The sequence below is a fragment of the Schistocerca nitens genome, chromosome 8 (assembly GCF_023898315.1).
Source record: "Schistocerca nitens isolate TAMUIC-IGC-003100 chromosome 8, iqSchNite1.1, whole genome shotgun sequence".
NCBI classification, from domain to species: Eukaryota; Metazoa; Arthropoda; class Insecta; order Orthoptera; family Acrididae; genus Schistocerca; species Schistocerca nitens.
In genome coordinates, this window is record NC_064621.1 from 262,937,346 (window position 1) to 263,225,703 (window position 288,358).

The 288,358-nt window shown below is 43.5% G+C and overlaps 1 protein-coding gene across 2 annotated transcripts; it reads right to left on the reverse strand.

Moving 5' to 3' along the window:
- Nucleotides 1-8,215: 8,215 nt before the first annotated feature.
- On the reverse strand, nt 8,216-230,856 carry LOC126198489 (protein kibra). 2 transcript variants are annotated; one of them, XM_049934862.1, is made up of 19 exons: nt 230,232-230,856; nt 120,330-120,439; nt 92,920-93,014; nt 31,321-31,429; nt 29,694-29,853; nt 25,427-25,685; nt 24,971-25,119; nt 24,312-24,476; nt 20,860-21,613; nt 19,692-19,882; nt 19,507-19,593; nt 19,228-19,420; nt 18,707-18,974; nt 15,958-16,133; nt 15,616-15,813; nt 13,661-13,821; nt 13,357-13,549; nt 10,390-10,523; nt 8,216-10,182 (listed from the first exon to the last, which is right to left on the reverse strand). In XM_049934862.1, exons 1-19 carry the CDS (start codon nt 230,357-230,359, stop codon nt 9,930-9,932), a joined length of 3,783 nt encoding a protein of 1,260 aa, XP_049790819.1. In that variant the 5' UTR covers nt 230,360-230,856; the 3' UTR covers nt 8,216-9,929. The 2 variants fall into 2 exon arrangements, with proteins under 2 accessions (XP_049790819.1, XP_049790820.1); XM_049934863.1 differs by lacking the exons at nt 92,920-93,014; nt 120,330-120,439; nt 230,232-230,856 and adding an exon at nt 31,533-31,664.
- Nucleotides 230,857-288,358: the final 57,502 nt, after the last annotated feature.

The window sequence follows — 288,358 nt, forward strand, 5'->3', positions numbered from 1 at the left end:
CCAAAGTGGAAAGCTCTGTAGTATTTAGCAAGGCATGGAATTTATATCAAAAAGACAGATCAGATGCCATAGGAGGGGAAGTGTTTATTGCAGTTGACAAAAATATTATGTCTATTGAGGTGGAAACTGAGTCTCACTGTGAAGTTATCTGGACACATTAATGGTTCTAACTAAACTGAAGCTAATTATTAGATATTTTTACTAGTAATCCAGTTCTGCTGTGACAGTTTTCGAATCATTTTAAGAAAGTATATCCTCAGTAGCACAGAAATACCCAGATCATGAAATATTAGTTGGAGGTGACCTTAGCCCACTAATTATGGGCTGGGACACCTATGAATTCATTGTGGTTGCTACAGACAGGCAATCTTTGTAAAGTACTTTTGAACATGCTTTCCAAAAACTGTTTTGAGCAGCTAGTTCAACAACCCACATGCAGTGAACTTTGAAGCAACAAGCAGGCCTGACCTTATCGACAGTCTCAGTATAGAGACAGGAATTAGAGATCATGATGTCATCACAGCGATGATGGTTACTAAAGTTATTAAATGAATGAAGAAGGCTAGGAGGGTAACGTTGCTACAAAGAGTTGATTAGCAGTTCTTAGCATCCCACTTAGACAAGACATCCTTTAGTTCTAATATGATGTCTGTAGAGGACTTATGGGCAAAGTTTAAATGGGTTGTAAATCATATTCTAGAGAAGCATTGCCGAGTAAGAGGATTAAGGATAGAGAGACCCACCATGATTTAATAACAAAATATGGAAAATGATAGGGAAGCAGAGACAGTTGCACTCTAAGCTGAAAAACATAATGCATAAATGACGGGAGGCAAAAGTTAGTAGGAATTAAAGTGTCTGTGAAAAGATTGATGTGCAAAGCATACAACTACCACCATTGTACCTTATCAAAAGATCTTGCTGAGAATCCAAGAAAATTCTGGACCTACATAAAAATCACTAAATGGGTCAAAAACTTCGATCCAATCCTTGTTGACCAGTCTGGTGTGGCAATAGAATATAGAAAAAGGAAAGCTGAAATGTTAAATTTTGATTTTAAGAAATCATTCACACAGGAAGGTCATGCAAACATACTGTCATTTGACCATCAGTCAGCATCCCGAATGAAGGAAATAGTAATATGCATCCCTGACAGAAAGAAGCAACTGAGAAAGTTGAAAACAGGTCTGTATGGAGTCCCAATTCAGTTTAGAAAGAGTACTCTATAGCATTGGCCCCGTACTTAGCTTACATTTACCATGAATTTCTCATCCAGTGCAAAGTCCCACATGACTGGAAAAAAAGCTCCTGTATGTAAGAAGGGTAAAAGAACAGGCCCACAAAATTACAGACCTATATTCTTAACATCAGTTTGCTGCAGAATTCTTGAAAATATTCTCAGTTCAAAGATGATAAATTTCCTTAAGACAGGGAAGCTTCTGACAATAAATCAGCATGGATTTAGAAAGCTTCACTCAAGTGAAACTCAACATGTCCTTTTTTCACACAATATTGTGTGAATAATGGATGAAAGGCAACAGACAGATTCCATACTCAGATTTTTTGAAATAATTTGATAGTGCCCCAATGCAGACTGTTAATGAAGCTACCAGCATATGGAATAGGTTCCCAGATGTGAGAGTGACTCAAAGACTTTTTAAGTAATAGAACTTACTGTGTGGTCCTCGATGGTGAGTGCCCTTTAAAGACAAGGGTATTGTCAGGAGTTCCCCAGGGAAGTGTGATAGGACTGCTCTTATTCTCTGTGTACATAAATCATCTTGACAGACAGGGTGAGCAGCAGTTTATGGCCATTTGCTGATGATGCTGCAGTGTAAGGTAAGGCGTTGTCATTGAGTGGCTGTAGGAGCATACAAGATGACTTAGACAATATTTGTAGTTGGTGTGATGAATGACAATTTGCTTTAAAAGTAGAAAAGTGTATGTTAATGTAAATGAGTTGGAAAAATGAACCCTTTATGTTCAGATACAGCATTATTAGTGTTCTGCTTGACACAAAAGAAACCCCAACTGCATCCAGTCCCTCCCTCCCCCTTTCAGAGTAAAGAACGCCTTCTAATTGAGAGTTTGTAATAGTAAAAGCGAAAAGGCTAAAAATACTATGGGCATCAGTTGGACCAACAATAATAAAATAAGGTGAGAGAAATAATCATGTCAGTAGGTGGGTGGGACCAAGTGAGTGTAAATCGAGATTCTGCATTCAACGGGGTCTGTCCTGCCCAAAGCTGTCTCACCCGTCATCCATTATACTCAAAGTGTTAAAGATGGAAACAGCAACCACTATTCAAAAGAGTGCTACCCTTAAAACAGAAAATAGGGTGCAGTAAAAAATGGGCTAACCACAGCTAAAAGCAACTGAAACAGAGTAAAAGAGAGATCATCAAAGCAGCTGGCGAAGATGGTAAGGTTGAGGGTCCGTCACACCGAGTATACAAATGCACAGACAGATTCACAGACATGACCAGAAAATGCTGACTAATGTTCTATGGAGGAAAAATTAGCTTAAAGAAATAGAAGTAGATCTTAAACAAGGAGGAATCAGTAGGGAAAGGATAAACGAACAAGCTAATTCAGAAACAAAACTATAAGCACAAAATTTTGATCAAAAGAAAGAAAACAGGGAAAACAAGGGCAGAAAAAAGGAAACAGGAACACAGTCAAAGAACGAAGTGATTTTGACAAGATAGAAAGATGTAGGAAACACAAAATAATTGAATAATCATCTAACATTCAAGTTTAGACACTGTCTTAAGGGCAGAAAAGTATAATAATAATCATTAATAACAATGGAAAATCTAATCCAGCAGTGTCAAGTTTAAAAAAAAAAAAAAATGTTGGTACCAGTCTTTCATTTCACTTTAGACAGTACTTGCATAACCAGAAGGAAATAAATGTGATCTTGAAGCCACAAGGCTTTAATAATCAACTTCCAGTATTAAATCACATTTTTTTATTAAAAAACAAAATCATATTATATGCAATTTGCACACATTTGGCATTTTAGATTGTCCATTCAGGTACTCAACCACTAGAAATATTCTCTGTTTCTGAGTATTTTTGATTGTTAGATTTCAGTCTTGTTTGTGTGCCTTTCAATGACAACAATTCTACCATTCAATGAATGATTACCTTTACTCCTAAATTATTTACAGGTTGGGAGTTATAACTGTGGTTGAGGATAAACAATTTAAAATCATCCTTTGGAAAATGTGTGTCAGTTTTAATTATGTAAGTCATGTTTCTAATCAGCAAAAATTGTGACTGCAGGGACACCATCTCAGTTTTGAAGAACTAGTGAAATTCTGGACTTCATCTTTGATGAAAATCTGATCTGTACACTACTCTTGAAAAACCTGTACACAAAGAGCCCTTAAAAGCTCTAAACATGTTAACAAAATGTTGCTTAGGTCAGACAGGTCCCACTTGTAACTATTCTGTGGAACCTTTCCTCAGCCCAACTAGACAATGTTTGTACTGTGTGTGGTACTACTTGTCTGCTATAAGACCTTGGAATACATCCTCCATGATGCCATAAACTGACATCAATGATCTGCAGAACAGCTCCCAAACCTCCATTAGCACCCCAGTGAAAATTTTTCATGACTAACATGCTTCTCTGGTCTACTTAACCCCACAGTGTCCAGCCTTTAGTCTCATTGGTCCTCTGTAAAGAGATTGTATTTCCATACCACAACAGAGCAATAAGACCATTTGTAATTTGAGAGAAAGATCCAAGTATCTGATGTGACAGATCTCATTGTTTCAGCACAGAGTTAATGTAAATATTTTCTTCACTTCTATTAAAGCCTAGGCTTTTTCTAAGTTTCAAAAAGCAACCTTGAACACCACTTTTAATTTTTAGATAATCTTTTTAAGCATTTACAGATTAGCATTGAACCTTTACAGTTATTTGCATTGATGGTCCATGAATGATGCTATCAGCTTTTCCCCAGGTAGTACTTAAGTTCTTTTTCTCTCCCACAGAAGTTATTGTAGACATAGGCAACCTTCAAGACACTGAAACTGCTGAGTTGCGAGTGATGGTCAGACTCACCTTCACACAATTTATTAAATGTACTGACTGCACAATATGTCACAAAACATATAGAATACATATCATTTACCACAATGGAAATCAAAGGGTCACTAAGTAACATGAGTATCCAGAGAAATGAATTAATTGATATGAAAACAAGAGTCACTTACAATAAACATTCTTCCCCTGAGCACTAGAATCTTCCTTGTGAAGAGAAAGGTGATGTTTAGGTGGGAGAATAAGTAGCTAGAGGTACAAAATAAGTTAAGGCAGGTTAAGCCAAGAGTTCTGACATGTTAGGCATCATAGAATCAACCAAATAGGAAAAAGTGAGCTTCACACTATTAAAAATAGGACACATGCACACCTCCACCAATGGAAGAATACAGAAGTGTAAGGTGCTATTGCATCAGTTTTTGCTGGCCATCTCATAACTTACTGCATTTTACATTCTGACAAATGAGCAGCCTTGGTGTAGCTATATTATTGGCCTCTATTTTTGGTAATGAAGAGAAGAGAGTGCAAAAGATTTTGGTTTTGTCTCTCTTTTCTTGTCTCTTACTAAATTTATTCTGGGAAATATTATAAATCTGATGGAGTTCTTTTTAGATCTTCAAACTACTATTATCTTTTGCTCCTTAAAATGCTATTTATTTTTATCATTTTTTGTTCTGTTTTAACAAAATGGTGAGAATCAGTTTACCTGCTGTTCAGATGCACTTGCAAGAACCATAACATTAATGTCACTCATTCATTCATTTGCATATAATGTTCTGTAATTCCCATTATGAAGAAGAGCCTTCAGAAATGTGGAATGAGTCAAGTTATAAATTAAAAGGAAGCAGCCACTAGACTTGAATTGTATATATTGCATTTAAAAAAGTATCACCAGTGCTGATGTAGTTCATCTTCTGTGCATAAGTGTAAGAATACTAAGGTCTCTTCCTGAAAAAGCTTCCGTAAGATGTTGGTTATCAACTTACTACATGACTCTGTAGAACTAATTTCTCTTTAACCTTAGCTGCATTACCTCACAAGATTATGTTATGTAACAGCACTTAAAGAATGTATGCAAAGTGTGCAGTTCTCTCCTGTTTAAAAATCTATTTACTGGGCTTTTTGTTCAATTTACCCATGTGACACTTCAGTTTATTGTCCATCTGGATGTGTAGAAACTTCATCTGTGGAGACTCATCCAGTTTTTCCCACTGATCTCTTACTTTTGGTACCTATAAGTCATTTTTATTTGTTCGGAACTGCACAACATCAGACTTTGTAAGATTATGGGTTAAGGTGTTTGCTGTGAACCAGACCTAAGCCTGTTCCCTTGTTCTCCTGACTGTATCTGGTATTGATATGTTTTAGCCCTTTATTAGTATACTTGTGTCATCAGTAACTTTTGTATTTCTTACTGTACTCCTTGCAGTAAACCCAGTGCACCACTTAACGGAACTAGAACACAATTTGGAACACAAATTTATTATCAATCAAACTGATCAGGATAAAACACAAGAGTCAGAAATATGCATTGATGAGCCTGCTTAACAGTGTGTTGGTCCACTTTTGGAACGTAATATAGCAACAATTCTGCATGCCATAGATTCGGCAAGTCCCTGGTAGGTTTCTAGAGATACGTAGCATCAGATGCCTATACACAGGTCAAACAATTTCCATAAATTAACGACCAGCGCATTTTGGGTGCAGAGCTGGTGTTCGATAGTAACCCAGATATGTTCAGATCAAATTTATTTGGTAACCAAGATATTAATATCATGCCCTTCAAACCACTGTTGCACAATTCTGGCCTTGTGAAAAGGCCTGAACGGTTGCAGGCAATCTGAAATAATGTTTACTTAGACTGCAGCTTCAATTCCTATCACAGATCCCATGAAAGCTCAAGTGAATCTCCTGCATAGCATAACACTGACCCCACCGGCATGTGTCCGGAGCACAGTGCATGTTTTGAGCAGTCGTTCATCTGGATGATGGTGTATCTGGACATGACCATTGACCTTGTGCAACTAAAAACATGATTCATTTGACGGGCTACATACTTCCAGCGATCTACAGTCAATCTCAATGATCCTGTTCCCACTGCAATCCTAACAGATGATTTCTTGGGCCAATAAGGGAACACATAGCAATTGAATCTCCATTTCAGAAACAGTCATAGAGCTCGTACCAACCTTTGAGTTAGCACAATATCAAATATAACAGTTTTGAAGAGTTGTCCAATGTCCTTGATAAATCTTTGATGTGTACCATGAACACTTCTTTATTCTGAATTTAGTTATATTCAGTGATATCATCTGTTAGTGAAATCCTCCACTTTCTATTGTTCAGATAACACTCCATCCATGGGGAATGCATTTAATGCCATAGTATTTCAATTTTCATAGTAGAATTGTATGACCTAACGTTTGAAGACCATGCCAAGATAACAGAAAATGCCAACAGCTTCTAGAGCAGAATTTGTGAGATCACGGGTTGCTTCCACAGTGGAAGAACCTTTACAGAAGCCAAACTGAGTTGTTGTTGGAATATTATTCTCAATATTCTATTGCAAATTACCTTCTCAAAAGGCTTTGAGAACATAGATAGCAAGCAGATGGACCTAGTATGTCTCTATTTTTTATAAATAAGTCTTACAACTGAATACTTCTTTGAGAAAATATATTTCAGCTGGTTACAGAGGTAACTCGAGGAGGGGAGAGAGGGCATTACCAATTCAGCATAAAATTTTAGCACTTCAGCTGAAATACTACCACAGCAACAAAATGTTTTTTATGAGCTCTTTAATATTTGATTTGGCAAGCAAAACTGATGTCTGTTGGTGGTGCCTACCCAATTAAGCATAATGGATGAGTTTTTGATGATCCGTTATGTTTTCAGTTACTGTTAGGAAGAATTCATTGAATTTAGAGTTCAAGAATTTGAATTTATTACCATTTGTCATATTACTACTGCGCAGCAGGGAACTGACTATCATTTGCCTTGCTGAGTTTGTAATAATACTTTAAATTTCCTTTACTTCGTTCTTTGAATTTTGTGCATAATACTAGTTTTTGCCTTTTAAGTCTTGATTAAAACTAATCCTCTGCATTAAAAAAATTCTCTTGCTGGCACCAAATATTTTGCTACCAAATGTTAGCCACCCTTTCTCTTGGTTTTCAGCATAACTGTTGCTGACTCACTTCAAACAGAAAACTAGATTCATGGAGCTGTAAGAATAATTTTGGAAAGAATTAAATTCCTCATCTACTCTGCATTCTTGGTAATATTCTTCTCATTTTACATCCTGCAAATTCTCGCTAGATAGTGTGACTTGATTCAGCAGCTATGAGTCTGTGAATTTGTGTTCATTTCCCTCCTTATTTAAACTGTACTGATGGGGACACTTTATTACTATTTGACCACTATGGTCATATAAACTATTTATTATGGGGCCCGCATCTGTGCCATGTCAGTTTGTTTCAGACACAAATTGTCACTCGCTGTTGAACTATATCAGTCTTGATAATCTTGTTAGGTGTGATACCGGGGGAACAAACCAAAGCTGGATGTCAGTAACCACCTGAGTTGAAATCAACATTGAAATCTCCACATACAATCACATCCCAGTTATTTCTAATAATTGTTATTTCCATTCTCTCCAACTGCTTAATGAAGTTTAAGACATTTGTTGTTACATGTCAGTACACTGTTGGGAAAGCTATCTTGTATGTTTCTAAGTCTTATTACAGAAGTACTGCACAGAGCTATTCAGTGCAGTACTTCTTTTTAAGCCCATCAGACTTTATTGCACTTTTTATTTATATAGTCACTGTCACTTTCTTAATATTATTCCTACAGCAATGTGATACTAAATTGTATCCATGTAGGTATATTTGTTCAGTTCCTACTAATTTCCAAATTTTTTTCTGTTTCACATGAGACATCAGTAGCAGTGCCTTTCCAGTTGTGATATGACAAGCTCATCTTTCCTGTTTAACAAACTTGATGGGTGTTTCATATCTTTATGATTTGGTGCAATGTTTTTACCAAGCAGTATTTCAATAATTGTCAATATGCATCAACATACTGAACAGTTAGACACTACAGAAAAAATGGATGCATATCAGGAAAAAGTTGGGAAAAAATTTAATAACATAAATAATGTTTCTATTTACTTTATCATTTGTCTCTGTTCAAATACTGTACAAGGGCAGTCAATATGAAAGCTTTGTTACATGTAAATAAAAATATTCTACAATGACTTCAGCTTTGTATATTAACAACAGATTTTTTTAAAAAAATTCATACACATATGTACATATTCTACAAGTGAAGACATTTTTTTACAGTCTTCTGTGGAAACATGTTATTACTGACAGACCCGAAACTGCCACCACACGAGCCATTGAAACTTAATTGTTCCAATTCTATTAAAATAAATATTTTGGTCATCTCTTTAAACTCTGCACAAAATACACAGAGGATGCATAATTTAAGAATCAATAGTCTAAACATATTATCATATTTCACTGGAATCAGCAACTGAAAAAAATCAAGTTACATTATTTTCTCCCCGAAGATCTAAAATTTTAAATAATAAACCATCTGAGATACATTTTTACCGCACAGTCAGACTAGTAATCGATTAATAATCAACATAATCAATGTAATGGAACAGGCAGAATTCTTGCAGTTGTATGGGACCAAGAAAACTACATGTGGTCTGAAGCCAAGATCAAATGAATGGCAGAAAACTTTCAACTGTATGTAGTGCAGTTCATGTGACCATGCCACTATGGAAACATTATATCCATAATAGATTCTATTATATATATTGAGCAATATAGGACCTTCATTAATAAAGCCCTTTAACAGAAGTATATATGCTTACAAAATTTAATACACTGGTTCGATACATATACCTTTTTATATATAAATGTATATAACATATCTGTATATATTTAACATTTGGCGAATTATCCATCACAATGTTGGAAATGAGAATACAAGCTCAGATCATAAGGAATTAAAATGAGAATTTCATTGAAGATTTGAAGATTCAAGAAAACAAGTTTAATTCCTTTCTCCCATCACACGCACACGCACATGCACACACACACACACACACACACACACACAAACACAAATTACATGCAATCTATCTGCTGCTCCCCGCCCCCACCCGTTCTGGCCACTGGCTTGTAATCAGTGTATTAGCCAAGAACCGGTACATGAGCATTTTTGTTTTGTTTTGTTTTATTGTGTTCTTATTCTTGGTGGCATAAAGTAAAATTACATTATTTCCATTGGATGGACTACCTCACTGAGGGGTACAGCCCAACATTTTCACATTAACTCCACCTCCTAATAGCACCAGACTTTGCAGGGAAAAAAAAAAAAAAAAAACAGTATAAATACTTAGATGGTACAATGCTTCTATACAGAGTTATTATAAAATCTGTGACTTTCTTTGCTGCAAAAACATGCTTGCACAAGCATCAGTCAGCAAATGACCTAATATACTGAAAACCTAAAGAACAGGAATGAAACTACATCATACATATTTAATATGATGAGTAAGAGTTCATTTTATGGGAGCTTAGCCCTGATGAAGTTTTGAAGACATGAGAATTTTATGAAATTCAATATATTTTGTGATATGAAATGGCCACTAGTTTAGAAATTCGGTGGGTTTTTTAAAAAATCCACATAAGAGCCTTGTGCAATAAATATTTCAGCAACTTTTAAGTTGCATCAGTTCACTGTACATTTGTTATTTTACATGTTTACAAGTTCAGAACAATAATAATAATAATAAAAAATAACAACACACTGCACCACTCATGGCACTATAACCAATGCTCTCACAGCACTTATGTCACACTTCAACACCTAGCACTCTGTCAACAACATAATGAAACCTTTGTGTTTCACTGTTCTCTTCTGTGCATTCCCTTCCCTCCACCTGGCGCTTATCCTCAGACTGTTTTGATTCTGGTGGATGCTGTGTAGGAGGCTGTTCATGAAGGCTTTCTCCATGCTTCAAGGTACTGCATTCTGAACTTGTGCCATCATCCGTAGGCAACACAGGCAAAGGAACAGTGGCTCGCGTGAAGAAAGCCATCTTTTCCCTAAAATCATTAATTCCACATGAAATTTTCAATATATATAAGTTGTCTTGCTCAAAAGTAAAGTAATTTCACATACTATACTTATGTCTCACTGCTGTAAGGAAGTAAAAACTAATGTTTGCTCTTCTGCAAGTCAAAGTGTGTCTATGGATAATTTTGTTAAACATGCATTGTTACAAATGTTGAACTGAAAGAAAAGTAGCTTACTTGAAAGATATGATGTCTGGTTTTCCTTTCCCAGCTTTGCTTTTGCGCAGTTTGTAAATTTCTCTGGAGGTTTTTTTAAGCATTTTCTCTATTTTCCGTTCCTCTGCACTTTTTCCATTTTTGCTGCTTTCCGCCTGGAAAGAAACAAAATTCTCAGTGTTGAGACAAACTATGTACAACATTTTAAGAAACCGGCAAGAAATAAATCTCAACCATTAATAATGCCTTCATGAAGCAACACTTACTCCAGGAGAAGCACTGCAAAACTATGCTCATTGGGCAAGATAGTAAGAAATTTTTAATGTGAGAGGCTATGGTTCTTTTTGGGACACACAGATGTAGAAAATGTAAGAAAAATGTGCTGAAATTTGTGAAAATGACACAAAAAGGTAAAAATCACACAGAAATAAGTAACTGCCTTGGTCATGTGCACTAGGTGATAAATTCCATCAATGCATCTTTCACTATTTCATATGTCTGTTCTTCATTTATTGTCTTCATTCAAAGAGATATCAATCACAAAAATGCAAAATTTCTTCAATTTGTTTAAATTGCTTTTTGGAAGTATTCTACATGTTTCTTGCGAGCTGCTTATTCCTATAACATATCGTCGATATTCTAACTACAGTTTTTCCATTTTGAAGTATCGTTATATGGCTCACAATGGTCAGAATAAATTTGGAATTTAAAGGGGTCATTATTCGTATCTACAGAGAATGTGCTCTCTCTCTCACACACACGGACACACACACACACGCACACACAAAATGAAGTAAACACCTGCTGCGATGAAGGCATAATAAATTATACCCGCCCAATACAATATATACTACTGTTACTACTAAATAAAAGGATTTTACGGTGCAGCACCTTTCCAAAAATACAGCTGTTTTCACACAGACAGGTCAATATATGTATTTGGGGATGTGAAATGAGGCAAGATAAGCACAGTTTGTTGCGCCTCTTTGTGAGATTACTACATTTTCCACCATTTCCCTTCTGTTCTATGCTTAAGCATCTTTCCCCCATTTTTATCCGTGTTCTTAATAGATTAGACAGAATTTTTTTCTCCTCTTGAACTGTACCTTAATTTTTTTTTAAATTTGAAGTCAACAATGGTCAATAAATATTAAAAATATAATTTATGGAAAGCATCGTCTACCAGCAACATTGGCCAAACTCAGCAACAATAGTCAACCTCAGTAATAATGGTCACACTGCAGCTTTGAAATCAAATAAAATTTTAAAAATGATGCTGCAACAGTTGAAACCTAAATTAAGTCAGTGCTGGCATGGCTTTAACGGTCTAGTTGGCTGTGTGAGTGTTTTCCCAGAGTGGATTTTTCACAACAAAATCATGCCAAAGATTAAGAAGGAGAAGTTGTGTGCACTGTTACAAGAATTCAAGACTCAATTCATCGAAACTCATGGCGTTATTCTGCAATGTGCTATCTGTGAAGTAAATACTGCAATCAATGACAAGCATCAAAGAAACAGAATGAACCAGAACCTGTAGAAGAACAAATACTTAAAGAACACTGAACTTTGCAAGACAAAACCTAAGTAAACTACTCTGACACACACCTTTACTTCAGGGTCTGAAAAGCAGTGGTCATTGAATGAGTTTAGTGTGGATATTGTCATATCATTAATCCAGTCAGGAATTCCAATCCACAAGGACATTATCCTGCATTCAAATAATTTCTTGAGAAGTACACACAAATATCAGTACCGGAAAAGAGCACTCTCAGAAAAATTTACATACAGACAATTTCTGAGAACGTTCTAGAAAATATAAAAGAGGCAGCCGGCAGACATGAAGTGGGATTCGTTTTAGATGAAACTAGTGATGAGCTGCACAGGTATATTTTGAGTGTGTTGGTTTTTCTATTATCTGGTGAATGGGTAAAACCTATGCTTTTTAAAATGTACCAATTCGAAAAGACAAATGCCTGCATGATAATGCAATCATTCAACAATTCATATATGAACTTGTGCCCAAGGGGCATACAATACAAAAAATTCAGGCCTGTGGTGACTGATCAAGCATACTACATGCTTTCGGCTTTCCAACAATTACTTGTACCCCACCCTCAGCCATTTGACATGTACTGCACATGGTCTACACTTTGTATGTGGAAGCATTGGGAACAATTACAGCAGGTCAAATTACTTCATTGCTTCATTACTTCATTCTAGTAAAGGCTTCCAGTTGTCAAGTTTTGTATCCTGTCATCAGAAGGTAGGGTACTTGGATAAGATGCACAGTTTTCTTATGCGAAAACTTTGAAAAAGTCAAACACTTTATAACTGAACTAAACTCAATGGACACAGCAGCCCTCAAGCAGGCGCAACAATTAGTCAACAACAAAGACTTTGGGTTGGAACTTTTTGCAGTGTAAGGCTATAAGTACTTGCCTGATGTGATTCAGTGTTAGGAAGAAGAAGGTATTGAGGAGGACGAACAGTGGAAGAAGCTGATGTGTGTTAGGTACATCTTTCATGGATTTGCTAAAGACATATTTGAGTTAAATTTGAAGAGCAATCCAGATGTGGAAATATTTGCAATTCTGACTGAACTTCCTTTAAGGGGGAGTTCCAAGGGCATGTTCCACCGCTTTCTGTTTGCAAAGTTTCTCCATATGTAAGGACCTATAGAGATCAAAGCACCAGTGACTTAAATGTGAAAAACATTGAAATGATGTATGTGATCCACTGCAACAGAAACCTGTAAATGGGACAAAGAAAGTTAATGGAACTGGTTTAAACCCAAACACAGTAATTTCATCTGCATCTTTTTTGCAACTTAAAATCCTTTCACTAAGAACTACTAGTGATGCCAGCAACAGCAACATCATCATCATAAATATGTGGACACCATCTAACATCATGTTTAAATCTGTATCTTTCTTTCACCGAAAATAAAAATTAAAATACCTTATGTATATTAAGATATCAAATGCTGACCTGTGCAATGAGATTCTGGAAGGCAGTGTCCTCTATAACCCAGGCTGCCATTTCTGGATCACCCTCAGCACGTGCTGTTTCCAAACGATCCTTGAGGACACGTAAACGACTCAGTTCATCTTGTAACATCTGCAGCCTACAGTGCTGTGCTCGTAAATCTAATTCAAGATCCAGTGATGTACGGGCAGTTGCACTGCAAAACATAAGTTTCATTAGTTTTTTTATAATTTATTTTTTTTATTTCTCTCTCTCTCTTTGTGTGTGTGTGTGTGTGTGTGTAATACTTCAGTGACTCTTTATGTACCTGCTGCTGACTCCGCTACTTGAACTGCGGCCATGCTTTGTTACTACTACAGTTCCTGGTGGTCTTCTCCACCTTAGTGAACGCCTTTCAACTGAATTGCGTTGAAATGGGCCACCTTTCCGATATAAAGGCATTGAACTATCACTGTCACTGCGATTCAACTGCAAAAGCAAAGGACACACATAATTAAAATGTTGTTTATATGTTTAAAATATCATCAAAAATTGTGTTGTGACATTGTAGACAGGTGCAGAATAAGAAAATCTTCATTTGTTTGTGAATCATGTAAGATACATTGAACAGAGTTTGATGGATTTTTGACTGTTGGATTATTTGAGTCTTGTAGCTTTTGTTTCAATCAATTCACATTAAAGAAGTTGCAACTTTCATAAGTTCATGCAAAAGGAGTAATTTGAATTTTAAAAGCTATAAACACACTCTAGAGACTAGAGAACATAAAAGGACCATCTACAAAGGCTAGGATCATCTATATTGGCTGATTTGATAGTGTAATTTGCACATGAATACATAGTACTGTATGTTTAATAAACAAACAAAAACAAGTGCCAAATAAAATGATTTACTGAACACATTTTATTTGCAGAATACATTCAGTTACATACATCTGTTCCATTTTGACTTAATAAGTAATGTCTATTGCACAATTCTTATCACAATTTTGGTATACTGATATTTGAGAGATTTGTCTTGTGATTCGGTCACACATTTTTGAAACTTTGGTTTTACTTTTGTTTACAGTGGCTTCTTGAGTGTTTCTCACTACTCACAAAATAGCAAAACAATGCGTGAGATTCAGTCAAATTTGAATGATTTGGAAGCCTGGAACTGGTTGAAACCCTCCTAAGTAGAATATTGAGCTTGACAGAGAACGAGCACATATTGTTCACGTATGTGTGACATAGTAGCCATGGTCATTTTAAATAAATGCTTTTACTGAAAGCACCCCATGTCATGTAGTATGATAATAATTGCTGTGCCATCATTGAAACTAGCAGCCACTCTGTTGCATGACTGCAAAACTGTGCACTTCACTGTTAAGATGCATTTGATTGCGATTCAGGATGTAACAACAGTGTGTGAAAAATTCTCCAATTTACTTTTAAAATTTGGTACAGGAACATGCTATAAAAAATTAATCTGTTGGATAATTTGTCCCAAATATCTGCTTTAAGACTTCATCTGTTATGTGGCTGGAGAATAAACACAAATAAGAACATATTCATGAGAGAGAAAAATACCAATACCACAAAATAACCAGCCACAGCCACCGATACACAAATATCCGTGCCTACCAGTGGGGAAAAACTGCAACTCAGTTAATAGGAGTATGCAGCAGGGCACAACTATCAATTACCTGATTACATATTTAAATTTATTAGCCAGCCATGGAGTACAATATCAAAAAACAGCTTTTAGAGACAGCAAGCCAGTTTTTTGCTTCAAATAATTTATTCATACAACATGTTCCTTAAACTCTGAATCCTCAAACTATACATTGACACTCAATATAAAGTTACGCGTTTGCAATTTAACACAGTAGAGACATAAATATTTTTTTCAGGTGGCACAAGTGTTCAAATTTTTAATGTATAAACATCACTGAGCCCCAAAAACTTTGCGTCCCATTTTAAACCCATTCTGTTTATGGCGCAAGGGTGTTTTTCCATGACATTTAATAGAACACATAGGTAGTATGTGCATGAAACTCAACATTAGTTTCTCAGTGAGGCTCTCTCCTGTGTTTACAAAGTTATTCATCCATGCCAAAGGTGGTACTGTTCCAAACATTCAGTATGAAGAATTTTTGAAGTAATCTGCATTGCAATTTTAAAGCTTTGATACATTCAATAGCACTATTAAATAGTTTCTTGTTTTCAGTATTCATCACATTGTTATGCAGAACAATTGAGAGAAGCCATATGAATAGCACTCACCCTGCAAATATACTGATTTCTGCCAATAGCTGCACTAGGGCTAAATGTCTGAGACCGTTTAATGACTATTGTTCGAGCTGACTCCTCTGGTCGTTTCCTAACACCCTTCTCGGGGATAAACACACATTCTGTGTTTGTCTCCTTATCAGAAGTATCTACAGAGAAATCATTTGAGTCCTCCGGTACAGCTGTGTCCTCCTAAAACAAAGTAAGTAAATTAGAGTTTCACAAACAAGTTATAGATTTCTTCTATTGAATGTTCACTGTCTATTATATACAGCATGTTCCAGAAAATTAAATCAGACTTATAAAATCCTGCAATGGAAGAAGTTCTTGACTTACAGCATGCTCAAGTACAGCTTCTAGGAGGTCTTCTTGACAAAATTCAACAATAATTCCATCTTCTTCTTCATCTTCATCATCGTCATCATCATCATCATCATCATCCTCTTCATCTTCTTCCTCTTCCTCCTGGCTATCAAGTTCTTCTAATCTTGTGCTTACAGTGGAATGGAGACCTATAACAGAAGGTAAATAGCACTTCAGAGAAATATATTTGAGACATTATTAGGATCAAAGTAAAATTAAATATACAGGATGAACATTAATAAAACCAACAAACTGCAGGGGCGGATTGCTGACTGGAAATTGAGGGGAAAAGGTCCTAATGAAAATGCATTGTTGCCACTGTAGATGGCACTGACAAATGATAGTTTCTGCGACCATGTGCCAAGTGTTCCTTGTGTGTTGAAGGCTGTGTGATTGACGCAGCCTACTGTAAGCAGCAGAATGGTCTGGTGTTCATGTTGGGAACAAGCTAAGATGATGTTTGTGTACAGCCAAGCAGGTGGAAATGGCTGAGAGCCAGCATGGCTATACCAAAACAAAAACCCTCACAGATACCGACCACATCACACAACATTTCACGCCCTCTTGAGCATTTGTGTGATCAAGGGCCCTTTTAGAGAGACAAACGTGCAGGGAAGGGGCAGACTGCAGATCTGAAGGTTTAGCTTCTACATGAGACATACCCTAGTACAAGCTCTAAACAAGTGGCCCGCCAACATGGTGTAAGCGAAAGTACGATTATGTGTACCCTGCATGACAACTGCTACTATCCCTATCAACTGCTTTACCATGGAGGCCAATTTAAACATCTGTTGTGACATGAATGCAATGCAATTCTGTACTGTGTTCCAGGATGATTTGTTGGCATGGCCAGAAACATGTTCATAGGACCCTTTTTCCTTCATTTTCAGTCAGGAATCTATTCCTGCAATTTGTCGGTCTTATTAATGTTCACCCCGTATTTCAGCATCAACACTACTTGTTATAAACTACTGATTCTTTTATGACGTGTTCAGCTGGAGAAGAACTGAGGCACCAAATAAAACTATCAACTGGTAATGTTAGAATGTCGATTCTCCAGAATAAAGAAAGGAAAAGTTGTACGAGAATGGTAAGTCAGTGTTCTCAGTGTCTTTCACTGTGGCATGCTTCAATAAAGTCTTTTCAGTTTACAAGCCACATCACCTCTTCTAAGTTTTGGCTCAATCATCATTATACTGGGATTATGTTACAAAAGAAGTGGCTGAAATTAGAATAAACAGCAACAATTTTAACAGAGACCAGGAGTACACACTTGGTAGGAAATGGAGGCAGGCGTTGGGCATTGAGTGAAAGTAAAGACAGAGGCTCGATGCTTGTAGTGATGCTGGACCAGCAGTTTCAAATGTGGCACTGGTCTCTCGTGCCACATGACATCACTTGGTCCCATGGCAGGACAGACCTGCTAGGAGATGCCCAACTTGCCTCAAGCACATGTGTCACTCTGGCCTTCTCTAAAATGTTCCAGATGCTGCCATTTCAACTATACAAGCAGTTAGTGATTTTAACTCTTGAGGATGATGGAGAAGAGAGCTATCAAACACTTGAGTGTTTTAGTGACATGGATTGTAAACTGGGAAGAGTTTATTGAATAATAAATCTTATAATGGTGTGTTCAACTTAGTGACAAGCCATTGGAGGACTGCTGTCCCTCCCAATCATACAAGTTCAGTAACCAGTACTGGGCTTTCGGGGAGTTCCTGTGCACTGCACCTTCTTCTACCATCAACAAACTGAGATCGAAGTCTCAACTCGATGACATTAAGAATTTTATGAGCCAGCTCCGACTGGAAATTCTGGTAGTGGTTGGTTTACCCTAGCCATCGTTCGTTATGAAAACACCTCCCTTCCTGGGCTAGAATCTTTCGCCGATCGAGATGTCATCGCCTATAAGACGTGGCATTCTGGCATTGACCCGAAGACTCAAAGTAGACCTAGCTATGTTTATAGTAATATGCCATTTACATTGTATACATGCTCTTGTAGAAAAGTTACTAATGATAAAAAAAATTCTTTCCAGTATTATCCCAGAGCAGTAAGGGGAGAAAACCATCCAACATTGAGCTGGGAATTATATAACTGAGACTGAACAAGGATCAAATCTCAAATGTACATAGTTTCCCTAAACCACTCCAGGAGAATGACAGAATGATTTCTTAAGTACTATAACAAGAGATTTTTTTGGTATTATGAATTATTAAATAGATTAATAATTAATTAAATTATTAAATAGAAAAAAGCTAGATTGCTGTTAAAGAACTACCCTTTGAACCAATTACGAGTGATAGCAGAAGCTTTGATTTGAAATCACAAGTAACTGAAACCTTTCTGCTATTTGTTTCTACTGAAGTATTTTGTGATAGCCAGTCTTCTCACCAATGTAAATTATCGATACTAGGTTTTTGTTTCTGATGCCATGACAGTACATGGCAGTGTCTATAAAATAGTGCAATCCTGTCAACTGAAATCTCTGTCTCTCACACTCACTCACTCACTCACTCACTCAAAACACACACAAACACACACACACACACACACACACACACACACACACACACACACACACACACACACAATACTTGGTTTTATTTGACATATTTAATTCCTTCCTCGTCAAACATATGAAAGAACTACACTGTTTTATAAACGTTATCATATGCAGTTTTGTGCTTGAACTGATGTGTTGTACACTTGAAAGACTTACCTTGACTGCGTGTCAGCGTCGATGTCTGAGATGATATTATTGTAGATTCATCAGAGCTCTCTTCCTTAAGAACTGCAATCTGCTTATTAAATACTGACACATCACTCTCCTGCTTGTCATGATTTTTTGTCAAAGCTGTACTTCCACGTTCCACAACTTGATTTGATGTATTAGTCTCTGGATGCATCAAACGGAAGGCAAGTATATTATACCACTTAATGGACACTGCTTCAGGGCTGAAGTCCGCTAGGCTCACCTGTGCACTGCCCTGAAATTATATGAACATTATTAGAGGATATGTGTCTGGGTGCATTTATCACTATAGTAATACTTGGATTGTTTTAGTGTAGTAATTGTTGAATTGTGTTAGATGTAGAACTTCATTTAATTTAAAAGGTTTTCTGAATGTTAACTTTTCACTCAGTAACAAATTAAGTAACAGAGAATGATGTTATTTAATGGTTAATATTGCAATTTATAACTAATAATAACAGCTCCTCTGTGTTACAGAAGATACTAACCAAACATTCTTCGTGGTTTGCCGAATCAATGTTCCACACATTGACTTGCAGAGTTTTGGTAAGGAGTTTATTCAGTGGAACAGGAAGTGGGAAATTATCTCCAAATGTTGGTTTTCGAAGATCATCAATTGTTTTCGTGCAACAGGCACTCGTCAGTGGAGGAGAATTGGGAAGCAAAGTTGCCTTGATGTATCTGTTTACAAATAAAAGCACACTGTAATTCACTATACGCCAGACACAAAGAAAATAATTTTCAGACAAAATCTATTTTCCACTCACACTCTGCTCCCATCAGGAATAAATAAGGCTGCTAGGTTACGTGCTCTCTCAATTCCAACATGAAGTAATCCATCACTTATGGAATACCTGTAAAGGGTCGAAATGTCAGTTTAAAAGAAATCACTTTTTATGCATAAGATTTAAAATGGACTGCTTTCTATATTCCAAATATATGTAGTATTTACCTCAGTTTGATTTGTACTTGAGCAGTTTCCAAGCTCATTTCATCAGACACTGTATGATCAACACCAAAAAATGAGTGCCTTTTATTTGAAGCTTCAAAAACGCCTGAATCTCCTGCAACTGATTCATCACTAACAGCAGCTGACACTGATCGAGTATTTGTGCCAGAAGATGGATTTGATAACCCTGCAACCTGCAATGTGAGCACAATTTTTTAATGAGATGACTTTTTGTATGCTGAAGTAAACTTCATTTAAGGGAACTACCCATATTTGTTGAATAATAAAATGGACTTCAACAGATAACAGATAAATGTTCTGGGAAGACCCAAAATACATAGCACTTATTATACTTTACAGTAGTAGCAATTGCAGTTTGCCAAGATGTGTTACATCGATAAAATATTTTAACTTTCAAAAATAGCTACAGTAAATCACACGGCAGAGCAATGTGTTACCAGTTAGTCCACTGGACGAATGAATATTGGTTTTTGGAGCTCCTCATAGCTGTTCTTCCATTGTAGTTAGAAATTTTTGAGAAATGTAATGTTATTGAGGACAGAACAGTGGCTACAGCATTGGACTCCCCTTTGGGCCAGTAAGTTTTCATGGGGTTTCAGGTCATTATAAGTCAGACTTTCTTTAGTTTCCCTAGCTTGTCTAGTTTCCTTAACTCGTCTATGGCAAATGTTAGGAGGAGTCGACCAAAACTAATTTGTTATATTATCCTCTCCAAAACTAAGCTAGTGTTCCATCTGCAGTAACTTTAACAACAATGGTGCACCGAACATGAATTTGACATGTGACTCAGAAATAATAATAATAATAAAATAATATAAAAATAAGAAAAAAACACTGTTTATTTTTCCATGTCTACATTTCAGCTCCCCAGTTTAGCCAATTACTAACTCCTAGGAAATGACTGTTTTTGACTTGCTAATTGCCTGTAAAATTTTCAGTCCGCCGTTTATAATTTTATCCAAAGTACCTCTTCTTCTTTCATACATCTAAAGCTTTACACGACAACCTACAGTTCTCCCTCACTACGGAATTACAAATTTTTCTACAGCATTTTGTAATTAACTTGCTTTGCCCATTAATGTATTTCCTTACTTAGCTCTGTGCTAGCATAAACTGAAATGCCACAGCACTTTACATGAAAATAACTCACTTGTAAGAGTTCTTGTGATGATCCCACAAGAGGAGGTGGAGTCTCCGAAATTGGAGAAAGTGGTGGTTCAGGTGTAGGCTCAAACTGACACCTTCCAGGCCTCCCTAGGCCAGAACCCTGCGACATATTGCTTCCGTGAACAGTGAGTTCCTGCAGGTCAGGTCTCGTGGAGCCAGCTGCTGCCGCAATCAGATCTCGATGACGTATCCTCAGTTCTGCTAGCCTGTCCTCCAGCTGTGCACGATCCAAACAGTGGCTTACTGCACCAGGGCGACCAGGAACAAAACGAATCCATCCTGCATTAGGAGGTGGAAGAGCAGGGCTGCCTGCTGTTGAGGCAATAGAGGGCTCATGCAATGGTGACACAGGAGGAGATGCAGATGATGGGGACGATCGTGGTGATAATGATGGTTGTGAACGTCCAGGGGAAGGAGAGGGAGTCGCAGGATCACCACGGAGCAATCGTTCCACACGCCTGTGAAGGTCCGCCATATCAACACTTCCTACACCTGAAGAATCAATGGGTGTTGCAGTTGCTTGATACTGTGGTCCTCCGTATATGTCAGTGAAGCTTAACCCAGAGCTGAGAGAACCTTTACTGCTAGTTGTTGACAGGGATCCCAAACTTGAACTGCTGCTCACTGACAAAGTGCTCGCTGACATTGTTTTGAGCTGCGATTCCAACTGGGTCATAGCACGAAGCGCATCACGTAACTGTTGCAGAAGGAGCTGCTTCTCTTCATGAAGCCGCAACCTGATAAATAACAACCCAAAAACAATAGGTTACTGAACATAATTTAACAAATATGAGGCCACATTTACAGGTCCTACAGTTTATAGGATCATCCTCATTAAGAAAGTGACATTTTGTTTTATAAGTGGTCTAATTACAGATATTTTATGGGGGAAAAATCAATGAGCAGATTCGCCATATGCTTTACATAAAAAATAACATGAACTATTCCTTCATAATTGTGCCTGTTTCCACCTGCAATTGTGAGTAAACACTAACCACAATAAATCTTCCAGACAAAATATTCAAATTACTGATAATTTGGTAAACAGCCATTTGCACTACACTGATGTATGGTAATTTGAATTCCATAACAAAAAGGAAACTAGTGGAATATTTGGGACAGTGGCAGCTGAACACTTAAAAAGCTAATCAAAATATCCACGGGTGTACTGCCGGTCTACAGTGTCCAACGGGCACAATATTTCGGCGATCATACATGTCGCCATCATCAGGTGAACTGACGGACTGAGCTCCTGTGAACGTGCCGGCACGGAGATCCGTACACTATGGCTGCTCAGGGGGAACTGGGTTCGGTCGCGGTGGCGGCCGATTTAAATACCCTCCACCCGCGGCGTGCTCACTCCGCCGTCCGCGCCCCGCACCACGGCCGGGCGGTGAAACAGATTGCAACGGCATCTGAGATGACATCGGTGTGATGGCTCTGTCCGCCATGGTCGTCACAACTATACATTTGCTCGATTTACTCTTGATTAACCCAATCGCTGGTTCCCAAGACTTGCTAAGATTATAGCCACAGTCACGGTTTATGAGGTCGTCATTGGTGCGAATTTCGATGGCCTCTCTAACAACGCTGTCCCAGTATCTTGACGTCTGTACCAGAATCCTTGTGCGTTCATACTCCATAGCGTGATTTTCCGACAAACAATGTTCAGCGACCGCCGACTTGCTCGGATACATCAGTCGAGTGTGCCTCTGGTGTTCACGGCATCGATCCTCGACGGTACGCATCGTCTGACCAATATACGACTTGCCACATTGACACGGAATCTGGTACACGCCGGCCTTCCTCAAACCGAGGTCATCTTTGGCGCTCCCCACCAGTGCACGAGTTTTATTCGGAGGACAAAACACAGTTCCGACCCAGTGTTTCTTTAAAATGCGGGAGATTTTCCCCGAGAGTGCGCCTGTATATGGGATAAACGCAGTGCCTATCTCCCCCCTCGTGATTTCATCCATCTCCACAGGTTGTGCTGTAGTGGGTGGGCAGAGAGCACGTTGAATCTGCCACTCTAACCTAACCTAACCTAACCTAACGAGTACCCATTTTTTCGAAATACAGTTCTCAGATGTTCCAATTCCTGGGGTAGCCTCTCTGCGTCAGAGATAGTGCGCGCCCTACGTACTAGAGTTTTAAGCACCCCATTCCTCTGTGAAGAGTGGTGGCAGCTGTCTGCGTGCAAAAACAGATCAGTGTGTGTTGTCTTCCGATACACCCCATGGCCTAGGGTGCCGTCAGGCCTTCTCTTGACCAAGACGTCAAGGAAAGGTAGTTTACCCTCCGTTTCAGTCTCCATAGTGAATTTGATGTTGGGGTGTATGGAGTTTAGATGTGTAAGGAAATCAAGGAGTTTATCCATACCATGTGGCCAGATGACGAACGTGTCGTCCACGTAACGGAAAAAGCAAGTAGGTTTCCATTCAGATGACGACAGGGCTTCCTCCTCGAAGTTCTCCATGTACAAATTCGCTACCACCGGTGAGAGTGGGCTACCCATGGCAACTCCCTCCGTTTGTTCGTAGTATCCTCCATTAAAAAGAAAATACGTGGAAGTCAAGACATGCCTAAAAAGTTCAGTGGTCTTCTCGTCAAACTTCTGACTAATCAATTCTAGTGACTCTCGCAGGGGTACCCTCGTGAACAAGGAAACGACGTCAAAACTCACCATGATATTTGACTCACCCAACGTGAAGCTATCAAGGCGTTTAACAAAATCCACTGTAGACCGGCAGTACACCCGTGGATATTTTGATTATCAAATACGCTGGCAGAAACTCAAGAATCACACTTAAAAAGCTAATATATATAGTTTTCTGCTATGACAATGGTCTGTTTGTTTCAGAATTTGTATGTTTCTTACAGTGCAGCAACAAATTTGTCTACAAAAATAATGTTTAACAATGAATCCTGTGATTCCAAAAACCACCCTCCAATATCGGTATTTTGTCAACAGACCTCTCAAAATAATTTGTTACCGCAAACTGTGTGCCCTTTTTCCTGGAAAGCTAACAAAACTATGTGGATTTTATTATCTATAACATTATCAGTTATATAATTGAGCTATACCCTATAGATACTGTTTGACATCACACACTTTTTCTTTTCTCCATTAACTGCCGTGAAAATACAAAATATGACAGATTCGCAGAAATATTTAATAGAAATACCCCTCAGTTTTCACAAATTGCATATGATGAATAAATATTTAAATTATTGTTAGCAAGTTACTGCAATTACTAAATCTTTACACATAAAAATTGTTCACTCACTTGTAAACACTGATTATTACGGAAAAAAAAACACACACACACACAACAACACATTATGAAAAACAGTCAGGCTAATAATCCTCTTAGTGTGCATTATGTGTTTGAACATTAAATCAAGGGTTCTATTCTGAAAGACAGTTTTTCTCACCTGTCAGCAATAGCACGATTGGACATTTCAAGTGCTTGATTTAGATCTTGTTCCAGTCGCCTGATCTCTTGTTGAATATCTTGCATCTCTTGCTGACTTCGAGAGCGAGGTGTTATACTTCGCAATTCACGCAACAACTGCTCTTTTTCTTGGAACAGGAGCAACCTGGCCGAAACATTAATCATCAGTTGTATGCAGAAACAGAGTAGTAAAAAACGCATGGTAACTAAAACATACATCTTATGGCTACCCTTTGAGTCTGTTCACAAACTGGATGAAAGCAATATCACACTCACATCCATGTGGTCCATTTTTAGCTTACATTCTGTGTGGTATAAATTTAAATAAATACTAATGTACTCATAACTTGACCAAAACATTTCTACAGAGAAAATTTGTTCAAAGCATCACAGTTGGATACACCTTGTCCAAATGTTTCATACTTTCCTTATACTCTACTCGAAACAGTACAGTCTAGGAGTAGAAAATGACAAGGAAAGTGTAACAACTTTGTTGGTGGTTCACTACATCAACTTAACGGAGCAGCAATAGCATCCAACAAGCCTTGCTTAAAATTCCAAAATCTGAATGAATTATAAAGAAATAAATGAAACATGCTTAGAAATGATGTGTAAATGGGTATAAAATTTGCTACCTACCTGTCCTTATCAGATTCTGCTTGTCCTGGTTGCACTTTTTCTTCCAGATCTGCTAGCTGATGCTGAATATGCTGCACCCTTTTCCTAGCTTCATCGTACTGCAGCCTCATACGAGCCATTTCTGCGAGTCTTGTACCAATTGGCATCAGCTATCACGTAAAATAACAATGTTAACAAATTAAATTCATGTATTGTACCTAATCAATGAAATAGTTGTACTTTTTTAGCACTATCAATACTAAAATTATATTTCAGCACGGGTATTGTCATTAATTTTTATAAAAGCATTTAGCTGTCTAAGTCCCAAACGTATTCCTAACACTCAACTAGTAAATCTAAGGAAATAATTAAAAATCAAGTATCACACAAAGCAACGACCCTAAAACCATGAACACTGCTAAATGATATAAAATTAATGCATGTTATTGAAGGTATCTAAAGAATGTTCTTGTGTACCTCTCCTGACAGATCGGTCTGTGAAGCAGTACTGAGTTTTTCTTGTGGCAAACTTAGCGTAGAAGCATCTGGTGAGCTCTCACACAACTGAAGCCGAGTTAGGTCATCCTTCAGTTTTGCAAGTGACTGCATCAGCTCTGCCTTTTCCTTCTCACCCAAAGAGAGAGACTTCTGGATATTTCTTAGTTCAGTCATAATTGCTTGAGCCTCTGTAATGTTATAGCAGCCTCCTTCATGTGAGCTCAGTTTCTGCTCAACACTGCAATGAAGAGACAGACAAATTTTAGATTGTTCAAATTCATAGCATATCAAAAATACATAATAAGATGTGCAAATCTATAATACAGACATTTCACTGAAAGGCCTTAGTAGTGTGGTCCTTCATAATACACATGGCATTTCTATTATTAAAATTTCGTATTTGTGGGGATCCACAGCCTCCAGATACTTAATAATAAACTTAAACATGGTCCGTTGTAGGCTGTAATGCAATGTTTATTTAATCATGTGATTAACTAATTTCAACTACCTGTCATTGTCAAGCACCCGTAAAACCAACATCGAAAAGCACTACATTGTCTGCATACATCGCCATATATAAATTACACTTTACACACCTCACATTAAGATAAAACAAAACCTAATGTTTTATTAATGTGAGGTGTGTAAAGTGATATTTATACATGGTGATGTATGCAGACAATGTAATGCATTTCCATGATCGTTTTACAGGTGCTTGACAATGACATTACCATCTACTATGGACCATGCTTACATTTATTAATTTCTGTTATTATGGTAAGTTTATAACATCAACACATTTCACTTAATTTAGCTTTTAAACTTATCAACATTGTATTTTAATGAAATGAAAGAAATGGATATTAAAAAAACTAACAAACAGGTGAGTAAGGAAATTCAAATATTTGATAATATAAACCAAATTTTGAGAAAAGACAAATGCATTTAAGAATACTGATAATACTACATCCCAAACAGCCATTTTCTGGCAGAACTCTGCCACACAGTTCACATGTGAAACTTAGGTCATCAACATAATCTAATGTGATGGAAGAGATGCCAGTTTTGAAGATGAAAGAAATTATCATGACTGGTATTTGGTCATCAAGGAGAGAAGAGGTTGCAGCATAAAGTTCCTAATCACCACACTGTGTGACTGTGTCCTGAATCACACTTCTAATTACCTTTCTGTGACATCTTATGGAATAAGGCCATTTGACACTTCGTGGTCCATGTGTCAGGTGGAGAAATTAAGCTTTGTGGCCCTCTTGATGCCATTCCTTAGTAGGGTATGTGCCGGCAACACCTTATTCTCTTCACCATTAAAATGCAAATACAGGGCTATTACAAATGATTGAAGTGATTTCATAAATTCACTGTAGCTCCATTCATTGACATATAGTCACGACACACTACAGATACGTAGAAAAACTCATAAAGTTTTGTTCGGCTGAAGCCACACTTCAGGTTTCTGCCGCCAGAGCGCTCGAGAGCGCAGTGAGACAAAATGGCGACAGGAGACGAGAAAGCGTATGTCGTGCTTGAAATGCACTCACATCAGTCAGTCATAACAGTGCAACGACACTTCAGGACGAAGTTCAACAAAGATCCACCAACTGCTAACTGCATTCGGCGATGGTATGCGCAGTTTAAAGCTTCTGGATGCCTCTGTAAGGGGAAATCAACGGGTCGGCCTGCAGTGAGCGAAGAAACGGTTGAACGCGTGCGGACAAGTTTCACGCGTAGCCCGCGAAGTCGACGAATAAAGCAACCAGGGAGCTAAACGTACCACAGCCGACGGTTTGGAAAATCTTACGGAAAAGGCTAAAGCAGAAGCCTTAACGTTTCGAACTCATTGATGGGGACATGCTGCGCCGAGTGTGGGAGGAACTTGATTATCGGCTTGATGTCTGCCGAATCACTAAAGGGGCACATATCGAACATTTGTGAATGCCTAAAAAAACTTTTTGAGTTTTTGTATGTGTGTGCAAAGCATTGTGAAAATATCTCAAATAATAAAGTTATTGTAGAGCTGTGAAATCGCTTCAATCATTTGTAATAACCCTGTACTTCTCTGCACCCAGTTATTGGTAATCATTCAAAACAAATATCCTTAAAGATTCAACTTCTGTCATCATGATGTGAAGGGATACCACTTGGTGTGAAGAAAAAGAAAATGTTTCCAAGGTAATCAAACAAGGCTTCTGCATTTCCCAGTTACCAATGCCATACAACTCTTTATTTACTATTACACAAATTTTGCTGAAAATTTGGGAGATTAGCTCATGCAACAAGAAATGAGGGTTGTTAGAGCTGATCGGTCTCCTCCTATTTTTATAAGAGTGATGTGTGACTCTCAACAGACGGCACTCCAGCAGCTTCTTCTCTTGTGTACCTGCCTTTCAGCAGGTATCAACTGGACGCACTGCGCTTTCCTCCGACCTGTGCCTTTTCCTTAACCTGCTGGTGACTTTGTCCACTTTTAATGTCATCCGGCAGTCTGTGTCATATTATTCTTCTGCCTCTCTTTCCTGTACTTTAATGACTCTTCCTTGCAGGATATTGTGGAGACATGGTTTAGCCAAAGCCTGAGGGATGATTTCAGAATGAAATTTTCACTCTGCATCAGACTGTGTGTTGATATGAAACTTCCTGGTGGACTAAAACTGTGTGCTGAACCACGACGCAAACTTGGGACCTTTGGCTTACAGGCAAGTGCTCTGCCAACTGAGCTATCCCAGCAAGACCCACGACCCATCCTCACAGCTTTACTTCTGCCAATACTTTATCTGTTACCTACTACCTAATTACTTTTCCTCTTTCTTTTTGACAGCTCATGTTCACTGTCATATGATACTACATTCCCGACAAAACATCTGGCATCTCTTTCTTAATTAACAGCATAAAATCTTAAAACTTGAAATTAGTTCATGGCCATAACTGTTTACTAGATCTACCTCTCTTCTTCCAAATAAAAGATGTTTTCTGTATTAGATACACCGGTAACAACAGTGTACTCATATTTTGATGACCTCACTGCAAAACCTTGAAGAGCAGAATGAATGTAGATTTAAGTTCAAGGGCTTTGTTTTGAATATAAAGGACAATTTTGGGGAATAGTGTGAATACAGTACAGTTTCAGCCACTGTCGTTTTATGTACACACTGCCAAAGTAAATTTCCAAATTTTTGCTACCTGAAAGAAAGAGGAAACACTAAACTGGCACACAAAACATTGCACTGATTGAATGATGTCAGACTTATTTTCTCCTCATTCATGCCATAAACAAATTATATAGTGATTATACAGGGTGCGACAGCATTCATAGTAGGATACTAAAAACACACCATCAGACAGTAACTGTAATTTATTTATTACCTCTTATGTCAATCAATAGTTAAAGGTATGCCATTTACTAATGTGTAAGTCATTGTCCATTGCGTGGATTAATTTTTGAATATGACTCCTGCACAACACATTCATCTAGGCGGCATTGGAAGCTTTCCATAACTTGGCATAACGTATTCCCTGGGACATTGCTGACAGCAGTTCTGATGCGATCCTTCAACTCAGGAATGGTGGCACAATGTGTTTGGAACACTTCTTGCTTCAGGTAGCCCAAAGGAAAAAGTCTGCACATGAAAGGTCAGGTGAGTGAGGCAGCCAGGAAATGTCACCAAAACGGGAAATTACTCTACCGGGAAATGTCTGTCGCAAGAAATCCATGCAAAATTCTGGCCACCATTCCTGAGTTGAGGGATCACATCAGAACTGCTGTCGACAGTGTCCCATGGAATACGTTACGCCGAGTTATGGAAAGCTTCCAATGCCGCCTAGATGACTGTATTGTGCAGAAAGGGCATCATTTGACAGGAGCAATACTCAAAAAGTAATCCACGCAATGGACAATGATTTACACATTAGTAAATGGCATACCTTTAACTATTAATAGACATAAGAGGTAATATATAAATTACAGTTACTGCCTGGTTGTGTGTTTGTGTGTTTTTAATATCCCACTATGAACACTGGCACTACTAACTAATAAGCCATACGAGCAAATTTAATAATGTAGATAACAATAATACCAGAATGAAAGTACCACTGACAATCAACAGAGTACAATATCACAAAATTATATTGACATAAAAAAGTTTATGAAGCAATAATGGTACTACGTACAGCCAGTGTTGACAATATTATGTCTCAAAAAGTGCTGACTAAGCTACGATTATTAGGTACTTACGAAGAGAGTGTTTCCACTCCTCTCTGGGTGCAGTGCATCTCTGCACGTATTTGTTCCAGCTCTCGTTTCAATCTGGAAACCCTGTTCCGAGCTAGTGCCACATCCGACTTCAGGAGGTCCGGATCATACTTTGTGCTTAAACTGCTGGAGCTGGAGCACACTGTGAAAACAAGGAGTTCCAGGTTATGCTAAACACAGTGTAAGCAATAAACTACATAAAGAATAAAATAAATGAAACAGAAAGAAAGGCACTACTAAATATGCAATGACAAATGTCAATCGTTTGGAAATGAAAACTTATTTCTCAGAAAGACCCACTGGGAAGGAAAAATTAACATACACAGTAAAGTAACAGACAAAACTTTAAAGAAAATGTAGCTATTTGCAATAGGACATTAAGCACTATATCTAGCTGTAGAAATGAAAATTAAATAAACACACATGCAAAGACAACAGTAAGAGATTTTAAACACACTAAAGGTATATGATATAGTGACAGAGAAATTAAATTTAAGAGATGAAAGATAGATGAATGTACTGTGTGTGTGTGTGCGTGTGTGTGTGTGTGTGTGTGTGTGTTTTCTGACGAGATGAGTGGGGAGAAAAAAATGAGCAAAGGCATATCTGAGTGTCAACAGACAAAATCTGTGAAATGGGTTTTCAATGGGTTGTTACTGTGCAGGGAATGGAATTCTGATCATACCACATTCCTTCTAGGGCACTCAGCTGGTATGTTGGAGTCATAATTTATTCTGGTCTTGAAATTTATATCCCAATTTCTGACTGTATCAAAACTTGTGAGCCTGCTCATTCAGGGCAAGCGCCTGCTCACCACGGTTTAAGTGAAAATAAAGATTTCTGTGTTACTGAATGAGCTATCTGTCTTTGAGTCTGTCAGAGGTGTAAAATTTGGTGTCCAACTCTAGCTCCAATGATACTTGCAATTTGGGAGGGAGTGAAAGGGGCGGGGGATGGGGGGGGGGTCAAATGTGGGTTAGAGAGACGATCGGGTATGCACTATTACAATAATGTCGTGAACAATTTGTACCACTAATAGCACCCTTGGAAGTCTGCACTAGATACAATGGCAGTTGTGTGTTGCCTGTGGACCACGATTGTTACATCTCGAGTACACAAGACCACAAAATAACATCGAATTCGTAAAATGAAAACATTACTTCTAGTAGCATCCTTAACTGTATCGTCCCACAAATGATCATATTTGCAAAGTTAAAAGAAGTAGTGATGAGTGAAAGAAATGTGCCCAGTATTACGTCAGTAATCGAATCTCGAAAAAATTAGATACCTCAAAAGCATTGTTGATAAAGTTGGAACACACCTGTTTTGGCATGCAGTTATGCCTAACGCAGGGAGAATGGTGGGGAGGGGAGGGGAGGGTCAGTAATCCCTCCCAATGTTCACTGAAGGCCACGTGTCTAAACTGAGGAATGTGCGTCGGCCTTCTGACGCAGCGCTCCATTCAGCTGGCCGGATGGACACTTCGAACACCGTTCGGTGTGTCGTAAACACAGAAGAATGTCACGTCGCCCTTGGTTCGCTCACTTGCACTCAAAGCAACTCACTGTTTGAGACGTCGCGACACGAAGAGAAAGTTTTGAGTACTTACAGCTCGTCCGCGACGTGTTCAATGTGGTGAGGACATTGTGCAGGTGGTTGTACTCGTCCTGCGCCAGGTACAGCCTCTGCTGTTTGACGTCGTAGATCTCCTTCTTCGCCTGAAAAAGAATGCGAACAGCGCATTAGTGATGACAACACGGAAAACTGCAAAAATAAGCAAACAGGCTGCTAGAATGTCGAACAATGGTGGGCAAAACTGACAGCGGGATCGTCCTCGTCGTAGAGGAGGAGGTCCCCGCGGCAGCAGTACGGGTAAGGCGGCGTGGGCCACACGAACAGCATGTCTGCGCGGCTGGCGGTGTCGCCGCTGCGCTTCCCCTGCGGCTACTGCCGGGGCCCGGCCCGCGTGCTTGCGCTGGCCGCTGCGAAGGCCAGGGGTGGCGGAGGAGGGGGGGGGGGCATGGATCGCTCGCTCTACAGGCGGGGGCCGGGTGGGGCGGCCCTGGTACCGTCCGTTCCAAATCCTGCAAGGAATGCACTCCGCATTCCAACGACGCGTCGGGGAGGGGGGGGGGGGGGGGCGGCTCTTCTTCCTCAGGCAGCGGAAACTCGCGCGCTCACCCCGTCCCCCGGCCGCTTCATACCAAACAACTCGTCACGAATACAACGCGAGGGGCTCTCGTCGTAAACTATAAAAAACTATGCTGAGCTTGATACATCATTGTTGTGAGACGATCTCACCAACAAGTAAATATAAAATATTACCGTATTTTATCGTAGCTCGTAGACTATTATCAAGAGTCAGTTCAGTCACTTGGCGATGAGCCCTCTTTGAGTTGGTGTGCAACGTAAGAATGCTGCAGTTTTTTTCCAGTTCTGTACATCTGGAGCTTCCCGTTGCCAACGGAATCCAGCTGTCATTCGCTAGTCTCCGTCCCTTCTGTTCGAAGGTATTCCATTCGGTGTTTTTTGATAAATTGGACCAAAAACGTCCGAGGGAGAGGTCATCAGACAGATGGGGCAGAGACTTGCCAAAGACAGCCTGGATTCAATTAGAAAGAGTGGAAGTGGAAAACGTTCTAAGTGTCAGTATTTTTCAAAAACGTGTAGCAGTGCTACTGTGTTGTCGGTACTCTGTTGCATATCCCTGGACTAGTTCCGAGCGTCAAATCGCGGAGAAAAATGTTTCAAAAAGGTTGTTAGTGGAAGGCATATGGTATCTGTAACAAGCAATGCTTCCCTCAGAATTCCAACTGTCGATCCAATACATACAACTGTTGCTGAATAGAAGATGTCAGTGCATTCAAGACCAGCCGTGTTTATATATTGCAAAACAGAAGAATTGAGTTGTGTGAGAAATAGAAGGCATATCGAGAATTTTTTTCATGAATTTAATTTAATTATTTGCTTACCAAAGAATGTAAAAGAAATGAGAAATGATTTTCTACTAGTAACAAAATATTTTTGCTCCATTTATGTACTTGTATTGTAATAAATAAATTTCAGTGTCTCTGTATTAATGGCACCTGGAACAAAAACTTTCTTATTGGCACTTAGAACGAGTCAGTTTCCCAGTGTGGAACTTAGAACGTTCTTAATAAATTATTTATTTTCTAATTTGCCCCATTACTTTTTGCAGTGTTGCGATGGGCAGCATAATTCTGTCGGGCCAATCATTGGGCGTCCCAGTAGTTTTTCCGGGAGGAGGGAGTAACATTCTAAAATTGCCAAACAAATACAAGGTATACAATGGATTCTAAAGCCATTGTACTGTCCCACTGCGGCCAGTCAAGCAATGCTAAAATTGGCTAAACGGAAGGTGTAGCGGGTAGCGGAATCAATGGAAATCACTTCTAGAAGTATATGAGAATTTCGTTAATTCAGCCTATGATAAGAGTAGACATTTCCTTTTGAGCTCCATTTTGAGGAAAAATTTAGAATGTCATTTAGATGCGGCCTATTTAAATTGTCGGTATTACGTACTACAAATAACGGACTTGTATTAGAGTTCACCTCAATTACTGCATAACATTTGATCAGAAAATTTATTAATCGTAATTATACATATCACTTTTCATTGCTGTTAAAGTCAGACCGAATAGACTTGCTCTGTTTTCTTGTAATCGTGCCGCCACATCGATAGAGCATCAAACGTGCAGCAACAGCAAGTCAGTTCAACGAGTCGTTCGCGTAAACGTTTTGAATCAGCGTCCGAAATTTGCGTCATTTAAATTAATTGGCGTCAAATGTAATCCAAGACTGTCTTTTTATGTGCACCATGGTGCCATCTGACGATAAAATCCGAGGCTTACATTTCTACTACCTTTGAACGCGGTAGTCTACCGCGGAGTTTTGCGGAGAGAGTAAAACTATCCGCGAATGGGAAGGAGAAAGCAACACCTACTAATAATCGTAAAAAAAGCAAACGCTGTTCCTCATGAAACTGCACTACATATATAGAAAGGATATATGTTTAGGGCATCCCTCTCAACATGCGGTAAACAATACTGATATGTTTGATTTTACAATTATTACCTGAGACCGGTGTCTCATCGGGTGCACACCAAATTAAAAATCTAATAATAATTATTAAGCATAATAATAGTAAGTATACGCTCTATGACCAGTGAATAATGATCGTGCATGATCTGATTGCGTCTTCTACGCTGCGTTGGTGGTAGAGTTGTACTGAGATGTTGCTAGACGTCTTGCACTCCCTGCGACGAGGTTGAGTGCAATAAAGAGTACGATGTCGATATGGAAGTGCTGGTGATACTACGAAAGGCCGAAAATAAATTGCCCTTATGGTGCTTTTTGAACAATTTATGCACAAGTCTATTGTTTTTGAGTGTCAATACTGGCCTACGGTATAATTTTCAACATACGTTTATATTGTTAAAGGTGACTACTATAACCAGTCTAATGTAAATTGTATCATAATGAAATTCCGCTCACTCAATCCGGTTTCTGTTACTCAATCCGGTTTCTGTTTCCCGCATATTTTCATATGTAACCTCGGGTGGTAGGGCAATAAAAAGTAACTCTTTCTGTTTTTAAGGCCTGATGCCAAAGCTGACCAAGAACCGTGCTGCTGAGTGTCGAGGGTAGTGGTCCGAATCTGCGTTGCGTCAAGCGATGTAGCGTGTTTTGGAAGGCTCAGTGATCGAAAGGACTGCTGGTGATTGTCAATGTTCCTAGAACTATAATGCAAAAGAGACTAATATCATTGTAGGGCATCAGCAGTCATCTATGACAACTCAGATAGTGTTTTTTAAATCAACGTTTAAAGAAAATTACGAAGAAATGTTTGTAACGCACATGAGAAATTTGGTTTCCAGGTTAAAGCCGCTAGCTAAGATTGAGTTTCAAAACCTGGCTTACGATTTGGCAGAAAATTTCGAACTGCTTACAGATAACCTCGGTCCACAGGTTGAAAGGTTTCTTAAGCAGCTGTTTTTTTTTATCATATTGTACATTTTCTATACAAACAGATTAATTTGTTTGTGTACCACAAAAACACTTTTTTATTGATAAACCTGTATTTTGCTGTAAGACCAGTACTACACGACGCTTTTCTTAACATCTAGAATTTTAAGTCTTAGAAAATATTTTCTTGCTGTGTGCAGTTTTGGTTAGAATGTTTTTTACACCAAAACAAATGTTCAAGTGGAGGATTTATACAGTTATACCTTATTTAAAAACAGCAACAAAAGTATTATACCAGTCCTGGAGTAAGTAGCCCATACTAGACGCCGTTTCCCTAAATATATGTCTTACAAAAACTAGTTAACAATTCCGGAGTTATACCCATACATATTATAAAAATGTATGTGCGTATGCATGTGTGTGTGAGTGTGTTTTCCATATCACCTCCTAAACTACTGGAGCGACTTCAACCAAACTTCCAAACCTGGCGGACATATCCTTTACTGTGTTCCATCAATCACTGTGGGGGTAAGGATCACCTGGCTAACATAGTTCAGGAGACACGACGCCATAAAAAAAATATGTGCGTGAAAAACTGCTGCATGAAGCATGATGTTTTATCACATTTATTCTGTACTACTAAGACATTCGTACAGTCGAGGAAATCCTTGACATCTGACAGAGATTTTGATAGCTTTCAACCGCGAAGCGCAAATGTCTTGTCAGCGAAGAGTAGCCGTTACAGAGGTATGACGACACGTCACTCATAGAGGCGTTTATAAAGTCGCATTGTAGCCTCGCGAAGTAGCTGCGCCCAGCTTACAGGAACTGTACGGGATCATGTTTCTTGATTTGGATGTTGTACTTATACATTTGTACAGTATGCATATTTCTTTGTACGACTGTTTCATAATTTCAAATGCGTTTTCACGAATACATGGGAAGTAATTTTTACGATACTTCACACAGTTGCTTTTTTTTCGTGTCTAATAGAAAATTGGCGAAATGAATATCCGTGCAATGCCAAGTTTGTCTGTTGCAAACTTCTACGTCTTTTAGAGGGGAGTGAGTACATAAAATGAATAGGAACGCATGTCCGTAAACGTCTCCAATGACGCTACACAGCGTCAAAGTTACAGGCGCCGGTGCCCGTAAATGTATGTGTGTACAGGGTGAGGATGTCATCAACTTTCAAGGATGATGGAGGAGGATAAATGTATCAGTTCGAGGTAAGGATCCCTGTACCGGAACGAACGAATCGAAAGTTAAAACCGTTCTGATACCTCTGACAGTGGAACATATGTACCGGTACTGTTGTTGCTAAGATTGTAGGGTAGGAGATATGGACCAAGACAAGAAAAGAGGTATAGTAAAAACGAGCTCTGAAATGCATATCTTAAGAGCTATCAGGACTTGTTCGATAGAGGAGATGTGTTTCACACTAGCGAGGATGAACAAGTGCTCCCAGCTCCTCAGGTACACAGTTTAGAGCCCATATGTAATGGACATTTTTCCTTGTTTGTCCATACTACCACCTCTGAAAGTTGCCTACTCTACATACTTGGCAACAACACTACCGGTACATCTACTCCACTGTCAGAGATACGATTTTCGATTGGAACTTTCGACTCGTTTGTTTCAGAACCAGCGACCATTACCTCAAACTGATACATTTATCCGTCTTCATCATACTTAAAAGTTTGTAACATGATCGCGGAATCACGTTGCTAATTATTCATAGATTTACAGGAGCCTCTGCCTAGAACTATGTCGCTCTGTAGCATCATTGGAGGACATTTCCGGACATGGGTTCCTGTTGAAAATTTGATGTATTCGCCCTCCTCTACAAGCCCTAAAAATTGTAACGGAAATTTCCGAAACCCTGTATACCTCTGTAGTGTGTCTAAAATTATCAAAAATCTGTTCTTAATTTTTAACTGGGGTCAAGTTATGTTTTTTTTTCCTGAAACAGGCGAAATTTTCGCGCCTAGAATGTTTGATGCCGGAAAACTGACGAGTACACCTGTTTGCGCAGCGGAAATGATTAACACAGTGGCAGACGACAGCGCTAGGATTCCACTGGTGTACTGGTGGTGGGAGGAGTAAAGTCCACTAACTGTCAAATATTGACTGTCAAATGTCGACGATCTTGAATCGGACTGTAACTACGGTACTTTTCAGACTGCCTCCAGTGTATGTGGTGACAACAACATGCATCAGCCATCCCATAGGCCTTCACATACAAAACGTCGACAAGACGTTTCATCACGCTTGGTCGCCGACCACTTCCATATCTACATCCATACGCTGCAAACCACCGCGAATTGCATGGCAGAGTGTACGTCCCCTTGCACCAATTATTAGTATTTCTTCTCGTTCTATTGACGTATGAAGCGCAGGACGAATGATTGTTTGAATGCCCATGTGCGTGCTGTAGTTATTGTAATCTTGTCCTCAGGATCCCTATGTGAGCGATGAATAGTGGGTTATAGTACATTCCTAGAGTTCTCATTTAAAGCCGGTTCTTGAAACTTTGTTAGTAGACTTTCTCGGGATAGTTTACGTCTATTTTCAAGAGTCTGTATGTTAAGTTTCTTCAGCAACACTGTAGCACTCCCACGGGTCAAACAAAACTGTTTTCTTGGTATCCTTCTCCGTAAACGTTCAATATTCCCCGATAGTCCAGTCTGGTTCGAGTCACACGCACTTGAGCAGTATTCTAGGATACGGCGCACGAGTGATTTGTAAGTAGTCTCCTTTGCGGACTGCACTTCACCAGTAATCTACCAGTAAACCGAAGTCTATCACCTGCTTTACCCACGTCTGTGCCTATGTGATCATTCCATTTCATATCCCTACAAAGATTCCAACTTTGACTCATTGATATTATAGTCACAGAATATTACGTTTTTCGTTTTGTGAAGTGCACAATGTTACATTTCTGAACATTTAAAGCTAGTTGCCAATCTTTGCACCACTTTGAAATCCTATCAAGATCTGAGTATTCTTCTTTCAGACAGTACGTTATTACAGATAACTACATCACTTGCAAAAAGTTTCAGGTTGGTATTAATATTGTCCGTAAGGTTATTAATATACAACATAAACAGCAAGGGTCCCAACACACTTCCCTGGGGCACAACTGAAGTCACTTCTACATCTGATGATGACCATCCAAGACAACAAGCTGCATCCTCCCTATCAAAAAATACTCAATCCAGTTACAAATTCTGCTTGATATCCAGTATGACGGTAACTTTGACAATAAGCGTTGATGTGGTACTGAGTCAAATGCTTTTCAGACATCAAGAAATACTGCATCTATCTGACTGCCTTGTTCCAAAGCTTTCAATATGCCATGTGAGAAAAGTGCGAGTTGGGTTTCACATGATCGATGTTTCGACTAGCTGTCTAATTCCGCCACAGTGCGTGCGGGATTCCCCAATGGTTTCTCAGAAGTGTCACGTGACCATGCAGCTGAGGAGGTCGGGGCAATGATTAGCTGGCATGAACCGAAGGTGTCTGTGGTGGTCCCAGCGGTGAAAGGACGTCAAACGGGGAAGATAAGGCGCAACAACAGTTGCGTGAATCCGAAGCCAGGCGCCCGCCGGGCAGCCGCCCGGAGCTGGATGCTCGTAAAAAAGCTGGCACGCCCATCGAGGCCCCGCTTTTTGCGTCCTTCCGTTTTCACTGAGGAACTCGGGATGACCTGCGAGCGCGCCACGCCGTGCCCCGGGCGGAGACCCAGGCGCGGAGAAATTTATGCCGAGCTGCCGGCTAAAAGAAAACCGCCGCTTATACCTGCGCCGCCGCCACCGGCGTCGAACGGAAGCTGGCGGCCAATTACCGTGGCCGGTGCTACCGTTTACGAGCCTTCTGCCAGCGCCTGCACTTGCGCCCGCGGCGCGGCGCGGCGCGGTGCAGGACCCAACAATTAGGCAGCCGCCCAGGCCTTCCGCTGGCTACGTCCGCTCTTCAACAATTACGTCTACGGAAGCCGTGTAAGCCAGTACCTTGGAAATATCGTCTTTTACAAGAACAATAAATCTCTCGGGTACGACCGAATGTTCTACATCTACATGGATACTCTGCAAATCACATTCAAGTGCCTGGCAGAGGGTTCATCGAACCACCTTCACAATTCTCTATTATTCCAATATCGTATAGCGCACGGAAAGAATGAACACCTATATCTTTCCGTACGAGCTCTGATTTCCCTTATTTTATCGTGGTGATCGTTCCTCCCTATGTAAGTCGGTGTCAAAATATTTTCGCATTCGGAGGAGAAAGTTGGTGATTGGAATTTTCTTGAGAAGATTCCGTCGCAACGAAAAACGCCTTTCTTGTAATGATTTCCAGCCCAAATCCTGTATCATTTCTCTGACACTCTCTCCCATATTTCGCGATAATACAAAACGTGCTGCCTTTCTTTGAACTTTTTCGATGTACTCCGTCAGTCCTATCTGGTAAGGATCCCACAGCGCGCAACAGTATTCTCAAAGAGGATGGACAACCGTAGTGTAGTCATTCTCCTTAGTAGGTCTGTTACATTTTCTAAGTGTCCTGCCAATAAAACGCAGTCTTTGGTTAGCCTTCCCCACAACATTTTCTGTGTGTTCCTTCCAATTTAAGTTGTTCGTAATTGTAATACCTAGGTATTTAGTTGAATTTACGGCTTTTAGATTAGACTGATTTATCGTATAACCGAAGTTTAACTAATTCCTTTCAGCACTCATGTGAATGACCTCACACTTTTCGATATTTAGGGTCAAACTGCCACTTTTCGCACCTTCCAGATGTTGTGTTGTGGTCTTCAGTCCTGAGACTGGTTTGATGCAGCTCTCCATGCTACTCTATCCTGTGCAAGCTTCTTCATCTCCCAGTACCTACTGCAACCTACATCCTTCTGACTCTGCTTAGTGTATGCATCTCTTGGTCTCCCCCTACGATTTTTACCCTCCACGCTGCCCTCCAATACTAAATTGGTGATCCCTTGATGCCTCAGAACATGTCCTACCAACCGATCCCTTCTTCTGGTCAAGTTGTGCCACAAACTCCTCTTCTCCCCAATCCTGTTCAGTACCTCCTCATTAGTTATGTGATCTACCCATCTAATCTTCAGCATTCTTCTGTAGCACCACATTTCGAAAGCTTCTATTCTCTTCTTGTCCAAACTATTTATCGTCCATGTTTCACTTCCATACATGGCTACACTCCATACAAATACTTTCAGAAAAGACTTCCTGACACTTAAATCTATACTCGATGTTAACAAATTTCTCTTCTTCAGAAACGCTTTCCTTGCCATTGCCAGTCTACATTTTATATCCTCTCTACTTCGACCATCATCAGTTATTTTGCTCCCTAAATAGCAAAACTCCTTTACTACTTTAAGTGTCTCATTTCCTAATCTAATACCCTCAACATCACCCGACTTAATTCGACTACATTCCATTATCCTTGTTTTGCTTTTGTTGATGTTCATCTTATATCCTCCCTTCAAGACACCATCCATTCCATTCAACTGCTCTTCCAAGTCCTTTGCTGTCTCTGACAGAATTACAATGTCATCGGCGAACCTCAAAGTTTTTATTTCTTCTCCATGGATTTTAATACCTACTCCGAATTTTTCTTTTGTTTCCTTTACTGCTTGCTCAATATACAGATTGAATAACATCGGGGAGAGGCTACAACCCTGTCTTACTCCCTTCCCAACCACTGCTTCCCTTTCATGTCCCTCGACTCTTATAACTGCCATCTGGTTTCTGTACAAATTGTAAATAGCCTTTCGCTCCCTGTATTTTACCCCTGCCACCTTTAGAATTTGAAAGAGATTATTCCAGTCAACATTGTCAAAAGCTTTCTCTAAGTCTACAAATGCTAGAAACGTAGGTTTGCCTTTCCTTAATCTTTCTTCTAAGATAAGTCGTAAGGTCAGTATTGCCTCACGTGTTCCAGTATTTCTACGGAATCCAAACTGATCTTCCCCGAGGTCGGCTTCTACTAGTTTCTCCATTCGTCTGTAAAGAATTCGTGTTAGTATTTTGCAGCTGTGGCTTATTAAACTGATTGTTCGGTAATTCTCACATCTGTCAACACCTGCTTTCTTTGGGATTGGAATTATTATATTCTTCTTGAAGTCTGAGGGTATTTCGCCTGTTTCATACATCTTGCTCACCAGATGGTAGAGTTTTGTCAGGACTGGCTCTCCCAAGGCCGTCAGTAGTTCCAGTGGAATGTTGTCTACTCCGGGGGCCTTGTTTCGACTCAGGTCTTTCAGTGCTCTGTCAAACTCTTCACGTAGTATCGTATCTCCCATTTCATCTTCATCTACATCCTCTTCCATTTCCATAATATTGTCCTCAAGTTCATCGCCCTTGTACAGACCCTCTATATACTCCTTCCACCTTTCTGCTTTCCCTTCTTTGCTTAGAACTGGGTTTCCATCTGAGCTCTTGATGTTCATACAAGTGGTTCTCTTATCTCCAAAGGTCTCTTTAATTTTCCTGTAGGCAGTATCTATCTTACCCCTAGTGAGATAAGCCTCTACATCCTTACATTTGTCCTCTAGCCATCCCTGCTTAGCCATTTTGCACTTCCTGTCGATCTCATTTTTGAGACGTTTGTATTCCTTTTTGCCTGCTTCATTTACTGCATTTTTATATTTTCTCCTTTCATCAATTAAATTCAATATTTCTTCTGTTACCCAAGGATTTCTACTAGCCCTCGTCTTTTTACCTACTTGATCCTCTGCTGCCTTCACTACTTCATCCCTCAAAGCTACCCATTCTTCTTCTACTGTATTTCTTTCCCCCATTCCTGTCAATTGTTCCCTTATGCTCTCCCTGAAACTCTGTACAACCTCTGGTTCTTTCAGTTTATCCAGGTCCCATCTCCTTAAATTCCCACCTTTTTGCAGTTTCTTCAATTTTAATCTACAGGTCATAACCAATAGATTGTGGTCAGAGTCCACATCTGCCCCTGGAAATGTCTTACAATTTAAAACCTGGTTCCTAAATCTCTGTCTTACCATTATATAATCAATCTGATACCTTTTAGTATCTCCAGGGTTCTTCCATGTATACAACCTTCTATCATGATTCTTAAACCAAGTGTTAGCTATGATTAAATTGTGCTCTGTGCAAAATTCTACCAGGCGGCTTCCTCTTTCATTTCTTAGCCCCAATCCATATTCACCTACTACGTTTCCTTCTCTCTCTTTTCCTACACTCGAATTCCAGTCACCCATGACTATTAAATTTTCGTCTCCCTTCACAATCTGAATAATTTCTTTTATTTCATCATACATTTCTTCAATTTCTTCGTCATCTGCAGAGCTAGTTGGCATATAAACTTGTACTACTGTAGTAGGTGTGGGCTTCGTATCTATCTTGGCCACAATAATGCGTTCACTAAGCTGTTTGTAGTAGCTTACCCGCGTTCCTATTTTCCTATTCATTATTAAACCTACTCCTGCATTACCCCTATTTGACTTTGTGTTTATAACCCTGTAGTCACCTGAGCAGAAGTCTTGTTCCTCCTGCCACCGAACTTCACTAATTCCCACTATATCTAACTTTAACCTATCCATTTCCCTTTTCAAATTTTCTAACCTACCTGCCCGATTAAGGGACCTGACATTCCACGCTCCGATCCGTAGAACGCCAGTTTTCTTTCTCCTGATAACGACATCCTCTTGAGTAGTCCCCGCCCGGAGATCCGAATGGGGGACTATTTTACCTCCGGAATATTTTACCCAAGAGGACGCCATCATCATTTAATCATACAGTAAGGCTGCATGCCCTCGGGAAAAATTACGGCCGTAGTTTCCCCTTGCTTTCAGCCGTTCGCAGTACCAGCACAGCAAGGCCGTTTTGGTTATTGTTACAAGGCCAGATCAGTCAATCATCCAGACTGTTGCCCTTGCAACTACTGAAAAGGCTGCTGCCCCTCTTCAGGAACCACACGTTTGTCTGGCCTCTCAACAGATACCCCTCCGTTGTGGTTGTGCCTACGGTACGGCTATCTGTATCGATGAGGCACGCAAGCCTCCCCACCAACGGCAAGGTCCATGGTTCATGGGGGGAGACCTTCCAGATATCTTTTCTAAATCGTTTTACAGTTTGTTTTGATCTTCTGATGACTTTATTAGTCGATAAACGACAGCGTCATCTGCAAACATCCGAAGACGGCTGCTCAGATTGTCTCCAAAAACGTTTATATAGATAAGGAACAGCAAAGGGCCTATAACACTACCTTGGTGAACGCCAGAAATCACTTCTGTTTTACTCGATGACTTTCCGTCAATTACTACGAACTGTGACCTCTCTCACGGGAAATCACAAATCCAGTCACATAACTGAGACGATATTCCATAAGCACACAATTTCACTACGAGCCACTTGTGTGGTACAAAAGCCTTCCGGAAATCCAGAAATACGGAATCGATCTGAAATCCGTTGTCAATAGCACTCAACACTTCATGTGAATAAAGAGCTAGTTGTGTTTCACAGGAACGATGTTTTCTAAACCCATGCTGACTGTGTGTCAATAGACCGTTTTCTTCGAGGTAATTCATAATGTTCGAACACAATATATGTTCCAAAACCCTGCTGTATATCGACGTTAACGATATGGGCCTGTAATTTAGTGGATTACTCCTACTACCTTTCTTGAATATTGGTGTGACCTGTGCAACTTTTCAGTCTTTGGGTACGGATCTTTCGTCGAGCGAACGGTTGTATATGATTTTAAGTATGGAGCTAAGATCAGCATACTCCGAAAGGAACCAAATTGGTATACAGTCTGGACCAGAAGACTTGCTTTTATTAAGTGATTAAGTTGCTTCACTACTCCGAGGATATTTACTTCTACGTTACTCATGTTGGCAGCTGTTCTCCATTCGAGTTCTGGAATATTTACGTCGTCTTCTTTTTTTTGTGTGAAGGCGTTTCGGAAGGCTGTGTTTAGTAACTCTGCTTTGGCAGCACTGTCTTCGATAGTATCTCCATTGCTATCGCTCAGAGAAACATACTTCCCATACGACCAGAATCTCTTTGGATGTTACGCGAATGAAGGTTTTCACGAGGCGTCAGTGCAATAAAATCTTCTCGGGTTTCTAGCAGCGTCAACGCTCAATGTGTCCGTGACATTTCGGAAGGCATGTCCGAACATGGAAACAGAGAGGCATTTCTTCCGAAACGTCACGAACACACTGCCGATTGATGTGGGTAGAAACGGAGCTCATTAATTTAGCTCTAGCTTACATTTCTATCTGGGATTGTGTTTCGGAAGTGCACCTCACAAAGCAGAGAAACAGTTTACTTTGTCTAGGTTCTGGAGTTTAACGAAAATGAAAATACCACTACGAGAACATGTATACGTACAATGAGATGACAAAAGCCACGGGACAGCGATACGCACATATACACATGGCGACGGTATCACGTACTCAAGGTATAAAAGGGCAGTGCATTGGCGCAACTGTCATTTGTACTCAGATGATTCATATGAAAAGGTTTCCCATGTGATTATGGCCGCAAGACTGGAATTAACAGACTTTGAATGGGGAATGGTAGTTGGAACTAGAGTCATGGGACATTCCATTTCGGAAATCGTTAGGGAGTTCAAATAGTCCTAGACACACAGTTTCAAGAGTGTGCCGACAATATTAAATTTCACGCATAAACTCTCACCACGGACAACGCGGTGGCCGACGACTATCACTTAAGGACCGACAGCAGCGGCATTTGCGTAGAGTTGACAGTGCCGAAACACAAGCAACACTGCGTGAAATAACCGCTGAAATCAAAGTAGGGCGTACGACGAACGCATCCGTTAAGGCAATGCGTCACAAATTTGGTGTTTATGGGCTGTGGCAGCAGACGATGGATGCATTTGCTAACAGCACGACATCGACCGCAGTGCTTCTCCTGGGTTCGTTACCATGTTGATTGGACCCTAGACGATTGGAAAACAGTGGCCTACTCAGGAGTCCCTACCTCAGCTGGCAACAGCTAATGGTAGCGTACGAAATGTGTTGCAGACCCCACGAAGCCATGGAGCCAACCTGTCAAACAAGTCAGTGTGCCAGCTCCACAATAGTGTGAACTTTGTTTACATGGAATGACTGGCTCCTCTGGTCCAAATGAACCGATCAATGACTGGAAATGTTTATGTTCGGCTACTTGGCGACCATGTACAGACATTCATGGACTTCATGTTCCCAAACAACGATGGAATTTTATGGATGACAATGCGCGATGTCACCGGACTACAATTGTTCCTGATTGGTCTGAAGAACATTCTGGACAGTTCAAGCAAATGATCTGACCATCTATCGAACATTTATGGGGCACAATCGAGAGGTCAATACGTACACAAAATCTTGTACCGGCAACGCTTTCGCAATTATGGGCGGCTATAGAGTCTTCATGGCATGGGACTTCCAATGACTTGTTGAGTCCTTGCCACGTCGAGTTGCTGCAGTAAGCCGGGCAAACGAAGGTCCCAAACAATAATAGGAGCTATCCCCTGACTATTGTCACCTCTGTGTAACTGATGCATTCCACGAAAGTAAGTGAATCGTTAAACCACACTGTCTCAAAGTGAGTCCATTTTATTGATCAGCAGCAGCTTTTAATTTTTTTTGCTTCGGGTAAAACTAACTTTTACACTGTTATCTCAAATCTGCTGCTAATATACTAAATCAAATTAATGATTAACGAAGCGTTCATTTCTGGAAAAGAATTGGGTAACTTTCAGACTATGAATCCAAAGTCCGTGGTTCAGTCCCAAGTCTGTCTTAGGATTTTTTAATCGCTTCTTTCATATTTTTCAATGATCTGCTAAGGTGGATAAAGCTAAGTTGCACCGTGGTTCGGAGTCTACTTTAGACTGTAGATATCCTCCACAGTGACTGGATAAGCCAGTTCAAAGGTTGTAGAAAGAGAAGGACGAGCCACTCACATAAGGCCATGCCTCGTAAACTAAAGTGGTGTTCAACGAGTTGAACACAGACCTACATTTTTCTTATTGAAGTAAACACTAAGTGAAAAGTTGTACCTATAGGCGAAATTTTTTCTGCGATCATTAAAAAATTATTCTCAAAGTGGACAATTTTATAAATTAAGATTCAAAATTAAAAAATTACTGCAAAATTTGCATTTTTTGAGAAGGACGACCGAGTAAGTGCAAAGGAATTTCTTTCCATTCTTAAATGCTACGTTATATACGTCTACACTATACACGTTTGAGTATTATTCCGCATTTTATGGATTCTGGTGCAATCTCTAATGTTAGAATTTAAGCGACTTTGCACTAATAACACATTTGCAGACGTCCAAGTAGATGCGGATCTACGGTACTTGAGAATCGAATACTTTCCCGAAATGTCTCTCGCACAAAAAACAATACAACTACCATAATCTTTTTCTTTTCAGTTAATGCACGCCTGTAATGTTCTAATGCTCAGTGTACGTAACAATCGTTCTCCCCGAGCGTTTATCCGTGTTTTCATTGAGATTGTATCGTGTGGAGGTATTTTCCTATTTTCGCGTATGAAATGTGTAAATCTATTTAGGAACCGGAAACTAGCCATTTCCGTGGTAGTCTGGGTTCAATGTGGGAGTGACGCGACTTTTTTCTGTTACAGTCTTTTTTTTTCGATTAATAAAATCTGTCTCCGAAACTGGCTATTCCATGTAATCTAATCGCATTCTCCTATTCCCTTCGGTGGTCTTTCATTTTAATCACGAATGTCAATAAAAAAAATTAAAATCACTTTTCTCTTTATTTCCTTTTTTTATTATTTGTGACGTAATTATAGCTGTGAGAAAGCGTATTATGAGAAATGCTTTCAGTTGAAAACAAGATGGTTCGCCCTGTAGCTTCCTCTACGAACAATGACATGTGATTTTACTAACATTACATGACTGTTGTTTCCATTAGGTCCCGGCAAATGTTATACATTGCATAATTACAATTCGTTTTAACGAGGATTAATGCAAAACTGGAACGTAGGAAGCAGCGAATGGATAAACGTGAGAGTAAGATTCAAAGAGAAAACTGTTATGTAGATTTCGCAAGGGTATTCATACTGTCATGTCATCTACGATTTTAACTGAATAGTCGAACATTTTAACCAATATGTTGTATCAGCTAATTTCAAAAAAATATTACGTATGTAGGTGTTGCGAATATCTACACAACTTTCGAAGAAATCGTATCGTGTGACGCTAGGATAGGGGTCCATTTCATTTTTATCAAAAAAGAAGCATTTTAAAAAGTTTAAAAGAAAACCTTCGACAGTTACTGAAAAACGGAACACAAAATATTCTGACAAAATTTTTAACGGACACAAAAGTTTGTCGTTCATGAACTCAGATGAACCCAAAAGAATTTTTACAATTATTCCGCTGTACTGTCACCGTATTTTTCGGTTTTATGTACTTAATCAAGAAGTACATTTTCTTTTGAGATTTTGACGTAAAAGTAAGGAAATAATACCCCGTTAAAGTGTGTTTGACAGCGAGCAAAGTCTTCACCGTTTCCATCCACTGTATTAGTCTTCAGGCTGCTTATCACAACGGAACCAATCGAAAACAAATATTAATATGAATCGGTATCACCATCAGTGCAAAACATTAACAGTAAATAAACAAAGCCTGTAGAGCAAGTTGTACAAGTGACGCTTCCCACCGTATATATTTGCGCAGTAACTGCTAGCGTAAAATACCTTGGCCAAGCGGAATCACAACAAATCGGGATGTTTGAGCGTCCCAAAAAACCTTCAGAACAGCGGGACTTTTTTTTGTTCCAAAAAATGGGTCTGCCCCTAGGAAAACGGGACGAATGGACATACAGCGCTAGGAGTGATATAAAACCCGCCTCTCGTCTCTGCCCAACGCAGTCGATGAGAAGCCGCGCCTGCGCAGTGCACACACAACCTACAAGTGTTTGGCCTTCCGCGGCCACAGGAATTTCTGGCACTCCTCCAGGAAATTCCCTTACAAAATCGCCGAGCGACGGCATGTCCACAATGGAATGCAGCCGGTCATTCAAGTTCTCGCCGCAGTGTGCGCGTCTAAATCGGTCTCCTCGTCTTCGCTGTCTCACCGACTCCTTTACTACGTCGAGTTGATTTCGGAACCGTCTCGAACACGAAGGCAAACAACTGAATTATTCGCACTTGTTTCAAAACATCTGCATTTCCCTCAATTTGTATGTACAGCGCCGAAACAATGTGGTTACCACCAATAATGTGCTTACTACCTTCATGAGTCGGTGAAACGGTGATAAACTCTCTCTCTCTCTCTCTCTCTCTCTTTCTCTCTGCTATTCAGACCGCATAAAATGTGAATTAATCGTTCTATTTTTCCTGTACATGTGTTCTTCACAATGGAAAATTGTGTTTTTCAAAAGTCGTTTCATGAAATGCGATGCTATATTACACTATTGCTTCTTTTTCTTTTGTTGGGTTCGGTACCAAACTCGGTAAATACTGAACCTCTGTAGGACTGCTTTGTTGTCAGTCAGTCAGTCAGTCTGCCTGTCCGTCTGTTAAGAACAAAAAAATGGTTCAAATGGCTCTGAGCACTATGGGACTTAACTTCTGAGGTCATCAGTCCCCTAGAAAGTCGACAGGAATTCTCCAGAATTGAATGAATAGTACACGAAGAGAAAACAAAAATTGGATTAGACCCACAAGCTGCCCTCTGTTCGTGTTAGGTGAACAAGTTGTGGGCAGCTGAGGCACTTTACAGGTTGTGTACCGTCATCAGTGTCTTGCAGAATGTTCAGCAAGAGTGCTGGCACTCCATCTGCGACAGAATACGCCACACGGTTAATTTCTTAACAGTTATAACTGGAGCGAACGGGTGGTCCCCATGCAGTAGGACTTGCATACAGTGACACCACTGTCAAAATATATCGAATTCCGCATGCGGAAACAGTGGAACGACGGGAACCGGACAAGTGGTAATTCCAATAATGGGTACAAAATGTTCCAATGACAATATCCTATATCTATTGCAGTGACTTTGTCTGGAGTTCCTGCTCGAGTAGTTGAATATGTGACAACGCTATGCGTATACTCAGCGAATAGCATCACGAATCACACCTTCTATTAGTTACAGCTATTAATCGAACAAAATCACTATATGAGGGAAGTTAAGGAATCCGCAGACGATACCAATCAATTAGGGAAGATAAGAACTCCTAAATCACCCTACCGTTAATAGACCAAAGTCTATATTTCTACAAATCAACGTATACCGTTCAGCACTCTTCGAAGCAAAGCGGACATTGCTTCAACACTGGGCTACCATTTTGCAGTCGTGTCATCGTTTGGGCATGCACCTATTTGGTCTACGCTTAACAGCAGTCTGATTAACAGGGGACAGGCATCGCGGAACATCCCAAAAATTATAATCCAACACCTCTTTCACTCAAAGTCATAATGTATGATTTCCTTTATGCAACTCGCAATGGAAAAAAATTAGTATTACTCTACAAATTAATTGCAAGAACTGTTTTTTCCAGTAAGTGGGTATTAAAACGAGAAAAACAACTTGAACTTTGATAACATACACCGCCATTGCAATTTTTTGCCATTTCTTTATACGTCTGCAGTGCAGTGACCGAGCGAGGTGGCGCAGTGGTTAGCACGAAATCGCTCTAGGTAAATACCGGGATGGTTCCTTTGAAAGGGGCACGGCCGATTTCCTTCTCCATGCTTGACAGAATCCGAGCTTTTGCCCCATCTCTAATTACCTCCATGTCGACGGGACGTTAAACTCATTCTTCCTTCCTTCTAACATTGCACTGTTTTCAAGCTCTTTTGAGCCATCCTCCTTGGTATACACATTTAATGCGGAAACATACACTATGTGATCAAAAGTATCCGGACACCTGGTTGAAAATGACTTACAAGTTCGTGGCACCCTCCTTCGGTAATGCTGGAATTCAATATGGTGTTAACCCACCCTTAGCCTCGATGATAGCTTCCACTCTCGCAGGGATACGTTCAATCAGGTGCTGGAAGGTTTCTTGGAGAACGGCAGCCCATTCTTCACAGAGCGCTGCACTGGGGAGCGGTATCGATGTCGGTCGGTGAGGCCTGGCACGAAGTCGGCGTTCCAAAACATCCCAAAGGTGTTCTATAGGATTCAGATTAGGACTCTGTGCAGGTCAGTGCATTACAGGAATGTTATTGTGTAACCACTCCGCCACAGACCGTATATTATGAACAGGTGCTCGATCGTGTTGAATGATGCAATCGCCATCCCCGAATTGCTCTTCAACAGTGGAAAGCAAGAAGGTGCTTAAAACATCAATGTAGGCTTGTGCTGTGATAGTGCCACGCAAAACAACAAGGGATGCAAGCCCCCACCATGAAAAACACGACCACAACATAACACCAACGCTTCCGAATTTTACGCTTTGGTGCTGTACGTGTCTTTTCACGTTTCCACTTCACTATCACTTCGGAAACAGTGGACCTGGGGGTGTTTAGGAGTGTGGAAATCTCGCGTACTGACGTATGACATAAGTGACACCGAATCACCTGACCACGTTCGAAGTCCGTGAGTTCCGCGGAGCACCCCATTCTGCTCTCTCACGATGGCTAATGACTACTGAGGTCGCTGATATTGAGTACCTGGCAGTACGTAGCAGCACAATGCACGTAATACGAAAAATGTATGTTTTTTTTTTTTGGGGGGGGGGGGGGGGGGTCCGGATACTTTTGATCAGATAGTGTATGTATATGTTAAGTGGGAATGAGCAGAAGGAGCCTGGAAACTATTGTGTTAATGAACGCATAAATAAACAGAAACATGTGACGTAGAGGACAGTTCAGTTCCTTATCAATTTGGCGGCCTTTCAGTCGTTTACTGAGGCGCCAGTCAAAAACTATACCGTTTTTCAGAATCGTTCAGTATCCATTTCCGGTTCCTGATACGTGCAGAAATTCAGATGAATTTGCAAAACATAAATATATAAACAAAAACAAAATTTATGACATTGCAATTGTAGATCAGATTGCGAAGCATGCAAAGGAACATAAAGAACACACTTGCTGTCACACATATCCTTTCTTTAAGTACACATTGCACATTGAGTCCTAGTTGTCCTTCGTTAGACCTACTTCTTTTTTTCTCATGTATAACTGAACCAAAGTTCACATACGAATGTAACCCCGCGGTCCGAAATTCACCGTGTATTGCCATAAATTGCAGCTTTCCGCCTACTCCAGACGTTTGTGTCTCTAACAGAGAGTACGCATAGTAGGCAAAGCCTACTGTATTAGTGAATGGTTTTGATCTTATGTTTGCGGTATAAGAGTTACTTAGCTTATACAATTACGTAGTTCATCGCAACCTCCAATTTCAACAATCGGAGCACAGTTATGGTTACAAAGTGAGTGCTTCTTGGGGCTTCTTTAGATAAAAAGTTACAATGTAACGTATTTAAGTACGCTATTCGATCAAAAGTATCCGGACACGTTTTAGCGGACATTAATATGGAGTGTGGCCACCCTTCGCCTTTATGACTACTTGTACTCTGCTGGGGACACTTTCAGTCGAGCGTCTGAAGGTCCGTGGAGGAACTGCAGTCCATTCTTCCTAAAGGTCCGAAACCAGAGAAGGTGCTGTTGGATAGCTGAGGTCTGGAGCGAAGCTGACGTTGTAACTCGCCCCAAAGCTGATCCATTGAGCTCACGTCAGTACTCTGGGTAGGTCAGTCCATTTCAGGAATGTTAATGTCCACAAAGAACTGCCTCATAGACGCTGCTTATGACAGGATGCACAATCCTCCTGATACAAACATTCATGCTCTCCGAACTGTTCCGTACTGTACGAAGTACTGAGTGACGTAAAATGTGTTCACATCCTTCCGAATTTAGCGTTTTCTTAAAGGCGATAAGGGGGCCACATCGTAACCACGAAAACCACCCAGATACCGTAACACCACCTCCTTCGTGTTGCATTGTTGGCGCTGCACACGATGGCAGGTAACGTTCTTCGGGCATTCGGTGAACCCAAAACCTTCCATCGAATTGCATCAGGATATAGCCTCACCCATCACTCCAAATCACTCGTTTCCTGTGTTCAACTGTCTAGTGGCGTTGTTCTTTACACCCCTTAAGAATCGCTTAGCACTGACTACACAAATGTGTGACTTATAAGGAGCTGCTCTCGATCACTAATCCCGTTCTTTTTTATCTTCTGTTCACAGTATTTGTGATAGCTGGCCTGCTGGTAGCACACTGGAACTCACGACTGATCCCTTCCGCTGATTTCATGCGACTTTTTACAACCACATTCCGCAGTGCTCGACGGTCCCTGTCCAACAGTACGTGGGCTCTGAGCTGGTCTTGGTTTAGTTGTAGTTCTTCCTTCGCATTTCCACTCCACAAACACATCACCAACAATCGCCTTGGGCAGCTTTATATGGGTTGAAATATCTCTGATGTATTTGTTTCTCAGGTGACATCTAATGACTAGTCAACGTTCGAAGTCACTGACCTCTCATGACCGACCCATTCTGCTGTTACTGCACGTTCACTGACAATACTCCCCGCCACCTTTTATACTGGCATCCCGCCTCTCGTGGCATCTAATGGTCAATACTGTATCAGTCATAGGTTTCCGGATACTTATGTTCAGATAGTGTACATATACTATGAGGTGACAAAGGGCATGGGATAGCGACAAGCACATATACAGATGTCGATATTATCGCATACACAAGGTACAGACGGGCAGTGCATTGGCAGAACTGTCATTTGTACTCAGGTGATTCATGAAAAAGGTTTCCGACGTGCTTACGGCCGCACGGCTGGAATTAAGAGACTGTTGCGGAATGAGCTAGATATACGGGACATTCCACTTGTGGCTGTGCGACCGGAATTGACAGACTTTGAACACGGAACGGTGTTTGCAGCTCGACGTATGGGACATTCCATTTCGGAAGTCGTTAGAGAATTCAGTATCCCGCGATCCACAGTGTCAAGAGTCTGCCGAAAATACCATGTTTCAGGCATTACCTCTCACCATTGATAACGCAGTGACCGACGGCCTTCACCTAACGACCGAGAGCATAGGCGTTTGCGTAGAGTTGTCAGTGCTAACAGACAAGCAATACTGCGTGAATAAACCAGTATGACGAATGTATCCGTTACGACAATGCAGTGAAATTTGGCGTTCGTGGATTATTGCAGCACACGACCGACGGGAGTGCCTGTGCTAACAGTACGAAGTCGCCTGCAGCGCCTCTCCTGGGCTCGTGGCCACATCGTTTGGACCCCAGACGAATGGAAAACCGCGGCCTGGTCAGATGAGTCCCGATTTCAGTTGGTTAGAGTTGATGGTACGGTTCAAGTGTGGCGCAGACCCCACGAAGCCATGGACACAGGTTGTCAACAAGGCACTGTGCAAGCTGGTGGTGGCCCCATAATGGTTTGGACTGTGTTTACATGGAATGGACTATGTCACTGACTGGATATGGTTATGTTTGGCTACTTGGAGACAATTTCAGCTATTCACAACGATGATATTTTTATGGATGACAATACGCCATGTCACCGTGTCACAGTTGTTCGCGACTGGTTTGAATAGCATTCTGGACCATTCTAGCGAATGATTTGGCCATCCAGATAGCCCGAAATGAATCCCATCGAACATTTTTGGGATGTAATAGAGAGGTCAGTTCGTGCACAAAATCCTGCACCAGCAACGCTTTCGCGCTGCGGACGGCTATACAGGCAGCATGGCTCAATATTTCTGCTGGGGACCTCCAGCGACTTGAGTCCATGCCATGACGAGCTGCTACACTACGCTGGACGAAAGGAGGTCCGACACAATTTTAGGAGGTACCCCATGACTTTTGTCACCTCATTCTTTTGTACATAGAATGACGGCCGAAGAGCGGATGGCTTCAGTGAAGACTGAACAGTCTGTCAGCCCGCTCCACGAAATGAAAAAAAAAGAAATGTTTGATTTGTAAATTAGTTTCCTAATATTTCACGATCCATTCCCCTTTTTATTTTCTTTCAAACAGTTGATCTGATGATCTCTCTCTCTCTCTCTCTCTCTCTCTCTCTCTCTCTCTATAGTAAACCACATCAAATACTGACGAACCGATTCCACAGACCGAACGTGAGGAGAGGGGCTAGTGTAATTGTTTAATACAAACCATACAAAAATGCACGGAAGTATGTTTTTTAACACAAACCTACGTTTTCTTAAATGGAACCACGTTAGTTTTGTTAGCACATCTGAACATATAAACAAATGCGTAATCAGTGCCGTCACAGTGTCCGCATGTAGCGCTTGCTGCTATTGTTATTCTGCATTCGTCTCCGCACGCAGACCAACTTTAGTACACCGTGTTACCAGGCGCCTGTAATAGTGTAATGTTGTAGGAACTGTGACCATGGTGTATTCGAATTCTGAAAAGGCGGAGATGATACTCATCTATGGCGAGTGTCGACGAAATGCAGCTGAAGCCTGCAGGGTGTATGCAGAACGGTACCCGGACAGAGAGCATCCAACGTGCCGCACATTGCAAAACATCTACCGCCAACTGTATGCAACAGGTATGGTCGTAGCACGCAAACTGGTCCGTAACAGGCCCGTCACAGGAGAAGCGGGTGCAGTTGGTGTGTTAGCTGGTTGCCATGAACCCACACATGAGTACACGGGACATTGCGAGAGCCGGTGGACTGAGTGAAAGTAGTGTCATGCGCATACTGCATCGTCACCGCTTTCACCCGTTTCATGTGTCGCTACATCAGCAATTACATGGTGATGACTTTAATCATCGAGTGCAATTCTGTCAATGGGCATTAACAGAGAATGCGTTGCAGTTCTACCTGTTTACCGATGAAGCGGGTTTCACAAACCACGGGGCAGTGAATCTACGAAACATGCATTACTGGTCCGTGGACAATCCTCGCTGGCTCAGACAGGTAGAGCGACAGCGACCGTGGACTGTAAATGTATGGTGCGGAATCATTGGCGACCACCTCATTGGTCCTCACTTCATTGCAGGGGCCCAAACAGCTGCAACATACATCGCGTTTCTACAGAATGATCTGCCAACGTTGCTCGAAAATGTCCCACTGGAAACGCGTCGACGTATGTGGTATCAGCATGATGGTGCACCTGCACATTCCGCAATTAACACTAGGCTGACCCTTGACAGGATGTTCGACGGGCGTTTCATAGGACGTGGAGGATGCAAAAATTGGCCAGCCCGTTCTCCTGATCTTACACCTCTGTATTTCTTTCTGTGGGGTACGTTAAAGGAGAATGTGTACCGTGATGTGCCTACAACCCCAGAGGATATGAAACAACGTATTGTGGCAGCCTGCGGCGACATTACACCAGATGTACTGCGGCGTGTACGACATTCATTACGCCAGAGATTGTAATTGTGTGCAGCAAATGATGGCCACCACATTGAACATCTATTGGCCTGACATGTCGGGACACACTCTATTCCACTCCGTAATTGAAAACGGAAACCACGTGTGTACTTGTACCTCACCCCACATGGTAATGAACATGTGCGTCAGTGAAAAAGACCAATAAAAAGGTGTTAGTATGTGGACGTAATGTGCTGTTCCAGTCTCTTCTGTATCTAAGGTCCATCACCGTTCCCTTTGGATCCCTACGTAATTCGGTGCTCTCCGATACACACGATCGAACAGCGGAGGAATGGTACTCAAGCGTCAACTTTAGGTTACAGTATCTCCGGATGTAATTAACATTTTACAATGCAGCAAACGGCACTGATTACGTATTTGTTTATATGTTCAGATGTGCTAACAAAACTAACGGGGTTCCATTTAAAAAAAAACGAAGGTTCGTGTTAAAAAACATACTTCGGTGCATTTTTTAATGGTTTGTATTAACGAATTACACTAGCCCCTCTCCTCACGTTCGGTCTGTGGAATCGATTCGTCAGTATTTGATGTGGTTTACGAAATATATCCAGCGGTAATGTTAGGTGACTCACCCTATATATATATGACATCAATCTTTCCCTAAGATAGTACTCGCATTCCTCTTTCGTTGTTTTGGTATGCAGACTTGGCTATCAAGTACTACTATCTCACCGTTTGGGAAATGACATCTACAGGAGCCTCGAGGTGTATCAGAGATATCGCCAGTCGGCAGAGCGTATCTCCACCTCATACGGGGCAATAAGATACAACAAGTACTCCCCCTTGGAGCTCCGCCTTCTTTTTGTGATGTACACGCGGCGATGGGATAGACCGCGTAGCCGGCGGCCGCACGTAACCTTGATAGCCGGCCGGGTCCGGCTGCGGCGCGCCGCGCAGCGCCGGACCGGCTCGGGCGGGCTCGCCCGTTTCCGTGTGGTCGCTATGCGCCCTGCGTAACACAGGTAGCGTCGGCGCCGGCAGGCGGGCGCAGGTGGCGGGGAGGGGAGGGGGAGCGCGTGGCGCGTGGTGGGGGCCGCTAGCTCGGCCGCGCCGCGCCAGGATATAAAGCTATGCTATGCCAGAACTGTGGCCCCGTTGCCAAACGCTTCCTCGCGCGCGGTACAGTCGCGTCTCTGCGCCAACGGACCGTGAATCCGCGCTGGCGGTGGAATACCTCACAAACAGAGCGTACTTTTGAAGATTCCATGCGGCAGTCGTCATCAGTCACAGGCAACTTTCGATTTAGAATTGGAAAATACTCCTAAAAATTTGATAAAACAGTGTAAACGTGCACAGTATTGTCTCCGTATATTAGCGATGCCTTTTAGATTTTTTTATTTTTTTAATGGGAGTCAGAAATTTCCTTGAATAAAAATTTTAAGTCCGCTATGAAATGTGTGTTTGATGTAACGTTGATAGGTCTAAAAGTGTATCGTTAGATACAGCATGGGCGCTGAACACGAATTTTTGTATTTTGGTGGAAATCCATGAATCGAACGACGTTGTCGCACGTTAAATGCAGTAAGCTGTTCGTCTGGAGTAATTTCAAGAAATCTCAAGAAGCGAAATTAAAACTGCAATCTGTGTACGTCATTAAGAAGTGCCTTTCTTGCCAAGAGATCACAACAATGCATCGTAGAAGTCCAACAATTCTTAATTTGAAACAATAACAAACACTAACCGAGGCGTGGGAATAGTCAACAAGTCAGACCCGGCGTTTAGGACTGTTTAGCTGGTGTCCGCAGATTTGTGGACAGGCAGTGTCACCTACGAATATGTAACACGGTAGCGATTGCAAGTAGTATTGTTTAAGCTACGTACAGCAGTAGTGACTTCCGCGCTCACTACCGCGTGATTAATACTGACGTGCGACCCGAGAAAGGCAAACTGTTCAAGTAATAGTATACGTTTTCTAGTCTATAAACAAGCACAAATTGTTGTCTGGCTTCAGAATACACCTGAAACTGCACTATGTGCGTCCATGCAGGTCTTCGGGCAAACACATTTCAAAGAATGCAATCTGAAGAACTAGGTTTTTGGCTTGTTTTAATAGTATTTTAGTATAAAATTCTTAAACAGCTTAAGTCTACGCAATAATAACTACATTTAACATTCGGAATGTGGTTAATAAATGACTCTCTCGGACGTTACTTCCACTTTAAATATTAAAATATCGTTTTAGCTTGTCGAATTAAAAAGGAATGTACCACACTGCAACTGCGCGACAACTGCTTCCATTTCGAACAAAAACAGGTAGTACGTACAATGCACGTCAGTCTCATGAAATTATCACAAATTATTAGGGAATCTGGACATCGTCTGCAGCAGTGCTTAGTGCCGATCGAACTCTAAATCTGAATTTAATCCCCAATTGTTCAAACAGGGTACGGCATAAACAAACAGTGACCTGTTTTAAATCATTTAAAACTATTGCGCGCCATTGTTGAAGACGGCCGCAACCTGACGAGGGTGGTGTCCGCGAGTCTCTGACAAACCCGGGTGTCCGTATATCTCCGTGTCCGCGTGTAAGCGGTTACAGTATTTTAGTTTCATACGTAAACACAGACTCACCCGACGGAAAATTCATTTTGAATGGCAGAAACTTCTTTGACTATATTACGTTGTAGAACAAGGTGTTTCAGTAAGTCCCCGTACCCCTTAAGGAAATGCGAGAGCAAACGTGTAACACCATCGCTCAACCTGCTGAATAGTCTCCAATGAAATCCATTCGCGAAAGAGCAGCTGAATTTCAGATATCGCAGTCGACAAGGCATGATCACATTAAAAAAAGGTTTATCTGACGACATGGAACAGCGGGTTGCAAGCTGCGATGCTTTCTTGGCACAATATCCGTGTGCCGATTGCCGGTTAAGTGTGTTAATGTTTGATCTGACGAGTGCACAATACATCGAAAGTCTTACAGGACAAACGTAGTTTTCCCAGGACCTTACCACGCCAGTCAATTCATTACGGAGAATGGTTAACTCCTATGTGACTCAAAGTCCGTATGCGACTGGTGAAGAATTCTGCAAAAGTGTTGAGGAAGGCTTGCAACATATATCTCTGTGTAAAACATTCTTTCGAACTACGGGTACCGGGATGTCTGTGACACACTGTAGAAGAATTTGATACATCAGGCCCTCATCGTAGTAACCGCTTACCTGGACAGAGAATAAAGAACTGGTAGTAGAACTCTCGACTTGATTTTCTGCTTTTCCCAAGCAGTCGTCTACTATTAGGCTATCCAGGCTATGGCGAAATCCCATAGACCCGTCACAAATTCTCAAAGTCATTCGATGTTTGCTCCTATATGCCGAATACATGAGGGCTTGACTCCCAATTATCGATACAGCGTAATTTCCCAGATAACGGGATAGTGATCACCAGGCTTAATAGGAGCGAGACCCAGAATTTAATCCAGGGCTATCCAGTTATCAGGAAGTGCACTTCTCTCCAAAAAGAAAAAAAAAAAGAAAGAGCATCGGCACGTTACCATAATGTCATAACGTCGGCGCCGAGACGATACCTTTCCATCACAGTCCAAACACTGAACCAAATCCAGCGAAGGAGGCAGAATGTAGGTAAGAAACGAAGTCCAAAGTGTCAGCGAATAATTTAATAAAGAAGTAACACCCAGCAGTATTAGTATTTCACTGTGCAGCGTGCGTCTGACTGCTGTTCTAGCAGCACAGTACGACCCTAGCATAAGTCGAGCTTCCTTAGGAAGTTATTACCAAGATCAGTCAAGTGGCATGTGACAGAGGGTGTTTACTGAATGTTCCCACACTGCGACAGCATTTATTAAGGCAGCGCTTGTGTGCAGTAGTATACGTGAATGATACCAGAAGAAAGCAAAATTACATCTTTTAAGAGATAAGAGCGATCGCGATTTTGTGTGTGTGTGTGTGTGTGTGTGTTTGGGACAGTTTGTGACGACATTATATTCGACAGTGAAGCGGTGAGAGGAAGTTCTCGAAGAATTCTCGTTCACCAGTAGTTTTCTTCGAACTGAGCTCCACAACGGAGTTATTAATGGAGGTAATTTACCCTTTATTTGGCAGAAATAATTACTCGAAAATCTGCACGCTTGTGCAATAATCTGATTTCGCCTGAAAAGTAACTTTCGAGTGATCAGTTCTTCATCATCTAATTGTTCATCGTCCAATCGATTGTGAAAGGCGTATAGACTTCTTTCTGCTTATTACTGCCAAATAGAGGAAAAATGACTTAACTTAATAAGACTCAAGGCATTTAGCGAGTGAAAATTGAAACCGCCTGCTGATTCGTTTCACTTATCGTAACTTCTTCGACTTGAATTCTCGGCAGATGGTGGAGAATGAAAGGCACGTCTTGCGAACCTTCTGAGTAAGTCATTTCAGGAGGCTTGAGGAATGCGCTTCCCATGAACAGTGAATGAAAACCGATGTGATGAGACAAAAACGAGCTGTCTGTAAGGCACAAGACACGGCTGGGACTCTCGTAGCCCTGCGGGCTGCTCCTAACAACCGGCGCTTGTTCTTCGAAATTATCTTCCCGATCGCTTGACCTGGGGTATAATTAACGTCAGGCTTCTTTCAGGAGGCCACAGCTCTCGTGTTGTTTCTTTGGAATGTCTGTAACAGTCTAAGAGAACATTATTCCCGATTCTGAGATGAGGAAGCAGAGATCAACGTCAAGAGGATGTGTACTAGTAACTGGAACAGTCCATCAGCCAGGAGCAATAAGTTTTTCCGTCGCTGCAAAGAGGACCTAGTACCACATGCGAGCTCAAGGTCAGCAGTTATGATCTTGTCTTGTCCGACAGGATTCACTTCGCCTAATCAAAAGCGTAGTACAAACTGCCGATAACCATGTTGCAAATCGTCTGCCGCTATGAAAATATGTGTTGTAGCTCGCAGTTTCGCCTGATACTCATCATCATCAGACACAAGAAGTATCCATAAACTAGCTGTGCAGATACAAGCTGTAATTGAAAAGAATCTTGTGCCTGATGAAGAGTAATAAAAAAACAAACTGGTTTTCATAGCAGCTGAGGGTGTGCAACATGATTTTCGACCGATACCTGAAAGCTACGGCTCGCTAACTAGCCTACTGAAAATATTTCGCACTACAAATATAACGTAGTATAAGTGTAGGCTATCCTAACCTATACATCACATGGTCAACCGATGTTTAGTTTGTTGGATGTGCGGTTGCATAAAAAGGTTCGAAGAATTTGCCGTAGAGGCATGTACCGGAAATGCTTCATACATTTTGTAATGTGTATAACACTGAAACTCACTCCTTCCACAACAATGAAACTCATTTCTTCCACAGGACTTACGTGCCGAGAAAATTACCCTGATGTTTTCTTACATCTATAGAAGCAATTCTGGGCTACAGAGGCTCTGTGGGTGGACCAGACCGAAAACATGATTCGAAGTCGCGGACACTGTACTTCTTCAAACCACGAGCTTTCGAAAGCCACAGCAAGTAGACGTTTCGGACAACACAGGTAGAAACCTTTCCTGAGCACATCAAATATTCTTAAAATACCAACTCCATGAAAGAAAACAGCACAACGCTGAGACGACACTCTGCAGAGTTTACATTCTATTTCCGAACGGCATTACAACTGATATGTGACCTTTTTATTATTCATTGCACCCAGTCGCTGGATAATCTGTGTGAATTAGCTTATCGAGAAAGCTAGACAGTCCCTTGCCGTTTGCGGGACTAAGAAAGACGTCTCTCACCGCGGGTTTGACACAATGTTGACAGCTGCATAGTATGCATGGCACTAATACGCAGGAAAATTTACTCTACCGTGCGATTAACTTGAAAGTAACGTCTTTATCATCAGGGTTTCAGGAAAAAGGCGTTCCTGATTCAACGATTAACAATCGTACTCCATTCGTAACTGGCTTATCTTGATCATAGAAAAAGTAGACAAACATTCAACGAGGTTGTTAATTCAACGAAACTTTCACTTTACACTTTCCATACTTCAGCACTATTCTTCTTTGTAATAGGCCTCTGGTGGTTTACACAATTTTCACATCTCTGACGAGTTCTTAAACTCGCTAGAGTGACTGTTGCACGCAGAAGAAAGAAACATTAGTGTTTGTGTTCCGGAGATGTCGAGACCATTCGGGAGGGATCACGAGGTCAAATCGGTGTAGGTGTGGCCTCATTCCGTCGTCCTCCTGAAGTGACTTAGCGAAACCACAAACGCAACCTAGATCTGTATGTCCACATGCAAAAAACAGTAACCTGCTCTTCCCGTGGGCGAATCTAGTGCTTTAACTACCGCGCCATCACCCTTGGCTTGTGCGAGTAATATGACACTCTCGTGGCAGAGTGGATGAGCCATTATGAAAGGCAGAAACCTAGCGCAGAAACTTTCCTGAGCAGCTTTGTGGAAAACCTCTGGCCGCGAATGTTTTTAACAAACTATAATACAAGCAGACCAGATGCTCCTAAACTGCCGTCGTTTGGCTAGCTACAGCAATATGTTTACCTAGGAACTTAGTCAAATTAATTGGCGGTTTTTTTAACGCAATCGGTTCACACAGCGAGGACTACAGTTCATTAAAGACGGAACACAAAATTTCTATGAGAGCTGTCCAAAATCACTTTACAGTGTCATCCCAATAATTGAAAGCTGATTTTAATAGACTAAAATTAACCAAAGGCATGGTTAGCAAACGTCATTTGCTGGCAATGACGATACAAGCTACAAAAACTTGGGTGGCAAAGGCATTTTCTTTTTTTTTATAAATATCAAACAACCAACGAGGATGATGTGCGATATTGTTTGCTTACTTTCAGCCAGTTTTCTTCAGGAACGCTACCGATCCAATCAGTACCTCAAGTTATTAAGTCTCCGCGAAATGATGGCGTTGAGTTACGTTCGGCTCAAAACATCAATAGTCATTCGAATCGCGCTCACACAAATGGCTGTAATATTTTTGTGTTTCCTCACAGCTGCTTGGGGTAGCTTCATCGAATACATGCAGAACGAAGGCGATAAGATACGCAGACAACTGACCCACTTATCGTTCTCATCGTTATATATTCATATAACGCACATTTCTGTGCTATAGATTTTACAAATCTGAGTCAAATAGGAGAAATGAACAAGCAAAGGTAACTTGTTTCCAAACAGACGATGTGGCAGCAAATACACGAGTGATACAAGAACCACGGACGAGTGATAAAAGAGCCAACGGCTTGGCTTGTTGACTTACGGAACTGCGATGATTTCTGTGTGAGAAATAATACTTGCCCTCTCAAGTAGCAATGTCGTAGCCCTAGCTCCTCTCCCAGAACTGCTGCTTTGGCACAGTGAGCAAACTGGGGCGCTTCGAGAGCAACGAACCGTCCCCAAGGTGTCAACCAGTTAGTTGTGGCCTTCTGCATCCTGTTGCCACCGAAAATGTTAGCCAGCTCCATTGCCTGCTGCTACTTCTTTGGCTACGACTTACGAACACCCTCTGCCGTCATGGAGTGCACTAGAGTGGCTATCGGGAATGATTCAGAATGTAACATCCAAGGGCTACACAAAAATTATATTAGGTCTAACTGCTCTTCAGGCTGCAGGGAAAGTCTGCCCAACGACTTCGAAATTTAATGTGGACGTAAGAAACCGCTTATAAATTTCCAAACCGCACCAAATCTACGGTGAAGCCCTTCAGCACCGTAAGATTTACGGTCTTAACACAAAGTAAACTAGGAACCGTCATCAAGTCTCGAAGTGCCCTCCAGCAAAAAGATTACATCGTGAACTACTGTTGCCCTCGAAACTTGGCTCTGCATCGGGTAGATTATAAATTACAAAGACGTAACACCTGTCTTTCTGAGTATGAGCTACACTGTTGCAGTAGTCTTTACTTCATGCCGTCATCTTAATTCTTACAGCACTCCCACGTCACGCACATTAAATAACAATGCAACATAACGTCTTCCATGCCATTTTTACATTTTATTTTGACAGATTTTCCTATTTAACGATCCTTCCAAACTTTTTCTTATATTTTACTTTAAGAACGGTGTGAGCCGAACCTAATGAACATCAAGAAGAAACACGAAATGCCAGTCAAATTGACAGAAAACCTCTGAATAATAAAGCGTTGCCGCAAAAGTGAAAAGTCAGATTTCCTTTTACGTGCAGGCAGTCACACAGAACGGTGCCAAAGAGGTAGAAGATGTGTGCTAGGGGCTGTCTAGATTAATGGAAGAATTACACCATAGAGTTCTAAAGGTGTAGCCTGGTGAAACTGGGAATATTCGAAAACAACTGCCTTCCTGAGAGAGTGAGCCGTACGTGGAACGTGTCAATTGAAGGAAATCTGAACAAATTTCTTGAAATTATATATTTGTGTAGCTACATGGTGCCCCTTACAAATTTTGGAAATTTGTGCTAAGGTCTTGTGGGACCAAACTGCTGAGGTCATCGGTCCCTAAGCCTACACACTACTTAATCGTACTTAAACTAACTTACGCTAAACACAACACACACCCATTCCCGAGGGAGGACTCGAACCTCCGACAGGGGGAGCCGCACCCACCGTGACAAGGCGCCTTAGACCGCGCGACCACCCCGCGCGGCTGCCCCTTACAGATTAGTACTTGTTTACTTATTTATGTTCGAGAATCTATGGTATAGAATAAGTTGTCAAGGACAAACAATTTTTATCGGCATTTTAACACCAATCGTATCTGATTCTAGTATTTGTGCATGTCTCAATTACTCGAACCTTGTGAGGCTTGTTGACAACATCTTAAATCCATTAATCAATGTTCTACGAAGGAACTTCATCAGGACAGGTTCAGACAACCTGTCGGGCATCTAGAGATGGCCGGCCGCGGTGGTCTCGCGGTTCTAGGCGCGCAGTCCGGAACAGTGCGACTGCTACGGTCGCAAGTTCGAATCCTGCCTCGGGCATGGATGTGTGTGATGTCCTTAGGTTAGTTAGGTTTAAGTAGTTCTAAGTTCTAGGGGACTTATGACCACAGCAGTTGAGTCCCATAGTGCTCAGAGCCATCTAGAGATGACAAATCCTATCCCCTGGATTTTTCTGTTGCATGGTATAAGGAAATCTTTCTTAATACGACGTCATCTGTGTAAGACTTTGGAGTGGACCATCGATCAAGTCCAAGGGCATACAGAATGTGCTGGTACCATCAGCGATCGTTCTCTTCGGTCTTTCTTAGAACATTAAACGGGTTTTTGTCGGCAGTGGGGTCTGGTGGGCACCCGCATAGACTTTCGTCTTCAAGGTAAATTCCCTTGCAACAATACAAGACGGTGACAGTGGAGGGAGGAAACTCCTCAGATTGCCAAATACAGTGGCAGTGATTCGTCTTCAAACAGTTCTTTGAAACAGTACTGCACATCACGGAATTACTCCTGTTTAAACGCTGTGGTTAACAACGATTGGATGTCAAGAGGAACAACACAGTGGAATACTTTCGACTGCTTGGAACAGCCGCACATAGTTGAAACTTGCAACAATATGTTAGATTGAACGCTAATGTCGCTTATATTTCTTTGATTTGTGACACTGGGCCAATATTCGGTTATTCCTTTAAACTGTCAGGCCAAGCACATGCTCCTACGATTATTACTTTTGCGTTTTCAGTCTCTTCACTGGAACTGTGCAGATCGTAATAATGGCCATGTCAGGGACAACTTCCACTGCAATCACGTGTCTGCACGCTTTCATGCGAGCTGTTATTAGCCTGACGTTATCGTCACAGTCTCTACGCGGCGATAAGTTTAATATTTGTTGTTGTTAAATTGGGACACTCAGTGTCAAAGTTATTAGCGCATGGGAGCAACATGCAGGATGCTAAGGAATTTTCGGGATCCAACTTGAACATCGTTTCTTGAAGTTTTCTGCGCAGCGTTTAGTGAGATATTAAGCATCTTTCTTCAGGTGTCTGCTATTGCAAATGTTGCACTATTTCTGTTACTCTCTCCCTCGGACTCATTCAAGCCTGTGATCACTCACGTTACTCTTCTTCTAGACGCACGATGCTCTCTGTTACTAAAAGATGGATCACCCATCACTCATAGTAAAGCACAAATCTTCTTTAGGCAATCTTCTTCGCATACAAACTACAGTTTGTTTGGATTCTTCTTTCTGCAACACCAGTAAACCCCCGATTCTGTAAAGAATCGAACTAGCATACATAAAATAGCTTCAAACGTCTGATTACTTTACAAATGAGTTAATGTGTTAAATATTTGCTGTTAGCGAGAAAATGTTTGGAAATGGCATGAAAATGTGTTTAAAGCTTATCGCAAGTTACTAAAGTGCTCTCTTTATCAAACTGGGAGAGTATAGTCCGAGTAATTTGCAATTTGCGCTCCGTTTTAAGCAACAGCCAGTTTTTCACACATCTCAAATGTTTATGACGTCACGTCTCCTTAACAAGGTATCGTACAATTGTATAACTTTACAGATACAATCAATGGTATACGTGGATACCATTTACAAAACGTGTTGTGAATAGAGTTAGTAGTAAAGAAGTAATAACTTAAAACCTCAACGCCTGCTGCTGAAGTTTTGCTGGATAAACCGCGATAATGCAGTAAGCGATGAACTTTTTTCCTTTCATCACATTTTAGGGGATGTGAAAGGGGGGGGCGGGGGGGGGAGGGTCAGCTACAGAAAGTTCCGTTAAAGTTTGAAATTAAGTGTAAAGCTTATTGGAAGTTGCTAAGCGCTCTCATTTTAAAATACTGGATGAATAAAGTCTGGGTAATTTGTGCAGCCCCAAGATATATACATAGTTGCTAACTGTAGTACTTGTCTTACTGTGTTAAACCTATAACATAATATTGTAGCTCTTAATAAGCTAATTATGACACCATTTTAGATTTTTACATTTGGTCAATAATTACATGAAATATTGAAAATAAAAGTTTGTTGCCTCTGCAAGCCATTACATAGACAACCTGCAACTGGGGCCCGTAACCCGGGTTAGCCATTTAAAATACAGATAGCCTCCGTTACTGTTAGTTATACGCATATGACTGTGAGTCAGTAATCGTATAGTAAGAGGAATCAGACAGGAGGGCTACTGAGGTACTTTTAATTGGCCGCAAAAAGAATGCTAGAACAATGAGAGTCTTTCGCCAAGTGTGAAGTACGTGCTATCATTTCGATTTCTTCATGGTGAGGGATTCCGCCTGATTTTATGCAGTCAACATAACGTAACTGTCGTGTGTGACAGCGAAGTGCGGCAGTGCCGCACGAACTTCGGAGCAGGACGTAGGGACGTTCATGATACAGGTGGTCACGGAAGGAAGCGGGTGTCAACCGCTGATCTTGTTCGGCAAGTAGATCAGGCGATTCGAGAAAGTCGTCTACGGAGGACAATTCAGAACAAGCGAGGATGAATGTTGTCATCTGGCATTGTCCTTCTTCATGACAATGCTAGGCTGCACACTGCAGCTGGAACAAAGACGCTCCTACAAAGTTTTCGATAGCAAGTGTTTGATCACAGTTACCGCCCAGCATTTTGGCACAGACAACGAGCCGCAGACCAGCGCAGAGAATCAGCGTAAAGCATTGGCGGCTGGTGTCTATGGAAAACTGCCAAGCAGCGACTGATGTCTACCGTCGGAATGGCGACTATATAGACAACTAGCTGGAAGATGTAGTTAAATGTTGCACATAAAAAATTTTTTGTTTTTCTCTGTAGTTTCTACACTCCTGGAAATGGAAAAAAGAACACATTGACACCGGTGTGTCAGACCCACCATACTTGCTCCGGACACTGCGAGAGGGCTGTACAAGCAATGATCACACGCACGGCACAGCGGACACACCAGGAACCGCGGTGTTGGCCGTCGAATGGCGCTAGCTGCGCAGCATTTGTGCACCGCCGCCGTCAGTGTCAGCCCGTTTGCCGTGGCATACGGAGCTCCATCGCAGTCTTTAACACTGGTAGCATGCCGCGACAGCGTGGACGTGAACCGCATGTGCAGTTGACGGACTTTGAGCGAGGGCGTATAGTGGGCATGCGGGAGGCCGGGTGGACGTACCGCCGAATTGCTCAACACGTGGGGCGTGAGGTCTCCACAGTACATCGATGTTGTCGCCAGTGGTCGGCGGAAGGTGCACGTGCCCGTCGACCTGGGACCGGACCGCAGCGACGCACGGATGCACGCCAAGACCGTAGGATCCTACGCAGTGCCGTAGGGGACCGCACCGCCACTTCCCAGCAAATTAGGGACACTGTTGCTCCTGGGGTATCGGCGAGGACCATTCGCAACCGTCTCCATGAAGCTGGGCTACGGTCCCGCACACCGTTAGGCCGTCTTCCGCTCACGCCCCAACATCGTGCAGCCCGCCTCCAGTGGTGTCGCGACAGGCGTGAATGGAGGGACGAATGGAGACGTATCGTCTTCAGCGATGAGAGTCGCTTCTGCCTTGGTGCCAATGATGGTCGTATGCGTGTTTAGCGCCGTGCAGGTGAGCGCCACAATCAGGACTGCATACGACCGAGGCACACAGGGCCAACACCCGGCATCATGGTGTGGGGAGCGATCTCCTACACTGGCCGTACACCACTGGTGATCGTCGAGGGGACACTGAATAGTGCACGGTACATCCAAACCGTCATCGAACCCATCGTTCTACCATTCCTAGACCGGCAAGGGAACTTGCTGTTCCAACAGGACAATGCACGTCCGCATGTATCCCGTGCCACCCAACGTGCTCTAGAAGGTGTAAGTCAACTACCCTGGCCAGCAAGATCTCCGGATGTGTCCCCCATTGAGCATGTTTGGGACTGGATGAAGCGTCGTCTCACGCGGTCTGCACGTCCAGCACGAACGCTGGTCCAACTGAGGCGCCAGGTGGAAATGGCATGGCAAGCCGTTCCACAGGACTACATCCAGCATCTCTACGATCGTCTCCATGGGAGAATAGCAGCCTGCATTGCTGCGAAAGGTGGATATACACTGTACTAGTGCCGACATTGTGCATGCTCTGTTGCCTGTGTCTATGTGCCTGTGGTTCTGTCAGTGTGATCATGTGATGTATCTGACCCCAGGAATGTGTCAATAAAGTTTCCCCTTCCTGGGACATTGAATTCACGGTGTTCTTATTTCAATTTCCAGGAGTGTATTTTGCGACCGATTGGATCTTGAAGGAAAAAAAATAATAACACTCACAGTTTTAGTGTCTCTAGACTTCTGGAACGCTATCATGCCTTTATCTAGCGCTTGCGTTTATTAAGAAAATATGTGAAGTAGGATATTTCAGCAGAAATGAGATTGCATGTGATAGAGCCATTAATGCAAACCAATTACAACCGCGTTGCGTAGTTTGTGTGTCTGTATGTGTTTTTAATTGAAACTCTCTTTCTCGATACTCTTTCTACCGGAGAAATCGCTTTGTACAGCCGTCCGCGTTATGGAGGTAAATGCAAACCTGTTACCTCAGTGGAGTTCAGCAAAAAGCGCCGTTTCTCCAATCGTGAACGGGACATTGCGTTGTTCAGTTTGTTAACATGCCTCGAAGGGTCATCTCAAGCTTACACCGTGCACCCATTGTCGCTTTACGATAAGGACTGTCAGCACGAGAAGGTGCTCTCCGAATTGTTGACCGTGTGAAGAGGCGCAGTGGTTAGCACACTGGACGCGCATTCAGCAGGACGACGGTTCAAACCCGCGTCAGGCCATCCACATTAAGGTTTCCCATGATGTCCATGAATCGTTACAGGCAGATGCCGGAATGGTTCTTTTGAAAGGGCACGGCCGATTTCCCTCTCCATCCCTGACACAGTCCGCTCCGTCTCTAATGATCTCGATGTCGATGGGCCGTTAAACCCAATCTTCGTTCCTTCCGAATTGTTGAGGATTTAATATGTACTCAAATTGAAAGGCAAGGCAGCCAAAATTGGCTGCTACTGAGCAAATAGCGCCGAGTAAAACTCTCATGCCAGGTTTCGTCTTTGTTTCAAGCCTTTCGACTGTCTACTTGTTCCCATCAAAGCTCCTCACTTAATAATGAAACTTTAAGCTCATTTTAAATAGTTTTTCTAGGCCGCTTCTGATACGCTAGAAGTTATCATAGTTGCGTTTACACAATTCGTAGCTGACCTTGTATCTGTGTCGTATAATGTAAGGCCGAGAGGAATTATGTTTAATCTTAGTGGCACAGGCCTGTCTTCTTGATGCATACGACTATATCGACGAATCTCGGCCCCACTTGATCGAGTTAACACCGCAGCAGCCGGTTCCGGCTGACTTCTAATTTTAGCACATTTCTCGATTATTTCTGCGAAAATTGTGAAAGCCAACATTAAAAAGCCTTATATCACTATACTCGTCTTTTCAAGAGCTTTCAAATACTGTTAAAAATTACTTCCCTGTATTAAAAAAAAAAAAAAAAAAAAAAAAAAACATACAGTTTGTCCGGTCCTCACAGATGCGGATAGCAGTAACTGTAAAGTATTTGATAATCAGGATGCTAACAGTGGCACAATCGATGGCGACAATCATTAAATTTAAATTCATCCAATCGCCATACATCAGTGTACAATACTGCTCCGTATACTGCGAATTTAAAATGACGTCAAAGAGAAAGAAGGTGGTAGTGTCGATGGGCATAAAGTTACATGTACTGCATATAATGCATAAATGTGAATTGTTGAAACAAAATATTGCTGTCTTTGAGAGCTGAAACTTCAACGGTGTCAGACTGCAAGAGTAAACGGAAGCCAACTGAAAGACATTTGTTTCAAATTGACAATCCCTGTTGATAAAATTATGGATGTGTGTTACTGTGAAAACAATAACGATACATATTGTTGACGGATTAGGTGACAAAGTTGGCGCTCATTATGAAGACTTTATGATACCGACAGAGGTAAGAACGCAGCTGGACAATATACGGTTTATTTGGAACGTCAGGCGGAAACAACTTTGTCTGAACTAATGCTGGTAAAAGACAAGCGAGTCCGTGATGCACGTAAACGAGATACGGATGTGGCTCAAAAGAAACTTAATGATTATACCATAGCATGAAACACACTGTGTTTTCTTCCAGTATGTTGTCAAAATTTATGTGAAAAGAATGCATAATCTGTTTATGCGAAAAATAATTTAACTCGCGTGTATATAAGATGTGAAGACAATGCACAATCTATCCGAAAAATAGTTCGCGTGCTTTAACATTTAACCAAAGTCATTCAATTCTTTTCGCAAATTTCCAGATTATCCGGGTTTTCGATAATCCGGTTGATCAACGGTCCCACCTAATCCGGGTATTACTCATACAAACGAAGTACGTGCCCCTCTGCCTACGATCATTTATTTGCTGTAATACCTGTGCAGGTATTGGCGATGTACCATTACGCTGTCTCATTATCAAAAGTATCCGGATGCCCCTATGTAATCCGGAACTGACCAGTAGATGTCACGAGAGGTGGACTCGCCAGTATAACAGGATGCGGGGAATACTTGGGTGTCAGTAAAGAGAAACAGTAACAGCAGAATAGGTCGGTCAGGAGAGCTCGGTAACTTCGAACGCGGTCTAATGATTGGGTGTCACTAGAGCAACAAATCCATCAGGGACCCTTCTAAAGCTGCCCAAGTCGACCGTTGGTGACTGAGAAATGGAAACGCGAAGGGAAGGAACTAAATGGTTCAAATGGTTCTGAGCACTATGGGACTCAACTGCTGAGGTCATCAGTCCCCTAGAACTTAGAACTACTTAAACCTAACTAACCTAAGGACAACACACACATCCATGCCCGAGGCAGGATTCGAACCTGCGACCGTAGCGGTCGCGCGGTTCCAGACTGTAGCGCCAGAACCGCTCGGCCACCAGCGGCCGGCAAGGGAAGGAACTGCCACAGCTAAACCAAGACAAAGCAGACCTCATGTACTGGCGGACAGACACCGTCGAGCTTTGCGGACGGCGGTCGTCAAGAATCGAACGAAATCTGTGGAAGGAATCAGTCGTGAGTTCCAATATGCTACCAACAGTCTAAGTCTAGGGGACTGGTGTTAAGTCCCATTTGTATTTATTCCAGTCTTCTATTATCCATCTCCTCTCCCCTCTCTCTATGCTCATCCTCTTCCTCTCTCTGTCCGTCTCCTCTTTTCCCCTCTCTCTGTTGACATCCTCCTCTTTTGTTTCTCTGTCCATCTCCTCCTCTCCCCTCTCTCTGTCCACCTCGCCCTCTTCCCTTTCTCTGGCTATTTACTGCTCCCCTGTGCCTGTTCATCTCGTCCTCCCCCCTCTCTTTTCCCGTCCCTCCCGCCACCCTTTCCCTGACCATCTTCTCCTCTGCCTTTTGTGTTCATTTACTCCTCACCCTCTGTCGATCTCCTGTTGCCCCCGCTCCGTTTGTCCATCACCTACCCAACACTCTCTTCGCGTTTCACTCCTATCCCAATAAGACATTGGTGGTTTTCACCCGCACAGTATTTCGTTCCACATAGAAAGCAGAATGTGTACGAAGTTTGGTTGAGGAGCAGCCTTTTACGTGTGACTTTTCCAGCGTACGCACATATCACATACATGTCACATATATTTAGATATTTCACACATATTTGTACTCAGAATTCCCCTATATCTCTATTGAATTTCTCTCTGCAACTTTCCGAGCGGTCTGAGACGCTGCAGTCATGGACTGTGCGGCTGGTCCCGGCGGAGGTTCGAGTCCTCCCTCGGGCATGGGTGTGTGTGTGTGTGTGTGTGTGTTTGTCCTTAGGATAATTTAGGTTAAGTAATGTGTAAGCTTAGGGACTGATAACCTTAGCAGTTATGTCCCATAAGATTTCACACACATTTGAACATTTTTTGAACTCTTTGTTTACGATGCCATCTCGTAAACTATGTGCAGGCACATTCAATGGTATTCGTAAATACTGCCTGCAAAATGTGTAGCGAAACACTTAGTAGTAAAGAAGTAATAAATTAAAACATAAATCTCGATGGTTCAAATGGCACTGAGCACTATGCGACTTAACTTCTCAGGTCATCAGTCGCCTAGAACTTAGAACTAATTAAACCTAACTAACCTAAGGACATCACACACATCCATGCCCGAGGCAGGATTCGAACCTGCAACCGTAGCGGTCGCTCGGCTCCAGACTGTAGCACCTAGAACCGCACGGCCACTCCGGCCGGCTAAATCTCGATGTTGCAGTTTTTCCCGTACGAACAGAGGAAATGTAGTAAGCGATAAACTTTTTACCGTTCATCATTTTGTGGATGCTGTCAGCGAGAATAAGTTTCGTGAAGGTCTGATGTTAGCTGTAAAATTAGTTGTTAGTCAGTAATGTGCTGTCATTGCCAAATACTAGATAAATGAAGATCCGGTATTTGCACGCCGTGAGCTACAGTTCTTTTTCACCCTCACTCCCCGCCCCCCTTTGACAGGTAGATGATTCTCACGCGGACAGCGATTCTTTGCAAACAGTAAGTATGTATAATGAATTTGGCTGAAATCGATCCAGTGATTTAGGAGGACGTGTGGAACGCACATCCATTTTTATAATACGTATATATTCGCCCCTGATGGAACTGATGGGTACTGGAGTGGTGTCACAGAGTTATCCGGCCGCGGTGCGCGTTGGGACACGCGCGGAGCGGCGCGGCGCGGGCCACGGCGCGTCCGCGAGCCAGCGAGCGAGCGCGCGCTGAAATTTGTGGCGGGGTCAGAGTGGGCGCGCGCGCGCCTCGCCTCGCCTCGCCTCGGCTCGGCGCCGTGGCCGCGCGTCGCGTGCCCCGACTGTACGGCCTTCAGCATTCCTGCGCGCGCCTGCACCGCCCGCCTGCCGCGGCCGCGCAGGCTAGAGAGCCGCGCCGAGCCAGCCAGCCCGCAGCTGCCGCCGCCGCCGCGGAAAACACCCCGCTCTTGTTTATCTTCTTTCCGGAGCGACTGCCCAGGGGGCTCCGGCCATGCCGCATCGGCCAAAGGTCAAATGAGACTGACGCTCTCGCTGCCGCATATCGCCGCCCACGCACGGGCGCTGCCCTCGCGGAGAAGACTGCTCCCACAGATGCACAGTAGCCGCTACTGTCGTGTGCTCTCTCTACCGGACAGACTTCTTCCGTTATAGTTTTCCTGAAGCACAGCACGCGTACTTGCCCCGCTTGCGTATGCTGCTACGGCAGAACAATGACGCGTCGCCAACTTTTAGACTTGATTAAAAGACACCATGCATGCTCTACGCAATGAGCTGCATGTACAAATATTTATTTGTAACTAGCGAACCCGGCAGCGCTTCGCAATTACTACATGTATGTGGGAATTGCGCACACATCCTGAATTCCTTCCTCCCCTCCTCTATCTGCCCATCTTCTCGTCCTCCCTCTCTTTCCATACGCTTCCTTCTACCCCATTTCTATGTGCATAACCCTCTTCCCCATCTGTCTGTCCATTTCCTCCTCCCCTCTCTTTATCTCCATTTCCTTGTGAATGTTCAGTAGAGAATGATGAAGAAATTCGAAGTAAATCCTTCGAGTTCTTTTCGAAATATTTGGTAACAACGTTCCCCCTTTACACATCACATGCATATTTATGTCAGTTATTGTTGTTGTTGTTGTTGTGGAGTTCAGTCCTGAGACTGGTTTGATGCAGCTCTCCATGCTACTCTATCCTGTGCAAGCTTCTTCATCTCCCAGTACCTACTGCAGTCTACATCCTTCTGAATCTGCTTAGTGTATTCATCTCTTGGTCTCCCTCTACGATTTTTACCCTCCACGCTGCCCTCCAGTACTAAATTGGTGATCCCTTGATGCCTCAGAACATGCCCTACCAACCGATCCCTTCTTCTAGTCAAGTTGTGCCACAAACTCCTCTTCTCCCCAATTCTATTCAATATCTCCTCATTAGTTATGTGATCTACCCATTTAATCTTCAGCATTCTTCTGTAGCACCACATTTCGAAAGCTTCTATTCTCTTCTTGTCCAAACTACTTATTGTCCATGTTTCACTTCCATACATGGCTACACTCCATACAAACACTTTCAGAAATGACTTCCTGACACTTAAATCTATACTTGATGTTCCCAAATTTCTCTTCTTCAGAAACGCTTTCCTTGCCATTGTCAGTCTACATTTCATATCCTCTCTATTTCGACCATCATCAGTTATTTTGCTCCCCAAATAGCAAAACTCCTTATGTAAGTATATATTACAAAAATATGTAGCCCATGTCCATCCGAATGTTCATTAGAGTATACTGTACAAATTAGAAGTAAATCGCTGAACAACTTTTCGAGATTTGTGGTAACAATGCTTTCCTCTTTATATTTTACATATATATGTATATATTACACATGTTAAAAAGTATGTAGCCTAGCTGCCTATGTCCGCCCGAGCGTTAGTTACAGCATCGCGTAAAAATTTGAAGTAAATCGGTCAAGAACATTCCGAGATTTTCAGTAACGACGTTTCCCGTTCATATATTACATATGTATTTATATATTACATATGTAACTGTGAAACAGACTTTTTTTGTTATGAAAACATGTGACAGCAGAAAGGTCAAACTGAACGCAATTTTTTTTATTTTCTCTCCATACGAAAAATACCATTACCATACACAGTTAGCAACACACACAAAAAAAAATAATTACCCAAATCGATCCAACCATTCTCAGGTGATGATCTTTCACAACTGATTTTAATTTCCAACTTTTCCGGTGGATTTTCAGAAAATTTTCTTTCATACAAACCTTGTCCTGACAATAAAGAACACAACACAAAAAATCAACCAAATCGGTCAAGCTGTTCTCAGGTGATGATATTTCATACACGCTTTTATTTATATAGGCGTCTGATACGGTTTGGTGTAGGAGGTACAGCGAGATGCCCTTGACTGTCCTTTGCTGTCCAGTATGGGATCCTTACAAGATAGGACTACGAAAAAGTTCCAAGAACGGCAGCTCGTTTGTATAATCGAGAAATAGGGGAGAGAGTATCGCGGATATGAAACGGAACTTGATGTCGCGATTATTAAAACAAAAATGCTTTTCACTGCAGCGAGTTCTTTTCGCGAAATTTCCATCTCTAACGTTCTCCTCCGAATCCAAAACATTTTGTTAACACCCACAGACATTGGGAGAAATGATCATCGTAATAAAACAAGAGAAACCAGAGCTCACACGGAAAGATTTAAGTTTCAGTTTTTCCCGTGTGCTGCTAGAGAACGGGCCGGCGTATGAATCATGTGAAAGTGTACCATGAACTCTCTGCCAGGCACTTGAATGCGAACTGCACAGTAATCATGTATATGTATTAAAAGTTTAATGAAAACGTTTAATGAAAAATCGAACTACAACTTGCTCATTACCGGTTTCGCTTGACTAACAAACATCTTCAGGTCGTGCTTCGTAAAGAATCAATGTCTGCGTGCAATGTTGGCCACAGCACTGTCGTTACTACGAATAACTCAGATTATTGTGAGTTACATTTAGTAAAGATGGTGTTATAGTCAACACCGTACTTACGTACTGCAGACATGACCTGAGGATAAATCTGAGCTCATACACAGGTTTACCGCCAGTCATTCTTCCCACGCACTGCTCGCCAATGGAAGGTTCAAACGGTTCAAATGACTCTGTGAACTATGGGACTTAACATCTGTCGTCATCAGTCGCCTAGAACTTAGAACTACTTAAACCTAACTAACCTAAGGACATCACACACATCCATGCCCGAGGCAGGATTCGAACCTGCGACCGTAGTGGTCACGCGGTTCCAGACTGAAGCCGATCTACAGATGTAGATATACTGAAAACAGTTTTCGATAGTTTTGAGTTTTGCAAAGGCAAGCTGAAAAGAAGTCTCTGAATTTTTTATTTGAAAACTCTTGAAGCTTTTTAAACGCAACAAACTTTATTAAAATTCCACGTCTTTATTCTTCATACCTACATATATATTTCTCAACATAGTCACTCTGACGATGAACACATTACTCCCAACGAGAGACCAATTTATTGACACCATCACTGTAGAATGCTTGACTTTGTTGATGGAGCCACAACTTCATTTCTGCTTGCACCGATTCATTATTATCCTGAAACCCGCGATGGAATTCTTTAAGTTTCGGAAACAGATGAAAATCGGATGGAGCTAAGTCGGGACTGTATGGAGGACGACAGATGACGGTGAAATCCGCGGCGTCGGACTGTTGCAGATCTCGCAGCGCTCGTGCGTGTACTGGCATTGTCATGGTGAAGGAGAGGGTGCGCAACATATGGACGAACTCTTCCAATTTGGAACTTGATTATAGTACGTTGTTTCTCACGTGATACACGCTACAATTTGGAGCCCTCTAGCGGCAGCGGGCTGCAAATACGTAGACACGAATAAAGACGTACCATGTTAAAACGTTTGTTTTATTGAAAAAGCTTTAAGAGTTATCGCATAAAAAATTCGGATGCATTACTTTTCAGCGCGCTCTCGTATTTTGTAAAGAATGATAGTTTGCTTACTGCCCCTACAATAAAATTATCTTTAATTTTAGTAGGGTCTCCATCCATCCTCTGAGGGTCGAACTCATCTCTCTCCGTTGATGCTTTTTGGCGGAAAGCTTTACTATATGCGAGTTTCATTCACAAACTGTTTCGGCGGTCACACCGTTATCGTCAGGTAGTTGATGTCCTTTTTGCATAACTGCCGTTGATGACACGCAACGGCGATTTCTTTCAGCATTTCGCGAGGCAGCCGTAATGGGTAAGGTTGCGTCCTCCATGTGCACGAAGTGCTTCTGGTAATTACGCCGTGTCGGTCGAAACGTGCCGTGATTATACATATAAAACTTGTGACTGACGCAGATACTGTACTATTCTCACTAGTAGCGCTTCTATAACCGCGTGGAACGTGAGACAGACAGCTGTGACGAGCAGCGAGCACGCACACACATTCCGACGCCTTCGCCCGCGCCGCGCCGCGATCTGCCGCAGCCACCACACGCGCTCCTCGCTGCCTCCGCCTCGGCGCCCACGGGCCTTTCCCACAGCTGTTAATGGCCCACACGGCTGTTACGGCTCTTTAAACGCATCACGGCCAAAGCGCTACGAGCTAATAGTCCTGAGAGTCTGTGTGTGGGACACATGCGCTTAGTGCTGCTGGCTCACGCAAATATTCGCACACTCACTTGCACGCCCACACCGGCCCAGCAAGTGGCGAGGGCAAACGCAGTGACCGTCTACGGCAGCGTTTCTTACTTATTCTCTTCGATAAACGAGACCATCGCTTTTTATGTACACTTTTAATGTGGGAGTACCTTGTTTGTTTCTGTAGTATGCTTTTAATGCGGCATTACGCAAACGTTTATTTGGAACAAAAATTACACTGTTATGCAGATGTTTTTTTTCTGATTTTCAGTTCCACAAAATTTCATCGGGTTAGGAATAAAAGTGCAGATTTCTACAGGGAGTCTGACAATTATAAGTACAAAGCAAAGGGGAGAGTAGAGAACATTGAAACAAGTAAATAACCCCAACCAACATCGGTCCGGAAGCCAATGGTTTCCCCGATATGACAGATTACGATTAAATACAAGAATCTTGTAATAGAGTCACCTACAATCCAAATCCCAGATAAGAAATTGAGGAGAAAATACATTACAACAAATGTTCCACGCAGCCAGCATCCAAAGAGGACAAATAGACTGTTGTGTTATAAACACGATGATGGCAATGGTTTAATACTCAGCTAACTTGATGTCGTAATTCAGCTAGCTGTTGGCGACAGCACTCCCTCTACTTATTTACGAGTATTCGTGGAGGGAATAAGATCGGAGTTACCTTTGCGAGACTTTTTTTTAATTGGTCACAATGAATAATCCCTGGAAATGAGAACGTTAACCACTTTGATTACCTGATCTCGTGGTTTACATTATTAAATTTTTAACAAGAGATTTAAAATGTGTAGCAAACTGGATACTGATTCTGGATTTGCGGCATCGGCTGCTGCATTTCAGCTATAGGATGTCCCTCTGCATACCTCACAGCTTGAAAACATCGGATCCCTATAACAAGCGGTCATCGTTCTCAAACACTCCATTGTTGAGTGAAAGTTATCAGGGACACATGGTCTTAAAGTATACGAAGCCACAATAATGTCTTCTCTTATTAAGCTGTAGTGTTACAGGGTTTGCGACACAGCATCTGGAAAGATTATAAGACTAAAAAGAAATCATGACAGAAAGCGAGACTTGGTGCCACTTGTTTGGAAACTGGCTTATCATCATGATCGTGGGTGGGCTTTGACACTATAGTGTAGAAAACACTTTCAGAACAGTGTTGCCCCCGCCTCGTCCACATTAGTCACACTGACAGCAGAAGTTGTGCAGTTACGTTTAACGCAGGAGAAATAACTACATTACGGAAAGTATCAAGTTTCCTACGACTGCGTGCGTGGACCACTTCGATGACGAGTTTCATTGCTTACCGAATTCAGGATGCGGTACTTCTTTCTGCTGTCCTGATAACAGGGTCTACAGTGTCTGCTGTTTGTTACGTATTCTCTATCGATTTTCCTCTTATGAGCAAAATTACTTTCCGCTGAGCGTAAGGAGAATTTTGCCGGATTAGTTTTCTACTGTTTCGCCGAGGTATCTGACCAAAGCAGATTAAAATGCTGAATAAAAAATAGCTGAATACTCTGTGAAGTACAAGACAACTGAAGACGAACATTTCACACATTTCACAAATGGCGGGGAGCGAGTCGGATTTGGTTTTATGTAAGTAAACTCTCTTACATTGAAAGGGAGCGTTGGAACGCTGTACAAAGGTAGATGATGGCGGTCAATGCGGGATCTGAACCGCGAACATCCTAATGACCAATTCCAGCGCTTGTCTCCTGCAACACCTCGCTCGCACATTACAGAAAGTCACTTACATACAGTATTTACGAATTGCCTCATTCGCAACGAACTATTAACCTGAGCACTAACGGCTTCCATATCGCTCGTTGGCTGCTTCGGTGTCAACGTACCCTGTAACAACTCAATTGCCATCCACGCGCCACAAAAAGAAGGCAGTATCCATTAGCTTTCGAGGGACGACATTCGCAGCAAAATTTATTATTCAATCAGCAATCGTTAGATGCGCAACCACATACGCGAGCATTAGCTAGAAATACAGGGCGGTCAAGTGCAGAAACGCAATAAAAATTAAAGGAACGCCGCAACGGCAGGTCCTAGCGATAAGCGGCGCTGATTGGCCCATAAAGAAACGATGCACTTCTTTATGGCGGTGCTCCGTTAAACACAGTAATACTGTTTTTTTAATACGTTAAATGATCCAACCGCGACTATAATTACAAATCTGACGATAACTGCTAATAATAGAAATGGTATGCGATTAAGTCTTGCGCAACGGTCGCTTATAAGCGGGAGGTCAAAATTAAACATTGGACGCCGGACTGCGCCACCATAATCAGCAGCGGTGAAGTGCTGTTTATTACCAAGTTATTACTGGCCACCAAGGAATAGAACTGATGAATCAATTAGCGGTCGCAAATGAGAAATCGATCCCCCGCTTTTCGGTTAGACACTCCTCCCGATATTATGGTTAAGAAGACCTCTGGAAATAATGGCAAGTATAACGAATATGTGACAAAAACTAAAAACATATAAAAAGCCGCAGAACACATACTCAGAGAGGGGCTTTCAAACAGTGTATTGCAGCTTCCTAGAGCGTCGCAGCCTCACACCAGGGGAATTTGCTTTACTTGCTTTCTGAGTAGAGGGACAACGTGTGCATTAGTAGTGGTATCTATCGGCCCGGCAAGTAATTGTTATTAGTGTGTGGCAGCACGGTAAATGACAGTCGAATCGCACTACGTGACTCATCTGTTTTTTTACAGTAACAGACAGTCTAAAGGTTCGTTTTATCGAACGCAGATGGTTTTTTATTGTTATTTGTCTTCTGTGGTTTTTCTCTGTCACCAACGACAAATTTTTACATGTAAGTACAAAACCTGACATTTCAGATGTATCATGCAGTTCTAAAGGCAGGAAAAGAAGAAAATGTAGGAACTATGACAACAGGCACTTGAAATTCGGTATTACGTGTACTATTCTTGAAAATGAAGAACGACCACAAACTATCATTTGTTTCAATGTCCGAGCTACTAAAAGAATGCTTCTGAATAAAATAAGATGACACTTGGTGTCAAATCACGGTAGCTTGGTAAACAACGAGAATAATTTTCCCATATGTTAAAAGAAATTACGGGAAGTCCTACCACCTACTCCTCATCTCCTTCTAGAAGATGTTAAAACGCTGCAAGTGATAAAGAGTGTAGGTCGTGCACACTAAATATCCACCATAGTCTTTTACGTGAACGCCGATATGTGTAGAAATTCTGTGTATAGCCTACTTGTGGAAGGACTAGGTTCTGCCAACTGAATAATGTCTTCTACTTTAACCACACGCTGTTGGTTCTCAAGTTCAGGTGAAACATGTCTGCTGGGCACTGAACTACTCTCATACAGTGTCGTGAAAACACGAGTAAGCACTCTCGAAGTAGGTACTCTGCTGTTCGGAAATTGTCTCCTGTATTCTCTACAAGCAGCAGCAGAGCTTCCATTACGAAACTCTCACACATATATCATATCAGCATACTCGGCATGCGGCACACTTAAACGGTTCAGTTTAAGTGATCACCAAATCACAATTACAGTTGAAAAGTTCAGATATGTAAACACAAACACATCTTAACAACTTGAGCTTCAAAACAATTATGACAAACGGTAAATAAACCCATAGCAAGTGGAATACCAACACGTGAAATGAAATCTCTGTAAACAATAAAAAGTGGGCGCATCTTATACGGAATGTTTGATTCGAACTAGTCTATACTATAAGTTTCTGAAATATCTGCTATTCCTCCTGAAACACCCCGTATATTTCTATACAGCAACGTCGGACTGGAAACTTACCTGCCTGCGAATTGCGTCGGATTCCAAAGTGCAGGGAATGTGCAATCAGCTAAGAATAAAATGTGCAAAAATCTGTGTGCGTGGGAATCCTGTTCTGACTTGTCCAGTAATTGATGTTTCTCTTGGATTGGGAGCACGATAGTTTTTAGGGTTTTTCTATTTCAGCAAGTACTGAGGAAATGCTGCAGTCGAAGTCGGCTAGTCATAAAGAAAGTATGAAATTGGTTCACGAAATGCTGTGTACGGAGTAGTTAGAATATTCTGCGCCTTCATATCATGAATCGCGTAGGGGTTCCATTTCGAAGTTTCGAATATTGCTGTAAGGGTGGAAGAAATTAATCGCCATCTTGTCCGTATTCCTCGCATAAATGTAACGAGAAGAACACGCTAAGGGAAAACTACTCGTGGTATCTACTGTGTCCGTTAGACTGTCTTGTAAACCTTCAGGAGTAAGCGCAGAAGATGTGCATTGTGCAATGGATACCTGTTTCATTAGTAAAGGATCTCCACTTTTATCGAACGTGGTTTAGTGGCTTCATTTTTCTATGCTGAATAATCTTCAGTGTGCTGTTTGATTGTAGGTGTGTAGTGTGTATCTTATTTCATTATCAGACCGTTCTTTTAAGTAATTATTTAGATTCATGAAGTATTGTGCATTTTAGTTGGGATGTGCTATCTGTCTGCAGTGTGTATAGTGTATTTACCTATCTACATATAATTTTTTTCATATGCTATCTGGTTTATTATGATTCGTGTTTTTACTTTGTGATTATTATTGTCTTCGCCATGTCATACATTATTCAGATGGTATATGAGAAAAAATATCAATCAGGTAGGAAAATACACTATATGCACTACAAACAGATAGCACATCTGAAATGAAAAGCACAAAACATCATGAATCTACAGACTACGAATGATTCTTCTTTATCCGAATTGAACCGAAAGGACGCAAGAGTCGGACGGAGAGAGTAGCTAATTTTTTCAAAAAGCACTCATTCAAGAAACGTCGCAGATTTGTTTCTCGTGAAACTGGTAGTGAACCAACTTCTGTGGTTTTCGAAGCCTCGTTTGTTTCAATCACCCCACCGACAAACAATGTAATAAATACGGCTTCAACAAGGAAAGCACGAAATCATGGTTAATATTGCTGTCACTCTGGAATGCATTCTCTAGTCGGAAGCATTTCATTATTAGCCATTCTTACATCAATACGGTGAAAAAATCAAAAAGCAACTATAAAATGAAAAATATTAGAGACAGATATAGATTACAAGCTGGCTAAGTGTGTGCGTTACTTTCTAATAATAATCCCCAAAAAATTACTGCTAAGAACATCAAGATGAAGATTACTGAAGAGAATGACTGCACACGAAATATAAATTTAAAAAACATGTAGCTTACATAAAACCTGCTGAATGTAAATGAAAATCAGCATAATATTCAATCATTTCGCTGTGATGTACCCTTTAGCCCCAAAGCAGTTGAAGCATAGACTACACTCCCACTTTTTAAATTTTGAAATCGCATTAACATGTGAGCACGCGAATACAGGAAAGAATACCCAAAGTGCACGGAGGAAATGGATGGTATCAAATGCAAGCAAAAAGACTGAAACGGATCCACTTGTACTGTGATAGTAACAGCTCTTGCAGTCTTCATTCCGGTACCGCGCCTGTTCTATTGACAAGATATCAAGAGGCTTTTTACTGCAGCATCGGCCTCACCGAAGGTCTGGCCGCCGGGCGCAAGGGAGTTCCCGCGCAACGCACGTGACACGCGTGTTGCCTACTTGCCGCTCCCGAAGGAGCCTTCCGAGATGACAGGCAGCGTGAAAAAATTTCATTGATCAACGCTTGCAGCCCATGTTCGACGACACGCTCAGTGATATACTGCGTATACATGTCGCCACTAATCACTATTCCACATTCGCATACTAAGACTTATTTTTGCTGCATTCGATTACGAAGTAAAGTTATGTACATCCGCGCAAAATGTGCTAATGTAACAGCATCTTCGCAGACTTACGAAATCAGAATTATTTATAACGTATAAATTGAAGCCTATTCTTAATTTATAACCGACTGCAAGATATTTTTAGATTCCTTACACGAAACTGGAACCTGAATTTTATAAACTTACACATAAGAGGAAAATATTTGTTTCCTCTGTCTAGCAATTTACAGTTTTTAACACTTCCATAACAGTCAGTCTCCCTAAAGTCAAACTTGCGAAGACCCGCAATGCTCTAATTCGAATACAACTTGTATTCCTATTAACCTCCCCTGATATGTTCGCTACATATTATAGCAACATTTCATCAAACGTCGTTCAAATTATTTACGAGTAATATCTCTTGTAGGCAAACCAAAATTACGCGAAGTCCTGCAAATGGACCGAAGATTTTCTTTTGCTTTATACATAAAAGACCCTACGTGATTTTCATTCTTAACTAAACTGTTGCACCAGCATACAATTTACCAGTTCACTTTACGGAAACGCGAGTAATAAGCCTACAACTCTGTACTCCGACGCATCTGCATTTACATGCAAGAAGTGCAACCGTTCGTGATATAGCCTTATCTTCAGAATTTAGTTGTTTGTAAATATTCAGACATTACTTCCGGATGGGGTAATGATTAGTTTGTAATTGAAATGCATAGCATTTGGTCTTGTAGTTTCACCAACTACGTAACTTAGTAGCAAAGGCAGAATATTGACGTGACCGGATGGTGTGCAACGTTACAAGCGTATACCTAGGAGCAGAATAATGAAGTGACGGATAGCTAGTTGTATACAGTAACACCTTCTGTCCTGAGCATAGTTGTCATATCGCTCTGCTTCCTCAGCCGACGGTCACCTGTTAGTTGCGGACAATTGCCGCTCGTAACGTAATTGTTGTTCCTACATACTCTTTTTTTTTTGTATGTGCCGTATCTTTCTTTTTCGCTTTAGTAACTGCTTCTGGGATTCGGGACCGGGTCGAATCGACTTAGCGTATTAACAACGAGAGCCGATGTGCTGACGACCTGAGTGTAGGATTTAGGATGTTCCCACATCCAACTATGAGAATATCAGCCTCGTATTCGCAAATTTTGAAAAAAATAAAAAAATGAAAAGTGATATTTCTGAAATGCTTAGAGAATATCGAAGTCTATACCATATGTGAATCTCAGAATTATTACGTGATTTTTGTATGTGACACAGCCTTTACACTTCATACTTGTTACGAGGAAAATGTTGAGAAAATTTGAAAGGAAAAAACCGCTATTTTTCCATGCTTATACAGAGCTAACTGAATGCTACACAAAACTTTGGAAAGACACATTACCGGGTGAGCTATTTTGGAAAGCAACGAAAAAACGGTATTTCGGCGAGTTCAACAGTTTTAGAGGTATGATGCGATAAAATTGACCCTATTTCTCTGACGGGAAGTCGTCACCCGCATCAAAAATAATAATAAAATAATTCAAGGCTTAAGAAACAGTCTAGAGATCCATGCCGAACGTGAAGTCCTGGTTTTTCATAAGATTTTTGTAGGGAAGAGAGACTTAGAAGTGATATTCTATTGCTCCGTAGCAAGGAGCAATGTGGCGGCTGCTTGCAAACAGTTCAATGGCAACTTCGTCACTTTTGACCTGAAACGAAAGATGCCAACTAATTTAAATCACACTATAATTAGCACGCTTCGTCGGGTCTCTTCTAATGACAGGCAGACACGGTCGCGTACATGGGTAATCTCCATATAGAATCGTAAAATTCAAATAATTGTTACGATACAGTATCGCCATCATTAGGTGGATAAATTAAAAGAGGACTACCTAACAGTGTTGTTGTGGTCTGCAGTAAGAAGACTAGTTTGATGCGACTCTCCACGCTAGTTTAAATAAACACAAGAAGCTACATCCATTTGCACTTGCTTTCCATATTCAAGCCTTGGTCTCTCTCTATAGATTGTTATTTTCAGTATTCTTCTGCATCACTACATTTCAAAAGCTTCTATTCTCTTCTTACCTTAACTTTTACGCTCCACCTCCACGCAAGACTACAAAGACGCAACTGACAAATTATCCATTCCGTTCAACTGCTCTTCCAAGTCCCGTACTGTTTCTGATATATCCACAATGTCATCAGCAAACACCAGTGCTTTTATTACTTCTCCTTGAACTTTAACTTTAATTCTGTTTCCAAATGTCTCCTTGGTTTCCCTCACTGCTTTCTCAATGAACAAATTTAATAACACAGGGCAGAGGCTTCAAATCCTAAAGCGTACCATTCTGGAACTGCTGCAGCTCTTTCATATCCTTTGACCCTTATAACTGAATGTGGTTACTGCACAAGTTCGGAATTACCTTTCACTCTCTTTATTTTATATCTGCTACCTTCAGAATTTTAAAGAGTGTAGTCCAGTCAACACTGCCAAAGGCTCACTCTAAATCTGCAAACGCTGTAAAAGTACTGGTTGATTTTTGCAGAGAAGAGAACAGCGACCAGCCACTTTTAATAACATTAATTATTCACATAAATAGTGCCGTTACAAGTTTCGGACCGACAGGTTCAACACATTTATTGCTGTTTACGTTAGTTTTCACTTTTTATTCCTCTTTACGGCGAAAATTCCTCGGCGTGCCCTACCACCAAAACATGATGTGAGAAGTGTCCTGTTTGACTGTAAATGTACCTAATAACAATTCAAAACAATGTAAATAAATCATTAAAGCGAAACTGTTTTAGTTTTACATTACATACGTCTAAAATTCCGAGCAATTACATTGCAATGCTCGCTGCTCGTGTTTATGCAGTAGATTCATAAATCCGCTTGAAGAGGTTGAAATATATGTATACAAAAGTAAATCTCCAAAAGAACCCTCAATGAACAGACTGAGTTAGTCAATGCAATGTTTCTTCAAATTTCATTCACCTGTTTTCCTTTTTGAAACATATTTTAAGCATTTATTCCTTCGACAGTAACAACACGCAGACACTACCTCAACTTGAAACAGTACATAAAATATAACAGCTTGCTTAGTCGTGCATTATTAGAACAGTCTAACTGATTTAAACCTTCAACTAGCAATCGCATTTTAATATGATGTCCGCTGTCATAATATTTATTTACGTACTACTGTCTCTCATCATTTACTTTCTTTCCGCCGGCCGGTGTGGCCGTGCGGTTAAAGGCGCTTCAGTCTAGAACCGCGTGACCGCTACGGTCGCAGGTTCGAATCCTGCCTCGGGCATGGATGTGTGTGATGTCCTTAGGTTAGTTAGGTTTAAGTAGTTCTAAGTTCTAGGGGACTGATGACCACAGCAGTTAAGTCCCATAGTGCTCAGAGCCATTTGAGCCAACTTTCTTTCCAGTGTACACCGTAATATTTACGTAATGCCATTTCAGTAACATTTTTTTACAAATTAGCTTTTCTTTGTTTATCTTAATTATAATAAATGACCACTCACTGAATGCAAATTGCATGAAATGAAACTTTTATATTAGGTTCATTTCTAGTGTCACATCAATGTATCTGTGATATCGCCATCTTTGTAAGCATATTCCTATGTTACGAAAATGTGTGTGAGTGGTGCATTACACCATGTGCGTGTATATATATATATATATATATATATATATATATATATATATATATATATATATATATGCTTTGATAATCTTTTCTATTCTTCTACTGTAGGTGGTTCCGACGGTGGATTTTCATGTTGTGGTTTTTGAAATTGTAACCTGTCATTAGGCTCCTCACAATTTAATAGATTTTCAAAGTATTCAGAATAACAAAGCACCAGGTGAGGATGGGATAGTGGCAGAAATGTGGAAACTAGGGGGCTTATCCGCATGTCAGAAAATTCACAAAGTAATTAAAGACATTGGACAAAAGGAATCATACCCAGTGACTGGAAACACGCATTGATCCACCCTCTCCATAAAAAAGGAGATAAAACAGACACCAACAACTACAGGGGCATATCCTTGTTGCCAGTGACATACAAAATACTTTCTAAAGCACTTTTAAATAGAATAGAGGAACAAGCAGCACCTAATATAGGAGATTATCAAGCAGGATTTAGAAAAGGTAGATCATGTGCAGAACAGATTCTTAATTTAAAAACAATTTTGAGAGTGAGAGCTATACAAAATAAAAATACAGTAGTTATTTCGTAGACTTCAAGAAGGCCTACGACTCAATTGACAAACACTATTCCAGATACTTTATGAATCAGGGATAGATGAAAACACCAGAAGACTTGTTGAACAAACGCTCTCAGATACAACATCAAGAATTAAGTTTCAAGGCGAAATTTCTGAACCATTCAAAATCAAAACAGGAGTTCGACAAGGTGACGGACTGTCCCCAATTCTCTTTAACTTGGTTTTAGATAAAGTAGTACAAATACGGGAAAACACATTAAAAAACAGAGGCACAAAGGGTATAAATAAGCATGGGCCAAAGAAAGAACAAATTTGAAGTAAAATGTTTAGCCTTTGCGGATGATATGGCATTGATAACTGAAAACCGAACAGACTCAACAGTTATGCTTGATATGTTACACGAGATTGCTAAAAAGACTGGGCGAAAAATATCCTACGAAAAAACCGAGTATATAGAACACAAACATAATACAGAAAAGTTTATGAAAACAAAGTATGGAAAAATTAAAAGAGTTGATAGATTCAAATACCTGGGGGAGTGGATCCAAGCCAATGGACTGGATAACACAACAAATAAAGAAAGAATAAAAAAAGTTGGAATTTGCATATAAATTAACACAAAACTACTACAATAAGAAATCAATATCCATACAAGCAAAGATTAAACATTATAATTCAGTTATTAGGACACAAGCAACATATGGATCAGAGTGCCTAACACTGAATAAGAAAGGTGAATTAAGAGAACTAGAAAGAAGAGAGAGAGAAATATTAAGAAAAATTCTAGGTCCTGAGAAAAACAAGGAAAATAGGCGGATTAAAAGGAGAAATGAAGACCTATACAAAAATACAGAAAAGATCACAGATACAATGAGGAAAAGACGGCTAAAATTTTATGGACATTTAAAAAGAATGGAAGAAACACGGATTACAAAGAAAATTTTTAATTACGTTAGTAAGCAGAAAAAAACTATAGGATGGATAGAAGCAGTAAAGAAAGACGCAAACAAAATAGGTGTTACAGAAGAAATAATACGTGACAGGAATAACTTTAGGCTACTTATAGAAAACGCAAACTATGAAGAAGATGCGCCAAAACCTCGACCCAAGAGAGTGTGGACAGATGAGCAGAGACGAGCAGTTGGCGAGAAAATGAAGAAGTACTGGGAAGAACGGAAGAAAAAGAAACACCATAAGTCTTAAGTTGTATGCGGTCCATAGCTGGCCAAATTCATAATAAAAAAAATAAAATAAAATAAAAGTGCTTCATACGGTCTTTGCTACTGCATGAACACAAGCAATATTCATCGCCATGTAATGACGCGGGATTTTCCACGCAAGTAACGTAAAACTAAAACAGTTTCTAATAATTTATTAACATTGTTTTCAATCGTTATTAGGTACAATTACGTCCCAATGTCTTCGTTGTATGGCATCCCAACCCTTAGAAATTTTCACCACAAGGGGGAATAGAAAGTGAAAACTAATGTAAACAACAAGAAATATGTATCTTAACGAGGAAAGACGCCTGATGATGAACCTGTCGCTTTGAAACCGGTGTATGTGAATAAATAGCATTATTACAAGTGTCTGGTTACTGTTTTCTCCTTTACAAGAATCAACCAGTATTTTGTACACAGTCACGGTCTCACCATGTCAGTTTCCAACAAAATACCTATAGGTTTGCCTTTCTTCAGGCCATGTTTTAAGATAAGTTGAGATTGCCTCGCGCGCTCCTTCTACATTTCTCCGGATCAAAAACTGATTTTCCCAATGTCGGCCTCTATCAGTTTTTCCACTCTTGTCATTGTTTCGTGTACGATCAACATCCCCTGTTATAATAGTATTTGGTACTGTAACGAGGTAGGCAGAGTTAGCGGTCGAAGTACGAGGCGAGCTCGGCCGCACCTCGGGAGAGCAGGCATGAGCGGGATGTGGAGGCGGCGCGGACAGCGGAGCTCGGGCGCTCGCCTGATTGCAGTCGGATTTACGGCCGGAAGCGGGCGCAGCGCGGGGCGCGTGGCCGTGGGAAAGCGCTTTCCCCCCCTGCTCCCCTTTCTGGGTCGCCGCGCCGCTGCTGCTTCCTGCGCCCATCTGTCTGGCGGGCGGTGATGCAGGCGGCGGCGACTCGCGTCTGCGGCTCGTCTTGCTCCAGCTGACTCGGGACTTCCGCTGCGGGCGCATCTCGCTGCATTCTCGCTTACGACCAGCGCACCGGGATCACCCCTATCCGACCGTACCAATTGCTCTAATCCACTATCTGATCAAATATACCCGGACAGCCCTACGTAATGTGGAACTGACCACTAGACGTCACGAGAGGCGGACTCGCCAGTATAAAAGGAAGGGAGTGGGGGGAGTATTGCATTGTCAATAGAGAAATAGCAAAATGGGTCGGTAAGGAGAGCTCGATTTCGACTGTGGGCTGGTCACTGGACATCACCAGAGTATCATCAGCGGCATTTCAACCCTTCTAAAGCTGCCCATGTCGACTGATGGTGCTGTGGTTGTGAAACACAGAAACACGAAGGAACAACCATAACTAAATCAACGCCAGGCAGACCACACGTACTGACGCACAGGGATTGTCGAGCGCTGCGGAGTGCGGTTGTAAGAAATCCCGCGGTATCAGCGGGAGGAGTCACTCGTATGAGTTCCAAAGTGCTACTAACAGTCCAGCTAGCACAATTACGGTGCGTATGGAGTTAAAAGGAAAGGAGTGCAATGGTCGTGCAACTCTCCATCAGCGAGACATTGCAGATATATCTCGCTAACGCAGAGCTGCAAGCTGCAAAGGACGCTTGAGCTGATGCAAAGGACGACGGAACTGGACAGTGGATGACAGGAAACTAGCAGAGGAGACAATTGTAGTGCGAGAGAAAGAGAGGGAATAAAAAGTGAAACATAGTCGACAGTAATAGAACAGTGCTAGGAAAAGAGGAAAGGGGGCGGAGGGGGGGGGGGGGTGGAGCAATAAAGAAAAAGAGAAAGTGGAAAAGGGTGAGAGCTGGTGATAGTGAAAGACAGAGTATATGACAATGAGACAGACAGTAACTGTGAGAAAAGACAGCAGCAGCAGTAGGAACGAAGGAATAAGGTATCAGCAGTAAGAGAGAGCAAGAGGGGGACAGTGTCAGTAACAGGAGACTATAGTAGTAGGACAGAACGAAGGGGACTGTAGCTGTGACAATTACAGACACAGAGAGTTAGTGGCAATGAATTCGGCTAAATAAGTAGTGAGAAAAGTCAAATAGGAGTGGACGGGTATGAGCGACTTAGAGCGATGGACTAGGGTGTGTGAATGAATTACAGTTTGGGGAGCTTGTGGGAGTTTGAGGTTAGCTGCACGTTAAAAAAGGCACGAATATATTCGCGTGCCAAAATACTTGGGAAAATTTTTAAAGGAGCTGAGGAAGGTAGAATGAGGCAGCCGTTACCCTAGTTTTCACTCAGAGACTTTTAAATAATCAGGAACAGTTTTGCATTTTTTGTGCTCACCTACGAGCATTTTCCCGCTGGTAATTTTTGAATCAGTTGTTAGACGATACTCTGATTATACATACGTTTAAATATTGGCACTGAGCGTCGTTTCCAAAGTTCACACTTTTTGGTGAGTGAAACTTCTAAGAATATTTCTTAACATTTTAATTTGTTGTGGCCCGATGTTGTGTCAAAAATGCACCCCACTCTTTATGTTCCTTTAATCTGAATTACAGATATCTGATTATGGTAGTAGCCAAAACGGCGCAATAATAAGGAAATTCATTTAACGATCTACATAGGTCGTTCTTTAATATACATTGGGTATCTGCAGCTTAGTAAGCAGAAGCATGTTCTAATGATCGCGCGAAGCGGAACGGAGAGTTGGTAGAATGAGGCAGCCGTTACCCTAGTTTTCACTCAGAGACTTTTAAATAATCAGGAACAGTTTCGCATTTTTTGTGCTCACCTACGAGCATTTTCCCGCTGGTAATTTTTGAATCAGTTGTTAGCTGATACTCTGATTATACATACGTTTAAATATTGGCACTGAGCGTCGTTTCCAAAGTTCACACTTTTTGGTGAGTGAAACTTCTAAGAATATTTCTTAACATTTTAATTTGTTGTGGCCCGATGTTGTGTCAAAAATGCACCCCACTCTTTATGTTCCTTTAATCTGAATTACAGATATCTGATTATGGTAGTAGCCAAAACGGCGCAATAATAAGGAAATTCATTTAACGATCTACATAGGTCGTTCTTTAATATACATTGGGTATCTGCAGCTTAGTAAGCAGAAGCATGTTCTAATGATCGCGCGAAGCGGAACGGAGAGTTGGTAGAATGAGGCAGCCGTTACCCTAGTTTTCACTCAGAGACTTTTAAATAATCAGGAACAGTTTCGCATTTTTTGTGCTCACCTACGAGCATTTTCCCGCTGGTAATTTTTGAATCAGTTGTTAGCTGATACTCTGATTATACATACGTTTAAATATTGGCACTGAGCGTCGTTTCCAAAGTTCACACTTTTTGGTGAGTGAAACTTCTAAGAATATTTCTTAACATTTTAATTTTCTGTGGCCCGATGTTGTGTCAAAAATGCACCCCACTCTTTATGTTCCTTTAATCTGAATTACAGATATCTGATTATGGTAGTAGCCAAAACGGCGCAATAATAAGGAAATTCATTTAACGATCTACATAGGTCGTTCTTTAATATACATTGGGTATCTGCAGCTTAGTAAGCAGAAGCATGTTCTAATGATCGCGCGAAGCGGAACGGAGAGTTGGTAGAATGAGGCAGCCGTTACCCTAGTTTTCACTCAGAGACTTTTAAATAATCAGGAACAGTTTCGCATTTTTTGTGCTCACCTACGAGCATTTTCCCGCTGGTAATTTTTGAATCAGTTGTTAGCTGATACTCTGATTATACATACGTTTAAATATTGGCACTGAGCGTCGTTTCCAAAGTTCACACTTTTTGGTGAGTGAAACTTCTAAGAATATTTCTTAACATTTTAATTTGTTGTGGCCCGATGTTGTGTCAAAAATGCACCCCACTCTTTATGTTCCTTTAATCTGAATTACAGATATCTGATTATGGTAGTAGCCAAAACGGCGCAATAATAAGGAAATTCATTTAACGATCTACATAGGTCGTTCTTTAATATACATTGGGTATCTGCAGCTTAGTAAGCAGAAGCATGTTCTAATGATCGCGCGAAGCGGAACGGAGAGTTGGTAGAATGAGGCAGCCGTTACCCTAGTTTTCACTCAGAGACTTTTAAATAATCAGGAACAGTTTCGCATTTTTTGTGCTCACCTACGAGCATTTTCCCGCTGGTAATTTTTGAATCAGTTGTTAGCTGATACTCTGATTATACATACGTTTAAATATTGGCACTGAGCGTCGTTTCCAAAGTTCACACTTTTTGGTGAGTGAAACTTCTAAGAATATTTCTTAACATTTTAATTTGTTGTGGCCCGATGTTGTGTCAAAAATGCACCCCACTCTTTATGTTCCTTTAATCTGAATTACAGATATCTGATTATGGTAGTAGCCAAAACGGCGCAATAATAAGGAAATTCATTTAACGATCTACATAGGTCGTTCTTTAATATACATTGGGTATCTGCAGCTTAGTAAGCAGAAGCATGTTCTAATGATCGCGCGAAGCGGAACGGAGAGTTGAAGTAGTCGGTACTCACCTCGAGGACGTCTTGCGCCGTCTGCAAGTAGTCCCGTAGCATCGCCTCCTGGATAGCTCGCCACTCGAGGCGGGGGTCCTCCAGCTGCGTGCATTCTGTAACCACGGATACACATTATAGCGGGCAAGTGCTCAGGAACAGAAACAAGCAGATAGCGGTACAATTGAATCAGCGGATTCCCTCTTAGATAAAGTATCTCTTGAGGTCCACTGTGATACGATGTTACTTAGTACACTATCGATGTATTCCGTATCCTCTAGAAAGAACTGACAAACTTGTAGTGAGAGGTGTGTACACTAAATTACAAGTATATAATAATAACATATAATAATAATTTCGCACCACTTTTCTCCCCAGGGAAAAGTGACCTACAGTTTTACGTGGAAATTGAACCACAAGTCGTTTCTGACATATCTCCACATCGATGAGAGGTGAATGCTAAGTTAAAAAGTAGAGTGAAAAATCCGAGCCGCGGGCGAGATTCGATCCTGCGATCTTTCACCCTCTAGGCACGCACATCACCGCTACACCTCAATGCCCGACACTGCGAGCGAACAAAACTGTATGATAGTTACTTTTCACACATGGTGTTTTACCGGTAACTGCCATTTGCTTTATTTTTCACAACATGTCGTCTGGACTACCTGTTTAGTCTAATGTTGTCAGAAGTTGGCGTAAAAAGCCGAGAGTCCGCTCAAGTGAAATATAAAATAAATATTATTGTGGACCATCAATACTGTATTATTCAGTTTTAAATTATTTACAAAATTACAACAAAACGCATTGTATTTCGTATCATTTTCACTCAATTCGATTTTGGAAAATAATCGTCCTTTTAGTTCTGTTTCAGTTTTTCATTTACTTTTTCCCCGACGACGAGTATCGTTTTCCACAGAGTAAAAACATCGCTACAGTCAAACGAATTTTGTGCCGCATAATCCACTAACTAATCAACGCACTCCAGTAACTTGGTGTGCATGATAACGGTTTCCTCACTCGCCTAGTTTTCGCTCTTGCTCTACCGAACGCACTTTACTCACTGTATCCGCGTCAATTAGCTGCTCAAATCTCCGCTCATATTTAACCATTCAAGTTTCGTTATGAGGGCGTTGCTGTAGCGTATATGCACCGTAGCGCAACTCCGATGCGGGTATATAAGCACCGACACGTAGGCAAGGGATTAGTGTGGGATTAGTGTCTTTCCGACGTGCGTGTGGTAAATGCGGAAAGGTGATCTATGGTGACGTTAATAGCAAAGGCGTCCAAACAGGACCAACGTGCTGTTACTCTTTTCTTGGCAAACAATGGGAAAAAATGTATATGCGGCAACACGTGTGTCGAAAGACATCGTTGTGGAGCGGTGCACCCCGCCAAGTTCCATGCTGGTCGCTATTCGACACAGAACACCGGTCAATGTAGAAGGCCAGCCTCAACCATTATCAGAAGTTACGCCAACAAATGTGGGAGACACTCGTTTACCCGTCCTACAGTCTTGGTATCTTCCCATGCGATTGTCACGCCTTCGGTCCCTTAAAAAAAGCCTTGAAAGGTCGACGATTCCTGTCGGACGACAATGTGCAGTAGGCAATTACTGAATACTTCACACAAAAGGGTGCCGTGTTTTACCAAAGGGGTTTGTTCAAACTGTTGCATCGTTTGGGGTGACTGCCTCAGTGTTCACGGCGACATTGCCTGAACAGAAACATTTTGATCGCCACTTATAACAACACTTCAGGTTTTGGTCTTTTTTTAAATCGCCGAGCTGTGCACGGACATTTCTCAAGCTGGACAATTACATTTGGATAACAGGGACGTTGCTGATTATCATACCTCCCTAATAGAGTGGCTGTAATGCGGCAAAGATCCTCAGATACGGTGCGACAAATTTTAAATTCGGTTTTTATGCGTGAACATGCTGAATCCTGCAAGTGCAAATAGTGGCGCGGATGTTCGCTTACGTGAACCACGCGTACAGGATCTTCGCCATGTTCGTTCAGGGCATGGTCTCGGAAATAAGGTTTCAAGAATGTGCGTGAAGAGTAGTTTATAGTAGTGACTTAAGATACTAGAGGTGGCTGGTACGGGTTTATCTGTTTTGGTGATCCATGCCGGTATTTCAATCGATTATCAACCTTTGATTTCAAAGGCAGGAACCTGTTAGTTACGAAACGATGCGGTTAAAAAACACAGTGGGTAACGTCATGATGCGTCGATTTCCTCTGGTAGGCTACCACAGAAGACAGAGAATTTGAAGATTTTTGCGACCATCCTGCAACAGGAGGACGGTGAGAGATACGGACCCACTGGCCAGCATCCACCATCCGGCATCCCTTTTTTCGGTGTGCTGTCGCAGACAAGTGTGGGCCCTTCTAACGCTACATCAGACGCGCCGCCGTCGGGTATTTTTACGGCCGGCACTTTTGAGGAATTTAAAGCCAGCAGGCGGTGTGGCGTGGCTTGGAGTGGCGGCTCGTCTGTGTCGCTCACCTTTCTCGCCCGTCGGAACACGAGCCGCTCCCGGCCTCGCGATGAGTTTCCCCAGCACCCCGTCAATGTGTACAGCTACTGCTGGACTGAATGACAGTAATCGTTGGAGGTTTACATAAAGCTAAGTCTTCTCCAACGCTAATGCACCATCACTACTCGGGAGAAATATCTTGTGGGCGTTTCATCGAATACTGGAAACGAGCATATCACTGTTTTTGAAAATCCCGCGTTATAAATCAGTCCTTGCTGTTGAATGCATGAATGACAGAGCGTAGTTTCGATGCAGATGTAGCACTGAGACGACAGAATTCACGGGATACCTACTAACATCGTATCGGACCTCCTTCAGCCCGGCGTAGTGCAGCAATTCTACGTGTCAAGAACTCAACAAGTCGTCGGAGGTCCACTGCAGAAATATTGAGCCATATTGTGTCCTTAGCCGTCTGTAATTGCGAAAGTATTGCCGGTGCAGGATTTTGTGCACGAACTGACCTCTCGATTGTGTCCCGTAAATAATCGATAGTATTCATGTCGGGCCAATTGGGTGGCCAATTCATTCACTCGGGTTGTCCAGAATGTTCTTCTAATCAATCGCGAACAACCGTGGCCCGGTGACATGACGCGTTGACTTCTATAAAAATTCCATCGTTGTTTGGGAATATGAAGTTCAGGAATGGGGGCAAATGGTGTCCACGTAGCCGTACTTCACCATTTACAGACAATGATCGGCTCAGCTGGACCAGAGGACTCAGTCCGTTCTATGTAAACACAACCCACACCACTATGGAGCCAACACCGGCTTGCGCAGTGTCTAGTTGACAACTTGAGTCCAAGGCTTCGTGAAGTTTGCGCACTCGAACCCGCCATGAACTCTTACCAACTGAAATCGGGATTCATTTCACCAGGCCACGCGTTTTCCAGTCGGCTAGGGCACAACCGATATGGTCACGAGCTCAGGACAGGCGCCGCTGGCGACGTCGTGCTGTTAGCAAACCACTCGCTTCGGTCATTTGCTGCTATAGCCCATTAACGCCACATTTCACCGCACTGTCCTGAGGGATACGTTCATTGTACGTCCCACAATGATTACTGCGGTTATTTCATACTGTGTTGGTTGCCTGTTAGCACTGACAACTCTACGCAAACATCGTTGCTCTCGGTCGTTAAGTGAAGGCCGTCGGCCACTGTGTTGTCTGTGGTGAGAGGCAATGCCTAAAATTTGGTATTTCGAAATACGTCCACTGGGGAGCAATCTAACGGCTGTGTTGCCTGGTCGGTTAATAAAAGGGCAGTTAATGCTGTCTGTGGGTGACGCTGGAGTTGCCATCCGATGATGTCCCGCATATGCTGGACTGGAGGCAGATCTGGCGTTCGAGCAGTCAAGGCAAGATGTCGACACACTGTAGAGCATGTTGGGTTATAACAACGGTATGTGGGCGAGCGGCGGCATTCGCCGGCCAAGTGATCCCATTCCACAGGAGTAGACTAAGTGACAACCCGGAAAGTTCATACTGTCTATTCTTTCAGCAACAGGTCAACATTACGGCACGTTTTCTACAAACGCAAGCACAACCGGAGAGTCGAAAGGACGCGCGCACCCAGGTGCCGGGGCACCGTAGTGTTGGGACGGCCCGCGAGCAGCAGAGCACGCGACGCGTGCCGAATAAAGCGACGCAGGAATGCCCCTTATCGAGCGCCCGTGATAACCGTAATAGCCGGACGACGGGCATTCCGGCGCTATCGCCTGTTCGCTGTCTCGTCTTTTGTTCTGGACGGGGCGCCCAAACACAAAGGCAGTCTGTTAGCGCGGCCGCAACAGGCGAACGCGTTGACCGTTCTCTCTGGAGGACGACGTTTTGACGAGGTCGATGGCAGCTTTCCTAAACAAAAGGAGCGCACCCGTCCCACTCGACACAACCTCTTCTTCCCGAGAAAATCGCAGGAAAATCTTATGCATATATTCGAACCCGTGTGGATCTCCTATTCTTTGTTTCAAACGATAGCCAACGTGGGCAAAATGGCTCTGAGCACTATGGGACTTAACAGCTATGGTCATCAGTCCCATAGAACTTAGAACTACTTAAACCTAACTAACCTAAGGACATCACACAACACCCAGCCATCACGAGGCAGAGAAAATCCCTGACCCCGCCGGGAATCGAACCCGGGAACCCGGGCGTGGGAAGCGAGAACGCTACCGCACGACCACGAGATGCGGGCCAACGTGGGCAAATTGAACATTGGTTGACTGATGTTTCTAAATATACGACTATATTTGCTGCTGAATGACAGAACTCTACGAATTGTGGGGAGAATCGCCCACACAATGGACACCACAGGAAAATAAAAAATCGAGAAACGGCAAGCAATGGGCCAGTCAGGACCGACCCATCGCCGTGTCACTCCGCCCATGGCGCACTGGATGTGTTATCTACATCTACAAGTAAATGATTACTCTACAATTCACAATTAAGTGCCTAGCAGACGAGTCAATGAACAAGGTTCAAGTTATTTCTCTACCGTTCCACTGTCGAACAGCACGTTGGAAAACGAGCACTTAAATCTTTCCGTGCGAGCTCTGATTTCATATATATATAATTCGATTTTCTCACTCTGAGGAGAAAGTTGGTGACTGAAATTTCTTGAAAAGGTACTGCCGCAACGAAAATCGCCATTGTTTTCGTGATTATCGCCTCAATTCGTGTATCATATCCGTTTGGAGCAACCATTTCTCAATCAAGTAACTCTTCAACCGGTATCACGACGCTGAGTGCACCCCGTACCAGCTCTCCCACCAAGGAAAAGTCCTTGGCAGTAGCGGGAATCGAACTCTGGTCCTCCAGATAACAGCCAGACTGAGTGACCACTGAGCTACAGAAGCTAAAGCAATATAATAAAAACGCCTCAAACTTTAAGTTTCAACATCAATCTCTGACATGTATACACATTTTTATTTGTATGCAGCACTTTTCCTTTAAGTGGTGTATGCTTTCTAATACCAGTTATTTTTTGAGAGTCGTATGGTCGTCCCGAACAAAAGAAATGCTACAGCCACTACAACCCTCGTTATAAGCGCATTAACATCATCGCCGGAATATCAGTGACCGACTGCGGAAATTCTCGTGCTTGTCTCTTGTAGACTTGGCCTTCCTCCATTGTCAGGACTGGAGACGCCCATCAGCTGTGCTTCAGAGTGCACCACAAAGAAAGAGCGCGTCGCTCGGTTGGCGGCACAGCACAGCGTCAGTCGACACGTGCGAGTTCCGCTGTTCTAGCGTGCACGTGTGTCGGCGTGACAGTGATTCACTGCAGCGCTGCTGAACCGAGGGCACGAACGGCTTCCTCATATCAACAGACTCTTGGAACATCGTCGGTCCAAAGTGCCAGAAACAGATAATAGCTACAAATGATGAACTTCAGCAGGCGCCGAATACAATTATTGTTATATTTTATTACAGCTTCTCGAACAGAGGAGAGGATAAAGGTGGTATTGACTGGTAGTGGTAGTAGAATAAGGGCAGAAGAAATAAAAACCATTTGTGATGCTGACCATGCAGTTCTGCTACCATAGATTAAAAATAATCTACAGAAACCTTGACATACATTTGACATGGCAGCCAAAAACCTAAATATGGACATATCTGCTCGAGAAACCAAATGTATGACAATGTCTGCGGAACCAATTAGTTGCAAATCGAAGTTAGATAGAAAATTATTTAACAGGTAATGACATTTAAATACCTTGGTATTGAATTGTCCAGCAGTGAAAATGCCGCAAAGGAGTTAGCGAAGGAACAGAAAAAGCAAACAAAGTAGCAGTGTATTTAAATGATATAATTTGGGAAAAAACAAACACCTTGGAAAAGATGTAAAGGCAAGAATATACAAAACAATAATGAGACCAATTATAAAGTACACAGCTGATACAAAATCAAAAACATCAAAAATTAGAAGACTTTTTGAAACCGCGGAAATGAAAATTTTGCGGAGGATTGCGGGGGAAACTGCGGGAGATAGAGATAGATTGAGAGAGAGAGAGAGAGAGAGAGAGAGAGGAGTGAAAGTATTAGAAAAGAATTCAAACTGGCTCCATTAATGAGTGGGCACATTAGAAAATGCAATAACGTAGCGAATACATAGACAATGTGGATGAACGAAAGATTGTGAAAATCGCAACAAATAAATCACCATCCGGCCGTCCACGGGAAAGATGGAGGAGCGACAACCTAAACGTAGACTGAAGCATACTGTTATCAGACTTCAGACTAGGAAGAAAGGAGGAGGAAGAAGAAGAACAAGAACGAACAAAAACAAGGGGAGGAGGACGAAGCTGACAATACACGACAATCTCTACTTTGCATACATACAGTAACTCACTGGCTTAAGAGTACATACTTTGTCGTTATTCTATTTAAGAGTATTTGTCAAAGTACAGATGTTAGGTTCGGGGTGAACAGAGGCGAAGAGACTTGCATATTTCTGTATTATTCGGAACCTTTGATCGCTACTTAATGGACCCCAAGCTATATAGAGTTACTCTGTATGGAAAAAGATTGTAACTTCAAGTGCCCGTACTCGCTACTGTGTTACGGGTATGATACAAGGGTCAAACACAAGCAACTATTACTATTGTCTTTGAATATCTACCCACTGCGCTTGTCTATTTTCAAATTTGTGTATTCTTCCGCTTCCTCGCAGATACCGAGACGCAACGAAGAAATAGCTCACCCAGACAGCAGACATCTGTCTCTGAATGATTTCGTGAACATTGCGTGAACGTACCAAGCGGAACGTTGAATCATTTGGAGAGCTCGCACTCTGAGACCGATCGTGAGCACGTAGTAACGAATTGCGCCACAAAGATTGTGTTATTACTCTTCGTCTTACTTTACTCGACAGATTTTTCAAAACAGAGGCTATCTGTGCGCGCCTTCAGTATTTTTTTATTTTTTTATTTTATTTATTTATTTTTGCTATAAACAAATAGTTTTTGCAGTGTCACACATCTGTCACAATCGTCTTCGGCCGTGGTTTATGAAACAGTCCTCAATTTTGTTGCATCAGGATTGTGATAGGACCGCCGCAAGGTTTACCCTTAAAGCTGAACGTAAATTAACTACTCACGAGGCAACATGATATCTTTGTATGAAAAACAAATTTGAGGGTATACTACTATTAGATAGGCCATAAGTAATATTGAGTAGTGTTGAAGTAACTTACGGGAATGCAGCCGGGTGACGTCGTCGACAACCGCCGAAGCCGGCCGGTGTGGCACGTGCGGTTCTAGGCGCTTCAGTTTGGAACCGCGTGACCGCTACGGTCGCAGTTTCGAATCCTGCCTCGGGCATGGATGTGTGTGATGTACTTAGGTTAGTTAGGTTTAATTAGTTCTAAGTTCTAGGAGACTGATGACCTCAGAAGTTAAGTCGCATAGTGCTCAGAGCCATTTGAACCAATTTGAACAACCGCCGATATTTCAACAGTGGCACACCCTGTCACCGCTGTGTGAAGGTCCTCATCGTCGGAAAATATCCCCAACCTCCGATGTTTTGCCTCTATTGGCTGGACATTGTCATTTGTGGCCGATGTAAACGGCCTTCTTTCCCTATCTGCGTCATCTGCGTCTGCGCTGCTTTGGTCAAATTGTTGGGACCATTTCACAATTGTCGGACGCTACTTTGCATTTGGTTCTTAATAGTGCCAGAATTTCACGGTGAATTTGTGTCCAGAATTAGACGTTTTGCCCACAGGAATCATACTGTACCACGTAATTCAACGTTGGAGAGCACAACCAGTTGTCGCGTCATTTTACTCGGACGCTGTGATGCGCCTGTTTTAGTTATCACCCGCAAACATTTTCACGCTACTTTGACAAATAACAGAAAGAAATTAGAGTTCCGGCGCCAGGGACTCAACAGTTAGCAATTCACCTGCTGCAGGTTCCCAGTGACCTTGGTCGAGCAAGCCATCAAAGCAGGTGGCACGAGGATGGGTGGAGTTCGCAGTCACCGCCTCTCGCACGAGCGGGAACAACGTGACTGCAACTACACGAAGTAAACGAGATTAGTTCCACGCTAAAATCATAACATGCGGTCGCACTGTGAACATTAACTATCCAGGACTCATTACTTCGAGGAGCTAATTCTCCACAGGAGAAGTTCTCTATCTCGTGACAAAGATTAGGTTTATGTGATCGCTGTTGCTTTTATTATTGCACTACTGCAGTACAGATACACCGAAAGTGTTGTACACTGTTCACAGGTTACCCTCGTCACGTGTGTTTTAACCACTTGCGTTTGCACTTAGATGCCAAGTAGTGAAAGAACGTACGCGAACACAACTGATGTTTTGAGAAACATGACAATGTCAGCATTGCATATGTTCACTTATATATATAATTGACAACTCTCTCCCTTCAACTTAAGCCGGCCATTGTGGCCGAGCGGTTCAAGGCCCTTTAGTCCGGAACCGCGCTGCTGCTACAGTCGCAGGTTCGAATCCTGCCTCGGGCATGGATGTGTGTGATGTCCTTAGGTTAGTTAGGTTTAAGTAGTTCTAAGTTCTAGGAGACTGATGACCTCAGATGTTAAGTCCCATAGTGCTCAGAGCCATTTGAACCATTTTTTTGATGGTCATAACAGTTTGTCACAGGGTGCTTCTGTTCTTTTAAATTCGTTAAACATCAAACATCGACTGTACGTAAGTGCAGACCTTTACAGCTGAAGGACGTCGATGGTTAATAGAGCAGACACATCTCCGTATTTTAAAATACTTACACTGTAAGAGCTATATTCTTTATCTTGACGGTGCTCCTCTACGAAACTGGAGAACTTGGGAATTTTCCACTCCCGTATAACAGAAATGTCGTCTCATATATATAATTTTGTCGTCTCATATATAATTATTAAATAGAGAAAATAGCGCCTTAAATATTTCTACAAAGACCTGGCCTACTCAACAACACGATTTTGTTGGACATAAGTTGATGCAGTTAACCTTCCTACGACAACGTAGATATCGGCAAAATGTTGAGTAAGAAAATCGGACAGTGCGGAAGAAATGAGCGGCGACGCTTGTAGGACTATTTCTTCTTGTCTTTTTCGCTGGACATCAGGATATGCGGTGTAAAAATAGCCCCGAGAAGAAGAACCTCGCAACGCATCGGAGACAGACCGCAGAACTTGTGGACGGCTGCCTTCCATCACACAGAAAGAGCGTTCTGTGAGATGATACATCCAACCGCGCTGCTGTGCTTTCTCGACAGAGCGTCGAACTGTTTATGTTCCCCCTACAGGTTCGACGCAAATAATTGGACGACATAGCTCGTTCTGCAATAGGGAGTATAAAAGAAGAAATCGAATTTTGAAGTGTGTTTCGCAACACTCATCACCTGCATCCATTTTCGAATTAGTAGTTTATCTGTTTGACGATAAATATGTTCAACCCCTTCCCACTACCCCCTCCTCGATCAAATCAGGGCGAAAATTACTGCACAGCATGAGCTACATAAAGCGTAAGGCCAAATAGTTGGGGGGGGGGGGGGGGGACTAGAGTTATGTGAAAACTGCAAAGAGTGATCTATTTCGTTGAAGAGAGAGAGAGATGTTACAGATAATATAAATTCACATCTACATCTACATATATACTACGCAAGCCATCGTCCGGTGCGTGGCGGAAGGTACGTTGTACCACTAATAGTCATTTTCTTTCTTCTTCCACTCGCGAACAGGGCGAGGGGAAAACGACTGTCTATGTATTCTCATACCTTATTTCCTTATCTCCGTGGTCCTTCGGCGAAATGTATGTTGGCGGTAGTAGAATCGTTCTGCAGACAGTTTCACACGCCGGTTCTCTAAAGTTTCTCACTACTGTTCTCGAAAAGAACGTGACCTTCCCTCCAGGGATTCCCATTTGAGTTCCCGAAGCATCTCTCTAGTGCTTGTGTACTGATCCAACCAATCGAAAGCAAATCTAGCAGCCCGCTTTTGAATTTCCGCGGTGTCTTTCATTAATCCGACTTGGTGGGGATCCAAATACCAGCGCGACACCCAAGAATGTGCTGCTCTAGTGTTCTATATGTGGTCTCCTTTATAGATGAGCTACACTTTACTGAAATTTTCGCAATAAACCGAAGTCGATGTCTTTCATTAATCCGACCTGGTGGGGATTCAAATACCAGAGCAACGCCCAAGAATGTGCTGCTCTAGTATTCTATATGTGGTCTCCTTTATGAATGAGCTACACTTCCCTGAAATTTTTGCAATAAACCGAACTCGACCATTCGCCTTCCCTATTACGATCCTGATGTGCTCGTTCCATTTCATATCGCTTTGCAACGTCAGGCAAAGGTGATTAATCGACTTGACTGTGTCAAGCAGCAGACTGCTAACGCTGTATTGGAACATTACGGGATCCTTTTTCCTACTCATCTGCAGTAATTTATATTTTTCTACATTCACCGCACCAACTGTTATTCATCACACCAACTGAAAATTTTGTTTAAGTCCTTTACAGCAAAGTCCATTGTTTAAGACTAACACCAATCTCAAAAATACTTCACCATTTAAGAACTAATGACGTCAAGAAGAGGTTATCACAGAACAACGGTACTCAGTTGTTATGAACACCAAAGCGCGTTAGTACGTATGGTCCTACAGAAGCTGGAATGCCGACCTTAGAGCTGGCTTAGCCAGCCAACCTACAATTTAACGTGGCCTCAGAGTCGCGTTGCAAGTCAGAGTACATCCGTCATTAATTTCAGACACCTACATATCAGCATAGCTCCGTGCCCTGAGAGATTTAATACAAAAATAGTTTTTGCGCACACTCTAACATCACAACCACGTAGTGGACACTTCTTGCGTATACTATTATTAGTCATCAGGCGGTACCGGCTGTAGTTGCTATTACAAGTTGCTACCGTGTACCTACTTTGAAAAACTACTGCAGTAAAAACATTTGAGTTATAAACAAAGTGTATACAAACGAGTCCCAATCGCCCGGGGCGCAGACGAGCTGCATCGACGAGGTAATTCGTGCCCGCATTCCAAAATAAGAAATAATGAAGCACGTAACAGACATTAGACACGCGAGAGCCTCGGTTTCCAAGAGGGACGGTAATAAGAACAAGATGGTAACTATGGTACACATTATGGCTCCCAAAAAAGTCTCGGCAGAGCCTCTCTGAGAGAGGTAACAGCCCATCACGAAGCGCTGCGGCAGACGCCTGAGGAACGCCAACAAAAATATTGTGTTACTGCTCGAGGCATCTGGGGCGAATAACGTCAACGAGGAAGCCCGTACCCTATAGGTACTGTCATTAGCAGACGACTCGTCACCAGAGTCGATATTTTTAAACAAATTTCTCAAAGCATCCTGAATTATATTAGCATTTAGTAGTAAAGTGCGTAAAACTCCATCCATCTGAAGAAAATCACAAGATTATATCGAAATGGTATCAACGTTAACTACACCGGCAGTATAATAAATTTCACAAATTTCGTGTTGTTTGTGAGAAACTGGGTAACAGCGATCACAGCAATTTTATGACCCAGGTAGAACAATTACAGGAATTATTGACTTCGAACAAACAGTGCTTCTCCGGTGACCGACAACCATCAATAGGAACTTTATCAGTGGTACATGAAATACAAATAGCCAACAGAACAGAAGTACTGAGAGATAATTCGCTGTGCTTCTAGAATCTACACTCTACACAGTTTGTCTCTCGCATACTGTTTAGTCGATGGTTACCGCAGTAATGAGACAACACCAGTTCTATTTCGATCTGATCTGCAGTAATATAGGGCGGCTGAAGTTGAACGCCTCACTGATAGCGAGGTCACCAGGAACGAAACATACAAATGGGGAACCATACGCGAAGGAAATAGCCACCGCCGTATCGGTGAATCGTCCCTGTATGAGATTGAATTCATTTAGGAATCTACTTTTGGGCTGACGACAAAAAACTGCTATTAACATGAGGGCGGATTTAGTGAATGATTACTCAATATCAATTAATTGGATCAGTGTGGACTGTGTGGGGCGAACTGCAAAGGAACTTGTTGCTCTCTAATTGTTTGTTGACAAATGTGTGTTCACTTTGTTGACAAGTAAGTTCACCATAACTGGGCAGCGACTCATTTTGTACACGGTTCTCGTGAGCCTCACAACAGGAAAAGAAGTTCTATTCCTTCGTCAGTACTTTCACCTAATCTGATCCTGCTAGTTTTCTATTCTTATCGTCACACAAGCTTTCGCAGGAAACTTGCAGCGAGCACAGATGAATTCTTGCCAAGAATCGTTACCACGGCTGTTCTTGCCCTAACTACTTCAGGACCGTATGAATGGATGCACCGTACTTACTCCGCAGTATCCCTCCGTATACCAGATACGTCCAAACTTCCCTAAAGTAGAGGAAATTATATTCCGTGAAAATTTTCACGGAACAAACATCGGCGCTGCAGAACCAGCTGTGGGAAAATTTTAAACAGAACTTCTATGGAACAGTCTACAGTTTGTAACCACTGCACATTGTCCTTTATGTCCAAACAAGGATAATAAACGCACGGACACGGAAAATTGAGCGTCTATCCTCCGCTTCCTTCGGATTTGACTTGTCCCCCTTCGTTTAGGAAACCTATCGCTAAACGATTCTTCGGGATCTATCTCAGCATACAGAAAAACAGGAGTGAATGAAGGTTTTGTTCCATGTTCATTGTCGCTTACTAACAGCTTTAAATGTCGCTCGCTCTCTACCATTTCACAAGTCTCAATAGCTAACACTAGGCTAACTGATTCTATCAGTACGATTCTCTTGAATGTAATAGCAAGGAACTCAATTAAATGTTTCCGGAAGAGATGTTTGAATGGCAATGGCAAGTTTTCTCAATGATGCACGCAGAAAATATCCAATGGTGGAAATAAATTACTCGACCTAAATTCATTGTTACAATTATTTTGAATTGAATTTTCGTACAAAAATATTTTCTTATTTATGCCAAGAGAGAAAATGAAACAGATAAACGACCAAATCGAGCTATAGAAGATGAGAATGTTGTTTTTACTCGGAAGGATGTGGAAATAGCAAAGAAATATAAATAAATAGTGATGTCGTGTTCCTTTGCAGGATGTCCGACGAGTCACCAGTTCCGTCTTGACTTTGTAAAACTGGGGAAGTAGCCATCGCTACTTTGAAGCTGATAATGCACGATCACTTTACAAAATATTAGAAAATAAAATGATTTAGTCCGATATTTGTGACTGAACTATCTGACGAGGTATAGCAGTGAGCTGCAGCCTATCGTGCTTTGTTCGTACCGTTTTTAAATTCTGTGCATCGCTCTAGTTGTTATTTTCTGCTGAATGTGAGATATTTCGCAGTTCACACAGTGGCGCGGTGCTCTTCTGCTCTAAAGAAATAATCATGCTATAATTGGAAAGGTACTCGCCTTCTCATGCTATGATATGTGCCTGGATGTCGTCGCGAGATATGCGTACGAAGCAATTTTTTTTTAAAAGCGTACTTGAATAGAAATTCTTTTTGGACAAGTCGCACACGTGGTTAATATCTCAGCTAAAAGACACCACGAACGGCAATGCATGCTCTACAACGAGCTCCCTCGCTGGCCGCAGGACTGTAAGAAGTTCTTGCGGTAGGGCGTTCCATTCCTCAACCAGCCTGGCTGTCAGCTACTGGATGCAAGTGCCGGTCTGCAATACGAGTCCCCAACGTATCCCACACGTGCTCGATGGGATTTAAATAGGGGGCATTACCAGATTAGACAATTCGCTGAATATCCTCTCGTTCCATCAGCTCCTCTGCATGCGCTGTGCGATGCGGTTGCGCATTGTCATCCACAAAAATGAAGTCAGGGGCGGATACAACCCTTAAAAGACGTACATGGCGAAGGTGTACAGTGCCACAATAACATTGACGGGCGAGCGTACAGTGCTCGCACATTTAGAGGTCAGTATGACCATGAAACTTTTTGCCTCCCTAAACAACAAGACATGGGGTGCATTATGGTACCTCCAGAAACAGTCCTCAGGCTGCGTCTGCTCTCTTCCGAGAACAGCACGTGAGTCCACTCATCGATGGTCGCGTCCATGTGCTCTTGGCACCATCGCAGACAGTTCCGGCGATGTGCGGGTGTCAACGAAATAGGACGTACATGTCGGATGGCAAAGAGACTACCCCCATGCAGTCGCCGTGGCTCAGCGGAGCCTGCGAATTGCATGCCTTGCAGTCATGTTAAATGTGGTTGCTACTGCCCCCGTTGTCTGACGCGGGTCACTTCTTGCCCGCGGCGCAATGTAGCGGTCACCTGTTGATTTAGTTGGATTCCTCTCCTTCGGGCCAGCAGTTGCTGCGGTTCGGAACGCTCCCAGTGCCACGTGAAACAACGCTCTGAGCTATGTCAAACTTCTGGGCTACCTCCGCCACACTTCGTCCTACTTCCAGTTCCCCGATGCGTCTTCCCTGAATGAAGACATCCAACTGTTGTCTCTGGCTATGTTGTAATGAATAACAGCATCACAGTGCTCCGTAACTGCTCGCTGATTGCCACACATTGTCTTTTCACGTTCTTTCAACTACCACGACTTACCAGGCCAGCTCTATTTGACGCTACAGGCACACTCACCTCACGCCATGTGGCGTCCAGCTTTCTGTGCACGACTGAAACAGCTCTTGCAACATGCTTCAGCACTTTCATTCAATTCCACTGAGTTGTCAATATAGTACGTTAGTTTATCCATCTCGTTCTTATTTTGCAGTGCAATGTGCCATATACTATTTTGATCCAGGAGTACGGGAACTTCTTGTAGACCATACACAACGTTTGAACCTTGAAATATGGATACATCACTCGCTTAAGAGAATCCTCATACGAGTCTTTGTTAACAATCGACTAGATAAATGTCAACTTAATTCTACTTAATACTAAGCACGAATGGGCTTACAAAGTTCAGAAGTAAGTTGCTGCGTTGATATATACATGTTCATTTCTCTTTAAGCTACAGCTAGAATCAAATGTCAGCAATATTTAGCTTGAGTCCGGTGCTGTTACGTATTGCCGCCAAGAGCAGAGACCTCTGCGGGCTGGGCTTAACTGATGGGCAGCGCCACATTTTGGCGTTCCCAGCTCTGAGCGGCTTGTTTTACTGGCCTGCACAGCAGCTCCACCGTCGCACCGTAAAACTGTAGCTTCACCGCCACAGTGCGAAACAAATTACCGACCCCAGCCATCTCTCAGATAGGAAAATGCCGACAAGAAACTAAAACAATTACCTGCACTTAACACTTCGCATCGGTAACTGAACGTTAGGCGCAAACTTTTGTTTTCCGTACGCTTCCTCCAATAGGCTCGCAAATGGATTAAAGCTGCAACTCTTTTGAAAGTTCAAAAAAACGCAAATGATGCACTTTTAGTTTCACAAAATCACTTGCATATTTTCACGTAGTCGGAATTTACGCAATGCTTCGCTTCTCTGACATTAGTTTTCAGTGCATAAACTTAATATCCTTCGGAAAAGATGGGAGACCCACAATATCTGACGTAAGAGCAGTTATCGCTAACAGTAAGATGTCCTGGCTATTTCGATTCTGCTTCCGATTCGCTATGCTGTTTACACGAATTATTTCTTCTTTCAGACATGCAATTTGTCAAAAACAAATGACTGCGAGCACTATGGGACTTAACTTCTGAGGTCATCAGTCCCCTAGAACTTAGAACTACTTAAACCTAACTAACCTAACGACATCACACACATCCATGCCCGAGGTAGGATTCGAACCTGCGACGGTAGCGGTCGCGCGGTTCCAGACTGTAGCGCCTAGAACCGCTCGGCCACTCCGGTCGGCTGTCAAAAACAGACCCATATGATCCAAGTATGTTACCCGTGAGGCTCTTCAAACTAATGCGACAATACTTTGTAATGTGGAACGTAAGTCTTCCTAGATATTGTTTTTAGTGTTCCTAGATTTTTTTGTGCATCTGATGTGGAAATTTAAAAAACAGCATCGTTGTAAGCCTCCACTGTTTAATGTAAATGGTTCAAATGCCTCTGAGCACTATGGGACTTAACTTCTGAGATCATCAGTCCTGTGGAACTTAGAACGACTTAAACCTAACTAATTTAAGGACATCACACACATCCATGCCCGAGACAGGATTCGAACCTGCGACCGTAGCGGTCGCGCGGTTCCGGACTGTAGCGCCTAGAACCGCTCGGCCACCCCGGCCGGCTCACGTCAATGGATTGGTTCTCAACAACGCTGTTCATTAGCTGCTGTTATAAATGTTTTCATACGCAGCACGACCTCGTGTTGTCCGCTTTTGTGAGAAGAGACAGTGCTAAAAACGTGTCAGGGGGTATAAATACATAATAAAAATTTTATCTCTTGTTGACTCAACATATCCTTCCACAGTCCAGTACAAAGAGCACTGTGAACAGCGTACAAGTCCCGCAGAGTTGCCAAAAATTGTCAGTATCAGTTTGAATAATGCCAAAACATGTAGTTTGTAATGGATACTGACAAGCAGCTAGTGCACTCACAGCCGTTTGTCGTGAAACCTGAAAATTATTTCGTCGTCCGCCGCGATTCTCCTTGTAACTAACATTCCAGATGACCCTGGGTTCGAAAGGCTTCCAGCAGTGTTGTACCTTCCATTAGTGATGTTCTTTCTTTTTCGTGTAGCCAGCCAACGTTAAACTATACTAAAATGTGAATTTAGAAAGTATTCTCGTGTATCTGAACATTATTATGTACCCGAGACCAAATTAATACGTACAAAGGTCACACTGTTAAGTACAGGGAGGCTATTTTAAAATGGTAGCATTAGTTCGTTTGGTGATTAATAACCACAGTATATCATCTGTTCTGAGTTCCATTTTGTAAGAAATTGTGTTTTCTTCACCCCTCCCCACTCCATGAAACACACACACACACTCTTGTTGTCGACAGTTTTTGTTTGTGTCTGTTCGTGTATAAAGTGACCACTAACTATGACAATAGCGCACAGGAATATAATTACGAAAGATAATGCAGTTAAAACAGATATTAAGTGAAATTCAGTCATAGAAGATTACTTATTCGAATTTATTAACTCGCTTTATTTCCGCCTTTTGTCGCGCACGAGAAACTTCGAAATCGTCGCAGGTGAGGCAAAATCTTCGGCAGCGCACATCAAGAAATATACACTGTTGCAGCAGTACGCTGGAAGTAGAATCAGTTGAGGTATATTGCTACGTCTGTACTGTAGATACGACGCCATCACGATTGCCCCAGATATGAATCTCAACTTTCTCTCGTGCGCGTATGATACTGAAGAAGAGGAAAAACTTATAAACACTTAAAAGCGGAGAGTCTCTTTGAGATTTGTTCTTGCTTATGCTACGATAACTCAAGAAGTACGCGACGTATTGTTGAACAACACCCCCCCCCCCTCCCAACCACCATCACACCCAGACACCAATTAATTCGTTTCGTTCGATACGAAATACAGAGAGACTCTGAATTATGATGTCCATCATACATATATGTTCTTAATTATGAGCGGAACTATTCTGAAGGAAGGCTACGGCTATATTTAGCTTCCGCTATTAGGCTCGTAACAGTTCCGGTCATAACGGGGACTAAATCGATATCTGATAGGTCGTGGCACTTTGACTCCATCACTCACCACCGCGTACTTATTTGGGTGTAATGTGACACGTGGTGGACAAGGACTGTTTACCACGAGTATAATTCATGAGGGCTTTCCGTAAATTACACTTTTCAATGTTTTATTCATACACGTTCGTTGGCATGGGTGTAGTTACAAGAGTCCTGTAAAAGAAGCACCGACACCAGTTATGTATCGCGTCTCCAAAATGCTTTCTACCAACTATATCAGTCGAAAGATTTCTTCCACAGATACACTTATGAAATGTGATCCCCGTTGTCTCTACATTCTACATTTCAAGTGATTCCTCTCACAGACAGTAACTGAAAATAATGAAGTAATCAGCTCAGTGCAGTGATGACGCGTGCCGTTAATCTGCGTGCTCGAAGATAACAAGTATATTATTTCGAGCGTCGTGTTACTTATCGTGAGTAGCTATTTCAAACTACTGCAGAATAAGACCAACATGAGTAGCCTCACACCTAGCCTCAACAATACCTCAAAATCAATTTCACGCTGGGAATGGCACGAATCCATTCCAACGTATTACTAACTTTCTGAGGCCCCATGAGTAATTTTACATTATCCATAGTTGCCTTTGGCGGTTTTTACATACCGTTCTAGACAAAAGCAGAGCAGTCAAGAAAGGCACATACATAAGTGCTGTGACACTCACTAGCGATAAATGAAGAGAATAGAAGCTTTTTACAGATGCAGAAGAAACATAGTTATTACTGCTTTCGTTATTAACTCACAGACGAGAGGCCTGTAGTGCGATCTAACAAACTCCAACCCTACTGAGCACGCTTGCGCGCACTCGCGCTTGTGTGTGTGTGTGTGTGTGTGTGTGTGTGTGTGTATGTGGTGTGTGTGTGTGTGTGTGTGTGTGTGTGTCTGTGAGCGGGGGGGGGGGGGAGGGGGGGAGAGAGAGAGGGTGGCTGCGTGTTTGCGTACGTGCGTGTGTTCTTTCCACACAATCGACTTCTCATCGTCGAGCTACGAAAGTTAATGTACTTTTGGAATAAAATGAAATGTTCTGAAATTGTGGGCTCTGGATGATTTGGCTTGTAATCTGTTCCGAACGCGTCAGTCTGAGTGCACTTGACTAGTGCATCCAAAAGTCCCTCGTGCATACAAATGTCAGTTTCTGCCTAGTGTACGTCGGGTTGACTATTTTTCGGCAACGATGTTGAAAGTTCGTCAGGTGGGTGCAGGGGAGCTAAGAGAACTGAACCACCAGTTTCGTTCACTTGAATTTATTCTTAGAAACGATTTCGGAACGGCAAACATTTCTGTAACCGCGGAAGGCGGCCTGATTTCAGACGCTTCCAACTGCTCGGAAGCCTAGGAAATATGATCTACAACTTAACTAAAGCAATTATAGCTGTTTGTGCACCAGTTTTTTGACAAAAACGTAAAGTAGAACCCTGTCTCCGCAATGAAATTCTGTTCTACCCAGGACAAAATCATCAAGGTAAGGAAACATCTAGACTGTACGGTACGCTGTCTTCTCGCAGAATAGAATGATTGATTATGAGTACGTTCCACAAGCGCAGGCGTCAGCAATGGTATTGCATCTTTTTTCCTTGTATCGAAGAGATGAAATACTCGTAGTTGGCAAATGGTCAAAACTGGATGGGGAGCGACGCATGGTAGTTTTACCATTGCAATGTGACTGCGCAACCACCGCGCCATTCGCAAGGCTCTGTTAAGCACCGCACTACATTCCACTGTCCGACAGTCACGATAAATCTACTAGATTGAAACTTTCAAGGTAAATCTTACTCCCTCACCCACTGCCCCGCAATAAAAATTCTCACAAAGGAAAAATATATACTGGTATATTCAAATGTCAAGACGACAGTTATGTGCGTTTTCTGAAGACATTTTGAAAATAAAACTACTATGTATGAACGGTCGCATCGCTGCCGTATTCTGCCATGAATTTAGTGATTTTAACGAATTGAAAACGGTTTCCTTTCGTTCAGTTTTTTCGGCATAGTGGTCCATGTTAACTCTCCTTAGCGTACTGAACGGTTACGAGCCAAGGCCCGATGTGGCCACGTTTACGAGTGCAAGAGGATACAGTAGTTTGGGTCTAAAATCTAATTAGTAAATATTTGTGATTACAAGAGCAATTACATCTTAGTGTACACATCGTCTTGTGTACGATGCAGTGCTTGTCGTTTTCGGAACAAAGAAAGGCAACGGCGATCTCAGTTATTAGAGCTTTCGTCCAGAAGTTTTCGCTCAGACTATTCAATCGAGTATAATGTCAAAGACGCACCCTTCTGGAGTTTCTCCTGTTGCAACATAGTTTCCCTTGTTGCAACATCCGATACGACGAACATCTAAGCACTTTCCGTCGAGATCATTCGAAGTGCCGACCAAAAAGGCAAAAATTTCATTTATTTTTTTATTAATAAAGCGCTTACGTTCAGATACAGCCAACGTCGAAAGGCAATACTAGAACGGAGGAACTGAAACGACTATAGTTCTATCTAAGACGCTCAGCAGTAACATGAGTGACATTCACAAGACCTGTCTGGTATTAATAATTGTCCCTCCTCATTCTTCGAGCAATGTTGCATTTAACAGCACTTGAAATATTCGAAGAAATTTTGCAAAGTTTTTATTTGATGATTTTATAAATTTTTTAGTTCAAACATATTCTTCTTATGCGCGCGTCCCGCATCGGCGCCGGGTCGGCATGGTTATTAACAGATTTTGCACGGTTAATGTAGTGGGTGACAGGATGCTCCCCCCCCCCTCCCCCCCGAGTCACATGTCTATCGTGTATCCCAACTATTTGCGAGTAGCGTTATTCATATGAAAGTGTGCGGAAAATTCCTAAATGTCTGCGAAACTGAGGCGGGACCTGGGTTCCAGCCCGGTATTCAGTTGGTGGGATGTGGGAAGCCGCCTAAAAGCGTCATCCAGGGTCGCCGACACACTAACCCTCGTCGTTAATCCGCCGGATGCATTCCATCAGGAGCCGGCGCAGCTCCCCGTCCCCGGAAGCGGCGCTTTAACACACACGGCGATAAGGGAACGACTTTTTTATATTTTTTAAAGTTCACATATATTGAAGTGAAATTTACACGTGTCTTTTGTCTCCGTTCCTCTGACGAATGTCTCGAGAAGAGAGTTCTAATCACCAGTACTGACACACCCCTCAGGAGCCTTCTACCGCCAAAATTTGACTAGCGAAGCCTTCGTTGTCGAGGCAGTACTTTTTATGTTAACACCGGTAACAATGTAGAAATGAAGGAGCCGGCTTAACAGGTGCCCGATATGAGATGGTACGATTGGAAATCAAGATAGCGATGCTCTTGAATGAGACTTTCTGATAGCGAAGACAATTACTCTTCAAAGGCACTCGAGCACGTCGTGGAGAGATTAGCCGCATTCCACAGCCAAAGTATTAAGACGGCACAGCGATCACCGCAAGAAATAGTGCCACAGATGAGGTCAAGCTACGATAGAATTAAATCAGTATGCTCTTATGGAAGTAAAAGTAGTTGTGATAGATAGGCATCATCAGGTGATCCCTATCTTTTGCTGTTGCTAACTATCACTTGCTTGTACGTTATCACTTTCCGTTAGGGTTTCTTTCGTAATTGCGAGTGGTACCATTTTAAACTGTTTGTGCTTGCTACAACCATCTCTAATATTTAAATATTCTGCCTAGATTCTTGCAATTACACTAAGAATACTGCGATACTTAATCATGAGAGAACTAGTACACAAATTTATGCACATAGCGCAAATGGAAATGAAGTGCAGCTTGACACTGAAAGTAAAATAAAGAAAATGTGTCGAGTTCATCTGATAAAACTAAATTTTGTATTCAAGAGAAAAAAAGGGACAGGAGGACAAATAAACATATAGAACAGGTATAAGTTGAGTTCGTCAATGTGATTGTTATGCACTTGAAATGGAAACAGGTAAAGTATATGGACAAGGCCTGAAAGGAAGTCGGCCAGGTTTCCGGAGCTACGTGCTACTATACGGCTACGCAAAGGTCACGCAGTCCCCATAAATTACAGATCGGTGTTTTGAGGGAGCGGAGCAGGTGTCCGAGAGCGTCCCAAATACGTTCTATTAGGCCCAGATAGGAGAATTTGGTCCTAGGCAACAAAATTAGTTCACTATTATACTCCACAAATCACTGTAGTACTAATCTGGTCTTATGACACAGATAGTTATCCTGCTGGAAGATGCCATTGCCGTCGGGTAAGAAATCAAGCACGGAGGCATTCACGTGGTCCGCAACAATTTTACGCAGTCCAGAGCTATCATGATTTCTTCGAATCATACGACAGGTCTCATGGAAGTCTGGCGAATATTTCTCCTAGCATAATACTGCCGCCACTGTCTGTGTTCGTGTAGCGGTGAATATTTCGAACAGCTGTTCGCACTTATTACGGCGTATCCGGACACGATCCTCGACGTGGTGTAACAAAAAACATTATTCATCAGACCAGACGACACGATCCGTTAATCCATGGCCCGATTTCGATGATCCCGTGCCCACTGCAGTCGTATTTATGATGACGTTGAGTCAACATGAGAACACGTAAAGGTCGTGTTGCTGCGGAGTCCCATGTTCAACAATGTATACTGAACGGGGGACTTCGAAACACTTGGGTACTCGGTCGCCAGATCTCGCAAAGATCGCTATCTACCTTGCTTTTCAGAACGGGCAAGCCTCCGACTTCCACCTGTTGCGAGGCATGGATGTTCAACGCCTTGTAGCCTACTCGTAAGTCTCATCATCCTTCAACCACTTAGTCAGAAGCACACGATAGTAGCACGCGAACAGCCGATGAGTTTGGTCAGAACGGATGATAGTGATGTTTGGTTTGTGGGGCACTCAACTGCGCGGTCATCAGCGCCCGTACAAAGTCCCAAGTTTTACACAGTCCAATGTTTTTACATAGTTCAATCGAGCCACTGTCACGAATGAAGATGATGAAATGATTAGGACAACACAAACACCCAGTCCCCGGGCGGAGAAAATCCCCAACCCGCCGGGAATCGAATGCGGGACCCAGTGATCCAGAGGCAGCAAAGCTAGCCACTAGACCACGAGCTGCAGGCAGTTGGTACTGAGATACTCCCACCCCGGTGACGGGATAACTGCCTGCCCTTTGTGAAAGTCGCTTACGTCCAAGAATTTCCCACTTTACTATTTCCCCATTAGTCTCTGCTTCGCTTATATACTTTCCTCACCGCTTCAAGCACCCGCAAAGCTATCAGGTGACAATCTCGCAGTGATCATCAGCGGATGTTGAGCATTGCGTTTTGCTTGAAAATAATCGCACTTCACTTCCATTTCAGATTAGGAGGCAATTGTGTATTGAACCGGGGACCTAGAAACGACGGAGAGGCTTCGTCCCAGCCGTAGCCCTCAGCGGTTCACAAACCCATAACGGCCCACAGCAGTCCACCCACTTCACAGCCGTCCCACACCGAACCCTGGGTTATTGTGTGGTTCGGTCCCCAGTGAACCCCCAGGAACGTCTCATACCAGACGAGAGTAACCCCAATGTTTGCATGGTAGAGTAACTATGATGTACGCGTACGTGGAGACCGTGTTTGCGCAGCAATCGCGGGCATAGTGTAACTGAGGGGGAATAAGGGGAACCAGCCCGCATTCGCCGAGGCAGATGGAAAACCGCCTAAAAACCATCCACAGGCTGGCCAGCACACCGGATCTCGACACTAATCGGTCAGGCGGATTCATGCCGGGTACCGGCACGCCTTCCCGCTCGGGAAGCAGCGATTTAGACCACACCGCTAGCATATATATGTGGACTAGATTTGTGTGTTTAATTGCTGCTACAGATATTACGCCCAACAAAACATATTTCTGAAAGTAGAAATTGCAGACACATCGTCGTTGCAAACGTAAATTCCGGATCAGGCGGCGTCGCACTGATTGTGAGTGGCAACTGGCACGTCGGGTGCTGCCGCTATCTCACATGCCTCAGTCAGCGAGTGAGCGCGCGTCCTTTGGAACGCGGCCAACAGTGGCGTGACACACGCGTCATTACTCCGGGTTCGCGTGCGAGTCATCAGCACTCGCCTGGCGATATGGGGGCAAAGGTCCCGTGCTACGCGGTCCTCATGATGTATCTTGCGTTACCAGTACGAACGGCAGCCACTGACGAACTTTGGATTCTTTTAATAGGGACCGATGTTGGAAGTCCTAGGAGGAATGCTCAATATTGGAGGAATGCTCAATATTCAGGGATATGACAGGAACGCTCATTTGAAGCAAATAATTACATATGGACACATGCCCTAATCCGAATGGTTTAGCCGGCCACGGTGGCCGAGCGGTTCTAGGCGCTACAGTCAGGAACCGCGCGACTGCAACGGTCGCAGGTTCGAATCCTGCCTCGGGCATGGATGTGTGTGATGTCCATAGGTTAGTTAGGTTTAAGTAGTTCTAAGTTCTAGGGGACTGATGACCTAAGATGTTAAGTCCCATAGTTCTCAGAGCCATTTGAATCATTTGAACCGAATGGTTTCTGAGACAGAGCACTTTAAATGTACCTTTGTTTTTGGGCTAGTGCGCGCCTGTGTGTCTTACCCACCAAACCTCTTTCAAATTTTATTCTAGCCCAACCTACCTCGGTGCTTTCAACTTCTTTTCCCGGGACGGCTTTCTGGCATAGGAAGAGGAGTGGACCCAATATTGAACCCTGTGGGACACTGATTGTGATTTAGATACAGTCACTAACATTTTCTACCTTCTGAACATTGTTTAAATTTTTCTTTGTTAAATACGATTTTATCCATTTGTGCGTAAAGCCACCACTTCCATAAATAACAATATATATTAAATGTGTTCTATTTCGGAAACCATACGGTAAAGGGCATACGTCCATAAGAAATTTTGCCTCAAATGAGCGTTTCTCTTATATCTCTGAATACTGACCATTCCTCCTGAGACACTCTGTACAACTACGTGGTCTGACCTGCTCGTAAAATGTAACACGCATTGCGCTAGCTTTTGAAAAAGGGAAGTGGACACCACAGATAGAATACGCGCGGCGGATTAATGAACATGGGCTGGTAAACTAGCCAGACTTAGTATGGTTTTTCGACACAAATACTGAGTTGGTCCTCCTACTTCCGCCTCAGATAATATGATACAAAAACAGTTTCAATACGATAAACGAGTAAAAAAAGTTTATATGATACGCAGACAGACTGCGCACAAGGCTTCCCTCTCCTACATTTCCCTGACGAGTGTGGCGTCAGAATGTGCATCTAACAAACGCTAAGGGAAAGAAAGCACAAAAGCAAGTCATCCCCCCCGTCGGAGGTTCGAGTCCTCTCTCGGGCAAGGGTGTGTATGTCATCCTTAGCGTAATTTAGTTTAAGTTAGATTAAGTAGTTTGTAAGCCTAGGGGCCGATGACCTCAGCAGTTTGGTCCCATAGGAACTTACCACGCCGGCCGGAGTGGCCGTGCGGTTCTAGGCGCTATAGTCTGGAGCCGAGCGTCCCCTACGGTCGCAGGTTCGAATCCTGCCTCGGGCATGGATGTGTGTGATGTCCTTAGGTTAGTTAGGTTTAATTACTTCTAAGTTCTAGGCGACTGATGACCTCAGAAGTTAAGTCGCATAGTGCTCAGAGCCATTTGAACCATTTTTTGAACTTACCACAAATTTCCAAATTCTACCAACAACCAGAATCAGGGCAGTCTAGACAGGCCACAAAGTCGACTGACCGAGACACGAAATAGTGTCTCAGTAATGGCCGTGATAATGTTCAGTCCCTACCAGTGAAACTGTTTAATGCAAAAGGCTTTAAAAAACACCCATTATACTCCATGAAAAAATAGTGACAGAACAATGATACCTAGCTTGTGCCTCAATATTGAGACGGTTGCAACAACTTTTAAAGGAGCACAGCGTCTTCGGGCAGCCTGGCCCGAGCCGACTAACATACTCGAAGGGTAACTTTCACTTCTGCTGGCATGACTCCTGGCAGCGATGCCTTCCAATTCATCTATTGCAATTTTCAGCATTCGTACAACAATTCAAACAGCAGTTTCTGTTTCTTTTTTTATTTTTTAAGAAGTCTCGCAGCATTCTTTAACAGTCCACCGAGAACACTGCACATCAACAGAGAGTCAAGGAAAAGTCTAACCCCAAAACGGACCTAGTAGGCTCAGGCCACAACTTTCAGCACGCACGGTATATCTTCCCTCCGCTATCAACCTCAAAACGTAAAAACCTTTGCCCTAATGGCAATCCGAAAGAGATAATTCCTCCTCCGAATCTTTGTCTCAACAGGTTCAGAAATTGGGTTTCGTTTGTGTGCTTACTGACGAGCTGTAAGAGACTTTCCCACGAGTGGTACGTTTTGCTGTACCAGAAGGAGATAAGCGGTCTTATTTTTGGAGAAGGCTTCTAATAACAATCCGACAATAAGCTCAGAGCAGGGTATGGGACGAAGAATATAGCAAACTTTTCCGGATGGCCATAGGTCGCAAATACAGCACGCTGGCGCTATGGCCGTAAACGATAGTTAATCAGCGACGAATTCGCGGAAGAGTGTGCATTTGAACTACCAGGGAAAAGCTAATACTTGCTATGTAAAAGACTACAGTTACTAGTTAACTAAGCTGAGGATGAAGCCAAAGCTACACAACCTTCCATTTCCTATCCTTAGCTGGTTATATCAGATGTAAATTTGCTATGATGTCTAGTGAATACAATTTGACTATTAAATCAACTACGCAAAGCCATTCATTTGTTAAGAGAATAAGGGCAAAATTATTAATAATTAAATCTACAGAAGGCATGCTTTAATTGTCGATAATGTACAGAGAGTATGTGCGAACTTTTATTCCTATTTACAACACATAGTTATTGGAAAATTTTTCTTATTAACACTTAGTTCTTTCTGCAACCTTTGTGTAGCAGATAGAAATGCAGTATGTTTCACATGAAAAACTTAACCCCTGCTTAAGGAGTCTCTACTCCAAACATCCTTAAAAAAGAATACGGGCTGTTCCGTTCGAGCAGACAATAATATAAAACTCAGATAGAGCCACAAGTAGTTTTTTGGGATACTGTTTTTATAAATGAAGCTACACATAAGAATCTGTTATAGATACCTTTCTGTTTTTCAAAAATTATTTCCTCACATCTGTATACATACGTTTATTTTAGGATGAAGACAAAAAATTTATGACAACAGATAGTAAAATAACAAAAAATGTTTATACTTACGATTAACATGGTTGATATAATATGATCCTATCTGTGGATCATACGCCTCCTCCCAGCCAAGAGGTAGTTCGTTCCCGATGCAGTCCGCGAAAGTCTGTGGCTTCGTATACCTGCAAGTCAAACAAAACAAATTACGGTATACACATTTTGACTGTGCAAAGCTTTATAAAGATATCTAAAAATAACAGAAGCACGTAAAAATGAATTTTAGCGCACATTCTGAAACTGTTTGCGACCATGGGCATTACTAGACGATAGTACAAACATGAGTGAAATGAAGCTTCCCCCTGATGAAAGTTCTGATGCAACAGTATTTTTTCTTGTGATGCAAACAAGTTATCTTCTGCATCTGAGCCACTGTCCTAGAAGAGGTTAGGTCACTGGTGTCGCAAATTCTCGGTCTCTGGCATGTTGTTATTTTACTCACATTTACTTAAAAACAAACAGACAGAAACAGTCTCTGTTTCCCCGTTCCACAGGCAAGGGCATTATTTCTTAAAATGTCAAAAGGCGATGCATGTCACATGGGGACCACGCATTTGATGAGAAGCCCGAAAAACGACGCAAGGAACTGAAATGCATCAGTTTTCCATACGCGCAGAGGAGGAAATGAAAGAAAGCACTCATCCCGCAATTTAGGAAAAATTAAATAGGGTCATAAGCAAAATATAATAACAAACTGAGTCCAAACAAGTTTATTTTATCCTTTTTGGCAGACGATCACAAGTGTGCATAAAATGTAAAGTTGTCACTGTTGATGCACGAAACATACACTGTAGAAAATAAGAACTTTTTAACTTTAATTGCAAAAAGACGTGTAAACTCGACTGTAGGTGTGGGCTAACGTCCCACACTTTAGGAGGCGAAGTAAGATCACGTCTCTCGTTAGACGAAAATGCCCACATTCCTGAATCAGAGAACACAGCGATAAAGTTACTGCCTTATCTCCGACATTCCAGAGATAACTCTTAGCTGGCGAGAGCTTCCTACATTCTCAACAACACGTACAGTCTGTGTGCGTGACACATACAGATGAGAGACAACACACGAAACTACTAACGAAGGACGACTCACACTATGCTATCAGAAATAGTTTCACTAATCTATGTGTGACATTACGTCAAGTGCTAAACGCGCTGGCTGAGAAAACGAACAGCGGAACTCCGTGGTATAGGTTGCTACCGAGAACTACAGAAAAGTCTATGAACACGAATAGCTTTGATTTGTTTTGCTTCGGTTATAATAACCACACAATTTCTTTCTTTCTCTTCCCCTTCTTATTGTAGAAAATTCGCTGCGGGAGATATAATCGACATAAAAGTAGTAGAGAACGGCACTCCTAGTATTATAGGGTTCTTTTTTTCTTTTTCTTTTTTTTTAAAAGGTAGGTTATACAACGTTTGCAATTCTTGGTAATGTGATAACTGTACAACCGCCACCTACAATTAAGATACTGAAACAAAGCAGACTCCAAATGTTGTAAAATAAGTGTATTTTCGGGTAATTCGGTTGAGGATTGGGCTAAAGCGGAATATAAGCAAATCGGCGCCACCACTGTCTGTCAAAAGTACGAGTGATTCAGCCACGGGCAACGTGACGATTTGAGGCCATTTTTTTGTGCTTGGATTGTAAGCAGAGATCTCTGACTAAACCTATGTCGGACTACAGAGTGTCGGCCAAAGATCATCGTACGACAAAATGTTGTCCATGTAATGACACTAAAATGCAAAATAAAACACTTCCAGTTCTGCACACTGACAAGCAGACAACTTATTCTACTTTATTTTCACTTACGGCTTTATTTATATACTGATATGCCAAAAATGTATGACCACCGGCTTAATAGCAAGGTGGGCAGCCTTCGGATCTAATAAAGCAGCGATTGTGGACAGCATGGATTAGACAACCCTTTGTAAGGTTTCCGGAGATATCTGGCACCAGAGGTCTACACAATTCCGGTACAATACGGGTCCGTGGTTCGTGGACGCTGAGAGGGTGCCCAACAGAAGTGTTCCATCGGGCTCAGACCAAGTGAATTTGGTGGCCAAGACATTAACGTGACTTCACTATCAGGCTCCTCAAGCACTGTTTCGAGCTGTCATTTAACTGGATGACGGCGTATCCGTACACGATCATTGGCCTGGAGTAACAAGAAACGAGTTTCATCCGGTCACGCGACGCGTTACCCTTGATCCACGGTCCAGTCTCGATGATCCCGTGTCCACTGCAGTCGCAACTGACTGTATGTTGGGTCAACATGGGAAAACGCAGGGGTCGTCTGCTCCGTAGCCTCATGGTAAACAATTTATGCTAAACCGTGTGCTAAGGAACAATTGTGTCTCCGCTGTCACTGTACTCTGTCGTCACATCCTACCCTGCTCTACAGAGCGGGAAAGCCTCCGAATTTCATGTTCTGTGATGAGGCGTGGATATCCAACTCCTTGTCGCCTTCTCGTGGATTCGCCGTCCTTCAACCACTTTCCACAAACAGTCCCGACAGCAGCACGCGAACAGCTTCGCCGGTTCCGAGATGCTCGTTCCCAGGCTCCGGGCCGTAACGTCCTGCCCTCTGTTAAGGTCGCTTGCATCAGTGACTTACCCCACTTGCGCCCCTCGTTGTCGCTAAAATAATTTCCCCTTCATGTCTGCTGCGCTTACTGTCTTTCATTATCGCGTCATGTACCCGCAACGACACGAGCCGGCATCCCATCTCGCGGTGGGCAGTGCCCATAATGTTCTTTCTGTCTTATCAGTGTGGCGCGAAACGACATCAAGAGATACAGTACAGATCGACAGAGGCTGTATTACCCGAATCTTTAAGTACGTGTGATTCTTAAAATGAGGAGTCTCAAACACTGTAGAAGCAAGCCTCTTCAGCGAAGTTCACACCGTTAACTCAAACACGCCACTGCTGATGATAAAACACTACGAAGAGACTGCGGAAGTAGTTCTTAGTCATTCATTTAAGGACACCACCCTCCCGATCGAAAGCGAAATATATCCTTTCATACTTTGTATCTAAAATAATGAATTGCCTCCGAGCACATACAGTATGTTGCTATTCAGAATCACAGAGAAACTTACTGCAAATGTGACAGGGTATGTCTCTCAATAGGATATTAAATGCCAAGTTATCAGGATTTTTTTCAGGCAGTTGTGTACAACAAATTTAATCATAATTTGTATTGCCATTTACGGGAACAAAATGCAAAAAGATTAGCTTATATGAAGGAAGAAATTATTCTGGTTGTATGGGCGTCATCTTATGAAGCAATTTAATACTGTGCTCCCACGACGCTTCCCCGTTCCAAGTACTATTTATTTATTCTCGTATAAGAAACATACATATTATACACAGTTATAACTATATTACTTTTGCCCAGAGTTGGCCACCTCCATTCCACATTCTGTTCCTTGATAAGTTCATCATCCGTGCAGGAGGTTGAACACAGCCGGTATTGAAGCATAAGATGAACAGTCTGCCAACTCCAGATTTCACTCCATTGCTGAACTTCCAAGTCGTACATTTCTCATCATAGCCAGCAGTTATAATATTTCTGATACTCTTTTCCTGCCAGGGGGAAGGTAGGCTGTAGCCCTCCATAGTTTATCTCTTTCCTCGTTCGCGGCTATATCTCTTCCCACAGGGGGTGGCACTATTCCTGCGAAGTGGTAAAGCCATTTGACTGGAGTGTTTCAACAACAGCGAGTAATAAATCCCTAATGACGTAATGCCTGTTTGCGCTCATCTCGGGATCTTCGGCCGACGTTTAGTGGCTTTTTCCGACGTTCAGCCACGGGGGAGAGTGACTAGCGTTGTCACAGATTAATTATTCATTATCAACAAAATGACAGAAAAAACATTAAACTAACGCCAATGATCGCGAGAGGAGTCCTAAATTTTTTACCTGAATCACTTGCAGACTGATCAAAACTTTTTTCACCGTGGCTGTTATGAATATCAGTTGAAACTACAAATTACAGTCAATAGTCACAGTTATTTCATGTGCACTTTGCGCTCTGGAGGGTTAAACCTCCATCGTCAGGTGGGTTTATGTCTATTAATGAGACATGCATATATTGTATGAACTATTTTTGGGTAACCTGCGGCATTGTGTGATAGCAGAAAAAAACAAAAGACTGTATTTCCATGAGTGAACAGTAAAATAAATGCGAACATATTTCAGTGGTCAAGGCCTCTGAATTCGAAGAAGAAGGTCATCATGACCTCACGTCGTGACACCTTTTCGAGCCCTAGGGCAATCGTCAAAGCCGACATTGGAGGAATCCACATCTCCCCCGCCAAGGAAATCCAAAGCTGTTCACACAAGCTCCGGTAAGGTCACGACTACTTCTTCTTCGACTGTAGAGGCCCTCTGCTCGTCGACTTCCACGAACATGAAAGCACAATCAATGTGCAGCGCCATGAAGACACTTTGTAGAAACTGCGACGCACCGTAAAATAAAAACGACGCCCATCCCACACTTCAGTGAGTTGGTTGGGAAACACTGCAACCTCCTCTGCACAGCCCGAACCGTTCACCGTGTGATTTTCACATCTTTGTCGACTTAACCAAAAGACGTGCATAGACGTCAGTTTCATTCAGACGAGGGAGCGCAAGAGTGCGCGCGGTAGTGGATCCGTCACCAGCCGACCGCGTTCCACGAAGAGGAATTGACGGTACCGTGTTCCAGTGGAATAAATGTCTTAAAGCGTATTTTTTTTAATGGAACCATTCCATGGTCCCGTAGTGGCGAGTGCTCGGTTTTCATTTGATTGCCCCTCATAAAACAGTGTTTTGTTTTTCGTTTTCTGCTATCAGACAGTGTTACAGATTTACCAAAAGTTGTACATACAATAGATACATGCCTTACTAATTGACATAAACCCCCCCACATGACGGATGTTTAAGCCTTTTATACGTGTACTGGACATAAAATAACTTGCGACTGGTTACAGTAATCTGCCATTTCAATTGATGATAATTTTTTTTGCCAAGCTGCCTTACAGTGTGGGAAGCAGACGACAGGAATCTGCAGGCACGCAGACGTCGTACGTTCAGAGCCGGGAGTTGCCCATCCAGGTAGTGTTGAGATCACAGAATGCCGAGTAGCTGGCAGGTAATTTAAAGAGCGTGCACGGCCGGCGGGTAGCGGAAGCTCGCGACACGACCAGTATAGTACGGCCCAGCTCCGCCCGGCGCATTACCGCGGCCAGTTGTTCAGCCGCCTGTGAAGGTCAGCGTGGGAGTCGCCGCTGCCGAGGACACAGTTTCGAAACCCTACGGCAGCCCCCATTCTTTGCCGGCACAACTCGCCTTAGGCGCCTTGCGAATCGTTCGGATTTCTCCGCCTGGCCTCGGAATCCTAACGCCCAGTGAAGCGAGCCATTGTTTTTGACAATGCCTCTACCGGAGAAATCCTCGGAAAACTGTCAGCTTGACCAATCGAGAATCCAAATTAGCTGGTACACAAGTGGATGTATCGGTGAATTTCACTCTGATCAGAAAATCGTTGTAAGTTGTGAATGGTTTGTAGGTAGTAACCCCTTTATGCTCACACGGAAAGATTTACTTACGACGCCACGTTTCCTCGTACGTGTAGATGACCGCAAACCTCGAGTTTGCGCACCGGAGAGTTAACCAAATAGATTCTACCCGATCCAACTGTTTCACGCTTCGTTTATAACCACATTCACCAACTTTAAGATGTCACCGTGACAGTTGGCGCAATGATCATGGCACTGGGCTCACGTTCCTTAGCAGCAGATTTTAAAGTCCTCGTCCGCCTTTCTAGATTAGAGCTTTCCGTGGTTTTCTAGAATCTCTAAGGCGAATGCCGGTATACTTAGAATAACAATGCGGCATATATCCTTCCCCATCCTTGTTCAGTATAAAATTTGGCTCCGTTTCTAATGTACTCTACACTGATAAGATGTTAACACTCACTTTTCTACGTTTTGGTACGATGAAAAAGATCACAGCATCTTTCGTTAAACTGTGCGTTATGCAGTGTCATTATTATAGTGAGACTAATATTTATGCCAAAATCTGCACCAAACAAACGGAGACTTGAAACAATGAGGGAGCGATTAAAATCTATTAGACACTTACAGCAGCCCATCACAGATGACGAATATGAAATTCTCAGTACTATTTTCGCCTGTAAAAGAACAATGAAAACACCAAACGCTCCTCATTATGATAGGTCCCATATCTATAAAGAGATTTATACAAAACATTGCTGTCGAAGTTTGCAGATGAAAACATATAAAGATTCCTGTTCAGAACGGAATATACGACGACCAACATACAAAGTTCAACAGCAACTCATGCTTCTGTAACAGATACTGTGTATGGTGCTTACAAAATCTCTAGCAGTCGGAGTATGGCGAACATCTTTTGAGGAACCGCTGAAGTTTCCATCGATTTGATTAGTATGATTCCGAAAGTGCAGATAATGAAGAGAAATTTGAAATTTGAAACTTCCGCTCCTAAATGTACCTTTCAGTCATAATATGTACTTGCATCACCCCGTTTCCATCGCCATTCCAGCTCTCGACTCAGGAATTGATCTAAATCGCTAAAAACAAATTGGGTTTGAAAGGCTGGTGGAACACCTGCAACGTTTTGCATCGTAGGCATCACCGTAAGTCTGTCTAGCAGCGAACGGTTCCAAATGACAGAAAGAGACCATGAGTTAATCAAGTGCTATGAGTATGAATGAAATTATAGTCCTGTAAAAAGCATACGCCACTCAGCTCTGGGACGTATTGTAGGTCAATATAACGCCATTTCTTCGAAATGAAAAGTTTCTCTCCGGAAACCAGCACTAATCTGAATAGACTAAGTGCTGAAAATATAAATAAGGTTACTGTTTATCATTTCGACCTGAATTCCATTAGAGACTGCGGCCAGACTACTTACTATCGGGCTACGACCGAGAAGGAAATGGGTCGTAGCCTGGCATTTTCCTGAAACGATTTATGAAAATCGAAATCAAGACGCGCAAATGGGATTTGAACCTCGCTATCGCCGATACGTGGATGCACTCAATCTCATGAGCCAGATAGCTAGCTGGATGATAATTAGCGGCTGCAAAGGTTGGAAACCTGACAACGTTGGTAGAGCGAAGTGTTAATCGTAAGCCCCTCCACACTGCAGCCAATGTCGCCTTTGGCAGAGGATGATTCGGTGGATATCTTCAGCATCTGATCACGGAGCTAAGTTTTATTCCCGATAGTAGTCCATTCCCATACCTATATCTCTGTGTACAGCAATATCGAAACAAATGGTTTGAACTAAAAATAGCAGTAAATACTTTATAACTGTAGAAAGATTTCTTGTTAGAAGTGAAATGCGATTAATATAGAGACTACGAAAGCAAGCACAGCGCATATTACCGAGCGACGTGGCACAGCGGTTGGCACACTGGACTCGCGTTCGGGAGGACGACGGTTCGAAACCGCGTCCGGCAATTCTGATTTAGGTTTTCCGTGATTTCCGTAAATCGCTTCAAGTAAACGCCAGGATAGTTCCCTTGTAAGGGCACGGCCGATTTCCTTCCCCATCCGTCCCTAATCCGATGGGACAAATGACCTCACGGTTTGCTCGCCTCCCCCAAATCAACCAACAACCAACTAACCAACCAACCAACACCGCATATTCCGCTACGCTACCCAGTATTTCCGTGGCAATGAAAGTGGGACTAAGCGGTGTTGCCTGAAGATGATAATGCAATATATACACTGGTGTGCAAAACTTTAGGACGAAAATGACTTTCGCATTATGTGTCTCCGCCAAGTAACATAGCTCAATGAAAATTGGACCGTGCTTAGAAAGAACTGCTACAGTATAATACAGAAGGTAACTAAAAGAAATACACAATGAGACGAATAGAGATGACACTTTAATTCAAAGACAGTTATTACACTGAAATCACCGCTATTCACGACGTTCCCATGAACACTAGAACCATACGAAATGGTTCTTAACAGGGCCCGCGATCACCACGGACAGCAGTGCGTACTCTGCAGCGTGCTACCGTGCTGACCACAAGGTTGGTAAAGGAGTTCTTGTGGTGGGGTGCTGGATTCTTCCACCAGCGCGGTTCACAACTGCTTTTACAAGGCCCATTACACGTTTCAAAAATCTATCGAACTTCACGTATTTCTCAAATTACTTGGCAGTGTACGACTATGTTCGACGTGTTAGTCAACATCAACAGTTCTCGTAGTGACTGACCGAAATTTCGAATGACGTAGTTTTAAACCGTTTACACATGCGTTTGTCAAACAACAGCCAGCAACTTGCCGGTCTATTTTGTATAAGTCTGAGGTATCTAGAAAATGGAGACATTTCAAAGATTTATAGTCTGTACATTCTGCAACGTTCCTCGTACATTGCCCACGTTGTTTTTGAGTAATCAGTCTTCTGACTGGTTTGATGTGACCTGCGACAAATTCCTCTTCTCGCCAACCTTCTCACCTCAGAATAGCACTTGCAACTTATATCCGCAATTATTTCCAACCTCTGTCTTCCTCTAGAGTTTAACCTCCCTGGGTGGATGACGTAACTAACGAGGAGGTACTGAATAGATCTGGGGAGAAAAGAAATTTGTGTCACAACCTGACTAGAATAAGGGATCGGTTGGTAGGACACATTCTGAGACATCAAAGGATCACCAATTTATTACTGGAGTGAAGCATGGGGGTAAAAATCGTAGAGGGAAACCAAGATATGAATACAGTAAGCAGATTCCGAAGGATATAGGTTGTAGTAGTTACTCGGAGATGAAAGGGCTTGCACAGGACAGAGTAGCATGGAGAGCGGCAATCAAAACAGTCTTCGGACTGAAGACCACAACACAGCTCCCTCTGGTAGCATGGAAGTTATTTCCTGATGTCTTTACACATGTCCTATCATTATTTGTCTTCTTCTTGTCAGTGTTTTCATAAATTCCTTTCCTCGTTGAATCTGTGCAGAACCTCTTCATTCCTTACCTTACCAGTGCATTCAATTTTCAGTGCTCTGCTGTAACAGCACGTCCCAAATACTTCGATTCTCTTCAGTTCCGGTTCTCCCACAGTCCATGTTCCAGTATCGTACAGACGTACATTTTGAGAAATTTCTTTGTCAAATTAGGACCTATGTTTGATACTAGTACTTGAAACTAGTAGACTTCTCTTGGCCAGGAATGCCATTTTTGCCACTGCTAGTCTCCTTTTTATTTTATTTTTTTTTGCTTAGGTAGCAGAATTCCTCAACTTCATCTATTTCGTGATCACTATTTTTGATCTTAAGGTTCTCGCTGTTTTCATTTCTACTACTTATCATTACTTTCGTCTATCTTCTGTTTAGTCTCATTCATTCCATATTCTGCACTTATCAGTCCATATTCGACACTGATTAGACTGCTTATTCCATTCAGTACACCCTCTTATTCTTCTTCACTTCCGATCAGGATAGCAATGTGATCCTCAAATTTTATCATTGATATTTTTTCACTTTGAAATTTAACCCAACTCTTGGACCTTTCTTTTATTTCCGTCATTACTTCTTCGGTGTATATATTGAAGATCCCTGTTTTACACCCTTTTCAATCCGAGCACTTCGTTCTTTTCTTTCACTGGTATCATTCCGTCTTGGTTCTTGTACACATTGTATATCAACCGCCTTTCCCTACAGCTTACCGCTACTTTTCTTACAATTTCGAATATCTTGCGCCTATTTACGTTGTCGAACACTTTTTCTAGGTCGACAAATCCTACGAACGTGTCTTGATTTTTCTTCGGTCTTGCTTCTATTATCAACCGCAACGTCAGAACTGCAGTCTGATGTCTTTACCTTTCTTAAAGCCAAACTAATCGTCGTCTGGCGTCAAAATAATTCGCGACACAATACGCACAGCGTGATAGCTGCTTCAACAGTGAGGTTAAATTTGACAAACTTATCTGGTAGATCTGTGTGTTTGTTTGACAAACTAAACAGCGAATTTGAAAAACAAGTGTACTCGTTTCCATGGGTCCTTGCGCGACTCCATAGCTGATTGTTTCCGGAGGAGTGTCAGACAGTAATTTGAAATGAAATTGCTCAAAATATTCCTTTCCTTTAACGAAGAGTTCAACTCCCTATAGAGTCTATCACGATTCCCCCCCCAGTTTTCAGAACTCCGCGAAAGTTACCAGACTTTTACAGTGAATTCCATTTGCCGGTTATCCAGTTTGTCAAATACGTCGCCACACTTTTACGAGTAGTACGGATGACGCGTAGTACGGCCGCAGAGGCGCGCGCCGCGGCTGCCGCGAGGCGAGGTGTCGGCGCTGGCCGCGCTCCCCAGAAGCCGGTGCCATTACTTAGCCGGGCGGCGCTACGTGGCGCGCACTGCTGCGAGCGGAGCGCGCGCATTCCAGCGAGGCGGAAGAAACGCGGGCCGGCCAGCGGCTGTGGCGGCAGCCGCATTCCTCGCTCGTGGGAGAGGCTCACGTAAACACGCCGCACCTGCCGGAGCACGGCGTGCGCAACTGCGCTGCCACATGCCGCGTAGCTCGTGGAATCCCCGCTTTCCGATGACAACTATTACTTATCGGTAAACTCCCTATTACTAGTAAGAAATTACAGAATCTAGGCGCTCGCTTGCCAACATATAAGATGCAATCTGTAGCAACAGGAATCGAAATCGCGCAAAGTGCGTCAGTCTATAACGTTCTCTTGTAGCAACTGTACTCTTGTCCAAAGCTAAGAAATATTGCAAACGTAAAGTACCATGTGTTGTGCAGATGGCTCAAGCGTCCACAGCAGTACCGCAGAGAGTACCACTACACAGGTACATCACGCTCCAGGCGCCTTCTGAGTCCCGCGTTAGTGCTCGCTAATCGGGTCAAGGACTGTTGATAAAATATCTATATTTTTCCAAATACTATCGATATATACCGGCGAAATTTCCCACGTCCAGTCTTTCTCTTTAACTCAGTAGAACGAAAAACCAGCCCAAGTTGCACATATTTACTTTTCATTCATTCGATGACTAGTTTCGGGCCAAGACCCATTTCCAAATCATCATAACAGAGCCAAAAATGGCATTCCCGAAGATGTCGGAAATGTGCAATGAACATTTACAGTGCATACCGATCATTTACAGTGACTGTGTGAAGCAAATGTAGGTGGCACAAAGAAGAAGTCCGATTGCACTGGGGGTGTGTGGGTGTGAATGAAATAACAAGATTTCCGATGTGAGGAAACAGCACACCAGTTGCGTAAAAAAGAAGAAAGAAACAATTTTAACGCAACTATTTCTTCACATCAGCATTCTTCAAAAGCAGTTGCTAAAAATGATGAATAAAAATCTAAATGACAAGAATAGTTCTTGCAGTGGACGGAGATGTGTGAGGGGAAATGCTGACGTAATCGGCGCTACCGACAGGACCTGAAACGTTTAACTTCACTATGCAATTTTGACACTAAGCTTCGCTGGCGTTTGCAGAAATGAAAAAAAAGAGAGAAGACGACATGATGTGTTCCGGACCAACCCGGTATGTGACGAAACCGAATGACGGACCCACCGAACACTTCTTATTGTGCCACTTACATGCTGCTACAGCCGGCCGCGGTGGTCTAGCGGTTCTAGGCGCTCAGTCAGGAACCGCGCGACTTCTACGGTCGCAGGTTCGAATCCTGCCTCGGGCATGGATGTGTGTGATGTCCTTAGGTTAGTTAGGTTTAAGTAGTTCTAAGTTCTAGGGGACTTATGACCACAGATGTTGAGTCCCATAGTGCTCAGAGCCATTTGAACCATTTGAACCATGCTGCTACGATTGTTGGCAAAGTGGTTCCCACCAAGCGCGAACGTGCATAGTTTTCCTTTCATTTCTTGCTCCAAGAGGGATAAGCAGGCTGCTAGCTTGTTGATGTACAGAATATCTAACAATAAATCAGTACATAAACATACAGCTCTAAAACCAGCAGTATATTTACAATATGCAGCCAATAATTTCGTAGGCCGTCATATCGATACGTTTCCGATATATCGACAGGCGGTAATGACATTCCTTTAAATATCGATGTATCGGGTACCCGATATTTTTAAAAATATCATCCGTCCTAATAGGGACTACCTCCTGCTTCCGCCGCTATGTCTACCAGCAAGTCAAATTCATCTGTCGATAGCTGCCAACCGCCAGCGAGAGCACTGTCAACAGTGGTCTACTTTGCTTCCGCCTAATACTGACGGGGATGTAGATCCTTCCACCAAGAGACACACTCATATTTCCTGCAGCTCAGTCGTTCTTACAGTCACAGCATTTCCTGCGATTAGGCTACAAAGCACAGATCCGCTAGTTCCATTCAGAAGACAACAGTTCCCACTTAGCACTCATTATTTGCGCAGTAATAGGAACAGTCCGCTAGAAATGTCTTCACATGTACCTTCAGTCATAGTGACAATATCATAGACTGCCAAGAGAGAGCAATGTTACGGAAATTTCATTCCATTTCATGCCACGCGTGGAACTGTTAACCGCGTTAAGTACACATTCCGCCACTTGGACTTCGACGGAAAGGAGATCTACTCCGTGAGTTTCAACGCATACAGGGCAACCCGCAACTCCCTATCATTCAAGATGCGGGTATCCTAGAAAGAAACCGGCTGCGATCACGAAAACCATCCATAAAAACAGCCACGCAACTGCACACATCTCACTTCGACCTAAAAGACTCATGGAACGAGACTGGACAGAGGCTTGCCCTCCTCCACATTGCCAGAACTTGCCCTGTCTTTCACCAATCGCTCAGAACATGGACAATGTTTAACAGAATACGCATCTGTCATGGCAGAAGCATGGACTCTCGTCACAAAGTTACAGAATTTCCTTTCACCATGGCAGTGAATAACACAATTGATTACATTAAAAATTTAGACGTCTGTAAATTATATGTGTTCTTGTCTGTATTATATACAATGTGTGCCGGCCGAAGTGGCCGCGCGGTTCTGGCGCTGCAGTCTGGAACCGCGAGACCGCTACGGTCGCAGGTTCGAATCCTGCCTCGGGCATGGCTGTGTGTGATGTCCTTAGGTTAGTTAGGTTTAAGTAGTTCTAAGTTCTAGGGGACTAATGACCTCAGCAGTTGAGTCCCATAGTGCTCAGAGCCATTTGAACCATACAATGTTGTGCTTAAAACCATATGATAAATAAATAAATAGTACAATTTTGTACCATAATTATTAATAAATGTTATAACCTTCTGATTGTGTTGCCACAGTTCTACAGTTCTGTTGTAGAGCCGCCATGTCAAGCAGGTGTAAGAGTAGAAAATAACTACTGTGCATACTGCCATCTTTCTAGTGAATTACAAGAGAAACACGTTTTCAGCTACTGTGGATGTTTTGACTGAACTGATATTAAACTTCTGTTATAACATTCCAACACCACAAATATGAAAGGGAGGTGTCATCCTTTCATAGTCCGCAGCTCGTGGTCGTGCGGTAGCGTTCTCGCTTCCCACGCCCGCGTTCCCGGGTTCGATTCTCGGAGGGGTCAGGGATTTTCTCTGCCTCGTGATGACTGGGTGTTGTGTGATGTCCTTAGGTTAGTTAGGTTTAAGTAGTTCTAAGTTCTAGGGGACTGATGACCATAGATGTTAAGTCCCATAGTGCTCAGAGCCATTTGATTTGAACCATCCTTTCATATGATGACGCAGAAACCAATTTGACGTGGTCCATAGCGCTGTGGTATAACAACAACGGGAACTCTCGATAGGGAGTAAAAGCAGTAATGGCAAGTGAATAAGAGCACAATTTCCTATTATTCAGAACAATACGAAATGTTAACCATATATAAACGGGATATGTTATGACACTTGTTACTGCTTCAATTTGTCTAGTACCAAACACATTAATAAGCGAGGTGGCACCTAATGAACAAAACATGTGGCTACAGATTACCATACGTAATACTGGAATAAATATGCAACTGAACTGGAGTTTCGCACGCAGACAGATGTGTCACACATCGTAACATTATTAGAAATGAAGGTAGTGTGACAGGGTCGCTGAAGACAACGTCTGAGGTCTATGCACGATGAGGCACCACCCCAGTTTTGTACGGATTGTGCGACAGTACCGCAGCGCAACGTTTTATGGGCGATGGATTGATCGAAGAGCTGCGGTAGCATGCCCCCTCGTTCACCGGACCTAAGACCGTTGGATATCTGCCTATGTGAGCATTTAAAGGCATTGGCTTATGCCTAACCCGTTGACAGTGTGCAAACGTCAGAGGATCGTGTGACCCATGTATGTGACACAATCCGAATGGAGCAAGGTATATATGAAAGAGTTCACTGCCAACAAGGACTGAAGGATGTTTGCATTGTCTACTTGCACGTAACAGCCAAATGGAACGAGAGGATACTTTGGGCCGTATCACGACAGACACTGGCTTCCGTATATATGATTATCGAAACTTTTCTTCTAAATTTGACCAATACTAACTACCTCCTGTAGGAATATGTGAAACATTTTCATACGCCCTGTATACTCGTATTACTGATTTATTATGTAGCCAAACATGGTATAATATGCGGGAATACGTTTATTAACTGTTAGCAACACAGTCTCTAAACATAAATCACTAAACACAACTTCGACCAAAAGTGCTATACTTCTCCTCAAAGCAGCATGTCGGCGTGCCTTGGTGGTTCACGGCAGGTTATTTAAAATCCGAGATGTGTGTTTGATGAACATTTTTCTCGTCTTTCTACTTGCGGAGCCGGTATTTTGTGTAAACGGCCGTAAATATTACAGTCACATAATAATGTAGCTAATATCTCATATACCCCGCATCGTTCGTGGATGACAAGTAGTTGTCAACAGTTCGTTGCTGTTGGCTGCCAGATATAACTAAATGATTCAGCAGCTCTTTTTCAGTCATTGTCGTGTCTCTGTGGGGGAAAACATATGACTCAAATATCCAATTGACGTGCCATCATACACACAATTCATTACTCAAGATTCGGTGCAGACGACTAGAAAAGAACAGTGACTCAGTCACATCGATATAAACAATGTTATTTGAATTATATTTGCTTGGAACGATGTAAAGCAAGGTTTTCGGGTTGCACAGGCTTGTACTTCGGAATAAATTTTGTCTCTTATAATCTTCGATTGATTCCACCGGTTTTCCCACTGGTGAAAGGTTGCTTTTTTTTATATATAATACCATTAATTTCAACTCGTTTGATATTATTTATTTCTGGTGTGCTCATTGCCTCTTTGGCTAGTCTGGTTACATGTCCATTGAGTATTATTCCTGGGAGGCCAACGTCGTTGTTTTTTAATTCAATTCTTGCCTCATATATCCTGTAAGTTTTTGAGGCGACTGGTTCACACTAGTCTACTGCAAAGGTTGAAGGGTACTTTTCGGTGAGACAGTTCCACCACACGTCACTGCTACTCGAATAGCAAATGCTTCTGCGTAGAAGACAGGCGGTACTTTAGGGAGTGATAATTTGGTTTTTTTAAAAAAAACTCTGCCTTCTGTAAAACAAAATTAACTTTTTTCCTATTCTTTACCCAAATTTGTTTCGACACCTACATGCCAACTATAATAGGTCTCGTTTCATTTCTGAGATGGCATTAATTGTAAAGATGGAACTGTATAGGCTGGCCTAAATTTATCAGTTTTGTGACTTGACTGCACTTCATCTACATCCTAGGTGAGTTCTTTTGTGGGCTGCAATTATACATGGTGTCTCAGGAGCAATGGCGATTAGCCGGGGATATGACAGAAACGCTAATTGAAAGCAGAAAAAGTCTTGTAAACATTGTCTCTAAAACGCAAGCGTTAAGACCAGTGAGCACTTGCTTGTCTTCGCTACTGTGAAACACATGTCTTCTACTTAACAAATGCTCTTAAGGTATGTATTTTAGAGCACATGCGAAGTAGAATTTTTTTCTTTTTTGTCCATATTACCTCCTACCAAAATATGGAAAACAAAGAGCTTGTAGTAGCAGAGATCTGTTCCATAGCATCAAAGATGAAATAGTGCTCATAACTGTCAAGGCATACATTATAGAGCCCATGTTTACAACATTTCTTTGCTTTCCATGATCGTACCCGTCATTTTCCTAAATATTGAGCATTCCTGCTGGGATACCCTGTATACGTTGTTTTCCGTACGTTTTTCTATTCACTCTCACCTGTTATCACAATTTTTCATCGACAAAAATGGGATTTACGAAAAAACTGGTGTCGCCTCACTCATCGAAAGTTGCTACGTTTATGTAGCCCCTCACTTGTTCCTCGTGCTGCGACAAAATCGTAACGTCTCTCCATGAGTGTGGCTACACAACTTTCTTTCTTAAATTACGTTTGTCTTATATCTCGTTTTAGGGTCCTGTACACCTTTCGGTAAAAATGAAATCCTTTAGGATCACGCTTTTGTCCGTTTGTCTGTGGGTCCGTCTGTTCGACGGTTAAAATTTTTTTTCTCAAGTACGGGTAGATGGCTGAAATTGAAATTTACGGCACTTTGGCGGTGTAAAAGATTTTAGCTTCTAATAAAAAAAGAAAAAGGTTCAAATGGCTCTGAGCACTATAGGACTCAACATCTGAGGTCATCAGTCCCCTAGAACTTTGAACTACGTAAACCTAACTAACCGAAGGCCATCACACACATCCATGCCCGAGGCAGGATTCGAACCTGCGATCGTAGCGGTCGCACGGTTCCCGACTGAAGCGCCACATCGGCCGGCCTTCTAATTCAGTGCAGTGTCAAAAGATACGGCGATGTATGTCACAAATTTTGAAACTCGTAAACTTACTCTTCAAAACCTACAGAGTACTTCGAATTGACCTGGAATCATGAAATTTTGGAGGTAGCGACTGAGACATCCGTAATGGCATTGAAACAACTTTTCAATACCCTAGTCATAGAAGGCAGCCGCCTGTTCTTTCCGCCAATTCCCCACGCTGATCTGCAGCTCGTTGTCCGTGCCAAAATGTTGTTTTCATGGCCTGCGGTTCATGTCAGCAGAGATGAAAATCAGAGGAAGCCAAGTCCGGGCTGTATGAGGGGTGATCACACACTTTGCATCAAAACAGCTGGTGGGGCGTGCTCATTTGCCCTGCAATGTGCGGCCGAGAATTGTCATGTGGAAGGAAATGCATAACGGTTACGTTGTGTCGGCTGCATTACATCAGACGAAACCTCTCAGACGCACTCGTACTTGGCGGGAGACACTATTTTGTAGACGTCTTTACGTGCTCATTGTGCGCTCAGAATGAGCGACTTGACGTGATCGATGGTTATATTAGAGACACCGAAAGTATCTATGCAAAGCTTCATCGGATTTTCACTGTAGTTTCCATGTCGCTATCGATCTGACCTTGTTTTCTGAATAGCACTCGTGCATAATGAAGCTCGAATGGTACCATCGGAAAGCGACTGCAATTCGCACCAGGACAACTTTGTGATTTTTTTATATTCTACGCTGCACGGCCCAGAAGCAGCAGCTCTTCAGCTGGAGGCGAGTTCCCCTCACAAGGGAACCTCCCCATCGCACCCCCCTCAGATTTAGTTATAAGTTGGCACAGTGGATAGGCCTTGAAAAACTGAACACAGATCAATCGAGAAAACAGGAAGAAGTTGTGTGGAACTATGAAAAAAATAAGCAAGATATACAAACTGAGTAGTCCATGCGCAAGATAGGCAACATCAAGGAGAATGGGAGCTCAGGAGCGCCGTGATCCCGTGGTTAGCGTGAGCAGCTGCGGAATGAGAGGTCCTTGGTTCAAGTCTTCCCTCGAGTGAAAAGTTTACTTTCTTTTTTTCGCAAAGTTATGATCTGTCCGTTCGTTCATTGACCTCTCTGTTCACTGTAAAAGTTTAGTGTCTGTGTTTCGCGACCGCACCGCAAAACCGTGCGATTAGTAGACGAAAGGACGTGCCTCTCCAATGGGAACCGAAAACAGTTGATCGCAAGGTCATAGGTCAACCGATTCCTCCACAGGAAAACACGTCTGATATATTCTATACGACACTGGTGACGGCCTGTGCGTCATATGACAGGAATATATTGTCGACGCACCTAACTTCTACACTTGCCCGATTTAGGTTTTCTTGTGGATGTGAAATCACTCCCAAAAAAGTGATAAAAACATAATAGTTTGTCACATAAACTGCAACAAATGAATGCAACAGTTTCACAGTCGCACAGTTTTCCCTGTGCTCTGGCAAAACATATGTTTTTAACGTTTTCAAATTTTTCCGTGTGTAGACCGTCAAATCCTGCATCTGTCGAAGCATATCTGAACATGTCCTGTAATTTTGGAGAGCGAAGTTGATTATGTGTGAGTGCCTGAACATTGATAGTTGTCTGAAAATAAAAAATTAAACTCTTCACTCGAGGGAAGACTTGAACCAAGGACCTCTCGTTCCACAGCTACTCACGCTAACCACGGGACCACGGCGCTCCTGAGCTCACATTATCCTTGATGTTGCCTATCTTGCGCATGGACTACTCAGTTTGTATATTTTGCTTCTTTTTTTCATAGTTCTACACAACTTATTCCTGTTTTCTCGATTGATCTGTGTTCAGTTTTTCAAGGCCTATCCACTGTGCCAACTTATAAGTAAATCTGAAGGGGATGCGATGGGGAGGTTCCCTTGTCAGTAAGGCCGGGACCGCTCAGCTGCCGGGCGTCATTACCAGTGGTTGGCAGCCGTGCCGGCGTGGTGCCGCTCGAATTACAGCGAGAGTGGTAAAGCTGACCGTGGTCCGCCTTACGTAATGACGGCCGGGGCGCGCCAGCGACAGGCCAGTCAGCGGGGCTGCCGCAGCGGATTGTTACGGCCAAACTCAGGCTGACGCCGCATACCTCGGCGTGGACAAGTAAGCAAATAGTTCCCGGTACAGCAGCCGCGCTGCATGCCATTCACGCTCGGCCGATCTCAGCACGTTATTCCGGGAAGCGAGCAGCGTCGTTCTCGCCGTCGGAATTCTCACTAACGCGCGTTCGACGAGCGGCAACTAGCAGCCTCCGCAAGTTTGTGGCATTCGGCACATTATTCCGAGAAGCAACGTCTCTGGTTTTTCTCCCGCTGTATGGTAACAGTTTAAAAGCTGATAGAGTTACAGGTGATCGACGACAATGCTTTCGATCACAGGTTTTCTTGTTCTTTCTCAAATCCGTACCTATACACAGAAAAATTGAAGTGCTGAGAGTAGCATAGCTCACTTCCTTTTGTACCATATAATATCGTTTATTCCCGTTTGTTGGACAGTTGTGAAAATGATTCTTCTTTGTCCCTGTACAGGCTGCATTTAGACTCACGTTACCTTGCGCAAGCATCTTATCGCGCACAACCGAAGAAAGCTTTCTTCTGTAAAGTAGTTCTACTGATATAAAACACCGATATGGATCTGAGGAAGTAGTTCCTGGAGTTTAACGTCGAAAGCAGTCACTACGCACTAATTCATCCATGATTCCAAGAGAACCATGGTATAATAAGACACAAACATTACGGAGTTTCATGACAGTGCTAGCACAGCTGAAATTTAATCATTGGAAGTTCAGCAAACAAGTCTGTTGTCAGGTCAGCCTAAGCGCTACGCCTCTATGCGTTTGCGGAGAGGATGAAGCCACAAACCACATATTTCTACTTGTCGTCGGAACACGTATCATGTAAACGGACTTGCAAGTAATCTTCGGGTTCTTGGTCATGAGTTCCCAAGCAGCCTCCAAACCTTGTTAGCATCCAACAATATAGCAATGTACAAACTACCGGACGAATTCGTCAATAGTGCCAACATCAAAATATAGCTCCCTCGGATGCTACTCAAAAGCTGTTGGTAATTAGAATGCCAGGGGAAGACCTAAGTTCAGTTAACTGACTATTCCCACATGCTGCTCAGCAGAACATGGAAAGCTTAGCCCCTAAATGTATGTCACTATGTACCTCATATACGTCTGTATCTGGATTCTGGTGTAACTACACGTATGGCTGTAATACTCACGACTTAAACCAACGTCTATTTTGAATTGTTAAAACAAACTTGTAATATAGCCATTCCAGTGTTTATAAGGCTGTGTTGGCACATTCCGAAAGCCAATAAATTAAAAAAAAGTTGAGCATATGTTGCACGCCATTGTATGGAAGTGTAACACACCGTATGAAATACTAAGAAGAAGAAATTGGAAGCATTTGAAACAACTGAATATTGCTCGTAAGTCACTGGTGCGAACCAGATAGGACTGATAGAGGAAATGAAGAATATTTTAAGAACCGCACCACGTTTCGTCAGAGGGTCATATAGAAAGCGCGAAAGCGTCATGAAGATGCTCAGCTATCTCCCGTGGCAGCAGCTGCATCAGTCGCGTTCTGTTTCACAATGTGCTTCACTGTTACAATTCCGAGAGCATACGTTCGTAGAAGTCAACCAATATATTATCTCCTACGTATATCTCGCGGAAAGACCAGTAAATTAAGAGAGATTTGACCTCATACGAAGGCTTCCCAGCTATCGTTCTTCCCACGAACCTTTCGCGACTGAAACAGCAAAAGAGGGAAGCGAAGTGGTACACAAAGTACCCTCCGCCACACACTGTAATGTGACTTGTGAAGCACAGACGTACATGTAAAGGAAACCGAAGAATGTCAAAAATTAAATGGACTGATAAAGTAAGAAATGAAATACAAAAAAAAGTCAGGAAAGGAGTCTATGGAATGCCCTTACCAGAAAAATGAGCAGGTTAATGGAACATCGGATAGGGCATGCACGAATAGTTAACGTGGCACTGGAAGGAGCAGTAGAAGGCAAAATAATAACAGATCAAACTTAAAATAAGCAAAGACATCAGAGAAGATACTGGAAGTAGTATTAACACAGAGATGTAAGGATTAGGACTGACAACATTTAAAAAAATCTTCAAAATCTCTATGATTGTGGCGTACTGTGCGCCGTAAATTTCCTCCTAAACTCTCCCCTGAAATTCGGTTCTCGTGTTTTCCAGGCATATCTTCGATTTAGAGCGTCTGATAGTTGGCTTCTCCAGCTAGCTTAACAAACGAAGCGAACCACACGCTAATTTCCATAAATCAGGTGTCCGTTGTCCCGTTATCCGTCTTTGTGTGTGTAGTACCGTTACATTGTGTGAGAGTTGTGTGCTTGTATACGGAATATGTCTGTCGACTTAGTGTTGTCGTGATCGAATCCAAAATCGTCTAAAACCCATTTTTAGACTCACCCCTTCGACACGCCACTGCTTATTGTTCGAGACCCCGGCCCACATATCTGTCTTGCAAACACTAGCTAAGGCTTTGCGCTAAGCGGATGGATTGATGAATGCATTAAATATGTATTTTATGCACCGGCAAGGCACGGCAGTTCGACTGGATTTTCTAAGTTACCCCAGAATAATACGTCTATAAATACACGTGAATCATTTCGAGGCCGGCCGGTGTGGCCGTTCGGTTCTAGGCGCTTCAGTCTGGAACCGCGAGACCGCTACGGTCCCAGGTTCGAATCCTGCCTCGGACATGGATGTGTGTGATGTACTTAGGTTAGTTAGGTTTAAGTAGTTCTAAGTTCTAGGGTACTGATGATCACAGGTGTTAAGTCCCATAGTGCTCAGAGCCATTTGAACCATTTTGAATCATTTCGACAGTATCTGGCGTGCGTGTTTCCTCGACAAGGCAAATGCCGATCAATCATGGGAATCAGGGACAAACTTCAATTATCTATGAATCTCTTCTGCAGCTATTTAATGTGGAATAACTATGCAGATTCCTAAGGAATTTTAATTCAGTCACTTAGAAAACTTTCTTTAGACCGATACTTGAGTTTGTCTGTCGGTCCGCAGTACTTACCTATACGCATTAACGGAAGAGAGAGGGAGAGATGGAGCGAGGGAGAGAGAAAGCGAAAGATAGAAAGAGAGGCAGATAGAGAGAGTCTCAGGAAGAATGCTAAAAACTCAGAGATATCGCGGGAACGATCAGCAAAGCAAAAAAGTCTAATAAACACAGGTTCTAAATTGCACACCTTAAGAGCTATTAAGTACTTGTTCATCTTCGCTACTATGAAACACATCTGTTCTACTGAACAAGCGCTCATAACTCTTGAGGGATGCATTTTTGGGTCCTTGTTTACTACACAATATTTTTCTTGTTTAGGTCCATACTACCCATTCCCGAAAAATGAAACGCAAAGAGCTTGCAGTAGAAGAGATTTGTTGCACAGTACCGAAACTGAAGAAGTGCTCATAGCTCTAAAGATATGCATTTTAGAATCCATGTTTACTAGACATTTTGGCTTCAAATGATCGATCCTGCCATATCCCTGAATATTGATCATTCCTCGTGGGACATCCTGTGTATAAAAAAGAACATTTCAGTATGGCAGTCAGATAAACAGACAAACCACCAGCCAATCATTCAATTAATTGGACCCGGTTCTTTGAAAATCTATTCGTGTGTCACATGCAGATCAGTGCCGCAAACACTAACAGCGATGGAAAAGCAATTACTTGATCCAACGCAGAAAGTTTCTTATGTATGAAGTTTCTTGTGTATGTTGAATTACGACTCCTTAATAGCAAAGAAAAACTCGCCCCGTCGATAAGGATATCATCAGAGTCGAAGCCGCGTAATTCCCACGGCGTTAAAATTAGAAAGAACTCGGTCTCCTACAGATGGGCAGCGACAGTCTTTCTGTTCGTGAACAGAATACTAAGACGACAAATGAATTTTTACACGACGTACACTCCCTTCCGGCACACCTTAGGTGACATCCAAAGTACGGTCGTAGATCTACAACATGCTGTTCTGTTATCGAACACTTACTGAGTGGAAACATGGTGGCAACCAAATTTTGGGTGCAAAAAGCTCCCTTAAATCAACAATAAATGTTGAAAATTCGTCCAGGTACCTCTCTCCGAATGCTAATATTCTTAAAACCTCATGAGAATATGCGCCCAGTGGGAATGGACGTTAGAAGGCTGAGATGGCAAGCAAATTGTTTCTGACTTGAATTCGTAATCGTCTTGGAACTTAACAATTTCTAGTCCGAGTACTACGTATGTTATGAACACGTAATGACTTTAATTTCATCTTAACTCGTCTCTGAATCAGCGATTTATAAAAAATTAAGTTTCTGATAGCATCAAACGAACTTTACGACGTGTACATGAAGAATGACCTGTGCGTGTAAGCTTGCGTCCTCTCACCTCAGCTAATTCTGTGACATTTTCCGCAACAGTCCTGTCTCGCGTCGTTATCTTCAAAGCTGGTGACGTACGAACGCTACGAAGCTGACAGCAAAAGGGCCAAATCGGATAGGGTCCGTCTCTTCCGTGTCAGGTGAGGCTTTCACTTGTCGCTTCGAATATAGCCCTGCACTGATGATAGAGGAGGGAGAGGGGCGAAGGGCAGGGCAGGGGGAGAAACATTAGAATGCGGAAGACGCGGCAGCCAAGACAAAAGCAGCTCTCGCGGACACGGAAGAGGCGCGCGTTGTCAATCATCTGTCGAGAAGCAGTATCCGACAAATTAAGTCATTTGTTGTTCAGCTGTCGTGAGAAAAAGAAAAAAAAATCAGGCTCCTCTTAAGTTTGAAAACCTTCGGACAATATACAAGGTGAAATCAAATTAAGTATCTCGCTACATAAGGGAGTGTTCGGCTTCGGATAGGAACGTATTGCCCACAGACGGCAAGAGATATAAAATCATGCCTTGAAACACAGTTCTAACGACTTACAATAACCTTTATGACCCTCGATGCAAGTGAAAAGATGCTGTTGCGATGTATCGCATACTCAGTGTGGCGTAAAGATGAAATATCTACTAGAATTTTCAGTTAAAATACGATTCAGTGGTCAAAAATTCTTGGATGAAAACCATGGACGAAATATGAACTCACACCATCCAACTTTTTTACATTCGAATGCAGAAATTGCGGTGAAAGATATAGGAACAAAAAGGTACAGAGATGTTATACACACGGAAGTATAAAATTTTAATTGGAATTAGTGTGTGAATATGCAATATGATGCATAAAACGACTACTTTGGAGTCAAATATGCAATTACCTCCCGGCCGTCGTGGCCGAGCGGTTCTAGGCGCTTCGGTCTGGAACCGCGCGACCGCTACGGCCGCAGGTTCGAATCCTGCCTCGGGCATGGATGTGTGTGCTGTCCTAAGGTTAGTTAGGTTTAAGTGGTTCTAAGTTCTAGGGGGCTGATGACCTCAGATGTTAAGTCCCTTAGTGCTCAGAGCCATTTGAACCATTTGCAATTACCTTTTGTAAGCTCGATCTGCATGTCAATACATTAATCCATTCAAACCACTATGTATATTTAATTCAGTCTGCCACATTCAATGCTTTCACTTTAATCTCCTTAGTAAACATCACATAATTCCATGACGAATGAGCCGGCCGCGGTGGTCTAGCGGTTCTAGGCGCTCAGTCCGGAACCGCGCGACTGCAACGGTAGCAGGTTCGAATCCTGCCTCGGGCATGGATGTATGTGATGTCCTTAGGTTAGTTAGGTTTAACCAGTTCTAAGTTCTAGGGGACTAATGACCTCAAAAAAAAAATGGTTCAAATGGCTCTGAGCACTATGGGACTCAACTGCTGTGGTCATAAGTCCCCTAGAACTTAGAACTACTTAAACCTAACTAACCTAAGGACAGCACACAACACCCAGCCGTCACGAGGCAGAGAAAATCCCTGACCCCGCCGGGAATCGAACCCGGGAACCCGGGCGTGGGAAGCGAGAACGCTACCGCACGACCACGAGATGCGGGCTAATGACCTCAGAAGTTGAGTCCCATGACGAATGAAAACACCGCTGATAGCTGGTAAAACTTGGATGCAATTGACAACACGGCTTCGAGCATCATCTTCAAGTGCAACAAAAATTGTTGCAATAAATTATCATAAGTGAATCTAACATTGCACATAAAATTGCTTGTGATCACATAATTTGCCTTTTATGTTAAACTGTCAACTCAAATAATGAATGGGTGAAGACGAAACTGGTGTAATCACCTGAAGATGGACATACGCTTGTAACCGGCCTTTTCTTTTTTTTAAAAAAAATAAACTGCCTTTAAAAGTGACCGTCAGCGGATTTTCTTTATTATTGGCCTTTAAAGCAACAAGCACGGAGTTCAACAGCAACCATTAGGGATAAAATTGACGGACGTCTACGTCCATGGAGAGGTAAAGTCGTTTTATAAATGTGCTGTTTGCTTGGTCTGAAACGAGTAGGCGATTGCGTTACCGCTAAAGTTTGCAGAGCCGATACTGTCATTCTAACGTAGTTTGACGCATGAGAGAGCAGTTATCACTCTCCGGAGTACAGCGGATCACGATTTACTGTCCTCTGCGAAAACAATTTCGTAAGGGTTACTTATTACATCCGCATTCCTTGGTCCTGGGAAAGTTTCCTACGCGTCGGTTGCAATGCGAGCAGAACTGCAGAGCGAGTCCCGGCTGCTACTGAAAGGAACAGGTGTGCTGCAACCGGCGGCCTGTTCAAGGACTATCTCTGCTGCAGCAGAGCCCCTCGCGAGCCAGCGGGCTTACTCACCAGCGCCAGAGCGTGCGCGGAGTGAACTCCAAAGCACGGCCTGTCGGTACGCCGCGGGTTCCGAGTCGGCCACCCACCGGCGTCAGCGCTGCGGAATGGCATTCCGAGGCGTCACCACACCGCCATTTCCTCCGTGGTCACGCGTTTCCGGATTTCCAAGTTTACGTACTAATCACCACCGACGAATGCTCGTGTAGTGAGATTTCGCTTGCATGCTCCGCACAACTGCCACGTACTTCCTCCAGACACCTTATCCTCCTACACGTTTCGTAAACGCTGTTAACTCATGAACGAAGAGAGTGAAAACAATTTCCAAGCTGCTGTATACTTTCGAATACACGAAAACATACTGTATAAACTTACGCCTTAAAAAAAAATAAGAAAGAAAAATAACAGCCCGATGGCAGGTAGTGGAGACATGCTTATCCTACCGAAATCTTTGTAGACGGCGCTCCATTTAACAAGAACGATGCCTAGAAGAGCAAATCTGGAGGCATTTGGTGAAGAAAACGTAAATCAGCAATCGCAGATGGATACTAGTTCGCCGCAATGATATTATTCAATGTCTGTGGCGCTCCAACAATACGCCATTTAATTTCAAGTGGTGCCAGTATTTATTGGTGATCCCATATGTCTGAGATCCTGTCAAAATAAAAGTTAAATCATTTATGAGCACTTGCGAAGGACACATTTCCGTAACCTGCCAGTAGAAGATGAGAACCTTCTAGGATGGAATGCAATGAGCTGCTAAAGATACATACTCCTATGTGCCATTTCACTTGAAGAGGATTTTTTTTCAATGAAACCGACACCTCGATTTCTGTCGAAATGCTCGTGTCGCTCATATCGAGTAAATACGTGAACAGTGTAAAACTTTCGAAATGACAAACTTCAATCCACCAAAAGCTGCCATATCAATAACTTTCTATTTCCGATCTGTTTCATAGGTAATCATGAGGTCTACATACTATTGTAAATATAGGCTGCAAAGCCAGTTCTTTGACAAGAGACATACTAGCGAGATGCAAGAGCCAAATGTTGAAATCTTGTGTACGAACAAGTCATTATTATTGCGCATAATGACTGTGGATGAGCTTGGTAAAATTTGTAACCAGCTCTTCACGGTTGTTGACTGGTGTCTCTAAAAAATAAAAACACATAAAAAAAGTCTAGTGGTGTTAAGTCGGGCGAACTGGGAGGCTGCTCTCGGAGTCCACCACGCCCAACACATCTGCACCCCAACACTTTATCCATAGCCGGCCGCGGTGGTCTAGCGGTTCTAGGCGCTCAGTCCGGAACCGCGCGACTGCTACGGTCGCAGGTTCGAATCCTGCCTCGGGCATGGATGTGTGTGATGTCCTTAGGTTAGTTAGGTTTAAGTAGTTCTAAGTTCTAGGGGACTGATGACCACAGATGTTAAGTCCCATAGTGATCAGAGCCATTTGAGCCACTTTATCGATATATCGCCTGACTGTCGGAATGGAATGCACCAGAACACCATCCTGTTGGAAAAACATCCTTCGGCGCATGTCAGAGGACTTTTTTCAGACAGCGTGGGTAATTCCATTTGCAAAAATTGTAAATAATTGTGTCCATTTACCGGGGGAGGCAGAAGTTGTCACCACCAATTCTTGCCCAGACGTTTACCGAAAACATTTCCTGGTGACCAGGTTCTTGAATGTAATGACGATTGTCATACGCACACTGATTACCGTTGTGACCGTTAAATACTGCTTCCCTGGTAAAAATAGCCCCATTCGTAGACAGGATGAAGTAGGGAAAATTCATATCGATGGGACGCAGGCGCTACCTTAAGGCCTAGACATAGAAATTTGCTCGGCTTGCTTAAACTTTCAACTCTTGGATTTTTTGTGCACGGTAAAGATGTGCAACATTCCAAAGAAGCCGATAGTATCATCGAATTCGTGAGCTGTTGCTCTGATACTAATTGAAGGTATCGTTTTCGAACAGTGGAGTACTTCATCAAATTACAGAATCTTCACTGTTCTTCGCCTTCATGTACCGGCCCTCTGGCACAAACATGTCCGTTTCTGTCAGCCGATAATCCACAGTCCTAGAACTGTGGGGTGTTGGCGCACTTCTGTTTAGGAAATGTGCATCTTTTCGCACCGAGCACAGCATCGCACCATTCGGTAAGCAATGCGTGGGTTGGCTAGCTCGTTATTTGTAACACCTGTTCATAGGACACCGGTGAAGTGCGGTACCCGGCAGCACGACCACAACAAAGCAGCAACTTAGTCATACAAAACCCGTCCTGTTAGACACACCAAAACACGGCTGCTCACCGGACAAACTTGTGCGCGCTCGGTGCATTTGTTGCCTGTGGTCATTCGGAAAAAATTGCTCGATTCGACGTCCCTGTATTGCCCTGCTCTGCTATTGTTAATATAAGGTCCCAAGCTGAGGGAATGAGCGTAGGAAGAGCAGGTGCAGGAATCCTGTATCGTCCCTCACTGCTAGATAAAAGTGGAGGTGGTTCGCCGTTGCCTTCCTCTCTGACATATTATGAAGTGTTTATCTGTGTCGTGTGGATGACTGAGATGAGTGTTTGTACAATGCGGTGTTGGGTTTGTGTTGTCACAGAGGAAGGGAACGGAGAGGGTGAAACCGGGTGCCGGCACATAACCTACTCCTCTCGAAAAGTACCACTGGGGGCCGCCGAACTTAAAGTCCCCATCAACCGCGGCACACGCCCTCACTTCATGAGAGACTGCGCATAAGTTTGGAGTTTAATCCAGGGCGCTGGTCTAAAGACTGGTGATGAGGAACTCCACGCCACCACGTCTCCTCTCCTTGCCAGCCAAACACTGAGAGTGAAAATTTCATCCACCACCAGGAATCGGACCGGCTTACCTCTGAGTCGAGCGCCAGCGCACAGACGTGCGTTAGCGACCTCGGCTACAGAGGCGGGTTCTACTCTTGTTGTGTGGTTGTTTACCGAAAGTAGACATACTCGTCAGTAAGGAGTTATCCGCAGTGCTTATTTGTAGAAAATAGAATTATTTTCCGTCTGTCAATCGCTGTTTTTACTATCTCAAACTGACGAGTTTGGGGCAATGTCGTCCATCTTCAGATCATTTCTCGTGGTTACAAAATAACTAGTCTTAACAGACAGACAGTTGGTTATGACAGTGGAACTGGTACCGTTTTGTTAACAATGGTTACTGTCTGACGAAGACGGTTTAGAAATGGGCGATACATTTCGAAACCAGTCCTTTTGAGATAATAAAATCAACGATCGAGAGACGTAAAATAGCGTACACTATGTGACCACAAGTATCCGGACGCCTATTACTGGACACTAATATGTAATGTGTGTCCACACTTGGCCTTCTTGACGATTTTAACTCTGCTGCGTATACTTTCAATCAGGTGTCTGAATGCCTGTGGAGGAATGACAGCCGTGGCCGAGCGGATAAAGGCGCTACAGTCTGGAACCGCACGATCGCTACGGTCGCAGGTTCGAATCCTGCCTCGGGCATGGATGTGTGTGCTGTCCTTAGGTTAGTTAGGTTTAAGTAGTTCTAAGTTCTAGGGGACTTATGACCACAGCAGTTGAGTCCGATAGTGCTCAGAGCCATTTGAACCAACCATTTGAATGACAGCCCATTCTTCCTCAAGAGCCGATTTCTAACTCTCGCCGTAACAGTGTTCTTTGATTTCAGGTCGGGACTCTCGGACGGCAGCTCGATTTCAGGAATGTTATTATCCAAAAACCATTGCCTCACAGATGTTGCTGTACGACAGGGTGCATTGTCCTGCTCATTACAAACAACCATCGTCTCCGAACTGTTCCATTCCTGTACGCGGTGCACGGCACTGTATAATGTGTTCGTATTTTTTCGCATTTCGCATCTCCTTAGGCGTAATAAGAGGACCACACCCAAATTACGAAAAACATACCGTAACACCTCCTCCAACGTATTATTATTATACCGCATACGATAACGGATAACGTTCTCCAGGCATTCGCCAAACCCAGACCATTTCGTCTGATTGTCACAGGGTATAGCGTGATTCACCAGTCCAAATCACTCTTTCCTGTTCGCTCTTTACATCACCTGAAGCGTCCTTTTGCACTGAGTACAGAAACGTGTGGCTTATGAGGAGTTGCTCGACCACTGTACCCCATTCTTCTTATCTACCTAAGGACATTCATTGTGCTAACAGAACTGCTGGTAATATTTTGGAGCTCAGGAGTGATTCCTTCCGTTGATTTGATGCAATTTTTTACGACTACCCTCCTCAATACTCGACGGTCCTTATGCGCCAGTATACGGTCTGTCTGGTCTTCGTTTAGCGCCGGGTGTTCCTTTGCGTTTCCACTTCACAATGTCGGCCGGGGTGGCCGAGCGGTTCTAGGCGCTGCAGTCTGGAACCGCACGACCGCTACGGTCGCAGGTTCGAATCCTGCCTCGGGCATGGATGTGTGTGACGTCCTTAGGTTAGTTAGGTTTAAGTAGTTCTAAGTTCTAGGGGACTGATGACCTCAGCAGCTAAGTCCCATAGTGCTCAGAGCTGAGCCACTTCACAATGACATCAAAAGCAGTCGATTTCAGGAGAAGTGAGCTGTCCTAATCGACCCTTTCTGGTATTACTGCTCCTCTACTGACAACAGAGTACTCTCCGCCTCCATTTATACTGGCGGGTCCGCCTCTCGTGACAACTGGTGGTCAATCCCGCTTTGCACAGGGTTGTCCGGAACACTTTTGATCGGATAACGTATTATCTACATATCTTTTCCTCCGCCCTGTATAATTACGAGTTGGCAACAGACGTTAATGAGTGACAGCGAGCCGATGGTGTGGCGTAGGTGGCGCCTGTTGTTGCGAAACGGCGTGGAACGGCGGCAGGTGGCGAGCTAGCGGACGCTGCTGCCGCGCCGCGCTGCATGCGAGGGAGAGCGGTGCAGGAATGCTGATGGCCCGAATCAATTTTGCAATGAGCCCGCAGCGCGCTGCCAAGGCCAGCCAACCCGCGGCGTGCCTGCACGCGCCGGCCCCACCTCGGCTCGCCTCGCCTCCTTTTACAGCACCACACCACATTGCAGTCGGTGCTCCTCGATCACTATAGTCACCGCAGTGCCGCTGTCATAATGCCGTCGCGGAAAACCTTCGTCTCCTCTTCGCTTGGCACTTTAGTCATATCTGAACTGATGACCACTAGACCGCTTGTTTGAAAATGAATATCGGGGTCTTAAGGCTTAAAATGTAGCATTTATTACATTCAACTTCTTATAAAATACGGGGCAGTAAGAAACGTTGCCGTTCGAAGGCCGCACAGTCCAGAATAGATATTTCAGTCAGCGAAAATCGCCGTGAGCACTTAGACAATCATCCCACTGACGCACCAGGTTGAAGATACCTATTTGGCAAAACATCATGTTCCGCTGCGTGAAGAAGTCCGTAACTGCCCGTTGCACATTCTCGTCCGACAGGATCGCCGACCCTTTAAGACCCTTTTTAACGTACCGAAAGAGTCATAATCGCATGGGGAGGGATCACGACTACAGGGGTTGGGTAGTTTTGGGGGAGGAGACCAAACAGCGAGGTCATCAGTCTCATCGGATTAGGGAAGGAAGTTGGCCGTGCCTTTCGAAGGAACCATCCAGGCATTTGCCTGGAGCGATTTAGGGAAATCACGACTATAGGGCGAGCGCTCGAGTGTCCATCAGTTGAGATGGCCCTCCAGATCGACCGGCGTCTTGTGTAGAATCGCGACCAGCGCGGGACTTGGCGTACTATTTCGCAACAGTGACAGACATGTTGCCGCATACGCATTCTTCATTCTCCAATGGATGCCTACCGGGTTTGTCCTTCGGCTGCCAAGAAAAGAATAGGAACATGTTGGACCTGTTTGGACACATTTGGTAATAATGTCGTTATAGTTCACGTTTCCCCATTCACCGCACGCACGTCGGAAAGACACGAATGTCACACTAATCCCTTGCCTACGTGTTGGTGCTTATATACCTGCATCGGAGTCGCTCTACGTTGCATATACGCCGCAGCAACGCCCTCAGACGGAAACGTTTTGAACGTCCCTTATAATAACATCAAATGAAAGACCAACTCAAACCGTTTTTTTATAAGTGTTCAATGCGTGTACCGTTCGTCACACGGCACACATCGAGTTGACAGGCAAGTTCTTCCCATACCTTGATCAGTGTCTCTGGAGTAATTGTTGCAACAGATGCTTCATTCCTGTCTCTTGAATCGGGTAGATCAGCTGGTAGGGGAGGGGCACATGCACATGATCTTTTATGAACCCGCAAAGGTAAAGATAACATGGTGTCACATCGAGTGAATGAGGACGCCATGCAAAACAAGCTCTGTCATGTGGTCCCCTCCAGCCAATCCATGGGTCAGCTACAACATCGTTTAACAAATCGCAAACTGAGTTATGTCAGTGAGGCGGCAGACCATCTTGCTGTCAATTAAAGTTCTGTGGTACAGCTTCTTCCAAATGTGGGGCCGGCCGCGGTGGTCTCGCGGTTCTAGGCGCGCAGTCCGGAACCGCGCGACTGCTACGGTCGCAGGTTCGAATCCTGCCTCGGGCATGGATGTGCGTGATGTCCTTAGGTTAGTTAGGTTTAAGTAGTTCTGAGTTCTAGGGGACTGATGACCACAGCTGTTAAGTCCCATAGTGCTCAGAGCCATTTTTGAACCAAATGTGGGTGGTGATGATGTTTGGTTTGTGGGGCGAACTGCGCGGTCATCAGCGCCCGTACCAAGTCCCAATTTTTTCACAGTCCAATTTTTTCACAGACCAATCGAGCCACTGTCACGAATGATTATGATGACAACACAAACACCCAGTCCCCGGGCAGAGAAAATTCTGAACCCGGCTGGGAATCGAACCCAGGATTCCGTGATCCAGAGGCAGCAACTCTAGCCACTAGACCACGAGCTGCGGACTCCAAATGTCGGAAGAGCTATATCCCTACTCTATTAGAAACAGCTGCTTCACCGTAAAAGAAAGGCTCATAAACTTTCCTCCGGGATGGGGCACAAACAACGTTCAATTTAGGGGAGTCTCGTTGCAATTTTACCATCTCCTGGGGATTTGCTGGCCCCAGATGGGCACATTATTTGTGTTCACATTTTCGCTAATGTGAAACGTCGATTAATAACTGAAGACGACACTACCCCTAAGATCTTCATAGTGATGCAGCAGTATTTCGTTTGCAAAGTTGGCCAGTAAAATGTGGTCTGTAGCCTTTAGAGCTTGTAACAACTGCAAAAGATAAGCACGTAGTTGCATTCGTCTATCTTTCCGAACTTATTTCTTGGTTTTACGGGGGACTCTCTCACTTGTTCAACACTTTCTTCAGTCACTCTTGGTCGTCCCATACTTTTCCCTCTGCAAAGAAAGCCGCTATCTTCAAACTGATGATACCTTCTACGGATGTAATATTACTTGGGAGCACAGCAATGGAACTTGATGCGGAACACACATTGCACTGTTGCAACGGATTCAGTCATTGCAAACAGTGAAATACTAAACGTTTTCTATTTCCTTAATGCCATCTTTCTACTAGAGTTTTTCACCGGAGGGCACACGAATCAGTGCACGTGCATGCGCACAGGTTTTCAAAGGAAACTGACTTGCTCTTTCATTTGCTGAATTATTTATAAGTTGAATGTAATAAATGCTAAAAGGCCTTAAAAGCCCGATAATCGTTTTGAAACACTCGATACATTAAACCAAACGATTATTCAAGTTGGTTTGTGGACGCTACGACTCTGGAGACAGACCATTAGACATTCAGAAAAATATCATCAATACAGCACCGAAGATACCAAGGGCTAGGAAGTGCGAGAACTACGGAACGATCAGCTCAGCTTAACGTCTTATTCATCCAAGTTACTGACAAGAATCATTTACAGAAGGATGGAAAAGACAAATCAGGATCCATTAGAGAGCTATCAGTTTGGCTTTAGGTAAGGTAGAGAGGCAGTTCTGACGTTGCGCTTGGTAACAGAAGCAAGATTCACAAAAAAAACAGCACACGTTCATGGGTTTGTCGACCTAGATAATGCGTGCGATATGTTCGAAATTGTCAAGTAAACCGCTGTAAGCTATAGAGGAAGACAGGTAATTTATCGAGAGAAAAACAATAAGAATGAAAGACCAAAAGAGCGAAGTGCTCAGATTAGAATGACTATTACACTGTGATGTAGCCTTTCTCTTCTCTCTACATTACAGAAGCAATGACAGAAATAAAAGATTGAAACGATATGAATGATGAAATGAAATGATCGTATGTCGTTATTGGCCAGGAGACCTCATATGCGGCTGTTCGGCCGCCTAGTGCGAGGTTTTTTTCTATTTGATGACACTACGGTGAACTGCGCATCGACAACAATGAAATGAAACAATAAGAACAACAAAAACATCCAGTTACCGAGCGAAGAAAATCTCCGACCCGGCCGGGAATCGAATCTGTGACCTCGTGGTCTAGATGCAGCGACGGTAATCATTTAGGGGGGGGGGGGTGAATAATAGTAATAATAATAATAATGGTAATAATAATATGGCCCATAATGTTTACAAACAAGTAGTTTTAAAATAGCAGTTTCTTTCTCGCAGCTAACACTAGATGCATAATTGACGTATGGCTGTCTTTTGTTTAATGATTTCGGAAGTATGGAATTTCACATCGTGCTTGATACTTTTAAGCACTCAGAAACGTCATCTGCTTGAGTTATTATATCTGAGTGTGCTAAGTGATTTTGGCCCATTGAGTAAATTATGTCTCTCTCGTGGGACTCGTATGTCACTAGACTGCGAACTGCTGATAAGATTCGGTGATAGCAAGGTCATTCCCAATAAAAGTGAGGAAGAATTTAAGGACCTGCTGAATTGGTTCGACAGTCTAATGGGCACATACTGTGGGTACAGAGAAAACTAAGGAAAGACGGTGAGGTCAGCGATAAGCTTAACATCAAAACTGGAGGCCACGAAGTAGAGGAAGTGAGGCAATCCTGCTGTCCTCGAAGCAAAAATAATATCTGAAGCACGAAACAAGGATGACATGAGAAGCAGATCAGCTCACGCAAAGAGGCACGCCTCGTCAAACGAAGTCTGCTAATAACAAACATCGGCCTTAATTACAAGAAGAAATTTCTGGGAATGAACGCTACACAGTCAATGAATGTACAATATTCTGAGTGTCCGGCGAGTTAGGTTCCTATCCTCTTACACTGTTCTTTTAAGCAGAATGAAACGGGTTTACGGAGGTTTCACCTATGTGTATATCTGTATTCAACGAAACTACTATATTGCCGATAATACTACTACACAACACAGTCGGAACATGGTTCTTAAACTTAGTAAGATAATGACACAATGTAGTTACTCCCACAATACAGTAACTGGGCTCGTAATGCGAGATAGTCGGCTTGATTAATTCCCTTGGAGTAATTAAGCGAAAAACTAGACGAAAATGGGAGCCGAGTACGTCGACAGAATGATTAGATAGAATTTAAAAAAAACTGTATTTTTTCGAACACGTGGAGACTCTGCCAGATTGAACGGGGCTTTAGCATTAAATTAGCTTTAAATATAAGAACAACTGCTCTTAAACTGTTGCTCCGTCAGCACGAGGAGTATAGTAGGTGTCGTGTGACTTAGAATGGAAGTAGTCTTTTATGCTTCTCGCGAACAGCACTCCTTCTTTCCACCCACAATCTATGCAGGCTACTCCTATTAATACAACGCGACTATGAGTTAGCTTATTTCTTCTAAAGAAGATTTCCTAGAATTTTCTGTCGCATCAGAGTTGCCATTGTTCATTTGAGGCGTGACAAAATTAAGGTAGTGATAAAAACGGTCGTTAGCCGAAAACGACTTAAACAACTTATGACTCAGAAACGAGAGATGTAATCGCACCAAATCACAACAGCACAATCAGTCATTCGGCTGATATCGCCTTCACTGTATCTGTCGTCAGTCACGCAACAAGGTCGTCACCGAACGAATGAAATCTAGATAAAATAACAATTTCGTAACTGGCACTGCACGTTTCTCGTGTCGAATAAGTACTGTGGAAACATACGCGAAGTATCTTCTTTTTATAACAACTTGTGTAGAAAAATTAACTCACCAGTCAATTGCAACCTATAGGTTCCATATATTTTGCATAAGTTTATAACCAAACTGTTATTCTTTTTCCTCGATTTGTTAAAATTCATCGTACCAAATGACACTTACAAACGGCTTACTGACAACACTCGAAGCCAAGTGGTAGTGAAAACGATATTACGGAAAGCTGCACGTAATATACAAGCTTTTCTATACTGTAACGTGTCGCGTTTGTAGTGAAAACCATTTACTGTTCTCAATTATAAGAAGCAGAAGATGTGAAAAAATCGTACCGGCTACATAGGAAATAGGACATTGTTCTGTCTGTGAATGCAACGAACAAATGACTTACTGTTGATGTTAGTGAAACACCGGTAAAACGCCGTGCGTTTCAGAATACTTGCTGACTTAACTGCGCTCAAAATGACTGGCGATCCTAACAAATGTAAAAGTTTCATGGGACGATATTCCTGTCCGTGAAAGAATGTTACTGCCCAAAGTAAAAACTGTTTATTGTTCACAGATCTACGCTGTTTACTACGTTAACTCTTTCTCCTGTACGAAGTCATTACTAAAGCAACATGTATTTGCCTTTAGTTATCATTATCACGTGATACCAGCAACAGTACAGTCAGACGTGTGACATTTGTTTTCAACGCTATTTCAGGATTTTAGCTCCCGAAGAATTTCCTGCGAAATATTCTGCTTTCTTTGATTTTACGGAAAACAGCTATACAGAACGCTACTTAACAGAAAGAGAATTATCTGAAAATGCGGCTCTTCTGATTGCTGACATCAGCAGCCAAAAACACATGGGCTTTGTGCCCAGCAATGAGTGCGAGACGTGCGAACACCAACTCTTCATTCCAGATCAGAATGAGCAGTCATTACTGGCTTCATCACAATTACCGCCTGAAAGCGCCGTTGCCTATAAGCACATATGTGTATTATGGGAGACTCGTCTTTAGGAATGACAGCCTTCCTCCTGTTTAGGCATGCACGTCCCTATCTCCTCCTCGTAACCAAGCATGTTAGAAAGAGAAAGAGAGAGAGAGAGAGAGAATGGGAATGGGAAGGGAGAGGAAGAGGAGAAGGAGTAACCTGGAAGAGGAGAGAGTGCCGGTCGCTACCGACAACTTTCACTGACGACGCGTCTGTAGCTGACCGATGGATAAGTTACAGAGCATTCATTTGTGATGCAACGAACGACCCATAGCGCGAAATGTCGTCGCTGAACAAACATGGCATTTAGTATACCTGTGTTTCGTGTTCTTACGAAAATCGAAAAGCATGAAATAGCACAACGTGCTGGTGTTTTCCAGCCACCATTAATAACTTCGCACCTCGTGAGAAAACCAGCATTCATAAAATGGTGACGCAGATTCTTTAACGGTAATTGATGTATAACATGCAACGTTTCTGTTAGAAGTGGCCCAATTTCTGTTAGAAGTGGTCCACAATCGCGCATTAAAAACGACACACGTGACAAAAGCGATGGGGAGTATTGTACATTTTAAACATTGTTGACTATTTGGGCAGAATCAGTAACCCTATTGTGACTTTTTTATCTGAAATGATTCCTGTCAGCTATTATTTCAGTAACTGCATGCTCATTCTCAAGAAAAGGAATTTTCAGAAAAATTATTTCGTTGATCAAGAGCATATCGTCGCCAATGTTGTGACACTGGTGAGAGCAACTGAGTTTAAAGGGAGCCCACCACAACGTGCACAATTTTGGATTAGGATCCTTTAATTACGGTCACGGCGCAGAATCCAGAATATTGTGCAGAAGTCGGTGATAATAACCTGTCAGGCAGCAACATTCGCGATTTATTCACATGTAAGTCCAGATTTAGCACTATGGAGTTGTACAGACCGGAGTTACGAGACGAACTACAGATATTTTAAACCTCTCTCTGCACATATTCCGACGCAACCAAAGTTGATAATAAGCTTTTCCTTTGGATGAATGTAATCCGAAATGGAAGGGGAGAGGTGGTGGTGGGGGGGGGGGGACGAGAGCTACTGTTTGAAGATGTACAGTGAATTAAGGAATTTTTAATTTCGTACGTAGTTCCCATTTCCTGTCGGCAATCTACTCAGCACATAACTTGTCCTTTCTTGCTTTTAATTGTTGCCACTTCCCCCCTTTAGTGCACTGCTTTTTGAAGAATAAGTTGTTTCACTTATCAGATATTGTTTATCCTTCACCACTCCCATATTCAAGTTCACTAGTCTGTACTACTTTTCCTCTGTTTAACAGGACAGCCCTGACTGCAACTATGCCTTTATATTTAGGTCACAATACCTAAACTGACTTTTTTTTCATCATCGATTGTAATGGTTCAAATGGCTCTGAGCACTATGGGACTCAACTGCTGTGGTCATAAGTCCCCTAGAACTTAGAACTACTTAAACCTAACTAACCTAAGGACAGCACACAACACCCAGCCATCACGAGGCAGAGAAAATCCCTGACCCCGCCGGGAATCGAACCCGGGAACCCGGTCGATTGTAATGCATGTGTTTTTAGCAAAAGTACTGCATTAAGATTTTGCGAAATAAGTGCGAACTCTGTAGCTTAGATATTAAATGGTACAATCTAACGATCAATTCGTATGAAGCTGTACTAGCGACCTTAGGAACAATGAGTTCGTACTTGTTAGACCGCGTGATTCCGTATTACAGTATGCTGCTAGTGACTGTAGCTCCTATGTTCCTAAAGTAGCTATCAAAATATTTATCATCCTTTATCGTACTTTTATTTTTCACAGATTGTATAACAATCAAAGCATTTCAAAGAAATGCTGCAATTTACGTGTATTTGGCCACGGGCCAAAAGTAATTATGACGCGACAGTACCATTTTTCCACAAGCACTGTGGCTGTCTTTGGCTCATTAATAGTCACGAAGTTCAAAGAGATTCATAGCCGATTGTATTTGCTACTGTCAGACCACTCGATACTTAAAATGCTTAACATTAGAGTTTTAGTTGCAGTTGCAAATGACAAGAAAGCAGTATGAATGTAACAACAAACAATTTTTAAAATTTTATTTTTTTGGCACTTCACAGCCTCAGCGTGCTTTGAGACTGAAAACATGGTCCAAATAGTCTGTAATCAGTTTACTATTCGCGAAACTAGCCAGTTTCAACAGTGGGTCTTTTTCTAGCGCACATTTTAAGTTTTACGCTTCATTTCACATTTCACTTCGTTGCTAGTATAGGTGGATAGGTATACATTGTATTTCTGTGCGTATGTGGCACAAAAACAATGCAACAGAGTACATGATGTACGTCGATTAGCCTACTTGGATTATGTTTTCATTCTCAAAATATTACAGAGTAATAGTTGGGAAGCACATCATAGGATAAACGGCTCATAGAGTATGTGTCCACGATGACAGTGAGGAAGGATAATATTGTAAGGTAACTTGTAATTATGTTTTTAATGTGATATTTTGTCAAAAACTATGTGAGAACACAAATCAGTTCTTACAAAGCAACCAGCCACTATTAATAATGATATTTATTAAGAACGAATAGTAATTTATCGGTTTCGAACCGACAAGTTCGTCACCTGACGGCTGTTCACGTTGAAAATTACGTTCAGCTTGCGCTTCAGTTGTAATGTTGACAATTTTTTTTTGTCGTAGAGAAAGTTCCTTCGGGTAGTGGTGTCCTAAAGCAAAAAACGATTTAAAAATAGGTCTATTTTATTTGCATTGGACCTAACAATGAATTAAAAGAACACGAAACAGCTTTCTAAGGTATAATACAAATCGGCAAAATATGAACTTCTTCTAAAGCGCCTGCCGGTGTGGCCGTGCTGTTCTAGGCGCTTCAGTCTGGAACCGCGTGACCGCTGCGGTCGCAGGTTCGAATCCTGCCTCGGGCATGGATGTGTGTGATGTCCTTAGGTTAGTTACGTTTAAGTAGTTCTAAGTTCTAGGGGACTGATGACCACAGATGTTAAGTCCCATAGTGCTGAGAGCCATTTGAACCATCTTCTAAAGCAGTCAACTGTGTAGTAAAATTGCTCAAGTTTTCCGATGTAAGATACACACAAAATTAATTCAAGTATTATCTTAGAAAGCTGTGTGGTTGAATTCATTTACAGACCAATCGTATTTTTGCTGTAAGGTACCACCAACCCAAGAGCATTACGACGAAACACAGCCAGCATCACATGTACAGCAGAAGTATAAGCTACGTGCCAGTCTGAAGAATAACTTCCCGGTTTCAAAGTGTTAAAAACGCTGTTTGCTCTTAATGAACAGGATTACTGATTGTTTTTAAAAATTAACGTGTAACTAACTGTACTACGGTTAAATTCTGTTGTGATTGGCTTGATATTTTCTACACCGTTTTGAAAAATGACGCGAGGGCAAGAAGATGTGCTGCCCGACACTTCGGAGGCTGCACAGGCCATCGCATCACATCGGCTGAGAGGAGCGCACGTAACAGAGGCAGCCAGCGCGCGAAGAGCGGCCGGGAATTTGTGAGGTAGCCTGTATTGGTGACGTAGCACACGCCTGCGGCCCGAGGCCGCGTGGAAGGGGATCGGAATGCGGCGGCGGCGGCCGCGGCCCCGCCGGCCTGCAGGAGGGGCGGCGCTGGAATGGTGTATGGGGTGGGGGGAGGTAGGGTGGGTTAGGGGGGGGGGGCAGCGAGGGGCTTTCCTTCCGGGGACATTCCTGTGTGGCGTCCGCGCAGCCTTCTGCCGCTGCGGCTATCGCTGTGGCACCACATCGCACAGCTGCTCGCCGCCCGCCGCGCACTCGCAGAGCGCATACAATGGTCACACTGCTGACTTCCTCAGCTCACTCCCTCTTCGTTAGCGCCTACAGTCGGCTGCCTGACTGACTTCATCCGCGTACAATGTTCAGCCACGTCCAACAATCAGGCGCGGATTCAATCTCCAGTGGCCAAACATATGACGCAACATTCCTCTCGCTTTCCGAAGAATCCTGATTTCTTCCACAGCGAAACAACCATTTTAATTAATAAGAAAGGAGAATTAATTATATTTTCATCAGCAAACTTGAATGAATTTTTCATTCTGCACCACTTGGTGTAATGAAGGGCAACTCTTCTACAACTTCATATACATCTGTACTCTGCAAAGCACCGTGAAGTACATGGTACAGGGTACGTTCCATTGTATAAGTTATTGGAGTTTCTTCCCTTTCCATTCATGTACGGAGCGCGGGAAGAATGGTTGTCTGAATGTCTCTGTGCGTGGTATAATTATTTCAATCTTGTCCTCACAATCCGTATGTGAGCAACACGTAGCGGTCGTTATTTAAAGCCGGTTCTTGAAACTTCATTAGTAGACGTTCTCGGGTTGGTTTACGCCTATCGTCAATAGTCTGCCCGTTCAGTTTCATCAGTATTTCGGTAAGACTCTACCACGGGCCAAAAAAAAAATGTGATCATTCGTGCTGCCCTTATGTGTGTGTGTCCTACGTCGTTTCGTTTTGCGTGGTGCACAATTTTACATTTCTGAACATTTAAAGGTAGCCAATCTTTGCTTACTTTAAAATCTTATCAAGATCTGACTGAATATTTATGCAGCTTCTTCCAGACAGTATTTCATTATAGATGACTGCATCATCTACAAAAAGTCTGTCATTATTAATATTGTCCGCAAGGTCATTAATATACAACATGAACATCACAGGTCCCAACACACTTCCCTGGCGTACACCCGACGTTACTTCTACATCTGACGACGACTCTCCATCCAAGATAATATGCTGCGTCCTCCCTACCAAAAAGTCATTAGTTCAGTCACAAATTTCTCTTGATACCCCATATGATCGGACTTTTGACAATGAGCATAGGTGAGGTAATGAGTAAAATGCTTTTCAGAAATCAAGAAATACTGCATCTGCTTGAGTGAATCTTCCTGAAGTGAGAATAAATGTGAACTGATATTCATACATAAACAAAACAAGGAACGCCAAGTCTATGTTGTTTACATAATTCGTGGTAAACATCTCAAGTTCTCGAATGTGTGTGTGTGTGGGGGGGGGGGGGGGGGGGCAGCGCGCCACAAACTGCGAAACGATATGATATGAACGAGCACGTGATTTATGTATTTGGAAAGGCTAGTGGTAGGATTCTCGATGCTATGTGCCATCTGATACAAGAACCAAACATGGGACGCTATACTTGAATAATAAAGTGATTGACAGTTAAACAAGGAAGAGAGTATGCCGTCGGTTCGCTGTTATGCGCATATGGCTCTAGTAGCAAGTCATTCATACATTTGCAATTGCAGTGCAGTTTTGACATCATTTTCGTCGTATCCTGCCCACTCGTCTAATATAGGGTGTTTAGGAAGCTGTTTCCTTGGATAGCTAGACCAGTTCATGCAAATATTATTAATAGAATTTATTACAGTAAGATACATTGACAATACTTAACTTTGCGCTTTAACAAAACGATGTCGCATGCAATTGGCGACATTCAAATAACCAGTGTCCTTTGGTACCGTATATACAATTTCAATGCAATCGCGAAATATGGGAGAGAGAGTCATAGAAATGATACAGGATTTGGGCTGGAAATCATTAAAAGAAAGGCGTTTCTCGTTGCGACGAAATCTTTTCACGAAATTCCAATCACCAACTTTCTCCTCCGAATGCGAAAATATTTTGTTGACGCCGACCTACATAGGGAGGAACGATCACCACGATAAAATAAGGGAAATCTGAGCTCGTACGGAAAGATATAGGTGCCCATTCTTCCCGCGCGCTATACGAGATTGGAATAATAGAGAATTGTGAAGGTGGCCAACAACGATGCAAAACTGCTGAAAAGTGTCATACCAACTAACGAAACATGGATTTACAGATATGTCGTCGAAACTAAAACTCATTCGTCCCAGTGGAAACATTCTGGATTGCCAAGACCGAAGAACACTCGCTACGTTTAGTCACATGTGATCGTTATGATCATGAATACTATTTTGATATGTAACGCTGTTTGCGTAAATTAGTCCGAAAAAATTCGTCCGGATTTGTGGCGAAACCATCATGGCTTTTGAATCACGGTAATGCACCTGTTCATATTTCATTGCCTCCTCCTTAACTTGTGGCCAAAGCCTATGTTACTTTTTTCTGCTACCAAAAATAATGAAAACCTTAAAGGGCTGTGGTTTTACAAGCATAAAGGAGATTAAAAACGCATCGGTGAGAGACAAAAGCTGTCCCAAATATCGAGTACGACAAGTATCGCTGATTTGAAAGCTGGCACAAAAATATTCTAGGTACTATTTTGAAGGGGATAACATCGATGGTATGAATGAAAAATAACTGATACACTCACAGTTTCTTTATTTCTTTTTTTTTTTCAACACACCTTGTATCGATTTCTTTTTTCGTCGAAATAAAAGTAATGCCTCTGAATTTTTTATACGAAAACTATTAAAACAAACATTATTAATATTCTGGAGGAGGAGCAAATAAGTATTTAACGTCCCGTCAACAACGAGGTCATTAGAGACTGAGTACAAGCTCGGATTCGGGAAGGATGGGGAAGGAAATCTGCCGTGTCCTTTCAAAGGAACCGTCCCGGCATTTGCCTGAAGTGATCTAGGGAAATCACGGAACACCTCAATCACGATGGCCGGACACAGGACTGAACCATCGTCCTCCTGAATGAGAGTCCAGTGTACTAACCACTGCGCCACTTCGCTCGGTGTTTAATATTCTGCATCTTTATTCTTCATCTTTACTATTTATTTCTCGACATAGTCACCCTGGCGACGAACACATTTCTCCCAACGTTAGGCGAGTTTGTTGTGACGTTTCTGTAGAACGTTTGACTTTGTTGACGAAGACATAACCTCATTTCTTTAATTTCTGGAAACAGATGAAAATCTGATGAGGCCAAGTCGGTACTGTACGGTGGATGGTCGGTGACAGTGAAGCCACGGGGTCGAATTGTTATCGATGTCGCAGCGCTCGTGTATGACCTGGCACTGTCATTCTGAAGAAGAAGAAGGTGTTCCATGTGTGGACGGACTCTTCCAATTCGATAATCGATCGCAGAACTCTGTTTCTCACGCAAGGACATTGTTACGTTACACACTGCGTTGTTACACACTAGAATTTGGAGCTCTCTAGCGGTAGAGGGCTGCAAACAAGTAGACATGGGCCCCAAAAGGTATACTTTAAGAGCTATGAGCACTTGTTCAGTAGAAGAAACGTGTTTAACCGTATCGAAGCTGAACAAGTGCTCCTAGCTTTTAATGAATGCGCCTTAGAGCCCATTTTTACTAAACATATTTTTTTTTGTTTTGTTCCATATTACCCCCTCTCGAGCACTCAGTAGAAAAGACGTTTTTCACGGTGGTGAAGATGAAACAGTGCTCATAGCTCGTAAGGTACGCATTATAGAGCGCATGTTTACTAGACATTTTTTTCTTGTTTTGTTCCGTAGTACCACCTCCGAAAATTTGTCGGTGGAGTTTCGCTTCACCTTAGATATGAGCGTAACAGCAACTTACAGAGGTCATAAATTCAATACAAACAGAGTTCTGGCTAATACCAGAGAATGACCCCAAATATCAAGAGGCCTGCCACGAACAAAGACGCTTCCTCCAATGAGTAGACGAAGTCAGGAAGCGCCTGATGGGAAAGCGTACGTAGTGCCCGCCCAGTGAACACTGCGGCAGCAAGCTCTCCAGCCGCCTCGCTGCTATTTGCGAACGAGGAGCCGCTGGGCTCGGCTTGGCGTGACGGACCGGGCGATAGCCTGTGACGCAAACGGCCGTGACCTGGTATTCCATTGCTTGCTATCATCGGCGGAGCAGAGCACGTGTTGTCCTGCGCACAGGCATTTCTTGGCGACCTTGCGTCGTGCGCTGCTCAAACGAACCGGTTCATCGACGGTCGAATGAAATCAGCGTGCTACGGCGATAAGCAATGCAGCATCAAAACTGCGAGATGTACATGATACCAGTGCCAAATCTGCAGATTTGAGCACATTTTTGCTTTGGGAACGCCGAGGGCACGCAGATTAAACGATCACAGGCGAATTTCTAAGGGCAACGGCTGTTATGCAGTCGACGGAAGGATAATACGAGGGCTTGTCGAAAAGACATCTGCAACAATCCGACGCCTTGGGTTCACTGTCATCGATCACCCTCCTTACCGACTTGGTCCCATCCGATTTTCATCTGTTTCCAAAAATTTAAGAACACCTTCGAGTACTTTTCATCGATGGTGATAGAGCGGTGCAAGTAGCAAAGTCAAACATTCTACAGAGATGGTATCAACTAACTGGTCTTTCGTTGGGAGAAATGTACTTCTGGCCAGGGTGACTATGTTGAGAAATAAGTATGCAGACATGAAGAATAAAGATGTAGAAGGTCGTTGAAATTTGTTTTATTTAAACAAACTTTTAAGAGTTTTAAACACGCCCTCGTGTTACACACGTGAGCAGTGCTTTAGCTGGAATAAAATATTTATGGGAACTCTTCTTTAACGAAGTACGCAAGCCGGCCGTTGTGGCCGAGTGGTTCTAGGCGCTTCAGTCTGGAACCGCGCGACCGCTACGGTCGCAGGTTCAAATCCTGCCGCGGGCATGGATGTGTGTGATGTCCTTAGGTTAGTTAGGTTTAAGTAGTTCTAAGTTCTAGGGGACCGATGACCACAGATGTTGCCCCATAGTGCTCTGAGCCGTTTGAAGTACGCAAATGCAGATACTAATTCCCTTTCCTACCGGTACTATTAGCAACATTCCATGATTGTTGACTACAATAAAATTTATGCACATATAGTTCGGCATAAATACGCCTGGGAACGCCGTTCCCAACCAACTGGAGCACTGCCGCACCCTTGTACAACATCCAACAGACATTTCTATCGGTCCGGCTATCGCTTTTAGAGTGTCAATAGCTGCTGCCAGACACGTAGCAACTGTAAGAAGAAATCCAGTCTTCTTCTTAAGCATTTGAGTTAAGAATCGATGTAGCAGCCTGCGTTAATTTCGTAATCGTTAGTATGGCGGAAGTTTAATCTGTAGTGCATTCCAAGCAGAAATTTCTCTCTTTCTTACACCAAGTAAATTTAGCATGTTTATTTCATTTAGAGACAGTAGTATTGCTGTGTTACGTCAACTTAAACACCGAAAGATACACGTAATGAATGCATTATTTCGAACTTTTTGAGGCAATGTCATCTTTTTATTAACAGGAACTTCCTAAATACGTGGTCAACTGTACTCTGCTGTTGCTTGTGTAGTGACGTGATAAATTTCTCAGAATTAAAGATAAACACTAAAACAAAGATAGGTATGGACATAACGACTGCCTTAGCAAAACAATATCTCTTGCAACTAAAACATGACATTTTGTCTAATTCATGAGAGATCACTGAGTGGACTTCAAATACCAGTAAGTAGTCAGCGACAATTCTTCATCAAGGTGAAATAGATTTTCTTGCTAAGAAATATATTTTTCTTTTTCATGAGTTAAATCACAGCCAGCTGTAGCAGCTCGCAAAATTACTAAATAATTGGGACATACGAATAATGGCAGGCAGGGGTGATGACGATCAACGGTAATACTGTAGCGTCCAAAGAGATCCCGAGCTACCACGCGACTCCGCCTACGCGCCACGAAATAGCCTACTTGCTCCGCACCCCTCCCGATCGCGTCCCAGCCATGTTTACAAACACTTGCCGGACAGGTCACGTGACTAGTGAAAGGCTGGCGTCACAGCATCCCCGCTGTGTTCCCGGAACACCACGCACTCACCCTCCGGCCCCCCAGCAGCTGGTCGTTCTCCCCCCTCTCTGCCGAACCTTTCGTCTGACACACAAAAGGGACCCCACCCCTCTGGAGGGGGAGTCTGGAGCCGACTGCATTCCAAGAATGCTTGGAAATCCTCAGCCCTGCCTTGGGCTGTTTTCCTTTTGTGCCTGGTCTTTTTGTATACACACTGGAATAAACAACTTCTTGGGCTAAGTGACTTGTCTAACACGCAATCATGACGACGAACGTCATGTGGAGAATAATTCTTTTCGTAGAATTTCTCTGTCTCTCACAGTCAAATACATCAAGTTTACATTACACTAGGAAGCAGCAAAACGTGAAGAGCAAACGCATATGTTAGTGGTATGGATATAGATTACCCAACTGCTAAAGTACTAGGACAAATTTTCGACTGAAGATACAACTACCAGTAAGTTAGGACTATAATATTCTGTACTTTCAACGCCATTACAGACGAACCATTTTTCTGTTGAACACGAATGGGAAAAGGGAGTATCTGTGGTCAGTTTGCATCCACTGCACGGGTAGAAGAAGGGTCGTCGAGCAGATGCGCAAAACTATAGTCCTATATCTCTGACGTCGATCTGCTGTAGAATTTTAGAACATGTCTCGAGTATCATGTCGTTTTTGGAAACCCAGAATCTACTCTGTAGGAATCAACATGGATTCCGGAAACAGCGATCGTGTGAGACCCAACTCGCTTTATTTGTTCATGAGACCCAGAAAATATTAGATACAGGCTCCCAGGTAGATGCTATTTTTCTTGACTTCCGGAAGGCGTTCGATACAGTTCCGCACTGTCGCCTGATAATCAAAGTAAGAGCCTACGAAATATCAGACCAGCTGTGTGGCTGGATGGAAGAGTTTTTAGCAAATAGAACACAGTATGTTGTTATGAATGGAGAGACGTCTACAGAGGTTAAAGTAACCTCTGGCGTGCCACAGGGGAGTGTTATGGGATCATTGCTTTTCACAATATACACTCCTGGAAATTGAAATAAGAACACCGTGAATTCATTGTCCCAGGAAGGGGAAACTTTATTGACACATTCCTGGGGTCAGATACATCACATGATCACACTGACAGAACCACAGGCACATAGACACAGGCAACAGAGCATGCACAATGTCGGCACTAGTACAGTGTATATCCACCTTTCGCAGCAATGCAGGCTGCTATTATCCCATGGAGACGATCGTAGAGATGCTGGATGTAGTCCTGTGGAACGGCTTGCCATGCCATTTCCACCTGGCGCCACAGTTGGACCAGCGTTCGTGCTGGACGTGCAGACCGCGTGAGACGACGCTTCATCCAGTCCCAAACATGCTCAATGGGGGACAGATCCGGAGATCTTGCTGGCCAGGGTAGTTGACTTACACCTTCTAGAGCACGTTGGGTGGCACGGGATACATGCGGACGTGCATTGTCCTGTTGGAACAGCAAGTTCCCTTGCCGGTCTAGGAATGGTAGAACGATGGGTTCGATGACGGTTTGGATGTACCGTGCACTATTTAGTGTCCCCTCGACGATCACCAGTGGTGTACGGCCAGTGTAGGAGATCGCTCCCCACACCATGATGCCGGGTGTTGGCCCTGTGTGCCTCGGTCGTATGCAGTCCTGATTGTGGCGCTCACCTGCACGGCGCCAAACACGCATACGACCATCATTGGCACCAAGGCAGAAGCGAATCGCTGAAGACGACACGTCTCCATTCGTCCCTCCATTCACGCCTGTCGCGACACCACGGCCTAACGGTGTGCGGGACCGTAGCCCAGCTTCATGGGACGGTTGCGAATGGTCCTCGCCGATACCCCAGGAGCAACAGTGTCCCTAATTTGCTGGGAAGTGGCGGTGCGGTCCCCTACGGCACTGCGTAGGATCCTACGGTCTTGGCGTGCATCCGTGCGTCGCTGCGGTCCGGTCCCAGGTCGACGGGCACGTGCACCTTCCGCCGACCACTGGCGACAACATCGATGTACTGTGGAGACCTCACGCCCCACGTGTTGAGCAATTCGGCGGTACGTCCACCCGGCCTCCCGCATGCCCACTATACGCCCTCGCTCAAAAGTCCGTCAACTGCACATACGGTTCACGTCCACGCTGTCGCGGCATGCTACCAGTGTTAAAGACTGCGATGGAGCTCCGTATGCCACGGCAAACTGGCTGACACTGACGGCGGCGGTGCACAAATGCTGCGCAGCTAGCGCCATTCGACGGCCAACACCGCGGTTCCTGGTGTGTCCGCTGTGCCGTGCGTGTGATCATTGCTTGTACAGCTCTCTCGCACTGTCCGGAGCAAGTATGGTAGGTCTGACACACCGGTGTCAATGTGTTCTTTTTTCCATTTCCAGGAGTGTATATAAATGACCTAGTAGATAGTGTCGGAAGTTCCATGTGGCTTTTCGCGGATGATGCTGTAGTATACAGAAAAGTTGCAGCATTTGAAAATTGTAGCGAAATGCAGGAAGATCTGCAGCGGATAGGCACTTGGTGCAGGGAGTGGCAACTGACGCTTAACATAGACAAATGTATTTCGAATACATAGAAAGAAGGATCCTTTATTGTATGATTATATGATAGTGGAACAAACACTGGTAGTAGTTCAAATCGTTCAAATGGCTCTGAGCACTATGGGACTCAACTGCTGTGGTCATCAGTCCCCTATAACTTACAACTACTTAAACCTAACTAACCTAAGGACATCACACACATCCATGCCCGAGGCAGGATTCGAACCTGCGACCGTAGCAGTCGCACGGTTCCGGACTGCGCGCCTAGAACCGCGAGACCACCGCCGCCGGCCTGGTAGTAGTTACTTCTGTAAAATATCTGGGAGTAAGCGTGCGGAACGATTTGAAGTGGAATGATCATATAAAATTAATTGTTGGTAAGGCGGGTACCAGGTTGAGATTCATTGGGAGAGTCCTTAGAAAATGTAGTCCATCAACAAAGGAGGTGGCTTAAAAAACACTCGTTCGACCTATACTTGAATATTGCTCATCAGTGTGGGATCCGTACCAGGTCGGGTTGACGGAGGAGATATAGAAGATCCAAAGAAGAGCGGCGCGTTTCGTCACAGGGTTATTTGGTAACCGTGATAGCGTTACGGAGATGTTTAGCAAACTCAAGTGGCAGACTCTGCAAGAGAGGCGCTCTGCATCGCGGTGTAGCTTGCTCGCCAGGTTTCGAGAGGGTGCGTTTCTGGATGAGGTATCGAATATATTGCTTCCCCCTACTTATACCTCCCGAGATCACGAATGTAAGATTAGAGAGATTCGAGCGCGCACGGAGGCTTTCAGACAGTCGTTCTTCCCGCGAACCATAGCGACTGGAACAGAAAAGGGAGGTAATGACAGTGGCACGTGAAATGCCCTCCGCCACACACCGTTGGGTGGCTTGCGGAGTACAAATGTAGATGTATTCGCCTGAAGTAATTTAGAGAACCCGTGGGAAACCTAAATAAGGGTAGACAATCGTGGATTAGAACGCCAGTTCTAAAGACTATGAGTGCAATATCGTAACCGTCGTTTCATGAAATAAACACCCTCAACATGTCGACTTTCTGCACATAAACAAATACACAGATAAACTTACGCATTCTGTACGCTTTCATATTTTTGTCTGGACCATATCATACCAGGATTAAACGGAGAGTAGTTCCCAGACTTCGGTTAGGAGCAAGATTTTCGCACGGATGTTTCCTTGTTTTGTTGTGGCGCTTCAGAAAACGGGAAGATTCAACCCAAAGCAATACTCTCTTTTTCCTGCCTGAGTAGCATTACGGCTTAATCAAGGGGTGCCTTGACGGTATAAAACATACCGTTTAAAAGTAGTACTGTATGTACTACATATACCGTATTGTAAATAAGGAAACATTCTGTGGTGTCACCGCCAGACACCACACTTGCTAGGTGGTAGCCTTTAAATCGGCCGCGGTCCGTTAGTATACGTCGGACCCGCGTGTCGCCACTATCAGTGATTGCAGACCGAGCGCCGCCACACGGCAGGTCTAGAGAGACTTCCTAGCACTCGCCCCAGTTGTACAGCCGACTTTGCTAGCGATGGTTCACTGACAAAATACGCTCTCATTTGCCGAGACGATAGTTAGCATAGCCTTCAGCTACGTCATTTGCTACGACCTAGCAAGGCGCCATTATCAGTTGCTATTGATATTGTAAAGAATGTACAGACAAGAGCTACGTTCAACATTAATGGATTAAAGTTAAGTATTCCACCAGCTACATCCTTTTCTTCTAGTCTAACTTCCTTGTCCTGTTCCAGACCTCACGCCAGCCTGCGTGAGTTAAAACGCGTGCCTTTCGGCTTCCTCCAAACTCCGTGGGTTGGCTCCTGCCAATCCACAACACATTCTCCATAGCTGAGGAGCATATCTACCTTCTCTTCGTTGGTGTAATCGTACCAACATTCAGTTGAAGACGGCTGACTGAACGACAGGTGTGCAACTCCTTGTGTTTCCATTTGTTAATGTCAACTTCATCAAGTTACCTCGGTTACCTGCAGTGTGTGCTAGTACAGTAAGGACGAAAGAAAGATTGAGTTTAACGTCCCGTCGACATCGAGGTCATTAGAGACTGAGCACAAGCTCGGACGGTGTCAAGGATGGGGTAGGAAATCGGTCGTGCACGTGCAAAGAAATCGTCCCGGCATTTGCCTAGAGCAATTTAGGAAAATCACGGAATACCTAAATCTGGATGGGTGGACGCGGGTTTGAATCGTCGTCCTCCCGAATGCGAATCCAGTGTGCTAACCACTGCGTCATCTCATTCGGTGCTATTACAGGAGAGTCAAAGTCAATTTTGTGTGGAACCGCGGGACTGCTACGGTCGCAGGTTCGAATCCTGCCTCGGGCATGGGTGTGTGTGATGTCCTTAGGTTAGTTAGGTTTAAGTAGTTCTAAGTTCTAGGGGACTTATGACCTAAGATGTTGAGTCCCATAGTGCTCAGAGCCCTTTGAGCCATTTGAACCAATTTTGTGTCAAGTTTCCAATAACGTCATGTTTATGTGGATGGTACACTGTGGTACGTTCCTAAACAGGTCTTAAGGAGAGGAAGTGCGTTACCGAAGACAAAGTACAGGGTGCTTTTGAAAAGGAGGTACGCTTTTCATATCCTCGTAACGAACACAGATACAAGAAAGACGATCGTACTAATTAATTTTTTCCCTGGTAACTAAACACATTTGTTTCACAAAACGTTATTTAAGGTGGTAAAGATAAATCGGACACCATATACTTCGGATTTCGCTCTTTTATTTCGTGTACGCAATATTATTTTGGAATTTTTGTTAAAAGTAAATCAATGCATAACCGCTTAGGAAACTAATTACAAGATCAACACAATCTAACTTGGTTTTTATTTCAAATTTCACGCTAAAATAATTCTGTTCACTAAAGAAGTGGCAATTATGGAGATATGCGGCCAATACAGCAGAATGATCATAAATATCATGAGCTCTGCTAAGAACACAGACACTTCTTCCTAGTAGTAGCTTATCTAATTTTTCCACGTTTCCCCTTGACCATTTTAGCACAATGCCTTAATGGTACCGTAAACCCGTAAACAGGACACGGCACCTTCCTTCCACGATTATACCGCAAGTTCTAACAACACCCCTTACTACCCCTCTCCCCCCCCCCCCCCCTCTCGCGCGTCCCACAACGAAGTAACGTTCAACTTTAAGTTCATTTGACTATATGTGACATGTCAAAAGTACAAGAGCAGTATTCGAACCTTTATCGGAGCACGTCTGACGAGCCTATCAATGTTCTCCCCATGCTCTTCCGACCATTCTGTGAGAGTAGGTTGCACCTCCTGGATAATAGATATTGCGGGGAGTTTGAGAGTGGTCTTGGGGATCTTAACGTAACCAGCTGAGTCGAAGTGTAAGACGGTTCGGGTGACGCTATTGGTGGGGCACTTGTTGCAGATGAAGTGCCAGTGCAGCAAGGCAGGGAGTGGTGCGGCCAGGGCAGTCCAGTTACGCTCCGGGCTAACGGAGACGCGGCCAGCGGCCGGCCGCCACACGTCAGTCTCGGGCGAAGCAGACGCGGCACATACTCGAGCGCTCTGCCGCCGGCTCGACCGCATTGAGGTCACTAAGCGCGGGCACATCCCACAGAGTTCATGAGGAACTATATCTAGTGTTAAACGTCCCACCAACGACTTTGTCATGGTGTCCAAGGGTAGAGTAGACAGGGGTTCGACACGGGTGGGGAAGAAATGAGCTGCGATCTTTTTGAAGGTGTCCTTGTAAGATAACAGAAAGTCAGTACATCATTATTGCAACCACCTTGTAGATGTGAGTAAAGCTATGAGCTGCGAAATGGGGGAGGGGGGGGGGGACGAAACAGGGCAGCGGTTCTGTGTGTCATGCGTTCGACAAGCTGTTGGTGGGTTCCAAAAGCGTATGGCAACCGGTGTCTATGCACAGGACAAACAATTCCCGTAAATTACGGGCTGGTAGTTTATGGGTGCGGAATGGCACCCGATTGCGTTCCAGACATGATTTCACTATCTTGTTCCTTAACCACTGTAGCACGATTCTGGTTTTGTGACACAGACAGTTATCCTGTTGGAAAATGCCATCGTCTATGGGGAAGAGATCAACCATGAAGGGATTCAGATTGTCCACAATAATATGCATGTAGTCAGCAACTGCCACGGTGCCTTCGATCGCTACCAAAGGTCCCACGGAGCCCCGTCTGAATGTCCCCCACAGCATAATACTGCCACTACGGGACTGCGTCAGTGGATGCCGGATATTTACCATCGCAGACATGAGTCCACTATAACGCTCCTCAAGCTACTGTAGTATGATTCCGGCCTTGTGTCACGGTCAGTTAACCTGCTCGAAGATGCCATCGCCCACGCGAAGACATCAAACATTAAGAGATGCAGACGGTCCACAATAAATTTCACGTAGTCCACGCTTCGTTAGCTACCACAGGTCCACAGAATACTATCTGAATGTCCCCTGCAGCATAGCACTGTCCCCACTGGACCGCGCCTGTGGCGTCGTGCAAGTTCCGAACAGCCGTTTGCCTAGACGACGGCATTTACGGACACGATCAGCGATCTGATGTAACAAGAAACGTGATTCATCCAACCACGCAACACGTTTCCACTGATCCACTGTCCAATCTCGATGTCCTCCTGTCCACTGGAGTCGTATTGACGATGTCTCTGGATCAACGCGGGAATACGCACTCGTCTTCTGCTACGGAGTCAAACGTTCGACAAACTGCTCTGAAGGTGTGCTACGAAACACTTGTGCCTGTAATAGCCTCGTAATCAGTCGTCACATCGGCCACATATCGCGGCCTATCCTGCTTCACCGACGGGCAAGTCTCCGACATTCACGTTCTTTGATGAGACGTGTATGTTAAACATCTTGTTGCATATTCGTGGTTTTCCGGCCTTCACCAATTTTGGATAGACGCACATGACAGTGGCACGAGAATTGACGACCAGTTTAGTCGTTTTCGAGACTGTAGTTCCCAGTCGCCGGGTAATAAACATCTGCCCTTTGTGAAAGTCGCTTCTGTCAGTGGATTTCCCCATTTGAGGCCCATATCGTTGTTGGAATTACTCCCCATTCGTCTCTGCGCCGCTTACATATTTCCCTTACCATATCAAGCGCGCGTAACGCCATCAGGCGGCGTCCAGTCTAGCGATGGGCAGTCGTCATATTGCTTCGGTTTGTCAGTGTGTTTTACACATTGACACATGCGAAGTCCGCTGGCCGGTCTTCCGCTGCTCAGGGATCACGCTCTTCGGCTGCGTTGCGCGCGTCGTTACGACGTACTGCAGTGACGCACGAACGCGAACGCGCTGTGGGTGTTTCCGGAATGCGGCGCGCACGCAGCGCCGTCAACTCTGACCTTTGGCGCGCTCGTCGCCCGTCCGACGGCTCGGCGCTCGACCGCGCTCCTGAGCGCACCTTCGCCGGTTACGTCCCAGTCGGTGGCAGCTGCTGGTAGCATCTCCGACAATTCGTAGTTGCGACGGTAACAGCGGATATGAGAGACTGGCGTGGCAAATTACTCTCTGTTCACACTGGACATCAACGGGGCGGAAGTCTACATTAAAGCTTCTCGGAAAGTAAGCTTTGACGCAGACGTTGCTTGGAGAATGTGACGAGGTTTAATCGAAGCCAACAAATTCCATTTGTTTCTATGGTGTTTTCGTTAGTTCTTTTTGGCTTTTTTGTCTGTGTATCTGGAGGAGGAAGGGGGGGGGGGGCAGCTGTGGTTAATCGGCGGATGTGCTAGGTACCAGTCTAGTTGGAGGTGGTGTGACTGTTGGCGGAGTGCATTTCCCAACCCAGTTGTCGGATCTTAAAATCTTACTGAAAGTGGTTACGTAGTTATAGGGCTTTTAATAATTGAGTTTGTAGTAGTGGGAAGTTTAGCACCATTTCGGGGATGAAAGTTAGGCTAGCGATCCTCATGTAGACTGAGTTAATAATGTACATCTACATCTACATTTATACTCCGCAAGCCACCCAACGGTGTGTGGCGGAGGGCATTTTACGTGCCACTGTCATTACCTCCCTTTCCGGTTCCAGTCGCGTATGGTTCGCGGGAAGAACGACTGCCGGAAAGCCTCCGTGCGCGCTCGGATCTCTCTAATTTTATATTCGTGATCTCCTCGGGAGGTATAAGTAGGGGGAAGCAATATATTCTATACCACATCCAGAAACGCATCCTCTCGAAAGCTGGACAGCAAGCTACACCGCGATGTAGAGCGCCTCTCTTGCAGAGTCTGCCACTTGAGTTTGCTAAACATCTCCGTAACGCTATCACGGTTACCAAATAACCCTGTGACGAAACGCGCCGCTCTTCTTTGGATCTTCTCTATCTCCTCCGTCAACCCGACCTGGTACGGATCCCACACTGATGAGCAATACTCAAATATAGGTCGAACGAGTAGCAGTGAAGATAATCAGTCTGGTCCTCCAATAAAGATTTCCGACCAAATTAATCTGCAGGGCAAAACGTCGTGTAATTTGTCGCGCTCACCGCGCATCATCAAGAGTGTGTGGTTTCTGGTCGCGGCTATATCTCTGACGGCGGATGGCAGAAAGCAAGGAAGGCGTCTCGTCGACATCGAGGCCATTAGAGATGTATCAAAAAATCTTCAAATGTGTGTAAAATCTTATTGGACTTAACTGCTAAGGTCATCAGTCCCTAAGCTTACACACTACTTAACCTAAATTATCCTAAGGACAAACGCACACACACACATGCCCGAGGGAGGACTCGAGCCTCCGCCGGGACTAGCCGCACAATCCATGAGTGCAGCGAGAGACGTATCGCAGACTCTGATTGTCACAAGGATGGGGAAGGAAATTGGCCGTGATCCATCGAAGGAACCATCCCGGAATTTGCCTGGAGCGATTTAGTGAAATCACGAAAAACCTAAATCAGGATGGCCGGACGTGGATTTTAACCGTCGTCCTCCGGGATCAGAGTCCACTGTACTAACCACTGCACCACTTCGCTCGGTCGGAAGGACCGTTTCAAATATTACATCGTCAGCAGTCTCTTTAGCTCCATACGAGGAACTTATTGACTGTGAAGAACTGCCGTGTGTGCAACTAATGCTAGCAATAGGGACATAAAGGCAGTCAAATTGTCTTCATTATTTACTGTTTTCCTTTTGATCTGTGGCGACAAAAATCAAACGATGGTGTAACTACTGTTGCTAATGTATTATACCTACCACCAGACTAATTTTTCTTGAAACGGCGACGATAATCAACAAACGAAACGTGTGAGTATTGCTTCAGACTTGAAAGCAAATTACTGCGTCGATAGCGAACCACACAAATGCAGACTTTTTGACTGTGAGGAAACACGTCAGAAAGTGCTGCCAAGATCTAGATTTAACCTAAGAGTGAGTGACATTCCCACTCCTTGCAGTAATCTGGAGCTGCACGATTACGTACTACATGAACTTTTTTTTCACTGTTGTGATGCTGATGACATTTGGGAATTCAGTTGACACCGACTGCCCTTAAAAAGTAAGAAAATGGTAGTGAAATGGCTTTGCGACCACGATGTCATATAGCGCTAGCCTCCTTGCAGAAGGTTCACACTAGCTAAATTGTATAAGGAAACCGACGCGATTTTGTTGAAAAATTATCCTAGTATTAAGTGACTTGCTACCAAGGAGAACCTAAATCTGGATGGCCATACGAGGACTGGAAGTCCGCTTCTTTTCGTATTTCAACCCCTGCACCATCATACACACCTCAGACATAGCACAGAGTCGATAATGTTACTTTGAGGCTCTGTTGATGAGAGAGGAAGGGAGTTGACAAGTTTCTTGAGGTATGCCATATTCACCTGGAGCCACACATTTATGATTATATCTCAAAAAGGTACCAATCTGTGGCAATGTCCTACTATTCAGCCGTTGTTTCAAATAGTCTCAGACATTTCCTGCGGAATTAAGATCGGCTTATGTAGCGGGCCAGTCGAGCCGCGATAGTGGGCCCTAGCGCTCGTCAAATGAGGAACGTACGAGTGTAGCCCTGTCAATATGGGGATTTTTGGAAGACGAGAGTGTCCGTGGCACACTTATCATGAAGACGTAGAGGAAAGGTCAACCCTAGGTTATCGGTGATATTAAAATAAACATCGTGTTCATATTTGTAGAACTCGGTTGTCCCTCGGATCGCGTCGTAAGTTCTGCACGATATTTAGGCAAACAGACTCGCTGTCATCTCAAGGTTATGTCCTTAAGATGCCAACGAATTTGTTTGCCGAGATATAGCGGAGAATTTACGCCGTGACGTGGATGGACATCTAATCATTCTACAAGTTAGAAATACGCCGGGAAAACATCGGACGGCGTATTGTGGTATATGTCCACGGGAACCTGAATGAGCAGATCCACGTCATGGTACGAAAAACAACACGAACGCATGACAGAACCTGTAATACAGCACATCAGCAGCTCGTGGGCTTGTGGTTAGTGTTGCTGACTCTCGATTACGTGACACCGGGTTTTATTCCGAGCCGGGTCGGGAATTTTCTCCGCTCGGGAGTGGGTGTGTTTGTTGCCTTCGTCATCATCGGTGCGTATGTCGCCGAAGTGGCGTCAAATAGAATGACTAGCACCAGGCGGCCGAACTCCCTAGAAGAGACTTTCAGCAGAATATGCCCCCCCCCCCCACACACACACATTATGCACGGTAAAACGCTTCATTTGGCCATCGGGGCGCTCTACGCCTTGTATCATTGGAAAGGCGATAATTCGGGAATCATAGGACACTTTGTTTCGCCCACTGTAGACGTGCAGCTTCATGTGCTCCAGTGACCTTTTGCGAGGACCCATGTACATTGCATACAGTTCCCCTGATTAGGTTCATTCGAAAACTGGTTGACATGGACCTGTATTCACTGACAGCAACAATTCCTAGGAGGCCTGAAACCGATTGTCACTGTGAAGCCTAACACCCGTTTCCGGTCCCTCTCGGTTAGGGACATCTTACGACAAGGTGATCCTACACGGCGGACAACTTGATTCACAATGTGGTCGTGGGTACCTGTCTTAAGCCGTCCTCTCATGAGACGTGAAAACGCAAGTGGACGATATCCCTTGAACTTTTTTTCCCCTTTTGTTTTCTAAAAGCTTCAGGGTCTTTCTCATTAACTAAACTGAATTATTACCTCCAGTAGTCGGTGTTTTTATAAACAATGTATTTGCTGCAATTCTTGTTGCATAAGCCAATGACTGGAATGTTTCCCTATTGGCCAGACACCATAATATCCTCTTCCGTTAGAATGAAATTACCAAACGAATCCCGATCTTGAAACGTGTGTGAGGAGGTACGTTGCAATACGACATCGAGAATATGGATATTATACATGCGAATTTACGCACGTTCATTTTCATACAGAAACTATATGATTTACGCGCCAGACGCCACATACCACCGCTGGAGAGCGGTGAGGTTGCAAACTTCGATGAGGAGCACGTTATGTTCCGTGAGATTTAGCAGTTCGTTTCAGAGCGTGCAGCAATCATGACTGACGCCACGTCTGGTGCGCTTTGCGATGACAAACACGTCCCATGTGAAGACGACTTTACTGCGTTGAATCCACATAACGGACTGGCGCACAGACACCACTTCACTGCCATGACATACGTCAGCAGTGGAGGACCACATGGCCAATTCTAAGCCGTCTACGGCAAAGACCAGTGTACTGTTTTAAGGTGGTGAATTAATATTTAGGGCTGAGCTTCGGCTAAGCACAGACGACCGCCTGCCCGCGAGTAGAGTGTGAGGGAGCGCACCTAGTGCTGGTCCGCTGGCGCCGTCCGCGCACAGTGGCTGGAATGCCGGCCGCGCCGGCTGTGGGGCGGGAGAAAGTCAAGCCCGGCTCGGCTCGCCTCGGCCGGGGCCGAACGCGGCGCCGCCGCAGGCCCTCGCAGCCAGCAGCTTCCCGGCCCTGCGCTTCTCTGCTCCTCGCATCAACTTTCTCGCGTGCCTCCGCGCCACGCCGTACCGCGCCGACTGGCGGCCGACATCTGCGAGCGGGGTCGCGCTCGCCAACCTACAGCCCATATCTGCCGTCCTTCCGTCGCCCAGCACAATGCGAGCGACACGACAAAAGTACACTGCTCAAAAGAATTAGGGAACACGACTTTGAGCGTCTACCACACTCCCAACCGAGCAAGAATTGAGGACTGGGTACGTTGCCAAATATACCTTTATCTTTCAGGAATTAAATACACAACAAAACATAATTATATCCACGACCGTTTACGTAAAAAGAACTGAAATGTCCGTCTAACACGTGTCGAAAACGAAGTGGAAACAATCATTCATCTCATCATCCTGGGTACTTTTCCTTAGACTCTGAGGCCTTCAGTATAGTGTATGTCCTCCGCTAGAGTTTCTCACTGTCTCGTACCTGCGTGGCACGCTCCGTATAAGTCTATAGACGTCAACCTCTGGTATCTGTTACCATTCTTCAATGAGAGACCATCAGAGTCTGTGGTGGAACAGGATGACTACGAACATGTCTGTCAAGCTTGTCCCACATATGCACGCTGGGGTTTAGGTTGGGACTCACCGCCGGCCATTCTATTACTTCAATGTCCACGCTTCGCAAAACAGCCCTGCTGACGCCCACCACGTAGGCCCTGGCATTAGAAGGAACCACGGCGCGCAGCAGCCACCAAATGGTCCAACGGGATCTGTTCGATGTACTGCTTGGTCGTAAAGCGACCATGGACAGCGACAATATACGTATGGCTTTCAACACTGAAGCCTCCCAACATCACAGAACTCTGGAAATCTGTCGATTTCCTAGACAATATTTGACAGGTACCATTCGGCAAGGGTTTCCGCATACCTTGCGTCAATCTGGACCCGTTTGTGAATAGTACTTTTCGCCTATGATGAAATCTGGAACACAGCGCCACAATTTACATACAGCAGTACATGGACACTTCGCAAAAACTGAAGCGCGTCATCAAGTCCAAACGCCCAGGAATGGTGACTGACAGCATCACTGTGTTGCAGGATAATGTCCGCCGACATGTAGTCAAGGTTGTTTCGACTGCCGGCCGAAGTGGCCGTGCGGTTAAAGGCGCTGTAGTCTGGAACCGCAGGACCGCTACGGTCGCAGGTTCGAATCCTGCCTCGGGCATGGATGTTTGTGATGTCCTTAGGTTAGTTAGGTTTAAGTAGTTCTAAGTTCTAGGGGACTAATGACCTCAGAAGTTGAGTCCCATAGTGCTCAGAGCCATTTTTTGTTTCGACTAAGCTGTACAAGTTTCGCTGGGAACCCCTTACAAACTGTCTCCGTACGAGCTATGATTTATCTTATCTTCCTTCTCCTTACGCGAAATGTACGTTGGCGGCCGTATAATCGTTCTGCAGTCAGCTCCAAATGCCGGTTGTCTAAATTTTCTCAATAGTGTTCCCCGAAAAGAACGTTGTCTTCCGTCTTGGGTTCGCATTTGAATTCACGAAGCACCTCTGTAACAGTCACGTGTTTACTGAATCTAGCGGAGAAACAGGCAGCAGCACGCTTCCGAAATGATTCGTACGAAGTCTTTCTGGTGCTGATCCCAAACACTCGAGGAGGTCTCAAGAATGTGTCACGCTAATGTTCTATATACGCTTACCTTCACAGATGAACGACACTTTCCTAAACTTCGCCCCACAAACCGAAGTCGACCATTCGCCTTCCCCACTACCGTATTTACTTGCTCGTTCCATTTCATATCGCTTTGCAACACCTAAATATTTAATCGACGTGACATCTCAAGCAGAACTCTACTAATGCTGTATTCCAAAATTAGGGAATTGTTTTTTCTCCTCATCCGCATTAACTTACATTTTTCTACATTTAGAGGTGCTCCCACGCATCAAAACAATTCGAAGTTTGGTCTAAGTCGTCTTGTATCCTAATGTCACTCAACAATGACACTTTCCCTTACTTCAGAGCATCATCAGCTAACAGGCACAGATTGCTGCTTACCCCGTCCGCCAGATCATTTGCGTATGCCGAGAACAAAAGCGGTTCCATCACTTTTACCTGGGTACCTCCTGCCGATACCGTTGCCTCCGAACATTCGCCGATGTAGATAACGTACTAGGTCATATTACTCAGGAAGTCTTCCAGAAACTCGTATATCTGAGAACGTAGTCCGTATACTCGTATCTTCGTTAACAGTCTGCATTCAAACGCTTTTCGGATATCTAGGAATATGGAATCTGCCTGTTGCTCTTCATCTATAGTTGGTAGTATACCACGCGAGAAAACTGTAAGCTGAGTTCCGCACGAGCCATGCCTTCTAAAACCGTACTGATGTGTGGACGGAAGCTTTTTGTCTCAAGGAAATTTATTATACTCTGCTGATTTGTGGACGGAAGCTTTTCCGTCTCAAGAAAATTTATTATATTCAGACTCAGAATATGTTCAAGAATTCTGCAGCAAACCGACCTTAAGGATATTGGACAGTAAATACGCGGGGCCGTTCTTTTACCTTTCTTATAAACAGAAGCGATCTGCGCTTTTTTCCAGCTTCTTGGGACTTAGCGCTGGGCGAGATATTCGCGACAAATGCATGCCCCGTAAGAAAGGGCCAAATGCCTAGTTGCACTCTGTAAAACCGAATTGGGATTCCATCCGAACCTGGCGACTTATTTGTTTTCATCTCTTTCAGGTGTTTCTCTACACCAGGGATGTTTATTACTATGTCGTCCATACGGAAGCTTCCGCGATGGTCTAACGACACTAGGCATGTACGAGTCTCCTGCCGTGCGTGATTTCTTAAATGCGAAATTTGGAACTTTAGGCTTTTTTGCTGTGTTCTATTGCTTGCTACTTTCGCAATTTCTAAGTGTGTATTCCAGACAACATCGTCAAATGCTTTATCCAGGTCTTTCGCTGCCTGAATCTATGTCCAGACACATTCACAAATACGTGGGCAGCAGAAACTTTTTCTTTTTTCTTTCTTTTTAAGCAGTATGCTTCCAAGTAGGAACCACTGGCACGGTATCTCTGGCAGAAAGCAGCCTCGCCGAAGCCAGAAGTGTGCCTCGGACGGAGAGGATGGACGCGGCTGGCGCAGCTGCAGCTGTGTGGCGTGAGCGAGCTCGCGGCGGCTCGGCGGCCGCGTGGCAGCTGTTTGTTACACACGGCACGCGTTATCTCGCCGCTCGCATTCCTCGGGTCAGCGCGCCCGCCCGCCCAGCAGATAGGCCGGCGGCAGCGCAGGCCGTACAACACGGCTGTCTGCCACCAGCGCCCGCTCTCCCGTCCTTACCATCGCCCTAAACTAAAAGTTCGCACAAAACCTACCAGCAGCTACTGTTGTTGTGGTCGTCAGCAGTCTGGTATCATGCTGCTCTCCACCGTAGTCTCTCCATCTCTATGTATCTACCGCAACTTATATGTCCATACGAGCCTGCTTAAAGCCGCCCTGTCAAGGGCCGTGAAAACATACTTGCACGAGGATCTGGTGACGTCACAGCATGGAAATCAGAGCCCTCGACGAATTTGTGACGTCACACTAGTTGCCTTGTCTGACATACCTCGCAAACGCTCGGCTACGTCTGGGACCAGGTGGAAAATCAGTACGCAGTGAAAAGGTACCCAATACAGTCCTTAAGTTTGTCATATGTTATCAACAGGTGCTAAGTATTAAGTTGGTTTTAAATAGTAATTTGCTCCCCACTGCGAACGGTCGTGGCAACACTTAAGACCTTGTGTCATGTGCTATGATGTATGCCACAGGGCCCATGTATCTCGTTGCCCCAGTGAAATTCCACGTTTCACTACATTGCCAAGTGTGAAATGAAGTGTCTGGCATGGCAGATTTTTGCCTCCTGGACAGAAACTTCGCTAATGGGATGGGCATTGGTTTTATGTAACAAGTAAAACCTAGAAGACGTCTACTGTGTACGATAAACTACGTATTTGGATTTTTTTTATTATTGCAGAGTATGCGATATGAATATGAGCTGTTTTAAAGCATGAGCACATTGAGGATCACTCGCAAACGCATCGTTTTAGCTACAAACAGTTGTAATAAAATGTCAGGAAACTACACATCCGTAGTTAAAGGGTTCCTATATTTGATGCTTTTATTGTTATAACTTGTGTGCTATGAAAGCTTACTCTTTCAGTGCTACACCACAATGTTGGCTGTCAAAAATGTGGAGTTTTTGGTACAATTGGTCACACTTAAATATCAAACAATGACATCCCTTACACACTGTATACTATACACGGTGATTCAGATGCCCCCACCACTGGATTTTAAGCAATCCACAACTCCTTCAGATACCGCATACAAGATGCTCAAACTATTAGTCCTATAGAAAAATGAACAAGACCCTCTTCTAGCAAATTTAATCTAGTTAAATTATGTACTGTGATACGTTTTCGCTAGAGGTCATAGTTTTCATATTATTCAAGAAAAACTTACAAAGTACCTTCAAACGCGTTTTTTTTAAATAACTTGAAACCTATGTCCTTCAGCAGGAATGTATCCCACTACAAAATTTAGCTACATGAAATACCTATAAAAAAGTTCTATTCATTTTTCTGTATGACTAATAGCTTGCACATAGCGAGCAGGACAGCAGAAGAATATGAAACTCTCGAGCGTTGTTTTTGGAAGTGTTGCGGGTTGCATAAAACCGATTGGTAGGGGAACTTATTCACCCTGTGTAACTGAGGAGTCGCTACCATATCGAAGTTGTAGCGTACTTGATAGTGTCGTGAATTATAGAGAGACACATTAGCATTCGCCAATAGCCATTTGTAAATTGTTGCCAGCTTTTGTCTTCCCCAAGATTCTGGGTTTTTCTTATTAATTTAAACGAAGTATTATCTGCAATAGTCGATGTTATTTGTTATAAATAATGTCTTTGCTGCAATTCTTATTGCATAAGGCAACGACTGGAATGTTTCCCCGTGGCCAGAAATCTTAACGTGTCTATATTAGAAAGTAAATACCAGTTATACACTGGAAGTTTTTGCTATTATGAAACTTTGTGTACTATGTACTAATTGCCTCATGTTTGTATCTTGCCAGTATACGTTGTCTTCAGTGATGGTGAGCAGCTTCGAAATAATCTCTTCTTCCATTCGAATGAAATTACGAAACGAACCCCAATGTACATTAGTTCAGAGTGATGATGGTCAATACATAAAATGGCATTAGACACTATATTCAATTTAAAACCGAAAAGGAGATGAAGACTGGGTTCAGTTAACGAATAAAATCTACTAGTATGTATCTCAGATCGCTGTACATCATTATACAGTGTTCCTCTATCGGCAATTCGCTGTCCATGCCATCGACGACTCCGGAAGTTTCTTCGCGATTTTCTCCGCTCTTCTTCAATAATCGCTAACAGAGTTAATGCAAATATTTTTTTCACGAAGGCACTGACCGTCTCATCTCACAATGCGTTAAATGTATTCACAGTTATCGCGATGACTTTTGTAATAATAAACACCTTACTTACATTTTTCATCTGTCTCGTTTTCATTTGACTGTCCCTAATATGCTGTACTGACTAGAGTTGTTCCCAGAAACTAACACAACCAAATTATTTTGTTCAACGTAGATATTTTTCCTAATTTACATAATTGTTGCTTACTGCTTTATCACGATCTCTAAGGTTTCTGCCAGAAGAATGCCGCAATAGTACTTCATATCTCCCACACATTACAGCAACCATGAAAAATGTACTACAACAACTTTTGAATAAGAGATGATATTTCGTACTCGATGATTAAATTATGCGAGGATATATTTTTCTAACGTAGATTTTCCAACCAGCGAAACCGTCAGTAGAGTGAGGTGACTGCGCAACGTCATTCACTGTGAGAAATTTCAACAGCGGATTCCCTCTGGGAATTCCTGAGTAATTCGTTTAAATTTCTCTGCTGCGGTCACGCCACCGGAATTCTCCCGGTCGGGCAGCTCTAGTCTGGAATGTCGATGAGGAAACTGAGTCACTGTTGACACATTAATGTAACAGGGGTTGGCGTTCAGCTCTTCGAAGCGGAGGAATGAACACAGCACTCCACTCAATTCTCTAGTTTTAAGGCTGCAACAATCAGAAGGCTTTCGGGAAGAAATGGTCAACCGACGACGTAGCGAAACAATAACTATAGCGTTGCTGCCGAACAGTCTTATGTCTGCGGAGCTGAGAAAATGAGTTCCAGCAATATCCGTGACAGGAAAATCTTTTCACGTCATTTATGGACAAAAGATGGGAATCTGAAACATGTTTGGGGACATGCAAAATTGTACAGAGTGGTCAGTGAGTCGCATTTTATGAAGGTGAACGTCACTTGTTTAGAACTATCCTCTAGTACACGGAGCTACTGGCAGTGCCTCTTCATTCCGTTATCGGACTGCACACAGAGAGGTCGTGTGCGTCTGCGCATCATTACGTGCTTATCTCAGCGTCCCAGTACAGTGCCATGGCCCTCCATATGAGCCGCGACGAATGGGACGTACGACGATTCTGCGAACGGTGATGATGTGATTGCACCAGAAAAGTAGCATGTTTAGACAGCGTATATGTATACATCAAAACACTGTTGCGTCGAACATTCACAAGAGGTAGTAGTAAAATGCAGCCACCCATTTTATCTCACAATGCAGAACATTTGAATAAGTTACTAACATTATAAAACGGGTAAGCAAAAACGATATATTTCTGGAGGCCAAGAAAGAAGTGCATATGTTGTTTTTTACACGTATGTAATTTCCTAACACGTTTGGAGCAAGGCGATACAACGTGTTTTCTATTACTTTCACAGTGCTAAAATCACGTATATTATTTACGACGCAGCTGTGGAGCGTTCAAAATTTAATGACAGGCGTTTTACACAACTGCAACGAATCGGAAGGGTGCTTCGATTTCATGAGAATGCAGGATCTAAGGAAATTTAAAGCACACTGTACTTGCTCGTCACTTTGCGGACTTCGAGAACTGTTACAGTTTGGATTTCAGAGGTGCTATACAGTGTAATACCTTCTGTCAGCTACCGACATACAAGACTTATTACCGAGCTTCGAATGGAAGAGTGTTAACGAGTAATAGTGGAGACTCTGTGAAAGATGGGTGGGAGATATCGGCTATTGTTTGCATTATGTTGTAAAATTGTTCTAAATGTAAGAGGAATTGTGAGAGGTGTTCCTACTTCCATAACAATAGGGTAAGCACTTTGACTTCAGGATTTTTTGATCTAATAAACACGAACGCAGAAAACATTGTGTGTGTGTCTGTTACTACGTTACGCTACTGCCTTATGTGACGTAATGATGCAAGTAGTTCCCAAGAGAACATACATCCGCAAAACGCGGATATAAGCCGAAGCACGGCCCCACTCTGACAGGCCACATTACCTAGTTCGACAATGCCAAAAAAGATAGCATCACGACTTTGGTACAATCGCCATCCAAAGAGCCCAATCGACATTCCAATACTTATGTCAGTCATCTCTCACTGGAAGCTGGATTAGACCACGTTCGGTACGCACACTGCAGAGCTTTCCTTCAGACGTGTGATTGTGATATCGTCTGTGTAACTGGTTCAGAGAGTGTGAGTATGAGGAGGGCAAGCACCGAAGGAGTCATCAAACTTGACGTCCCTTACGCGATGGGCGGAACGCCATCAACAGTTTCACATCATGAGTTACTGTGAATAAGTGACGAGCTTTGCCGAGGTTATTAACGTACGCCAGACTGGAGACCAGGAACTGTAAACCGCCACATCTCATCCCCTTATCTTGCACCACGACAGTTCGAACCGTCTGTCTCTGGAATGTCAGCACGTGAGAGTGTGTTAGCAACTTGTGAAGGAATGGTACACAAATGAGAGTGATTCATAAATTACATCGCAAGAGAAACAGATAACGATGCAAATCTGTACATATTACTAAGTTAAAGCCACCCACCCCTTCCGCGTTTTTCTGTCTCTGTGTGATGACTCATCTCAGGCAGGAACTAGTGTACGGGTTTTGACACCGTTTTCAGTAAAAGATAAACTGATTCAGGGAGAGATTTGTGTATATAAACTGCGTATTAAAGCTACGCCAGACAAATCGTCCGACCGTAGAGACTTAACTGCTGCACGCGCGAAGTCGGGGCGGGTCGCTAACTAATTCTATAGAGACAGGCACCGCATCGTACCTGATTTCCTAAATTGTTTTGATTGTAGAAAAAGTTACTGTCTTCCACATGGTAGTAGGAACATTCTAATTATTCTTTTCCATTTCATACAATTCACAGGGGCTTCACACAGGAAGAGAAGTTACTGAGATGTTCGAGCTCGCCTGTGAAGCAGTCTTAACCGTGCTCACATGCGACGCGTTTCTCATCGCGAAGCACGTCAGATGAGATTTCCGTCGTGGCTGTCGCACGCTCTGAAACGACCTGCGACATCTCACGAAACGTGCTCCTCGTAGTGATTTACGACCGCGGGGTTCACCAATGGCAGTTCTCGGCTGCATCTGACGCGCAGACCACACAGTTTCTTTACAAATGGACGCGGGTAACAACCTCCGTTAACTCTGTTAGCGAGTTCGAAGGAGAGAGGAGAAAATCGTGAGGAAGATTCTACACTCATCGATGGCATGGACAGCGAATTGCTGGTAGAGGAACACTACATAATCCAGCACGACGATCTGAGGTACGTATTAGTAGAGATTATTCATTAACTCAATTGAATCTTCAACCCATCTTCGGTTATAAATTCAATACATTTAAAGAACAGTGTCTAATTACAGCTTGCGCATTCCATATTCTCCATCTTGTTGTATTGACTACAATCATTCTCAAAAAAAAAAAAAAAAAAGTATTTTAAGTTCCCCAAGATCGGGATTCGTTTCGTAATTTCATACAAATGAAAGTGGAAATTGTTCTGAAGCCGCTCACCGTCATTGAGAAAAATATTTACTGGGAATATACAAACATGAGGCAGTACATAACACCAAGAGATAGGTACATATATTTTCCACAATGACTCATATCAGCAGTAACTTCCTGTATGTAATTTGTGTTTACATACTGACGTAGACTGGTAGTCACATCAAGATTTTTAGCCACTAGAGAAACATTCCAATCGCTGGCCTGTGGAACAGGAATTGCAGCAAATACCTTATTCATGGTAAGTAACATCGACTACTGCAGATAATACTTCTATTAAATTAATAAGAAAGACCCGAATCTTTTAGAAAACAGAAAGTGAAAAAGAAATTGGAAGTGGCTAGCAGCGAACCCAGTACCTGTCTCTGTACAGTTCACGACATCAACTACGCTACAGCTTCGATATTGCAGCGGCGTCCCAGTTATGTAGTATACAGTGTAATAGCTGTATCTACAAATGTCGTTATTTGGTATTTAACTATAACAAAATGTACCAAAAACGACGCGCTTTTGATAGAGCATTAATTTGCAGTAGCATTGAGACGGTATACTTTCATAGCACACACGTATAAGACTACAAGCATAAATGCAGGAAGCCTTTACCTCCCGTTACGTAGTTTCGAGTCATTTTATTATAACAAACAGTAACTCAAATGACGCGTTTTCGAGAGATAATTTGCTGATACTTTGAAATGGCTTCTATTGAAACCACTTACTTTATAATAAACAAAATAGGAAATACCGAGTTTAACTCAGAACATTATGGCGTCTCGTAGGCTCTGCTTGTGACGTAAAACCGATGCCGCATCTCAGTGGCTACGCTCCTTTCCATGAAGCCAAAATCTGACGCGCCCGATTCTTCACCTGACGTGTCGCAGTGTAACGGAACATGGAATTCCACGCTCTGACGCCACCAGCTCCTCGTCCACGTACGTTTCCACGTCCTGTGAGAGGGCAGCTTTAAAGCTAAACTGCCCGCCATGCGTTCAACGTGTATCGCCAGTGAGGCTAAGACACGGCACATTTCCTGGCAGCTGGTCGCCCCTGCTGTCGGAGAATCCAGAGGCGGCTGGCTCCCCGGTGGCTGTCTGTGAGCGCGGCTACGGGCGGCTCACCTTTAGAAAAGGCATCGGGCGGCGGGCGGCAGGTATTCGCAGCTGCCGCGTTCCAGCGCCGGCTGCGGCTGCCGCCTGAGAAAGTCAGCCCTCCAGCTCCAGCGCCACCCGCATGCCGCAGCCGGCCTCTTCCAGCGCGCGCTCTAGACCACTCTGGCTTTCCGCCTGGAGCCATACTTAAAGTTGGCTTTGTAACTACGCAGTGGCCCCTCTACACAAACTGTGCCTCTCAAGGGAAGTGGTACTCATTATTGTCCAGTTCGGTACACCCACAAAACGCAGCACTTTAACGAATAAAAACAACGTTTATATACTGAGGTGACGAAAGTTTTGGAACTGTCATATCGCATATACAGATGACGGTTGTATCGCGTATACAAGGTAAAAGGACAGTGCACTGGCGAGCTGTCATTTGTACTCAAGCGATTCGTGTGAAAAGGTTAAGGCCGTTATTATGGTCACACGACGGGAATTAACAGACTTTGAATGCGGATTGGTTGGAGCTAGAGGCATGAGACGTTCCATTTCTGAAATCGTTTGGGAATTCTATATTCCAAGATCCACAGTGTCAAGAGTGTACCGAGGATGCAAAATTTCGGGTATTACCTCTCAACACAGGAAATGCAGTGGCCGACGGCCTTAACTTAATGACCGAGAGCAGCGGCGTTTAAGTGAATGTTGGGCCGTACGACGAACGTATCCGTTAGGACAGTGCGGCGAAATTTGGGTTAATGGGCTGTGGCAGCAGACGAACGACGCGAGCGAGTTTGCTAACAGCACGACTTCGCCTGCAGAGCGTCTCCTGGTTCGTGACCATATCGGTTGACCCTAGGCGACTGGAAAATCGTGGCCTGGTCAGATAAGTCCCGATTGCAGTTGGTTAAAAGATGATGGTAGGGTTCGAGTGTGGTGCAGACCCCATGATGCCGTGGATTGAAGTTGTCAACAAGGCACTGTGGAAGATGGTGGTGGCTTCATAATGGCGTGGGCTGTGTTTACATGGAATGGACTGGGTCCTCTGGATGTTCAGCTACTTGGAGAACATTAGCAGCCATTCATGGACTTCACGTTCCCAAACAACGATGCAAGTTCTATGTATGAGAATGTGCCACATCACCGGCCTGAAGAACATTCTGGACAATTCGAGCGAATGATTTGGCCAATCAGATCGCGGGACATGATTGTCATCGAACGTGTTTCGGATGTAATCGAGAAGTCAGTTGGTGCACAAAATCCTGCACCAGTAGCACTTTCCCCACGACTTTTGTCACCTCAGTGTAAACGACCAACGTGTAGGAGCCCAACAAAATTTAACTTAGGTTGGAGGACACCTGATGATGCCACTATTGACGAGGACAATTGTGGTTTCAGGGGTCTGTTTGGAACATTCACAGCAAGTACTCGACGGCACAAAACATAGGGAGACTTTTCTTTCCTTTTTTTTAATCTCACCGTCGACTTTTGCGATGGCTTCTCGGAGGCGCTCAGCTGCAGTGACAGGGTAGAGACTTCCTCGGGCTTTATGTATACTAAATTAAAGTCCCCCCCGCTGCTTATTTCTGTCTATATGTGATGGCTAATCTCAGGAACTACTGTAAGGATTTTGATACGGTTTCCACTAATAGATTGATTCAGGAGGAAGTTTTGTGTATATAATGTAATATTCTTCTTTCTTTCTATCTTTTTTCATTTTCTATCAGTAAGGGCAGGGCGGGCTGTTACTGGTACTAGGTACGTTCAGCAGGCGGCTAAATAAAAGTGTTGTACTGACATAATTGCAAGACGTGGCGAGCAGTGTGGATGTGTATCGTTCATTATCAACTTAAAACACTAGCACTGTTTATCTCTCTAATGCAGCAACGCAGCTGTTATCAAGCACTCAGCTATAACCTTTCAAGACAGTAAACCACTTCTATGTTCTTTGATAAACCTTTACCACATCCCAGCATGGACGAAAACTTCATAGTTTGTCCGCAAAGAATCTGTGGAAGTAAGGGGGAGTGGGGGAACAGACCGGCATTAAAAAGATTATTGGTGAAGTTATAAGCCTGGCAGAGAGGATGAAGATGATAATCGACGTTGTTTTGTTAGTCTTAATTTTATATAGATTGCGCAATAACATAGGGCAGTGCCAATCTGAATCATAGTTTTGCGTAGTTCTATTCATATGCTTTGTAAGTACTAATGTGTTATTACTACAATGTCAGAAAAGACGGTTTCTGGCAATTTATCAAGAAAGGAATTTCTTCTGAAGTTGCTGAAGGTTTGTAAGAAGTGCGCAGTTTCACTTTCAAGAGTCAATAAACCAGTGACTGCATCCAAAAGTGGCTGCACCACTCTTCAACACGCTATACATGAAGCACCGCCGAAACAGCAAACAGAGACGGCAACATCGACGAAATCCCCAGTGTGGTATTGGATGTTCGCCATATAAAAATTTGTGAAACAGTTGACACCATACGCACATTACAAGTGCAACACCTTACTCCTCAAGAATTAAGAACAGGAAAATTTTGTGCATGATGGATGCCGTATTTATTACCTATTGAGCAAAAGCAAATCCAGAATTCAATTTCTCAGAAAAAGACTGATTACGAATGAAACTAATTTTGTGCGGCAATTCGATTTTGTGGGTAAAACGCGAATTCCTCACTACACGTCAGAAACAAAACAGTATAGCAGTGGATGGGAGCCGGCGGCTCTGCACCGGAACAAGTTACGTAGAACTGAACTACTGGAGACATTGTTTCAGTGGTTTCTATAAAGCAATAAGCAATCTAAGTAATGGTTACCTCGCAGAGGGCAAAACAATAACTGGAGGATACATCTCAACTCTTCAGTCCAACTAGTGAGCAAGGAGTGAGAAAAGGCGTGGATTAAACAAAGAAAAAGATCGCAATTTATCAAGACTAGGCACCTACACACAAAGGTCCTTTAAGGCAATAGTAAAATTGCGGTATCTGATGTCTCAGTTGTTGGGAGATATCCCCTATTAACCACATATCTAAAGAACTTCGAGGCGGAAGCCGTTTTGAACCCAATGAAGTGGCTATAGCACGAGTATTTTCCAGACGTTAAGGAGTGGAATTTTAGAGGTGGGAGAAACGGTGGACACAACGAATAAACTTAAAATATCCATCTGCTGGCACGCCGGTAACATTTTTCTATACTCTCTGCTATCTTCTGACTTACCACAAAAGTGTAACTCCCTATTTCTGTAAGTGTGGAAAAATGCTCCCGACTTTACAAATATATAAACGGCTGATTCACTAAGCAGTGTGGTTAAATGAATCGTGTACTCCTGCATACTTGCTTCAAAAGTTATAAACTATAGAATACAGTGCTCAAAGACTGGGGCATGCAGCACTCTTCCCACTAGTTTATGGCCGAAAGTATGCTCGAAAAACAGTAAAACTGTAGGGTGGCTTTCCAGCAGTACGAGGTGGCACAAGTAAACATATCGGTAAACTCCGTCCACAGGTCCTAGAGAGCCCATCAGTACCGACCCACTGCCGTGTCACCCTCTGCCGATGGTGTCACTGACTGCTCTCCCGGCTGTTGTCAGTTTTCATGAGCTGGAGCCGCTGCTTCTAAGTCACGTAGTTCCTCAAACAGCCTCATGAGGCTAAGTGCACCCCAGTTCTGTCTTCTCATCGAGGAAACATACATGGCAGTACCGGGAATCGAACCCGCGTCCTCCGCTAACCACTCAGCTACGGAGGCGGACAAACCTAACTCCAGCTCTAATTTTTCATCCTAATAGCATTAAACATTTACAATACAGGACGGTTGTACCGAGCTTTAAACGCACATCTGAATTGCTGAAACCTTAAACAATTTGTTGCAGTACAATACTTCTACTTTTCAAATGCACTTTCGATTCAGTCGAGGTAGAGACCCCCTTCTGAAACACTTCCAATTAGTCAAATGTATATTCAGGACCGCATCTAGCGATTGACACAAATGCTAGCGACAGTTCGCTCTGCTGTATGTAGGCTCTCACAACCCTGTTCCACTGCCTTCTAATGTTTCTGTGTTCGAGAAATTTTCGCAGCCCTCGCGTGCTACAAAAGCGCCATAAAAGCTACTACTGTGTTACTACAGCAACTGCCATAACTCGGGGACTATTTAACAAGCCTCTCCACGGGGTGTCTGCGGGATAATGAGAGGAGCTGGCCGCTGCTGCCGATTACGCTGCGGCTGGCCTTGGGGCGCCGACGGCCACAGGGAGCCAAGCGTCGTTCTCGCGGTCATCCAGTCGCTTGTAAGGCCACTGCTCTACCATTCTATCGGCAACCGAATACACCACGACACAATACATAATGGTAAATGTACCCACGAGTTCGAGATCGCCGTCCGTTAACGTGTGGGTTATCAGACTTCCTACAGGCATCTTTCCAATCAAAGGGACAATATGACTGCTCTGTCACGAGTATTTCCTCAGGAGGTGCACAATTCGCTACTTAGCGTAGAAGGGGATGATGAATGTCGATTCGACGGTGCGTGTGCGTGTAGTACTGCTGTAACAGCAACAACAACTAACTTCTCACGTTCCCTGTTAATGTGCGGTAGTGGGTTCGCTCTACTCTTGTATCACTGTCACTCAACAGTTGCACTTCTCGGCATTTTTCCTATAATTTGTAAATCTTAACAAAAGCAACAGGATTTGCTCAGTCCTTTGCAATAATCGGTATGATTTACGTACTGTTAGCGCATCCGATACGAAATGGGTGCTCAAATGGATGATAAAAATTGAAGTGAATCCTTCATGTGAATACAATAACTAATAACATTAAAATAATAGAAACTGCAATATCCATTTGCCGGCCGGTGTGGCCGAGCAGTTCTAGGCGCTACAGTCTGGAACCGCGCGACCGCTACGGTCGCAGGTTCGAATCCTGCCTCGGCCATGTGTGTGTGTGATGTCCTTAGGTTAGTTAAGTTTAAGTAGTTTTAAGTTCTAGGGGACTAATGATCTCAGCAGTTAAATCCCATAGTGCTCAGAGCCATTTGAACCATTTTTTTCAATATCCATTTAGTACGTCATACTTGTTCCGAGGGGTATTCCGTAATAACGAGATGAGATTTCTTATGGAAGTGCAAGCCACACATATCTTCAAACGGTTAACAATGTCTCTTGAAAATCGAGAACGCCTCGTAACGATTATCGCGTCTCCCTTTTATAACTTCGGGCCTATTAATTTTTTTGTACCTGCAAAGGAGAGCTCTGACAACTTTTAACAAAGAAGTCTTGTCGCCACTGAATAATTCTGCCTCATAAAGAGTAAAGCATAGTTTGATTATTACTGGATAATGAGCAACGCATAGTTTGTTTATGGCTGGATGTTATTTTCTCTCGTAATATCCGTATATGTGGCGACGAACAGCGTCTTGCTGGAATAAGTCCAAGTTTATTAATCGTTTTTCTGTCTTCTTTTTGGAAGGTGTCCGCAGCTTGGATAAACCAGTTCCTTTCTGTTCGGCACAGTATTCATTTTACTTCCGTTAGAAGCAGTAGTTTCGCATCGTAGTTTCTCCCCCCTACGAAATATTACCCTACCTCACAAATTCACGTGTCTGACCACGCACAACGTGAGGTGCGCAGATCGCGGAACATTCCGTTTAGCAACCACACTTATCTGCACACTTCCTCCGCTGCAAACTCCAGTCATTTTGTAGCGCAAAATGAACTCGTGGCACAGAGAAAGAAAGCACAAGACGAAAACGGATAACAGCTGTTTACAGGTTACTGGCAGCAAGTCTCATCTGCAACTGGCTATCAGAGCAGTAGTGAAGCGGTTTGACAACGGCGAGTGGAAGAGAAGGCGCGACCGGGCGCGTTCTTCGATTGGCTCGTGCTATGGCAACAGCTTTGTAAACGGCTAGAGATCAATTACGTTTTTTGGAAGGGAAACGTCTAGACTTGCTGCAACAAGTTTAACATTCTTTACGACAGTTGCTTCGGCTTTATTGTCATTCTAAAGCAACATTTAGTTTGGTTTTCCTTCTATATTGCCTCTACAGTAAACTGCCAATGTATAATTCATAGTGATTATGTGACTTGTAGGAATTATAAATGGATAGATTACATGTTGACAGTTATTTGATAGTTCGTTTATAAGTAAACGAATATCAAATAAGTGTAACGAAAAGTACTACTACGAAGTAAACGAACTATCAAATAAGCTTCGAAACGTATTCCATTCGTTTATAATCACTACATTGCACGTAATCACTGCGAATTCGACGATGACAGTTTACTATAATTGCAATAAGGACGTCAAATCAAATTAGAGGTTACTTGAGCATAACAATAGAGCAGAAATAGCTATGGTAATGAATATTACATTTCTTCCACCTTGGCTGGACCTTTGCTTTTCAAAATGTTGTTTTATGACGTGTAGTATGCTGCGGACCAAACGAACGAAAAAAACCATTCACTTTGTCATTCTGATGCAGGTATAGTAAGGGGCAACTGTGTTTGAGATTATGGGGATTCGAAAGTTTTATACTATATGTATTACCCAACTAACGACAGATCTTGAGGAAATGGAACAGAAACCTAACAGAATGATTAAAACATTTTGGTTATTTGATGTTTGTTACCCGGCGCTACAACGTTGCCACTCCAGTAGTCAGCTGCGCCTCGCTACAAGACCGGGACAACAGGGAGAGGGCAGACAGCTCGGACAGAACACACTTTTTGCCTGCTACGGGCGGCGACAGTTAAATAGGCTGCCGGAAGTGCCAGATAACGGATTACGCCAACACGCACCACACTACTTGGAAACCGCAAGTGGACTGTCGCTCTGTTGTGATGCGTCAGAAACGGCGGACAGTTCGCATGCTACGTTGCGAGCTCTTACTGACGGAACTAAGATACAAGGTGTGTCAAATAACAAGTAACTGTAATCGGACTTTATTACCGCAGTTTCACGGTTTCGGGGACCGAAGATAATTCCTTCAGAATTTATCAGATTCGTAGTGAACGTAGCGTCTCATAAGTTCAGTGTCGAAAAAATTAGTCACCTTTCCGAAGACATCACGCTAATAAGGCGGGGCAACACTGCCTCTACTCTTAACACTGCCTCTACTCTTCGTAATAGCATCGTTCCGGCAACGAACAAAGTCCAAGCTTCATGTACCCCATATGCAGCTGAAGCCCGTCGATGATAAGCTGCCACTGAACTTCCAAATAGTGGGGATCAAAAATCAAATGTGTGTGAAATCTTATGGGACTTATACCTGCTAAGGTCATCAGTCCCTAAGGTTACACACTACTTAACCTAAATTATCCTAAGGACAAACACACACACCCATGCCCGAGGGAGGACTCGAACCTCCGGCGGGAGGGGTCGCGCAGTCCGTGGCATGGCGCCTCAAACCGCACGGCCACTCCGTGCGGCTTCGGTTGAATCAATGAGGATTTTGTTGTGGGACATTGTGAAATATTCCCGCTCTAGTCCCTCTAGTTTCACGAATTTCCCTAAGGTGGCAGCACTACATGTAGCCTTCAAAATGGCGTCTGTAATGTAGGTGTACTCCAAGCAGAGAACTGCCATTGAGCTTCTTTCGGCGGAACACCAGAGCATCGTACATGTTCATAGGCGCCTGCAGAGTGGTTACGATGATGTGGCTGTGAGCAAAAGCACGCCGAATCATTGCGAGAAGCGTTTGTCATCATCGCAACAAGGTCACGCAAAACTGTCCGATCTCCCGCGTGCCTGCTGTGACTCCTGCAGTGCTGGAACGTGCGGACAGTCTCATTCGAGATGATGGACGGATCACAATCAAACAAGTCGCTGCTCAGCTGCACGTCTCTATTGGTAGCGCCGACACTCTCGTCCACCAATTGGGTACTCAAAGATGTGTGACGGCTGGGTTCCTCGCCACTTAACAGAAGACCATAAAGGGCAGCAAAAGACAGTCTGTGAGGAATTGCTTGCGCATTACGAGGCACATAATGACAATCTTTTGTCGAACATCACAACATGCGATGAAACATGTGTTCATCACTTGGGATCGGAAACAGGTCATGGACTGGTGCCACACCACCTCTCATCCGAAGTTCAAAGCCGCACCGTCAGCCAGTAAAGTCATGGCTACGATCTTCTGGGACTCTGAAGAGGTCTCTCTTGATGTAATGACCAACTCTGCAGCGTGCTGTACTACCCCAGGAAAATTTGAGACGATTTCAGCCTGTTGGTCGCCACACAAATGCAATGCCTCAAACAGGTCTGCACACACGAGAGGAGCTCACAAAACTCCACTGAACTGTTCTTTCTCATCCACTCTACAGCTCGGATGTCGCGCCTTCCGACGTCCATCTGTGTGGCACTATCATGAATGCACTCCGCAGAAAGCAGTATGTGAACGATGAGGAGTTTACTGATGCAGCAAGACGTTGGCTCCGGCGTCGACCAGTACAGTGGTACCATGCACGTATACAGTATACAGGCCCTCCCAGTAATGTGGCATAAGGCCGTCGCATTCAACGGACATCATGTTCAAAAATATGGTTTTGTAGCCACAAGAGGGCGAATAATATGTTGTACTGGAATCCTGAATATTACCAAGCTTCTTTCAGAAAATAAATGTGATGTGTCGACAAAAGCGCCGACACAGTGTGGTTTGAGGGGACCGCAATGCACGCTATAAGCTCACGAAGGATGGCGTGAGGTCTGAAACAGGATACGTAAAGAATGCTATAAATAAAAGTACGTAGCTTCTGGAATACTTAACTTTAATCCATCCTTGTGTTACATCTGGAGATTGTGGCGATACAAGTGAGACTCTTTAGATACAAGCTATGTAAGGCTAATGGCGCCTTGCTAGGTCGTAGCCTGAAGGCTATTCTAACTATCTGCTCTGCAAATGAGCGAGGCTTCGTCAGTGTGCATCGCTAGCTACGTCGTCCGTACAACTGGGGCGAGTGCTAGTCCGTCTCTCGAGACCTGCCGTGTGGTGGCGCTCGGTCTGCGATCACTGTCAGTGGCGACACGCGGGTCCGACATGTACTAATGGACCGCGGCCGATTTAAAGCTACCACCTAGCAAGTGTGGTGTCTGGCGGTGACACCACAAAATGTATTACATTACTTACTGAACGCTCCTCGTATTTAGAAACTGCAGGGTCACATGATCAACTGGTACCAATTCTGCACCATCTAAGGAGATTCCAAAAAGCACCCATTTTGCTCTTTTAAGTGGCTAATACTTTGTGGGGTGAGCAGCTTACAAAGGCTGTGTCAAAGCCTTTCCATCAAAAGTCTACGGGCGATAGACCACGTCAAGTGGAACAAAGACAAAATGTTCGCCGAGCTCCCTGGCGAGGTATAGGTGTCTTTTATTATGTTATGCTCCTGTGAGGCAGCACGGCCTATAATTCTGTCCTCTACTCCGCGTGAAGGTGCGAGGCCATTCCTGGTTTGCTTCTACAACACCTTTCCTCGCTTAGAGACACTCATTTGTAAATCACTATCAATTTACTGCGGTACGTGGTATGCTAACGCAGCTCACCTCGGTAGTAGACCCTAATAGGCCGGTGAAATCTTGTCGTCCCAGGGTAGCTGAATTCGTTCAAAAGATGGCTAGAGTTGAAAACATTTTATCTGTAACGTTTGATACAAAGACTGTGAAACAGCATGTATACAGCAACCTATACACACGTCAGATGCCTTGGCGATTATGTTCATAAAACGTCCCAGTTGCCACATAAAACAGGCAAGTCACTTCGGAAAGAAGACGGAAGAGTGAGAGTCGAGGAGAGGAGAGCGGGTGTGGGTCGCTGCGACAGGCTGCAGCTCAGGAAAAAAACTCTGGCGCTGATGAGCAGGGAGCATCCCGAGGCGGCGCTGCGCGGCGGTTCCCAGAAATCGCGTCATTTGGAGGGCGAGCCCCGCGCCTTATGACGCGGCGCGCAGCGGCGCGCCAGCCTGATTGCCGTCCCACCGCAGCCGCCAGGCCTGCCAACCGGCTACTATGCGCGGCGCGGCGAGAGGCGCGCTACCAACCGCTAAGCTTCCGCGGAATCTTCGAGCAGCTGACGCAGTGTCCACGAACAACCGCTCGTAAATATTCCTGCCATAGACGTCGTTCCTGCTTTACAATCTGTAATCGTACAAACATTATGTAATTCCCGTACACATTAATTGAAATTCGCTGCCTAATATCGGCGGATAAAAACTATAATTGAGTGCCTGTGTCCTTAAGAAGAAGGCTGCAGGTTCCTTCGGGCATTCACGCTTGTCCAACAGAACATTACATCGTCCTTCTTAATCACACAGGCACTGGAATATCGTACCGTACTTATTTAGCAGAAGAGACGGGGAAATTGAACGGAATGGATAGTGTCCTGGAAAGATATTATAAAATGACTATCAACAAGAATAAAACGAGGATAATACAGTGTAGCCGAATTAAATCAGGGACCATAATAATAGCGTGTGACTCAACGGCCGAGCGCAAGTTTTTCAATTGGACGCCACTTGGGCGACTTGCGTCTCCCGAATCTACTCCAGTTAGTCAGCCGGAAACAGTTTAACATGGAGTCCCGACCAAGTGTCGTTCCTGGCGACTCTTCACATCGTTGAGACGTGAAGGCTAGATTAAATGCAGACTGAAAATTTCGATCCCGCAACCTTTCGGTTGCCAGGTACGCGATTTACCGCTAGACGACCGGGCCCAACATAAAATCAGATGATATTGTGGGATTTAGATTAGGAAATGAGACACTAAAAGTATCGAGACAGAAGTTTTGCTATTTAGGCAATAAAATAACCGGCGATGGCCGAAGTAGGGAGGATATAAAAAGCAAACGGGTAATAGCTAGAGAAGCTTTTCTGAAGAAACAGAAATTTGTTAACATTAAATATAACCTTACATGTTGTGAAGGAACACTGAGTTGACAAAAGTCACGATCGATATGCACATACACAGATAGCGGGAGTACCGCGTACACAAGGTATAAAATAGCAATGCATTGCTCGAGTTGTCTTTTGTAAGCAGGTGATTCATATGAAAAGGGTTAGGACGTGATTATGGCCGCACGACGAGTATTACCAGACTCTGAACGCGGAACGCTAGTTGGAGCTTGACGCAGGGGACATTCCATTTTGGAAATCTTTAGGGAATTCAATAAATTCAATATTCCGAGATCCACAGCGTCAAGAGTGTACCGAGAGTACCAAATTTCAGGCATTACTTCTCACCACAGACTACACAGTGGTCAACGGTCTTCCCTTAACAACCGAGAGCAGCGGCGTTTGCTTAGAGTTGTCAGTGCTAACGGACAAACAAAACTGCGTGAAACAGCAACAGGAATCAATGTGTGACGCACGAAGAACGTATCCGTTAGGACAGTGCGGCGAAATTTAGCGTTAATGGGCTATGGCAGCAAAGACCGACGAGAGTGCCTTTGCTAATGCACGACATCGCCTGCAGCGCATCTCCTCGGCTCGAGAGTATATCGATTGGACCCTAGACGCCTGGACAATCGTGGCCTGGCCAGAAGAGTTCCGATTTCAGTTGGTTAAAAGATGATGGTGGGGTTCGAGTGTGCGATAGGCCCCATGAAGCCATGGATCAAAGTTGCTAACAAGGCACTGTGCAAGCTGGTGGTGGTTCCATAATGGTGGAGCTGTGTGTACATGGAATGGACTGGATGCCATGGTCCATCTGCACCGATCATTGAATTTTTATAGATGACATTGCGCCATGTCATCATGCCACAATTGTTTGTGATTGGTTTGAAGAACATGCTGGACAATTCGAGCGAATGCTTTGGCCACTCAGATTGCCGGACATGAATCCCATCGAACATTAATGGGTCATAATCGAGTAGTCAAGTTCGTGCACAAAACCCTGCACCAGCATCACTTCCGCAATTAAGAACGGCTATAGAGGCAGCATGGCTCAGTATTTCTGCACGGGACTTCCAAAGATTTGTCGAGTCCATGTCACGTCGAGTGTTACACTATGCACGGCAAGAGGTGGTCCGATACGATATTAGGAGGTGTCCCACAACTTATCACCTCAGTGTATTTGTCTGCAACGTGGCCTTGTTCGTATGTGAAACGTCAGTGCGGAATACAAACAGTTCAGACAAGAAGAGAATATAAGGTTTTGGAATGTGGTGATAGAGAGGAATGCTGAAGAGTAGACTGGTTGATCAAATAACTAATGAGGAGATACTGAATCGAACTGGGGAGAAAAGAAATATATGATACAACTTGATCAATGGAAGAGTCGGTTGATAGAACAAATTCGGAGGCATCAACGAATCTTCAATTTGATGACTGAGGTAAAGTGTTTGAGTGGTGAAAGAGGGGCGGGGGGGGGGGCGGTGTAAAAATCGTAGAGGGGACCCAAGGCTTGAATACATATGGATGTAGGTGGTACTATTTATGCACTGGACGAAGTGGCGCGGAGATCTGCATCAGACCAGTCTTCAGATGAAGACCATAACAGTGGCGTGGTATTTCAGACGGGAGCGCGGCAGCGGTGACAGCGGCCAGCTGAAGCGGGGAACGGCCGGGCGCAGCCAGCGGTGGGAGGTCGTCAGGCAGGAATGTGCGCGGCCGCCCGCGCCGCTTTCGACACAACACGCTTCCTTTCCACAACAGAGCCCGCAGTAAACACGGCGCGCGCCTGCCGGCATTAACCCGAGCTCTTCTGACGTCAAAACGCAGCTGCCGTCACCTAGTGGGTCACGAAGGACTGTTTGCGACCCCGCCGGCACATCCGCGCTACAGAAGGAATGCGGAGAGAAGAGACTCGAAGCGAGTTTTGCTTCGACACCGCAGTCTAGCTGGAAAGCAGTGGGGTCACTCTGCTTGAAAACGATAACTTCCTATTAATGTGTGGCATCGGGCTAAACCCTTGAATATAACAAGTCCGGTTCGTTGAAGTATGGATTTTATCACTGTATACAGGGTGAACCCGAATGCCTGCGACAAACTCTCATACCTTTCACAAGGTTATTTTCTGTTAAGATGAAAGGGAATCGTGCTCGCTGGTGGCTGGTAACACAGTAACGACGTAATGATGATGTATTTGGTCTGTAACCCCAGTTACCTTCGTTTGTATCAAAATATCTTCGCACCAATGCAATCACCAAATCGTACAACACAGAACACAGGGTAACACAACAGCTGTCGAACGCAAAGGTACACAGCTCTACAAAAGGACGAGATTCATAAATTAACATATTGACTACTCGGTGGAAATGATTAAAAGTACGGGAGCATGTTGCCACAGGTCTCCCAGTCTTGCACAGAAAGCTGGATGTCACACAGCCATAACATGAGGCAGCTGAAGAAATGGGACATCGGCGTGCAGTTACGGTGCACAATGGTGGTGTCCTTCATTGCAAAATGGCCTGGAGACGATATACGGGTGACTTAACACGGGGCAGAATCATCGGGAAACAGGAAAATGGAAAAAGTGTGACGAGCGTAGCCCAAGAGTTTGTTATTCGTCTACCACGTTTTTCACGCGCATGGAGAGCATTCCGAACTACAGGTACTGCTATCCAAAGGAGAGGAGGTGGTGGACCACGGTGGACTACAGTAATACATGACCGCTACGTTCAGCAACATTCAAGTGGGGCCTCATGTCAAACAGCGGGTGCAATTGCAGGACTGCAAACACACAGTAGCGATTCTGGACGTACCATCATACGCGAGAGGGGTGAGAGCGTAATGCACCCAGGAACATTGTCGAACATGATACTTTTGGTGATCCAGGTGTTATATTGTGGGGTGGTATAATGCTGCACGGGCGTAGTGACATCCAAATGCTTGAACACGGTACACTCACGAGTCAACGTTATTGTGACGCTGTAATCCTTCACCATGTATAGCTTTTCATTGATGCATTCGGCCCCGACTTTATTTTTGTGGATGACTGCGGGACCGCAACGAACAGCACAGGCGGAGGACCTCTTGGAACCAGAGGATATTCGACGAATGGTCTAGTCTGGCACTTCGCCCTATTCAAATCCTGTCGCGCACGTTTTGGGAGTGTCGGAGAGACGCATTTGCAGCACGTCCACATGCACCAATGATAACGGCCCAGTTGTCAGCCGCGCCGTTGGAGGAACAGAACCACAAAAACACCTTAACCACCATGTGGCCAGCAGGGAAGCACGTTGAAGAGCATGCACTGCTTGTCAATGTTCTTCGTTTGGTTTCATAAAACCGAAAAAGACAGCGAAACAAAGGCGTGGGACGGTAGTAAGGATCGAACTCCAGCCAAAGGCTAAAAGAACAACAGAAACTTATTGTATAGGGCGGGCAGCTTGAATTTGCGCACGCAACGGTCTGAATGGGTAACTTCAAACCTAATTAACTCGGTAACGACGCGAAGAATCGATGTTTTTTTAACAACTACTTATCAGCACAACCTACCCTGCAACACCCTTAAAAGCTTTTCAGAGTGTTTCTGACCATCCGTATAGGTAGAAGATAAGGCCAGATGGGTGCCGTGCAGCAAGGGCTGGCCTAGCAGATGCCGACCTCCAACCCGTTAAGCCGCGCCATGTCCTTGCGCGATGCGCACAGAGCTTTCCTTTTCTGGCGCCTCGCATACCGCGCTATAAACATCCCACAAGCGCGACCACAACATCCGGCGGTATTAACGGCTCTGCGGCAGACGAGAAGCGCAGAAGCAGACCGCATGGCCACTGCCAGAAAAGGACGCCGCAGCATATTCACGAGTCTGCCGACAATACGCCAGATGAAGCATGGCCATCTGTCTCATGCAAAAGCTGACAGCACTTTGGCAAGAGCAGTAGGGAGCGGTTGAAGGTGGGCGCTAAGCAAAATAGGAACTTTTCCGCTGGCGCTAAGTCTAATTACGTAGCGTGGAATCCAGATAATTACTTTTAAAAAATGTCAAAGACTTAAGTGTGATTGCCGTTGACTGTTACACTGCATTCAAACTACTGCCACCAGATCAGTTCACAGCGGAAATACCTGAAGGTGGACAAAGAAGTTCAGCGGAACCGTGAAAGATTGTTCCATGACCAACAGTCGATTAACGGTACCAAATACAGGGTTCGGCTTCAGTAAGTCCGTAACTGTAAACAGATGTTTGAAACGATGATGCACTTATTGAAGTACGCACAAAAATATGAAGACTGGAGGAAATCATTATTTACTGTTTCCATGGAATGTACTGAATATTCAGTTTTCATCACGAACATAAAGCTGTAAGGTCACTACATAATTAACAGATATTAAAGAAGATCTAAAAATTCTTGAAAAAAGTTATTTGTGTCACCTGTAAGCTGTCCATTTAACGTATTATGATTTACCACGCTACGTGTAGTACCTGTACTCTCCACTTGTTCTAGTAGATCCGGTATCTTGCCTTTAACTTGTACATGCAAAATTGCTAGATCCTCGGCAATTCCCAACACATGGTGGCCGGTTTCACGAATATGCATGGCTACGGCTGACTTCTCGAAATTGCTAAGCCGAAAAGCGTCCCTATGTACTTTGTACCTGAACTTAAAGGACCTACTTTTTTGGACTATGTGGCTGGCATTAGAGGAATTTTGAACTTACCGGCCCTGTCGTATTTGTCGGATTCGTGTCGTAAATTGTTTCTTAGCTTTAATGGGAGCGTATTGTTAAATATGGCATCGGCTTTAAAACATTTGAAAATATTAGCCACTTTCTGAGAAAGACCACCGAAGTATAGAACTGTGACTCTCTTAGCACTCCGCGCGGCATTCTCCTACACATTCGTGTCCTGTTGCTCGCGTATTAATTTATTCACAATGCCATCATGGTAAACGTTAGCTCTGGGTAGACATCTTCTTTTACAGTGAAACAGCTGAATGGCTCTGAGCACTGTGGGCCTTAACTTCTGAGGTCATCAGTCCTCTAGAACTTAGAATTACTTAAACCTAACTAACCTAAGGACATCACACACATCCATGCCCGAGGCAGGATTCGAACCTACGACCGTAGCGGTCGCGCGGTTCCACACTGTAGCGCCTAGAACCGATCGTCCACCCAGGCCGGCTGAAACAGCTAATTACTGTTCTTGTTTACGTTTCAACTTCGTCAGGTTTAGAAATTCTTGTACAATTATTCTGATGATGAGCACTACACCTTCGAACGAATAAATTCTACTGCATTTAAACTGTAAATAGGTGATTGCGCTGACACTTTAACATTGATTTTTAGAACCATGACATCATATCCATTGCGGATAACATGAAAAATATAAGGGCGATCAAAAATTTCCTGTTTGAGGGCGTTGCTGCAGCGTATGCGCAACGAAGCGCGACTCCTATACTGATACATAAGCGCCAAGATGTAGGCAAGGAATTAGGGTGGCATTCGTGTCCTTCCGACGTGTGTGCTGTAAATGCGGAAACATGAACTATGGTGGGGTTATTACCAGATACGTCCAAAGGACAGACCGATACGCATCCATTGGAGAATGAAGAATGTGTATGACGTAGCACGTCTGTCGGAAACCACCGTTGTGGAATGGTGCGCAAAGTTCCGTGCTGGTCACGATTCGACATAAGACGCTGGTCGATTTGGGACACCAGACTCATCCATTACGGACAAGTGGGAGACATTCGCGCCCTCGCCCTATAATCCTCACATCTTCCCATGCGAATATCACGCCTTCGCTTCCTTAAAAAAGGCCTTGAAGTGCCGACTATTCCTACCGGGCGATGATGGGCAGCAGGCAGTTACGGAATTCTTCACGCAGGAGGACACGGTGTTTTTTCCAAATATTATATTCAACTCGATGCGTCGGTGGCATGGTTACCGCAATGCTCAAGCCGATTTTGTCTGAGTGACACGCCGATTGGTCTTCGAAGGGAAACTTTCTGATCGCCCCTTACGATCGGTTCGACGTGCTAGTAGCACCGCCTCCTTCATAAATGTGGCGTTGACAGGAATTATTAGCAAGGAGAATGAGAATAAGAGACAGGATCGAATAGTTGATTGTACTAAAGTAGGAGCGGAAAAGTAGCTTATCGGTGGCACGTGGGAGTAGTGATCAAGGCCACTACGTCGCCGGCCGAAGTGGCCGTGCGGTTAAAGGCGCTGCAGTCTGGAACCGCAAGACCGCTACGGTCGCAGGTTCGAATCCTGCCTCGGGCATGGATGTTTGTGATGTCCTTAGGTTAGTTAGGTTTAACTAGTTCTAAGTTCTAGGGGACTAATGACCTCAGCAGTTGAGTCCCATAGTGCTCAGAGCCATTTGAGCCAGCCAGCCACTACGTCAAAAGGCGCGATGTCTTGTGTACGTACGTGTGTGTGTAGAGGGGGGGAGGGGGGGAGGGGCCGTTTAGAGGAGACGAGCGGGCAGTGGCAGGTGAGTCACAAGGCCGAGGTATTCCGGGAATCGATGCAGCACGGAGCAGTTCAGAGCAGCAGAACGGGCAAGGCACGGTGCGAGTGACAGGAGGCGGCACTCGGCGCCCAACAGCCAGCCAGTGGCCGGCGCTGTGCTGTCGTTGCCGCTGCCGGCGACTTTCTCCGGCTTCCTCTTGTGAAACCGCCGGCCGCCGCATTCCACGCGTCCGCCGCGCAACCGACCCACAGATAAGCTGCCACTAGTATGCACTGCGGTCGCTCGCTTAGCCGCCGCTCGTCTCTCATACGACGTTACTGCGTAATGTCTCCCGCGACGACAGTTAGCGAGCCTATCGCAAAGCGTCCGTAGCCAGCTCGCAAACAATTTTTCATTTAACAGATTTTACATCCAGGAAAATGGGATAGCTACGGACACTATGGCGGATATTTTTACATGGGTCAATCACATTAATGCGACCAGCGCGTACGTTCGACATCAACGTGCAATAACCAAACACCCACAGACGGCAGGTTGCAGGCAGTTCTGGCAGTGTCGGGAAATGAGGGTGGGGACGAAAGAAACAGGACAGTCATTGTAATGCGGAAACGGAGTGATTTACCTGTCGTCCAAAAGGGCATACGTTGTCCTCGATGGTGAGTGCTCATCGGAAGTGAGGGTATCATCTGGAGTGCCCCAGGGAAGTATGGTAGGACCGCTGTTGTTTTCTGTCCACATAAATGATCTTTTGGATAGGGTGGATAGCAATGTGCGGCTGTTTGCTGATGATGCTGTGGTGTACGGGAAGGTGTCGTCGTTCAGTGACTGTAGGAGGATACAAGATGACTTGCGACAGGATTTGTGATTGGTGTAAAGAATGGCAGATAACTCTAAATATAGATAAATGTAAATTAACGCAGATGAATAGGAAAAAGAATCCCGTAATGTTTGAATACTCCATTAGTAGTGTAGCGCTTGACACAGTCACGTCGATTAAATATTTGGGTGTAACATTGCAGAGCGATATGAAGTGGGACAAGCAGTTGTGGGGAAGGCGGATAGTCGTCTTCGGTTCATTGATAGAATTTTGGGAAGATGTGGTTCATCTGTAAGGAGACCGCTTATAAAACACTAATACGACCTATTCTTGAGTACTGCTCAAGCGTTTGGGATCCCTATCAGGTCGGATTGAGGGAGGACACAGAAGCAATTCAGAGGCGGGCTGCTAGATTTGTTACTGGTAGGTTTGATCATCACGCGAGTGTTACGGAAATGCTTCAGGAACTCGGGTGGGAGTCTCTAGAGGAAAGGAGGCGTTCTTTTCGTGAATCGCTACTGAGGAAATTTAGAGAACCAGCATTTGAGGCTGATTGCAGTACAATTTTACTGCCACCAACTTACATTTCGCGGAAAGACCACAAAGATAAGATAAGAGAGATTAGGGCTCGTACAGAGTCATATAGGCAGTCATTTTTCCTTCGTTCTGTTTGGGAGTGGAACAGGGAGAGAAGATGCTAGTTGTGGTACGAGGTACCCTCCGCCACGCACCGTATGGTGGATTGCGGAGTATGTATGTAGATGTAGATGATGATTGCTTTCGGACCAAGGGTGCAAGCATTTCCGAAATGGCTATGGTTTTACTGTGAACGGCAAAATGTCGCTATCCAAAACTGGCGCCAAGGCAACTGTGATGCACAGCCCAGGCCATAAATGACAGGGATGAATGACAGCTGTTGAGATAAGTATGGGCGAATAGATATGTGATTATTGAGTAAGAGACCGCCCAGACGAACCAAGAGACTACCAAAGTGTCCCCTCAACGACCGTTCAACGAATTTTCTGCGTATGGTCCGCAGCAGCAGGTACCTGATTATGTACCCTTGCTGACTGCTGTCCATCGGCGACGAAGGCTGGAATCTGCACGCCAATACAGCAATTGGACGTCCACCTAGTGGTGACAGTTGGCCTTTTCAGATCAATCACATCTTATGCCGCATCGGACAGATGGTCGTGTGCGTGCACGGCTCTGCAACAATCGTCGGAAATGTCCCGGACGTAGGAAACAGCGTTGTGGTCTTGGGAATGTTTTCGTGGCATTCCCTAGGGTGATCTTATCATTCTGGAAGGCACAAAGGATCAAGACAAGTACGCGTCAGTCCTTGGGGACCATGTCCACCCCTCCATGCAGTCTTTTCTCGGCAGGAGGGCACCTACAAGCAGGACAACGCACCATGTCACACAGCTCGCACTGTATGTGCTTGGTTCGAAGAGCATCAGGATGAGTTTTCCGTGCTCCCATGGCCACCAAATACAAAGGATTTTGACCCAATCGAGAATCTGCGGGACCAGTTGGATCGGGCTGTTCGCGCCACGGATCCTCGACCGAGAAACCTAGCCACGGAACTGGAGTCGGCGTGGCACCACATCCCTGTCGATACCTTCCAGAACCTCATTACCTCTCTTCCTGCACGTCTCGCGTTGTGAAGGTGGTTCTTTAGACTTTCAACAGGTTATCATGTTTAATGTGACTGGACAGAGTAGCCTAAAGAATGAAGTTGGCAACATGGTAAGCAAATTTGAACAGGCAGGCGCTTGTAAAATACAGTGTACATAGTGTAAAGCAAAATATATAGGACATAAAGGCAGGAAATTTTCGACGACACATAGGAAGCATGCAGACTCTTTTAACCTGCGCAACTATGGCAGGACGGTAGTTCCGAAATACATATATGAGACAAGTAACCCTCTGAAAGGTGCAACAGAGGATATAGTGGTAATGCGTGCCGATAAAAGAGGTGTGGACGATTTGGCAGAGATAAGCATTAGTATGGTGTCTCGCTGTACCCTTGTAACCTCTCTGTAATGTTATGGAACGGCTGACGGGTCAATGCAGTCTATCGGAGCCGTACGTATGTTTACGTAGTGGCGGAGCATGGGCAGGCAGCTAGTGTGCCGGTGCTCACCGCAACGCTTAGGTGGATGTGCATAACATGCGTAAAGCGGAACAGGGTATCAGGGGTTGCCATTTTTAAAGTAAGACGAGGACTTCATGTCCGAATAAATTTAATTTGCTTTTATATTTTAACCTTGGATGCTTTTGAACTGCATTTTATGTAGAATTCACTTAGACAGCCAGATGATGGGAGCTTGAACCTCGAAACGCGTTCTCCGCTAAAATATTATAACCTCACAAATGTATAGCGTAGCGTAGGAATTTTCTTTCGCCGTATAAAGGGCATGGGAATATTGCAGTCACTGGTGATTTATGCCCGATAACACGGCAAGCTAAGCTGCACCTTTACGAAATTCGATTACCGCCACTAAATCGTCAGGCCTATAGACGACCTTTGCCACAATCCGTTGGCAACGTTTCGAGTCTAGCATTGTTGTTATTAGTGCTTTAAATACAGTTTGAAGGGAATGAAGTTTAGATTAACGGTTCGTCGTCATAGAGGTTGTTTCAGCGTAGCATATGATATCAACATCGCTGGGAGGGAGGTGGGGGGGGAGGGACGTACGAGAGGGGGGTGGCAGGGGGAGAGGGAGGGAGGGAGAGAGAGAAAGGCTGTGACGTAAGGCAATCAGCGTATAGCTCCCACAAAATCAATAATCGAACTTATCCATTTTCTTCTTAGTTGAGCTCGTTCCTCACTCTTTCTAACCTGGATATCCCTGCAGATCGTCCCCAAACGGCTATCTCAGTTGCCATCAAACTTTTCATTAACTTGGATCCAACTGTCTGTACTTCTAATCCGTATGTCATAATACTTGCACTGAAAATCCGATGATGCTTTGCGGAAATGTCTTGTACCGTGTCTCTGGTATGACCATCGATCGCGTCACATCGCACTTTTCAGTTCTGAGCGGACAGTGATCACATACAAATGCTAGAACAATAGCGTCTTCTGCCAAGCGTGAAGTGTGGGCTGTCATTCGAATTCTTCATGCTGAGTGGTTTCCACCTGATTTCATATAGCCCACATAACGTTTCTGTCGTATGCGACAGCAAAGTGGGGCAGGCGGTCAGGCAAGGAAGCGGGTGTCAACCGATAATCATATTCAGTGAGTGCGTCAGGCGATTCGAGAAAATGGTCTACAAAGAGTAATACAGAACAAGCGAAGAGGAATGTTGTCATCAGGATTGTCCTCCATGGCAATGCTTGGCCACACACTGTAGCTACAGCAAACACGCTCCTGCATTGATTTCGATGGGAAGTGTTTGTTCACCCACTTTACAGGTCGGACTTACTCCGTCTTATTTTCATCTGCTCACATGAACCACTGCCCACGAGAAAAGCATGTTAGCACAGACGACGAGCTGCAAAGCAGCGTAGATAATTGGAGGAAAGTAGGGTTTTGGAAAGGTGGTACAACACTACGAGAAATCGAATGAAACTGTATGCTCCTACAGATCTTTTCAAGTATCAGATATATGTTATGTATATTAGCAGACTGAAGCGACGAATGAAAATTTGCACCAAGGTCGGGATTCGAAACCGGGTCTCCTGCTCACTAGGCAGATGCGTTAACCACTATGCCATCCTGACACAATGGCTTTGTACAGCTGCTCGAACTACCCTCTCTCCGCAGTCCAAATTCCCATTCACGCCTCAGCCCAGTTGGTATTCTCCCTAAACTCGAACAGCATTGCAGAGGTTTTGCAACTATACTGGAATAGTACCTCAGCAGCGTACTGGTTAGCGCATCTGCCTTGTGAACAGGAAACCTGGGTTCGAATCCCGACCGTGGTACAAATTTTCATTTATCGCTTCGGTCTCCATGTACATAGCTACGAGGAATGTCTAAGTCGGGTGGCGATTATGTAGTTGGAAAGTGTAGCTGAGTGTTGTAAATGAAACATTTTATGTTGTTTTTATTCGCGATCGGTCGGGCCTTGAAAAGCAAACAGCCATCGTAATTACACTAAAGATTTCGCTTTCATAATATACCATTTAATGTTCCAATAGTGAACTTCCCAGAATTTACTCTTGAATTAATTTCCTTGTCTTGTTTGCCATCTTGTGGGATTTTTACTCCAAGGTATGTGTGGTAACAACCATTCATTCCGTGCTACATACGTGAATTTAATGGGAAGAATTTACCAAAGGTTTGGTAAATGACTGTAGAAGCAGATTTACAGAAGGCAAGCACATAGTAAGTGGCATATAAGGGGTCCGCGGGCGGCTGGTGACTTTCACGAGGCGGGGAAAATAATGGCGCGCTTTCATCCAGAAGGTCGCCGTGGGTCTGCAGCGTGCAGCAAATGTGGCCCACCCATATCCATACACAGGCAGTAGTTAACAGTGCCTGCTGTAGAAATTGCTAGCATTCGCATCCGTCCACACGACGACGGCAACTTTACTATCTGACAGCGCTTGCTGTACCCTGTGAGGCTTCGAAAGCGCTACTCGCTCGCTACCTTCCGGGCAATCAGTTCTACAAAGTAGAACATTGCTTTAGAGGCATCAGCAGATGGTTTGGAGCAAACATTTAGCACAATTTTCAACAATTAGAGCAAACATTTAGCACAAACTACGGCTCACTGCTTATTTACAACAGATTAGTCAGATATTCGTAAGACGAAATCAGTTTACAATTTTTTATTTGCACGTGACAACTGGTGACAGAAGGAAGGAATATTTCAACTAGTACCACAGTTAATTGGTTAAGAGAATTGACTCACTTTCACAGGAAGGGTGATTTAAAGTCCTGCCCGGTCAACTAATTTTAGGTTTTCCATGGTTTCCTGCAAGAAGAAAGTCAATACCAAGACCAAGTTATCTGTGCACCGTTCAATCTTTCGACCAACTTTGTTGTATGGGAGCGATAGCTAGGTGGATTCAGGTTACCTTATCAATAAGGTTGAGGTTACGGATATGAAATTAGCTAGGATGATTGCAGGTACTAGTATATGGGAACAATGGCAGGAGGGTGTCCACAATGAGGAAATTAAAAAAAAAAATTGGGAATGAACTCTGTAGATGTAGAAGTCAGGGCGAACAGGATTAGGTGGTGGGGTCATGTCACGCATGGGAGAAGCAAGGTTACCCAAGAGACTCATGGGTGCAGCAGTAGAGGGTAGGAGGAGTCGGGGTAGACCAAGGAGAAGGTACCTGGATTCGGTTAAGAATGATTTTGAAGTAATAGTCTTAACATCAGAAGGGGCACCAATGTTAGCACTGAATAGGGCATCATGGAGGAATTTTATAAGGGGGGCTATGCTCCAGACTGAACGCTGAAAGGCATAATCAGTCTTAAATGATGATGATGATGGTGGTGGTGGTTTCCTTAAATCGGTAAGGCCAATGCCGAGAAGGGCACTTGTTACAAAGCATAGCAGATTTCCTTCCCCATCCTTCTACAAATTCGCTTGCGGTACAGGTCACATAAAGTCGTGGACCACAATAGACCGAATACGCCTGAAGTATTTCTGTACATAGACTGGATCAGTTGTGTAGACTGTATTAAGGGTCGGATCCACTGGCATTCTTCTGTAACATTTTCGCCCCAGCAAGCACTAGTTACCTGTAACGTACTGCAACATTCTATAGTGTGTGGTTCCTAAAACTAAGATCAGGGACGATTCCTTCATCACTCGCATTCAGTCCGAGCTTGCTCTCTTTGGATAACAACTTACACGGAAGCTTAAATTCGAACTTTCCTTTTAGTCTAATGAACCCGCTACTGGGACAAGGAGCGTACTAACTCCTTTTCATTAAACTACTATTTATTAATCTCCAACATGGTCCAGGAAAAAGAGGTCAGTGACTTACTTTTACTGAAACTGTCAAAGTTGCGATAAGTTGCGGCAGTGACTAGTTTCGGACATGACGTCCATTATCAAACCATCGTCTTCATCGTAAGTACCGAAACAGAACAGAACCAATACATCTGCAAGTAACCGCAATTGAAAATCGTGAGTAACATGTACGAAATCATGTATAACATATTATCAGCGCTTCTACAACATATTATCAGCGCTTCTTGCCACAAAGCACCAGAACAATTGACACATGAAGTTATAGCAGCTTATTTCGCAAGTTTTCTGAACAATTTGGAGTAATGGCTCTTCATCGGACTAGAAATATCCTTCCATTTTATTAAACATATCAATTTTACGACGTCTGCCGCGTCAGCGTCTTAGTAGAAGCATAATTATTACTTTGCAACGAAACGATACACATCATAAAAAATAATTACATCGTAAGAAAAGTGGCATATTTAAACAACTCATTGACGACTAGTCGGACTCAGCACGTTACCAAACGAGTGAATGGCTTTAACACTATGAAATGAATGAAATCTTTGCCTATTTATAACTAAGAGAAAGTACATGTCTGTAATCTACAGTCTGCCTGGTTATTGTAACGACTTTATTCTGCCATATAAAATATACACTGTTTGTGGGAGCGTTACCTTAATAAATCGAGAGAATTCTGGTCTGATGAAGGTTCAACAACAAAAATAGCTACTGTAGAACCAGCTTTTGTATCGGTGATTCTATTCACATCGAACACACAGCTATATGTTTCTCACACATAGACAGCGTCCTTTTATTGCTGCCAGTATGTGAGTAGCGTGTGTGCGCGAGTGTGTGTATGTGTGCGCGCGTGTTCGTATGTGTGTATGTCTACATGCCTGCACGCTCCCGCAGAGCTGAAAAGGGTAATTGCGACCAGCATTCCGAGTAGCTTACTACTCGCGAAACACAATGCAGCTGGAACGCTGACAGCGTGCAATTTTCCAACGATTGCCTAGTCTTACCGCAAGCAACTGCAGTTCCAAGAATCTTAAAGAATAAGGACATTCCAATACATCGTTTTCGTTTTACTCGTACGCTGGTTCTAACGAATGCTACGAGCAAGAAGCCACCCTCTCCGGTCCCCGCGAATCGAAGAAAGGAAATATCACAGGAACTTAGTAACACGCACGGAATCTGAAGCGAGACGAGAACAAGTGGAAGAGGTTCGATTTGAACAGCTCGTATTAATGGAAGAAAGTGATCGGACGACGGGAGAGGCATTACTGAATGCACGTCTACCACTGACAATTTCTGTAAAAATGAAGGCGCTATCGGGTGTGAGGAAAAAGGATCCAAAATAAATTATAGTGCAGATATTTTTGTTTGCAGCGCTCTGTCACACTCATCACGCTTCACGACGGCGTCCAATGTTCTGGAAGGAGGAAACAAGAGAGAGAAGTCGGAGTCCATTCGACGTCATCTTACGCACGAAGTGGTCCGGCCGTGTGACGCGCGAGATTCTAGACAGACTTTTAACTCGAAGGCCGCGTCCCCCGACCGCATTCCAAAACGCGGGACCGCAGGCGGGCGGCGTTGCTCCTTTGGACCCCTCTCCGTGGCACGCAGCCAGTGGTCTGCATGGGGAAATCCGCAACGCAAACGGCTCGGAGCTGGACCCACATCAGCCTACTCGAGGCGCAACAACCCGGGGCTCGCTACTGATGCAATATCTGTACAGTCAACTGATGATTAGTGCCCCTGTAAAATATTCCTACATAAAGTAAGTACTTGTGAGTGCACAAACCATACAGTGTGTGATTCGTGTTCCAAGCACATAAATCACCTACTGCGCCGGAGCTTTGCTTCAACAGTTTCTTAACGATATTTAAACAAAACAGGGGGGTTTTAATTAAACTTCCGTTATTTGAGAGGTCCCCCATGAAAAACTAGTGATCGTAGGACAATGAAAGGTTATGAAAACATTTTTAAGGAGAAGCGGGAGGGAAATAACGAATTAACTATTGAAAGAAACACATTTTAATTTCCGTATGAGAGGACAACATTTGTTAACTGCGTACAATGTTTACGTTCCAGTTCATACGAGTTGCTCAATGTGACGACCATCTCCGTCCATGACAGCCTGGAACAGCACTAGAGATTGTTCATAGAAATACTCAGCTATCACGATACAGCTCATGCACTCTTGAAAATCGCAGACTGCGTCCAGCATTCTCAGCCGTGGCAACAGTAACTTAAACAATTTGTTTTTTTTTCATAATGGATCAACGAAGTTTAAACAATTTGTGGTGTAACTGGCCGTCGGCCTCTACCAGGATCAATTCCCAAATCGCCAGTTAATTCGAAGTTCCGAATCATGTTCTTGAACCCAAATCATGACGCTAACACTACAAACAAAGCAAATCCTGTACTTTGAACATCATTCCTATAAAGCTGTGTACCCATACGTCAAATAGTTCTGCGTCTATACTGGCGCAAGCACCGAAAGTTTAATTATAACACTCCTGTAAATGAAAGTTCAGTGTTGCTGGAGCGACAGAAATTCGTTCATAAGGAACTACATCAGTTGTAGGTATGTGCACATTTAGTATGCGATTATTGGCACACAAAACTCACAAGTAACGTTAATTTTGACAATGCAGTTTTTACAGTATTTGCTGAATTTTCTCGTCAAGTGAACATTCTGACTCTCCGCGTGCGTTTTCATGTAGTCAGTGGTTCGCTGGAATCCACTGAAGGCACTCAGGACTATGGGACGCGGCATTACGTGAAATATTTATGAAAAAAATGCCCAGTGATGTTAGACGATAAGTAAGCAAGGAAAACCTGATCAGAGGAAGAATATTAAGTAGTTGTATGTAGATAAATAAGGTACTAAGGAGATATTAAGCAGACTGTGTATGGTTCTAAAGTATCTCAAGTGGATATGGTTAACAATTGCGTGTGAATCATACGAAACAGTAACTGACCCATAAGTTTCATCTAAATTTTCGTGATTTTTATGCGGAATATTCCAGAATGACACAATCTAGAGTGAAAATAATACTGTGGCCATAGTGACACGTGTGAGTGCGAGTTGAAACAGCTAAAAACAGTGACTATATTTACATACTCTGCTCGTCTGTGTTATTGAATATAAGCCACATACATTCTACTATCTATCTGAATCAAAAATGAATACTGTAAAGCTGCAACTTAATCTAACAGATGACATAGGATTGGTACTGATCAGATGGACTCTGCTCATATCCTGTCCTTGTTTACCTGTATATTGTGCGATCTTCTCTCCCCCCCCCCCCCCCCCATCTACAATAAATACTTTCCGATTGCCATCAATTAAATTTGCGATCACTAATATCCTTGAAATATTAGAGGAGTGGATGGGTGAGCTTACACTGGACAGGATACTTCGGAAAGACTTGGCAGATATTAACTTACGCGAATATGGCCGTTTGTCGTCAATAACTATACGCATGAAAGGGGAGCGATAGTTGAGAAGTAAGTTAGACGGGGTTGTAGTGTATTCCCAGTGTTATTCTACGTGTATATTCAGCAAGCAGCACAGTATACCGACAAAATACACGGATAAAGAGGCTCAAAATTCAACAGAAGAAATAAAAACTTAGCAGTTTGCTGATGACTGTATATGGGGCGAACAGAAAGTTCCCGTTCAAACGCCGTGAAGTCCAGAATCTATATGATAATTGGGCGAACTAGCCGTGAGCACTGAGACAAATCATCCTACCGAAGCACCAGGTTGAAGATGCCCGTTTGGTAAAACGCCGTGTCCTGCTTTGTGAAGAACTCTGTTACTGCCTGCTGCACACCCTCGTCCGACAGGATTCGTCGACCCTTCAAGGCATTTTTTGAGGGACTGGTGGCGTGTTAAGCGCATGGGGAGAGATCAGGACTATAGGGCAGGTGCTCTCCCACTTGTCCGTAATGAATGAGGTTGGTCTCCCAGGTCGAACGGCGCCTTGTGTCGAATCACGAACAGCACAGAACTTGTACCATTCCAAAACGGTGTTTTCGAGAGACATGCTGCCCCAGACACATTATTGATCCTCCAATGGATGTCTGCCGGTGATCGTCCTTCGGCAGTCAAGAAAAGAATAAGAACACACTGGTCCTGTTTGCACTCATTTTGCTAATAAGGTAGCCACAGTTCACGTTTCTGCATTTACCGCACGCACGTCGGAAAGACACGAATGCTCCACTAATCCCTTGGTTACGTGTCGGTGGTTACATACGCATATCGGAGTCGAGCTACGTTGCTTATTCCCTGTAGCAACGCCCTCAAACGGAAACTTCTTTATCGCTCCTTGTAAATCTATCAGTGACGCCAAAGGATATGGAAGAGCAGTTGCACGGAATGGATAGTGTCTCGAAAAGATGAGGACGAACAAAAATATAACAAGACTAATGGAATGTCGCTGAAGTAAATCGGGCGATACTGAGGGAGTTAGAATGGGAAACGAAACGCTAAACGTAGTAGATGAGTTTTGCTATTTGAGCAGCAAAATAAGTCACGATAGCCGAAGTGGAGAGGATATAAAATAGGGCACAACCTTAGGCATAAAGGAATCGTCATCTGGTAAATGGAAGGAAGTGTGCTGGGGGAGGGGGGGAGGGAGGGTGGGAGGAGGACTGTAGAGGGAGACCAAGTCTTGACTACAGTAAGTTTTTTTATGCTTTCGGGACGTGCCCGTTCAACCACCTCAATAGTGAAATGTCAGTTATGACGATGCGAACGTAAGGAAAACATAGCATGCAGTCCCCGAACGGAGAAAAATCTGCGATCCGGCATTGAATCGCGTCTGGGCCCCTTTGCTTGTTAATCCGAGCCTAACCCCGCAGCTACCGAGGCGGACTACAGTAAGTTACTTCGTTGTATGCTCCATAGGCCAACTGAACGATTATTTTATCGAACTGATGTGGAACGAGTCAGTATAGGATATGCATACATGATTAATGTTAACATTAATAAACAAATTATTATTTTCAGTCTTGCTCATGAAACTACACTTACTTTTTTTAATTGGCTACCAACTTTAAGCAGAAACTCGCCACTGGAATAGAAAGAATTGTCTAGGAGAAATTATTTTAAATTAGATTTAAAAACTGCTACCTGTCGGAGATTTTATGTTATTGGGCAAATGTTCAAAAATGTTTGTTGCTGCATACTGAACTCCTTTCTGAGAAACTGACTGCTTTAACAGTGGGTTATAAAGGTCATTTTTACCTCTGGTGTTGTATGTCCATTACTGTTTTACTCAAGTAAAGTATTTTAAATTAGATTTAAAATCTGCTTTGATACCTGTCGGAGATTTTATGTTATTGGGAAAATATTCAAAAATGTTTGTTGCTGCATACTGAACTCCTTTCTGAGAAACTGACAGCTTTAACAGTGGGTTATAAAGGTCATTTTTCCCTCTGGTGTTGTAAGTATGTACATTACTGTTCTGCTCAAGTTGTGATGGATTGCTAACAACGAATTTTGTTACCGAATATGTATATATTGTGACGGAGCAGTTCCAATGCCTAGCTTGTTGAGGAGGTACCTGCATGACGTCCGTGTGTAAACACTACATATTATTCTTACTGCTCGCTTTTGTGTAATCAGTACTTCCTTTCAAAGTAGTGAATTACCCCAGAAAACTACCCCATGAGGTTAATTGGTTTGTTTCCGAGATAAGCAATTATACGAAGAGCGATAGTATTGGATCTTAGTTGTTTGAGAAGCTCAGTCATACGCATCTTCGAGTTCAAGTTTTCATCGATATGTGCACCCAAAGATTTGGAGCATTCTACACTACTTACTGACTCCTGCTGGTGTGCTACATCAGTTGTTGGTATAACTCTTATTAGTTGTACCCAGGACTCAATGTAGTGTGTTTTTCAAAAATTAGGAAGAGTCCATTTTCAGAGAACCACTCAATACTTATTTGGAAAATATCATTTACCAACTCTTCTGTTGCTTTCTCTCTAATGGGATTTATTATAACACTATTATCGTCTGCAAAAAGTACCAGTTTTGCCTGTTGAACTGTTTAAGTGAAAGTTCATTCATATAATAGGAGTGGAGCTAAAATTGAACCCTGTGGGCATCCCTTTGTGGTTTTATTTTTCCAGTCAGTAAAATTAAGGTGCTTCCAATGGAAGTAGGTTGCACTATTTGTGCGGAGATGAAGAGGTCTTCACAGGATAGACTAGCGTGCAGAGCTAGTGAACGCCACAACAACAACACAACGGTGGTACGATTGGTTGCCTCCTGCTTGAAGACGCGACAGCTCGGAAATAATGGTGTTCTGAGAGGTGGAGAAGTGTACACTGGTAAAGCGAGCAGTACTAGAAAACGCTGCGTCGTAGGAAAAAGAGCAGAATAGTATTTGCCGCAAACTTGTGTCACGCTTTGGGTAGCCGTTCGAGACGGGTCCCCGCACGGCGTGAAGAGAACTCGGGCGGCCAGCCTGCGCGGCGTGGCGGGAGGTGGAGCGGCGGCGCAGCTGCTGTTGCGCGCGTGTTTCCCTGCAGATGGCGCGCGTCTCCTTGAACTCGGCGCTGTGCGGCGCGCCTCGCTTCGGCAGCCGCGACCTCCCAGTTCCATGTACAAGAGACGCAAGGTCGAGCGTAGGAGGCGACACCGAGACGGGCGACAGCCGGGCCGCGTCGCACCGCCTCACCTCACCGACTCCCCGACCAACACTGCACCCACCTCACCGTCCACCCATCTGCTCAACGTTTAGCATTCGCTGCAAGCGTTCGTAACTTGAGGTCAAAATGTCATAGACAATGTATAATTTCCATTTCGGCATTTTTCGAGGTGCCGGCAATTAACACCGAAACCCCATCTACTAACTAGCCACCAGTAATCCCACAATAGCCCCTAAATCTACCAACTGGCTGAACGTGGAGATTGGACCACTGTCGAAGGTTGTGTTCCAAAAGTGAACAGCATAGAGACAGAAGTGATGTCACTTCCTGCAGGACCTGACCATCATTTTGCAGGACAATGCTCAAACACATACAGTGCAAGCTGTTACTGTTTTGTTTGACTGATGGGGCTGCTAAGTGCTATACCACCTACTGCAATCCCCTGACTTGAGCCGTCGTAAGTTCAACTCGATTTCTAAACTGAAGGAAACACTTCACGGCATTCGCTTCAGAACTGCTATAAATTTTTCGGGCACTAGACCGCGCCGCTCGAACTGTCAACGCTGCTAAGAGTATCCTACGACTTCCACATCGCTGGCAACGGGTTATACACAATGCTGGTAACTACTTTGAAGGTCAGTAAACACGTATCTATGTCGTACGAGCTGTAAATAAATAGTTTCCACTATTAAAGTTCCAACCCACGTACATATAAAAACTTCCATTAATTTCACCCTTCAAAATGTTTTAAAATCCTTGTAAATATCTCATCTTTATGTCAGTATTTTTTTCATCTAATTTGGTTTTACCTGCCAAACTGGCTGAAGAGGAGACTGACTGTATCCCTTCCTCGCCCATATGGGCAGAAGGGGATGAAATAACAATAGAGAAAGAAGTTTCCGGTGAACTTTGTACGTAACATCCAATTTTTTACTGAAGCCTTTCATTACAAAAATATCACGTTCAGTTTTCCAATCTGAAGCTCGTTGCATCACAGTCGTTAATGCCAAAGTGGAGTACATGAAAGAAAACTTCCCGAAGGTAACGCCACAAATATCTGAACCTTACATCTAAACCTTTCAATTCCAGAAGATGTGTCACTTGCTGGCAGACAACATCTGTGGGCAGCGAGAAGTGATCAACTTCAAACTTTAATGAAACAGCTGTCTGCCGCTTTGTGGTACTCCGGACTCGCCCATCTGGAGATCACTAAACAGGCTGAGATCAGTTGTTGGTAAAGCCTAGGACCAACTTGTCAAATGGGGGCTTCCCAAAGGACCGACACAATATGAATGCCAGAGGAGAAAGGCGCAAGGCAGAAGGGCGTCATGGCATTCTCCTTGTTGAAACTGCTGACAGCTTCGTCTAGAAGAGCATTACGGAAAGGCAGTTATGCTCAACATCGGTCCCTTACAAGAATCTCAAATACGATTAAGAAAGTTGCTTATCGCGATTGGAGCTGTGAATGCACGTATCCCAGCACTATAAGGGCTGCCATATAACCGAACGTCTCTTCTCCACCGTGGCGAACCACGGCGAAGTTCAGTAGACGTCATGTGACCTCCATCATTCGCATAAGGCAGGGACACGGGTGTTTCCAGGCCCATCTATATCGGTTAAAATTTATTGCTTCTGGACACTGCGATAAATACCAAACGGCAATGGCGGATCTGAACCACGTCGTATTGGCATGTACCAAATACACGGCAGCAGAAGCAATCCTGTACAGGAAATTTCCTGCGATCGTTTACTCCCTCCCCACTAGAATAACTGCTTTTCTTTACATGTGATCAAAAGTATCCGGACACCTGGTTGAAAATGACTTACAAGTTCGTGGCGCCCTCTATCGGTAATGCTGGAATTCAATATAGTGTTGGCCCACCCTTAGCCTTGATGACAGCTTCCACGCTTGCAAGCATACGTTCAATCAGGTGCTGGAAGGTTTCTTGGGGAATGGCAGCCCAATGCACTGAAGAGAGGTACCGATGTCGGTCGGTGAGGTCTGACACGAAGTCGACGTTTCAAAACATCCGAAAGGAGTTCTATAGGATTCAGGTCAGCGCTCTGTGCAGGACAGTCCATTACAGGGATGTTGATATCGTGTAACCACCCCACCACAGGCCGGTATTATGAACAGGTGCTCGATCGTGTTGAATGATGCAACCGCCATCCCCGAATTGCTCTTCAACAGTGGGAGCAAGAAGGTGCTTAAAACATCAATGTAGGACTGTGCTGTGATAGTGACACGCAAAACAAACAATGGGTGCAAGCCCCCACCATGAAAAACACGACCACACCAAAACACCACTGCCTCTGAATTATACTGTTGGCACAACACACGCTGGCAGATGATGTTCACCGGGCTTTCACCATATTCAATCCCTGCCATCAGGTCGCCACATTATGTACCGTGATTCGTCACTGCACACAACGTTTTTCCACTTTTCAATCGTCCAATGTTTACACTACTTACACCAAGCGAGGCGTCGTTTGTCATTTACCGCCGTGATGTGTGGTTTATTAGCAGCCGCTTGATCATGAAATCAAAGTTTTCTCACCTACCGCCTAACTGTCATAGTACTTGCAGTGGATCCTGATGCAGTTTGGAATTCCTGTGTGGTGGTCTGGATTACACATTACGACCCTCTTCAACTGTCGGCGGTCTCTGTCAGTCAACAGACGAGGTCGGCCTGTACGCTTGTGTGCTGTACGTGTCCCTTCATGTTTCCACTTCACTGTCACATAGGAAAGAGTGGATCTAGGGATGCTTAGGAGTCGCTGATATGGAGTACCTGGCAGTAAGTGGTGGCACACTGCATCTAATATATGAAAAACGTATGTTTTTGGGTGTGTCCGGATACCAGACTTTTAAAAGACAGCGGTATCCACTTTTAAATTATAAGTTGCTGTGTATCTCGTCCTCATATAGAACCACCCCACTTCGAAAACCGGGTCGTAACTTTGTGTTTTTATTTTATAATAATTCTTTATCTTTGCAGGTCAAACTCTCACCATTGTTCTGTTGTGAAATGTACAAATCTGTTAACTTTGTACTACTGTAACTACTATTAGCTGTAATGGTGTTCGTAATTTTGTGTTTTTTATTTTACATTAAGAACTTACGATTGTACTTCCATCTCTCATTAGTGTTCTCCGTTGAAGTTTGCAATTATGTTAACATGGCACTGTTGTAATTACTGCTGGCTGTATGGTCACTGCTGCCAAAGGCCAAAATAGGTAAATAAAAAAACGAACAATGGAGCACGTATGCCATGTCCATGCTACTCTGAGTCCTCTAGTGATCAAGAGTCGATGGAGGCGAAGGCCTCAGAGATGAAACACAAGCACGGATTGGGGAAGGAAACTCTCTGTGCGCTTTCAAAGGAACTACCCTGATATCCACTTCAAGCGATTTAAGAAAATCACGGAAAACCTAGATCTAGATGGCCGCTCTAGGATACGAACCGCTACCCTCTGTAACATGATTCCAATGCCCTACCAATGTGCCTCCTCGCTCGATGCTTTCGTCTTATGCCTGCAAACGAATCATTCTTGCTTTGTTGGCAGCGAAGAAAAAAAAGTCCGTTTCCTCACACAGATTAACAAATACGTGTCAGGTTGCATCGTATACAAATAAGGGAAGTCTAAACAGCACAGATGAATTGCTCATTCTCGACAAAGTAAAACTACCTTTATACCGCTACAAAACACAGCCATCTTCTCAAAATAATTTTCTGTATCAGGAAACTGACTTTGGAATGATCTTCTTCAAAATAACAGAGAAATTAAGTGACTTTATAATTTCAGAATACAGCTAATGGCCCGTCTCCTACTGCAATAGGTATCTTTTCCATGTATTTGTCTGCTCACTCTTGTCAACACCTTCTCCCCTACCACTTTTGCCTCCACCTTGTGACAGAGACCTGTAATGAAAGTCTGTCCTTTCTTAGGGCTATTGTCACTGTCATTTCAATCATCTCTTTCTTCGCCTTCTCATGGATTCAAATGTGATAAACTAATCAATATTACTGATATTCTCGACACCTTTTATTATTATTAACTTTAGTATTATTATCCACTGTTATTGTTTGTGTTGGTAACTGTAATTGTTCTCCTAATAATTTATCAGACGTAGATAATAACTAGAAGTGTGAGCGATAACTGAGAACTTTTTGTAATATATTTTAGTATCTGTTGTTCTTGGTTTTATGTAAGAGAAGGCATTAAGAAGGCTCTGATCTGGTCATACTAAATAAACAATAAATGAATAAGTAACGTGATGCTGAAATGGTTGTATCTAGAAGGAGAGGGATTCAAATAAACCTTCTGATTGCAGCATTAGTGGTTTCCTCAAATCAATCTCCTCCGCATTCTCCTAGAAGTAGTAAAAGTTGTATGTGTCTTCGAGCATACAGATCTCTTTCTCGTATCTGTAAACGAAATTTTGTATTGAAGGCCCGTAGAGGCGTTATGGGTTTGATAAACAACACGATTCCTTGTAGAGGATGCTCGACTCCTTCATATGAACATGCCTCACAAACATCAGTCTCAGGTCTAGTTCCTTCACTAACACTGGATAATAGTGACATTACCAGAATTCTAATTACATGAGACTGTGCACTCTATAGATGACAATGGTTAACATATATACCACCAGTAAATAACTACAATTACCATTAATAACTGTTTTTCTGCTGCTTCGTTGGTATGAATATTTACATCATATTTTATAGCAGATCTACAAATACATAATCAGGTTTATTGTATTCCCAAAGGGTTCATCTTGAGACACGTATTTGTTAGGTTTGAAAAAAAACTGTTGTCATTTAAAGGGTTTCTTAATGATCAGCACACGGCTGTTACATATGGCACGTACTAACATATGACAGCTTCATAAGGCACGCGTCTCTTCGATATTATCATAATGCGTGCGTATATGACCTTCATAAGTTGACCCGAAATTCGGAAACAAACTAGTTGGCACGACCGAAATCAGTAAAATTCCAAGAGTAGCGCCAGGCGACCTCGACTTCAGGTACCTTGACCTGACGAAGGATGTTTTCCCGATGCCACAACAACAAATACCGAATACAGCATCTAAGGTGACTTTGAACAATCATTTCATACGAGTCGGCACTATGGTGCCACCTATGATTACGAATATAATCGGTGATCGAGCGCAGAATACAGGCTGATGAAATGTGATTCTCGAGAATTGGGAGTATTACGAAGACGCCAACTAACACACAATGAGTTAAAGGAAACTTCAGCAACATATAAAATGAGAGTACGTCTTGAGTGCCGTAACAAAAAAACAATGTCAGTTATTCCTTCCAATAAGCAGAGAAGAAAACCAAGAATGCACAGTGCAGTTTAGGAATAACGGCACTTCAGACATGAAACTCGACGCAACAGAAGACATGAACAAAAATATAAACAAACAGTAAACATGCTTGTAATGATTCATCTGAAATACTATAAAGGTAAATGTATAAAGCTATCTTCACAGGACAGCAAATATAGATTTCCTGCGGTGGCTATAAGAATCGCTTGGGCAGAAAAGCATTGTACTACATAGGCTTTTAAAAACTGTATCAAACAAAATGTTAATAATACTATTATACTGTGTTACGATTGCTTCATGCACAAGAGTTAACGTATGACTATCCCGTCAGGTTTCGCCACTTCAGTAGTTTTCTTTCCCTTTGAAGTGTAATAAATGCTGATGAAAACTAATGTTTTTTTTTTTTGTATTTACATCCTATCTAAACAGCATTATCTGGCGCAGGGCTTTTTCTACTAACGGGAAAGAAAATCGTTTAGATAAAGCGCAAATGGCAGTACAGGTTTTGCGATGGTCTTGCGCGAGTGTTAAACTTTTTGCTATGATAAATTTAAGAAAACAGTGATCATGTTTTAACACTTGCAAAACACTTATGGGAAACCATTGACAAACCACCATTTTTCATAAAGTTATCATTAAATGTGACACGCTGTTATTACATGGAAATACTGTGAAAGTGTGGTCCCCAGTAAGATGATTGTGAGGTCAAGTGAAGTTTTGTGCTGCCTCCTTCCTCCTAATGTTGTTTTCCGATGACGTAGAGTTTCTGCTGAGTTTGAAAGGTACTGATAGGATCTGAGACGAAGAGTTGAGTCGGTCGGTGAGGTGCGCGCTGATGCCTCAGAAAGAAACTGCAGGTGAAAGGCAGATGTCCAGTTTCGAGAGGAGATGAGGGTCTACGTCCCGTCGACGACGAGGTCATTAGGGACGGAACGCACGCTCGAACATGTGAAGGAAATTAGCTATGACCTTTTCAAACGAACCATGCCGGCAAAGTAAAGCGATTGTGAGAAACCCCAGCGAACCTAAGTCAGTCGGAGATCTGAACCGTTGCCCTCCGTCAGGCGTCTCCTTTCACACATAGTTGCAAACTTCCAGATTGGTGACCACAACTTCTCTTATTAAAGGGGCTTCTGTGTTTGATGTTAAATAGTTTACTTGAACATCTTGCACCGTAGAAGCAAGAAATGCAAGGGCCGGTAAGAATCCCTACACGGTAGCGTATTCACAAAACTCATAGAATAAATTCTGTATACGTGATGACAGTACAACAAAACACACAATTCAACAGTGCCTCACACTTTTAAGAAAAAGAGTGTCTAATGCTGCAGTGTACGCCATCATTTACTTCCTCCAAAAGAACACATTATTGGGACGATAAATCGGGATAGCTATATTTTTGTTCGTTTGACAGGGGTGAGATTCCTATAACGAAATTTCACATAGAATTGTTAGATGGAGTGGCTGAGAATTCCAGAAGAAAAGTTTGCAGTTTACACATGAAAACATATGATTTGTCGTTTTTGTCGTATTTGTTGGACCCTTAATAAATAAACGGAATAAACTGGTTTTATTCAAAGACACATAATCCTAGTTTATTGTTGTCTTTTGCTAACACACTGCTACTTATATCTACGCATTCATGCTTAAATACTAGATGAGTACACATAACGGTAAAATTTTCATGCCGATAATACTGCATATAAAAATCCTTGAAAATATGAGCTTCCATGTTAAAGCCAATAAACGAAATACTATTGTATTACGTGCCATAAATGAAAGATTTCCTTTAACGCCTACGTCTCATACCTACAAATCGTAAATATCTTTCATTATCACGCAGTAAAACTTTACGAATTCATTAAATGGCCTCATAAGATTCCCAATAGCTCAGCTCAACTTTGTCTGGCCCCCGGAATAAGATGTATATAGCATGTGTATGTATCGTACACGACTGCCAATAATAGCTCCAAATAGCAGATTTTTCTATTTTCTATTACGGACAGCACCGTGAATTAAATGAGTAAGAACTGAATTAAATGTAGTCACGAGGGTGTGCATACTTTTCCATTTTCATACATTATCTCGGTACACAGGTAGAGAAAAACTGAAGGAAAGCACTATGCTACAAGGATATTTGCCTCAGGGGTGTCATAAGGGTAGTTTACAATTACAAATACGTGGCTTCTCAGTATTTGCAAACCAAATTATCCAAGAGTCAGTATTCATTTCATGATTTACTTCATTCTGATACCGTTTGGGATACAAAAAAAAAGCGCCTTTACTGCACGGTTAGATTAGCTGTAGGTGAGAGTGCTTCCCGTCATACACAAACTGCAGCCCTCTCCATGGATATTAATCATTTCTCGATCCTATTCCGAGCATCAATATTTCATCAATGCTTACCGTAATTAAAATCTGAAAGAAATAAAAAAAAGTTTTCAGATCTCTTGGCTTTAGATTGTACGGTCATTGTGCGTGCTTCTCTTGACTTGCTCAGTGAATGTCGCTTACGTTCAACCCGCACATACAAAAATGCAACCTCAGACGTCAAAGCCTGACACTTCTTAGAATAAGTAACGTCACATAACTGAATATTAGAACTCTGGGGCGTCACTATGGTAGGAAAAAAACCTTCCTGGAACAAGCGAGACCTTGTAGTGAAGGAAACGTTTACCACTCACAGCTGAATTTTATTGGAATTCTTCACACAGGTCCCTGTATAACAATTCGACAAGACCAAGTAAAGCATTCGCGATCACACCACACAATACTTATCTACAGAGATGTAACTTATTCGTTAGGCTGTCTACGTGAGTTACGAATATTGTACATGCTGTTACAAGTGAAATTAGTACAATTAAAAACAGTATAAACGAAATGGTCGGTTATTTGCTATTATACGCGCTGAGCGAACGGAACTGAACTCATCAATAAAAGCAGCTAGAACATTTTATATGCTAGATATTTGATACAAATTTTAAAAAATTAATTGAGACCGTCCAAAGTATCATAACGTCAAACAATTACTTGTCCTCCTGAAATGTCTAACACTGGGATGATGGTTGCAAGCAGCCAGTATCAAACAGCATTTGCCTTTCATGCTGGTGTTCACTATTTATGTATCTGTAAACAAAATTGGCAGTTTATGTTAAGACACTGAAGACTAACAAATATATCGTCTTGTGCTAATGAAGCGGTAATAAAGTTGAAAACAATTTTGTCCTGCATGGGAGAGGTTCAATGCACAGTTGAAGATAGCAAGTAAACACCAAATACTAAGCTGCGTTTATTATGGGAATCGAACCCTCTGAGCAGGCCTGCCGACTGCGGTAAGGCACGCAGAATATGGGCGGAGCTACCCCGACCCCGGTGCAGAGCGACAACGCCAATGGACAAGGGTGGCGCTACCTGCCCCCACTCCGGAGCGCAGCCCCCATCCGTCTGCAAATTCCTGTTGGACGCCCGCTCTTGCCCTTGACACCCAACTGCACGGGGTGAGAAGAGATGTAAACAAACGGCGTGCGCTCCACGGCCACACCCCCGTTTCCCCGTGTCACAGGTTCCTGCGCTATCAACAATTGTAAGTCAACAGAAGAGCATTTCCGCGGCCTGTTGCAAATATACGTTTACATGAGTGAACCGCACGCACGGTGCTGTCAGTGAAGCGCAAATGGAATGACGGCAAAGCAAACAAGCTTCATTTTAACTACAATGCATTCTAGTCAATCGCTATAGATTACCTTCGGGAAAAACAGCAATTCCGAGTAAATTAGAGAGCGCATTAAAAAAAAGTGTTCCACCTCAGATGAAGCTGGAAAAAAAATTGTTTATTCACCGGTGAATGGAACTCTATCCTCGGAGACTTCTTGAAATGTAAACGTCGCCACAATGGAACAAAAAGTCAAAGATGGCAAGGCATGAAACGGTGCGAAACCTTATGCACACTGCGAGCCCGACGAGACGAAAAAGCTAACGCCCATCCAAAAATAGAAACAAAACTTCTGGAACCTCTGGCTATTACGAGACGCTGGGACTGCGGCGAATGCAGAAAACTACTTACACGTTCTTGCCGCAAGACGAATGTAATCTGTGAATGCAATGAACATACTACATAATGCAGTGAAAAACCTTTTGAAACACACATTCGCGAAGAATAACACCAGCGTCCAATTTCAAGTTATAACAAATTGGTCGTGCGGCATCTTTCTCGAAGCCAAACACGATGTGCTAATAGTCACACACTGCGTCAATCACTATTTTCGTGGACGTGTTACTTAAATCACGAATTATTTTTTCGCGTAAATAACTGGCAAAACATTGATATTTTATATTTTACATACTGCAAATCAAATAGCAACCCTTTGTCCAAAGCGCACAGCGAGAAACACGAATCCACACAACGAACGTTAATGTTCTATTTTGACAACAATTAACTAGGACCGACGAAAAAATATTTACAGTTCACTCATTCGCAAAGTTATACAATATGTGAAACAAATGTTATGGCAACACACGGCGTGTTTCCATGGAGATGGCAGCACATGTGCTTAATCCAGACGAAATTAATCCCGAGTTTTGTATGTTATTGTTTAAATGCTTTAAATGACCAGTAACTCACGACAGCATTAATCAAACTCAGGCTGAAATAACACAGCGAACACATTTTGCAGCGCTTCCGCGGGTGACGAGACACAATACAGCAGAAACATTTAAGGAATTCGGAGATTTGACGTGGGGCTCCGCAGGGTTAAGTCGCTTTTTCAACTCACCTGTCTCGCGGGTCAATCCACGTTGTTTTCTTGCTATTATGGTCGATGAAGTAGATCTTCCCATCGTAGTCCGTTCCAAAATCCCAACCGTCGGGCAGAGGTATCTCTCCATTTCGTCTCCTTGGCATATTTCACTAGTTAAATCCATCCAAAAGTATAGCAACTGGCAATTCACAATCTAGCTACTCCGCCATGTTGAATACCTCATTATCATGAGAAGCGTGACGTCACCTTCAACTCATGTTCTCCAGCCAATCAGCGCTCAGATGCCTTGGCAAAGGAATGCGCGTATTAACATAACCATGAAGCAACTTGAATGACTGCTGTTCGGCCTCCTGTGGCCCTGTGGACTCCAGCAGAGACTACGAATAGCCCTCTCCAAACAAGTTGGTCGTCGAACACGGCAAAGGCGGAGACACTCGCCCTCTTTTTTCGTTCCCGCACAACGCTGAACAAGTACTTTACGCTATACACGGCAAACAAATGTTAACTGTCGTCGTACAAGGTTGTCAAATACCTTTACGCAATTCAAGGCACAAATGTACACAACGAAATCACGCTCGTATGAAGTAAACACAGACAGTTCGGCGCTCGGCGCAAGAGTGCAATGGGGCACCTGCGGCCGCTTTGCGCGTCGGCTGCTCACAGTTGACGCATACCTCACCCACTTCGCTGCTGCGCCTCGAACCAGCGCCATCTGTGATGAAACATCTCAACTGCGTGCTTTAAGGCCAAACCCAACATCTGATTTCAAAACACTGCTGGCGAGTTGCTACGACTTCTCTCTGGCAAATCACGTAAGAAATGAACGTGTTGTGTTATCGAATGATACACTGCAGGTGTTCGTCTCTCTATACGACTACTGTTCGAGACAGCTTTGTCAGTAATTAGACTGTTGTTATAGGCATTACTTTTACATACAATATTTTGGATAATGCAATAGAAATATGCGAGATCAGCAATTTTATTACGAAATGAGAACAATGAAATAGATAACTGTGGAATATTAACAATAGTTCTCAAAGTTACGCGTTCTCGTAGAAGCACGGATAAAAAAGTCGAAGAGCTTAGTCGCTTTTCCTGTGTCTTGAAATGCTCTATATTAATTTTGGGGGAAAATATTTTTCCAGCTTTTCCTTTTCCCCTGCTTCTTGATACATTTTATCATTTTCGCTTCTTTTTTCATTTTGTTCTGAGTGAGGCGTAATATGTGTCGCAGATTGTCTCAGATTTCTGTATTGATATTATGGTCTACATTTATACTAAGGCAAGGCAGCTATAATATTTTTTAAATGTCATCTGAAAGGTTGCTCGTACCACAAAAAAAGACGAAATAAGGGAAATTCTGTAAAAAAAGCAGGCCGGCAAACCGATACGCTAAAGCTGGAGGACCATATACAGTGAATAGCTGTGATGACAGTGCCTTAGTGAGGGAAAAGAAATTGTATGGATCTATTTCGCGTATTGTTGTGGTGGTTTCATGGAGCTTGATGAAGCTTAATAAGCTTAATAATTCACCATTACAATCAGTGCAACTTATGAAGCTTAGTAATACACCATTGTAGTCAGTGAATGTCTGTAGAGGGACTATGACATCATCTGCGACATGCGTAGCCGAAAGTAAGTCTTACTAGGCGACCGAAGTCTCTGCTTTCACTACACTATCTTATCGATGCTTTCCCTTTCGTCCGCAGTGATGCGTCATTTCAAGGATGTGTGTCTGCAATAGCGTTCTGAAAGGACCCAAGGTGTGACCCACCGTGTCCCTTAAGAATTCCTGCGTCCATGGTTTCGTGAAAATGACGTGTTCTGGTTACGACCGATGTCTTTTGACGATAGCACATGCCCTTATTTAACGCCGATGACGGCTGGGAGGGGCAAATTGACACGACCCTTTTCAGTGTGTTCTGGGGTACGGTACGCAAGAAGGTTCTTATACTGGAAAGAACACAAAAGAGTTGAGTGATAACGTTTCACATGCGGAAGGGGGAGGGGGCTATGAGAGTCATTACCTACCCTCCCCCACCTTCCCGTCACTCCCAATGAATTTCTATTTTTCCATATATCACTTTCTAAACTTCCCAACCGTCTTTCAGAGAACAAGGTAGCACGCAAAATCAGAGTCACTAAGACGGTAAGAAATTCAGTAAAATTACTGGCTATATTGAATACAGCATACTTTTCAGCCGGTTGCTGCAAGCCAACGTGCTATGATCTTACGGACTCACCATCCACAGAAAACATTTTAATTGGTAGCCGAATTAAATCAGGTAATACTGGGGACATTCGATTAGGAAATGACACACCGGAGGAAGTAAATACGTTTTTTCTGTTTGGGCAGCAAAATAACTGATGATTGTCGAAGTAGGGTATAAAATGCAGACTGGCAATAGGAAGAAAAGCATGTCTGAAAATAAATGTGGCAGGAAGTGTTTTGCGATGGTATGTACCTGGAATGTACCTGAAACGGGACAATCGGCAGTTCAGACACGAAGAGTATAGAAGCTTTTGAAAAGTGACACACCGGGAGAATGCTGAATACTAGACGGACAGATCAAAAAAATAATGAGGAGGTCGAATCGAATTGGAGAAAAATAAATTCATGGCACAACTTACCAAATGAAGAGTTCACTCGATAGGACACAACCTGTCGGATCAAGGAATTGTCAACTTAGTAATGAAGGGGACCAAGGGATGTATACTTTAAGCAGATTCAAAGGGATGCCGGTTGCAGTAGTTATGCAGAGGGGAACAGGGTGGTACATTATTGAATAACGTCGAGGGCTGTGCCAAACTAGTTTCCGGACGTAAGGCCTTAACAACAAAAAACAAAAGCGCTCATTCACTGACCTACGGAACCTGCTACCAGGACAGTGTCTTACGGATGTTATTTATTTATTTAAAGTAGGATAGCTTTTCGGCATTAAATTGGTCACTTTCGGAAATCGTGTGAAATTACTACAGTCACAGTCATGTTGTTACAATTACATCATACTTTTGGAACAACACGGAAAACGTGCGCACAGCGTAAAAATTACGACATTTATTTGCGGACATTCTTGGCAGACTAAAATGTATGCCGGATGGAGACTGGAGCCAGGGTATTTGCCTTTAATGAACAAAATCTGTCAGGGGCAGATCCAAGAATGATTGGAAGGGTGGGGTGGGGGGGGGGGGGGAGGATGTATTCATAGGGACCACGCCCACCTTCCAAAGAATATATACATATTCGAATAACCATTTTGTAAGGTACGATAAATCAACTTTGGTTTTACTTCGTTGGTTTAATTTTCGTTGTTCCCAGACTTCCTTTATTCCTCGAGAGTGTCGACCTTTTCTCCTCGGGTCCAGTTTCTTCCATCTGCGGACTTCTTTCTTTCCTGAAAGTCTGCCTTGGGTGCTGCTTCTCTAAAAAGTATTATGCTATCTGTTATAACCATTCTCATTCCACTACTTTCATATCTTCGTGAGTTTCACTAAGAAATGTGCGTTTGGATTTGTAGCTGTTTAGTAAGGTGAAGATCTGGTTGGTATGCCTGTTATTATACTTCCGGTACATGTGTCCATAAAACTGTAATCTTCTTCTTGTCATAATAATAGTTGGCTTTTCCATTTTCGGTTCAACGCTCCATTTGCTCTTAATTTGGATCCAGCATTACTGTTACTTTTAGCTCCCAGTATTTTCCTTCTTTCAATTTGTCACAGTTTTTCAAGATACATTAATCTAGCTAGTCTAATGGTTTCTGCTGCATACAGCTTTTCAGGCCTTACCACTGTTTGATAGTGTCTTAGTTTTGTCTTCTAGGATAAAGATTTTTTCTTACATGTCTTTTTTGTCGTATGTAATGCCATTTCCATTTTATCTACTCTGTTTTCTATTGCTATCTTTTCTTTTGTGTTGCTTGTTATCAATTCTCCTCGGTATTTAAAACAGTTTGTTTTATACATACCGTTGTTAAGAATTTTAAGATTGTGGGAGGGGGGCATCACTGATATTTCTCATGATCTGTGTTTTTTAAAATGATATCTTTAAGTCACATTTTCTGTAGTTCCATGATTAGCAAAGCATATTTTACTAGAAACGTTTATATTTTTACATATACCAATTTCCAAGATTCTCAGCCAGCCGGCCGCTGTGGCAGAGAGGTTCTAGGCGCTTCAGTCCGGAACCGCGCGACTGCTACGGTCACAGGTTCGAATCCTGTCTAGGGCATGGATGTGTGTGATGTCCTTAGATTAGTTAGGTTTAAGTAGTTCTAAGTCTAGGGGACTGATGACCTCAGATGTTAAATCCCACAGTGTTTAGAGCCATTTAAACCATTCTCAGCTAACATTCGGAAAACAAAGTAGCAATAGAATCAAGAGGAGACGATACGGATATCGGATTGTGTAATTTTTTTGTATTTATGGTACGTATGGTTTACTCATTTTAAGAAACAAGGGGTGATGTGAGATAATACATTAGAGAATACAAACTCCTTTGCCAAGATCGCTAATAATAACCTTTATTCTCGATTACCGGTTTCGGTAATCAGTGTTATCATCTTCAGACCTGGAAAGCATTTATAAAGTGTGACTTTATACAAAACAATTGCAATACACAGTACCAGCTACAACACGAACAAAATAACCACAAATACAGACAAGTTATTGCATATGATAGCAGTAAAAGTACGCTTTCGCAGGAATTGGCAGGTACGTAACAGACTAGAAAACTGATGCATTGGCATGTCAGAATTAAAACAACTACATACACTGTTTGCCACAACACGCATCTGTCGTATGTCACTCTCAACGGAGCACATCATGGTAGCCAGAACGCAGCTAGACTGGCAGGTGGTTTTTTTTTTTTTATAGTGTGTGGTGTGGACTGAAGAGATCATCCTTGATGACTTATTCTTCTAGGATGGGATGTAAGGATAAAAGGAAAACACTTTATTTATTACACATTCAGTTAGGCTTGGGCACGCAATGGGTCCTTTAGCCTGCTGTCTTTGGTGATGTCTATCTCCTGTGGAGGGTGAAATGTGTCAATGCTGTTATGTGGGACTGCTTCCTCGTGTTATGACAGATTGCCTATGGGGGGTGAAACGTTATTGACTTCGGTACTCGATACTTGTGCCATCTTGCAGGGTTTACCGTTCCTACCGATGCTAATTGTCGAACTTCGCCCCTAAGGGCATCGATCTTGTCAAAAACTCGTAGAGCCTTGTCATGGACCTTCTCTTGTATAGTGGTCTCGTGGAGTGCGGTGCGGATGTCGACGTTTCGTGTCCACCATGGAGCTCCTGTGATCCATCGATAGCAAATGTTTTGCAGCGCTTGGAGTTTTTTGTAGTTGGAGACGCACGTAGTTCCCCACGAGGTGGAGCCATACAACACTGTGGGTTCCATTGTTGCCCTATACAATTGGAGTTTAGTCTTAGGGTGGAGATCCTTACTCTTCAGGAACGGAATCAATGACCTGGCCATCTTCTGGGCTGCCGTCTTCTTGTCGTCAATATGCTGCGTAAAGAGTAATTTTTTGTCAAGGTAGACACCGAGATACTTCACTCCCGGCGACCAAGGGACAAATTGGTCAGCTATTTGGAGTCTGTCGTTCAGAACTGGTTTCCTCCGTGTGAACAGAACGGCTGCCGTCTTCGTCGGGTTGATCGTTATCTTATTTTGCAGCGCCCAGCGTTCCATTACAGCAAGTTGCCGTTGCATCCTAGCGATTAGCTGGTCCAAGTGTCGTCCAGTTGTCAGAAAAGCCGTATCGTCCGCATAAAAACTCGCCGTAACAAGGGGGACTGTTGGGATGTCATTTATATAAATGTTGAAAAGCAGAGGCGAAATGACAGAGCCCTGTGGAATTCCTGCGGAGATCAGTTTCATTTCGGAGTTTTTGTCGTCGACTCGTACATACAGTTTCCTGTCCTGCAGAAAGCTGTCAATGAGTCTAATGTAACAATCCGCAATAGGGGTAGTGCGATGCAGTTTGACGATAAGGTTGGGCCGCCACACCTTATCGTAAGCTTTTTCGATGTCAAGGAAGACACCAATCGTGAAGTGCTCCTTGTTGTATCCTTCTTGTATCCGTTCGGTGATCCGTAAAATTTGAAGTTCGGCAGATAACTTGTCCTTGAAACCGAATTGTTCGGGTCGTATAACATCATGCGCTGTAAGCGTGTCATGGAGCCTCTTCAACAGCACTCTCTCGAGCACCTTGCCAAGGGTCGGCAAGAGGCTAATTGGCCGGTAACTGTTGGGTTCTGCTGGGTCTTTACCTGGCTTGGGTACTGGAACTACTCGAGCCGTCTTCCATGCCGTAGGAAAATATCCCTGCAGAAGACAGCTGTTGAGAATTCGGGTAAGGAGGACAGTTGGCTTCCTGGGCAACTGTTTCAAATCGGTGTTGCTTATGGAGTCGCTGCTCGGCGCATTATTCCGAGTCTTCCGGATAATTTTACGGATCTCTGCTGGTGTGGTGAGTTGTGGGCGGCTCTGCACAGGCGCAGCACGAAAAGCAGTCCATTCTGCTGTAACGACGGCTTCCCGTTCTTGCAGGCGGACGTCGTTCACGGGGGTCGCTGGTGTAGACATCTGTTCTTGGTAAGTCGTAGCATACAGCTCCGCCTGGGCGAGTTCGTCATAGAGGAGGCCATCTGGTCCTCTGATGGCTCGTTTAGGTGGCCGCTGGTGTCGTATGTTCTTGACTACCTGCCATTCGTTCTTGGTTCGAAGTAAGAACTCATCCATCTTATCTTCCCAGACCTGCTGTCGCCACTCGGCCACTCTCCTGTGCAGTTCTCGTGTTAAGACGTGTGTTTCTCGTCGATCGATCGGGTTTCTATAGCGGAGCCAACGTCGCCTACTCCTGTTTCTCTGTGTCTTCAGTTCTTGGAGTAGAGGCGGGAACTCATCGAAAGCTACTACAGGGTAGACCGTGTGAGTAGTTGCCCTCCGTTTGGCTGTCTTTATCTTCTGCGTCAAAGTTTGTACCGCGATGTCGATGGCTTCCGGTGTTGAAACGTCCTGCGTCGGGCAGATATTGTTGTCAAGATATGTCCGAAATTGACCCCAGTTCAGAGTTTGTGAGGTTGGGGGCGGAAGGTTGGCCGTTGCGTGTTCCACTATGCTGATAACAGGTCGGTGGTCAGACGAAAGATCGTCTACGGTGCGGAGCTGGAGGTTCGTCTCAATATTTTTGATGATAGCAATATCTAGGACGTCTGCTTCTTGCCGATCGACGTAAGGAATCCGTGTCGGCTCTCGTGGGCCATGGACTGTGATGCCCAGTTCTTCTTCCATGGCAATCAAAGTTCGTACACGAGGGTTCGTACGCCGGGAATTCCACGCGACGTGCTTGCTGTTGAGGTCACCTCCGAGGAATATTTTGTCAAAATTGGTGAAGATACTCCTTAGGTCGTCTGGCACCAGGTTTTTACCGGGGCTGTTGTACGCCGCAATGAAAGTGATGTTGCCTGCCGCCGATCGAACCGTTACTGCTGTTGCCTCCAGATGTTGGAGGTGTGGTAGTGTTTCATGATGGTGCCGCAGTTCCCTTTTAAGCAGAACTGCGGTCCCTCCACCTCGTTGGCCTTGTCGTCCGTTCTATAGACGTACGTGTTACGAAATCTGAGCTCAGTTGTGGGACGAAGGTGCGTTTCCGATACAAGTGCGATGTTGATTTTGTGACGTTGTAAAAATTCAGTGAATTCTGTTTTCTTGTGTTTCATTCCGTTGGCGTTCCATATACAGATTTTCAGGTTTCTCGTGGTCCCAGGGCGATCCATCTTAAGGTGTTCCAAAGGACGTCAATACACTTTCGATTAAAGAAAGTATCCCCACTAGTTGTTGCTGCACGGCGGTGAGAAGTTTCGCGACATCAGAGAGCGCTGGAGCTATAGATTCCATCAAATGAGCTGGTGAGACGTAGGTTTCCGGTTCCGGTCGGCGTGGTGATGCTGCGTGGGCGTATGAATAATGTTGGCGGTGCTGTCGAGGTGGAAGTGCTTCAGGAGGAGGCTGTGTTACTGGCTGCCGTGTCGCCGCCGGCTGTTCTTGTGGCGGTTGCTGACGATGGGGCGGAGGGTGTGGCGTCAGGTTGGAGTTCCGTATGACACGAGTCCTCCGTTGAGAGGGCTGCGAGGAAGACCGTTGTCTGTATTTCCTGAGAAGTTCCTGGTACTTCTGGCAGCCACGCCATGTGGCAGGATGGTCCTTTTCACAGTTAGCACATTTCGGCGGAGCCCCTCGGGGCTGAGTACAGGCTGAAGATCGGTGTTGCCCTCCACAGCGAACGCAGCGAGCAGGCAAGCTGCAATAATTAACCGTATGTTCGAATCGCTGGCAGTGGCGACATTGAACAGGTCCTTCCTGTCTGTTGTAGGTTTCAATAACGACTTTAGTATATAGAAGGTATTTGATGTCGTAAATCTTGTAGTTTTCCTTTTGGGCTGGCAACGTGACACAGTAAGCATCTTGAGGTCGTAATTTCTTCGTGTTGTCGTCTCGATTTTTAAACTGGTGGACGTTGATGACAGGAAAACCCTTCTCTATCAGTGCGTCTTTCAGTTCTTCCTCCGTAACTTCGGCAGGTAGACGTTTGACAACCACTTTGAGGTCCTTGTCCTCTGCGGCCTGATGTGTAAAAAAGCGGATGTCATTCGATACAAAGAAATTGATGGCCCGCCGTTGATCTTCATAGGAGTCAAAATGATATTTGATCCTGTCTCGTTGGTAGATGGCCTTAAGACTGCCGTCAATATTCGCTTTCAGCGCCTTGTTGAGTTCCATGTAGTTCTTGGTATGGTAAATAGTAACGGGCGGGACTTTGCGTAGTAAGTTACGGCCAGAGCCATCTGTCCCCTCTTTATCTGCTTCGAGATTGACGTCACTCGTCTGGTCCATACGTTCCGGAGCATCCGTAGTATCTTCCGTCGCAATAGCCGCATAACGGTTGGAAGTTTTCAGTTCTTCTGGACGTTGTCGCTTCCGAGAGTTGTTCTGCTTAGGAGAAGCGTTGAGTCGTTTTCTTTGGCGAACTAGTGTAAAATCGCCCTCTCCTTCGGTGGGCTGCATGGTCCAAACTTCTTCAGAGGAGACTCCCTCCATTTCGTCGTCGTCTTCCGGTGGAGAAAATTGTTCCACGTCGTCTACTTGTTCTTCAGGCTGTGAAGTAGGAACTGTACTAGTCCGGTTGTCGTATACTTCCTGACTTTGCAGAATCAGGTGCTGTATTTCACGTCTGAGTTCCCGTTGGTGCCGATCGTTCTGTGTTAGCTGATTTCTCTCGTCACAGGGGTTTGACGTACGGTGTCCTCCGCTCTGCATTCGCATATCGCTCGTCGTGGTCCTGTCCTCATTATCTTGCCTGTCAGAATCCGTGGTCGTTGCAGGGGTCGTCGCCGTTGTATCCGTCCTGTGGGGAGCGGCCGCCGGGACGGCCGGCGGGGCAGGCCCCACCGACCGGCCAGCGGCCGGCCCCGGCGCGACCGAGCCGGCTGGCTCGGACGCGCGCGTTCCGTTGTCCGCACTCTTCGGCATCGCGCGCTCAACCACTGGCAGGTGGTCAAAGGAAAAGGATAGGCGTTGACAGTTGGACCGATAGGTGTCGCTAGTGTAACATGTATTTCTTACTTAAAATCAGTTATGTGATTACTTTACAATGTGGGCTCCTATCATGTCATTAAAATAGCACTGTGAGCTGTGGTTATATCCAAAGTAACGACAATGTACTCATTTGAATACATTCCTATTTTAATGATGATGAGTGCATTGTCGTAGCTTTGGATGTAATCAGCGCTGATATTGCTATTTTAATGGCAATGTAGTAAGCCCGAATTATAATTGTTACCCCTGAATTTTTAAGACACGTAATTGTAATGGCTTGTACGTGGGTCTGTTGTTTTTGTAATGTGTTAAATCGTGTGTTAAGCAATCTATTGTATATCAGTTTGCAGTTGCTACATCAAATATAAATTCAGCTTCTACATAGGTTCCACTGAGTAATTAAGGCTGTAAGAATATTTTTTTTAGGATCTGCTTTAATTATTAATTGGCAATAATTTTGTAAACATACTTTTAGATTTATTTTCGTCCACTTTTTAGCTAGCACACTGTGCTATATAATCACATAAATGATTTTAAGTAAGACATACAAGTTACAATAGCGACACGTGGCGGTCCAGTTGTCAAGGCCTATCCTTTTCCATTCACCGGCTGCCAGTTTAGCGGCGTCCTGGCTGCCATGATGTGTTCTGTTGTGAGTGACATAATACAGATGTGTGTGGTGACTAACTGTGTATGTAGATGTTTTAATTCTGACATGCCGATGCATCAGTCATCTAGTCTGTTACGTACCTGCCAATTCCTTGGAAAGAGTACTTTTAGTGCTATCAGATGCAATAACTTGTACGTCGAGATATGTCGTATTTGTGGTTCTTTCTTTTGTACTGTAGTTAGTACTATATATTACAATCGTTTTATATATAGTCACACTTTATAAACGCTTTCCAGATCTGAAGATGATAACACTAATTACCGAAACCGGTTATCGAGAAAAAGGGTTATTATTAGCGATCTTGGCGAAGAAGTTTGTCTTCTCTATGTAACTCAAATATCAATCCACCAAAGCAATTAGATGCAGCTCTCAAAAAATGTAGAGAATGCAGAGTTTGAATTTATCGGAGGGTATGTTAATATCCCAAAATCTGGTCCAGTATTCGACAGCCAGTGTAGCTATGAGGCAAAATGCTCGCCTGCAGCCGTGGGCGGCCTGGGTTAAGTTCCCAACTGATGTCAATTTTTAAAGACAGACGCATGTTCGGCGAGCATTTCCGTGAAGCGTAAAATACGCTGAAGAGCCAAAGAAACTAGTACACTGGCCTAATATCGCGTAGAGCCGTAACACGACTTGGTATGGACTTGACTAATGTCTAAAGTAGTACTGGAGGGATCTGACACCATGACTCCTGCACGGCTGTTCATAAATTTGCAAGAGTACTGGGGGGGGGGGGGGGGGGGGAATCTCTTCTGAACAGCACGTTGCAAGGCATCCCAGATATGCTCAATAATGTCTGGTGGCCAGTGGAAGTGTTTAAAGTCAGAAGAGTGTTCTTGGAGCCACTCTGTAGCAATTCTGGATGTGTGGGGTGTCGTAATGTCCTGCTGGAATTGACCAAGTCCGTCGTAATGCACAATGGACATGAATGGATGCACGTGATCAGACAGGATGCTTACGTACGTGTCACCTGTTAGAGTCGTGTCCAGACGCATCAGTGATCCCATATCACTCCAACTGCACACGCTCCACATCATTACAGAGCCTCCACCCTTGCACATGGACTCACGAGGATTCACGGACTCATGAGGTTGTCTCCATACCGGTACATCTCCATCTGCTCGATACAATTTGGAACAAGACTCGTCCGACTGAGCGACATGTTTCCATTCATCAACAGTCCAATGTAGGTGTTGACGGGCCCAGGCGAGGCGTGCAGTCATCGAGAGTTCACGAATGGGCCTCCGGCTCTGAAAGTCCATATCGATGATGTTTCGTTGAAAGGTTCGCAGGCTGACACTTGTTGATGGCCCGGCAATGAAATCTGCAGCAATTTGCGGAAGAATTGCACTTCCTTCATGCTGAACGATTCTCTTCAATCGTCGTTGGTTCCGTTCTTGCACGATCTTTTTCCGGCGATGTCGGAGATCTGACGTTTTACCAGATTCCTGATATTCACGGTACACTCGTGAAATGGTCGTAAGGGAAAATTCCCACTTCATCGCCACCTCGGAGATGCTGTGTCCCATCGCTCATACGCCGACTACAACAACACTTTCAAACTCACTCAAATCTTGATAATCTGCCATTGTAGCAGCAGCAACCGATCTAGCAACTTACATAGTCGCTGCCGATTGCAGCGCGGTATTCTGCCTGTTCACGTATCTCTGTATTTGAATACACTCTCGTACAGCACGCGGAAAGAATTAACACCTATATCTTTTCGTACGAGCTCTGATTTCCCTTATTTTCTACCTGTGTGTTACCATGCCTTCAGTCCCTTAAAAAGGGGTCGACGATTCTTGCCAGACGAGGATATGCAGAAGAAAGGGTACGGACTTTTTCACGGTGTTTTACCAAGCGGGTAACGTCAACCTGGTGCGTCGGTGGGGCGATTGCCTCAACGCTCACGGCGATTTTGCCTGACTGGATAACAGTTTCTGGACTGTATGGCTTTCGAACGGAAGCTTTTTGATAGACCATTATAATTCAGGTACTCTGTAGCAGTTAAGCCCATTGTTGCCAGGAAATCCTTTTGGAAATTTCGCATCAATTAAACGAATTGTAAAGCGGCAATTTTCCAGATCTTCTGCACTTATAAGCTCTACAAATTACGCTCCATAAACGCTACGTCTTTCACTTTTCCCTAATCTTGCACATTTGTACGGACTTGTTTAAATGTAAAACACCATTGATTTATCTTCTAATAATTTCCGGGTATGCAGCCGGATCCCGTCGACATTCTGCCACGATATTTCGGCCCAGAGACGTCCGGCCATCATCAGGTGAGTACACAACTACTGAAGAGCCCAGGTGCAGTCGCGGTATTTATGCCTAATCTCGCGCATGCGAAATGTACTGGCATCCTACAGCGCATGCGTCAGTTGTTGATATGCGCGGCATAGCCGGGTTGTACGTGCTGCCCTCGGTGGTGAAAGTAAAAGATCATGTAGTCATTGGGTATCGAATGACGCTGTCGATTCCGCTGTGATTTTATAATTTTGATAACAGGATTCCAATTTTTATCCAGCTGAAAGCCGTTGTCACGATTTATAAGATTATCGGCAAGACGTATTTCCACTGATTCTTTGATTACGGAATCCCAAAATCCGGAAACCGGAGCTAAAATTTTTGTTTCATTGTATTCCATTGAATGTCCCAAAGAAATACAGTGCTCTGCTACTGCCGATTTTGACGGTTGCCGCAGACAGGTATATCTTTCATGTTCTGTGCATCGTTCATGGACAGTTCTTGTCGTCTGGCCAATATATGCAGAGCCACATTCACAGGGAATTTTTTAGACGCCTGCTTTGTTCAGGTGTAAATCGTCTTTAACGGATCCAACCAGAGCCCGGTTCTTTGCTGGTGGACGGAAGATAACCTTGATTTTATATTTCTTCAGTAATCGGCCTGTTTTCGACGACACATTCCCGGCGTATGGAAGGAACGCAGTTGATTTAAAGTTGTCATCAGCGTCCTCAGTACGTTGCTTCTTGTCATGACAGTTGCGCATGGCCTTCCTTATTTGGCGTAAAGTGTAGCCGTTCTCTTTAAAAACCTTCTCCAAGTGTTCTAATTCTGCGTGGAGGTTCTCATCATCCGATGTTACATGCGCTCAATGTATTAAGGTACTGAGAACACCGGCTATTTGTGCTGGGTGATGACAGCTTGACGCCCGGAGATACAGATCTGTGTGAGTCGGTTTCCTGTACACAGAATGTCCTAATGACCCATCATTTTTACGGCGTACTAGCACGTCTAGAAATGGTAAAGTGCCATCTTTTTCAACCTCCATCGTGAATTTGATGTTGTCATGTAATGAGTTTAAGTGATGAAGGAATATCTCCAGTTCCCGTCTGCCATGAGGACATACAACAAAAGTATCATCTACGTACCGCCAGAAGACCGTAGGCTTTAAAACAGCAGACTCAAGTGCTTTCTCCTCAAAGTCCTCCATAAAGAGATTAGCTACCACAGGGGACAAAGGGCTCCCCATGGCGACGCCGTCTGTTTGTTCAAAGAATTCGTCATTGAATAAAAAGTACGTTGAGGAGAGTATATGTTCAAACAAGGCCGTCATTTCTGCACTGAATAAGTTACCAATTAGATGTAGCGATTCCATTAAAGGCACTTTGGTAAAAAGTGAGACCACATCGAAGCTGACTAATAAATCCGAGCTGCTAAGCTTAACTTCCTTCAAGCGACTGACAAAATCCTCGGAATTACGTATATGGTGGCAACACTTACCCACATGCGGCTTTAGTAGTGAGGCCAGATATTTTGCTGTAGAATAGGTCGCAGCACCAATATTACTCACTATTAATCGTAGTGGAGCACCATCCATGTGTATCTTGGGAAGACCATAGAGTCTTGGTGGTACTGCATTGTGTGGCTTCAATCTCTTGATAACTTGTTCAGGTAGAGAACAGTCGTTCAAAAGGGTAGCAGTTTTCCTTGATATTCGGCTTGTTGGGTCCTTTTCAATTCTGCGGTACGTAGAATCGTTTAGCTGACTATATATCTTCTCGTTGTAGGCTTCTCTTGTCAGAATAACTGTGGCGTTACCCTTATCCGCAGGCAGTACGACTGTGCTAGTATCTTCCCTGAGGCTGCGAATTAGGCTGCATTATGCCCTCTTGCACTAAGAACTGTAATATAGGTCGCTACTAGCCAAATTCTTGGACAAAGAAAGATACTGACTATGGCACAGGGAGCGCAGCGATACTATACTCTTACATTGTTACCGTCCCAAATTTTTTCTTCACGAGCAAATGTAGAGTGAACACACCATCGAACTGAAATTGCACTGATATCTTGTGGCCTTATCTATAAGTCAGAGTAAACATTATGTGTATCCTTGTAGCTTTACTGCAGATTCTCCAGTTATCTGACCTTATCTGCAGCGTTACGTCCTGAATGAGTGATTCAGTGCACAAATATGGGATTAGGAGCCGCTGATAGTTGTTATTTCCAGCAATTCATTGATGTGTGGATCAGCAGGAACGAATTCTTAAAAACAAAACGCAATGGCTGTAACTAAAAACATTTTTCCAAGTACTGTATGCTACGATAATGATAAGGAAATACAAAGGTAGTATTGATGTTATAAGTGGAAGGGTGGAAAAACTGATTGTGAATATTTAGAGGAATGTGACAAGCATACTGATACTCGCGGTTTAAGAAACGGCGAGGGACGTTCAATAAGTAATGCAACACATTTTTTTTCCTGAAAGCGGGTTGGTTTACGCAGGATTCCAATACACCGCATTATTCCCCATTTTTTTGGCTACAAAATCGTGTTCTTGAACATAATATCCGTTCAATGCGACGGCCTTATGCCACCTTACTGGGAGGTTCTGTAGGCCCACATGGTACCACTCTACTGGTCGACGACGAAGCCAACGTCTTGCTGCCTCAATAACCTCCCAATCAGCCACGTACTGCTTCCCGCAGCATGCATTCTTCATTGGGCCAAACAGATGGAAGTCTGAAAGCGCGAGATCCGGGCTGTAGGGTGGATGAGGAAGAAGAGTCCAATGAAGTTTTGTGAGCTGCTTTCTGGTGCGCAAGTTTGTGTGAGGCCTTGCGTTGTCATGGACAAGGAGAAGTTCGTTTACGCTTTTGTGGTGACCAACACGTTGAAGTCGTTTCTTCAGTTTCCTGAGGGTACCATAATACACTTCACAGTTGATTGTTACACCGAGCCGGCATCTGTGGCCGAGAGGTTCTAGGCGCTTCAGTCCGGAACCGCGCTGCTGCTACGGTCGCAGGTTCGAATCCTGCCTCGGGCATGGATGTGTGTGATGTCCTTAGGTTAGTAGGGTTTAAGTAGTTCTAAGTCCGGGGACTGATGACCTCAGATGTTAAGTCCCATAGTGCTTAGAGCCATTAGAACCATTTTTTTGTTGCACCGTCCGAGAGGACAACAAACATAATAACCCCTTCAGAGTCCCCGAAAAGCGTCACCACGACTTTACCGGCAGAAGATGTGGCTTTGAACTTTATCTTCGGAGGAGAGATGGTATGGCGCCTCTCCATGAATTGCCGTATTGTTTCCGGTTCGAAGTGATGAACGCATGTTTGATCGGCTATGGCGATGTTAGACGATAAATTTTTACAATCAGAGTTGTAACGCGCAAGCAGTTCCGCAAAGATGGTCCTTTGCTCTGTTCTTTATGGTCTTTTGTTTGGCAGAGAGGAACCCAGTGAGACCACATCTTTGAGTACCTCTACTGGTGAACGAGCGTGACAGCACTACCATCATATATGTCCATTTAAGCACCCAGATGTTTGATGGTGATCCGTCAATCATCTGGAATGAGAGTGTCTGCACGTTTATTTTTTTGTTATAGTTTTAGGGCGCAAAACTGCTACGGTCATTAGCGCCCCTGCTGTGGCTTAGGGAAAAAAAATTGGAAATCAGCAGCAATGAGAGCGAAACTCAGAAAGTGGGGAAACCAAAACAATAGAAGGAAAGCTTAGAAAACCACTATAGAAGGGGGGAGGTCTCACTGACACTGATAAACTCGAGGACGCGATCGGCTGAGCGCGTGTCATCTGCTAAAATGGTAGATAGATCAGGCGACAGCTGTAAACGTGCGCGTAGCGGAGTAAAATAGGGCACTGAAGTAAAAGGTGTCTCACCGTCCACAGTTGAGAGAAGTGGGGACAAAGCGGGGGGAGGATCGCCACTTAAAAGATGTCGATGGCTAAAAAGACAGTGCCCTATCCAGAGTCTCGGCTATGACGATGTTCGACGATAAATTTTTACAATCAGCGTTGTAACGCGCGAGCAGTTCCGCAAAGATGGTCCTTTGCTGTTCTTCATGGTCTTTTGTTTGGCAGAAAGGAACCCAGGGAGCACACATCTTTGAGTAACCCCTACCGGTGGACGAGCGTGTCAGCACTACCATCATAGTTATCCATTTGAGCAGCCAGATGATTGATTGCGATCCGTCAATCATATGGAATGAGAGTGTCTGCACGTTCCAACATTGCGGGAGTCACAGCTGCGTCCGGCTGGCCGGCACGCGGAAGATCGTACACGTTTGCGCGGCCTTGTTGCAATGATGACGGACGCCACATCCAACGACTCACCGTGCTTTTGTTCATTGCAAAGTCTCCGTAGACGTTCTGCAAGCTTCTACGTATATCTGAGATGTTCTGGTTTTCTACCAAAAGGAACTCAATGACAGCTCACTGCTTGGAACGCACCTACGTTACAGACGCCATTTTCAAGGCTACGTATAGCGTCGCAACCCATCGGAACTTTATGAAACTATAGGGGCTGAAGCGGGAATATTCTGCGATGTCCCACAACAAATTCCGCATTTTTCCAACGGAAACTGGTCGAGAAAACAACGCGTTGCTTTACTTATTGAACGTCCCTCGTAAAAATGAATATTGCCATACTTGCTTGAAGGGAAAAGTATCGACAAGTGAGCATGCCGTGCTCTCGGTTTTATCTTTGAAGTCGTCGATAAGATGTTGTTCAGTAACATTCGAGATACTCTCATCTGTTGACGGTGGATTCGTTGTAAGTGAAGTATGGATCGTTTGTCTACTATGTACACAAGGTACCCACTGAAGCGGTTGACGACTCATAAATACCGAGGAAGATTTGCGCATAACATCCCGCTGACAACGAACTCATTAGAGTCGTAGCGCAAGTTCGAATAACTCAAGGATGGAGAAAAAAACAGGCATACATACACGCACTGTCTGACATCGATCATGCGAAACTCAACTCACCCTCTTCTCACATAACATCCTCAGTGTCACGAATAAAGGAAATCAAAGCTGATCTGGCGTTTCGATGCTTTCCAAAAGCTATAAATTCGGCATCACATCTAAGGAAAGTACGTTGCTATATTATCTAACCAAAGACTCGGGTTGGGTGGGTTGCAGTTCGTTATCTTGGGTACAAGGTCATCTGAAATAATATGTTGTGTGTCCCTGGTGTCTGCAGTTCACTTTATACGTTACTGACATAGCTGATAGTATTAGCTGCAATCTTTGGCTTTTCGCATATAATTCAGCTTTCCGGGGAAAACAGCAGTATAGTCGAATTAGATTCCGACAAAATGTCCGCCTGGGTGCAAGGACTGGTAAATTCCTCTTATTCCTGAAAAAATTAAAGTTGTTCAGTTCACGGAACGTGAAAGTGCGGTATGTTTCGACAACAGAACTAATGAGTCACGCCTAGCCAATCATATAATGTTAATACTAGGCAGTAACAATGGTAAAGATACGCAATGGACCGTTCACATAGGCTCTGGTGTAGATGAAGCGAAGGCAAGTAACGATTCGTTGTTAGGAAATAGGATACTGCATTTTGTCTACAAAAGATAGTTACATTTCCATAGACCATTTGAACGATTCTTTAATCGAAATGATGTGGAATGAGCCAGTTCATAGGATATGTATACCTTATTAGTGCGTCTGCCTGCTTAGCTGGGTGGTAACGTGCTCGCCTCCCATGCGAGCGGGTCCGGGTTCGATTCCCAGCCGGGCTGGCGATTTTCTTCGCTCGGGGACGGGGTGTTGTGTTGTCATCATCATCATTTCATCACGGGCGCGCAAGTCGCCCAATATGGCGTCGACTGAAATAAGACTTGCAATTGGCGGCCGAACTTCCCCGGATGAGACTTCACGACCAACGATGCCATACGCTAATTTCATTTTTATCATTAGTGCTATCATTAATGAACATATTATTTTGTAGTCCTACCCATGCCGCTACTCTTACAAACGAGTTTCTTTTTTTAACAGGCTAACAGAGTTTAGACAGAAATTCGCCTATGGAATAGAAAGAGGTTTCCAGGAGAAACGATTTTAGATTAGATTTAAAACTGGCTTTGTTCTGTATACGAAACTCTTCTATCGCATATTTATTAATACTGCTAAAGTATGAGACCTATATGAGGTCAGACTAAGAGGAGACATCAAGCGTACACGAAGAATGGCTTTGCGATCGGTCAGAGGTTTGTTTAAGCGGCGAGAGAGGATGTACACAGTCATTATTTGTATGGAACGTGAGGGAACCGTGAAGTACGGTATAACAAAAATTACCCTCTGCCACGCACTTCGCAGTAATTCGCAGAGTAGTGGTGTAGACGAGATATTTTTTGAACGTAAGCCTAAAACTGCAAATTTTTTCTACCGAAGTACAGCAATTTCTGTATTTCTTCCTGTATTTCGGCTCTCTTAGCAAAATCGATGAAAAGGCCTTACTTTCCATGTTGTAGCTACAATTTAATATGAACTAAGTGAAACCCACTAATCCGTTCATGTAACTAGCAGCCATTTTCCATTATATTGTGACGCCATCAATTCATGAACAGCTGCATATACGACACTTTCGATCTGCACCTACAACGGCTTATTAGAATCATTTACATGTGTTAGTACGCAAAATAATACACAGCCTTTTTTTTTTTGCAATATGCACTCAATTCCCCACATGTTGACCGCAAATAAGGAATTTACCTGCGAACAAAAAAAGGGAAGAAAAAAAAAAGGATCCTAATCGAATCAAAAGGATTTTCTGGTACCTCATACCACAGGACGAACGAGTGAACAGAGCGTGTAAACCTTGGAGTGGTAGTGGAGCAGACAGTGCATCGAGATCCATTGAGGTTATCATGCTATTAGTCTTCAGAATTTTCATAATCCACAGCACTTGATTACCCAGACTTTTCCTGCAGCCAAGCCACAGTGAGTTCGTCATCCTACATAATTACTACTGCCCGTCTGTAATGAATCCCCTACTAAGTGGACGTTCAGCTTTAACAACATAAAACAAGAACTTAAAAGTACCGCAGCGAGGAAGTCTGTCGATTAAGTTCGCGGAGATACGCTACGTTAATGTGACCATTAATTATCACAAAAGGGAAGCGGTTGCAAAAGCCCAAGCAATTATTTTATAGGGAGTATAAGATGTGTAAACTAGAAATGTCAATGCAAGGAATTTGTGGCTACCCGCGACATTAAGGACGCGTCTTAACTTACGCCCTTGCGGTGACAATCCCAGGAAACCGCTGGTGTCCAGTGGTCATCAGTTACTGTTTACAGCTAAAACACCAAATCAATATTTTATGTCAACCGACATGTGACGTTCTTTAGTGTCCCATAAAGGCCAAGAGAATTTAATTCGTAATAAATAACGGTGATGTTTATCACACTGGGAATTTTTAGACGGCACGGGAAGCTTCATTGCAGTAGTAAATGCTCGCCTAAGTGGTGTAATAAAATGTTACGCAGTAGATAATTAACTACACATATCAACAAGAGTGTTTTTACAACGGTGACTATTAAAAGCATGATGGGTAAAAAATTCCGATGTCTATGGATTCATCTGAGGTAAAGCAATCGCGTACATCTCGGAGACAGAAAGAGGTACGGAAAACTGCAGGAGACTCTTCAAAAATGGTTCAAATGGCTCTGAGCACTATGCGACTTAACTTCTGTCATCAGTCGCCTAGAACTTAGAACTAATTAAACCTAACTAACCTAAGGACATCACACACATCCATGCCCGAGGCAGGATTCGAACCTGCGTCCGTAGCGGTCGCCCGGCTCCAGACTGTAGCGCCTAGAACCGCACGGCCACTCCGGCCGGCAGGAGACTCTTCAAGTACACTGTTGACGTTGTGGTATTGTTGACCTGCCGTTTACACATAACGTCTTGTTGACTTCCAACGTGAACAAATTGTCTGTGCCCGCTTACTTGCTGGTTGCGTGACAGCAGTTACAAAATTAATAGGATTATATAGACTAGACAGTCAGGGAAGCTAAGCACAATAACGGGAGAAAATTTAAAGTTACTGGCAGGGCAGGTGAACGTGAAAAATATTGCCTTAATAAGTGTCTGGGTCAGGCGTTCCCAAACTTTTGCTCTGACGAAACACTTTGAGAACCCTGGTACTTTGATGAAACACTTTGTTTATTTTGAAGGTTAATAATTTTTAAAAAAATGAGAAAAGCTTCTTTTATTCAGTGATTACTTAAATTTTAAAACGTGATTAGTAATTCAGAGATCACAATAAATTTTAAAAATATAACTTGTATCGTCAAAATTTCGGAAAAAGCCGTTTATTGATAGTTTTTAATTTTTTATTTATTTATTTATTTTTTTTTTTGGGCAGCACCACTTACTCCCTTCCCACGGAACCCTAAACGAACCATTCATTATAGAGCTTACAGTGATATATCTATTAGAAACAACGTTAGTTCGAAGAAGAGTTTTCTGTGGTGCAAGGAATATAAATTATGGACTACTGACTACAGGTAACATGTTATACGTCCTAACGAGTCCACCGCAGCACTTGTTCACATCCGTAGAAGCATAAGAAGAGTAAAGTCTCGACAGTTTCCTTCCAACCGGGTAGCGCGGTGGAGACCCACTACTGCATCAGTATATAAAACTATTTTACGTGGCAACAGTCATTCAATGGTGCAAGCATTGTAACCAAAGAACATGATAAACCTCTCCCACACACGTCTGGATTCGTTCAAGGCCGCCAACAAAAGTATCCCCCGCGTGACAATGGAATCTAATCTTCAGGGGTTTCTTGGCATAAAATATCGCAGTGCGAGCGTGACATTTCGGAAAGGCTGCTATCTCTTTTCATCTTCTGCCGAAGATATCGTAGCACCAACAAAGTATGCCAAGTTGGTGGAAGTGAGTGACAACAATGCAGTATGATATCAAAGATAGCTTCAGAGTTATAGACGGAACGGAGGCTGAAATTGCGGGCAGCAAGGCAAAAACAGAAATGCAAAACTCGGATTTCAAATATTTGAATTCCGCACAAATGAGAGCGAGGGTACTGCCCAAATTTAACTCTCGCGCCACTCAGAAGGCACATGATGCAGATATTAATGTCAGTGGTGCTGAGAAACAGCTGAAATCGCTAAAATTGAACAAATGTCCAAGGTTTTGTAGAATCCCTATCAGTTTCGCCTCTGTTTTGACTATAATTCTACAGTAGATCCCTCCAACATAAAACTGTGCCCAGCAATTGCAAGGAAGCACAGGTCACACCCGTCTACAAGAAGGAGCCGAAGTGATTCACAAAACTACTGTCCATATCCTTGACATCTATTTGGTGCAAAAGCTTAGAAGAACTCTTAACACAAACCTAGTGAGGTATCTCGAACAGAATGACCTTCTCCGCGCGAAAACACTGATCATTTGAAATCCAACCAGCACTTTTCTCATCTGACATGTTAAAAGCCGTGGATTAAGGCAATCAGGTGGATGCAGTATTTTACTCAGCACCACACCTACGCTTATTATCACAAGTACGATCGTATCGGGCATCAATCGAAATCTGTGAATGGATTGACAATTTCTTGATAGAAAGGACGGAGCAGGTTACCCTGGACGGAGAGTCGTTAACGGATGTGGAAGTAACTTCGTGTGTGTCCTTGGGAATTGTGTTGGGCCATTGTTGTTCATGTTGTATATTAATGACCTTGCAGACAATATTAATGGTAATCTCAGATTTTCTGCAGTTCTCTGTAATGAAGTAGTATCTGAATAAAGCTGTACAGGTATTCAATCGGAACTTAATGATATTTCAAAGTGGTGCAAAGACTGTCAACTTGCTTTAGATGTAGAGATATGTAAACTGTACACTTCACAAAAAGAAAAAACAATGTATCCTATGACCATAGTACCAACGAGCCACAACTGGAATCGGTCAACTCAATCAAACACATGGGTGTCACAGTTCGCAGGGATATGAAATGGAATGATCACACAGACCCAAGCCGGCCGCTGTGGCCGAACGGTTATAGGCGCTTCAGTCCGGAACCGCGCTGCCGCTACGGTCGCAGGTTCGAATCCTGCCTCGGGCATGGATGTGTGTGATGTCCTTAGGTTAGTTAGGTTTAAGTACTTCTAAAGACTAGGGGATTGATGACCTCAGATGTTGAGTCCCATAGTGCTTAGAGCCATTTGAACCATTTTGAACATAGGCCCACTCGCAGGTAAAGCAAGTGACAGACTTTGGTTCATGGATACAGGTGGTGGTTAGTGTTTAACGTCCCGTCGACAACTAGGTCATTAGAGACGGAGCGCAAGCTCGGGTTAGGGAAGGATGGGGAAGGAAATCGGCCGTGCCCTTTCAAAGGATTCATGGGTACAATTCTAAGGAAATGCGGTCAGTTTGCCAAAAAGATTGCTTACGAAATACTCATGTGAACTATCCTAGGATGTTGGTCAATTGTGTGGGACCGTACCAAAGAGGACTAACAGGAGATATTTAATATATACATAAAAGGGCACTATGAATGGTCACAGGTACGTCTGATCCATAGGGGAACGTCAGTGATGAATAAATGGTAAACTCTCGAAGATGGTTGTAAACTATCTCTACTTACCAGTTTTCAAGTACCAGCTTTAAGTGATGTATCTAGGGATAGCATCGACCTTCTACATATCGCTTCGTTGGGGATGGCAAAGTCAAGATTGATTTAATTGCAGCATGTACATAGGTATTTGGAGAATCTGCGTTCAATATGTGAATGGAACAAGAAGAAGTCCTAATAACTGGTACAGTAGAAAGTGCCCTCTACCGTGCACTTTGCAGCGAACTACAGAGTATAGATGCAGATATCATGTGACATAGTCGTTATCCGATGCAGACGCTTCCGATTTGGTCAAGCAAATCTGAACGACGAAGGACGAAGTGGCAGAACATATCTTTGTGAAGATCCAGAAATCGGGAGAAAAGTGGAGTTAAACTCAGTCATGGATTAGTTTTCAACATCTTGCACGACATTTTGGACATGGAAAAGGTCACTGGCTGCATCGATGCCCGTATTGCGCTGCAGTACAGGCACTGTTAATACAAGGGGTGTTCAATAAGTCCAATTCACCCTCGACCGCCGCCTTTTCTGGACCCCTCATCTCCGGACAGTCCAAGCCAAGGCACATACCCGACTCCACCTCCTTAAACTTCTGTCTGGCTATACATGGGGTCTGAACCCCTCCACTATCCTCCACACTTATTAATCCCCCATCATTTGCGCTGCCCACTCCAACTAGATTTCCGCCCCTCCCACCTACTACGAGTCCCTCAAAAAATGGTTCAAATGGCTCTGAGCACTATGGGACTTAACTGCTGAGGTCATCAGTCCCCTAGAACTTGAACTAGTTAAACCTAACTAACCTAAGGACATCACACACATCCATGCAGGATTCGAACCTGCGACCGTAGCGGTCTCGCGGTTCCAGACTGCAGCGCCAGAACCGCGTGGCCACTTCGGCCGGCTGTCATGAGGTTTGCAAAGCCGTTATGGAGACGTGTTAACTCTTCCTGAGGAAAACAATGTCGACGTCCTGTACAGTTTCAACATCCGAGGATTTGTCTTTAAAACGGAAATTACACTGCAGATTAATCAGTTCCATCTGCACAAGCACAGGGGTGGATTAAACTGTAATGGCAAACGATCTCGAAAACAGATGTAAGATTGGCAATGTCCTGAAAACGTTTAGAAGACTACCCTTGTAATTCTTTCCAGGCCTCAGTGTGGTGCTACAGACCTCGTATTTTGTAAAGAGTGAGCTTAGGGAACTGGATTGCGTCTCATTCCGAATTTAATGCACCTACAATTAGTTTATCTTTCTGGCGAATCCCTATCAAATGAAAAATAACTTGTTTCTCTCCTTTTGATGTATTACTGAGAGCAGCGTGCAGCCAAGTCCACTTAAAATGCGAGATCTGCAATCGATTCCGAATATTCTAATTTTCGTTCCTTCACGCTATTTCCTTCACAATTTCAACAATAGCGGGTTTAAAATCCAAAAATCGTTCCAGGCATAGTCCTTGACTTAACTAACGTAATTTTCAGTAATATATAAAGTCTCCACATTCTTCGTTCAATTCCATCTAAAACTGAATTGACAGTGGAATAATGCGTTTGACTTAAGAAATTTCACTATTCAAACCACCAACTTCTTTTCGTGCTCCACGCCTGCAAATTTAGCATAATAGGCTTATTGATGTACAGAGAAATGAATCCCGCTGTCGATCGCTGTAATTTGTTGCTCCCTCATTGTCAGTTAAATCTTCGAGTTCTTTTTGCATGGCATTGTAATGTCGTTCCACAGCAAATTTACAGCTCTCGTCGATTACTCGATTGCATAATAGATATTAAGAATTCTCATCCCTCTCTTCTGACATTCCATTCTTAGGCTTGTAAAGATACATCCCTAGACTGTCCCTTCTTCTGCGAACAGCCACTGGATCTGTGATCATCCGTCATAGCACGAACAAATAGCGAAGGATAAACAGCGTTTACACCAGATTCTGACGAACTGGAGAGACTCGTGCCGACTGAAAAATGCTGCAGCGCAATACTAAATAAAATGCGGCGCTGTTCCGGGTACTTCCCAGAAGGACCGAACAAAGCTGAGGCAGGCCGCGCTTCGGACCGTACGCGGCCCACACATCGACTCTCGTGCGGCTTGGCACGCCGTGGCCGACCCTGCTTTAACTACAATATTGCGTTATTGCTACCGACTTTCTTCGGTTGCGGTAAAATGATAATCATTTGCATATCCAAGAACGTAGAACATTTAATACAAATTTGACGTTTGTAGCATGGTGCCTCCATGGTATTGTAATGCTCAGCAGTGTATGTTTCACACTTGGAGGAGTCTGGTAATACGCCAAAGAATAAAATCAAAATATTTATTAATGACGAGCTGACGTGCTATAAACAAAACGACGACAGTTCTTCGGCTGCTGTCAAACTACTTAATTGCCAGCACAGACGTTGATATGCAATGTGAATGAAATTATTCTCCATGTGAAACAGTTACAAACCTATACATGAACTGTCTATTTGCGAAACTTCCTTGTTGTATTACAAGGACATATGCTTTTTTAATGCTACAGACGCTAAACTTTAACACTTTTGATCCACTGTACATACTAATAGACAATGTAGTCAGTGACAAAAATAAATTAATGTGCTATAGAAGTCTAGGTTTTATTTTATCATTTATGGTACAGGATTGTTATTACAATGAAATGAATACCCTTAGCTGCATACAGGCGTTGGTATAAGTCAATGGGGACAGTTGAAAATGTGTGCCCCGATCGGGACTCGAACCTGGGATCTCCTGCTTACATGGCAGACGCTCTATCCATCTGAGCGACCAAGGACACAGAGGATAGTGCGACTGCAGGGACTTATCTCTGGAATGCCTCCCGTGAGACCCACACTCGCGACTTATTGTCCCGCACTGTATTCATAGTGCTCCTGCCCATTATATTCATTACTCGCCTCTTTACTGCCGATTCCCGTAATAGTTCGGGCACTGTTTGTGCATCCGCACAGAAGAAGATGGTCAAATGGCCGGTAGCCTTAACTATATGTATATGAAGATGCTATATGTCCTTTCGGACATGTCTTTATTTCTTTATTTATTGATTTATTTAACCTGGCAATATTAGGGCCATCAGGCCCTATCTTACATCTAACCAGGCATTCTACTTATTTTGCTTTCATATGTTTTAGTAGGCATGTTAAACTACATCTAGTACAAAAAGTGAAATAAAGTTACAAAGGTACACTTGGAAAAATACATACACATACAGTTAATATTTGTAGATCATGAGTACTGCTATAATTAGACACTATGATAGAGAGAGAGTTTAGATAGAAGTGCTAGCAGCAGGGGGTATGAGGGAGATTGATGGTGAAGGGAGGAGAAGAATAGGGATATGATGAAATACAGTTAAGGAAATATGAGGGAGAAGAAGATTGCATGACTAATGGAGATAGAAGAAGAGGAAGAAGAGAAAGGAGCAAGATAGGAGACACTAGCTTTGCTATTTGACAGCGGGGAGGATAGGCCTTGTACATTAATTTTGTCGAAAACGTTATGAGGATTATGGTAGGAAATGCTTCAGCTTCTTCTTAAAAGCAGCAGGTGATGGAATTTTGCGCAAGGTTAAGGGGCAGTTTTTTCCAGAGGAGGACAGCGGCAACAGAGAAGGAAACTTCCTGGCAGATTAAAACGGTGGGCCGGACCGAGACTCGAACTCGAGACCTTTGCCTTTCGCGGGCAAGTGCTCTACCAACTGGGCTACCCAAGCACGACTCACGCCCCGTCCTCACAGCTTTAATTCCGCCAGTACCTCGTCTCCTACCTTCCAAACTTCACAGAAGCTCTCCTGGGTAGCTCAGTTGGTAGAGCACTCGCCCGCGAAAGGCAAAGGTCCCGAGTTCGAGTCTCTGACACCCATAGGGAACGACAACGTACTAAAGCTCGTCTCCTCTCTCTTCAACGTGCACGACTGCATGGTGTCGTGGTGCGTTCCCGACGACAAGACCTCCTCCACGACGAAACCCCATCCACAATCCATGCCGCATCCGACCATAGTCGTCGACGTCGACTTTTCGTCCCCAACATCACGACCTCCGATGGTGTTCACCACACAACACAGGCGGCAGTGGTGTCTGCCGATTTTATGATGATGAACCGATGGCGACGCCTATTCCTGATGATCTCCGTCCTTCACCTGATCGGACCCTCACCGTAGCGGAGTCAACGTCCATGATGTCTGCAATCACCGCAGAAGAGGTGGTAGATGCGATCAACAAAGGGGCCAAGAACAAATCACCCGGACCAGACGGTCTCCCAGTGGAGTTTTACCGGGCGTTCACCACGTTAATGCTTCCTCGCTGGACGGAAATGATTCAGGAGCTCTTTACTCCGTCCTTCCCAATTCCACCTGAATTCGTCACTGGCATTCTTCTACCTGTGCCTAAACCAAAGGGAGGGTCTCATGTCTCTGCATATCGCCCCCTTACACTACTGAATGCAGACTATAAAATCTATGCACGCCTCTTAGCAGCGCGCATACGCACCGTCTTACCCACGGTCATTTCACCTGAGCAGACTGCACGTGGTTGTGGGGCCACCTTACAAACAGCCCTAGGAGAATGCCGTGACCTCATTGCACTGGCGTCGGTTTGTCGCCTTCGTGCAGCACTGGTATCCATCGATTTTCACGAGTGCCTTTGATCGCGTTCGACACCCACTCCTCCTCATGGTGGCGACACGTATGGGGTTCCCATTGCTTTTTGTCGATGCCATTCGCCGGTTACTACTTCCCGCGGTCTCGATGGTACAAGTCAATGGGAGGCTTGTAGGACCGATTCCTATATGCCGCTCTGTACGTCAAGGATGCCCTATGTCTACTTTACTATATGCCATTGCACTTGAGCCCCTCATCACTGGACTTACCTCTAGACTGCAGGGCCTCACTTTGCGTGACTACACCTTTCACTGTAGAGCTTATGCGAACGATCTCCTCTTTCTCACTTGCTCCTCCACGGAACTCAATGACGCCATCCAATGGATCCACCAGTATGGACGTCTTTCTGGTAGCATTCTTAATGTCCGTAAATCGACTATGGTGCACATTGGGCGCGGCCTCCCGGATATGGTGCCGACCCCACTCCCAGTCAGTGCCACCCTTCGTTACTTGGGTATCGAATTTACGAGCTCCACACACCGCACAGTGGCCCTGGCTTACCGGCGGCTTTTGCAGTCGATTCGGCACCATGTCCGCGGTCAACTGCACCGTAACTTAAACCAACTCCAACGTGTGTCCTATGTCAACATGTATGTCGCCCCTAAACTGGTACACGTCGCCCAGATCCTCCCAATGCCGTTACTCCTTGGCCGCCGCATCCAATCAGCCTTTGGATATTTCGTGTCAGCAGGAACACTTTTCAAAGTCCGCTACAACACTCTAACACTGACTCCTGCAAAAGGTGGCCCGGACTCGTCAACGTGCGGGAACGATCTTCTGCACTCTTTGTCCACACTCTGTTGCGGCACTGGCAGGGGCCGGTCCCGTCCTTAACACGCAGTCTCTTAGATATCCTCCGACCAGCTTCTCTCGATCCACCGATCAATGTGGTACATATTTCTCCATTATTGTACCACGTCGCCAGTTGTTTCATAGAACTCAGCTACGTTCGGGCCGATCTTCCAGTCACCCGTCCTCCCCGTACAAAAGATTATTATCGTTTGTTTATGCTGTCCAACCCTTGCGACCCCATGGTGCTACAGCATCCTGACATTAACTGGCACACGGTTTGGGGGTGTGTGCATGCACCCTTTTTACCGTCGTCTGTGTCTGCACTCTGGTATGTTTTAGTCTATGGAAAATTCCCGACTAATAGTCGACTTTATCGCATAGGACTGGCCACCTCCCCACTCTGCCCTGACTGTCAGCTCGAAGACACCGACGAGCACCGTCTTACGTGCCCCCTGAAACAAAACGTATGGCTCCTCATCCAACGAATCGTGGGCTTTTACCTCCGTGCCCCGCCAACGACGGTAACCCCGGATTTCCTGTTGTTGCCCCAGACATTTCACTACCCTCTTGCTAAGCACATACCCTAATCTGGTTTCGAGGACAGGCTTTAGAATACCTCTTTCAGAGTGGTCCGCATACAGTCCTTGACTTCTGGTACAAAGTTGTGACCGCGCATAGCACCCTCACCCGAAAACTATCTTACCGCCAAACTTTTGCCAGTTATCTCCGCAGCGTTTTCCTTGACCCCCCTCAAAGTTGGGGTGCACCATGCCTACCTGTCACATGATGCAACACCCTTATCCACGTTCTCATGCATCGACCAAAAACAAACACAATTTAAAAAAAATGAGGAAGACAGAGTACGTTATATTTTGTTGTATTTAATGTTTTTCTTTTTAATTTTTTTTGTTTAACTAACAGTCATTTGAATATGTTTAAATGGTACCTTGAAGAACTCTTGCATAGTGAATATATATGTACTTTTAGTTTGTTCAATACAAATTTTAAAAAAAATTAAATTAAAAAAAAAAGTTGGTAAAGCACTTGCCCGCGAAAGGCAAAGGTCCCGAGTTCGAGTCTCGGTCTGGCACACCGTTTTAATCTGCCAGGAAGTTTCATATCAGCGCACACTCCGCTGTAGAGTGAAAATTTCATTCTAGAAACAAAGAAGAAGTTTGTAAAAGTTTTTTGTTTTGTGAATGGGCACAGTTAGGATACCAAATAACAGTGACCTCATGTTCCGATTATGATGGCATGAAAGGTGTTTAGTTTCTGAAGCAAGGTACTGGGGTGCTTGCGCGACGAGGAACCGGTGAAGTAGACACACGAGGTGCATTCAAGTTCTAAGGCCTCCGATTTTTTTTCTCCGGACTGGAAAGAGATAGAAACATGTGCATTGTTTTAAAATGAGGCCGCGTTCATTGTCAATACGTCCCAGAGATGGCAGCACCGTGCGGCAGATGGAATTTTACCGCCAGCGGCGAGAATGAGAACTGTTTTAAACACTTAAAATGGCGACGTTTTCCTTACTTGAACAGCGTGCAATCATTCGTTTTCTGAATTTGCGTGGTGTGAAACCAATTGAAATTTATCGACAGTTGAAGGAGACATGTAGTGATGGAGTTATGGATGTGTCGTTCGTGGGTGCGACAGTTTAATGAAGGCAGAACATCGTGTGACAACAAACCGAAACAACCTCGGACTCGCACAAGCCGGTCTGACGACATGATCGAGAAAGTGGAGAGAATTGTTTTGGGTGATCGCCGAATGACTGTTGAACAGATCGCCTCCAGAGTTGGCATTTCTGTGGGTTCTGTGCACACAATCCTGCATGACGACCTGAAAATGCGAAAAGTGTCATCCAGGTGGGTGCCACGAATGCTGACGGACGACCACATGGCTACCCGTGTGGCATGTTGCCAAGCAATGTTGATGCGCAACAACAGCATGAATGGGACTTTCTTTTGGTCGGTTGTGACAATGGATGAGACGTGGATGCCATTTTTCAATCCAGAAACAAAGCGCCAGTCAGCTCAATGGAAGCACACAGATTCACCGCCACCAAAAAAATTTCGGGTAACCGCCAGTGCTGAAAAAATGATGGTGTCCATGTTCTGGGACAGCGAGGGCGTAATCCTTACCCATTGCGTTCCAAAGGGCACTATGGTAACAGGTGCATCCTACGAAAATGTTTTGAAGAACAAATTCCTTCCTGCTCTGCAACAAAAACGTCCGGGAAGGGCTGCGCGTGTGCTGTTTCACCAAGACAACGCACCCGCACATCGAGCTAACGTTACGCGACAGTTTCTTCGTGATAACAACTTTGAAGTGATTCCTCATGCTCCCTACTCACCTGACATGGCTCCTAGTGACTTTTGGCTTTTTCCAACAATGGAAGACACTCTCTGTGGCCGCACATTCACCAGCCATGCTGCTATTGCCTCAGCGATTTTTCAGTGGTCAAAACAGACTCCTAAAGAAGCCTTCGCCGCTGCCATGGAATCATGGCGTCAGCGTTGTGAAAAATGTGTACGTCTGCAGGGCGATTACGTCGAGAAGTAAGGCCAGTTTCATCGATTTCGGGTGAGTAGTTAATTAGAAAAAAAATCGGAGGCCTTAGAACTTGAATGCACCTCGTAGTGTGTGGTAGTCACGTAATTTGTCCGGCCGCAGTCACCCTAGATGGGAGTATGAAGCACTAACATGATCATTTCGGCGAATGTTGCAGGTGTAACGCACACAGGCATTCATGGTTAGTCCTAACCGTCTTTTGTTTTCACTACTCATGAACTGTTGAATTACATCACAATAGTGGAGGTTCGGTAGAACGAGTACTTGCACGAGCTGGCGTTTCACGCCCTGTGGAAATACGTTCCGAAACTTTTTGAGAGCATAGAGACCAGAGGAATTCTTCCGGCACACTGCGACTGTATTCTTTGCCCAGCTGAGATGCTCATCCAAAGTTACACCCAAGTTCTTAAACTGTTGCTGATATTGTACTGGAATACCGTCGAGCAGAATAGGAGACAGCCGTTCGCGGAAATCTCAACTTATTAATTTCTGATGAGCTATTAAGATTACTTGTGTCTTCTTTGCACTTAGTTTAAGCCCCAGGCTTTTCGCTCATGTCACCACTTATGGCAGTGTCACCAAAGTCACTGCTCATAGATTAAAAATGTTCAAATGTGTGTGAATTCCTAGAGACCAAATTGCTTAGGTCATCAGTCTCTAGACTTACACACTACTTAAACTAACTTATGCTAAGAACAACATACACACCCATGCCCGAGGGAGGACTCGAACCTCCGGCGGAAGGGGCCGAGATTCAAAGAGCGGACAACTTTCTCCGTAACACGGCTGAGCCAAATTTGAAATCTTTGTTTAAATATTTAAATATTAGGCAGCTGCGATATTTTTATAATCTAGAAGTAGCCATACACCATAATACTCCCGTAACGAAGTCTCAAAATGCGTTTAAAAAGGGCAATCTGGACACTGCAACGTTCCACAAGTTTCAGACTGAGTAAGATCACTCATTACGTAAGCAGTGGGTTATCAGAGGTCAGGCTTAAGAGAGTATTCAAACACTTACGAGGCCGCTGACGGTGTTAAAAACATGTATACACACCCGAAAATAAAATTCTATAACCGTTTTGGTGTCTCTTTCTATTGCTATATGGATCTTCAGTCTATTAAGAAAATTATGATTACTTTGGGGTTGAAGCTCTTTTGTCTGTGTTTGCTTGAACGATACATATGTTTTCGGATGGGGTCCGCCTTTAACAAAACACAATTTTTTTTTATCTCAAACATGTTTCACTGCAGTTGCTGAATCATCAGTGGTTTTTTTATGGCTGTTAAACATAAAGAATGTTCTTTACTGTTTATATAGACGTAAATATTAGTTAATATTTACAAGTATATAAACAGTATAAACACAGTGACTTCAGAGTATTTCTTTTCTTTGAATAAAAGTTCATTTCTGTTCACCTCATGGCTTATTTCTTTCAGTTACAATCAGTAGAATACTGTAGCAGTTCGTTCTTTGTATGGTACAGGTTTCATCGAGTTATGTTACTTGGCAGTTAAGTAATATGCGAAAGTTACTTCCGTTCTTAAGCTATGCACACGACTGTATATTGATCGGGTCGGTCTGCAGGGAGGAGACGGGGCCCCCTCCATTCCTCATCTGCGGCCAGTATCTCCTCCCCAGGTGCGATCATCCACCGACCCACTGCAGGGCTCAGACAGTAACGGAATAATTCATTCCTTCTAGCCAGATGACCCGTAAAAGTCATAATAAAAAGCAAAAAGGCTAAAAATGTAATGACTATTAATAAAATAAGATGAGAGAAATAATCAGGTCGTTAGGTGGTAGCGTAAAATCGAGCGTCCCCTCGAAGCTGAGAAATTCATCGGGAGGTGTCCCTCCCACAACTGTCCAACACCCAATCCGTTACAGTCAAAGTGTTAAAGATGGAAATGAAACACAGAGAAACTATAAAAACCTCTTCAACTGTTCGTACGAGATCAGGTAGTATCAAGGGGATAAGGAATCCTTAAGGTCATTCCTTCATCAGAGAGCTATAAGAAGGGTCAATTCTTACAACGTAAAATATGGAGCAGTAGAAAAAAAGTAATTAAATATGGTGTAACAGAATAAAGTAATTAAAAACACAGTAAAAGAGGGATAACCAGAGCGGCTGGTAGAGAAGACAGCTTCGAGGGCACCCAGGACGTAGTCGTAGGAGACACCTAGATCCCAAACAAGTTTGTGATAATTGTGCCGAGTGACACTCGTCAAGAGATGGAATATGTTGAAATTTCTACGGAGCCCATGACATTTCAGATAGTTGTCGATGGCCTTGTTAACTCACAACCAAACTGTTACATTCCAGCCTAACTTTAATCTCGAGTTAAGCTACAGATCAGTCTCTCGCCACAACCAGGTCTGTTTCTTTCACAGTCGTTGGGCTCGCCAACTCACGAACAAACTGTCACAACCCTACCTAAGGTAGACCTTGTCTGAAGATGGGCGAACTAGCCTGAAACCGGTATAGGCAAAAGTAAATTATCGTAGGAAAGTGACTGGTCCTAATTTTTCAACTTTCAACATTTATTAAAATTAATTGTGTCTCAACTGGAGCATGCTCTACTACACTGCTAGACAGGACACAAATTCTTAGTGCGGCTTTATGCTACCTGCAAAAAGCAGCATATCCAGTAAGAGCCCCAGGCTTCGCAGAAGTTTCTCTTTGCAGATGTGTTGCTCTGCACAAGTTTCTCACCCAGCGAGGTGGCGCAGTGGTTAGCATACTGGACTCGCATTCGGGAGGACGACGGTTCAAACCCGCATCCAGTCATCCTGATTTAGGTTCTCCGTGATTTCCCTAAATCTATTCATGCATAAGCGGGGATGGTTCCTTTAAAAGGACAGGGCCGACTTCCTTCATCATCCTTCCCTAATCCGATGGGACCGATGACCTCTCTGTTTGGCCTCTTCCCCCCAACCCCCAAATTAACCAGCCAACCAACAAACTACAAGTTTCTCGGTCTCCCCGTACCGAACACCGGGCCCTCGCTCTAAAGCAGTTGAGAACCTTAGAGCTAAGAATAAAAACCACTTTAGAGGCAAATTTCTGATATATGCAAAATACAGTAATGACTTATTTTACAAATAAACCGCTTTATTTATGGGAACACGACAGCTTTCGTGATATCAAACAACATCCTCAGGTGTACATGTGTCGTTGAAGCATTAAGCCCATAAGACGAGAACAAGGGGACTGAGCCTTCTCTAAATAAATACTGTAACCGTTACAAGTAGTATTTTATTTAGACAAAGTCGAGTCTCTCTTCTTCCAATCTTATGGGTTTAATGTTTTCACGACTTATGTGCATCTGAAGATTTTCGTAGGCCTTTGTCCCCCCACTTCAACGCGGGGTCGGCCATATTACTATGGCCTTGGAGGTATTAGTGGCAGAGGTTGGTGGATGCCCTTCCTGTCACCACCCCGTATCCACAGGACGGAATTAGTGTATCGTAGCTGTATGCGTCTAGTGTAAGCCCTGAAACAGTGTGAACGTTTTTAAATGTCTGCCAGTCGTGTAAATGAGGCGGGACGTGGGGTCCAGCCCAGTATTCACCTAGTGGGATGTGGAAAACCGCCTAAAAACCACATCCAGGCTGTCCGGCACACCGGCTCTCGTTGTTAATCCGCCGGGCGGATTCGATCCGCGGCCGGTGCGCCTAGCCAAGTCCAGGAACCAGCGCATTTGCGCTTTTTTTTTACGAGCAAGTGCTCTACCATCTTTTTTTAATATAATATTTTTTAAGAAAAGGGCAAGTGCTCTACTGACTTTTTTTTTCTTTTTACATGTCGCACTGACCACTTTTTTTCTACCGGTGTATCCACTGGTGCTTTTTTGTTTTTTTTAGTTCTTTTTATTGGTTTTTTTAAAAATTTTTTAATTGTAAATTATTTCTCTGCCAACTTTTTTTTAATATGGAAAAAGGCGTCTTTCAGTTACGACAAACAAAATTAGAATGTACATCCATAGCAACAACAGAAAAAGAATTCCTCCTAAAGTATGAAATAGAATTTGAAACCAATAGTGTGTTGATAGAGAATAAAACAAAGAAAAATGTAACCAAATCCCGCACGCCATTCCATGTGTATGGCCCATCTGCGTACAGATTCCATGTTCCAAATTGGTACAACCTTTCGCAGCGTTTGGAGCTCTGCCCGGTACCCCCCAACTGTGAGGGGGGTTATCGAAGACACTGCGCAAATAGTTCGCAAATAGTTGTCGGTATCGGGGTGTACACTCAAGTGTGCTATGACTGTCCTGGAGAAATTGCCAGTAATCAAGTACCGTCTTCTCGTCATCTCGAAAGAGGTAGTATATGGACATGCCTTTAAACCATGTGAGAGCGTGAGTCTTCGCAGGTGGAAAATAAGTATCCTCTGGACAAAGGAGGAGCCGTGGCTCAATTGTGCGAGGCGCGATACATAGGTAGCAGGCGAGGATCTTCTGCACTAGCAGCCATACCTATAACGCCGATCCACATGTTAAACGGTGTTCGTCAGTATCCACGAGGTGGCAACGTGGGCAAAGGGGGGAATCCGTCATCCCAATAGTGTGCAGCCTTTGTCGAGTTACAACCTTCCCGTTCACCACCTGGTACCACGCGGCTCGTACCCGCGTGGGGAGAAACGGCTTCTGGACTGCTCTCCACACTGCAGGCCATAGGGTCGTAGGGCTCTTCCTCTCAGTCACATTGCGAGGGATGGACCTCAGTAGCAGCCTGTAAACGTCTCTCGCCTTGGGAGTGCGAGTGTTGGGAAGGTCTGGGTGCACGTAACTATACTCAAGAATAAAAGCCGAGAGGTGCGAGAGTGAGGGTGTAATGTGCGCAACCGTGATAGGTGGCAGAAGAGACGCCGGCAGCAATTCCTCTAACAGACGTCCCGTAAGGGAAGCATCTTTGTGGGTTCACAATTTCATCATTGTGCACAAGTATAACGCTGTAGCTCTCGCTCGTACATTTATAAGTCCCAGTCCGCCATCACGCGGAGGGAGGATGAGTGTTTCGTAGCGGACTTTGAATAGGTGTCCGGCGGTAAGGTAATATCCAAACGCTGCTTGCAGTCTGTGGGCCATCGCTGTCGATATCGGTAGGACCTGGGCCATGTGGATCATCTTAGTCGCCACGTGAAGGTTGAAGTATTCCACACGCTGTAGAAGAACCATCCGTCGAAGTAGGTTCCGGCGAACTTCTGTGCGTATTGCCTGTAGTAATCGTGCATAGTTCATGGCAGCCGTGCGACGCACATCCTGTGTAAATGTTATGCCCAAGAATCGGATCTTGTTCATTAGTGGGAGTGGGGCTAAAATGTCCTCCTGTAGACCTCTCCCAATGGGCATCGCTGCCGACTTGGCCACATTCATGAGGCTGCCCGCTTCCAATCCATAGCCATTGATCCATTGTATCACCGAGCGTACCTCGTCACCAGAGCGGACAAGTAATAGGTCATCAGCATATATCCTGCAGTGAAAGGTGTGATCCCTCAATGACATGCCCGAGAGCCTGTGTTTCAACCCTCCGACAAGTGGTTCGAATGCGATCGCGTAAAGGATCATGGAGAGTGGGCATCCTTGGCGAACTGACCGTCGGATCGGAAAGGGACCAGCAATCCGTCCATTCACCAGTACACGGGATGCAGCTCCACGGAAAAGGCGCTGAAAGATGTCGAGAAAGTCAGGCGGGAAGCCCATGCGGGCCATAACGGACAGAAGGAACTTGTGGCGAACTCTGTCGAAGGCGTGGTCGAAATCAATGGAGATCAGAGCAGCTTGAAGGCGACAGGATGTGGCGATGGCTATTAAATCTCTGCATTCGCTGGTTGCCGTTTGCATGTTGGTCACTCCGCCCTGTGTCGTTTGCTCCATGGAGAGGAGTAGGGGCAGAACATTCTTTATGCGGCTGGCAAGCAGTCGGGCGAAGATTTTATAGTCCGAGTTTAGCATTGTAATTGGCCTGTAGTCCTCGACCGTCCGACCTCTGGAAGGCTTGTGTATCGGTATAAGGAGCCCTTCCACGAATGCTGGTGGCACGTGGGAACCGGGGGTCATCAGTTCTTGGTACATGATGATCCATCGGGGCAACATTAGATCGCGGAAAGTCCGATAAAACTCGAGCGGCAGTCCGTCTGGCCCGGGAGATTAGTTGAGGGCTCCCTTTTTAAGCGCGTCCTCGATGTCGTCCCGTGTAAGTTCAGCTGACAGCGTCGCCGCTGCTGCATTGTCGAGGGTGTGCGACACGTGCTGCAGTATGTCGTGATCGTCCACTTCCTCTGTATTCACCTCGTCGTAAAACCGGCGATAGTGATCCGCAAAGGCTTCTGTAACCGCCGCCTGAGTCATGACGACCCTACCACCTGGCAATACGAGGTCCGTAATCAGCTGCTGTCGGCGTCGGCGGCTGTCAAGCACGATGTGATGCATAGACGGGTTTTCTCCTTCCGCTCGGTCTTGACGTCGCGATCGCATGACGACCCCATCCAAACGTTTCCTCGTAAGAGATAATATTTTACCTTTAATTCGGCGGCTTTCCAGTTGTCGGTTTGGAGATGGTGGTTGGCTGGCGAGTTCACGGAGCATCGTGTAATAAAAGTCCAATGTGTGACGATGCAAAGCTGCGATATCTTTTCCGAATTGTGTTAGCACACGTCGAAACGCTGGTTTTGCACATTCCACCCACCATGCTAGAGTCAAAGGGTATCGGGGAAGACGACGTTCGCAATCCAGCCATGTGTTGGCGATAATCTGACGGCATTCCGGGGCTTGAAGATGTGCCACATTCACCTTCCAGGGTCCTCGGCTGCGCCATATCCGCTGCTGCTGTAGAGTGAGTGTGCATATGAAAGCGCTATGATCGGAGAAGGCAAGCGGCCAACGTTCGGCGTCCAATACTCCCGGCGCTAGAGCGCGTGAGACATAAATGCGGTCTAGGCGACTGGCTGAGTGACTAGTAAGGTATGTCGGCCCGGGACGGTCACCGTGCACTGTCTCCCACGTGTCGGCGAGAAGCAGATCTCGAACCAGGAGCCGAAGTTCTTGACAAGTCGAGAAATGTGGGACTTGGTCTTTGAGGTGGAGCACACAGTTAAAGTCGCCGCCGAAGATATATTGATCGACGCGGCTGATAAAAAGGGGGGCGATATCCTCCGAGTAGAACAGCGATCGTTCGCTTCGTTGGTCAGTTCCTGATGGAGCGTATATGTTAATGATGCGCGTGCCCAGTGCTGTGATCGCCAGCCCCCTTCCTGACGGAAGGTAAGTCACGTCTTCGATGGCAATTCCGTCGCGCATTAGTATTGCCGTACCGCTGCCATTTCGGTCCACCGGTGACATGTGTGTCACAAAACCGTAGAAATCGGGGAGGGCCGCTATATACACTTCTTGCAACAGGGCAATGTCAACATCCGAAGAACGAAGCATCTCACGCAGCAACTGGATCTTCACTGCCGTTTGTATCGTGTGAGGTTAAGCGTGGCGATACGATAAGCTTGTTGCCGAACCGTAGGTGTCAAGTTATCCATTAAGACTGGAATTGCCTATGACGCTTCTGACTGTATTGACACCTCCACATCCCCCCAAATCTCACCTGCAGTCCTGTCTAGAGAGCCGGCGCCAGTGGCGTGGGCCCTGTTGGCGTAACTTGCATGGTGCCGTCGTCGTCGTGGTCATCCGCCCACGTCGGGGAACTCAAAGCAAGATCGGCTTCCCTAGCTTCCTCAGGACACGGCATAGGTGCTTCAGAAGGTGGTGGGCGGTATCTGTCCTGCACATCGGCATCCAATTTTGCCACTGTAGATATGCGTGGTTTGTCCTCAGTTCCGTTTGGTGGTGCCACACTGCAGCAAATGACGCCTGCCTCTGTGGTAGCGTCGTCATTGAAGGTGGAGTCGTCGTCCTCTGGAGGCTGTGTCGCATCCCGTTCGGAAGTTGCTCTACGCCTCCGCTTCCGTCGCTTCGGAGAGCGTTGCTTCCTGGTGTGTCCTTCTGTGTCAGACGATGGCAAAGATTCACGACGTTCCGGCACAAAGGCAGCCGTAGGCACAATAAGCGAGTCTACGGCCATGCCATCGTCATGTATGTTGTTATCCGTCGACGGGGGCGGCGGCACCGAAGTTGATAGGGAAGGTGAATGGTCGACTTCGGTCAATTGGGAGAATTTTAGTTAAGTGTGTTTCACCTCTAAAGGAGAGGTTGAAAGGTGGCTACACTGAGCCACAGCGCCAGAGATCGCTAGAGAGCATTGTTCGCCCGCCTCCACTGGCAGAGTGATTATTGAGATGTCGTAGTAGTCAGTGCTTGTCCAGGACTCGTAGTAGTCAGTTCGTGTTGAGATGTGCTAGTAGGGAGTGCTTGCTGAGATGTGATACTGAAAAATTCTTGTTGAGATGTTGTAATAGCGAGTCGGTGTGGAGATAAATTGTAATGATTAGAGTGATCTTGGTCAATATATGAAGGTAACGAAACTTGATTTATTTTTCATTATTTCCATGTTTTAAATAATGTGTCATTACAGGTTCAGTCAACAAAGCATCTGGCTTGTGTTCCTGTATTAGAGTGTAATTCTGGTTTTCTTGAGTAATTATGGTATTTTTATTTCCTTTAATTAATTCAGTATAAATGATATTTAAAATTTCTTGTGTTGTTGAAGAAGAACCGTGCCAGATGCGTACGTTGAGTCATACTTCCACACACAGAACAGTTACACTTGTGCTTTGGTTTCGTAGGTTTTATAGTTGCTGGGGACTTAATTAATTAATTGTGTTAATGAAAATTTCCATTTCATTCTTTGTTATTGTTCTAAGCAGTCAGATAGCGTAATAATACTAGTCAGGGCCAACCGTTACGAGACTTCGTAACCGGACAGACAGCTGCTAAAGCAAGAAATCAAAATCATTTTCATTACATTTAATTAAGCCCTCATGCACGTGGCGGAAAAATCTGAATTTGGTCGTTCTCAGGTGAAATTTCTCGGTCACATTATTTCTACAGAAGGTATTCTCCCTGATCCAGAGAAATTAGACGCTATTCGTAATTATTCTGTTCCTACTACAAAACGTGATGTTCGTAGTTTCCTTGGTGTCTATAATTTTCTTAGACGCTTTGTTAGATTGGATGATTTGGCCACACCTCGTTTACACATTTCAGTTATGCACATTTTGGTCCCAGAAAATGTTTTCATAAATTGCGAGAAAATTGTTACTTCAGTAATATGGAAAAACGTATTCGATCTGTTCTTGCCACATGCAAATTATGTCAAAGGGCTAAGCCGCCAACAATTTCTCACAGAGCACCGTTGTTTCCTATCATTCCAGCGAAATTAAAGGAGATGGCTGCAGTCGATTTGTTCGGTCCAGTGGTTCGTTCTACTAATGGTTTTGCGTACATTTTCGTAGCAGTGGAGTTGACATCAAAATATGTGTGTTTTACACCTTTACGCAAAGCAACAGCTCGTTCAGTATCTAACGCTTTCATCAAACATTTTCTTAAAGAAGTTGGTCATGTTGATAAGGTCATATCAGATAATGGATCACAGTTTCGCTCTAAAATTTGGCTTCGTACTCTACGGCGTCGTAAAATTAAACCAATCTTCATTTCACTTTTTCACCCTCAATCTAATACTTCAGAGAGATGGATGAAGGAAATCAATAAATTGTGCCGTCTTTATTGTCATCAGAATCACAGAACTTGGGATCAGTATCTTCATATTTTTCAAAACATTCTGAATGAACTTCCAAATGACTCAACTTCTTTACCGCCTCTATTGATATTAAAAAATAAAGCACCGATAAATCGCATTTCTGAAATAGTTCCTTTTCCGCCTTCACGGAAACTGCGGCATTCTGAAGTTGTGAACTTGGCTCTACGAAATATTGCGTCTGCGGCTGCAAGAAGAGAGAAATCAGCTAAACGTCCTGGTCGTTTAAAAATTTTGTCAGTTGGTCAAAAGGTGTTAATTAAATCTCATCGTTTGTCTCATAAAGGAAAAGGCTTGTGTCGCAAATTTTTTCTGCTTTATAACGGTCCATATAGAGTTCGCAAAATTATTCATGATAACACTGTTGAAGTAGAAACTCTTAAATCACGACGCTCTAAAGGAATACATCATATATCGAACGTAAAAATTTTTATGGAATGACATACTTTTGAGAAACCAACAGTTATACGTAAACATGCGGAGAGTACAAGGATACCGCGCCGTGTTCCGGCGGCGGCGCGTACTCAAAGCAACAGTCAAGTCGGCGCGCCGCACAAGGCAGTCGTTGACCGCAAACAATCACTTTCTACGTCACGCGCCTACAGCTGATCGAGCGATCAGTGCGAATGCACTGACAGCCGTAAACAAATACACAGTCTAATTTCTCCGAATAAATTCTGTATAAAGCTATAAGGACTTCATAAATTATGTTATTAACGTTCAGTATTTTTCAGGATACGGTTGTATAAAGTATTTAAGACCTTCAGGTAAATTCTGTGCGTGTCCGACGTTAAGACGACTTGCTTTGGAGAAAATTTTCAGGAAGAAGGTCATTTCGAAGATGAAACTAATAAACTAAAAAGGGTAACTATTAATTGAGCTTATTTTTCAGGTAACATAATTTCACTTAGGTACGTACTTTAGACGTAATTTGCTGCTCGCGATTACGTGACTCATACTTTGTGCTAAATTTTATGTTCTATGAATTTACTTGTGAAGCGACGTGCTTGTGTACATTTACTGATTTTGACAATGATTGATTAATGAACAGTGTTATTACTTGCGTATATTATGCATCGCTTGGCTGCTATGCTTTTTCACTGACGTCATATTTTTTTTTATTATGTGCCAGCTGTGCTTATTTATTTAAATTATAATTGTCACCTGATTAATTGTGCTGATGTGGTTAGATATGTAAGTTACACTTTGTGATTTATCTGCTTGCGCCTTCATGTGTACTTATTAAGATTACATATGAACATTTATTTGCTTATGTCGATGTGATGCTAATGATCTGTTTATTGTGTAAGGCATGTTTGCTGCTGTGCGTATGGATTGCATATTTACACGTTTCTGTTTTGTTGTCATAACTACTCTTCAATTTAGTATATAGAAATGCTGATATACTGTGTACGAACATAGAGTTTAGGTTACACTGTGGTATTAATTATAGATTTTTCGCTTGGCAGAGCCTCGTTATAGGGATTGTGCTGCATCCACTTGTTGACATTCTGTTCTCTACTGGTATATTTACTCGCTATTGCTTGTTTTGCTTACGCTCAGTGCCTTATATTTTTAAGATAAGAAAATGAACTGCAGTAATTCGACGAACGACATTAGTACAAGAAAGTCATAGAAGTCACATGAGCTGATGTTTTATGGAAGCTGTATAAATTTATGCTAATAGGAAGGAAGCTAACGACATGACAGACCAAAACTAGGTTTAGACCATTGACAGTATTACACTGCATTTTCGTGAGCAATTGAAATAGGAAGTGACACTTGACACAAAAAATACTCCACATGTTTGCTTCTGCTATGATTCTTGAAGTGGTGTACACACTGTGAAATATTATGATCATTCACACTCCGTAATCGTACTTAATTACTGAGAGTTATTCGAACTAAAGTCTGTTAGAGGTCATGTATGCATTTCTTTTATTTAATGATGGACAAGGAACCAAAATGTATCTTATAATTTATAATGAGTAGAAAATTTGGGTCAGATGGATTACACAGAGGTTGTGTGTGGACCCTGTGTCCTCGGATTGTATGAGATGATGAATTGAAGTTTGCACTAGAATTTTGTCTGTACTTGTTCGAGGAGACTGACTAGAGGAAAGAGTTGTTATGGAAGTAAAATGATATTGGTGCTGAGGTTTATATGTATCAACGTATTGAAGAGGTATGATTATTGGATTGGAGTTTGGTGGATAAGAGGTAAAGTAAGTGAGGAAGATTAAGTGATGATTATTAGAGTTTTCGTGGACAAGAGGTAAGGTAAATGATATTGGTGCTGAGGTTTATATGTATCGACGTATTATTGAAGTATTAAGATTAAGTGATGATTATTGGAGTTTGGTGGATAAGAGGTGAAGTAATTGAGGAGCATATTTTTTTTTGTTGGTCTGTATGGAACAAGGAGGATGAAGGTGGCAGACTAGAACACTCAAGTACAAAGAAGATTGTCTACACACACACTTTGTTAAATCAATAAGCAGTATATACTTTTTTTTTTGGAGAGAGGAAGCATTTGCATATCTTGGTTCACTGACAGTTGTTCAGCAACTGTACATTTTGATCTGGCTTGGCAAACATTGGTCTTGACATGATGACTATGACGTTGACTAACTATTATTGACTGTTATACATTGCTGCCACTACTACTTGATACACATGATGAACATAAAATTTTGACAGAATTGCATTTACACAGTTAACACTATTCAACTACACAGTAGCACTAGATGTGGATGAAAGATGAGTGAGTGTGTTTTGTGTGTTTTCCTTTTATAATCCCAGAGAAGTGATCCCAACCTATCTCCTAAATATTATTTCACTTGTTTGTTGTGGCTTGCACTGACACCCATAAATATTATAGGTTAACTGTTATTGTGTACTGTAATAGTTAATGTGACAATTACCTGATATCATTTGTGTGTTTATTATGATTTGTATGTTTAGTGTAAGAGCATTGATAATAATTTGTTAAAGAAATTGTATGTGCATTCAAACTATTGTTCATGACTGAACTGTCTCAGTAGTTATGGTGAATAGTATGGACTGTTACTTGCACTTTTTCTACATGATTGGTGCCACAAGGACATGTTTAATTTCTGCTGATGAACTGTGTGATCAGTGATTGTAAAAAAATTATGGACTGTTACTTGTACCTTTTCTACAATATTGGTGCCACTAGGACATGTTTAATTTCTGCTTATAAACTCTGATGAACAGTGTGATCAGTGACAGTGTATTTTATGGAACTGCTTCTGCTGAGAAATGTGACTTGTTGCTGTGTGTACCTACTCAACATTGCTGGGTGCCACTGATGGATTGCTTCTACTGAAATGGAGTCACCTGTTGCTGTGTGCACCTGATCAACATTGCTGGTGCCACTGATGGACTGCTTCTACTGAAATGAAGTCACCTGTTGCTGTGTGCACCTGATCAACATTGCTGGGTGCCACTAATGGACTGCTTCTACTGAAATGGTGTTACTTGTTGATGTCTGCACCTACTCAACATTGCTGGGTGCCACTGATGGACTGTTTCTACTGAAAAGATGTCACCTGTTGCTGTGTGTACCTGCTCAACATTGCTGGGTGCCACTGATGGACTGTTTCTACTGAAAAGATGTCACCTGTTGATGTCTGCACCTACTCAACATTGCTGGGTGCCACTGATGGATTGCTTCTACTGAAATGAAGTCACCTGTTGCTGTGTGCACCTGATCAACATTGCTGGTGCCACTAATGGACTGATTCTACTGAAATGGTGTTACTTGTTGATGTCTGCACCTGCTCAACATTGCTGGGTGCCACTGATGGACTGTTTCTACTGAAAAGATGTCACCTGTTGCTGTGTGTACCTACTCAACATTGCTGGGTACCACTGATGGACTGTTTCTACTGAAAAGATGTCACCTGTTGCTGTGTGTACCTGCTCAACATTGCTGGGTGCCACTGATGGACTGCTTCTATTGAAAAAATGTTACTTATTGGTATTTGCACCTGTTGACCATTGCTGGGTGCTACTGCTGGAACTGCTTCCACTGAAATGAAGTCACCTGTTGCTGTGTGCACCTGATCAACATTGCTGGTGCCACTAATGGACTGCTTCTACTGAAATGGTGTTACTTGTTGGTGTCTGCACCTACTCAACATTGCTGGGTGCCACTGATGGATTGCTTCTACTGAAATGAAGTCACCTGTTGCTGTGTGCACCTGATCAACATTTCTGGTGCCACTAATGGACTGCTTCTACTGAAATGGTGTTACTTGTTGGTGTCTGCACCTGCTCAACATTGCGGGTGCCACTGATGGACTGCTTCTATTGAAAAAATGTTACTTATTGGTATTTGCACCTGTTGACCATTGCTGGGTGCTACTGCTGGAACTGTCAACTGCTTATTCTTGAGCTATGGAAAGCGTTTATGTGAATATTTGATAAACTGATTTTTTGTGTATTACTGTTTGTGGAAAGTTATGAGACTCTTACATGCACATATTCGTCATTGCTGACGCTATTGATTGAACTGTTTAACCACATGATACTTGTGTAAACTGTTATGTAAAGTCACATGTATGAAAGAATTTGTATTGCTTACTGTATTCTATATAATAGGTTATTGAAAGGTCAGTGCAAAGCCAAAATTTTATCTAGTTATATGGTATTTACGTATTAATATTATCTTTTATTTTTGTCTGTATTTTTTTGACGAATTTGGTGGTATTTTCACCACCAATGCTGGCAAAAATACCATCAAATTCTAGCCGTGGAGGAAGGGCATATGAAAGGTGGCTACACTGAGCCACAGCGCCAGAGATCGCTAGAGAGCATTGTTCGCCCGCCTCCACTGGCAGAGTGATTATTGAGATGTCGTAGTAGTCAGTGCTTGTCCAGGACTCGTAGTAGTCAGTTCGTGTTGAGATGTGCTAGTAGGGAGTGCTTGCTGAGATGTGATACTGAAAAATTCTTGTTGAGATGTTGTAATAGCGAGTCGGTGTGGAGATAAATTGTAATGATTAGAGTGATCTTGGTCAATATATGAAGGTAACGAAACTTGATTTATTTTTCATTATTTCCATGTTTTAAATAATGTGTCATTACAGGTTCAGTCAACAAAGCATCTGGCTTGTGTTCCTGTATTAGAGTGTAATTCTGGTTTTCTTGAGTAATTATGGTATTTTTATTTCCTTTAATTAATTCAGTATAAATGATATTTAAAATTTCTTGTGTTGTTGAAGAAGAACCGTGCCAGATGCGTACGTTGAGTCATACTTCCACACACAGAACAGTTACACTTGTGCTTTGGTTTCGTAGGTTTTATAGTTGCTGGGGACTTAATTAATTAATTGTGTTAATGAAAATTTCCATTTCATTCTTTGTTATTGTTCTAAGCAGTCAGATAGCGTAATAATACTAGTCAGGGCCAACCGTTACGAGACTTCGTAACCGGACAGACAGCTGCTAAAGCAAGAAATCAAAATCATTTTCATTACATTTAATTAAGCCCTCATGCAAGGTGCGACCCATTCTTGAGTTCTGCTCGACTGTTTGGGATCCGTACTAGATCTGATTGAAGGGAGACACCGAAGCAATTGAGAGGCAGACTGCTAGATTTATTACCGGTGGGTTGGAACAACACGCAAGTGTTACGGAAATGCTTCGGAAACTCAAACGGGAATTCTTGGAGGAAAGGTGACGTTCTTTTCGAGAAATTCTATTGAGAAAATTTAGAGAAACGGCATTTGAAAATGACTGCCGAACTATTCTGCTGTCGCCAATACACAATGCGCCTAAGAGCTGGAAAGAAAAGATTAGAGAAATTGGGGCCCATACGGAGGCATGTAGACAGTCGTTTCTCCCATGCTCTATTTGTGAATGGAACAGGAAAGGAAATAAGTTGTAGTGATGCAGGGTAGCCACCGCCACGCACAGTACGGTGGCTTCTGGGGTATAAGAGGTGCGACAATAAAGTAATGAGACTGATTTTCTTTGCAAGATGTGGCAATCCTGCAGACTTGCGTAGGCACAATATCTTTGACCTTGGTGTATAAGCTGCTTCTAGTCCAAGCGGCACATCGATGCAACTGCTCAGTCGTGAGTTGTGCTGTAATAAGTTAACACGTTTTTGTGTCTCTCGTTATGGAAATGGGACCGCATAATATTGCACAACGGTCTGCCATTTCTTTTTGCGTTAAATTGGGTGAAAATGCGACGACAACTTACGGTAAGCTTCAGAAGGCTTTTGGAGAGTAGGTTATGTCAAGAGCTCAAGTTTGTCGTTGGCATAAAATGTTTAGTGAAGGCAGAACGAATGTTGAAGATGAAGACTGCAGTGGACGGCCATCAACCTCACGGACAGATGCCATCTTGGCCAGAGTGCATGAACTCATATGATCTGATCGAAGATTATCCGTGAAAATGATTGCAGAAGAACTGAACATCAATCGAGAAACAGAAATGCTTGGTATGTGAAATGCGCCATCCCATACTGCTCTGTCAGTACAGCAATTTTTAACCTCAAAACAAATTTCAGTACTACCACAGCCACTTTATTCACCAGATATCGCTCCGTGCGACTTTTTTCTATTTCCAAGAGTCAAAACGGCGGTCAAGGGACACCATTTTCAAACAACACAAGATGTCCAAAAAGCTATGACGAGGATCTTGGAGGATATTACAGAAGATGAGTTCCAGAAATGTTACCATCAATGGCAGAAGAGCTGCAAAAAGTGTGTGCAATCAGAAGGGAACTACTTTGTAGGAGACAACACTAAACTTGACTAAAACGGTAAGCAACATTTTTTTTTTCATATCAGTCTCATTACTTTATTGTCGCACCTCGTATATGTAGATGTGGGTGTTCCCCGTTGCATTACGTAACCTCACATGGCGAGAGATGGGAGCATGTAATGTGCCCCAGAACACTGTCAACATGGTCGTTCTCGTCACGGTGTTACGGTGTGCGGATGGCTAATGGTGCATTGGTGTATTGACCTCCAAGTCTTTGAACGCGCTCCACTCACTAGTCAACGTTACTGTGACATTGTACTACTTCCCCATGGGCGTGTTTTCAGGAGTGAATTCGGCCCCGACTTCATTTTTTGTGGAGACAACGTGCGACCGCATCGAACGGCACAGATGGAGAACCTCTTGGAACGAGATAATATTCGGCGAATGGACTTGACTGCCCGTTCCCCCGACTTAAATCCCATCGGGCCCGTGTGAGACGAATTGGGGAGACGTTTTGCACTCATGCACCGTCGACCATACAGCAGTAGTCAAGGCGCTGGTGGAGTAATGATATGCCCAACCACACGAACCCCTTACTAACCTTGTGGGCAGCAAGGAAGCACGTTGCAGAGCATTTATTGCCGTCCTTGGTGATCACACACCCTATAAAGAACCATGCCGCCTTTTGTAATGTCCAGGGGACCATCATACAAAAGCGTCATTTCCGTTCGTCTTATTATTTCTTTCAGTTACCTTCTGCATTACACTGCAGCAGTTCTTTCTATATACGTTTAAAGTTTCATCGAGCTATGTTGCTCAGCAGTGCCACATCATATGAAAGTTACTTCCCTAATTTTTGCCCCACAGTGTATTTTTCGCAATTCAAGTTGACACTGGACGCGGTGGTGCGTGAGCGACCGTAAATGAAAAATAGCTATACGGTTGCTCTCATCAGTCAACGCGCGAGTAATATTTTTAACAATGAAACCTAAAGGGGAAAAATACAGTTATGTCGCTAACATGACACGATGGAACATACACACAGTTTTAAAGTAACCTAAGCTGCCAATTTCTTGTAAGAGTAAAAATTTCGTAATACTATGTTTCACATAACTGTTTTCGGTATGTATGGCGAGCGTCAATAGCAAGCAGCAATTCGTCCAGTCTGCAACTAATACTGCACGGCAACGTCCTTTGTGAGGACTATCTTTTAAATTTTACAAAAACTACTGAAGAAAACGTTTTTTGGGCCAAACAGCTTTTTATTTATCAAGATATTCATATGTAATTTTTTTTTGCCCCTTCTCTCCTAGAAAAAAGTAATCTTCACAAATTGAACTCGTTTCATGCAACAGACAGTTCGGGAGGACGACGGTTCCAACCCGCGTCCAGCCATCCTGATTTACGTTTTCCGTGATTTCGCTAAATCGCTTCACGCAAATATCGGGATGATTCCTTTGAAAGGGCACAGCCGACTTCCGTCCCCATCCTTCCCTAATCGCTGGACCGATGTTTGGTTCCCTCCCCCAAATCAACAATCCTTCGAAAGGTTGTGGTAGCAGAGCGACGTGTAACATAGCCTAATGCTTTCGTTCACGCCATATTTCAATGGACTCTTAATTTTAAATCTAATTTTGTCATAAAAACTAAACCAGAAAGTTATATTCAGAAAACGTATAGGAGATGGCGGACAAGTCTCTGACGTGTAGTTTGATACATATCATGTACACATTCCCGTAAACAAACTGCGAAAAACGCAACCTTTACCTTAGGAACATGCAATGAATACTGACTAAACTCCACACTCCCTGCTACAGTGCTGATCGAACTCGATAACACATGTCACAGGATAAGGCTGATTAACAGGGGCACATTAACACACCACGACAAAATGTTCCTTGGATATGCGAATATTCTCGTTTGCTTTGTGTCGAGGTAATAACTTTAGTGCTTCCTTCCTTCCTAGTTTATTCTCAACAACTGTATCACACTGCCAGGATACCACAGCAATTTCCTTCGGATTAAATAACACAGCGGCAGTTGTAAACTAAACTTGTCTGTTAAAGATAAATTTGGTTTAAAATAACTTTGTGATCGACGTTTCAGTGAACCGAGGAATGTTGCAAGTTTTGTAGGTGCAGAGGACTTCTAGAGGCTCGTTAGTCGTGAATAGCTGCATGCCACAGCGATCGGTCAGTCACAGACTTAGTTTATTCTAGCTACAGCAGTTAACTCGCCGAATTGTTCTAACAAGGGAACCTCCCCATCGCACACCCCTCAGATTTAGTTATAAGTTAGCACAGTGGATAGGCCTTGAAAAACCTGAACACAGATCAATCGAGAAAACAGAAAGAAGTTGTGTGGAACTATGAAAAAACTAAGCAAAATATACAAACTGAGTAGTCCATGCGTAAGATAAGCAACATCAAGGAGAACGTGAGCGCAGGAGCGCCGTGGTCCCGTGGTTAGCGTGAACAGCTCTGGAATGAGAGGTACTTGGTTCAAGTCTCCCCTCGAGTGAAAAGTTTATTTTATTTATGATTATCACATCCTCAAGAAAACCTAAATCGGGCAAGGTAGAAGAATCTTTTCACCCATTCGCCAAGTGTACAAGTTAGGTGGGTCGACAAGATATTCTTGTCATGTGATGCACATGCCGTCACCAGTGTCGTATAGAATATACCAGACGTGTTTTCCTGTGGAGGAATCGGTTGACCTATGACCTTGCGATCAAACGTTTTCGGTTCCCATTGGAGAGGCACGTCATTTCGTCTACTAATCGCACGGTTTTGCGGTTCAGTCGCAAAACACGGACACTAAACTTATTACACTGAACAGAGACGTCAATGAACGAACGAACAGATCATAACTTTGCGAAAATAAAGAAAGTAAAAATTTTCGCTCGACGGAAGACCTTTCGTTCCGCAGTTGCTCACGCTAACCACGGGACCACGGCGCTATTGAGCCCACTCTATCCTTGTTGTTGCCTATCTTCCGCATGGACTACTCAGTTTGTACATTTTGCTTATTTTTTTCATAGTTCCACACAACTTCTTCCTGTTTTCTCGATTGATCTGTGTTCAGTTTCTCAAGGCCTATCCACTGTTCCAGCTTATAACTAAATCTGAGGGGGGTGCGTGGGGAGGTTCCCTTGTAAGCAACGTAAACAGCTAACGACTGAGTATTGTCAGCAAATGTGAGGCGCACCTAGGAGAGGGAAAACAATTGTTAATTTGAGATGATGTACGCAGTACCTGTTTAGTAATAGCACATCTTTCAACTAATGTAAATATTTTGTGATTCAGTGGTTCTGAGATCCTCGATATAAAAACGAAACAGCATTCCTCATCATCTGCGTGAGTTTTGCTGGTGTCAGGAAGGTGACAAGCACTCAACACGATGAACCAATCAGTTAATGATCGATAGACCACAAATGTGTTACGCGATAGAATCTTAGAACATATTCTGAGCTCAAACATACACTCCTGGAAATTGAAATAAGAACACCGTGAATTCATTGTCCCAGGAAGGGGAAACTTTATTGACACATTCCTGGGGTCAGATACATCACATGATCACACTGACAGAACCACAGGCACATAGACACAGGCAACAGAGCATGCACAATGTCGGCACTAGTACAGTGTATATCCACCTTTCGCAGCAATGCAGGCTGCTATTCTCCCATGGAGACGATCGTAGAGATGCTGGATGTAGTCCTGTGGAACGGCTTGCCATGCCATTTCCACCTGGCGCCTCAGTTGGACCAGCGTTCGTGCTGGACGTGCAGACCGCGTGAGACGACGCTTCATCCAGTCCCAAACATGTTCAATGGGGGACAGATCCGGAGATCTTGCTGGCCAGGGTAGTTGACTTACACCTTCTAGAGCACGTTGGGTGGCACGGGATACATGCGGACGTGCATTGTCCTGTTGGAACAGCAAGTTCCCTTGCCGGTCTAGGAATGGTAGAACGATGGGTTCGATGACGGTTTGGATGTACCGTGCACTATTCAGTGTCCCCTCGACGATCACCAGTGGTGTACGGCCAGTGTAGGAGATCGCTCCCCACACCATGATGCCGGGTGTTGGCCCTGTGTGCCTCGGTCGTATGCAGTCCTGATTGTGGCGCTCACCTGCACGGCGCCAAACACGCATACGACCATCATTGGCACCAAGGCAGAAGCGACTCTCATCGCTGAAGACGACACGTCTCCATTCGTCCCTCCATTCACGCCTGTCGCGACACCACTGGAGGCGGGCTGCACGATGTGAGCGGAAGACGGCCTAACGGTGTGCGGGACCGTAGCCCAGCTTCATGGAGACGGTTGCGAATGGTCCTCGCCGATACCCCAGGAGCAACAGTGTCCCTAATTTGCTGGGAAGTGGCGGTGCGGTCCCCTACGGCACTGCGTAGAATCCTACGGTCTTGGCGTGCATCCGTGCGTCGCTGCGGTCCGGTCCCAGGTCGACGGGCACGTGCACCTTCCGCCGACCACTGGCGACAACATCGATTTACTGTGGAGACCTCACGCCCCACGTGTTGAGCAATTCGGCGGTACGTCCGCCCGGCCTCCCGCATGCCCACTATACGCCCTCGCTCAAAGTCCGTCAACTGCACATACGGTTCACGTCCACGCTGTCGCGGCATGCTACCAGTGTTAAAGACTGCGATGGAGCTCCGTATGCCACGGCAAACTGGCTGACACTGACGGCGGCGGTGCACAAATGCTGCGCAGCTAGCGCCATTCGACGGCCAACACCGCGGTTCCTGGTGTGTCCGCTGTGCCGTGCGTGTGATCATTGCTTGTACAGCCCTCTCGCAGTGTCCGGAGCAAGTATGGTGGGTCTGACACACCGGTGTCAATGTGTTCTTTTTTCCATTTCCAGGTGTGTAGTAAGTTATTTCGAACAGAATCACCTCCTCCAAGCCAACCACCATGGATTCCGACAACATTGATAATGCAAAACCTGACTTAGTGACTGAATACCACTTAGACGCTAATTATGAAAAGTACGATCATATGGGGTATCAACCGAAATTTTTTACTGGATTGAGGAATTTTTAGGACGGATGGCGCAGCATGTTACCTTGGATGGATAGTCACTGTCAAATGTAGACGTAACTTCGGTTGTGCACCAGGAAGGTGTGTTGGGACCCTTGTTGCTCATGTTGAATATTAATTACCTTGCGGAAACGTTGATGGTAACCTCAGACTTTTTGCAGATGACGCAGTTATTTATAGTGAAGTACTGTCTGAATGAAGCTGCATAAATACACTCAATCAGGTCTTGATAAGATTTCAAAGTGGTGCAAAGATTGTCAACTTGCTTTAAATGTTCGGAAATGTAAAATTGTGCACTTCACAAAACGAAAAAAATTTAGTACTTTTTGACTGTAATATCAGTGAGTCACAGTTGGGATAGGCCAACTCTTTCAAATACCGGGGTATAACATTTTGTAGGAATATTAAACAGAATGATCACATAGGCTCAGTAGTGGGTAAAAGTAGGTGACAGACATCGATTTATTGGTAGAGTAGTGGGAAAATGAAATCGGTCTATGAAGGACATTGCTTACAAACCACTCGTGCGACCCATTCTACAATATTGCTCAGGTGTGTGGGACGTTCGAAATAGGGCAAACAAGGGATATTGAACGTATACAGAGAAGAGCAGCACGAATGGTCGCAGTTTTGCTTGATCAGATACTGAAGAAACTGAACTGGCATACTTTTGAAGACATACGTAAAACATTCTGAAAAACCTGCTTACAAAGTTTCTAGGACTGCCTTTAAATGGTGACTAGGAATATACTACAACCCCCTATTTATCACTCATATAGGGGCGTCAGAAGAAGATTAGACTAATTATAACGAGCACAGAGGCATCTGAACGCTTCATTCGTGAATGGAACGAAAAGACATCCTAATAACTGGTACAGTGGAACGTACCCTCTGCCATGCACCTCTCAACGATTTGCAGAGTAGATGTAGACGTGGAAAGCGGCCAAGCTGGCTCTCAATCTCGTCTACATATATAAATGTGCTAACATAAACACTCTAAATTAAATCTTAAACGTAAATGTATGTAACTTAAAAAAAAGACATAAAATGAAAGCAGTTACAACAAATTGCTAGTAGAAGAGGACTTCTTCAAAGTGACATAGATACATGACAGTATATTTTTCAACAGTCACCAAGTCGTCGGAACGTTCCACTACCAATTGTTCAATTTCTCGACAGAGGTACCCAAGAACCGCTGTGTGAACGTTCTCATCGTCGAAAAATCTCTCTCTCTTCCCTCTGGCGTTTATCGAAAACGTGAAAACTGCATGTTATGAGATGCGCACTTTATGGCGGATCAGCATCTCTGCGGCCTTGGTCAAATTGTTTCCACCATTTCACTACAGCTGGACGCGACGTTGCGTTTGGTCCATATACCGCGAGAATTTCAAGCTGAATATGTGTGAAATTTAGACGATTTGCCCACAAAAATTGTTTTGTGCCGCGTACTTCAGTTTTAGAGTAACGTTTCGAGCTACCGCGCCGTTTCACTCGCACGCTACGATGCACTTGTTACCCATATCTCAGCAGTGCTGCCTCTGCAGGGTACACGGAACATGTACTCTCTTCTGACAATGCGTCACCCTTAGTGCGTAATGACCTTAGTGTGGGACGACATGTGTAACTTAATTTTTTGAAGCCCCTACGTAATTTTTATCTATACTCTGTGCTAAAAACAGATTTATAACAACTTGATTACTTGATTCAGTCTACCAAATATTCGACATAAAATTAAATGCCACACTTTCTAATTATTGAAACAATCATTGCAAAATGTTTCACCCCGACCGCAGATATGAACACTTGCAGTGACCACCAAACACTGAAACGTACTACGGACAATGCTCAGAGTATCAAGTAGGGCTGCAATTGGCAGATGGTTTCAATTGCTCCAGATAGCTCTGTATATTAATCCACTTACCTTACTAGATAGGCGAACAGCAATAGGAATCTCCTCTTCGCGTGACGGCGCGACGACGAAAAAAACAGCAGCCCACAAATAAGCAGCATTAATAACGCGTGCGGAACACAGACTGATCATTGTGAAAGTAGCGTCTAATTGCGGCAACAGCGGAGAGCAGCCAAGGGAACAACCGAATTCGAAGTCAGCTATTCGCTCAGACAAACACGTGGTCCGTCCCCTCCTGTTGCGGCAAGCTAGCGCTGCTAACGGTAAACGCATAACTCGCACATTGTGCTGAAATAACTCACTGGTCTCCGTGAACGGAAACAGACTACAATTGATGCCTAGTGCCCTCTAGATCTTGACTACTGGCCAAAAGTAATCTATCACAACTGGTATTTTTTTTATGCCTACTGCGCAAAGGGAGCCTCATAGCTGTTGTAGCCTCGTAAAAGAAATTGCGCCAGCAGTCAGGAAGGGAAAAGACGTAAATCAGTCCGCGGTCATACGACGAAAGCTTTAGCTTTTTGACCTACCTTTTTTCTAGGCAGGATCGTGTCAATCTCGCGCGGAGCCCGTAGCACTAATGAGTTGTAGGCAATGAGTTCTCATATTTTAAAAAAATCTATTATTTTACTTCTATATAATACTTGATGGTGAAATTAATACGATTGAAACATTAATAGATGCTATCCATCTTGATTTTTGAACCATTATCTCAGCAAGATAATGAACTTTACTAAAGTCGCTAAAACTACACCTAACGTTCGACACTTACTGCAGTGGAACCTCCTTTATGTGGACTAGGGGACCTTGCCCTTACCGGTTTGATTCACACTGACAGGGCCTGTAGGGAATACAGTTTCAACAGGTATAAACAGCAAGACGCAGCTCTGAACCGGTTTTGAGAAAATTAGTTTGAAAATTTTAGGCGTGCTCATAAGCATTACGTGGTCACTGGTGCTCAAGGCTTGTAAGCGCTTAGTGTGAAAGCACGAAATCTCTGAATCGAATCTTTTCCTTTCTTGAAGCAGTACGTGAGAAAGGAACAATTTCTCTTAGATGTGCTTAAATACTTTCTTTGGTCGCAAGTATTCAAGGAGTTCTCAGCCGAGCGAGTAAGCGCTTAGTTTCCTTAGCATGAGTTGTCTTCGACCGAATATCACCACTGATACTTTTTTTATCCCAAAACAATTCTAACAACAGGTTTACATGATTGTGCAAATTATGAATGTTTATTTGTTCATTTATTATATTTACAATTTTAGTCATGTATAACGGAAAAACAAATTCGCAAGGAGATGGGAAATAGAAACAGGACACACGAGAACAATCAAATTAGTATAGTCGATTTATTTATATTGTTGTATCTACATACAAGTATACTGGGTAACCTACGGAAACCGCATATATCAGGATGATACTTATCGTAGAAACCTGGACTACAGTAACTGTTCCGACTTGTAACGAACGCCAAATTTTTGCATGATCATGTTCTTTCAATGTGTCTGTTGCAAAACAAACGTGATTTACATTCATAACAGTTTCCTATCATCATACAGTTTCACGGCGTACCACGAATATCGACGTGTATTACCGAATCTAGGTGCAGACAACTAATGGTGTCCGATTGATTGAATTTTTATGCAACCTTCTCTATTAACTTTCTACAGGGCGGCCAGAAACAATCTGAAAAGCATGTAAGGTTGTTGCAGGGTAGGCTACACTGAGAACTAATTGTTAGGAAAAAAATTCGATACCTTGGACTGTTTCCGAGTTTATTAACCTCGAAGTTAGCCATCAGGCAGTTGCGCGCGTAAATTCAAGAAACCCGCCCGAGACTGTCGCCAAATGCAGTCTTTGTCTGATTTCCGAAAACCGAACAAGAGAGCGATACAAAAATTGTACATGGGAAGTTGGTAAGGATGGAACCCGAGGTAAGGCTGAGCAATCTCATGCGCTATCATCTATGCTATGCGAATAACTGAAACTAATTGTATCTGGCGGCCCGCTTAAATTTGCGCATGAAACGGCCTGATACGCAAACTTCAATGCTAATTAACTCGGAAACGGACAACGTATCACTTTTTTATTCTTAAAAGGTATTTCTCAACGCAAACTACCGTGTAAGAACCTTACACGTTTTCAGCCTGTTGTGCATACATCATCGAACAATATACAGGGTGGTTTCCGACCACCCTGTATATTGTTCGATGATGTATGCACAATTTTGTAGTCGTTTTATAACATTATTCAGCTGCCTGCAAAGTTAAACGTTGCAAGATTACACCAGCGGACTATATTTTGGAGGTTCCCTTCAAAATGCACGTCGACAGACAATTTCCATCTTGAAAAGTTTCGTCGTACAAAACGCGGTGAATTTAAGCGCTTACACGCTTGGCTGCAGACGCCTTGGGCACAAAAACAACCATAAGGGATTGTGGGTCCATCTTGATGCAAAACACTTTTGTTATTTATTTATTTATTCCCCAAACTAGTTTCAGGGAAAAATATCGCCGCCACAACGTGGTTTTACGATTGTTGCCGCGTTTCCGCCTATTTTCTGCTGTTTTTTTTTCTTCGTTTTTCTCGGCATACCTCACCTCATCTGCAAGTTCGTTGGAAGGATTGCAGCTACTTTTAGACACAGAGAAACATAACCCTCGCATCTTGTTCGTAATTGAAATTTTTGCATGTAAGTCGAGAAAACGGCAACAATAAAACGCAGAAAATATGCCGGAAACAGCGGCAACAATCGTAAAACCATGCTGTGAAGTATAGTAAAGATGAACCAAAGAACCCACTGATGATGGCGATATTTATCGCTGAAACTAGTTTGGGGGATGAATAAATAACAAAAGTGTTTTGCTTCAAGGCGGACACACAGTCTTATCCTGTTGTTTTTGGTTGCAAACACAGACAATGGAAGACTTTCAGGATAAAATTATTGCCTTGAGTTCAAGCGATCATACAATGTATACGAGTACGTCTAAAATTTTCAAACACGATTTTCTCTAAAGCTGTTGCGAGTTTTGTCTTCCTGTTTACATATGTTGAAGTCCTAGTAATGCCCTACACAACCTGTTAATAGGAATCTACTCGGTTATGGAAAGTACGTACGGTCTCCTTGTAAGTGGGACAACAGGTCATCCGAAAAACTGAAAATCCGATTAACCCCTTCACTGCCAATTTGTTTCGGAGTGAAAAACATTTCTATGTCATTATTTTAATTAATGCCATAGTCAGGAGTAACAATATGAAAAATATATTTCCGTCGTTTCCTTTTACAATGCGGGGAAGGGTGGAGCGTATGTGACCCATTCGAATTTTGACGTGGGTCATGTCCTAGTTGTAATGGAATGTCTGATAATCCTGTATTTCCATTTTTGATACGTATTTTCAGAAAAGCACTTTGATCGTATTTATGATTACAAATATTTGGCATTTCGGTGGATTATTAAAAATGACAAGCTCTTCATCATTACATGCAAATTCGAGTGTCTCATGTGATAGTCACA

Bases quoted from the DNA above. Each gene is read 5' to 3' on its own strand.
- LOC126198489 (XM_049934862.1), bottom strand. From the start codon at position 230,359: ATGCCAAGGAGACGAAATGGAGAGATACCTCTGCCCGACGGTTGGGAT. The intron at 25,686-29,693 runs GTAAGTACCTAA...TCTTCATTGCAG, and splicing joins GGAGTGGAAACACTCTCTTC to TGTTGAGCAGAAACTGAGCT. The intron at 18,975-19,227 runs GTTAGTATCTTC...ATATAATTTCAG, and splicing joins CAAACCACGAAGAATGTTTG to GGCAGTGCACAGGTGAGCCT.